The sequence below is a fragment of the Corvus moneduloides genome, chromosome 1 (genome assembly GCF_009650955.1).
Source record: "Corvus moneduloides isolate bCorMon1 chromosome 1, bCorMon1.pri, whole genome shotgun sequence".
NCBI lineage: Eukaryota > Metazoa > Chordata > Aves > Passeriformes > Corvidae > Corvus > Corvus moneduloides.
The window spans coordinates 55,702,957-55,937,614 of NC_045476.1; the positions used below are offsets into that span (position 1 = coordinate 55,702,957).

The 234,658-nt window shown below is 39.4% G+C and overlaps 7 protein-coding genes and 1 long non-coding RNA gene across 12 annotated transcripts; 5 read left to right on the forward strand and 3 right to left on the reverse strand.

Moving 5' to 3' along the window:
- The first annotated feature begins 12,250 nt into the window (after positions 1–12,250).
- AGR3 (anterior gradient 3, protein disulphide isomerase family member) lies at positions 12,251–26,831 on the forward strand. Of its 2 annotated transcripts, XM_032110478.1 has the most exons (9): positions 12,251–12,756; positions 14,530–14,662; positions 16,864–16,927; positions 18,215–18,267; positions 18,903–18,979; positions 19,236–19,299; positions 20,244–20,327; positions 21,085–21,168; positions 22,607–26,831. In XM_032110478.1, the coding sequence occupies exons 2-8, from the start codon at positions 14,557–14,559 to the stop codon at positions 21,132–21,134; spliced, it is 498 nt and encodes a 165-aa protein (XP_031966369.1). In that variant the 5' UTR covers positions 12,251–12,756; positions 14,530–14,556; the 3' UTR covers positions 21,135–21,168; positions 22,607–26,831. The 2 variants fall into 2 exon arrangements, with proteins under 2 accessions (XP_031966369.1, XP_031966362.1); XM_032110471.1 differs by lacking the exon at positions 22,607–26,831 and having other exon boundaries at positions 12,252–12,756; positions 21,085–22,564.
- Positions 26,832–46,342: 19,511 nt separating this feature from the next.
- Positions 46,343–51,637, forward strand: AGR2 (anterior gradient 2, protein disulphide isomerase family member). The gene is made up of 8 exons (XM_032110491.1): positions 46,343–46,435; positions 48,123–48,260; positions 48,564–48,627; positions 48,727–48,779; positions 49,678–49,751; positions 50,123–50,186; positions 50,605–50,688; positions 51,286–51,637. The coding sequence occupies exons 2-8, from the start codon at positions 48,131–48,133 to the stop codon at positions 51,333–51,335; spliced, it is 519 nt and encodes a 172-aa protein (XP_031966382.1). The 5' UTR covers positions 46,343–46,435; positions 48,123–48,130; the 3' UTR covers positions 51,336–51,637.
- A 2,448-nt stretch (positions 51,638–54,085) lies between these two features.
- Positions 54,086–72,831, reverse strand: TSPAN13 (tetraspanin 13). 2 transcript variants are annotated; one of them, XM_032110483.1, is made up of 6 exons: positions 72,694–72,831; positions 60,645–60,812; positions 59,514–59,594; positions 58,555–58,668; positions 58,113–58,223; positions 54,086–56,933 (listed from the first exon to the last, which is right to left on the reverse strand). In XM_032110483.1, exons 1-6 carry the CDS (start codon positions 72,754–72,756, stop codon positions 56,859–56,861), a joined length of 612 nt encoding a protein of 203 aa, XP_031966374.1. In that variant the 5' UTR covers positions 72,757–72,831; the 3' UTR covers positions 54,086–56,858. The 2 variants fall into 2 exon arrangements, with proteins under 2 accessions (XP_031966374.1, XP_031966381.1); XM_032110490.1 differs by lacking the exon at positions 72,694–72,831 and adding an exon at positions 72,257–72,440.
- Positions 72,832–90,344: 17,513 nt separating this feature from the next.
- BZW2 (basic leucine zipper and W2 domains 2) lies at positions 90,345–148,429 on the reverse strand. 2 transcript variants are annotated; one of them, XM_032110521.1, is made up of 12 exons: positions 148,369–148,429; positions 127,831–127,895; positions 121,169–121,345; positions 120,111–120,214; positions 116,932–116,997; positions 110,271–110,406; positions 106,253–106,362; positions 104,269–104,439; positions 103,697–103,843; positions 98,956–99,094; positions 92,451–92,573; positions 90,345–90,801 (listed from the first exon to the last, which is right to left on the reverse strand). In XM_032110521.1, the coding sequence occupies exons 2-12, from the start codon at positions 127,886–127,888 to the stop codon at positions 90,773–90,775; spliced, it is 1,260 nt and encodes a 419-aa protein (XP_031966412.1). In that variant the 5' UTR covers positions 127,889–127,895; positions 148,369–148,429; the 3' UTR covers positions 90,345–90,772. The 2 variants fall into 2 exon arrangements, with proteins under 2 accessions (XP_031966412.1, XP_031966420.1); XM_032110529.1 differs by lacking the exon at positions 148,369–148,429 and adding an exon at positions 147,911–148,033.
- On the forward strand, positions 148,227–174,481 carry ANKMY2 (ankyrin repeat and MYND domain containing 2). 2 transcript variants are annotated; one of them, XM_032110505.1, is made up of 10 exons: positions 148,227–148,452; positions 153,030–153,094; positions 160,937–161,075; positions 162,882–162,980; positions 165,057–165,217; positions 166,320–166,534; positions 167,669–167,804; positions 169,536–169,664; positions 170,065–170,206; positions 172,423–174,481. In XM_032110505.1, exons 1-10 carry the CDS (start codon positions 148,242–148,244, stop codon positions 172,644–172,646), a joined length of 1,521 nt encoding a protein of 506 aa, XP_031966396.1. In that variant the 5' UTR covers positions 148,227–148,241; the 3' UTR covers positions 172,647–174,481. The 2 variants fall into 2 exon arrangements, with proteins under 2 accessions (XP_031966396.1, XP_031966399.1); XM_032110508.1 differs by lacking the exon at positions 153,030–153,094 and having other exon boundaries at positions 148,432–148,452.
- Positions 174,482–174,627: 146 nt separating this feature from the next.
- Positions 174,628–193,524, reverse strand: LRRC72 (leucine rich repeat containing 72). Its single transcript, XM_032110540.1, has 9 exons — positions 193,452–193,524; positions 191,409–191,482; positions 188,009–188,078; positions 185,455–185,536; positions 184,109–184,222; positions 179,795–179,884; positions 177,711–177,875; positions 176,480–176,507; positions 174,628–175,003 (listed from the first exon to the last, which is right to left on the reverse strand). The coding sequence occupies exons 2-9, from the start codon at positions 191,438–191,440 to the stop codon at positions 174,838–174,840; spliced, it is 747 nt and encodes a 248-aa protein (XP_031966431.1). The 5' UTR covers positions 191,441–191,482; positions 193,452–193,524; the 3' UTR covers positions 174,628–174,837.
- Positions 193,525–193,870: 346 nt separating this feature from the next.
- Positions 193,871–203,884, forward strand: LOC116444850. The gene is made up of 2 exons (XR_004240553.1): positions 193,871–197,959; positions 199,498–203,884. It is a non-coding gene; the product is annotated as an uncharacterized LOC116444850 (long non-coding RNA).
- A 19,177-nt stretch (positions 203,885–223,061) lies between these two features.
- Positions 223,062–226,981, forward strand: SOSTDC1 (sclerostin domain containing 1). The gene is made up of 2 exons (XM_032110547.1): positions 223,062–223,445; positions 225,656–226,981. The coding sequence occupies exons 1-2, from the start codon at positions 223,127–223,129 to the stop codon at positions 226,069–226,071; spliced, it is 735 nt and encodes a 244-aa protein (XP_031966438.1). The 5' UTR covers positions 223,062–223,126; the 3' UTR covers positions 226,072–226,981.
- The last annotated feature ends 7,677 nt before the right edge of the window (positions 226,982–234,658 follow it).

Genomic DNA, 234,658 nt, shown 5'->3' on the forward strand with positions numbered 1-234,658 from the left:
TTTTTGCCTCATGATATTGCAGGCATTTGTGAGTTGGGAGTGTTGTGCATAAAATTATGTGACAGCTGGGAAAGCATAAATGTGGTGATCTCTTTACCCACTCCTTTCCGGATCCCATATTGTTTCCCCCACACTTTTCCCTTGCCCCTAGTCCTGGCCACTCCCTCGGGGTCTCCCTATTGGTTCCTGTACCCCAACTCCGCCCATGTACCGCCCCTGAGCCCCTGAAAACTCCCCTGCATGGGGATCACGAGGTCTCTCTGCCTCTGGGGGTTGCCCAGACAAGATTTCACCATTAAAGGTCCTCTGAAACCCTCATGGGGGGACCCTTCTCGCCTCCTTCACTGTCACTGTGTTGCAGAGCTGAGAGCTGCCGGAGCAAGAGTGCGGAGCTGTCTGAAATGGACTATGGGAGGGCGACAATGGTCACACTGCCCTAAGCAGCTCCACTGAGCTCTCAGGGAAAGCTGCAGCTTGCTAAGCTAAACCTAGCACTACAACACATAAAGAACACTTGGAACCTTTTTGCATTCCAGACTTCTCTTGTGTGCATTTTGGGTAGGCCTGGAGAGATGGCTTGAATCACCTGAGTCAGGTTAACCTAAGCCATCATTTTTAGAATTAATTACTGCACTTGGGGAAGAAATATTATTAATCATGCCTCCAGAATAAAGAAATTACAGAATCACAGTATAAACTAGGTTAGAAAAGACCTTTGAGATCTTTGAGTCCAGCCTGTGACCTAACATTACCTTATCAAATAAACCATGGCACCGAGTGCCTCATCAAGCCCTTTTTTAAACACCTCCAGGGACAGTGAGTCAACCACTTCCCTGGGCAGCTCATTCCAATGCTGAACCACTCTTTCTGTGACGAATTTTCTTCTAATATCTAGCCTAAACTTCCCCTGGTGCAGCTTTCTGCTGTATCCTCTTGTCCGGTCACTGGTTGCCTGGGAGAAGAGGCCGACCCCTGCCTGGCTCTAGCCTCCTTTCAGGGAGTTGTAGAGAGCAATAAGGTCTCCCTGAGCCTCCTTTTCTCCAGGCTAAGCAGCCCCAGCTCCCTCAGCTGCTCTTCATAGGGCAGTTCTGTTATTTCAACACTGTTTAGCTACCGTGAGTTTGTTTTCTGAATTATTTAGGAGTCTCTGTGACAGTCAGTTTATCAGCAGAGTATTGGCACCCTGGCAGTGAAGCACCACACAATCTGAAATTTGACTGGGGTATTTGATATTGTTCTTTTCAAGACCTTACACTATTTCTTCTGCTTTTTACCTTATGCAATAGTTTTGCCCAAATTCTCCCGTTTATTTTTCCTTTATGTAATTTGTCAGTGGTTTTGAAAATACTCATTATTTGCTGTGTGTAATGATTAAGAAATAGATCAAGTTACATTATTGTCCTTATTTCACAGATAAATAAATAAAATTCAGACTCAAAGATCACCAAAGACATTATGTGCAGTATTTTCATATAAAGCAAAATCTAGAACTGAAGAATAGTGGACTGGATGAAAAAATGCCACGGAAGACCAGTACAGCTGCACAAACAGGCCAACTGCATACTTGGGGTAGTCTGAGATGACTAGTTCTACGTAAAATTCCTTTTTTTTTCTTTATAATACCTACATTTATACATTTGCAATGGCGTTCCTCTCAGCACAGTTAGTTTACTAGTTTCAATCATGCCTGCTGAGTGATTTTTTCCAGGTTTTTCTGTTCTTTGTCATGTTAAAAATACTTTTGAGATTCACTTCTGGGATAAATTGTGATAGATATATATATAGAGAAAGAGAGCTTTATTTATTTATTCACAAACTCCTTTTCCATATGTGAGACATGAGAATATCAAAGGTAATTTTAAGAGTTACTTACAGATTATGCCATGGACAAACAGAAAAACTGTTTGGTTCTTCCCGTACCCAAGAACTTTTCATACCTTTGGGGCATGGTTGTGAAAAGAGAATGTTTATGGATGTAATGTTGCAGACTTGAGCTTTAAATCTTTAATTGTGAACTGCTAAATCAAACTGAGAAGTTGCCTCTAGGTCCTTGCCTGGTTTTAATTGCACGGTTTTTTTCTGTGGTTGTCCTATTCTAACCATGTCTGCTTTTCCACTCTGAGCATTTCTACTGGTTGTTTGAGTGGGGTGAGAAACTAGATATGCTTTGTTCTGAGTCTAATTTAATGTGGTTATATTTCTGGAGTTTCATGAAATTCAAAAACAAAATATGCAAACTCCTGAACCTGGGATGAGCTAACTCACTGCAGTGGTGTAGTCTGGAGGCTGAAAAGCCTTAATAGCAGCTCTGATGAAAAAGACTGGGGTCTTGGTTGACAATATGCTCTACATGAGCCAGCAGAGTGCCCTGGCATGAAAAAAGGCTAACAGCATCCTGTACTGAATTAATAAGAATCCTGCTACTGATTATTCCCCTCTACGTGGCATTTATTACACATGTAATAAATGTAAACCTGTATCCAATTTTGTACCACCAACTACGTGAAAGATGAAGATAAACCTTGTCAAGTGTATGTGGAAAGATGCTGCTGAGAGTCAGGAGCTGGAGCAACTGACCCATAAGGAACAGCGAGAGGATTTGGGCTTGATTAGCCTGGAGAAGAGATGCGTTAGGAAGGACCTAACAGAAATTATTGAGGGGTTGGAAGAAGGAGACAAGATTTTAATTGGGGGGAAAAAATGTAAACTGGAACAGGGAAGGTCCTATCTGGATTCAAGAACAAAAGAAAAAGAATCTCTGAAGATAATTAAAAATTTAATTAGGTTACCAGGAGAAGTCATTGAAACCCTTTCCTGGAAGGTTTTCAAGACCCAGCTGGACAAAGCCCTGAACAATGTGGTCTGAATTCAGTGTTAAGTCTGCCCTGAGCAGCAGATTGGGCTAAAGACCTCCCAAGGCCATTTCCATCTTGGATGTTTCTCTATTTAAACACCATTAACAAATTTGGAGTAAGTTAGGGAACAGGAAACACATTTCTCTTTAAATAATTGAAGAAAACATTGATTTCTCCATTTTAAAAAGCCTGCTTTGGTAAAAGTCAAAATAGCATGACCTGAGAGCCAAGAAAGAGAGTTTTATAAAGATGAGAGGAAGATAAACTAGCAAGAAATTGCTAGGTTTTAGAGCATCATCCTGATACCCAAGTGCAATCTCAGAACTGTAGCTAATGTGGTCCCTCTGAAACGCGTTCAGTGTAATAGAAGCACTCGCTGATTTTTTGCTGTTGCTTTCATGACTTGTGCCTTTGCTGCTTTTTTAATTTGGTGGGTATTGTCAATCTAAGAGACCTCCTTTCAGTAAGAGCCCACAGTCAGCTTTCTGTCCTTGAGGATAGGTTCATTCTGGTAGTTGGCTGCTTCAGAGGCTCCTCCACCCTGCTCTGCCTCTGTCATCCACAACAGAAACATATGGGGTAGATTTCCCTGCACAGCTTTAGTACAGATGTCCACAGTGCACACTTCCATGTCTGAGCTGGTCAACCTCCATGAACGTGCCTCATAATCAGTGGAAATACAAAATCTTGAGATCTATACACACCTATTTTAGACTTCTATGTTAGAAGGCACCTCATCACAGTGCATTTGCCAGAGGGAAAATCCCCATGATATTTGAATTGTGCTCATATTGGAACAGGGGTTTTCAACCCACCTGGAATATAAAAGCATGGTCAGTTGTGCTGTGGCATTCACATAGTACTCTTATGCAATTCATGGCTACTGGCAACCTAAGTTAGAATTAAATCTACATGCAAGAGAAGGGGAAAGTATTTGTGAGCCACCAGCATTCCCTCACAGTTTCCAGGTCCCAATGATGATGGGCCCTGCCCACTACCTCTGCGGCAACGCTACACTGCAGACCTCGCTCAGCCTTTGTTCTAGTTCATGCTCTTATGACAAACAATAGACATTCTTTTCAGCAAGTTTCCATTGATCTTTGCTATATAATTTGTGTTGGATTTTCATGACATAATTAAATATTGTAATTATATTCTTTCCATTTTTATTAATTTATTTGAATTTGTCTTCCTTGCAACATGAGCAACTTAACTCAGCCATTGGCAGACACTCCTTTTCATTCCAGTCTCACCACTGAAATCTTAAAAATACAAGTGAAAGCTGGGTAATTCTCCTTTTGTCTTCACCCTTCAAGAAACTCAGCACTGCGTAATTTGTATGCACCTCTCAAATGACAAGCTATGAAAACATTTCTCAGTTTAAAAGTAAAAATGTCCCTCCATGTTTCTCCTATGGTCCACCCTGTAAACTTTTTTGGAAAAGATATTCACTCTTGTCCCTCATGTGTTCTTCCCCTAAAAAAAAGTAGTCATTGTAAAAAAAATTCTGTTTTACAGAGCGTCAATAATACTCTTAGGCCAGCATTAGTATTATTCTTATATATTATTTTGAGTAACTGCAGATGAAAAAAGGATTTTCCATGACATAGGAAAATCATAACAGAAAAGGAATTTTAATTGTTTTTTTAACCATTAGGAAACTTTAAAAACCTTTAAAAAACTTCTAAACTTTTAAAAACCATTAGGAGACTTTCTGGATTAAAGTACATGCATTCAAAAAATGGGCTTTCAGAAGATATTCAATCACATTTCCAAAAGAAAAAGACTGATGAAGGTGACAGCATGGCAAAAAGGAGGAAGTTACATTTCCTTGCAGTGAAACCTAGATTTAGCTCTTTTTTGTTGGAATGAAAGAAAAGGAGTGAAAGTAGTCCCAAATACTTGGGTAAAAAAGACAAATACAAGACCTCCATGCTTTCTAATGCTCTACATTTCCCCATATATTTAGGGATCACATGTTTTTCCCAAACATATTTGTTGTGTTTAGGCAATGCTCCTTGCAGAATACAGAGGAATTTGCAGTCAGACAGTCCAAGACATCTCACTTTCCAGAAGAGGCCAAACTCCTCAGTATCTGCTATCGGTCTGAGAACAACAGGATCTGCCAAGAGGGTGGCTGAGAACAAGAGTCTGGCCTAGTCTAGCTTAGCCTAGACAGAGTATCTTCCTCCCTAGCCATATAAAGTTAAGAAATGTGACTACCACTTAACCTGAACATGTCGGTCTCTCTGTGAGTTGGCTCCAGTTTGTAGGGTGCAAGCTGAGAGAGAAAGTTCATTAATTTCTATTTCATCATGGAAAGGCAACATGGTAGAAGCTGAGCAGAACCACAGGGTTGTTGCAGCCCACACCCCACCACAAACCACGCTTCCTGACACATTGCACCAAAATCTTTCAGACAAATACCAGTTACAAGATTTTACATGTATATGCAACAATAACGTGTTTCTCATTCAATCAAGGAAAAAAGATAAGTCACTGGAACCTCTAACGTCGTTCTCTGTGCAGTGTCACCATCATAAATAACAAAGAACTGTCAGGTTACACATGTCTACTGAGACACCTCACTAACTCAAGCAAAAGGTCATCCTTTATTCTGAAAAAAAACCCCATATGTGGGAATGTACCACAGCTGGAAGCTATTATGTAGACCTTGGAAATGATTGTCAGGAGGCTGTAAGTTAAACAGGTGTATGGTGATGGCTAGGGCATATAATAGATTCATTAAGGTTAGCTTCAGTATCAGAAACAGAATTTAGTGTTTCAGGTATCTACTAGATCTTTGGGCTTCAAATCTGTTAAGTTGGGTTTGGGGCTTTTTTTGAGATCTAATATTATCTGTTTTGATGTACATGTTAAAGAAGAATGCAGATATAATGAGATCTTCTAAAGGTGTGACTGGAAAGATATCTAAAGAGACTAACATCAGCTGATGGGAGCCAATCTCCTAGGGTGTCTTTATCTGGTACCTCCCATCCGGATCCCATCTGGCTTCTCTAGATGGTTATTTAGAGTAGACTTAATCCATATGTTTGCAGTCATTACTGTTCCTCTCCAGTGCCTAAAGCAGTGGCTTTAGGAAGACCAACTGCTTTAGGCTAGGCATCGCCTGAGTGAATACTCCTACAGAGGAAAATGCCTGTTCCAGTTTTCCCCACTGGCCTCAAGGCCAGCTCATCCACATCTTATAAAGATTGTACAAGATGGAAAAGGAACTCTTATAGGAAATTCTTTCCACCAAGTCACTAGCAGATACTTCTGCTTGAAGCCTTAGCAATTGGAAAAAGATTCTGGAAGAAAAAAGATGTGGGTGTAATCATCATCAGTCATAGGATAGATCATATTAAGATTGATCATTAGTAACTAGTATATAAAAAAAGAGAGGCAAATTTGACTCAAGGAGAAGACAACATATTTTTAGAGAGACAGTAGTTGTACAGGCCCATGTGTAGGACCACATCTGTAACATAATGGTACATCTCTGTTCAGGAATTCTGAACTCCTGCTAGAATAGATGCAGAAAAGGGCAACTAGATCTGGCAAATGAAGAAACTCAAAATAATTTCTTTGTTCCTTCCAAAAGAAAAAAGACCAAGCTGAGATATGATTTCCCTGCAGGCGTACTTGAGAGCGAGAGAGACAGAAAGAGAGAGAGAGAGAAGCAGCATTTGGGGCAATGCTGACAAAAGAACACTTGATCAGAAGTTGCCAATTTTAAGTTCAGGCTAGTTAAATCAGAGTTTCTCCAAAGGAGTGAGTTTCAAAGGCAGGCTTGAGAAAGAAGAATGGCAAAATTCCTTAGTAATTTTAATGCATATATAAGCAGGATATTATGATGTGGCTGCCTCCAGGAGAGGAGGACAGCACTTGATGACTCAGTCCTTTGTTTCTGTCTGTCTCCTATTAATCCTTGGCTTTAAAAAAGCAACAGCAAGAAAACACTGTAGCTAGAAGCTAATCTGAAGCTAAATTTTTTTTTGCATCAATTATGTGGGCTATAAATGTAACAACAAAATAGAAAAAGGTTATGCTTGGTCAGGCTAAAAATATATTCCACACTAAAAGCTAGCTGTTACTCACTGTGAGCCATACTGTGATAATTTACCATTTTTAGTGGCCATGGAGATAAAGAAAAGCAAGACCTGGGATACCTGTCAGCATTTCAAGATACTCCCATGTATTTTTACATGTTTTCCATCTCCACCTTTGCCACTCAAAGTGAAATTGTTTCCAGTTACGTAATGCTAAATTCATCCTCCTTCTCAGATGTGAATTGTAGAAACAGGAGATCATAGCAAGCCATAAAGTTTTTGTTTGCTTTGGGTTTGATAAATACTATTATTCAAGTTTTCCAAATATAATAAATATATGAATTGACACATAATACTGAATATAATAAATATCTGGAGGGACTGCGGTGAATGAGCTCAGCTTTAGGGGAATGGCTGAACACCACCAAAGGGGTTAGTGCAGGCACCTCAGGCTGCAGCTCTATGAAACACTAAATTGGTGTTTCCGCCTGGTTACAAACCCAACCCACTACAGCTGCTCAGGTGAGCAGTTCTGCATTGTGATGGCCAAAGCTGAAGCCTTTCTGTTGCTAAAGCAGCATGGTGTGCTCAGTGGATGAGGAATTATCTGAGCCCCTTTCTAGCAACTGGCTGCTGGAGATAAACATTACTGCACCATGAAAGAAGTCCACATCAGAAGAGAGGCTTGTCCAGCTTCTTCAGGAGAAGCCTGCCTGGACACTTGCCAGAGACCTCAATCCCATATTCTCTGATCCAGTAGAGACACTCGAGAACATGCCTAACTTTAAGCATATGAGTGGCCCTATGGACATCAATGGGGTTGCTAATGTGCCTAAAGTTAAATATGTATCGAGTGCTGTGCTGGAATGGGACCAAGGACTCAAAAACTTGCAGGATCAAGGTTTGGCTGGAGAACAGAGAGTATAACGGGAGACAAAAGCTGAGAGATACTGAGTTGCTCTCATGCCCTCTCGCGTCAGCCCTCCAAGGAAGCAAGTCCTGGAATAAACCACTTCATGTAGCAAAAGTTAAAGGAATACCTGTGCAGAAAGCCAAAACTCTGAAAGATACTGTAAACACTCATTTTGCAGCACACAATATCTTTTGCTTTTTAAATGGCATTACATTCTAAAGCAGATACAGTGATGTCGCTGCAGGAAAACATTGCAAAAACATTGCAGCAACAGGATTTCTTTCAACAGAGGCCTGGTTGACTCACTCTCACAGCTGCAGCAAAGTAGTCCAATGTGTTTCTGGAGAGCATTCTTGCTTGTGAAGTCTTTATTGGGACGCTCTGACTGCAGGGAAATGCAGCCGCTTTTCATTTCTTGTGGCAGTCAGAAAGTTTCATTGAATATTTCTGAGCTCTCAGTCTCTTCCAAAACACATGCTGAATTTCCTGGCTCTCTTCCTTAAAATCTGGTCTGGGTTTCTACCCCTGTCACCTCTCAAATTACTTTATGAGCACATATATTAAAAAAAAAAAAAAAAAAAGACAACGAAGAAATCATGCTGACTTTTTCAAAATTAATTTTCATCTGTTTTTTCAAATTTTTTGCATTTTTATGTGCACCCATTTTTATGTTTGAATTATCTGTATTCTGAACTTATCACTGGAATACAGCAAAGTTGAAACAGGAAGATTTGTCCTTTTGCTATTAGTAATGCAACACTGCCAACTAGAGGCACTGTTAATGATCAAATTTTTGTCGTGTGGACCACATGGATAAACTTAAATGGGTTGCATACCTATAAATACTAAAAGATCTTATTTGCACTAGAGAAATTCCACCCAAGTCCTTCAACTACAGCCGTACTTACATATAATTTCCTTTAGATTCTGATGCTTCAGTATGTCATTTATTGAATCCAAGCACCACATTGCATCATCCAGGAACTCAAATATAATCAAGTCAGAGTTGGGTTCCTCAAAGAGTTAATGAGCCATTTTAACAGCTGTTGGAAATACACCTCTACGAGACACTGTGAGTATTAAAAAAAAATTTTAAATTATAGCTTTGAGGGCAAAATAAATTCTAGATCTTTTCTCAACTCATGATATCAATAAGACTTCATAATTTATTGGAATAAAGAAATCATAGTCTATTCAGGTGGTCTAAAACACAATTTCTCTATAGGTTTTCAGCTCTGTAAGGTGACATACACTTTGAGGAAGGTGTTTGTTCACAGCTGAACCAGCAAGATTGAAAAGAGAGAAGACATGTCCTTGTCCAGAAAGGCTCAGCTACTGCCTGTCCCATGTGGCTCCCTGAGGTGTCTGTGGTTGTTAATTCACTGCATGAGAGGGGCCAGTGCAGAGCTGTCGGTGTTTGTGCACCATGCACAGAGCAGGGCTGCCTGGGCCCCACGGTGCTGCCCCTGCCCTGTTCTCTGCCATGCCCATGATGGTAAGGCACAGCAGCCCACAGCTGCCCACAATGCAGCAAGAGGGAGCTGGAATGGAGAAGGGCAGGGACCTTCTGCAGGTCCTCATGCCAGCCAAGGTCCAAGGAAAGACCCACAGGCATGGGGTGTGCTGTCCCCTCCTCTGGGCTGGCAGTGTATGTGCCCTGGGGTGCAGCAGCAGCTTGGGAGGCCAGAGGGGCTTCCCAGGCTACCTCTGGCATGGCTAGAACCACACTGTAAGAGAAAGATCCGCTAGTAGAAGGGCAAGTCCTGCCTGCCAGGGCTCTCACAGCATTAAATAAACAGTCCAGAACAGTTTGTACTTTTGGACTGAAGGAAGGAGCCAACAACATCTAGTGCTGGTTTCCTTTTATTTACCAAAACACATTTATTCTGTAAATCTCAGCAAAATTCATGAAAAATAATAAATTACATTTTTTTCCTTTACAGTCTTCAAAGCTTTGTATCTATAAAAAGTTCTGGGAAATCCAAGAAGCCTAGAGGGCAGGAAAATAATCTTGTTGGGACATGGGAGCCAATAGACAGTAGTGACTCATGGAGGCACAGAACTGCAGAGCAGCTGAGAGAGGGGTTTCAATGAAGCCTGGAACCAAGTTTTCCAGGGGCTATACCACAGGGCAATTTAAGAATGGAGGGGCCAGTTTCCAAAAAATGCAGAGAAAACCTTGGAGTGGTTGGAGGTGACAGTACTGGAATAAGTTGAAGGCTTAAAAGTGAAAGCATGGACATTGGCCTGGGAAGCAGAGAATAATGTTTGCAGCCAGTACAAACCACTGTAAAAACTAATTCAATAAATGCTTTCCCAGTTATATTATTAGGCTTATGTTCCATAACAATGTCTTTATGGGACTACAAAGCTAAAAAAGTGCAATGGTTGAGTGAAAGCAAACAACTGGCGTACAGGTAACACCGGAGTAATTTGTTCACTTGAGCAGTACCTAGAGCTCAGCTTTTAGGGAAGGGGGTGGGGGGAAAGCACATCTGTTGTGTATCAGCCTGTAATATCAGAAGAACTATTTCCACAATTATGACTATTTTGAAAGACATACACACAGAAACAAACCAACCTGTCATATCTAGATTTCTTTAAATGACTTTATTGAAATGATCCAGAAATTGATTTTTGGCTGTCAGTCAAGACCTAAGCCCAATGGACATTTGCAGGGTTTTTCCACTTATTCCTTTTACTGTTTGGCAGCAAAAGCTAATGCTCAGCAGTCTAAGCACCAAGAGTAGTTCTCTGCTCTGGTACCATGTGCTGCTTAAATGTGCGCTGAGGTCCAGACTCATTCAACACCAAATACCTTTGTTTGAGCCAGAAGTACCTCCCGTCCATGAAAATATGGGTTCTGTGAAGCTTTCTCATACTGTTTAGTGTAAAATTTTTTTGGCATTTGTGGTGGTGCATGTCCCCCCTCCAGGCCACTCTATGACCTCTCTGTGTGATTAATTAATTTTGTATTGATTTGCAGAAGGACATTGATCACGTGTAAAAGTCTTTGGCAGAATTGCTATTAGAGGTTGCAGGAATGATGCTGAATTGCAGCTGTCACAGGAGCTGTGATCTCAACCCTTGCTCACACGGGTGCTAAGGCAGAGTAGGACAGAGTAAGAACTTCATCAGCAACCTCATTTGTGCAGCATTCTGTAAAGTAAAATTTCAAAGTCTGTTTCACTTTTCATAAATGAGCTACACATATGAATACATACCTAAATCTGCGGCTGCATGACTCACGCAAAAGCAGCAGCTTGAGATTCCAAGTGCCAGTTATTCTGCAACATCTTTCTCTCTCTAGAAGTCTGTCCTCTTCACATACTTTACTTCTGCCTTTTTCTGCCCTATTTTTAGGTAGAAAATTATTATATTTATTATATTTCCTAATTTTGACTTAGATATAACTGTGTATACACAGTTAACCCATAGCTGTATCTCCAAAATTAATCTTTAGAGTGGAGGAGGAAAATGGAAAGGCTTTCCACCACCATTACCCTGGAGACTAGGTTGGCCAGGTTCAATGAGTGAGAGCACACTAGTTCAATCTCTGCTCTACACTGCAGAGATTCAATATCTGGCTGGTAACTGCTGCTGCACAGGTCGGTGGTTTGACTGCCAGGCAGCGCAAACTGTGCCTGAGATGGAGCTCTGGCTTCACACTCGGTTCATGTGTGGATGCTGAACACATGCAGAAGAAATAAAGGACAGGCAGCTGGTAAAATCCACTTAGCAGACAGTGGCTGAGTAGGAATACTGAAGACATCCAGCTTGGTTTTATAAATCACTACAGTCATTTCCTTTCAGTATTAAACCTCAACAAAGTCTTTTTGACCAGGGCTGCCAATCTCTCTGTGGCAAAACTGACAAAGGCTGAAATTCTGACCTACAAATATAGAGACAAATTGCTGAACATGATCCTGCAAAAGGGAACTCGTGGATAGCTCAGCACTAATTTTAGTCTGTTTGATTGAATGTCTACCCCTTTATGCCTTACAATAATAAACCTGTGCCATGAGAAACACAATACCTCAGTGTGGAAGAATAAATATCTCAAAATTACTTCAGTAATTTTGGAAAAAATCTATGTTTCTAATTGTAAGAAGTGTAACCATACCATCCATATAAACAAATACATGGGAAAAGAACCAAAAGAGGGTTAGTTCTGATTCCACTGCAAAATCTATCCAAGGAGGAGGAAAAGGGTGATCCGTTTCATTCCTTCTTTCTGCAAAGGTGATGAATAAAAGACTTTTCTTGTATTTATCAAGTTCAGTAAAATTATATCAAGCATCATGTCCAAAAAACCAGACATTTTTAAACTACAACTCCCAGTAGCAATAATCAGGCAGTTTAACCATATTCTTTAAATAAATAATTTTATTTCCCTCTCAAAAAAAGAGAGTTTGTTTTATTTTCTAATTACACTTCTCTACACAGAGTAACCCTTGTGTCTTCCTATTAGGTTCATTCCTATCTTCAAGCACCAGTGAACTCTGCCATTCTCTGGGAATAAAAGCACCTACAGTTCCAGCTTTCATTGGTGGTTTCTTTTTTCACTGGACATAAGCCAGACTCACACTGTTTGAGGGGGGAAGTAGCAGACACACATAAGCCACTATTTATTTCCAATGCTCATACAAGACACCTGATACAAGCCAAGATGAAGAGAAATGCAAGGATTCAGTGTATAAGCATGGGAACTCACAAGAGAGACAGATGGAGGCATGGCAGAAAAGGAAGGGGGAGGGTGGAAACACATTAATTTGGTTTGCAGCTCAAAGGTTCCTCTCATTTTTTCCCCAGGTGAATGTGCTGTTGTTGCTACTCAGAGACCTGGGCAGCTCAGGTGTTCTGTGCTTAAATCACTGATTTTTAACTTACGAGTTCCAGGAAAAGGACCTTCAATCAGGAGAACTGGTCGCTGCTGGTGAGCAAGTATTTCTCATTCTTAACTCTCCTTTAGTACAGCAACAAGGTTTGCTTCACAAATGCTTTACAAGCCTAGTTATACAAAAAGACAAATGATAGATGCATAGAGGTTAGCTAGCAAATGTTAGTTCTGGCAGGGAATTGAAGGCAATCTATGTGGCGCTGGCTGTCCTTTTTTGCTCTGAATCAATTAAATAACATTGGATCATGTAGCATCAAAAATACGGAATATTAAATTTAAACTGCCTCCAGCTGCAGTTCCAAAGCCCTCTTGATTTTCAATAGGATGATAATCAATTATTAAGCTTCAGATGATTATACCTGATGATTTAAAGAGATTAACACTTTGATTTCTTTATGGATACATTGTGAAAGAATACTCACTACAAAATGACAATTTTTTCCCTAACTTTTGCATATTTTAATGTACATTATTTTTCTCCAGCCTCCTGAATAGAATGCATTTCTCTTATTGAGATTACCAGTTATTGGAAATAGAGTTTTAATTTGTTCACAAGAAATTTAACTACTAACAGTGATTCTGTGATGTTAAGATGTTCATTAAAACAGTACTTTTCATGCGTCTCAGTCCCAAAAAGTATGAAGCATTTTCTTTGGCCAGTGCCCAGGGTTGTAATTCCATACTAATACCACTTTTAAATTCAAGTTAGGGATTTTCTTTATCAGTACAGGCACAAATGTCTTGGGGGATTTTTTTTTTTTTTTGGGGGGGGGGGGTTGGATAGAGGGTCATTACTGTTCATTTGGTTTGGTTTTTTTTTATTTAAGTCAAAGTAATTTCTCAGTGGGGCATCCTGGTAGCTCTTAAAACTCAACCTCTGAAAAGTGGAATCTCCAGTGAGAAGACTGAGTGATATCCTGGCCTACATGCATTACATTTTTTAACTCAGTTGAAAACATCCGATATCCACCTGAATATCAGAGCTTTAATGCCTAAAGGTGATTGTACCGGCAGAAATAGACTTATCAATTAAAAACTATGTGGCTTAATAATGCTTTCTCTCCACTCTTGCTTTTGTTCTCTGACTTCTATCAAAAGTTTTTATCAGAAGTTACTGAATTTCTTATAATGATCTTTGTCAGGAAGAGAATACTGAACCAGCCAGAAACACTGATTAATTGTTTTATTCAGAAGGAGTTGAGCTGAAATTCAGTGTAAAAGATGTAATGAAGAATGCAGAAATTTTTAAAATTCTCATCATGAGAAACAGCTGAAAATTTATTTGGCATTTATCTCACAGTCTTTAACATCCTGGCTCACAGAGTGGAGACTTAAAAAATTACCACAATGTCAACATTTTGGATGAATTTGACAATTTAAAGATTATTATACTTGGGGGCAAATACTTGCCAATATTCCTACTTTATTAAGAAGGATATTATGAGACATCTTTTGACAAAAAAGCTCCAAAGTAAAAAGAAAGAAAAATTCCATGCTGTTACATTTCACTGAAATTAAAAAACCTGGAGCAGAGTCTTGAAGTTGTTGTGATCCAATATTACAATATTGTACTAGTTCATGAGAATCACATGGGAACAGTACCCTGCAGCCTAATTTTGACAGCTGACAGTAGCATTGCACAGAACAACTAAGCACCTTCTGTCTGCATTTTCCTTACAAAGGCAAGCATTTCTAGAAATAACCAAAAGTGTCTCTGAAGTACAGATTGTTAGTATGCCACTAACATATTGATCTACACTGCACCAGGTGACAAATCCATGTGACTAAAGCTGTTTCTTTGTTTTCCAGTTTCCTTGTCGCATTGGAAGGGAAATAATGCTCCATTCTACATTGGCCTTGTCCCTCCTGCTCATTGCAGTTACTTCCAACCTTGCAATGGCAATTAAAAAGGAAAAACGTGCTCCTCAGACACTGTCAAGAGGTATTGTATATTCATTGAATGTGAATGAACCTCCTTACCTCATCATGTAGACCAGCAAATATTTTTATATTAAATGTACATTTATAGAATGTATATATATATACACATATATGTATGTATCTATGAAACATACATAGAATGCACATTTATACTTACTGAGGTGTGTTTCTTTAGTGTTAAGTTACACTCCAAGTAATACATATTCTTGTTTCATGTCATTTGACTCTGACACTTTATTCCTAAGGATATGACTGAGGGCCTCATATAACCTGCATAATTTATATAAGTCATAGTGACCTACCAGAAGCAAATAACCTAAACTGAGTCTCTCAAATGAAAGTGTACATGTAGGACTATCAATGGAAAAATACTCTTTTATAGACTGTTTTAAATATATTTTATTATTGTAACCTACCATAACTCCAGTTGCTATGGAACAAATTTTCTACAGACCCATTCTTGTACACAGAACAACAGTTGGAACCACTTCTGGGGCTTTCTGCATGTCTTTTTTTTTTTTGCTTTTCATCAGGTATCCACTGCAAAGCATGACTGTGTGTAATTCACTTCCTTGTGGTACATAATTTTCAACCTGGATGTTAAATAAAGACCCTGTTTTAATTTATTTATATCTGATCAATCCTTATAAATACAAGCAGAAAAATAGCTTAGTAAGGTCTTTTTCCCTTCCCCATCTGTCTTCTCCTTTTGGGACTATTCAACAAAAAAAATCTCCGTCTTCCTTCCTGACCTCTTCTGCAGGCTATGCAAAGCCTGCAGATCCCACACCTCTGAGGTTTCCCTATCCTGGCAAAGTTGCACATGTCTCAGAGGTTCCATCTGAGCCTAATTGCTCTTAGACCACTTGACAAAATCATGCAACACCTGGACTAGCCTAAGAGAAATTTCAAAACACCTTTTGTAAGCAGTATCCCTGGGGAAAGGTTATAATCAGTCTGGGATTGATTGCCTAGCTTGCCTCAATCAGGATTTATTTTTCCCAGCATAAATGGACAAAAAAAGATAACAAAATCTTTTACATTCTGTCAGTTTTGAGGGAAAACAAACAAACAAACAAATAAAAACCCTACAAAGAAGTCACAGAAAACAGATGTAACTTTTCTGATTTCAAGCCTATTGGGATGCCTTGAGCACTTTACCTGTAATTTTCACAGACCAAAGGAGAATGCTTAAACATGCTGCAAAATGCCCCTTGCTGACTCCTCTGTGCAGTTATCTGCATCAGGAGCTGACAGCGGCCAGGGTTGGGAAGACACTGGTCAGCATGCCTGAGTCCCACCATCAGCCAGACAGACCTGTGTACTGAAAGAAAACGTGATCTAGAAGCATCACAAACAATTGTCCTGTGAGAAATCCAACAGCAAATCTGGGCTGGTCCAAGCACTGTCTAGACAGCGCAGAAGAAACAGAGCTGTAACCTGGTCCAGGTCCAGACATTGTTCTACAATTCCCATGAGAGCTGTCCTGAATGGAGCCACGCTGCCTAGAATGCAGGGATCTACTATACAAGGACTGGCATCCTGGGGAGCTGAAGGCATAAAACCAACTGGACAATTTGCTCTTTGAGATCTGTGCATCCTCAGCTATGGTTAAGTTATGGAGCTGATGTTGTTAGGATTTTGTTTCCGTGGAGATTTTTATTTAACAGCCATTCCTTTATTGAATTATTTAATTAGATGAAGGGCTTGCGACTTCAGGGATTGAAGTTGCTTTGGAGTTAAGTGTATATTCCAAGACTGTTCTAATGTCATTCATATTAAAGTTGATCTTATTTGAGCTGTCATATTTTATTTTTCTCTCATTATATCCCAGCTTCTCTTTAAGTCCCAGGGTGGATATGAAAATCTGAGATAGAAAGGATTTGGGTGCTGATTTAGGGACCTCTGAGTATTTAGAAAGACAACTAAAAAGCCTATCAAAGGATTTGAACTGGATATGCAACCGAGATTTTTGGGGGGTTTGGTTGTTTGATTGAGCTTTTTTTAACCTTTCAGTGTCTATATTGGGAATGAAAAATTAGCATATCCACAATGTTAGAAAACCTTCAAGTAAAAACCTCCAATCTTATTCGTGTACAACTGTTGATACACATTAAAAAAAAAACACAAGGAGAAAAAAAAGGGGAATTTGTTATGAGTTACTTGGCTGGCCAGCAGCTAATCCTTTTGTTTTATTTCTAGGGTGGGGAGATGAAATTACGTGGGTACAAACTTATGAAGAAGGGCTTTATCAAGCAAAGAAAAGGTAAGAGATTAAAAAGTAGTATGAAGACAGTGTTGTTACTCCATCTTGCCAGAATATACAATAATGAGACAGAACAAAGAAACACCATGAGAGCTGTTCTGCAGACCACCCAGTTAAATAAAACAGACTCTGTCTATAAATAAAAGGCCTTGTAGGTCTCTTATGACTCTGAAGTAGCATCAGGGGCCAATAATGTAATGCTGTCATTTCTTTGGCACAAAAGCAGTGTTGTTATTTGAATTATCAATCATAGATAGAATACCATAATTTTTTAAATTACATCTATTGTGGTTTAATATCATGTACTTCTGATTACTTCCTTGAAATCTGTTACATTTACTCTTGCATGGTGATCTGCTGCCTCTGATATTTCCCCCAACACTTTATTAGTTGGAATGTGTTTGTGGCCCATCATATTCACAGTTTCTCACTATCTTGGTAGAAATGGAAGTTCCAAGCTCCCTCCTCTCTGAGACTCAGCTGCAAATACATTTGTGAATTCATAACAGTACTTATTTAAATATCTTTTACAGTTCATTGTAGATCACAATAGTGTAGCATGAGTTAGTGCTAAATTGAAGGCAAGTTATTTTTAAAACAAAGGACAATTAGTTTCATGTACGCTGTGTGAAAATGGTTAGAAATTAACAACTCCTGACACTGAAAGCAGACCAAGCAATATAGTAACCAACCTGCTGAACAGTAAATATCTTTTTTAAAAGTACAGGAGAAAATGCACAGAATTTATGTTTTGACGTCCAAAATATAAAATTCTAATACTTTACCAAACTATTTACAGAAGATAAATGATATACTATATATCTGTTCAAGAAAGCTTAAAACACAAGGAACTTTTCATGGGAAGTATTTGATGATAAACCCAGTCTTATAAAATCTATTTTATTCCAATTCATATGTATTTTTTTTATTTTCTTAATCCTGGAAAAATTCACACCTAAGCAACATTAAATACCTATTTAGTCTGATTATTTACTACCTGAGAATCAAATTATGGTGGAACTGTTGTTTCTTTCTTCTAGAATCTCTTGCTATAGACGGCCTATTTAGATGTAGAAACTCCATTCCTCTATTTCCTTCTATTATGAAGTGTTTATGCTCTCTTCCCTTACTCAGAAATTTCTGTAATATTTTACGGAATGTCTATATGGTTTTGTTGTGGGTTAACATAAGATTAAATGCAATTTTCATTTTTCAGTCTGCTAGTAAATCACCCAGTTGAATACATGTCAAATGACCTAACTACATCTTTTATTATTATTAATAAAGTAACAAGCCACTGATGGTAATTCATCATTTGGAAGACTGTCAATACTGCCAAGGTAATTTTGATTTTTTGTGTGTTAAAATTTTGTGAATATTTTTATAAGAAACTGACCCTTTCTATATATTTGCGTTGCACTTACTGAAAATTATTCAGAGAAACAGGTAAATGAAAATGTATCTGAAAAGTGAAGAACTTATTACCATTATTTACAAAAACTCCACTATGAAACTACTCAAGAATAATTCTCACTGCTGCTGTACTGCTATCCTGAATGCAGCACTCATCAGTTTAAATTAAGAGGCACAGATTTGCTACTGACTCATTGAACAGATTTAATATTGTTTAGCCCTCCTGAAATGGTAACTAAAGAAGGAGGCAAGGACAGGGCTGCTGAAATTGATCTAACAAGAATTTTCTGAGAATAATGCACTTTTGTCAAGCCAAGACACGGTATCCATTGAGACAACAGGCTTCATAATAACAGAAGAGAGCTTCCGTTTTCATAGCCAGAGGTTGTACTGCCATAGGCGAAAAAACCCCCAAAAGCATAGAGCCCTTAAGTGTCTCCTCGGGAATGTGAATCAGCAGAGAAAGGAACAATGTGGCCCAGTCTCTGGCCAATGTGGTGCCCAAACACAGGCAGAAAGGCAGAGTTTGAGATGGATTTCAAAGTGATCCTGTCTTTTCTAGCACTGAAGAAAGCTTTCGCAGAAAATGAAGAAATACAGGAAATGGCCCAAAATAACTTCATTATGCTGAATCTCATGGTATGAAGGGTTTGGGATGATGTGACTGTATCTTTTCGTGGTCTGTGTTTTCTCTTTCTTTGTCTTGCTTTTTCATGTCATTTTAGCTAACATATCTGACATTCTAGTTATGTAATAGAGGCATTTGTGCATGTGTATTCACACACAAGTAGTACCTATTTGGTTTTGTCTTCTGGTACAAGGTTATTCACAGGTGGTACTACTTCAGCAAAGTTTACAGAAATATTTTAACAACTATCTTTAATTTTTACACCAGCATGAAACCACAGATAAAAACCTGTCACCTGATGGACAATACGTGCCTCGAATCATGTTTGTAGGTATGTAAAATATTTATGTATTGGCAAAGTTGTGGTATCTGCATTATACCACTGTCCTCCTTTGGGGGCATCAAAAAGATTCATTTTGCCAAAGAAAACTTCCTCAGATTGCAGATATATCCTGGAGGGTACTAATCTGAGCTTGAGAGCAAGATGCTTAAAAGTCTGTTAACATCTGGGCTTTTGTTCTCTACGCTTCTCGCTAGTGTTGTCACACAAAGCTTACTGAAAAAGCAAATATCTGACTGAATGTAGATGTCTATAAAGTGGACATTACCACAGAATAAATCAATGGTCAGTGGCATCTAAGGAACGATTTACCCCATTGTAAAGCTGACTTCTGGAATGGATCAAATTAATTATGCCCCAGAGTGCCTGTTCCTTTTCACTCACTGTACAGGGAGCCTGGAGTGCCTAGCTTTGTGATGGCATTCAAAGTTACACCCACAAACAGACAGAGAGCAGTGTAGTTACAGACATCAATAAATTAACAAAAAACTTGGAAGGGTAACTGAGAGAAGAGATGCCCACAACTTGTTCCCATTCTGGGAACATGAGGAATCAGAAGATTTTCATTCCGAAGGCTCTAGGTAAGTCATGCTATCTATTGCCGTAGATAGGCATGACCCTCACTACAAGTGCATCCAGTCAGATTAGCCTCTTCTGATGTAAACTCAGAACCTGTAAAACAGGATATTTTTCTTTAAATATGAATGAAATGCATGTGTAACCTAGCACTTAAAAGAGCTGTGCAATATAAAAATGAGCATTAGCTTTTGTTTGGGATTTCTCCAAGTAAAGAGCAGTTGGTTGGAACAGAGCGTAACGGCCTCGTAATTGCTGCATTGATGAAATCAGAAACAGGGCTGCCAGAGCAAAGCTACACCGTCACCCTCAGCTGCTGTGGGAATGGAAGGCAGTGTTTAATCCAAATACTTTTTCAGACCCATCTCTCACAGTAAGAGCTGATATCACAGGAAGATACTCCAACCGGCTTTACACGTATGAACCACAGGACATGATGTTCCGTAAGTGCCCCTTTGCTGTGCTACTTTGCATTTCACATTGTAAGAAGCCAGATACCCCCCATCCTGATCACTTGTGCTTCAGAATCCATTAGGATCTCAAAGTAAAGAATAAATACTGTGTGAGAGCATTTGCAATAAATTATAATGGTCTAACCTGTTCTAGAAAAACAATCACACCCATTGTCCCATTGAATTTATTGGGCCTACTCAAGTAAGAAAAATTGAAAGATCATGGATGAGAACCATCAGGATCACGATCTGTGCAGTTTTATGGAGAATGTCGAAAGTCACTATGCTCAAAAGTATCCAGTTGTACAATATAAATAGCCAGTGGTGGGAGGGAATCAGTAAAGAAATGCTACTGGTTACGTCCATACCCCTAACAGCCATATTTCAGAAAGGAATGTGATTTTTCAGGTTGAGCCTGTTCTTACTCTATGCCATCTATTTGACACCAATGCAGTATCTCAACACAAATACACATATCACATCTGATTACCAGGCTTGCTGTTGAGAAGTGAGGAAGTTGAAAGGAGTCTTGTCAAATCCCTTAAGTTAAACATTTTGATTCATGAATTTTTTTACTTTTTGTTTAATATCAATAACAGAATTTTCAAAATAGAAATCTCTAAAATACAATGTGGGACCATAAATCAATTTCAGTGTGAATAATTTACTAAATCAAACTAGGTGGCTTTTTTTTAATTGTACAAGTGTACTTCTAATACATTTTCACAGTTATTTATTTTTCTTTCAGTAATAGAGAACATGAAGAAAGCACTACGCCTCATTCAGACAGAACTGTAACCAGCAACAGTGAAATGACCATAATCTCTACAAGGTGGAGCTGCACCTCTCTGTCTCTACTTGCAAATTGAACTTTTACCAAGCAGATTTGGTATATCAGATTTCATAAGAAATGTATATGTACAACTTGGAGAACAAAGATAGAAAAACTATAGCACCCATTTGGAAAACAAGAGGAGAAATATATTAAACACTTTGAAATTAATTCTCTAAATAACTGAAAATGATGCTTTTAAGTGCAGCAAATTCAAGCTGTATTTTAGCAATCCAATAATGACTCTGTTAGGCCAGCCAGCTATGACTTCTGAAGAGGAGTTATAAACAATCTTTTTGATGTCTATTTGTAATTCATTACATGAGTTAATAGCTGCATCTTGGCTCCCCATTTTAACTTTTATTGCAAGAAGCTTATTAATTCTTAGTGTACCCCTGCTTTATACAGTAACTTCTCATTAAAGGAAACTTTGCTGTCAAATCAGACCAGAAAGTTCATGCTATAAATTTTGGAATAGCTTACATAGGAAAAAAACAAACAAACAAACAAAAAACCAACACTGTTCCAGGCTTAGCTTTCCTCTGTATAATCCTTTAACTTTTATTGTTGTAGCTGAAAACAGAAGAGACTGAGCATGCAGTCTCAGTGAGGTGATAATAATCAAAGGGCAGCTACAGGTTTTGCAACAATAAAGATACAGCGAAGCAAGAGAGATGGAAGGAGATAGACCCAGAACTCCAATCCTGAGGCTAAGTGATGCTGAAGTCTGGCATGGGAAAAATGAGGAGGTTTATCCTAGCTCTTTTCATTTAAATGGCACTTGAGTTATGGGAAGCTCATCCCAAGTTGTTCCCTCCTTTTCTGTAGCATTCCACCATGAAGGTGGCAGCTTATTGAGGGAATCTGGACAAACAAAGTCTTCACAAAATTTCCAGAGGATCACCGTATGCAAGGGTGGACACCCTGTTTTGAGTAAAAAGCTAAAGTCAGTTGAAATAGTTTATTATCCCAGAAATGTGGTTTTTTGTTAGAGCAAAATAGTCAGCCCTTCACCTGCAGTAGGAGCATATATGTTGTGTTACATGTAAAACATCTGTGTCATTTTTTTGTGCGACCTGCCATCTGCTGTGATGCTGCCTGGGTACATACAATAGATGAAAGAAGGCTCTCAGCAGGAAAGCTTTGCTAATTCACAATACCTTGTATTAATATGTCATGAGTGAGTTATATTGCACACATCCACATCTTCATAATTATGCAAAATTTGCATATAAGCATATATTCCAACAGAGTGAACATAAATGACCTGTACAGTAAAAGAAAAAAATTTTGTTTCAGTCATTAGCAATGTGTTGTCTTTACAATCAGTATGATGTTTTTAACCTATCGGAAAAATGCTAGAAGTAAAATTAAACTGCAAATCTCATTCCTTTGATTTGTGCTGAGCTCTATTCCTTTATGTCTTTATCTGTTCCAGATTTGGCAAGATTTCCCAGTCTGTGGTCATACCTTCTTTTGAGCATGCCAGAGATATTCTGGAGAACGAAATGCAAGCTAGCTGCCAGAGATCACCCAGGGTGGCCATGACAGCCATTCATCTTCCTTTTCTCCAGGCTAAACAACCCCAACACCCCTAAGCCACTCCTCATGAAACTTGTGTTCCAGACCCTTCACCAGATTCATTGCCCTTCTCTGGACACTCATCTGCCTTGTTGGCCTTCCCCCCAGTTCTTACCCATAAACTCTCAACCCTGTCACCACCATCACCAAGCTCTAGGCAATCAAAACTCCCTAACATACGGAGTTACCCCACTGCCTCCCCTTCCTTGCCCGCCCCTTTTGAAGAGTTTGTAGCCATCCACTGCAGCACTCCAGTTGTGCCAGTCATCCCACCATGTTGGCAATCTACACCAGTTCTCCTGCTTCACAGTGGCTTCCAGTTCTTTCTGTTGGTTGCCCATGCTGCGTGCGTTGTGTAGATGCATTTCAGTTGGGCTGTTGATCCCAATATATATAGTGGCAGTTGATCCTGCCACCTTTTTGAGGGGAGAAGCCCTAATTCCTACATGACCATTGCCAGGTACTTCCATGGTTTCTAACATCAATAACTCTTGTGTCTTTGCTGCCACATGGCTCTATCCCCTACCTCCACTGAGAGGGCAGACCAAAGGGCCTCACTAGCATGCTGTCCTTCAAACATTTGTGTGCCACTACCAGACTTAACTCCAGTGAGCCTGGTTTTATCCCCTTCCCTCTTCAGAACCAGTTTAAGGTTCTTTATTCCTTTAGGGGATCCATTCATAAGCAAAGAGGTGGCTGTCAAGAATGCACAAAGCTGGAATCCCAAAAGATTAGTGATAAAGTACCACAGTCCAGAGCTTGCTTGGTCTCAGGAAAGCTGAACTCCATAATCTGTCTCACCTCAGTGATGTAAAAGGAAAAAAATGGTAGAATTACCACTTATTGGAATTGTGGAAGAAACAAGTAATTCAAGCCCTGGAAGGCTACTGTTGTTCTGCTCATTTTTTGGCATTTGATAGTGAGACAGCAGACAGGAAACAAACTGTGTGAATTAAAATAAATAACCAAATTTTCAGAACAATACAATGTTCACTGACTTAATCATCAAACAAAAGTTAGCCTTTAGATTTACATTGCAGTGAAGGTTATTTTAACATTTGAAGAAAATCCAGATTCATTTCCAAAGGTATTATTAATAGTGATTGCATCTGTAACTTCGAACAGTATTTGCTACTGTGGAAGTTTGTAACAGTTTAACAAACCACTCATTCAAGCAGAGAGTAGCCACTTTTCAGAGATACCACAGGCATATGAGTTATGCTGCGTCAGATGAAATCTCTTTGCAAAGTAACTAAAGGGGATTTCACCCTCTTTACATTCTCAAATCCCCGTAAGTACCATGCTGAAATCTGTTCCCAGCCATAGCCTTCAGAAATGGGACTAAACCTCTGAGATTCTTAAAGACTCAGATTCAGTCCTTTTGGTGGAGCTAGATATTCAGGTAAAAAAAGGCCTGTATGCACATATTTTTTATTCACAGCTTAGTTCAACAGTCATCCTTAATTTTAGAGCTGCTACTACATTTCTGCCTTCTCTTTGAAGACTGTTTTACCAGGTAATATTTCTCCTGATGGAACAGAAACTCAGATCTCAGATTAAAGTCACATTGCTCTGACATAACATAGTAAGTCTGTAAACTGTTCAATAACAGACATAACATGATTCTTTCCCCTCTTTTCCTCTGAAATGAATGGAATGATAGTCTGCTCCCTCTTTTATTTCCTGCTTTTCTGCTTGCACACCACACAAATTTATTCACAATATTAGTGGGCAGATTTTTATTTATACTCTTTACTTTCCACTTTCTTAAGGAAAGAGATGGAAACTGTTCCTTTTGTTTCTTGATTATCTGGAACTAAAACAACTAGGTTAAAGCTGAAGGAAGACAATAAAAGACTGAAAATGTGAATGTGAGAGCAGAAGTTGTTCTACACAGAATAAATTCAGTCATAGTATAAGGACCAATAGATGAGAAAACCTACCAGTGTAGACTGTGTGCTTTTACAGAATTCATAGCCTGTATTCTCTATGATTAGACGTTAATATTCACATGGGCATAATGCGGCATCACCTGTGGAAATTCATGTTTTTTACAAAAAAATTTCTGTTTTACCTTTGGTATGACCATAACACATTCTGGGAAGCAAACTTTACTGCCACCTGTTCACAAATCCGTATCTACTTTACTGTCTGGACTTATCTGGTGTAATCAGACCAAGAGTAGACAAACAAACGTGGACTTAACGTCAGTGAGGTGAGGCTCAGGAATCTGAGAACTGACAGAACAGGATCCTCCCCTGTGTATCCGTCTCAGCGCAGAAAGGCGTTGCCTTTTCCAGGCAGATGGCTGATCTATTGGTCTGTAGAGCTAAAACATTTTCCCATGTGCAAATATTTGCACTTGACCTGAACAAAAGAAAAGGCACCATACCTTTGTGTACCGTGGAGGTGAGAGACTGGGACACCTCAGCACTTAAAATGCAAAAGTAACTTGATCTTACAGAATAAGACTGATATAATTTGGTTTGTTTCATGTACTACACGTGTTCTTGCCAAAGGCTGACACAGAAATTTCCCAATGATGAGATGTCCTCCACACAACCAAGTCACTGATTTGCTTCCTTTTGTTTGTTCAAATGGATGTACAGATCGACAGTACAAGTCAGAAGGAAATAAATAGTCTCCATGGAAATTAAAAAGTCCAAAACCTCCAAAGAGAAGGGGAGGAATATTTACTTTTCCGCCAGAAAATCTACAGAATTTGCAGTCTATCTATTAATTCCTTTTCCTTGCTGCTCAAGATGCTCATGCAATTCATGACTTGCCATCTTTGGTTGCTGCTGTGCATTGTAAAGTAACTGACCCCTTAGTCACTAAAAGTGGATCTATTTCAGCAGACTGTTTTCTCTTAGGAGGTATCAGATATTTGCTGATCCCTTTCGAATCAGAGAAGACACACAAAAACAGCAGTTTCCCCTATCTTTGTGTAATTAGAAAAATCCCAAATAAGCAGAATCATCTTTTAGTTCACACTGCCATATCAAGAACTGAATTTTGAAATTTCCCAATAAGGCCAACTCCAGCAGACATTCATCAAGTCACCCTCTGTACATGTCACATGGCCTGTGAGAAAGAGGAAAAATACCATACACAATAACTTTTCAAGTTTAGAAGACTCAAAAGACAACACTCCACATGGAGTGTGTTGGTGCTTAGACTGTGTTACTGTTTCAGGAAAGAGCCTAAAACTGCTTCAAAAAGATCTACTGTGTCTTCTGTTACCTTTCTAAGGTATCACTTCTTACTCCTTCTCACACCCTGCATGTCCCCAGGTGATTGTTTGTAAAAGGCTGGCACACAGGAACCCACCCTGCTATTTAGCACCCAGCCAGCTGCAGAGAGAAAAGTTCACGGATGCACAAAAACCACTGGCTTCATTGCTTATGTTCATATACGGGGAAGAGATCAGTGACTGCCTGGAGAGGAAGCTACACCCTACGGTGAGGAATATTGCACAGGGCGGAGAGAAGAGTAGCCTTGCTCTGCTAAGGGGTTTTTTGCTTAAAGCCTACAAGCAGTTGGGGCTGTGATTTTACACAGTACTTGAGCATTTGTATCAGAGCATAAGAGCAGAAGAAGAGCTCACATCTTCCAGACCTGCATTGCTTCACTTGGAAGACAACTCCACAAACAATATTTGTTACTGTCATCAAATATTTTAATATACACATTCCCACTGAGGAGCATTCTTGCCCTAACTGAAAAAAATATTCCCTCATGGCCTCAATGGCTTAATTCTCATTAATTTGTATATTCTCAACCTTGACAAAAAAACCCAAAAAACAAAAAACAAAAAACAAAGGAAAAAAAAGAAAAAGAAAAAGAATTCCTAAATCCCATAATGAATTCAAAGATTCAGAGCAGCAATAATCATCCTGGACCTGGAGACTAAATCTTTCCTTCCTTGGAAAAATGCACTTTCTTATTTACCTACCAAATAAATTAATACACAGGGAGTCACAGTCCAGTAAAACTGTATTATGGGCTGTCCTGCATTCTTGGACTAAAGATATGAGAGGTGGAACAACTCCATTAAAGAGAAATAAACCTTTAGTGTTTGTTTCACTGTTTATAAAAGCCAAGACACAGCTTTGTGGATATTTCACAGAGAATTTTAAATTAATAAACATTATTTCACATGCTATTTCTAGAAGGCAACAGTGCAAATTTGAAGTGTTTATGTGGTAGCCATTTTATTAACACCATCAAGTATGACTACTGGGGATACCTTCAGGCTGCTTTTCCTGACCAAACGTGTTGACTGCACAGATGGTGAGCTGAGGTTGTAAAGCCCTAGGTACAGCTATAGGGCATTTCTGAGCACAAGAACCAAACGCCTTAAGCACTGGGCAAAGCTGTATCCACAGGCAGGTGTGCTGCCTGAAGGTGTCCTACCATATGGAAGCAGCATTAAAGAGACTGACAGCTCCTTTGGTTATTTACCCTGAAGTGAGTTGCCGGAGCTAAGGATGTTTAGAAGGAACTAAAACACAGGCAGGCTAAGATCATGCAAAAAGCATGTGGCAGGTCAAGGAAATGAGGGTGCTTTTATCCAGCTAATATTAATGGAAAAAAGCACCAACTAATTAGCACTGCCTCTTTCTGACTGTGAAATCTGTTCTATCAGTCATTTGAATTCCTGAAGTTAAGGGAGAAAAAGCATTGCATTAAGACAAATGAAAGAGAGCATCCACAATTTTGTAACCGACACAAACCATAAGACCTTTCCTTCCTGCACTAAAACAATCCAAAGCATGCATGTCCTTTGAGAGGATGACTCACCAAGAAAGCTAAAGAAAAGTCTTCCTGCTATATAGTTTCATAACATGGTCTACTGAGCCATAAGCCCAGAAGTAACAATGTCTTTGAGGAAGAGTAAATTCCCAAAATACTTTTGGTAAACATAACTCCACAGTTCTAGCTACAGTGATAGAGGTTTTTTAGTAGCTACCACAGGTCCAAGTAAAGTTGAAATTCATTTAAGAAGAAAGTGTGGTTCCAAGTCTGACAATAGCAAGCACTGCCAGTGCCAGTAAATACTTTGGCATTATATATATTTTAGTGATGTTGGCTCAATATGTTTGTGGCAGTATGCTGATAAATGATGAAAATATTCAAACTACATAGGGACTATAGGGGCAAGTTGCTAAAAAGATGTCAGGCTCATAGCCACACTGTGAAACAGCAAAGTTGAAAAACAATCAAAATCTCCCATGAAATTAATTATAATAATTTAAAACGGTGCAGAGAAAGTTAAAATTTTTATCTTTTTCTATGCACAATTTGTGAATGTATTGGCTACACTCACCAGATTGAGAATAACTAATGCACTTCTAAGGGTATTTTATTTATGGAATGTAGATTGCTTTGCATGATGATAGAGGGGTGGGGGAAGAACAGGTGGCAGGATTATGGCTCCCATCCCTTTTGTGGGTAACCAGCACAACTGGGTGCCTCTCCATACTGCCCGTCCACAGACACACATGGCATGGGGAACAACTGGGAGGAATTAGAGGTCTGTAAGTTGCTGGGCTTACTAGGACTCTAATGGAAGTGTTCAAGGCCAGCTTGGATGGGGCCCTGAGCAACCTGGTCCGGTGGAAGGTGTCCCTAACCATGGAAGGGGATTTGGAACTAGATGACCTTTAAGGTCCCTTCCGACCCAAACAGTTCTGTGATTCCATAGGGTGAGGTCAGAACTCAGCTCCAACAGCAGCATTTATTGCTGATGTGAACACACTTTCCCTTTTGAGCCATTATATTCCTCACATGGTGCTTGAGGTGAGGGATTACTGCACAAGTAAAATGCACTGGTTCTAGTCAACAATACTGGCTCTGCTCTCTTCCCTTGATGAAGGGAAGATATGGTAGCTGTCATTATTTTTCTCCTTGGTTCATTTTGACACAATTAAACAATAATCATAATCCCTTGATTGTTATGAGCCTATCTGAAGTTTAACAAGTAGCTAAATGCTAGTTGGCCTTGTACAAATTTGGGGGCAGAAGCTTATGTTTCAAGGGCAGAGTATCCACTACAGCCTGAGGCAGGTGGCAGGAGAAATACAGGCCTGGCACTGTATCTGCCAAATATGAAGCTAACTTCTTAGAGAAAACTCTCTTAACTGGAGAACAATTGCCTCAGAGCAGAGCCTTGGTCTTCAGTGTGCAACTAGTTATTGAGTCCTGAATTTTCTTCTGGGTTATTTTCTCTAATTTGGGAGTATGACCCCAAAATCAGATTAGCTGTTAGCATGAAGTGCTTTGGTTAGAACAGATGCCTGAATTCCCAATTGGTACCTGAAGGGGAGTGTGCACAAGCTCATGAGGACCTAACACTCCCTGGGATTTAGCTACACATCAAGTGCTTTCATGCAATGCAAGTACCTGTCTGGAACATGCTGTCTCTCCTGTACTGGGAGGTAGTATTTTTAATGACTGATTTTATTATCTATAAGAAGGATATAAACTTACTGTATGAAACATCAAAAATATTGCCAGTGTGTTTCTGCAGTTAAATTGTGAGAGATTATAATCTCTTGTTATAAAAAACTTGATATAGAAAGGCTGCCTCCTCCTGGCATATGTTGGTTCTAATCACTTCTTCATGCACCTCTTCAGGCAAAAAAAACATCTCTAATTATCCTCATAGTTACCATGGCAATTACTGTGTGATAATCACAGAAAATTTTCAAATTCATCTCCTATATAAGGTAGACTTTGTGAAACCAGAGTAGAACAGCAAATAGAGATTAGCTTGTTTAATGGAGAAAGGACAGCTTTTATACACTTGAAGTCACAATGCTAGGCAAGAGTAGATCCTGAATGAAATGCAGATTTCTTCGTTAATTTTAGGTGTAAATCGATGAAGTAAGTGGTAACTTATATAAGCAACTTACATAAGTGTAGCCATTCTACACATTACACTTGAAAATATATTCTCTTTCTACAGCTGTGTTTTTTCCTTTTCATGTTGACAAAACCACTTATACCATATAGACCTAATATTCATCTTTATGTTTCAACCAATTATTTGGATAAGACAGCAAGAGAGACTATAGCTGGGCATGATCATTTAGCAACCCATGCTACTAAATCATGAGTTAATTTATTGCAAAACATTGCATACTAAGGAACATAACAGTGATACACTTCTTTAATTCGTTTTTAAAATGTGCACATGCATCTCAATTCACCTGGTCATTGTTACCTTGTCTGCACAAAATGTTTATCCTCCCTTGATTTAAGAGGAAAAACATGAAAGAAAGCAATGTCAAAAGTAAGACTGAATTTGGAAGACAGAAGAGAAAGGAAGGATAAGCTATTCATTGAAAATTTCCTCTGTATGTCTTAAATGAGGTTTTCCTGAACTCGAGCCAGAATTAAGCCAGAAACTAAAGCCTTGAGGCTGTCATTCTCTAGGAGAAAAGCGTGAGTCAGCTGTCAGTGGCTGCCTGGGGAAGGGAGGGTCATCACTGACAGGTATTTAAGACAAATATTGTAACATATAGTCTTGTCCTACTCAGTGGAAGATGGAGTGACACAGGCTGTAAAGAACAACAGTGCAAAATGTGCCTTCTTAGATTCTTTTTTCCATGCACTCTATACCCGGGGAGAGAAAAAAAAAGAGGTTTTTACATCAAAGAGATGCTGGTCTGAGTTACTTTAAACTGCCATTTCCCTGCACAGATTTGCTAGGGAAGGAGCTCTGGAATCTGGCCTCCGCATTTACAGTGATTACACATTGTTCTCTCCCTCATATCTCCAGGCCATTCAGCTCCCTTACGTAAGTAGATTGTGCCTATGTCTTGGTCCTTCCTGGGATGAAGAAGGAAAGGAATTGTGGGCATGACCAAAGGAAGACCACCTGGATTAATTGAGCTGGTAAATGTATCAAAGAAGTCAATAATGTAGTTTCTACAGCAAGGGGTATAAATACGGAAATACTTCTCCAGTGAATTTCTCTCATAAATGACTAGAAAATTATTTTATCATCAGGACACATAATCTAATACTCATAAATCAGAGGAGTTTTCACAACCAGAGAAAAACTGCTATAACTAAAACATTTATTTTTAGGTAAAACTATAGGTATGATGGGGGTTTTTTTCACTAAAACAGCACTTTGTGCTTTTCTGAATTATAAATTCAGTTGCAGAATTAAAATAACCCAGAAATGGGCATGTATCCATGACAGCAAGCTTCCAGCCCGTGCATAGAGTTTTGATTGTTGCTCAACATTTCTTTGTCATTGGTTTATTATATTACTGATTCCATTCATCTTCATTTAGAGATCCCTCTTTCTGAAACACCTGGGGGAACAGAAGTGGGCCAAGCCCTTCACAATGCAGCTATTCACTATTGGACTCTGCTAAGCAGTTGCTCAGGGTTAGTCATGTCAGGAGTGGTTGCAATTGTTCCTACAGAGTTTGTGGGAGGCTTTGTGGGAGATAACAGCATCCTTTCCTACACTACAGGAAGTTCACACCATAAACATGTGTATCACTGCCCTGACTCTTTATTTCCTCCTCCACCACAAAAGTGCATCCAGGCAGGAAGAACTGTCAGTGACCACCACACCCTCCCTTTTTGGCACAGAAAGCACAGGGCACATTTCTTCCATTTTCACCACATGATGACTCCTTTGCTTCATTGAGGACCCTGAGCATGGCAGGCAAACCAGTCCAAGCTCCTATCTGCTTTCTCCTTGTCTCCAGCATCCACCCAGCTAAGCAAACAGGGCAAGGCAAAGCTGTGGTCAGCTGCAGCAGCAGCCAGCCTGCACAGAGATGCCACTCCCTCTGCAGAGGCACAGCTTAAGCTTAATTTCCAGAACACATCTATCCTCCCAGGTTGGTTTGCACAAAGCAGTCTGTGTCCCTTAATTCTTTTCCACAGATACAAAACCTTCACTGAATGCACAGCAGGGCCTCAGCCTGAGCTGTGAACTTAACATGACCAGCTCAGGGATCAAAGGTCTTACTGCACATTTACAACACAAAAAGAGTTGTCAAACAGTATGACAAGAATGATCAAGCATTCAAGAATCATTCCCTATCACTTTATTTGATAGGATAAGCTGTTTCGTATGCTCCCTCAAGACCAGAATATTACAGAGGGCAAGAAGGCAGAATATTAATCTTCAATAATCAGGCAAGAAGGAAACAAATAGCCTGGATCAGAATTACAGCCATCCCCCAGCGTGGGTATGTTTAAGGGCTTTGTGGAACAGGCTACCATGTGAAAAACCTCCCAATAGTCCTGCCAGTGCAGAAGCTTAGTGCAATTGTTCAGTCTCTCATTTCTGAGCTCCTCACCACAGCAGCACAATTAGAGCCAGCACTGAGGCACTCCTCAGGCCGGGCTGGCAGGGCTGACCTCCTGCCCTCCACCAGAGAAGCAGTGATCTCAGTGAGCACCAACCACATCATTGACATCGTGCCAGGCATTGTAATGAGACAGCGTGTCGTTTGTCAGTGGGCAGATTCATCCAACTTGGCGGTCCCCAGTTACAGGCATGACTTACTTGTTCAGAATTAATTCACACAGAGGAGAGCAGGGTTGCCTGTTGACCACAATGGAAAGACCCTCTGATGGACAGTCTTGATGTCCCTCTTCACAAAAAAACCTGAGAAGTCCATGAGGCTTTTCAATTTTGCAACAGTGAGCAGTGGTCTTAATGGCTATCAAATGTCTAAAATTATGACCACCATGAAAGAAGCTGGTTTCCTGTTCCCAAATATTAACTGAAAAAGAGGCCTTCTGCATCACTGCTCTGGCAAGACCCTCCCTTTGTCCTTTCTGGAGTCTGCATGTGTATAGTGATAGATGGATAGATAGATAGATAGATAGATGGATAGATGGATGTATGTTTTTAAAATGTAGATTTAACAATTTCTGGATTGGATTTTAATGATACACGGAGATTTGCGTTAATTGAAACAGTAAACAGGAATAAAAGTACACAAGATTTGGGACAGGTTTGAGATTTAGGACAAATTATTTAAGACTAATCAACGTATAAATAATTGCTTAATACTAAAGGAAGTTCTTTGCAACTTAAATTAGCAGGAGCTTGACAAATTGAAACTGTCATGGATAAATATAGCATGGGTATATTTATTCCCTGAAACTGTTCTTGAAAACATCAAGTCAGTCAGGAATAGGCAGGCAGCCACTCACAAGCTGACACGTTTTCTCTCCATCAGTAAAAGTGATTTGAAAGGGATTTGCATTACAAGAATACTCAATAGATTTGCTATTGCTTAGCACAACATGCTGCAAATAGAACATCTGCAGCAGACTTATTATCTGACCTAGGTCATCTCCTGATTAAACATATATAGATTGGAAGAGATTAGTCATTAAACAAAGTAGAAGTACAAGCCAAGCCACTGCTTACATGAAGAAACTATATCCAATTAGCTTTGCAAGTGAGCTAAATGCAGGAATTAAGAGGAAGGTAGTTCCAGGACACTTCCGCCAACACATCCTGTTCAGGATGCTTGAGCACACACCTGCTACACCCCTGCATTATATTGAGTTATATTTCCATATTCTGTGCCACAGGGACAGTATTTCAAAGATTATTAAACGTTGACACCACTGTAATTGGGAAAAATTAAGGATGAATTTAAAAACTTGAGTCAGTAACAAAATGTTGCCCAGCCACATTGTTTTCAAACCAAGGGTTATAATGACACACATATGCATTGTCATGCCCCAGGTCATTCAGGGGAAGGGCTGAGATCTCACTCTAAGCTGCCACTTCTGTTCAAAGCCAGACCCCAGGAACTGGACAGGAACCAGGACACAGCTGAGCACTCACACATGACACAAAGTTTGTACCTCAGACAGCTTAACTTTAAAACCATGTCTGGCAGAAGTGAAACTCTTCATATAGACCTGGTGAAAGAAGGGCTACTCAGCACTACAGCAAAGCTGGCCTGAGAAGAAAGGGGAAGTTCTTCAGTGACTGAAAAAGACTGTAGGAATGAAGGCACCTAGCTAAGCAGTTAACTGATTACCCATAATGGGAAGACTGGTGCATTCCATCTGTCATTTTGACAACATGATCACTCCTCTGTCCCAAATAACCCCAGTGGTGCTTAGGCCAATTTTTGCACAGTATTATATCAGATAAGCTAAGATTTACCACCCAAAAGGAGAAGCTTTTCCAGACATTTGTGTGGCTGTGCTGTGACCTGCCAATTCCTTCACTGCTGTGTGTACTTACAACACTCTGCTCCAGTAGCTCTGGCATAGGGGACTCCATCAACCTCACAAGCACCCTGTGCTCTCACATCTCCATTTATATAATTTCTCTTTTTGTTATTAAAATAGTAATCGTTTGCTGACACCATTTCATTGACACAGTTTTGTAACTGAATTGATGTATATGATTAATTTTAGACCTTTACAGTTGCTTATTTGATTTCATCTTTGGAGGCGTGAATGGTAGAGCCCCAGAGAAAGACTGGATTCAAAGTGTAGATGTCATATTAAGATGCCCCACAAGAACTCTGGAATGACCCAGGTTCATGTCCAAAACAAACTCCTTCAGAATGGTAAAAGCTGTAGTCATTGTGCAGTGCTAAACACCTAAACCATGTTTAACAAAGTGTTTCTAATCAACAAGGACATGAGAGTGACTTAGTAGAAAGTAAATTTAGAAATGGTAGGCACAAAATGCAAATCCGGGTTGTAGATACAAGTGTTGAGTCTGATACTTCTCAGAATTCAGTGGCATTTTGTCCTGAAGTTGCAGGTTGAATGAATAGCAATTTTTAAAAATTGAATCTTTTGTTCTAACATTTTTAAAAGCCTCACTACACTTCAAGGAGCCCTTAAATTCTCCATTTTACTCTGTAAGCCAAAATCTATTATCTGATTTTCTACCAAGAGTGGGAGACTCTATGGAAAATTACAAATTTCATGTGTCATACTATACCTTACCCCACCATCTGATTATGATTTAACCAATTCCATCTAACCAATCTCCCACCAGACTGTTCAACTGGTTAAGTCCTTTCGAAAACATAGACTTTGTAACTGACTCATGCTTTCACTTGGAGAATTCTTCACACTGCCAGTTCTTACTGGATCTCCACAAGCAGAAACAGCACAAGCAATCCTCTGTGACAGTCTCATTTTGGGAAGTGAAGCCAAAAAAATTACTTTTTCTAAACCAATTTTTACTTCAATGAGAAATTTTGCAAAAAATCTTATTTTTCATATCCGAACAGATTTTTCTTTTTTTTTGCAAAATGACAATTTGACACAGAAAAATCCAAGTCTTTGATCAAGCGTGTGTTTTTAAAATTACTTTTTTTGTTTAAAATGTTTGGTTGACAACAAATAACTCTCTGGATCCCCAGCCTCCCCTTCTAAAAAGCTTGCCTAAATCACAGTTTTCATTCTTCTGCAGAAGTCTGAAAAAAAAATATAAAATGAATGAATGAAAAAAAAGTGGCCTGAATCTGACTCCACTGTTATTTTGAAGTTGCATGGTGCAGAACCTACGAATAGGCCCAAAGGCAGGGACAGCTCCACTGAAAAAAGAACTAGTGTTATTACTCCAGCCTCCAAATGTGCATTAATTTTTCCAAAATATCAACCCTGGCACCTGTAGCAAATGGGCAAAGAGATGCTGGTGGGTTTTTCATTAATATCTTTGCTAAGTTTACGACTTAGTGTGAACTGGACAATAACACAATCTTTAAAATATAGAATAGGATAACAAAACCCCCAAAACTTTAGGGTGGAGCTTTTATATGCTTTTAGTTTTAAATCCAATTCATTTCCTGTTAGAAGAATTGCAGCAATATTTTTGGTACAACTTAGCTGCAAGCTACTGTTCAACCAGAAGAGTCAACCCAGCACTAACTTTCATCCATCTCAGATTTGCTGACTGAGAGCTGCGTTCCTGCCTTAGGATGCCCTCTCCAACACATTCAGAATGCAATACCATCTTGCATAGAACACACAGAGAGAAAGTAAAAGGGTATCTCCCTTCATGGATAGAATAAAGCCTTTGCCATTTATCTGCCATAATATTTAAACCTCTTTACTGTTATACGCTACAGGTAGGCTTGCTCGCTCTCTCTCGCTCTCTCTCCCCCTCTTTCCACTTCCCTAGTCAAACTAAAGGTAGTAAGTAGGATATTTTGATTATTAATTAAACAAAGCCACTCCCAAATTGCTATGGTGCCACAGAGCAGAGAACCAACGCCCAGGGCTACTGCTATTAGAGATTCCTGCTCGCCAGGTCTGCGAGTCATCCTGGGTGAGACTCGTACACAAGGCAGATTTCAGTGCAACCAAGCAAATTGGAGAGTAGCACTGTTCTGGAACTAGTTAGAAGGCTTTACAGAATTCAGTTCCACCACAATGTACCTTCCACTTGAACCAAAGCATTTTATCAAGCAAGGTTTCTATATAAAGCAGTTTGCAAGGAGAGCTGAATTTATCATACCAGCTGATGCAGTAAAAGCAGAAAAAGCAAAGGGTGTTCAGTCTGAGATTCACATGAGGCCTGACTTGTACATTAGCATTCCTCTACAAAAACCAAAAAATGGCCTTTTGACAAGTGGCCAAGAGCAGAGCTTGACTTTAAAATTTGTAGAAATAGCGGTAAGACAGATGCATATAGAATTTGGAAGCTGAGGTCTCTCTGCTTAATGCGAACCAGATCACTGAATGAAGTCACAGAAGGTTTGTTTGCTCACCAAACAAGCAACAGGAAAGAAACATGGCAACATGGTGCACTCTCATGAAGGCAAAACTCTTAAGACTTTCCTGGAGGGGTCTTTGCTAATAGAATCAGGTGCTGCCGAGCAAAAGGAGTCATTCTTTATGTGAGCAATGTTAGTGACAGGAAGAAAACCCTATGATTGTGCAGTAAAAATAATACCCCTGGAACAATTTTTCTTTTCAATTTAAATTGCCTGTAAACAAAAAGCACCAGTTTCATTTTCCCCAGACTTTTGTGAATTTAACACCTCTTCTTTTAAATTAACATCTTTATTCTTTTAACCTGACCATAGAAACATAGAATATGCTGAGTTGGAAGGGACCCACAAAGTTCATCAAAGTTCGACTTCTGGCCCTGAACAGGAGAAGAATAGGAAGAATCACACCATGTGCCCTTTTAAGCATCTTTAGTCTTGCCAAGTCATGTGTCAATTATCTGAAAAAGATTTGTTAAATTAAACTCTTTTTCCTCATTTCCCAAATCCAAAGGAACTAAAAAGCCTGTGAGTAATGTAGACCCAAGCTCTACTGGACAAATGCACATGCAATGACAAATGGCCCCACTGACTTTGCTGGAGTGCCTCATAATGTTAAGGTATCTCCCAGAATCTCTTACAGCCTGCAACTGAAATAGTTAAAAGGTAGAGCTACTCGTATCAGGACTTTTATATGCCTACATTTTCTGTATTTAACAGGAAAAAATGGGGTGTTTTTATTTCAAAACGAATCTGACTGACTCAAGGAGACAATTGGAAAAATCTTACGATGTGTTCATGCTTAAGTTTCATTGACATAGCAGTGTCAATCAACAAAAGGATGGTCTCAAAGTTCAAGATGCAGCTTGCTACTGCTTACAGTAATTCTTTGGCTTTTATGATGACTCTACTTTAATTAACAAGCTATAAGAATGTTATTTGTTTTTTGGGCTGAGCCAGGACAGTTAAGACAAAAACGTAGGACCGGTTCTGCATAGCAACTACATGAGAAACAAATTCAAGCAAGCTAAATGCTGATCTCTTGCACACATCAACCCGGAAGTTGGCAAGGAAGTACAGGTGTGACAATCTTATTGGTCAATAGAAAGAAGAAATACAAGTATAAGGAACACCCCTCAAAACTATCCTTAGTTGGACCCACTGTCTGAGAGATACCTTTTCTTCTAAAAGAGGAGGAAAAAAGGAAGATTTTATTGGAGATCATGCCAAAGGTCTCGGCTCCTAACCATAGAGAGCAGCTCTGCACAAACACAACGTGACATTTGCAATATCCAAGTGTCCACACAAAGCTCATCCAAAACTGCAAATAAGTTTTAGCTTTTTAGGATTTTCAGTTAGAAAGTACAGGGAGCTAGAATAGATAGTGACGCCTGTAAGCTGTTGATAGTTTATTATTTACTCAGGTGAAAGTAGCACCTACCATATAAACATGTAATGAAAATAATAGCAATACTTACTGGCTCCCATGCCTGTGGTCTTTTGGCATGTGGCACCCACATGAATATAGCCTTGAATAATTGCTTCTCTCCAAATAACTGACATCATCTACGTGACTGCTATCCATTACCTTCAGTTTGTTTTTAAACTTTTTGATAAGATATTTGACATTTAAAACTTAGATTCACTGGAGGGATCAGCACTGTGTCCTGAATTAGCAGCTTGGATTCAGCACTGCTAACCAACCCACCGAAGCAGCAAACAGCAGAGCTCCACAATAGCCAAGCAAAGACAGGCATTTCCTCCATTCTTCCTGCGCTGCTGATTTATATTCCCTCCACTCATGCCAGAAAGGAGGTGGGTGCTACCAACTGGTCCCCAGTTACTTCTGCCCAGCAACACCTGCAAAATGTAGGAGGCTGCTGGTTGCAGGCAGCTCTCCACCAGCTGCCTGTTTGCTCTGCAGCTCCAGCAGCTGCATGATATGAAATAGGAGTGCAGGAACTGAAATCCCAGCCTGCTGGTGTTTGTAATGACTCAACGCATTCAACTCTGAAAACCTAGCTAGCTAAAGCAGTCTGTCTTTCAACAGAAAACAAGAAATTACACCTTATTTTTTATTCTCATTAGGACATGTTAAAAGCAGAAATGACTCCTGACAAATAACTGACACAGGAACTCTAGTATGTGCATTTTTACATATGTACGGCTCCTTATGAAGTGGTCAACTTTTAAGTGGTCTGCTTTCAGATCATACTCCCATCTCCATCTTTTTCCACACAATTTTTTGGCATACAGACTACCTTTGACTTGACTATATGGGAATTCCCTGTCTCCTAGGGAATCTTCAAGTGATAGAACTAGATACAGGGAACAGCTGGATGCAAAAAGACCATACTGCTTAAGCTCGCCTCTATTTCAGTCATTGTCAGCTGCTGGAATGACCTTGTGGAGAGGGAGGGCAAATGAGAGATGGCTGCTCTGTCCCAGTTCCTGTGCTATCAGCCTTTTGACCACTATTAACTAAGTATTTCACAAGATTTGGGATAGCGCTGTTTATGCCACCTCCAAAAAGAATTTTAAAAAGAGCAATTTAAAATGAGCATTTTGCATTTGAATTCCAAGATAGAGCCACGTTATCATCAAGCCATCAGCTGGAACTGTGCCAGCAGGAGAATGGGAGCACCCATCCTCTATCAGCTCCCTGTGACTGATACTGCTTGTTTAGTGTCACCACCTGCGGGAGCTTACCATTTCCAGGCCGTAACTTTTAAACAAAACTTTAAGTACACGTTGCCTTAAGTCACTCTAATTGGCTTGAACAGCCAGGTAGCTATCCTGATAGGGACATTACAACTGTATTTGTACAGTGTATGACCCACAGCATTGTGAAACATGAGCACTTCACGGGTAAAAGTTAATAACCATTCATTACTGTTGAAGCAACAATATTCTAATCTGTGACCATAGTATGGCATTTTTCCATTAATTTACCTTATATTGGGCAACAGATCAGGTGTAGCTGAGAGCAGGATATGTGTGGGTCCAATTATAAGTTCATCTTTGTACTATTTAACCTTTCTTTCATATATACTACATGTGTAGATTCACCAAACAACAGAATTGTTGAATTTGGCAGGCACCTCTGGAGATTGTCTTGTCCAAGTCCCCTGCTGAAAGCAGGGTCACCTATAGCGGGTTGCTCAGGGCTATACCCAGTTGAGTTTCGAATATGTCCAAGGATGGAGACTCCACAACTTTTCTGGACAGCCTGTTCCAGTCTTCAATCATCCTCACATTACAAAAGGAAAAAAATTCTACTTTATATCTGCATGTAATTTCCTGAATTTCCATTGACTCTCATCCTGTCACTCGATGTCAGAGAAGAGTCTGGCTTTTTCTTCTTTACTTAGAATCAAAGAATTATAGAATGGTTTGGGTTGGAAGGAACCTTAAAGACCTTCTAGTTCCAGCCCTCCTGACGTGGGCAGGGACACCTTCCACTAGACCAGGCTGTTTAAAGCCCCATCCAACCTGGCCTTGAACACTCCCAGGGATGAGGCATCTATAGCTTCTCTGGGCAACCTGTCCCACAGCTTTACCACCCTCACAGTAAAGAATTTATTTTTAATATCTAATCTGAACCTACTCTCATTCATTTTATGGCCATTACCCCTTGTCCTATTCCTACACCCTCTTGAAAAATGTCCCTCTCCAGCCTTTTTGTAGGCTCCCTTTAGGTATTGGAAGATGCTGTAAGGTCTCCCCAGAGCTTTCTCAAGGCTAAAACCCCAAATCAGTCTGTTGAAGATGTGATCCAGCCTTCTGATCATTTCTGTGGCCTTCCTCTGGACAAGGAGGTCCCCATGATCAGGTATTGATACACATTGATGAGATCCCCCTGAGCCATCTCTTCTGCAGCTGAACAGTCCTAGCTCTCTCAGCCCCTCCTCAAATGACAGATGTTCCATCTTTTCACCACCTTTGAACCCTTTTGCTGGACTTGTTCCAGTATGTGCATATCTCCTGCACGGGGGAGCTCGGAACTGGACCCAGAACTGTGAATGTGCCCTCACTTTCTTTGTCCTGCTGGTAATGCAGTGGTCTGCAACACGTCATTAGCATACTATATAACAAAAGGAATTAAATTAGGTCAATATTTGCAGACAAGGACTGTAGTGAGAAGCTTTCAGAAGTGCGTTCAACATTCTGCATTAGGAAGCACCTCTCAGCATGAAGCAGCTGAACAGGGCGCTGTGTTATTTCAAAGTTCATGTTACAAACAGTCGAAGGTCAGGCTGGATAAAAGTACTCTTTCCAACCCTGTCCCCCTGCATGACCACTGAATAATGGCATTAATAATCAAATTTTGTTGAATAACTCCTTGAAACCTGACAGAAGAGTTATCTCACCATCTCTCTGGGTAAGTTGTGCCAGTGGTACACTATCCTCCTCATAAAGATGAAAAAAATATTCCCCACACTCCCCCCCCACAAAAAAAGAAAAAGTAAGGGGAAAAAAAAGGTAAAATAAGACGGTGAAAACATCAAGGATTTTATACCTGGTCTAAAGGTGGAGAGTGAGTTTTACAACTTTGTGGCTTAGACACAGATAAAAATATAATATGCAGGATCTGGAAAATCCAGCTCAGAAATGAGGCCGCTAAATCCCAGATTTAAGCTTGACAAGGCAACTAGAACTGTCCAAGCAAAGATCCCTACCCGGTTCAGACTGAAGCAGAGAGAGAAAAATGGTACCATGGCATGGACACAGTGAGGATGTGGTGGAACATCTAAGGCATGGCAGCTGTGAGACCTGCTGCAGAAAGGACTCAGCACTGGAGTCCACTAAAACTGTGCAGTCTGTGTGGCTGACTAAAGCTGCACATTCTGTGATGAATACAGAAACCAAGGCAATGTCAAGAATTTGGGAGAAGATGGAGGGTTCTGTGGAGCACATCATGCAGGCCAGAGAGTATCAACACCACCAGAGTCTTCACAGCTTGGAGAAAAAGACCAACAATACCAGGAGAGAGAGAAAATCAGCAGAATGAATGCATACACTTCATTGCAGAGGTCATGCTGATTGGGATATTGGCCCCAAAGCAAAAGAAATGTTTTTTTAAAAAATATATTAGCACACAAGCCACAGTGGGGCTAAGAAAGCAGTTGTGTCAGTGGTTTCAGCTGGAATTTCACTGAGATGTGTTTACTGCTCATTGAAAAAAAAAAAATTTAAAAGAACAGGATGGAATCCTTTATCTTTATCTTTGCAAACTTTCGGGTAAGTAAGCAAGAATTAAGAGAATAAAGAGAATCCCATCACATATTACTTAAGGACCATTAATTCTAGAGTCAGATCTGGGACATCACGTCACTGATCCTCACTAGAAGCCAGAGGTTTCTGATCTTTGAGGCAAAGCACGAGGAGAACTGAGAGGGTCTGGGTTACAGATAAACAAACATAAATTTAAAATAAGAACAAAAAAACACAAAGAAGGCCTACAGAAAGACCACAGCAAGGTGGCAGCTCTGGGAGACTTGTTGAATTATGAACATTGGGGCTCAGCTATTTGCCTGTAATAGAGTTTATCATTCAAGGACCAAGCTAGGCCAGAAACAGAAGGCAGCTTAATTAACAGAAAGGGGCTAGTTAAAAATTGCCTGTGTGATACTAAGTACAAAAAGAAACTATTCAAAACGTAAATATTTTCCCCACTGTTCTCATATATTGAGGTATAACAACATAGGAAAGTGCTGGCTTACAGATTTCAAGCAATACTGAAATTTGAGTATCAGTTGCTCAGACAGGGAAGGAGTCATTTATTTTTGTAGTACAGCGAATTCTCTGGCCTTAGACACAGCTAGTTATTTTAATTTATTAAATTTATTAAAATGCATTTACTTCAGTATAAGAATTTCAGACATGAGGCATTGCTGATCCTAACTGACTTGCCCAGTTAAGAAGACCAGATAAATAGTCTTCTTCACAGGTTGGGGTACACTCCCAGCTTCCCAATCTCTCTCATCACAGAATCCCTCTTCACTCATTTGCTGCCTGCCTGTGGAACTGAAAAAAATATTTCAAAGTTAAACCTAAATGCTACCAGGATCAGGCTTTCTCTTACCAAACACAACTGAGCAATTAAGTTCCACATATGCTGAAATCCTTGAAACTCCTTGGTGTAATAGACCATGACAGTTTCCTTATTGTTGTGAAAAGGGCATTAAACAATACAAGAGCAAATATATTTAATATGGGTCTTCAAATGACTTAGTGATTTTAAAACATGTCATTCAGCAATGCCTTCCAGACATCTCAGTGCATCACAACTCAAAACGGAGTATGGTGTAAGAACTCGCTACATGACAAACCCACATCTTTATCTAAAACTATATAAGGGATGCTCCATGCTTTTCACAACAGCCTGTATCAAATGGTGGTGATTTGTAATATAAACATCCATGTGTAAGTGGAAAAAAATGCCTCCAGACATATCAAAATCCTCATGGATTGCTCTTTTGTTTTGCAAGCAGTAATTAAAGAATCAGATTATCATATTTTAAATCCTTAGAATCTCTTCTGCTAGCCGATTTGAAAAATATTACCACTAAACTGTAGGTATTGCAAGTTAATTGAGTAATTTATTCAGCTAAAAAGAGGAAAATGTTGGGATAGTTTGGAAAACCATCATTCTTCAGGACAAATCATCAGATTCCTAGCAAAAATTTACCTGAGCTACAGTTACCAGCTTTAAATATTCAGCCAAAGAAATCTGCTGAATTTTTGTCTTTTCACCCATGTATTGAAATGTGGCTTTGTAATAATGAAAATAAAGTAGACAAGGGGTGGTTGAACCATGGCCTTCCAACTCTCAGGAGAATGTCTGGACCACTTATAAGATACCAGTTTCTCCTTTAGTAGTGCTTTCCATTTGCAAGTGTTAGCAAATATTTCCTGAGCCAGTGTGAGAAAAATCACTTTCTTACCTAACAGATCACAGCTGAGCAGGCCTGGGATCCAGTGCCTGCTCCAGCACAAGTGACTGTTATACAAATAAACAGTCTTGGCCTGTGTGACCGGGGACATCAATCACCATGGCATTTCCCAATCCGGACAGCACCTACCTCTAATACTCATGATAAGGATTTGAACTATTTCAGGGCAAGAAGGAAACAAAATGGGACCTGCATCTCTCATAGCTGTCAAAGGGTGTCTCTGTTCCTAAATTTTGGGGTATAAGGCTTTCCAGAAATTTGAGTCAAATTTCATCCGAAGAGCTTTCAGGTGATAAAAACCTGCATGTGGTTAAAGCACTGACAACAGAAATTTGACCAGTGCTCAAATAAATTTTGTCTGCTTTCAACCACAATGTCTTACAATATACTACTACTTTAAGAGCACTGGAAGATTGATGGTTTCCAGATCTGTCTGTCTCTGGCTTTGACTCAGAGCATTGCTAGTGTGGGTCTGACTACACATCTCTTTCATTACTTCGCATTCCTCCCATGTAAATTTCCAATATTTATTCTAAGCAGTAGATCATAAGACTTGGAAACGTGTTTATTATGAAATTAGGAGAAATGCCTGAATTCTGAAACTTGTGTATTACAAAAAACAAGGACAAACAAAGCACTTCAGAGAATGCCTTCAGAACAGATGTAACATCAGCCATTTGAAGCTGTGCAAATTTCTGTATAATACAATGAACAAAGGCATCTCAGAGCAGGGGAACCAAAATCATCTTAAAAATCTGATGACTAGTTTTGTAAAGATGTTAAATATTAACAGTAATAGGGTCTACCAGATCTTTATAGCAAAATAAGAAAACGTTCTGGAATAGTCCTATTTTGTTCAAAGCTCTCTGGAGTTCCTGCAGGATTTAGTCACTGAGGCAGAGAAAGTAACCCATTATAAAAGGCCAGAAGAAACTTAGTGGCTGGGTACAGTCTCAGTGTCCCGAGCAGGAGCTGTGGGAAAGACTGAGCTTGCCTTTCTCTTCATTAACAAGGCACAAGGCTGGTTTAGAGACAAGTCAAACTATCTGCATTGGGGTCACTGGGTTTGAGCTGACAGGAAAGCCCCTGTGAGTAGTTGTACTTGAATTATTGAGTTTCCTATAGGAAACAATTCTGTCAGAGCAGAACTAGGCTAAGTGGAAACAGGCTAAGGTAAATGCATCTCCTGAAAACAGGAGAAAGCAAAGGTGCAAATGAAATGGAGATATATCTAAGGCTGGAGCCAGGAGCAGGTAGAGGCGTAGCTTTGAGGATGCATTTTTAGACAAAATCCAATTTTTTTATACGGTGTGTGAGCGAGAACCCACCTACTCATTATCTCTTCACATCACCAGAGAGCAGCTAGAACTTCTTTTACAGGCTTTAAAACTACCAAATGCTCTTAGGTGTGACCTGAGAAGAGAGTCAGCGAAGAGTGCGTTACATTACAATTATGAATTGTAAGCTGAGACCAAAATGGGTAACCCAAGGTTTACTTCTGCATCTAGACTAAAGTGGATTAAGAATGTACCTAAATTGTCCAAAGTGAGTGGTCCCAGGTCAAAATATGGACCTTGGAAACTTTTGGTATATGTTTCAGAACAAAACCTGAGTGGATGTGGTTTGGATAGACAATATAGAAGATAACAAATTACATCTCTAAATCTTCAGGGACAAGTGCTGGAGAAGAAGAAATGTATATGCAAATTCTCTCAGGAAAACACACTTATTTCATGAAACATACAGAAAGGGCAGCTAAAATGACTGATATGCCTGGGAGCTTTGGTTTCACCCTCCTAATACATTAAGCAGCTAAACAAAGCATGGTAGAACTCAATAATTATTTTTTGCTTGAGTTCACCATCTTGCTTCTGCACTTTGTTTTCCTAATTACTATTCGTGATAAAAAAAAAAAAACAGAAACCAAAGCAAATCCACACTAAGATCCAAAGCTCTTAATTCTCTCAAGTATATTTGTAACAAAAGGGTGCTTTTAGCAGCCATCAGAGAGCACAGTGAATTTCAAACAGGAAAATCCATATCTGATGGATTTCATCCACCCAGCTGAGTAATGTTAAGTATTCACTGCCCATGAACATGTGATTTTAATCTCACTGAAATATATGAGGCATGCACTAAGGAGAACATGCCCTAGTTTCAACATATATTGCTGAGGACAGGCTTGCACTGACCTCTGCGGAAGGACCGTGTGTGGTCAGTGCAGCAGTGGGAATGACCATCCAGGTTTCATTTTCCTGAGCATTGCACTGTATTAAATGTGTATCTGAAACCTAAGATGATTGGTGTTCATGTTGTAGGTAAAAATAAATGTCTCCACAACTAATTAATTGTGGAATTTGAATAAAAAATGTTGGCTTAGATCTCTGCTTATGAGCACAGTTTCTTGGTTTAGCTTCCAAACACATTTTTCTGGAGACCTTTACAAAATTTTTTAGGTTTGATTACAATTCTATGTGCTGTTATATGTGCAATTGTGCACACATAGCTGTATAATGTGCATAGTTATTAATTTAATTAACATCCACAGTTCTGAGTCATCAATTTAACTTTTTCTAAGGATTAAAAGAACAGCAACCCATACTGATTTTCCAACCAATCAAAAAAAGACAAATCACTCTTCAGGCAAATCAGGAGTCTTGACTTAAGCTTACCTGGACTTGGATCCTTGCCAGTCTTTTAAAATCACCTTTCAAGAAATATCCCAAAAGCCTACAGAAATGTCTCTGAACTTTAGATACAGCGTCTGACAGGAAATGGTAATGTTATTTAATTACAAAATTAACTCTGAATGTTTCGGTGGGGAAAAACTGGAAAGTTTAGCTCTCCGAAAGTAGTATTCAAATTCAAAGCTTGTGGGTGGAGTTGGGGTGTGAAGGTGCATAAATAGGCAGTAGGAACAGCAGCATTCACGCTGAAACCAGGAACACCTTCGCATCCTGGCAGGCGTCTGGGAGAGTAAACAAGGTAAGGCATTGCACACTCCCTGCTTCAGAAGGGGGAGCCGTGAGCCAGAGCTACCTGGGGATGGGGAATCTGATCAGTGGAAAGAAAAGACTGCAGCAAAGCAGGCACAGTCCAGCACGGCTTGCTATGAAGGAAAACATCTAGAGAAATACTGGCTTTGCAGGTTAAAAAAACGGGAGAAGAGGGGTTATTTTGGAAAGCTTTTCAAAAGTGCACATAGTCTTCCAGAGGCACAGTTTTTAAGGAGCAGGTTTAATGTTCCTCTGTCTTTGCTTTCTGCATGCTGCCTCCACAACAGCCTAAAATGTGCCTGATCTTCAGTTTCCTGGTTGTCCCATCCCTTTTTATTTTATTTTTTTTCTTTTTAAAGAAGCATTACTTCTGCCATACAGCTCTAGCCAAAACAATTCTTGAAGCAACCCTGACAATCCACAGAGTTTAATTGAACTTCATGCAATTTTCTTCCTTGCCAAGGAAACTTTTCTTAGGGCAGAAAAGCAGTCTGCTGCAAAAGTTGTATTTCAAAGCCTTGAAACAGGGACTCTATGGATGTTTGAGCTCTACTGGACACACCAGTAGCAAAGAGCACTGTATTGCTCATGGAAACTCAGCTAATGTCTCCTCCTGCAGTTCCTATCTGGAAAAACACTTCTGTTTCCCTGGAGTTTAGTTTTCATTGTCTGACCTTTAAAGTCAGCCAGACTGTTGTGGTGGGGGGTTTTTTGTAGGCTTGTTTTTTCTTTTTTCTTGGGTTGTTTTTGTTTTGGTCTGGTTTTGGTTCTTTTATGAATCTCTTCAATGTTCTGTACTGATTTTAGAATATCTTAAATTTGCTTTTTGTACCCATTATATTGTTTCTAGGAGGAAACATAATGAGAAAACATAGGGTCATGTTGCTGAAGTGCTTTTCCCCTTCATAGAAACAACTCAGCTGAAATGTTGAGGAGCTTTCCATCAGATGTGTCTGGTCTCCATGCCCTAGTCTGGCTCAGGAAAAGCTCTCTGCTTTGTGCTGCTTCCACCCTCAAACTCCATTTCAGTTCTCGCTCTGTCACACAGCAACTCCTCTCCACTCTTTTTATTACAGATTCTGCTGGGTTTGACGATTAAATGATATTTTTAAGGGAAAAGACAGGATTGGAAGCTTCAACAACACCATTAAGCTGTGTCTATGCTAATGTTCACTGTAAAGCCTAGCTTAACATTCTAACTTCTCATTTGGGTTGCTCCCACAGCAAAATGGGGGAAGAGCTGAGACAAATTAATTTTTCAGCACCTGCTGCTGAGTTACTCTAGCACTGGGAGATCAAGGTAGAACAGTGAACTTATTAGGACTTGCAAGGACTTTTGGAACTGCCGCAACTGAAGTTATTTTACTGAGCATATTCAATATATGTAAAAAGAAGAAAGAGAAACTAACAAACATGAACATCCTAAAAGGGCCACAGCACAACGGCACAAACAGGGGAGTGGGAAGCAGCCGGGTCCTTCAGGGCGGTTCGCTAGGCAAACCTCACGCTCCCGTGCCCCCAAGCCCAGGCCCCTGCCTGGAAGCTGTTCCTTTCAGCCCTGACTCACCCCGCCGCATATTTGTGACTTGACCTGCTGCTTTACCTACCCTGCCCTTATCTGCTGCGTGCCTCACCGCAGCACCACAATGACGGGGAGTTTCTCTCACCTGTTCCAGGAGCAGCCATGGAGAAGAGTTACGTGTCCATGTTCTTGCTGCTCATTGTCATCTCCTGTGCTCTGGCAAAGGATGCAGGCAAGAAGGATACAAAGGACACTACTGTTAAGCCAAAACTGCCTCAGACACTCTCCAGAGGTAAAAAACAAATAACTGAACCACCTCCCCACCATTTTTTTTTTAAAAGTGCAATATTGTGAATATTTCAGCTACTATGCTGTTTTAAAAAATTCATTTTCTTGCAACTCATTCTGCAAAACCTTTTCTAGTATTTCCTAGCACCCTCTCCTCCTTCATTCCTGATTTAAAGCCCTCTGGCAGCGGGTTTGTTCCAAGCCCCTCCTGGCAGAGGTGGGCAGGGGCAGGGCTCAGACCCGGGGTCCCCGGCCCCGCCTGTAGGGCGCTGTCTGAGGGTGTGTGTGTCCCCTGTCCCTCCCGCAGGATGGGGGGACCAGCTCATCTGGACGCAGACCTACGAGGAGGCGCTTTTCCGGGCAAAGCACAGGTACCCGCCCCGCCCCACAGCGCCCACCCTGAGCCCCACAGTGTCCACCCTGAGTCCCCCGTGCCTCCCCCGGTCCTAACGAGGGCTCTTCTTTTCCAGCCAGAAACCCCTGATGATTATCCACCACTTGGAAGACTGCCCACACAGCCAAGGTAATCCTTTTGCACTGGGGAAAAAAACCCCAAATATCTAAAATCAGCCACTGTTCTGATTAAACCTTAGTGAAGTACTAGCCTGCATGAGCATGGGGAGTGTTCTTCAAGTTACTGTACCACGAAGGTGTTTTCCAATGTGTAGGAATAAAATAAAAATGGTAACTCAGTATTGCATGATATAGAATAGATAGAGAAATGAGCACAGGTCAGTAGGGTTTGACCTCTGACAGATCAGCAAAACCAACAGCAAGACTAGTAGTGAGAAATAATTTGTTGGAAAGGACATATTCAGCTCTCAATATTATCAGTGATTGAGACTGAATCCAGCCAGGGACTAAATCAACCCAGGCTGAAACTGAGATCTTGCAGGATTTCAGGTAACTGGGACTGCTCTTTTCCCAGGGTCTTTGAATTTATCTGAGGGCCCTCCTTCCTGCAAGTCAATCCACATGGCAAGACCTTTGCATCCATCCATAGCTCCAGTAACTCCAGAAGGGTCTTTGTACAAGCATTTAAACCCTTCCAAACATTTCAGTCTGAAGCCCTACATGCTGTATTATCGAGTGCCTTAAGAACTGGGGCCAGAAACCACAATAGGAGAACAGGAGGTTTGAAGGGTCAGATGCTCAAATTCAAACCTAAGCAAACAAATTTGAGAGCCAACTGCACTGTCTGAAGGAAGATGGGACATTTTGCACTATTATAATTACTCTTTAATGCAGAATATAAATGAGTGGATCATGTTCCAGTGGGATGAACTGAAAATCTTTGTTTGCTGCAGTTGTAAACTGGAAATTCTCATTTTGTTTCATCAGCTTGTTTCAATTTATTTTTGGAGGACAATATACTTCAGGGGCATCTTTTCAATTTTCTTTCCCATTTATTTCTACTCTAGCCCTCAAGAAGGTCTTTGCTGAACACAAAGATATACAGAAACTGGCTGAAAAGTTCATTCTCCTGAACCTTGTGGTAAGTTCCCCAGTTACACTTAATGAAATGAAAGAGACAAAGTTCTGCTTTTAGTTACGGTTTTTCTAACTTAATAGCTAGGGTTGGCTAGGAAAATGGCCACTGCTGAAGCATAAAAGATTTGATAGTAGGTCTTTTTCATTTGTAGCTATCATAAACTCAAAATGTGAGGGAATGTAAAGTTCAATAATAACATGAATGTTTGTTACCAATTTGCAATTCCAGCTGTTAAAAAACTGCATCCCAGTTAATTTCTTAAACTGCAAGAAGTATTATTTGAGCTGGATTTCATAACCCAAAGTACAGTGAAGGAAAAAACTATTTATGTAACATGCCCTCCTTGACTAGGAACCTTCTCTGTTTTCTTTAAGTATGAAACCACAGACAAGAATCTTGCACCTGATGGCCAGTATGTCCCTCGGGTTTTGTTCATAGGTGAGTACCTCAAGCATCAAAGATGATCTCAGAACAGAGCCCCTGCTGCACCATACCTCTCAAATCCTCAGGCTGATTAACAGGAATTTATTCCACAAGAAATACAAAGGTTCTAGTTGGTTTTGTGAATCAAATATTGAATCAATCCCAGCCACCTTCACAGGTCCAGCATTCCTCTCAATGGCAAGATGCCACAGTCGCTGGAATGGGTAGCTCATCCCGTTCCTAATAAACCCGCAAACACAACACTTAAAACTGAAATGTCAGTAACCCTAGAACAATCTCTTAGTCAGCAGAAGCAGACATGTCTCACAGAAACACTTAGGAAGCAAGCAGGAGTACAGAAAGGTTTATTTCTTTTTATTTCCTTCCGCTTGAAGATTAACCTCTACAAATTTTCTCACCCTTTTTTCCCCAGACCCTTCCCTGACTGTGAGAGCAGATATTACTGGAAGATACTCAAACCGTCTCTATGCATATGAGCCCTCTGACATTTCACTGTGTAAGTAGAGTGTTCTGACACATTCTGAAAATATTCTGAAAGCAGTCACATTTTTCATGTGATAAGGAATAACACCAGGCATTACAGATTCTCACAATCCGTACTTGCTGAAAGACATTTAACCAGGATTAAAATTAAACAAGATGCTAGACTTAAACTCAGTGAGATGAAGAAAATTATGGCAGAGCCCTGGAGCCTTAAGCATCCATCTGTTTTAAAAGCAAGCGTACATCAGTAGGAACTTGCATAATTCAGCAGTGCTCACTGCAAGCAACGGTGAGAACCCTCACACACGAGTTCTAACAGGCCAGGTCAGGAGACCTTCTGGGAGCAGGGAAAGATGCTTGCTACAGCCCTCCCTCCCTGCTGCACAGCTCCAGTCTCTGTCCATGCGTTTGCATTAATGAAAGTTTTCACCAGTCAAAATTAAACCATGACATTCACAAGTTGCTTGGAAGAGTAAGTGCATCTGAATCCCTATAGCAATAGGCATGTGATTAAAAGCTTTAATAGTAATGACATTATCTCTGCAGCATTTTTGGTTGCTGGCAGAGGAAGTTGCAGCAAAAATAACATGCATGAATATTTCATTTCTAGTGTATTCAAATATGCAGAAAGCGCTGAAGCTCCTGAAGACTGAACTGTAAGGAGAACTGAAGAAGACTGAACTGAAGAAGAAAGCCCTTAAATATTATGAAGTCTTATCTTCCATCTCTTCTCTACACCTTGATACTGGTGAAGAGACTATTTAGAGTGATATTTAGTGATGTGTAGTGATGGTTTCTATACATAAACACTACAGTTTTACATTAGCACTTTTGTACTGGGCAGCATTTTTAAAAGCTGGAGGCTTTTATTTTAAGGCGTACAGAAGAATACTGTATGATTCAACTGTAAAAATGATTTTTTTAAAAATAAATCCATTTCAAGTGTTTACATACAAAACACTGCTGTGTTTTCTGTTTTTTTCCTTATCTTCATCTACCATTATTAGAAATAGTAAAATCACTGTGTTGCTTGAGACCACAGCTTGCATTTTACATTCCAGCACTTTGGAAGGAAAAGGGCTGTTGTGGATCAATACCAGCCAGGAGCCCAACTCCACACAGCCACTCACTCCACTCCAGTGGGATGGGAGAGAGAATCAGAAGAGTGAGAAAACTCATGGGTTCGGACAAAGACAGTTTAATAGGTAAAGCAAAAGCTGTGTGCACAAGCAGAGCGAAACACAGGATTAATTCACTGCTTTCCATAGGCAGGCAGGTGTTCAGCTGCCTCCAGAAGAGCAGGGCCCCATAACATGTAATGGTGACTTGCGAAGATAAACACCATCACTCTAAACGTGTCTCCCAGTTTGCATGGTGAATATGGCCTATCCCCTTACTCAGCTGGAGTCAGCTGTCTCAGCTCTGTCCCCTCGCGACTTCTCCTGCAGCCCAGGTCTACTTGCTGACAGGGCAGTGTAAGGCAGCAGCAGCGACCTCTTCTCTGTGTGTCAGCAATCACAGAAAACAACCTTGTGTTATCAGCACCGTTGTGGCTGTAAATCCAAAGCACAGCACCACACAAAGCTACTGTGAAGAGAATCAACTTCACCCAGCCAAATCCAGTAGAGGAAAGCAGCTTTTTATCTCCAGTTTCAGCAGCTAGCTAAGCTATTACTCACCCTACTTTATCTCAAATTATTTTCTAGTTACACCAGCCTATGTGGAGCTTTCATTATCAGCCCTTTCTTTACAGCTAACAAGTGCAAATCTTTCACAGAAAGACTAGAGAATGGGGCTGTTTGCATATGGGGCTTGTTTTTCTTTTGACCTGGCTGCATTCTGAAGTGATTTAAGATGTAACTGCTTCCCTTAAAGGGCCCCTGCTTACACCAGATTTCAGTAAAGCCCTGAGATGATTAATAAAGTGATACCACACTGCCTATGTGGCTGGTTTCATGACTGTGTTACAGCTTATAATTATTTACAAGCCCAAAAGGGACAATAGAAGTCAGAACTAAAATAAATGCTGCAGATGAACACCATGAGAGTAGACACTACCTACAGACTTACACGAAAAGGAGACTTTCCATCCCCAAGTATCTGCTGTCTCTGAACTCAGCAGCATCAGTGAGACACACTTCGACCAGGACCATGCCTTCATTATTTTCTCAGCTCTTTGGCAATGACAGTATTCTTACCACTTCTATTACCATTACTGCCACTACCAGTCATGATGAGGACTACAAAAGAGGAAAACACTTGGGAGGGCAGGACAGGCGAGAGAAGCAAGGGTTTCAGCTCAAGGGAATCTCTCAGCAACATCAGAAGGAAGGTACTTGTTAATATATCTTTGGCAAGCTATGTGAACCCTACCTACCAGAAGACCTCAAGAGGTACCTGGAAAGGGTCCCAGACATGCAATTCAGCATTCTTTCAGCACTTCAGTAAGATGTTACTCTCTACTGTAGCATCCAGAAGATAAGAGGATAAAGAGATGCAGTGGGGGGCAGAAATATTCTCTAGAACCATGCATCGGTTACAAAAAGCAAACAATGTGGTCACATCACTTAGCAGAGGGACAGCACAGAGGGACGCTGGAGCAGCTGGTCATCAGAATCATCTTTATCTACTCAACCCAAAGTACACTTGCTAGAGCTCTGTATGTGACATAAAACAAAGGCTGCCTGTGCCATCATGCTTTACAAAGCTGTTTTTATAACACTATTGAAGTAGCTTCGTTTTCTTAAGCAGATGTACTGATGCTATGTATAACATCCAGTAAATGGATATAAAGTGTAACTACAAGGGTCTACTAATCTACATGCCTACATGCAAATACCCAAGTTAGTCCAGTCTGCAAGTATCAAGAAATTAGCTTCTGAAACTGAAAAAAACTAATTTTTTTTTGCACTCAAGGCTATGCTTTTCTTGTTTTCACCTTAACTAAATTTTCAAGAATCTTAATACATAAACGGTCAACTTAATCCTGCTCTTTTAATCCTTTCCTCTAAATGAAGATTTTTTCTAGGTTTATGGAGGCACCAAGCCAAGCTGAGATACTAAGAAAGCCTCTTTCGATTTCTTTGGAAAACCTGGGAAATCATTGCTGAACTACACATGATCGTTAGATAACCTGAAGTACACAGGATGGATATGGGGATTTCAAGAATTCCACTAGCATTCAGTCAGTCTTCTAAACAATTAGGTCTAAAAATAATAACGCAAGTTAAGAGCACTAACACATTCCTATTCACTTGTCAGCTATAGCTTTTAAGGTACATTTTTACAGATATCACTTCAAGTCATACATACAAGCTTTCCCTAATAATTACTTTCATGTGAAAGGTGGCAAATACTGTGCAGTAGTATCAGGATCTTAGTCAATATCTGGATTCACTTTCTCACGCTGATGGAGAAAAATTGGATTTTATTGTTTTATAGCCAATTATTTTTATATGATAAAAACGTGTATGTGTTTTGAAGAAAGACATCTTTCTACATTTTTGCAAAATAACCAACTTGAAGAAAGCATTTCAACACAACTAAGGCTAAAAGACATCTAATATAAGCAGCAAGAATGCTTCAAGCTAAATCGCTCTGCTACTTTGACACTGTGGTGGTGTAAATAGCTTCTAGAAAATCTGGTTACAATCAAGTCCAAATCTCAAGCAGTCAGGTGAAAATTAAAATGCATCTTTAGAAAACAACAACAAAAAAAACTTTGTGTGGTGAAAACGTTTTTTAAGGAGAAAGCAACAAAATTCAATGACAAAACCCACCAAGAATAGGTATAACTTTTTAAAGTGCTCTAGTTTGGCATGCCAGAACAGTACAGCATTTCTTGTATACTCACACAAGTCAGACTTTCCGTGAGAGGCAACATTCTTCACCTCCCAAAAACCAAGTCAGTGTTCTATTGTCCCTTTCAGAATCAGGTTTGGAAAGCAAATCCACACCTCTGACTGGGAATTTCAATGTTTGTGTGCGTGGATGGGTTTGTTTAACCACAATCCCCAAGAGACTATGTATTTTTAGTATGATAGAAAAACTTTAATCATTCCATACACACCACTGATCTGTCTTTTGACTACTAAAACAAATTCACATTATGAGACATGAGAGTTTAGGAAGTGGTAATATTTTCAGTATTTTTGCATTAGTGCACATTTATACTCCAGTATAATCCATCATATTTATGAAACCAGATCCACCCAAAACTAAGCACTACAAAAACAATTCGGAAAAAAGTCAAAATTGAAGTAGCAATGTGGTATTATTTTAAGCTTCAGTAACCCACTCCATATGACAGCTCCTTGGATTTTTTACTGTAATGTACAAAACACAGAGCCTGTCTAAACTAGGAAAATGAACTGTTCCTAAAGGTGGCCATGAGATCACTGTTCTCTTGATACGTATTGGGAATGGCTAGGGAGCAATTGAGGGAAACAGGACAGCAACTGGGAGAAAAAAAGTGCTGCGTCCATTTTATTAGACTTCAGCAGGCCTGAAGGCTCTTAAGGTGTTTCAGCACATGAGTGAGCTCTCTTACCCCGGATCTCCAGGTACGTGCTCAAGCCAGACACAGCAGCTGGGCAGGCGCAGCAGCAGCTCCCAGAGCAGCTCCAGGAGAAGGTGCTGACCACGGATGCTGAAAACTCAGCTATACCTGGAGAGAAGCAGTTCTATGGCAAGTTCTTGATATCCTGCTGCTTTTAGTTTCTGCTCTTCCCCTTCAAAACCTCAAGATAATTCCTTCTTCAGGAGCACTTGGCTGTGAAAGTCTGAAAGTGCTTTGATGGGCATGTGTTTCAACCTCTTTTTGCCTCCTCTGCAGGAGTAAGGAGGGATCTCCCTACTAAAGAGAGACTGTACGAGAATCTACTTCTGTCTGCCTCCAGACTTCCTTTCCACCTTGCTCAGGTGCTGTATTCCTTGGCAGAGGGCCTTAATCTCTTCCCCTTTTCTTCCTGTAGAGCTGTCTTTCAGGCTACAGCAACTACCTACCCTGCCAGCAGCAGCAACTGAGTGAAGAATGAATGAAGAAAATGTGTAGTGCAGATCTGCAATTCAGTGTGATCAGAAACAAATGGAACATTGTGCACCTTGGGTGTTCAGATGGCTGCTGTTTCAGCTGAGGCACCACTTCTGTTACAGGCAGCAAGAGGGACCATGCTTTCCTTCAGCTCAGACAGTACTTGCTACATGGGTAACTTGAATTTTAAATCAAATTCTTTGTTTTCAGAAAACAAACTACTGGAAACCATTTTATTTTGTTGCTGTTTTTCTTTCTTTTTTTTACATGTCATTCAATCTCTCATGAAATCAAGACTGTTATCTGGATGACAGAGAAATATACACTGCTGAGTTATTACAACAATGACTTTACACCATCTAAAAAAGCTGTACAGCAACTTTCCAGACATCAAGTTTCTTACATCAGAGATGACAGACAATGATTGTGCAAATACCAAACTTCATTCACTTGTCAAGGAAAAAAAGTTTCAAGTTAATCAGCTGCAGATTACATTCTCCTGACTTTCTTCACTCATTGTTCTCATAATGACAATATCCATTAACATTGTTTTTATTCTCAACAAAATGCTAAAGCCACCAGAAAACCAAAACAAACAGGGAAGAGGAGGGGTGAAGAACTACAGTAGTCATTAACATACACTTAATGTGCACTATAGAAAATAACATCTTTAGCTTCTACTTTTACCTTAACAGGAAAGTGGGAGACAAAAAAGGTTACTAGAGTACATCCTAAAACCTAAGTAAACCATACCCAACCATCCACCATAAATTTTTATCATCTTAATGAGAATTCATGTGAATTTTTATAATCAATGAATACAGCAGAAAATACCTCTGGGGTTTTTTTTACACCAGATAACCCAGTAGTGGTATAAAACTCACTGTATAGAGTTCACCATATCAGATTAACAAAGTCTTAACCAGCAGTTCAACTCTGCCCAGCTACTGAATGCACCCATCTACTTTAAGATAGAGATTCTTAGAAGAAAAATAGTGGAAATTAAATATGAAAACTACACATTTCTTATAGAACTTGAGTTTTATTTTGGGAACGTGTAGACTACCTGTTATGGAGAAATACCAAACTATGGAGAATCAGTATTTTTAAGTAGAGGGTGCAGAGAGAAGATTCAGTCCTCTATAAACTTATCAAATAAATGCACTAGGATTTGCACGGGGATCCTTTTGGTTCCTGTATCTGTAAGTCAGCCAGACTCCCAGAATCTGAAAATAAAAACCAAAGACATTATTAAACAGAGGGCTCCATCCCATCCTCTAGTTTTACAAAATTTGTTTTAAACATTAAATCAGGACAATGAATTTCCAGTATACAAGTTTAGGATATTTGACTGTTGCTAAAATTGTACAACCACACTCCATCTTTCTTAATTAGAAAAAACAATGCACCCTCTCTTCTCTCAGAGAAAAATCATACCTAGCAACAGAGAGAAAAACAAAACAAAAAAGCCAAAACTATAAACAAAAAAATCCAAACCCATATTCACAATGCAATAAAAAATTTCCCACTGTTATAATGAAAGTTAAATTATTCTTCCCCCCTTCCCAAATGATAACTACCTATAAACGTGCTTTTAGTATAATGATAAAAAAATCCTCCAAATTGTTTCATTTTACCACTTAACTATATGGCTATTCTTGTGCCTTTTCAAATATTGCCATCCCCCCAACTATCTTCCCACATCCCAGCACCTTCACATTTTTAGTAGAGATGGCTGAGGTCAGAGTGATTCTGTTTAAGTTGCCATATCTCTCTTGTCGCTGTCGTATGGACAAGCCTTCTAAAAACTGCACTAAGCAGCAGGAAGAACATTTTCACATGCCCTGTTCTGGGCTTAGAAAAGACGTGCTCTGAGGATTTTTATACTCCAATCGATAAAGCAAGTTATGTATCATCATGGTACTAAAGCAAAGAGTCAAAAGACCTTTTTAATTTTAACCTACTGTTTAAAATACAGTTTACTCCTCATGCAAGTCTACATTTGCACTACAGGTGGCACCAAAAAAAAAAAAATCCTCAAAGACCTTATGTGTGCTAGAGTAGGGAATAGGTGGGAAGAAGCGGGACCAAGGTAAAGCAACAACACTCTTTTTATTACTGTTGGAGAATGGTACACTTGAACAGCTAACTTTCTGAAAAGCTTAAACTTTACAGCACCACATTTTAATGCTGAGGTTTGTTGTCTAAATAACAAAGTTGCAAGAAAAGCTTTCCCTCTGACAGACTTAAGCAAGCTCGTAGCTTTGAAAAATTTGGCCTAATTAATTATTTGACTCCTGAGATTGGACTAAGGTTTCCTGAAAGAAACCCCCTAAAATTGTGTTTCATAAAACAAAGCTTTAAAAGTGGGGAAAAAGCACTCAACTTTCTAACCACCCACTCACCTCTGTGAAACTGAAGAAGAGCCCAATCCCTCCGACAAATCTCAGCACCATTCCAGAATATTCTTCCATTATCGGTGCACATGGTCTACAGTGGAGAGTTCTAAGACAATCCTGTAGCAGATACAGAGAATTGCTTTCCATTTTCTGATGACACTTTGTTGTTTGAAAGCATCTAGCTTGCTCTAGAAGAGACTGCTACCCATGGACAAAACTCCAGCAGTTTTAAAAGACTCCAAGAGAGCAAGTATATAAATGACAGTGGAGCACAAGCTTTGCAGGGTGCCCTGTGATTGTCTTTCCAGTAAGAGAAGAGCTTAGTATCACTGTAAGAACTACATTACACACTTGTTAAAATGCTGCTTTCTGTAACTATGAAAACAGTTGTACATTTTTGAACAAACAGTGTGAAAAAGTAATGGTTTTTCACGCTTGAAGAACTTACAGCGGCGCAGGTTTCATTCGCATAAAAAACTCTGAATCCACAACAATTCAGATTTCTCTCAATATCTGTTCTTGCGCTGTTGGTGTTACTCCATCCCACCTCTAGAAGTTCACTCTAGAAGCCATAAGTAAATACATATTACATTAATTGAACTGTTTTACACTGCAAACCAATATACAAAATCAACTTGATAATGCCCTAACTAAAGCCTTCAGATCTTGATGCTCAACGGGAGAATATAAACATATTAAAGAATGACTGGAGTGTCCAAACAGCCTGTGTAGCTAATGAAAGAACAGCACCTAACAGCAGGACATTCATGGGTATAATTCATTTTCTTCCTTTGTTTTTGCTAATCCCAACAAGACCCCTAGTAATGGGACATGCAACTAATCTAGCTGGGACTGCCCAGGCTTTACACAAAAAGCATGCTCATATGCAAAAGCTGATTGTTCAGTCACTGCAGCCTTACCCACTTCTTATGCAGTAAGAATTGGTCTCCATACCACATGGAAGATTGTTTTACTTTCACATGTAAATGCCAAACGTAGTTATGACCTCTCCAGTTACACAAGAACAATTCAGTGACTTTATCAAATTTACACCATGATTACTGTGTATTTCATCAGTTTATCTGAAATCGCTGAACATGAGATAGAGCCAAGAAATCGTGCTGCTATACCTGTGACCATAAACCTAGAAAGGAAGCTCAAAACCATATCAATTAAAAATAAAAAGACATATGAAAGTCATTTTAGGACCCAAATGTATTTCTTTCTAGCTACCAAAGCCAAGCACTGACCAAAACCTAGTCTTTAATAAATAGGGTACTGCTGATTTTCTTAAAATATGCTCTCCCCATTTTATGGAGGACTATATACAAATACATGTGCCCATGTAAATATATATTTATAGTGTTATGCTATAGATTAACTGAGAAGTCAGGAAACTTTTCTTACCTGCTGTTCCTCATTTAGTGCCAAACACGCACATGAGACAGAAAACTGAACAATAAAGACTAGCAGAAGAATAATCATGTACTGGAAACAATAGTTAAGGATATACTCTCAAATTAATTTTGTTTTTATAACATAGCCTCCTAATGGTATTCCTTATTTCACTGGATAACAGTAAGTCCTTTAAAACAAAAGAACTATGGAAGCAAATTCTGACTGACTGTGGAAAAGATGACCTAAATAATGTTCCCAAAACCCAATCACCATATATTATCTCTTTTTGGCTACTACTATACATAGCTGGTATTTCCAGGTTAGGTATTTCTTGCCTAGCAAGAAAACATGAGCAGAGAGGTTAATAAAAGGAGCTTTCAGAGAAAAATCTCCAGCCAATTTCTCCAGTTTTAGGGACTCATGTCATTTCAATATACTTCACTTAAATAAAGTAGTTACAAAAATATTTTTCTGGGTATTGCATATTCAGATTATCTTTTTTCAATGACATAGTCTTGTAATTAATTACAAAAAAATAACTCTAGCATAGATTAAAAATAAAAAAAGGTAAGAGTTGCTCTTGGAACACAGCCTCACACACTTTCAGACTAATGCATCTGAAAATGGTATAAAACAAAAAGAATAAACTTTGATACTAAAGATCATGTTTTGAAAGTTGGGGAGTACTTTCAAAATTTGTCTGCTGTGTTCAGAGGCAGACACTTCACACAATTAAGCTGTTTGTAAAGTGGAGGTCAGCTCTTATCCACAGACCAAAAAAGTTAAATATTAATAGTTCACCTACTTTAGCTTCGTGTAGGGGTGAGCACACATAAGAGGCACCTGTTACACAGTGAGCCACCATAAAAAGCTCTCAAAGAATTAAAATAGTCTTATTTTTAAAAAGAGATGTGAATACTTCTATCTTCAGAGCAATGGAGACAACAAAGGAGAAAAAAAAGGAAACTGAAACAAAGTTAAATGGAAAGGAAGTCTAATTTAGACTGCACTTGACCAAAGTAAGATTGTGAATTTCAGTTCTGTTTCTGAAGTACTTCCCCCAGCAGTCTCAGCTGACAGAGCAGGTTGTTTACATGGCTTCAACAAAGCTGCAATCAATGCAATGCATCAGAAGGATACGAAGAATAGCAATACTTGATGATGTTTCACTGCACCAATCAATCCAACTAAGGCAATAAAGAAGAGGAAGACTCCTACTGCAATTACCACTCCAACGACTCTGAAACTAGAGATGAGGCCGAAGCCAATTCCCCATGCTGCAATTCCGATCAGCAGCAGGCTCACCAGCTGGAGGGAAAAGAAAACACAAAGTTAGACTGCATATCCCACACACAGATAATTTTTTTACATTAAAGTTGTTTTTAGAAAGGTGCAATTTGTCTTTCTGGTGCAAAGAGAAGAACCACAACCCTAAACAAACCAATCATCCACATCATTGTATAGGTAATTTCAGTTCCAGATGTTTTAAGGCATACATATTCTTCCACACTGTCGATGTGGCACTGTTACAACTCAGTCTACCTATAAGTCAAGCCATGTTGTACTATCTGTGACTGACTAGAGAAACTAAACTGTAGACCATAACGTAATTGACAAATAAGCTAAAAATCATCAGCTTTAATTCAGAGTGGAATAAGGACGAAAATTTTGGATGTTTTGTGAAACTATGGCAGTATATTTAAAAAAAATAGAATATACATCTGCACAGCTCTGAATGTGTAAAGAAGTGCACTTTGCCAAAACTTACTGGAATCAGCTGTATTAATTAGTAAGAAAAGTTTCTACATACTTGATGATGTAATGCAACATTTAACACGGTCACACAAAAATACATTTCAGATCTGAATTTCAAGGACTATGCAGTAAAACAATAAAGGCATCCTTTCTCCTCTGCATATTTCTTCAAGAAAATAGCTCTACTATTAAGTCAATCCTATTTCAATACCCAAAACACTTATGGTGTTTCCTTCCTTTTAAACATGGTATTCAGGGAAGGCAGGCAGAATCTGTTCCAGTTAGTTCACAGAGATTTATTGTTTATATGGGCAGGAAGCTTCAGCCTTTCCTGTTTCCATACAAAGAAAACACGACCCCAAGAAAAAACAAATTCCAACATGAAAAGCTGCAGAGAAATCTGTAATGAAATCCAGCAGGAGGGAAGCAGCAGACAAAACCAACCCAGATGTCCAATGCACAAGATGCCCAAGACTCTGGTTTCAAACAGACCTATGTGCAACATATCACTCATTATATTCTCTGTTAAATGACACCAATTCAACATGCAATTTTTAACTTTCCAAAACTCTGATCTCACCAAAAAATACCCAGCTGTATAGCTATTTAAAAAAAAACCTGAAACCAACGACATAAAACAGTAAGCACTTAGTCTAGTCCAAATACTCGGCTTCATTTAACAACAGGTGTAGAGCAAACACTTACACTTGCTCGCCAGTTTCCATTCAAACAAGGCCCATTCTCATGACATTTTACTGTTTACCCAGAGGCAGGGAGGACATATTAAAAAAAAAAAGTAATTTCCAACTTACCACTTCAGTATACTTACCCTACAGCTGGGCATTCTTGTTGGTTTTAATGCCAAATACATGTGTATACTTTTTCCATTTAAGTACATTTTAGAGGACTAACCTACATAATGCTGCTTTTGAAACATGGAAATCTAAGGTAACATCAAGAAAGCTAGTAAAACAACTAGAGATGCTCATCAAGATCGAAACACAGCCGGTGGATTTTTTTTTGTGTTCACACAGGAATACATCTTAAAAAACTTTTTACCAAAAGCCAATAATCCACAAAAGAAATTTAAGAGCCTGCAAGAACAAAAGCAGGATATTTGTCATACCTACACGTCTCTCTTAACACACAAAGAGACAAAAAAAGATATAAAATTCAAAGGAATTGTTCAATACCAGCAGAGTTTTAGGATGATTTCACATTTGTCTTTGTTTCCCTTAAACAAAAAGCCTAAATTACCACATTTATTTAAAACCAAAACAACAGGCCAAGGTGTCATGAATCAAAATTACAGAGAGGACTGAATAAAAAAATAAAGCAAAATGCCTTGGCTCTAACACAGACAAATTTTCTGAATCCATGCTTTAAAATAATTAAAGCATTAAAAATTAGCCTTGCCAATCAGATTAGACAGTTAAGTGCAAGACCTATCTTTTCTGACCTATGTCCACTCACTTTATTTCACAGTCTCATTCCACTGCAAAGATTTATTTTTCCACGTAAGTATCAGAAGCAAGTAACAAGAAACCCCACAGCCCAATTTCCAATCAAAAAGTGGTGTCTGATATCCCATGCTCTGCATCCGCTTCTAAGCACTGAACTCACACTGTCACTACATAGGTTTTTAAAAAACAAATCTCACAGGCAACGCCAAATTTCAATTTATTTCACAAAGAAGAGCAGATGAAACTTTGCTCCTAATGATTTTTTCACCAATACTCTTCTGTCTGAGGGCAAATCTTGACTTTCACCAATCTGCCTCCAAGATACCAATATGTGTATTTGTTCAGCTCTTTGTTCATTTCATAAGAGGTCCAAAAGCATTAGATGAAATTAGTTTTGTTCTTAAAATATTGAAATCAAAACAAGAGACAAACTCTGTGCCTCTAACACCCAGTCTGTGAGCCGCAGAGTACCAGTTGCTTCTTGCTGCCATTACTGATCTCATCTTACATTAATCTGATTATATATGCATAAAATTAGTTGCATGACACTAGAACTGTCCTGACACCCTGGCACAAAAAACCAGATGTACCTGTTTTCTGGTAGAAACAGCCACATGTTGAATCTAGAACAGCTCTGGTTTTCAATCAAGTTTTCAATCAAGTGGGGAAAAAAAAGCTTCTCTGTTTAATCCCATTAGTGAATTCCAGACATTCAGGAAATAACATAAAATAGTTCAGTTTCAAATTCAATCACATTCAAGTTTTAGAGCCATCAATCTCATTTTCAAGTGTTACCTCCATAATACCAAGGCTCTATTTTCTTTCACTTGACCAAGTTGTCCATTGTCCAATTCCTTAAAACATCTGGAAATTCAGTGTGACCACAGATCCATGCTACTGGGCTCTGGCTGACAAACTATGTGAAAATGCTGTATCCAGTCAGGCAGATCCATCACTTGGATCAAAATCATACTGGCTACTCCTATCTTGCCACTTGAAATTGTGGAAAATTGACACTGTTTCGAATGGAGACTATAGATTTATAAACCACTCCAGAAACTGATTTAGTATTAAGTTTCTGTCTCCTCCACATGTTTACAGGAAGAGGAAATTATGGTTATTCCTTCATACTCAGATTTGGCATAGACTATCTGAATGAGAGGAATACTCTCTCTCTATAGTTTTTTAGTGCCATAATGCAAAAAACTAAAGTAAAAGCACATGACTACAAAAGGAAAAATAACTTAAGCTGTTTTGAGAAGAGGTTTTACAAGTCTGTAAAACAACTGAATGCAAGGCTCATAGTGTTATGCACTGTTTAGCCACCAGAAATGACTGCTCAACAGTGCTTATTCCAGTGTTTTGAGATGAAAGGATTTATATGCAGTATTTCTAAAACTGGAGCTGCTATGACTTTATAGTATAATGAAACAAAATTAGTGACCCCAACCACTTCAAATGAGTATCGTACATTCTAAACATACGAGCTTTACTTACATGCAAAAAGGCCATGTATTTCCGTTAAATAAAGGAAGAAGGACTCTCTACGCAGCTTCTGGATGTCGCGTTTTATTTTACTGAGAGACCACATTTCACAGCAGCAGAAGTCTCCCAAAGTAAACAGTATCATCCATGGAAGACGGAATTACCTGTGAAACTTCATTTTACCTATATGAATTTACTTACACAAAGCTAGCTTTGGTTAATAACACTTCAAATATTTGCTTAATGTATCTGCCAGATATATCTGAAATCACAGTCCAGTTTTTAGTGATTAGGGCTAATCCAGTTTCCCATGGGAGGGTTGGAGAAATGGCCTGTGGGACTGAATGGCCCCAGGCCGGACTGCTGAACTTGAAGGGCAGTAACTGATGGCTCAGCATCCAGCTGGTAGAAGGTAAGCACCACCACAAAGGCTGATACTGGAGCCAATATCACACAGTATCTTCATCAACAACCTGAATACAACACAAAATTAATCCCTAGAAAATTTGTGGATGATACCAAACAAGGAAGAGTGGTTGACTCTGCAAATAGAGATTTAACTCAGATATACCTTCATAAACTTGAGGCCTAAGCCAACCTTAGGAACCTTGCAAAGTGAAAAATTGTGCTCCTGGGTGTTTGTGGAGCCTGGGATCGGACCAGCTGAACAACAGCGTTACTGAGATAGACAGGGAGATCAAACTGTTCATCAGGTTGAATACAAGCCAGGAGTCAGCTCTCATTGCAAACAGGGAAAGCCAAGTGGAGTGCAATCAGAGGAAACACAATGCTGGTGAGACTGAAGCTCAAATACTGTGTTCTATTTCAAGTGGAAAAGGAATTTGAGAACCCGGTAATGAGTCGGTAAAACAGCCTGGAGCCTTGAGGATGAGAGGTTTGAGAAGAGGTGATGGATCTGGGTTTGTTTAGTATGACAAAGAGGCTGCCTAGGGATAATCACATAGTAACTAAAGCTGAAGGCGTATTACATGAACATGGAGGCGAACTCTTCTGGGTATCACAAGTAACAGCTTGGAAGGTTCAGACCAGACATTAGAAAACACATCTATAAGGTGGTTTGGTGCCTTACTCAGAGAGGTGATGATCTGTGTTCTCAGGAGTTTACAAGACTCCACAGACTAAGCCACAGATGGCAAGCCACTGATATTCATAATCCTGCTCTGAGCAGGCGCCTGGACTGATGAGCCCCAAAAATGCCTTCCAACCAACACTGCCACACACCACAGCCAGCACTTTCACCATGCCACTCTCTCCACACCAAAAATCAAAGTTTTACCAGGCAGAAAGGAGATGGATTTAGCACTGACCAAGGACTTTTCTGCACCATCTAGCTCACTACACAGTTTCTAAACTATCAACAAAGCACCTTCTTATAAGCAGTAAGAAAGTCTCACAATAAAAGAGCAATAAATGATTCTTCAGAAGTACTTACACGGCTTCAAAAAACACGAGTACAAGTCTTGTTCTCAGAAGTGATTTAAAAGGTCACATTCACTTAAGGCGTGTTCACATAAAAGCCAACAAGCATTAAGAGCAAAGAATCTATAATAACCTCAAACTGGAGTTATTTGTGTACAGAATGATGCTACAAGCACACACTGTCCAAATACCAGAAAAACAATACCAAGCCATGGAAGGTGTATACATGTGGAGGGGTGACAGTATTTTGTATTTAATATCTTCATTTACTATATATTATCTTCTCCATCAATTCAAACCCTAGCCACCTTACTTAAAAGGCACATGCACAAATACAGGCTTAGCATAATTCAATAGATAAACTCATAACTTTGAAATTAAGTAAATACTTTACCAGAACAAACATTTAGGTAGCACAAACCCTAAATGAAGATCAGTGGTTATCCCTATGAGATAAGGGTATTTCTACTTTGGAGTAAAAGAAATGGGAAAAAAAAAAAATCAAGCACATTGTCAGTAGATGAAACATTACTCCAATGTCAGTATCTGTATAGGGACAATTTTAGGTAAGATTTAAATTCAAGATCAGTGGAACAGATCAGACACCAGTTTAGTTCTCTTTTTTTTATACACACATACACACATCTGAATTTCAGAGATGTTCCAAAAATAACAGTTTCTCTAACAAATCTCTTAATTTGCTCTCTTCTTTAAATCCAAGTTCTCTTGTGCACATAGCTGCTCATTTCCCTCATTCCTGTACTGGAAAAAACATATTTCTCTCCACAAGTACCCCTTCTGTACTTATGTGCAAGCTTACAGTCTACATTACAAAAAAGAAACAAATACTGACAAACTATTTCTCTATACAATGCCACTGAGAAACAGTTCAAATGCTAAAACCACTTCCTCCTTCCTATAACAGCAGGCCACCAGCAAATCTGCTGTCTTGATTAACTGGCAACTTTTTGGTATTTCAACTAGCTTGGACTGCTTACTAGGAAGGAAGTCATATGCAGAAGTTGGTATTCCCACTGCTTCCTTACCATCTCCGTACAAACAGGAATTGGTAAAAACTACATTTCAGAATTTAAATTTCAAGAACTACCGATTCACCATTCCCAGGTAAAGAGATTATATAGCATTTATACTTGTATCAGCATGGGAAATATTTACAGAAGAGCTGTCAGGGTAGATATGGAACAGGAACTAAAACCAGAGAGATTACACAAATGATGAAATACATCCTCCCTAACCTCTCTCTCTGCATTTAAGTTCATATTCTACTACTTTTAAGGGTGCTTTAAAATTTAAATGTCAAATGGCATATATACTGAAGGTAGAGGTTTCCACCACTCTCCCTTTCAACTTGGCCAACCATTTCTGTACAGCCATAGAGAGTCTAGAAGACAATTCTGATTCCTGGTAATTCATTTAAAAGCACTACATTAAAACAACAGGCAGTACATAGTGGTGCACCTTTAGCAAGTTGAAACAAAACTAAATTGGTTTCTATCACAGCTGTAAGCTACTCAACCTGTAAGCAACTTTATTCCCTTACAGTACTACTTCAGCTTTATGGAGAGCAAAGGAAAGCTCTGGGTACCTCCAAAGCAAAATCTTCCACTCTTACATGACTTACTTAAATGAAGAGTGATCAGTAGTCTGATTATAGAACAGCCTTGAATGTGGAACAAGCGATTTACGCGAAAGGCAGCATTCCTGCCTCTTACCACAAAAGCCTGTTCTTTCTGTTTCAGGCCTTGTAAAGAGTTATTCATGTTATTGGCCATGTAACAAACTACTTACACGCTACAATGTCAGTGAGATTTAACCCCTACTACTCTCTGGTCTTTGCAAATGGAAGCTTTCTGCTGTGCAGCAGGAACAATTATGTTCTAAAATGTTTACTTTTACTTGTGTGTTTGTTCATTGTTTTTTAAGAGGTTGTGAAATGTTTTCACAAAACCTGGTGAGCCCACAGATCCTTCTTCCACACATTGCATCTCCTTCAACACAAAAACAAGAGTACAATAACCCACAACTAATGATGTAAGCTACAAGGCTTCTACAGGGCATTCAAAGGGGTTCTCAGTAATTGTGCTGGTTTTAAAGTGCCCATCTGCACCACCAGGATGGCTGAAAAGATCAGCAGTATCAAAACACACCATGTTCCATACACCCTCCTCCTCTGTGCCGTGTTGTTCTCCTGCTCTTTTCCTAAGGACAAGCTGCCTTCTTAGCTCCAAATGCCACTGTGCACTCTGCACAAGACAGTGAAGAACCAAAACCCACTCCCAGCTGGTCTACGGACCCACCACCACAAACTGCTGTCACTTTGGCTATAAACTGACACACAGTATAGCTGAGGGCCTTCCCAAGCCCTGGCAAAACATCTTCAAATACCTATCTGTACTTTTGCTGTTCTCTTCTGTGTTCTCAAGCGTGAGCATAGAAACCTTCCCAAAATGCCAACGAAAACAAAAAAGCCACAAGACTGACATGACCAACATTACCTTCCTTGACTAATACCTGGGAGCTTCTGTTTTACCAGTTTTATTTACATATAAAGACTAGATAGCCCAGCTTATACTGCCATCTTCAAAATGTCCTTGAGAACAACAGAAATGGCTGCAAGGCAACCCACCCCATTTGCTGAGCATCCAGGTGTGACAAATGAGGTAGACCAGCACAGCACAGGCAGGTGCTGGGGCAAATTCTTCATGCTGCGCAGCTTAATGCTGACCAGAGCCTGTCAGACAGGGCAAACAGCAGGTTATTTATATCTTACAGCTGAAACCAAACTTAGGACATACCAAAATGAAGTTGCATTCAGAGATCACAGGCTCACTCATCAATGTGAAAGAAATTGCCACTTGAGGCAAGAACTGTGCTTCTCTAACTCCAGTCTGCTTGTACCTGGCTCTGGGTAGGCACTATGCCAGTCAGGAAATATCACAGAACACAGAAGATACATTCCCTTTCCCTAGGAAAATCCAGATGTTCACCCTGCCCCTAACACCAATCTTCCCCCATGCAGCAAAAAGGTGAAGCAGACAGATTTGCATGGAAGATGCAACATGGTCACTCCTCTTCATCAGCAACTCTGAAACTAAGACAAACATTATTACAAAATAACTTACGAATTAAAAACCCTCTTAAAACCTTCAAGGCTAGGTTGGAGGAGGCTTTAAACAAACTGGTCTAGTGGTAGGTATCCCTGTCCATGCCAGAGGGATTGGACCTACATGATTTTTAAGGTCCCTTCCAAACCAAACCATTCTATGACACCTAGCACACATTGTCCAAATCTGAGAATTTCTATACTTATCTTTGCATATTTCCATAGTACAGGGAAAGCAAGTTTGAAAAAAAGGGCATAAAGCACAAATACACTTTCAGTAACTACAGCACCCAGAGAACAAGAAACAGTGACAGGAAAAATAAAATAAAACAAGCCCAAAAAACTCTTTTGAACACAATGCTTTGAAAATGGATGCAAAAACCAGGGCACTTAATAGGCAACCAAAAAAAAGAGGTTCAGAGAACAAAGTAATATGAAAAGCAAATTATTTTGATAAGGTACTTTCTAGTGTTACAAGTTAATGTGGATGCTTTTATATGGAATAAACTTTGTGCTATTAAAAAATACACACTTCTAATGGAAAAGGTACTTTATGTTTTACTTGAAATCAAATGGCTGCTCTATGTGTAAGAAAAACAAAGCCTGCTCATCAAAACAAACGTGAGCTATTTACATGCTGCCAATAAACGTTACATGTTTCCTGCTGCAGCAATAATTAAGTAGCTGCTTGGGTGACAAAAACAGCACACACCACCCAAATGAACGGTCAGTATTTTTTATAATTTGAATATTTAATCTTGTGGCTCACCTACCACTTCAGCCTTTCACCACTAGTTAGGAACTTCCCTTTCCTCTCTGAAAATCACATTTGAACCAAGATATTGACTGTTTGCACCTCAACACAATTACTGAAGAATTCCTTGGAAGGAACGCTTAAGTTACAAACACATCCCTGAATTTTGATTAATTCTGCAGACAGGCACTTTAAACAGTTTGTACGGGTTTGCCATTTGATGGGAAATGTAAATATGACTGACTAAATAAAAACTAAATAGGCCAGATACCTAAAATTAGTATTTTAAAGGTCCTTGTATTCAGTTCTTCCATGTAAGACTTTATTCTGATAATATACGTCATTACATACCCAAAGTCAATAGTCTCAATTTTTTTTTTCTACTCTTCCTCTACCCATAATGAACCATACTGAAAAGTCAGCAAGACTCAGCATAGATGCCAGAATTACTCATATAAAATAGATTTTAAAACAGAATCACGGCCTAAGGACATTAGTCCAGAAAAGAACCAGAAGTCATCAGCAAAGTAACATCTGAAAAGAACATTAAGTGAGCAATTAGGTTACTGGGTATCTGGTTTCTTGCCTTAAACCAGTAACTGATTTATTACTACCAGGAGATATATTTTTCTTAGTGTACTACTAAAAAGCTAAAAGAAGGCAGTATTAAAAAAAAAAAAAAATTAAGCTCCAATATAATATTCTATCTTTGAGTGTTTTAAAGAAAGGCAGAATATAAACTGAAACCTCCAATATAGAGTTCTCAGGGTTAATTCATTCCAAGTATGTCACATAGACACATCAATGCTGGTTACAAAAACATCCAAGAAGCGTTACCTATCTCTTCTTACCTCTACTACTCCCTTCTCACCACTTATTAGTGAATCAACACTATTTTAAAAATATAATTATTAGGTTATTGCTCTGATTGTATTCTGTATTTTTTTTCCAGCTGGGAGAAAATAAGTCCATTATTCACTGTGCTGCTACAACCCTTGTATTTCAGGTTTCTGTCTAACCAAGGAACAGAGAAGCCCACACATTTTACTAGATCAACTCTACCAGGCCAACTAAGCACCTTAAGTGTTATTTTTCCAACTATGAATTTAAAAGCGTTAATTCTTGTAACTTGTCTATAATTAATAAACAATACTAGCAATGACAATTGGATATTCTTGTAACTATCATTTAAAGAAGTTATTCCTTCCCTTCAGCAAAAACATATGTTCTGTATAGGTCAAATGACAGAACACCAAGTGACACCCACAAAGTAAATTCTACTCAAGGAGACATCAGAGCAGAAATTAAGGTCATAAGTACACTGTACTGGTACCACAGACAGAACTACAAAAGTCCAAAAGTTCAGCCCGCCCTTGCTGAGGCCAGATATGCCCAAAAGACCTACCAGACTCATTTCACCTGGTTAATATATGGCTATTTGGCTGTAGAAATAAACGATGGAGTCTTTAGAAAAAAAACCACCTGCTCTCCACGTGACATCACAATAAGATCTGTGCACGTATTATCTGAGAAAGATCCAGATTTCTCTCACTCTTCTGTCACTCAAGGAATAATAGCAAAAATAACAAAAGAAGTATTGCATTAACTGAAAAGTGAAATTGGGATGGGATAACGCACCCAAAACCCACCTTCCGGGACAGGAAAATCCCATGAAAAGTTGGCCATGATGATCTTTTGGGGTCCCTTTCAGCCTGAGCTATTTTATGATTCTAACTTAGCTGCATCATGACATTCTACATACACTAAACTTACCTTCAACTACAGACACCAAAGGAGGCAACGCCTATCTGCTCCCCTCTGTTCTGGCTCGGTGCAGCCCAACACTACCAGGCATGACAGAGATCCAGGCTGACTAGGACAGTGGGTAGGCTGGGCTGCCTAGGCATGCTCCAGACTTTTTCAGGGACATATTTCACTCCTCAAGCTCCTCCAGGGAAGGAGACCAAGTAATAGTACAGCCTCTCCTCTAAAAAGGTTTCTCTTCTGCTCTGAGGAAAGTGGGGGGAGGAGGGGGGCGGGTCACCTCGTACACCAAAGAATATAACAACAGTCAACTCTGGCTTCAGCACAGGCACTTCCACATCCCTTCGTGCTCCATCCTGGTGAGCACCAGCAGGTCCAGGAACTGCCAGCTACGGGAACTGTTTGTTCTGACGAACAGCGTTAGACCTGCTCGTTCTCCTGTCTTGCCTTCAGCCGAGATCGGGCAGTGCTTTCGGAAAAGCACGGATACAACTGCCCATAAGCACTGGCTGACCCCAATTTCAGTCTGCTGAAAGTCATTCCCAAGCACAGTTGTTAACTTGAAACATTACAGGACATTCTACCTCTCCAGATGTGCTGTGAAAGGAAGCCATTACACTTACTCCCGCTACTTGCTATTTCTACGCCCTTTAAAAATAGATAGCAAGGAAAAACCCCCATAGCTGCACCACAATTGGAGATTTTATTGTTCTCTGTTGAAAACAAGCCCTCCAACATGCTGGAACAAAATCAAGCACCTGCCTGGAGCTCCCCAGCAAAGTCATCTCTTTCAGCTTAACATCCTACGTTTTTTCCCCCCGATGTACGTTCCCACCACCCGAGGCAGCCCTACTTTGTAACGCCCTGGTCCATCCCAGGGAACACCGGCGGTTGCCGGGGGCCTCGTTACTGACTGAACTGCACTTATTTGGGTGCTGATCCCTGGCTGAGAAATAACAAAACAAACCCTTCCCCGCTTCATGCCTGGGTTGGTGCAGCGCCCTTTCCAGACGGAGAGAAAGGGCACCAGCGGGCCAGGCCCTGGGGCCGCTCCTTCCAGGAGATGAGACACTCGCCGCCGCCCCGGGCGGGCAGCGCTCCCGGGCCGCCCTGGATTTTGATCCCGAGGAGCCACGTCCGCGCGGTGACAAAGCTCGGCCTAAGCGCTGTCACCTCCTCACCGCTCCCACCCCATCCTCCCGAGCCGGAAGCCGCGACCGCCCGGCGGCCGCAGCGCGGAGCCCCCCCCACGCCCGCAGCCACAGCCCGCCAGGAGAAGCGCAGCGAAGCGCAGCGAACCACGCCACCTCCCCTCCCCTCCCCTCCCCACCCCACCCCACCCGGCGGCGGGACCAGCGGGGCGAGGAAGCGGCCGCGGCCGGGCCGAGCGCGGCGGGCACGCACCGTGTAGAGCAGGTTGAGGGCGCACAGGCAGTTCTTGGAGCAGGCGAAGCCCCCGCACGCCATCGCTCCGCCACCGCCGCCCCGCGCGGCAGCCGCTCCGCCAGGAGGCCGCGGCCCCGCCCCCGGCCGCGCGCGGGTGCGGCCGCAGCAGGTGAGCGGCGCCCGCTGATTGGCCGCCGCGGGGCGCAAAGGTAAATGTATGCAAATGAGGGCGGTGACGTCGGCGCCGGCAGCCGCTATCCGGCGGTTGGCGCCGGGCCGGGCCGCGTTCGGCCGCTCGCGCTGGGCGGGCGGGTCTCGCTCCCCGGCCCCAGTTCCCCATTCCCCGCTCCCCGCTCTTGTGACAAACGAGCTCCCTTCCCCGCTCCCCGTTCCCTGCTGCTGTGACGACACGAACCCGGGCCTCGCCCCCGCCCGCCGGGACCCGCCGTGAGACCGTTCTGTTCCCCTCACGAGCGGCGCCGCGCCGGTGACGGCGCATCCCTGTAATCCGTAGCCTGTGTAATCCCAAGGAAACATCCAGGGATTTACTTGTACAGAGCGTGAAAGTATTCGGAGTGCTGGTAGTTTTACCGGCGCTTCATAGAATCGTCAAGGTTGGAAGAGACCATCAAGTCCTGCCGTCAACCCAGCACTGCCGCTCTTCTATTTTTAACATTTTTTTTTTCTTTACTAAATCGCATTTCTACTGTGCCTCCTTGCGTATCTGTATATTTCCTTAGTTTGAGGGTTAAATATTTTTAATTACAATTATTTTACTTTACAAAACCCTTCACCTGTATCGATAATTTCCTGCTATTCAGTACCTAGTTTTTATTAAATGTTCGTATTTAGCTTGAATGGTGTCCTGGTTCACTAGAACCATCCAAAATCCTGTCTTCACAGTCCCCATGGGCTGCAGTCTGCTGAATGATGCTTTATAATAAATACAACAGATGTAATAACTGCCAGCTATTCCAGTGTGAACATGTGTTGTGGGATTAGTGTCCAAGGTAGTTTCTTATCTTTTTTGCTGGGCTTCACAAAGAGACAAGGACACACTTGTTCCTCCCTCGGGATGTCTGTAAGGGTACATGGCACAGTAGTTTTATTTTATCAGGGTTTGATGCTGGAGAAGTTGTGATGATCAGTTTCTAGTAAGCAAAGGAAGCTGCATCTACTTTCTGATGAATTCACGACAATTCTTAATAGGAACTTGTCATCAAAACAGTTCAGGGAGGAAATTCTGAAAGCATTTTGTTTTCTGTAATTTGGCTGGCCTTCATCTGCTAAGGGAAGCCCCAGCAGGCGAATTCCTTGCCAGCAGTGAGACGTTGAACAGCAGTACGCTTTGTCTTTCCTAGTCTGTCACTCAGATCTTTTCTTTTTAAACATCTTTTTTCCATGCTCTTTGGTATTTTGCTAGACTTCTCCAATTAAATATAATACACATTTTTTTTCTCATGCAATAACAAAAGCTCATTGCTTTTCTACTGATGTATATCTCTATCTTTCAGCTGCTAGACAGGCAACAAATTAAAATTCTCCAATATTTGTGACCACAAATTAAATCTGAATGCTCAACATGTGCTGAAGCTTTATGTTTGTTTGTTTCTAAACTTGACATCCCTGCTGCTGGAGTTTTGAGAAATGCCAGGAAGAGTTAAAAATCTATTGAGATTTTTTTCCATGGTAATTAAACTGACGTAATGTTGTGGCTAATTTGGCCTATTGGGAATGCAGATTTACTGACGGGAGCTACTTCCTTTTCTGAGCCATGGTTCTGATCTTTTGGGCCCAGCTCTGGCAGAGCATAAACCCAGTATAAAGTCACTTGGTTCAGTGCAATTTTACTAGCAGTTTGTAATTTTGTTGTAAAGACCGGTTTCAGAAATTGTCCACTTGATATGGAAGTGTATTTTGGATGTATGCCCTTTCCTGAACATAAGCAGCCGTCAGCATATCAAATGTTTTTGTTGGATTTTGTTGCAAATGCTAACATCTAAAGTTACTGTGCCGTTGTTGCTTTGGCTATAGTGCTGAATTATTCAATATGATCATCCACTGCCCTTCTTTTTAGAAGATCTCTTTCACTATTAATTATTAAAAGCAGTACCTCCACTTTCTTAATTAATGCTGGTGTTTCTTACTAAAAGACCCAGCTCCTATAGCCTGTTGTGGGGGGGAAGTACCTTTTACATGTTCACTGCTTCATGTTCAGGTAGGCATCTAGCCATGTCTGATGCAACTTGGTTCATACCCAGCCCTGACCATAAACTCTGGGGCAGAGTTCAGCTGATGTAAGCACTCAAAGGCTCCAATTAACTAAATAGATCTATGAGAAATGTAGCAGGGGTCCTTCCCCCATCCCCTTTCCAATTTTGTTCACAAGCTATAGTAGAAACTTGGAATAATATGGTTTGGATTTAAAATGACACTTTTGCTGATACAGCAGTCAGCTGTGCTGACATCTGTAATTTCTGGTGGTGGTCAAGAGTGTGTCTCCCAGTTCTCATCAGGCTTCAGCACTAAACTGGCTCAATTCTTTTAACTGGTTAATTATAACTTGCTAGTTATGAAAAGACTCTCCTGCAGTTGGAGGGAAATCTGTCCCTCTTTGTAAGGAAAACATAGATAGTGATACTTTAATTTTTTTAAAGATTTCTTAAGTAGCTGGTCCGAGTGAGGATCCTGGGTATTTATCTTCTGAGCCTTTGTCTCTATAGGGGATAAATTCTGCACTTCCATCTGTTACACAGATCCAGAGCTGCCGGACATAACCGAGAGCAGAGTACGCCTTTTGCTTTTCTTTCCTCACTTTTTTGTCTTTCTGGTGCTTATTCTCCGCTTCCTTGCACAGTCTTTGTTCTCCTGCCCTTCTATGGAGTGTTTCAATGGCATTGCTGGCGACAGGAGGAGCTACAGTGTGAATTAGTTTTGCTTTCATGGGGAACTGCCGTGGGGGGAGAGTACACTGGGCACTTGTAATGCTGCTGACGTGCACTTACGAGACAGTACAAAAAAAAGCTTCTGCAAAGGCAGAGGGGAATGGAAGCACAGAGTTACTGGGGCTCAATTCTGGCACACTTCTTACTAGTCTGAAAAGCTTAAAATGAAGCTGTTTGAGTAGTTTACTCTTCATTTCCCAGTAAACTCCATCAGCTGGATTGTTTTCCAGAGGATAACTGCATGAAGCCTTTTAGTGTAACAGACTAAATGAAAACTCAGCTTACAGGCAAATCTCTTCTGTTTCTGTAGGCTGTGACCCCACATGGGTACTGCTGGTTTCTGTTTTCTGTGTCTGAAATCTAAAGGTCTGTGTCACTCCTGAGGCACAAATTTGAAAAGTGAAGGCTCAAGTATGCACAAAGTTCTCCTAATATCTATAGTATTGTCTTAAAATTAAGACAGTTGACCTTTTTTGTTATTGTCTACTATTATGGTGTCTAAAATGTTGTGAGTAAAACATTGTTTGCAGAAATTGATTTTTATCACTTTATTTTTCCCAGGTTTACAATACGTTGTTGACAGCACTTAAGGTATTTCATTTCACTCTTTGTCTTGTAAAGTAATTTTTCTTCCCTTCATTTATATAAAGTCTCTCATGCACATCAAAACCAGGGAGGGGGAAAATAGGGTTAAAGATAGCCAGGTGTTTCCAGGAGTAGTATTTATTGTGTACAGTTGACCTATTTAGGTGTTAGTCTTGAGGTGAATAGTGTATACGCACAACAGGACAGGGTTTCAGCTGGCTTTACTTGGAGTAAATAAAGTGCTTATCCTTCCATGGCAGTTGACAATTAAAGCCAAACCGGTACAAGCATGTTCCTGTCCCACTTAAGTATGTCTGAAGTTTGGTGACAACCATAGAATCTGTCAACAAAGTCTGTGAGGTAAAATGCTGTTTATCATCAATCACGTTTCTCCATGGATGTAGAGTTTCCAATGTCCAGTCATTTCTTGTGTCACTGGGTAGGAAAATCTGAGTCATCTCAGTCACCTGAACTGCCTCAGTTATTGAGTCCTGTCAGTTCATCACCTTAGTTGTCAGTAACTTATGCCTGAACACACAGAGTCAATTAAACATACACTTAAAATGTTATCTGCTGTAACAATCGAGATTTTTTTTCCTCAAATTCAGCACAAATGTCCTGTGGACATACCCCAGTTATTCCCTGACGTGTTAGTAATGAATTGGCTGTGCCGTGATGTTTGCTTACAGTCATGAAATTCTCCCTGCTTCCTGGAACAAAACCAGTTCCCAGCAGTGCTATTGCACTTGTGCCACTCCATCCCCAACCTTAAAGATGCCCTTTCTGGCACCAGGCAGTGAGGAATAGCATGAGTAGGTGTAGCTGTTGCGTGGATCTTTGCTGTCTTACAGGTTGACACACAAGGTGTTGTTGGTGGTGTTTCTTGTCACTGATCATTACGAGCCAGACACGGTGGAGATGCAAGTCTGGCATACAAAATGAACTTGTCTATGGATCGGAGAGTCTTCTCTGCAGAGAAGAAAAAATGTACAAAACTGTTTGGCATTTTTATTTATTTCTTTAGTGAAGTGGAGCATTGTAGATAGAGAAAGGGAAATTAGGACAGGAAAATAGGCCGTTTAAGTACTGTGTCTAGAGCAACCCACAACTAGGTCAGAAATTAGCTCCTGCAAAAGCACAAAGACATAGCTCATGTTCAGTTTAATAAATCTAACAAGTGGTTACAAAGCAAATAACGGTTTGTTCATCTTTGCTTGTGGAGAGACAGATAATGAATGTATTCTTTGACAAACCTTCTGACCAAAAATCCAAATGGCATAAAGCTCTTGGATTGAGCCTGGGAAGTTAAATTTCTATTAGGAAACTACATAGAAGGGAGACTTACTCAAGCAAAAGCAGCTACAGGCAAGTGCAAAGCTGTTGTCCTGGGTGGAGTGGCTCTATGTCAAGCCTTGCTTTTTGAGCCATTCTTTATGATTCCCACCAGATATACCATGCAGTAGTGGAAAATAACATTGGAGTGTTACAATAGCATGTCCCCTTGTTAACTCAGTTGATGTCCACGTCTTTTGAATTGTCTCATGAATAGTGCTTGCCAGAGAAGATAGGCTTGGTGAAGTTTGTCCCTCTAAAGTTTGTAGACAGGTGAGGGGAAAAAACCCAAAACAACAAAACAAAGAACTAAAATAGCCCCACGACACAAAATTTAAAAGGAAAGTGCATTTCAGAGGACAGCCTGTTAAAAATAGTAAAAGAGGCAAATACTTCTAAGTTCAAAAGCTATGTCTTGGGATTTCTAAAGATCTTAACTGTAAGAATTGCCTTTCGTCACATTTAAAATCCATTCTGAATTAAGCCTGATAGAGGATTAGGATAAGGAGAGTTTGTTACATCTAATGTATTAAAGAAACAACTGGAAGCTGAAAATAGCAGGGTAATGATATTTTGAATAGTAGTACATGAAAGGCTTGATCAAAAGCCTAGTCTTTCTATTTAGGACCAGGATTCAGAAATGGTCTGAAATTGGGCTGCTTTTAGTTAAGCCTGGAAGAGAAAAAGGGAGAATTCTAGATCCTGGAAGTGAAGTGGTCTAAGGCTTCCTTCAGACAAATCCAAGCTTACTTGTCCTGTTATGTATAAGGCACCTGCGTGTCTCTCTGGAGAGGTGGATAACTAGCAGGAAAGCAGCCTCTTGGAGACTGTGTGTATTATACTTTGTTTCCATGGGAAGGGGATCATGGCAATGTGCTGGTACCTGACCCACTGCCACGTCTGTTCTTCAGTCTGAAATAAACCCAGCAAACTTCAACAGCAAATATAAGTTAATAACTCTGTGATTAATGGGACATGTTAACGCTTGTGGACTAACACTGGGGTGTAAGCAGTGGGAGAGTAAATAGCTTTCAGATTAATTACAGGTTTTATTGGGTTTATGTTATGTCTGCTGTGGGTTCTCATTACCATCGCATCCCGAAGAGTTTCTATTTATCACATCCAGGTGGAAACCATCACCTCTTGAGGGGAAAATGGATACCATCTGCTGAATGCCCTCCCAGGTGATTCCCTGGGAGAGTTCCAAGAAATTCTAAGAAGCAGAAATCCTAAGTCTTTATAAACACGTAGCAGAACAGTAAAGGATGGTTTGACCAAGACCTTGTATGGTGGAAGTGTAAGGGTGGGGAGAAAAGCTGGGCATCACAAAGGAAATTTGCACACAAAAGTTCTGATGTAAGTCGATTTGCTAAGTGATCATCACCAGGTCTATGTGTTGGCTGTGTCACTGTTCCTCCTGTGCTTGTGAGCTGTGTGACGAGCTGTGTTCTGCCTGTCACAGAAACATGGAGGACACAGGCTGGAGGGGACTCCTGGGGGTCATCTGATCCAACCTTCAGCTCGAAAGCCAAAGCAGTTTTCCCAGATAGACATTCCGTCAAATTTTGAATGTCTCTAAGGATGAAGGGCCACACCAACTTGATTCCAGTGCTTGAGTACTCTCACTGGGAAAACCTTTCCATTACCAGAATTAACCTTGTAGCAACTTGTGGTCATTGTCTTGTTCTTTTGCTGTGTCAAATGAGAAGTTTGGCTCTGTCTTCATTCTAACTTCTTTCTGAGAGTGCAAGACTGCAGTCAGATCTACCCCCAGCCTTTTATGTAGACTAAATAAACACAGTTCCATTGTCATTCCTACATCATTTGTCCAGGAGCCAGAACAGTCATTTTTTTCCTTGAGATATCATGAGCTGGTACTTTCCTTTGATATCCTGCTAAAGAACAGGGGAGAGAGAGAGAGGAAGAGATGGAGACATTTCATCCAAATCAGCAATCTCCTGGTGAAACAAATTCACAGGACAAAGAGAAAGACAGAATGCCAAGTTTTGATGTATCTGTTATTTCTTTCTGTGGTTTCTGTAAAGCACAGTCAGTGTTCTCACCCTGCTCTATTAGCGTGGCTCAGCTGTGGTAAAGTTAGCTGCTGTGGTGAAGTAAGAATCTTTCAGAAATAGATGATTTGATTATGAGCAAAACCATGAAAGCATGAACTGTAAGTGGCTAAAAATTCAGAAGTTAAATTTAAAGAACCTAACTTCTTTCCTAATATAAAATCTTAAACCAGTGTCATAACTTCTTTAGACACCTGACATACATATTGAAGCAGTTGGTTCGGTGATAATGCTATGTGCCTCTAGCAAGTCATCTTTCTTCAAAATATCTCCTTATTAGAATAGCCTAGCTTCTTTTCTTGCAAAGAGAAGACCTACAGCCCTGAGTTGCCAGTAATGTGAATTCAGCACTTCTGCAAGTGCATGAGGAGTGCATAGAAAAAGCTATGATTCTTTAGTTGGGAAAACAACCTGCTGCTGCCAGCCAGTTCTGCTGCATCACCAGCATCATCTGTGCACAGGGTGGGGACAAGCTGGGAAGCAATTTCATCGTCTGATCTTCTCCCTTGATGGCACTAAATGCATACCAGGCCCTCGCATAAAAATTTAAAGCAACAAGGGTGCTCAGGAGTATGTTCATCTATAGGAACAGCTCTTTATTTTCCAGTAGTCTTCTTGCAAGCAAATGACACTAACAGCAGAATGGGTGTCTAGTAAACTGGAAATAGAAGAAACAAACCTTGTTTGTTACTTGAAGTGTCAGATGATAACCCAGAGTTTGAGGGTGAAGCCCTGAAGTCTCATGCTTATTCTGAATTTTCTGCTTTGCTCTTGAGCTATATAAATCCAGCTCCAGTACAGTGGCAGATATATCACTGTGAAAATCAGCCCATTTGTATTGGTGTGGAGTGCATTTCTGACTTTATGTAAGCTAAGCAGTATGTAGGCTTACACATTTAAAGTTAGCTTCCTATTTTATCCTACAAAGTAGCTGCTTATGGAGTCTACTGTCAGTGCTTTTTGCTATCAGTGCCCAAACATCTGCATTAGGGACATCGCACAAGCTGACAGTCAGATACTGGTATTTGCAATAAGTAATTAATCCCTTAAGCACACAGGAATTTTCTGTCAGTCGAATTGGCTTGGTACAGTTTCTCTAAAAGAAAGATAAAGCTGATAGATCACAGCTTATCTTTCACCAAAGTTTCTTCTTGGAGTCACAAGATTTGTCTCTTTTTATCATCTGGCTTCCCAACCTGCAATCTGAATTGAGGGTTTGCCCTTTTGAAATTGTGGGTTTCTGTTGGTGCTGATCAAGACAGCCATCAGTTGAAAATGGTGTTATATTATTGGCCAGGTATTAGCTTTGGTTTGTTCTTTTTTTTTTATTTGCACCTGTTTTTTACTATACAGTTTACACAAAGAGAAATGTTCTGCCAGTGTGCTAATAGTTTCCTTTTAACTGTGTACTTCACATAGGTCAAGAACCCTTCTGCAAGAGGGTAAGAGAAGCAAACAGTTAGGAATGGGGATAGAGCGGGTTTTATACTGTTCTGTTTTATTTTTTTATTTTAAGAAAGAGAGTAAGTGAAGAATCCTAAAATAGACTATTTGCAGTTACTCTGCTTTACAGAATGTACACTGAATTCTAAGCAAACATAAAAGTAAATCTAAACTTAATTCTGCAGAGAATTTTAAATGATGGTAGATTTTCAAGTTTAAAATAATTTGTTTACTTCCTAGTATCAGCTGGAAAGTGTTTTTGGCACCATCTTGTGTTTTATTTCCACCTTCTATGTATGAGTGAGAGATGGCAGCTCGGGAAGCTGCCAGCCTGTTGCCACAGGAGTGGCTTTTCTCCTAGAGGTATATCGAAACTTGATGGCACAGTTTCTCTAGAGCAGCCCAAGTCACAGCAGCTGGCAGTGTGCTTGGTGCTGCTTCCTTGTTGATGCCACAGCGAGAGACACAGCAGCTGACAGAGCAATAACTGCAGTGCTGATGGAGAACAAGGCTGCTTCAGCAGTAGAAAACCATTTTAAATATGAACCAATCTTTTAGAGGATCCAGTCTTAAATATGCATGCTGAATAAAGTGTTCTTGAAGGCTGCTTTTCCCCAGGAAATATTTCTTCACATGATTTAGAGAGAGCAGGCCATAAGTCATGTTAGGAGTGGACAGATCTGGAGCATTGGCAACTGTGGGTGCACTGTGATGCTGCCTTGCACTGTTCAGTGGGATTGCTGGCATGAGGGATAAAAGATTGCTATCAACTATTACAAGTGATGATAGAAGCAGGCTGACAAAGTCAGACAGACTCTCCTGTCCTCTTCTTATCAGCAGCAGGCCAGGGTTTGTTTCTAGTCTCAATTCTGGCTATTGGTGCAAAGAAGTTTTTTGTTAAGAAAGAAAGGAATGGACCTCAGATCTCTTTTACCTGCTTCTCATTGCTATACCTATGTCGGGGCTGAGACAGCACCACTTCACCCTACTAAGTCCCTGCTGTCAGAACTCATCCAGCATATTCAGGCATCTTAATGTCTTCCTTAAGCGTCATCTCTGTTTCTGAGTCAAAGGACAGTAAGGTCATAGGTCTGACAGAACAAAGAAGAAGATCCCTCAAAGGGTTTACTCCAAATGTTGGGTAAATCCTTAAGTACTAAGACAGTTCTTCATTGTTTTATTTGACACTCTTGTGTCAAAGGCATGTGCCCTTCACTAAGCAAATGCTGCACTAACGAAGCCACCTCTGCATTTGGGGAGTAGAGCACACTTGATATTTTTATTCAGCAGTCAGGTGTTTTTCACAGTGCTGTATCACTTTATCTGTTTAATATTATTTTCCTGAGCTGGGTGATTTCTCGTTTTTGTTTGCCTCTGAAGAAGAATGTATTTCTGTCCATTACAGACTAGCATAGCAGCAAAAAGTGGTTGGTGAGAGGTGGTTCAGTAACATAATGATACTGTCTCCAAACACCTTCTCCAAACAGGAAGGTGTCTCCAGCTGTGATGAGAGAATCTTGTTCATCTTGGGGGTTTATCTGGATTCTTCCATTTTATGGGATGGACTAAAACCCTTTGGGAATTCAAAATATCTCTGGGTTCCTGATATTTTAAGTGAGTTCTGGTGAGAAAAGTTAACATGAATTGCAGTATGGAAACAAAATTCCAGCTTAAATGTCATCTACAGCATGGTTCAGACCTCCCACTGATGCAGGACTGGCAGGTTGTTGCTTTGTTGTCTGTAGAAGGCCATGCTTTTGTGCTTTTCATCTAGCTTACATTTAGGTTCCCATCTATACTATTAAAATTGTCCCTAGTGGATTCTTCCTTTGATATGGGAAGAAGCTGTCCTTTTGCTTCCTGAGGATTAATATGCCCCAGAAAACCACACTTTTCCTCTGTGCTTTTTTCATGTTAAAACTCCAGGGCTGCTTTGCAGCATCAGCACCACCATGTGTTTCTCTTCAGTCAGTTGCCCATGCAGCTCTCAGACCTCTCCCACACCCTGTTGAAGCCATTTGGAGTTTAGGGTCATGAGAACCAGCTGCTTTAGGACTTCTTCAGCAAATATATCCATGTCTTTGATTTATCCATGCTGATTCTTCTTACCTACATCTGATTCTTGCATTTCATCCATCCTACTCAAGTTTAGTAATGCATAAAGGTGAAGTTGCACACAAGCAGAGCATAAACATGTGTCTGTTTGCTTTTTTAGTGCTTGAAGGGAGGACAATTTTATTCAGTTTAAATAAATCATCCAGATGTGTGCCTGTATCATCTGAGCTGCATTTTGCCTCAAGAATCCTTCAGTTTAGAAGATCACCATGAGCTGCTGTTTCCAGAAGGTTTCTTTAAAAGAAAAAAAATAGTTGCTGTAACAACCACTAAATTATAACATAAATATGACACAGATGCTACAAAAATCATTAAATTATAGCCAGTTATTATAAAAATACTAAAACTCACCCCCACAAAACTGAAAAACATGTAGAGAACTGTGGATGTGATTATGCACAAAATGCACTTAAAAGCTGAAATAGAAGAAGAAAAATTGAATTAAAGCAGTCTCTGCTCATCAGTAACAGGGATCTGGTGAGACTGTAAGAGGGGCAACACATGAGAGTTATGTAAGTGCAGTTTGGTGCAAGAAGGGACAACACATGACCTTGAATGATCGGGTATTCTGAATTATCTTTCTGTCCTCTTTTTCATGTCCTATATTTCTCTTGGGGTTGCTACTTCTCTCTCTCTCCCTCTGTCTTTGGAGTGTTTGCTGGCATTCCCCTGACAAGCTACTGGCCTATTTGGGATCTCTAGGGACTGCATCCCTACAAATCTGGCTGCTGTGGTTATTTTAGTACTCATCGCACATTTCTCTGAGGAGCAGCGGAATTGTGCCAGATGTGGTTCACGAGCTTTGCTCCCCCGGGCCTGGCAGGGAGGCTGTGTGCCAGCTGGAGGGACACCAAGAGGGGGCTGAAGCAATGGCATTGGTGCCTGCCCCAGCCCTTGGGGAAGCAGGATCCCCTTTCCTTCCTCCAAGCGAGGGGCTGCGGGACATGTGTCTGCACAGGCCCTTCAGCAGTGTGGGAGAGCAGATGGCTCTGATTGCAGGTCCAGAAGTTTAGCCGAGTGTGACAAAATGTTTTCCCAGTCTTTCTGGAAATCTGGGCCAACCTGTGAGGTTGAGGAAGGTGAGAAACCACAGTAAGAGGTGATCTGTCTGGGAACAGAAGACATTTCCATGTTGGATTTATTGAATTATGTGTGGTTTGTGATGGGAGAGAGAATTCAGGACTTTCTCAGCTGGGTACAGGACAAGATACCCTTTGATTAGAAATCAGCATTAATGAGTTCTTCTGGAACAGCTTTACAGGTTCAGTTTTCTGGATTCACTGATGCCTTAAAGCAAAATGCAGAAGATCTTGACACCAGAAAAATTTCTGGTTGTGGAAGTAAGAGTGTCATCTCCAGGCTCTTTCAGAAGATGTCTTTGCATTGCTGTCATCCCAAGGGCCTGGATCGTACGGACTGAAAGGAATAGAGTTGATGTAGGGATGGGCAGCAAGCCTCGTGATAAATTCACCTTCTCTAGGTCATCAATAAAAGAGAGAGATTCTGTGACAATTTTTAACCTTTTCTTTCACTGACTGTCCTACTTACTCCACAAACTATAAATTATCTGCCTTCTCATTTCCCTTTAGCATCTCCTTCAGTATCACAGATACCATCTGTTTTCTCTTGGGTGGTCTTACTGATACAAATCTAACAAAATTTTAGATCAGTTGTTCTCAGTAGCTTTTTATTTTTTCAAGGCTGCTGCTTCTATTTTGGACCTGGGGAAGGACTGATGTAGTTGAAAGCTTATTGATTTTTTCCAGCTAGACCTAGTGGGTTTAATAATGTAGGTCTGGCTAAAAACCTTATTTTGTTCATATCCTGGGATACATCAACAATACTGTTTTCTTATTTCTTCTGGCATAATTTATGGCTGTCAGTGCTATGCAAATATCCCAGCAATAAGTAGTAATGATATGGAGAGTGTTATGTTAGCCCATTTCATCAGGGAAAAATAAACAGAAAAACCTCAGGCAACTGATGCAACTTTGAGAGACTGCAACACAAATGTATCTTCTTGTTATGAAGTTGTCATGATACAGTATTTTTTTCACTGTGGATTGAATAATTTTTTTTTTATTGTTTGTTCCTAAATCAAAGAAATTCAGTGTTCAGGGTGTGTTTCTCCCTGCTGGTGACATTCCAGAGTGGTTTGCAGTTTCCCTGCAGTCCTGTGGGGTGAAGGGTGCTGAATACCATGGAAGCCAACACTGGAATCTTGTAACACCATCAGTAGAAGAGCTGTGGTGAGTGTAGGATGCAGTGAGCAGTTGTTAACATTGAACTCTTAAATGAGACACTTGGACTCAGGCAGTTGAGTTTCTGGCAGCCATGGGAGCAAGAGATCCAAGTACCAAAATGTCACCTGTCCGTCTGCAGCCGTGTCATGTTAGCAGCTCCAGCACTGGCCTCTTCCCTCATGCTGACTGGGAGAAGATGATGGATCTCGGCACATACAGTCCAGCAATGCCTCTCCCATGGGTGGGGGACATGTCCTGTATGTCTGCAAAACAGAGGCATCCATGGGGTGCTGCTTGCTGACAACTGAGACCAACATCCTGCATCCGTGTGGGAGAGGCAGCAGGAAAACAAGCACGTACCCTTCACTCCCCTAATCCGGATCTCCTCCGATGAGTACTAAGGACACTGCTCTCCCAGCATGGCCTCTGGGGCCCCAGGGCAGCAGGGAGCAGTGGTGAGGTGAGACTCTGACCTGCACAGCTCCTACTGAAGTTCCTGAGGTCTTGTAAGCTCAGGACTTCTTTCTCATCAGGGAATAACATTGGTAAACTGGAGAGACCCTGATGGGGTCAAGCACCTGAACCCCTTGCTAGTGTGTGGGGTGATGTGAGCTCCCAGGCCTCCGTGGGAGGAAACTGAGGCTGTCACCGTGGTGTTAATCAGATTCCTGCCCAGAAAAAACAGCAAGTGAGCTATTTTGGTCATTCAGGACACCAGTGCAGTGGCCCTGTGACATGGACCAAATAAAGGTTACATGGACAGCCCAGGAGTGCTCGCCTGCCTGAATCGTGTCTTCTGCAGGTGTTGGCATAACTTCCCCTCCTGGAATATGTTTTCGTTTACATGAAGCTATAAAGGCCCATGTGGCTGGTAAGGAGCAAGAATTAACTTTTGCTTAAAATATCATAGCAAAAACAAACCAAAAGCCTGGTGGAAAAGAGGAAGAAGTCAACCCTTGCTTTTTTCCCCCTTCAAAATCAAAAGATGTGGCTTTTTTTGGAAAATACATACTTATGTAATTTGTCCTAATTTTGGTTCTTAATAACCAGCACAGCTCAGTGAGAGCTGAATGGTTGCTGCAATTAACCCATGTAATGTTATTTGTGGCTCTTTTTGAGAAAGGACTGGTTTGTCTCAGCCCACAAGACTTATTTTAGATAATCACCGTTTTTAAGTGCAAATGTGATTTTAAAGGTAGTTATTCTTGTCCATGAACATGACAGGAGCTTAAAGCAAAGCCTTTGAGATGCCAGAAGGGACCTGTTAGAACTACCAGGCAGTTTACCAGTGCCTCAGTAAGGGCATGCTTGGGAGCAACGGGATTTATACTCCAAATGCTGTTTAGACAGACTTGGCAAGACTGATTCACCGTGTGCCCTCCACCTGCAACTAGGCTGAACCCACTGGTTCTGGTGGGCCACCTTCTGAGGAAGAGGTTCAAAGTAGAAACCAGAGTTCAGCAACCCTACACCCTTACATTAGTGACCATAAGGGATCAGGCCCTCTTTGCTTGCCCTTTACTTCCCTTGAAGTGCTGGCTTGTCATTGCTGAAATGCACAAGCTGCCCTGAAACAAAGCTGTGCTGCTCAAATACAGACACAAAGAAGCTTGTTTCTTTTGCTAATGCAATACCAAAGCTGCTTGTCAGTGCCCTGACCCAGGCACCACCCCTGGAGAGCTGTGCTGGGAGCGGGAGCCCCACGAAGAGCTGCACCAGACACCCTCAGCCCAAGTGTTACCTGGACTGGGGAGGAAGGGCCTGCAACACTCCCCCGTCCATCAGTCCCTCAGTGCTGCTCGCTCAGTTCATGGGTGTTTGTTCTATCAGAGCTCTGCCTCTTAAACTGTGGATTATGGCAGCACCGAAGGAAAACACGACTCCCACACCCACCCATTTATGAGGCATTGTTTAACACTACCTCGTCACTAAATAGACTGGGGAGCGGGAGGGCTTTTAAAGACTTGAGAAAATGGCTCTACATTGCTTCAAGAGTCATTTTTGTGGAAAAATCCTAATTGTGCACACACACAAAACCACCTACATATCCCTCCCTCTCCCAGGTGTGGTCATGGAGTGGACCCTGGGATCTCGCAGCAGTCTCACCTGGCAGATGCTGGTTTCTCTGGGTGTTAAATGCCTTCCTTGCTCAGCCAGCCTGCAGCTGCCCTAGGGATGAGGTCCGGGAGTTTTCCATCACTCGTTTTGGCACGGGTCTGGCTGCTGGGTTTGGGATGTGCTGGCCAGGCAGAAAAGGGCGATGCTGGCACAGCAGGTCATCACCTTCTTGGAGATAAATCTCTATCGGCCAAAGCATAGTAAGGGTGAAGCAGGATTGCTGCTGGAAACAGTGCAGGGAGTGTCAGCTCAATGGTGGTTTGTGATCTGTGGGATTACTGACTGCAAAGGGGTGGAAGCCCCCTTTGCATAGGGCTTGACATAGTTAGACAAGCCTCCAGTGCAATTAAGTAGTTGGAGCCGGAAGAAATAAGAACTGTGTCAGCCCCTTTCAGATTCACAACCAGCGCTTTAACCAACCTCACTGCAAAACCCCACTGTTGCATCCCAAGGATGATGCAGTCTCTCTCCTGGAGAGCACTTGCACACCAGAGGACTGTTTTAAAGCAACATAACTGGCTTTCTTAGTTAAAACCTCAGCATGATTTCAGAAGGGAGAGGCCAGAATCGAAGAATCACCTTCAAATTTAGGAATCCCCATTTTAAGGTGCACCCTATTTCAATTTATTGTCAAGTAAAAGATGTACAGTTCTGACATTAAGATTGCAGTTTCAAAATTGAATGCAATATATTATGTGAAGCACATTTTCTATGAAGTATACTTTTATTTCTATTTTTACAAGACAACTGATTCCGTATTTAAAAATATATATTTGGTGCTGACTGTAGCTTTGATTCTCTAGCAGAGAAACACTAATTCAAGAGTTGTGTTGAAGAAATGCCTTGGGTTAGGAACATTTTTGACTGAAAAGCAGACTCTGTGAAGGCTTCCAGGGACGGGCACTTTGCCTGAAGGGAGTCACATCAAAAGCTCTGCCCAGCTTCTCATCTACAGGTTTCTTGAAAAACCTTATCATTACATGCTTTTGTACTGATGTTCAGTCTGATGCAAACCAGATCTATCTGTATTTGTGCCCCTATCTAGTTCAGTTACCAGCACATATGTGAAATGCTGGATGAAAAAACACATGTACGTTCCCATCTGAACTGGTATCAGAGATTAAGTGGGAAAAATTCCCGAAAACTAGATTCAGAAACTGTTAGTACCTAATAATTTTGCTGGGGAAGGGCAAGCTGAGAGGGGCTCCCAGGAGCTACACATTAGGCATGATATGAACACAAAAGATGTAGGGCTTTGGGCATTGTGTGACTGAAAAGTGAACAACTCCTGTCAGCCTGCGTGCAACTCCTCACCCTGCTCCAAATCACAAGTCTCAACTTGGCCAGCAGCCCTGTGCTAAAAACACCCATTTCTCTCCAACACCATGTCTATAAATGGAGCTGGGACAACTATGTCAGCAATCACAGAACATCTCAACTTGGCAGGGACCTGAAACAATTATCAGGTGCAACTGGGCTGCCTGTATTGGAGGCACCTGAACTTCAGTGCAGGGGTTCCACTCAGCTGTGCTTGTACCTGCAGTATGCTGGGGGCACAGTTGCAGCAGGCACCCCAGATTTGCCACCTGTGGCCTCACAGTGCCTCTTGCAGCCGATGATTTCTGTCTCCAGCAGATGGCCCAGCCAGCTCGCAGCCAGCCGTGCCTGGCTCTCTCTCCCTGGCAGTCTCACTGCAGGGAAGTGGTATTGTGATCTCTGCAAATTACTCGAGATTAGCACCTTTGAAATCAGACTAAGTTTAAGATTATACAGAAAAGTGGGTTTATGTACACCAAACTAAATATTCATTAGTACCTCAGAAAATGGCAATTTTGAATGTAAGATGTTTTTAGCAATAGTGGCTGCATATCAATGACTCAATACTACCACGTCACAGCTGCAGTTTTGTGCATGTGTTCTCATGCCCAGCAAATTTATTTTCTGTAGTAACAAGGACCAAAAAGGAAAGTAGGCAGCTAACGCATCAGTTCCGCTTTTTAATATTACTATCTCTGGTCTTCTCAAAGTTACTGGAAACATCACCATGACGTATTTCCCCTTCTAAAGATCGATACCTGTTAGAAAAATAAATGCTGTACTAGATGGAAAGCTGGCATTCAACAGCACTTGATCTCCACTTGCTAACTGCTGTTTACAGTAAAGCTAGATACATATTGAGACACGACACTTACACTCACATGATCAATGCTTTGTATGAAGTGTTGACTTTCCCTCAGAAAAATCGGTACTATCTGTTAGCTTATTGGTTTCTAATGGCAAAATATACCACTTCATTAGTTGACTATGCCCTGTCATGCTTTTCCCTGCAAGAATACAAGTCTGTCTTTTCTAAACCTGATGTAAATAAATTTCAGATTTCACATGTAATGACTTCTAGTCATGCATGTTTCGAAGCTAATACTTCTAAAATGAGATGGTTTCTCTTTCAAAATCCAGCAATCACTAATAACTGAGTGTAGTTTGAACTGAGCAGAGCACATTAATCTATATATAATTTGCATAAATTGTACCTGAACAATTGGGACTCCACAGATTTGTTCCTGTACATTTTCTTTAAATTAAGCAACAGAATGAATCAACATTTGCTATGGAATATGGGTTATCTGTCCAAAGCTGTATGTAAGGATGGGAATAAAGATTTGACGGTGATCCCTACACCACTTAACTACAAACACTGATTTTTTGGGGAAGAAGTATGAAAATGGTCTGTTGACATTCTTGTGTATTTTTTACTTGAAAAAATCATAAAAACTTTGGCAAGCCAGAAGTTTACATACACACTAATATCACAAAACTAAGATATAAAAGCCATTTATTCAAAAAAATGTGGTGGTGTCAAATCACATACACAAGCCAATATTGAGCTACAAACACAGACCAAACAGTTCTATAAACAGAAATTGGAGTGTTCATATACCATAGTACCTGAAAAAGACCGTTAATAAAAAGGAGTCCATAAGTATTTCATTTCACTTTTTCTATATGGCTCCTTGCTGAATGTCTTTGCCTAAGTTAGTGTACAATGAGCCAGAGGTAGAGTCCCAAGTAAAGCATCTAATGCCTCAGGGCTCCATTAAAAACCTTTATTCTTCTAAACAAAAGGAAAGTCTAGTCTATAGTTTTCTGTATGACACTGAAGTAAAGCCTCTTTGCTTGAACAGTACGGCATTCCCAAGCGCATTTGGCATTAACCTAGATTGAGACTGTGCTTTGTGGAACCACCTCAGTTCTCCTCCCCTTCAGACTCCGACTCTAGAAGAGAAGAAAGTAAAACACTTCATGTAGGTTGCACAAGGACACTGACATGAGTAATTCTTTAAAAATAACAGGATATCCTTCCAAAATGAAAATGAACTTTTCCCCACACCTAGTAGTTCCTAGGAAAGGTTGGCAGATAAAACAGGGCAAACAAGAAGGAAACACACAGCTTCAGGAGATGAAGGTTTGCTCTGCTGTCCTCCATGGTGGAGCTCTTCACTTACACATCTGTCACTAAAATCTTCACCACGTTGCTATGAGTGATTCTGGTCCTCATCTACAGAGCCACACAATGTGTACCTGAGCTGAGTTTAATAAAGGCTCAGCATTAGTTGCTCACTCTTCTAATCTCTAAGAGTAGCCTGTACTGCTCTCATCCAGGAAGCACCCTTAAAACTATTTGCTCTGCAAATATCAATCGACATCACCATCCAGCCTATCTAGAAAGTAGTGTTACCCTACAGGAGGTATGAAACCTGTACAAACCAAATTTTTAAATGATTTTTATAGTGTAAGATAAAGTTCATTTAGTAACAGAAGCAGAAGAAGTAGAAGTAACTTAAAAGCAGGAATACACATGCTGGTTTTGTAACCTAAAGCTACTTTGCATCGTATTGTATTTCTGTGTTCACCTGACAGGAAAGGGCTCACTGCCAACAAATATTACACTGCAGGTCGGATTTCTGAGAGCAAACACGGTCTGCGTTTTCTTACAGAAACATTTTGTCTCTGTTTGTACTGGACATTGTAATTAAGGACACCTGGCAGAGGGGACATGCAGGAAAGGATAAAAATAAAGAGCAGCGGAGGCATACAAGCAGAAAATTAAAAGGGGAAAAAAAAAAGCTTAATTAGACCAAGCTTGCCCACCCAAAATCTCAAGTGTGAAAGCAGCTGCCATTTTTATGCTACTACCTGAACATGTGAATTGCTGCTAAGTTTTATCTGTTCCTTGTCATTACTACATGTTCCCTCCAAGTTTATAAAACTTATTTTATTAAACAGATGCAAAAGAACACTAATAATTTTATCCCTATCTATTACACATAGATTTATCTTCCCAACTGATGAGGAATTCTTTTTCCAGGCAAAAAGAAGATAATTTGCTTATTCAGTACAAGTATTTTCCTATGAAGAACGTGAGGAAAACCAAGTTAGGGACTAAAGAAACTAGTTCCCCTTCTAAATAACCATTTTAAAGCAGCAAATAGAGACCACATAATCTTAGCCTGACCACTCACCTAAACCCAGTTTCAAGAGCAAGGGCACAGGCAAGCTCATGCTATGTGCCATTAAACATGATAATAGCAGAAAAGGCACTGAGACAGAAAACTTTGGCTACATGTGCTTGCACCAAGGTACTTTACGCTGTCATCAGTGCAGAGTTCCTCCCTGCAGAAGCTAAAAGAGCTTATCTATAGACAAGTGGTACCCAATGAAAAAAAGACTTCACAGGGACACCATAATCACTAAAAAAGCAGCAAGTGTTGTTAGGCTTAGGCATGCCCGGAAACAACGGGGACAGTTATGCCTGCTGTTTTGTATTTCAAGTCCTGAATACTTCATATCCTGGTACAACAGTGGAAAAAAAAAAAATTTTGTTTTGCAAAGAGACTACCATAGCTCTTCAAATGAACCCATACCTTCTTCAGCGTTTTGCAGCCACTCCACAAATTTCTTCATCTGGTCAAGAAAAACACTTTTGCCTTTAGCAACATGTGCTTCTTTATACCACTTGAGGATAGCTTCTTCACTCAGAACATCAGCTGAAATACAGATCAGTGTTTGTAAAAAATAAAATTTACTTTTTAGAGATTAGCAGATTTCGAACATGAGAGGAGAAAGATTTTTAAAAGGCAGCATAAAGTTAATATGATTGTAGTGGAACAAGCTTTGCATGATCTATATTAGGCTACAAATGCAGAATATTCGATACATATAATGGGTTCCAGATGCAATAAAACATGTAATGTATTAGGATTAAAATAAAGTATCAAATATTGTGCTTCCATCAAGAAGAGTTCTCTATTCATCTGTTTTAAATACACCACATAAGATGGCTGGATAAAAAGAAATATAATTATCAGCTTGCACAGCTTGGAAGTTACCACAATAAGAATTGCCATGCTTTTTCTTGCTGTTGTATCACAGAATGCATGGTTCTAGAAATCTAAAGTGACAGATACCGCCTGACTGAACACTTAAGAGACAGCCAGTAGGGATTTTTTGCAATCATTTTCCCCTAAAGGTTTTATATTGTTTTTAACTAGTAAGTTTTAAGGTCACTATTCAGACCACCCGTTTTAAGGGATTGGCTTGCATGGACAGCACAGCTAACATTTTTATGTCAAGCATCAGGAACAAAATAGCTGTCAGTGAGGACGTGAGGCTGAGTGCAATTCAGAATAAAGAAATACTGATAAATAGCAAGGACACTTATTGTTACCAACATACGCAAATTTAGGTCTAGCAACAGACCTCTAGCCCCCGGACAAAGCTCCTGTGATCCAGCCAAGCCAAGTATCTCAGTAATTGATGGCTGTGGAGGCAAAATCTGGAACCCACGATGGCATTTTGGCAGTTACGTAATGCAAGAGGCAAGAACAAACAACAACATCAACAACAAAAAAATCAAACTGTTCTATAAAAAGACTAAAGACAGCTTTCTACACCTCATTAAAATTTCTATTCTTTTTGTCTTTAAACAAACTACCCTCCCTGCTCTACAAAATCAACACATTTATGTACTTCACTGCTTCCCTGAGCTTCTTGGTGCTGTCCCACCCACTGGGTATTTGCTTGCCAAAGCACCGACCCCAACCATCACCTTCTGCTTCAGCCTAAAGTTAGAGCAGATGTGGCAGGGAAGGGAAGAAGACAAACTGAAATAAATGACACTAAAACCCCAAGCATCTGATCAAATGAGACAGAGGAGGCACATTGCACATATGCTGTTGAATAATAAACAGATGGAAGCAACCAGGGATACGTTTGAACTTAAAACTATTCCAAGACATTAAACAGTAACTGAATATGAAATCTCCCTGAAAATTAGGAATTTACTAAGTGTGTGTGACTGGAAATTACCTTGTCTCTCAGGCACTTTTCCAAAATAAAACGTCTTCTGCAGTTTTCTGCAGCTGACAGTAATGCTGAGAAAATGCAGGGAAAACAGGACTGAGCTGGCTCTAGGCTTTTTTCTGTAAATACAAATTGTCCTCAGCGAACCTACGAGTGGCACACAAAGCCACAGTCTTCCTGAAATCACAACCTGCCACAATGAACTTTTTCTCCAATGTTACAGAAACACTGGAGACAAGAAAGAGGTTTCAAACATGTTGCATTGAATTCTTGCTGGTAGTCCCTAAGAGCAGCTCAAAGGCATTACAGTACTTAATGAATCTGGATTTTAATTTAGCAAACCTGAAAATATTTCACATGGACTCATGAGCCTGCAGTTTAATGTAGAAGTGCATGTGAAAAGATTACATTCACTTCAGAGTCTCACACTACATCTGCAAAATTACTCAGGGTATGACACACAGAGATCAGCAAAGAAAATCAGGAGAGATTTCAGAAAAAAAAACAACAACCAAAAAAACCCAAGTAGAGCAACCCCGTCCCCAGCTCAAGCTCTGGGGCACTGTGGGCATTCACAAGTATGAAGCTGCTGTATAGAAGAAAGTGCTGAAGCCCACTGCTGTATTACAGGTCACATTATGATACTGTACAAGAAAGCACCTCCAGGTAGACCCATAGCTCAGTTCAAAAGAAATAGGACTTAAGTCTGCTTTTTTGATTTGCAGCCTGTAAGCTCAATGGTTTTGTTGCCAAAGAGGGAAGTGCAATTTCTCCCTCCCTTCCCAAAACCCCAATCTGATAAAAGCAGCATGTAATCTCTCTGTGTCCCTCAAAGATTAAAACATTCGCAAGAGTGGAAGATGAAAAATTTGCCTGTATTTAACTCCATGGCAATAAACCTCCTAACCCAACAGAGAAGAACAAAATGCCCTGAACTACAAAAAGGACAACTGCAGTGCTCCTTTCATTTCTAAGAAATATTATGTGTAATACATTCATGCCTCCAGTGCTCATAAGGGATGACATTCTCCCATCAGCACAAAGATGCTCAATTCAACAATCATGCAGGATAGGGTGTAGTTAATCATACCTCTAAAGTTGCTTTGAAGCAGTGGGAAGGGAAAATGGAAGGAGGATGAAGAGAATGACTCATTTTGTATATATATAGTTATTCCTCATTAAAGTTGATTACAGATATATTTTAACGGCTGAAGCTGAACACTGTGGTTTGTGGGCGTGTGCACATCATTTCCACTGCACTCCCAGGTGATGTCAGCCCCAGAGAGCTGCTTTTCCTGCAGGTGCAGCCAACTGCCACTCAAACCACCCACAGCCAGAGCCTCCAGAGACGTCCCTCATGAAAGGGAGAAGCTGCAGAGCAGAGAGACTGAACAGGCCAGTCTCTTTTCTTCAGGGTTAACTGGAAAGTTACTTGAAGTTCAGGTCTCAGCTTTGCACTCAATCACCCAGTTCAAATGAATTTCTGCTTTTAACTTAAACCACATAGCCATGGGCAGTAGAGGGAAAAGCACACCCTGGCAGCTGCCAACACAGTCAATCAATCTGCAAAATTCAACTCTATTGCAGCTAACTCAGCTGGGAGAACAGAGCCTTCAGGCAAGGGTTCTTTCAATGCAAGGAATGTCACCCACAGTACAGTTAAGGCCTTTCTGGTTTGTTCTGGGCTTTTCCCAGGAAAATTTTGCATCAAGTACCGAAAAAAAGTACTTGAATAATGAAGAATTGTGATCCATCAAAAAATGAAACCCCTGTATGAAGTGGAACTTGAAGATTCCATTCTTCTAAGTGCAGTATTCCTGCTGAGTTTGAGAACCTCGGTCAGTCTGCATCATTTGGTTACTGTATCTCTGTACTGCAAAAGAGTATCTCTGAAGCCTAATTATGCCTCAAACCAGAGCCCTACTTCACGCGTACTTGTGATCAGTTATTTCTTTTTGTATTTTGTAAATGCTGTCCTGAATTCTAATGAAAAAGTACACAGAGGCTTTGTGTTTGCTGTTTAAAGGGTGAAATTCTGATCCTCATGAAAGGAATGATTTTTAATTTCAACGGTGTCAAGATTTCATATTTGAAATTTCAAGGATGGACCCAAAAGAAAGGGGATCAACAGGTGAATATGATATATAGCATGTAATCCAGTACCAATAGTGCTTATTTTACCAACAGTTAAGGGACAGACTGCAATACAGAAGGAACGAACAAACAACATACACCTTACAATGTAAGCAAGGAGACTGGCAAACTAACTGAGTGCCACTCAGAATTCAGCAATTCTTATTCTGCAACTGACTTTTAGATCTTGGTCAAAATGCAGCTGGCAGATTAACAATTGTACTGGCTTTAAGTGAAAACCAGAGAAGCAACATCGTACCCAGGGGTCAGTACAGAACTGGACAGCTTACTTTTCTCTATACTGTCTCAGAAACACAAGAGTAGAGTAATAATAATAATAATAACAATAACAACAACAACAACAATAATAATAATGATGTCAACAAGCTTTAACCAACTACAGAACTGCTTTTGAAAATTACACCTGCAAGGTGGTAAGAAGCTGCTGCTACGTAAGGGAAAATAGGGCTTGGATTTACATTGGGGAAAAAGTGGATGCTCCTTCTTGTTTAGAGACAGAATAATAAATTAAAAAATCAACACCACGGGCTTTCAAGATCTTCTAGGTGCTAATGAGCCCCAGCTGTCAACATGTTTCAGTATTTCCAGGTAATTCACAGGAAAGTAATCCAACGGCTATTTTATGATGGAAATATGGAAAGCATTTAGATGAAAGATGTTGGACATGCTGATGAGAGTAGTCATAGAACTAAATTAGTCAAAGTGTGACTGGCATTAGGTGCCTATCATCACTGCTGACTATTTTTATGCCCAGGAAGAACTCCCTCACAATGAATAACAAGCAACAAACTGTCCACATTCATGCTGGTACAAAGCTGCATTTCTGTCTGCCCATTCACAGATACTCAAGATACCTTTATTTGTCACTAGATGAAGTTCATTAGGGACCCTGAAACCTCTCTGGATCTTGTGCATGTTACACTTAAGAACAACAGAAAGGGGAACAAGGGTGTCTGCTGTTCTCTCACCACTGGCACAGCCAGTAACAGCTTTAGGGGGCTTTTTTCCTTGGCTGTGAGGAAACAGAAGATACGCGGTCTTTGACAAGTTATTTAAATAAAGTATACATCTCTAAAAAGACTTGATGGCTCATTTTTAGTGGATAGATATGAACTGGGGGAAGGAGAGGATGAAATCTACCAGCACTGAAGCAAAGAAGAGGCAGGCAGCATGGCACTGCACAAGCCACACCATGAGACACTAAAGCTCAATAGAGTCATGTGGAAGAAACAGGAATTGAAGGCCTAGTGCTCCCACAATCTCCCCTGGTTGACAAAATACCATGTCCTCACCTAATGGACACTGTTTAACTCCAAAGCTGCCAAAACCAGATGGAGCTGATGCTCTCTGTGTCTAGCACCCAGAAGGGCCCTGTGGCAGTGGCTGTAAGGTCAGGCGAGCAGTGCCAGCAGGCAGCAGGTCTGTCAAACAGGGCAGATCCAGCTTCAGCCTAAACGGGGCCAGGAAGGGCTGGCAGCTGTGCTGCCGCCTGACTGCATCAGACAGCAGAGAGGCAGGTGCTGCAGCACGCCTGTCCCAGATATTCCAAGCAGGAATACAGGCACAGCACATATTGGACAGGCCATATGGTAGTTCCAAACACTCCTCTAGACATCATGTCAATCCTGAACAGAATTGTGGCACCTGTAGTGCTGAGGCTGAAGTCTTCTCAGCCCTCCGAACAAGCCTGCCCAAGTAATCTCCAGAGTCAGAACAAGAGCATGTGGGGTGAGCAGAGTAGATGGGAACTGGGTTCTTCTTCAAGCATGTTAATATACAATTCAGTGATTTATTTTCTTTTTAATTTTTAAACGCTTCGGAAAGTCAGGGTTGCTCTTGCAGGCTAATACAGGAATGAATCTACAAAAATTCTGAAGTCAATCCTACACAAGACTATTTCTGGTTTAACCACCACTTACACTCTGAGTGCACAGCAATTACGCCTCTCATTCATCATGTCCGAAGCAAATGTTCTTTTCCAAAGAAATTTGAATCAAGTGATTGCTGCAGCTTGCAGCTTCAAGCTTTTCTACAGTCATTAATAGTATTTACAAATTGTAGAATTTGAGGGCAGAAGGACAAGGTGCATTGCTTTTCATTTATCATTGAGGCCACACTATACTGACAGAAGGATAGAAATAAATCCACAATTCACTTCCTTCTGCCTTCTGAAACCATGAAATTATTTTAACAGCTGGAACTCATTTGCCTTGAACATGTACCTGGACTCAACTGGGTGAACAAAGATCAACATTAGGTTTCTACTCCTGCTGATTTTTCTCCTCTAACTATTTATAGCAAGAACGTCACAACAAACTGTTTCGCACCCATCCATCACATGCAGTGCAAGACCATTAGTCTCTATGACAACCTGATCAGAATAAACTTGTGAAGAAGTCAATTTCACAATAATAAAAATGAAATCCATCAAAACTATAGCACCTGCAAAAAATTGGCAGGGAAAGAAGAATAAGGAAAGCTCCTTCTGGCAGGGAGTGAGTCAAAAAACCCCCAACTCCAAACCCCTCAAAAATCTTCCTGCTAAGAGGGTTTACACTTTCAAGGCTTCTTAAAACCAAGCTCTGATATACTTTTGAAATCTGCCAGAAATTTATAGAAATGCCTCCCTAGAACTGGTTTTCTACAAGGACTAAACTGCACTTGAACTGAATGGACAGTACTTGATCCTGCTCACGCTTCTTGAACATGGGATGAAAGCAACAGAGGGAGAGAAGGGATTGTTTTGGCTTTCTCTGCAGTCACACGCTCCTTTGAACTATCAAAGCACAAAGTTTTCCAGATTTCAATGGCAATACAGCCTTCTCATATGCACTACCTGGTGAAACATCATAGGTGAGTGGCTGGCACTGAGAATCCAAGAACAGAATACAACAGTGGATTATACACATTTACCTTTATAAAAGAGTACCACTATCTTCTGAAAGGCTTTCATGAAGTGGATGTTGTCATAACAGTACTCCTGTACCTTCTGGAGAAGGATCAACTCTGACTGGCCTTGAGTGCTGAACACAGCAAGGAGGGGGGCATATTGCTGAAAGGAAGAGAGGGTAAAAAACAAAATGCGTGTCAGTACTCTTAAAATAAAAATAAACTTTTTAGAACAAACATCATGAATTTCATCCCTGAAAATGTTTCACTGAAACCTTAGATTTACTTGCATCCTGCATTTTCTTAAACACATACAATGCATATACACAAATATCCATGATTTTTTGTAGCATGTCCTGCATGCTGTAAACTAAAATTCAGTACCGCTTAGTTACTGAATTCTGTAAAATAAATTTATAAAGCCCACAATTCAGCAGTACTGCTGTCATACATTTCACATGGCAGCATTCTGTTCATTCAGGAGTGATACTTTACAGATGTTCATAATGTAAGACATCCCAGGATGAAGTACATGAAAAAAATATCTCTAGCTTCACAGGGGTTTTAGAAGTCCCAGGAAACTGAAATAAAGTAAATTATTCCAAGTTAACTGTAATCAGCTGTCCTTATTTTTTCTCATTACCACGATCAAGAGTACCATGACACCCTTTTCTCTGGTAAACAGCAACATTTTCCAAGCACAGTATTAACTGCTAATGTTACTCAGACAGACAGGAGTGGTACATTTCATTATCTTTTCCTGGAGTTTATTAATATAATAAAAACAAAGCAAAAACTTATTGTTATGCAATTTTCCCCTCCTATTTCAGATCTTGAGACTAAAAATTACACTGAAGGACCGTATCTTTCCTTAAAAGCTAGTGTTTATGTCCATATCTCTCAAATTTCCTGTCATCTTAGCCTGTGATGAGTCCAGCTAAGACTGCCATCTTAAATTTAAGCTAATATTAAGAGCATTTTTCAGAGATGAAGTCAAATTACCTTTGATCTTCAGAAACCCTAGCCAAATATACACTGTATGTTACTATTTCATCTGCTCTTACACTAAACAGCTCAGCCTTTCTTCCTAGTTTTCAGTAACCCCCAGTTTGGCATTCTCCAGCTGCATTTGCAATGGCCTGATATCACAGAGTTCTGGTCTGAGTGACCAGGGCTGCTGCTGGTCTTGGTCAGGTGACAAACCACCCATCACCCACAGCACTGAAGGGCATGTTTAAAAGTACATGCACCTCAGCATCTCTCTGCAAGGGGCTAAACCCTGACGGTTTTACCCAATATGATCCATGGAAATAACTACCAAAATACATGAAAATCAACTGAAATTTGAAAGGTTGTCCCAAAACGTGTTTTAGAATAATTATCAGCTATTTCAGAAAAAGAGAGCACAAAACCACAATAGCAACGAGCAGCTCAGCAGGCTGATGCTACTTAGCACTTTTGGAAGAAACTCCCTTAAAATGGCTAGGTATAGCTAACACCAGAGGCCAAGTTTTTCCTCTTCTGGCAGGTGTAGCCACATCTTTAGAAACAATGTCAGTGCTTTGGTAAGAGCACTGAAAAACCTGTGCAGGCTGTGAGTAGCTCTTTTTCCTTTTTTAGCCCTTGTAGCATGGAGCTGGTATCTAGGCAAGTTGCAGGGAGGCAGGGCAATATACAGTGCAGTTGGTTTATTTAACAGCCTCAGCAGAACTCACCCCCATCCATATGTTTGTGAAGTGCTGCTGTGCTGCTGTCTACAAACATTAAGTAACTTCTAACAAAAATCCTAGGTTTTCAGTTTGGAAGTAAATTATCTTCATTTTGCCACATCTGACTCTATTCCCTTCACATTCCTCCCTCACTTCTCAACTGGTACAGGCGCACAGTTATGAGTTTCACAAATGTCTAACTGACTAAGGAACCTTCTTCTGAAAGGTGGCTGAGCAAGTGGCATTATTTTCCATTTGCATCATGTTAGGGAGCAGGGGGTCAGCACCCACACTGCTGTGAAGCTCTCCAGAGCCTTGCCTCCAGTGAGAATTGTCCAGAAGATTCTCCCCACCCATGGAGAACATCTCTTCTCTGCATTGGAGGTGGCCTAGGCACTAAGCCCCAGTGTCACAGTGAGGTTACTGGGACGAGGAGGAGCTTATTCTGTGAGATTCAGGGTTGAACAGCTTGCCCTGTCTCCTCCTGAGGTCAGCTCCTGCTGGTCCTGCCATATGGATGGCACACATGACTTTTACTGCACTGCCCGAGTATTCTGGTTCATGGCTGCCTGCCTCATCCTTGTCATTAGGTAGCCACCCATCCTTTTTAAGATCTGTAAACTAGGTCGATACTCTGTATTTTGACACGTCTTTCCAGGGGTGCCTTGTGTACAACTTACTGAAAGAATCTGGTAAGTTAGAGAGCGGTACTCAGGTGTCAAAGCTCTGGCAATGTGCTTTGTGAAAGTTACCTGCCAGCTAGAGCCATACAAGAATAAATCCCACCATGTGACACATCACACATCAATTATGTATTTATACACATCCCAATCACACCACCAGGTCAAAGCAACTCTCTGACTGTTTCCTGGCACATTGAGACATAGGAGGGCACAGAACTAAGCTCTCTATCACCCTAACACTGCTAATCCAGTTTCTGGAGTTGGCTCATACACTGAGGTAGCTGAGAGCCCAAAGAGAAGGATCCAAGATCTGTCTCCACCTGTCCAAAGAGGAAGGATGGGAAAAATGCTGTTTCACTTTTGAGCACTGAACTGTAAAGAAGCAGCTATCAAAGTCTAAATTTCTATTTCTATTGCTTCTATTAAAATCTTACCTCTAAGTGCAAATAGTAAATACGCCATACAAATTTGTGCTCTTTTAGAAAGTGTATGTAGCTAGAAAGATGCCTATCTTATATAGGCAAAATGCCTTACCTAATTTCAGTGGGGATACATATATAGCCGATGGCTTGGATCAGTGAGATACACAGGACTAAACATCCAGTCAACAGTATTTGTACAAAGCCAGCTATGTTTCTCTTTTCCCAGTGTTCAAATATTCAATAAAGTGTTTGTTAATTTGCCCTGCAGTACTAGACAATAAATCTAAGTGGATACTTTGTTACAACTCAAAGAGAGATAATCAAATTTTACATCAAAAGAACAAGAAAAACAATGTCTCGCCCCCCTCTGGAAACTATCTTGTCTTTCTACTGCTATTTGAGCCACTTGAGAAAACCTGAAGGCATTCAGTCTTACCATCAAAGACTACACAATATCCCAAGCAACTGCATTTCTAGGATTACCGACTGGGAAATGGAATTCAGACAAAAGGACAGCAGCAGTAGGAGCTAAACCAACATGGGAACACCCAACCATGGAGAGACATCCAATATGAAGAAAGATCTATTTTACCATAAAAAATAAAGCCCAGATTGCTTCTGTTCCAAGGCAAACCTTTGAAGCCCTGGCTATGAGTTAGTATTCTTCTAGTCATAAGTTACCTGTTTCAAAGGACTAAGTCTGCTGAAAAGCCTCTGCCTCTGGTCTCAGATCCAGTGTCTTGCACTGCACAATTACTTCAGGAATACCAATGATGGCAGTGATTTGATGCCTCTGCACTGGTTTGGGGTTTCTTTTCTATCCCAAGGTCTTGAGAGTTTTGTACCAACATGCAATGGTGGTACTGCAGTATTGCAGCCTGTCTTTCTATGTATTCAGTTCCCTCATCCTCAAGGACAGTAGCTGGATCAGAGAGTAGCCACACTGTATGTACACACAGTCCCAAGCCAGCTCCTGGCATATCACTTGACAAGTCGCTGAGTGTGGATGCTAGCAAGGGCTAGCAGAGGAACTTTCCTGTGAAACTTTGCTTTCTCGTAAGAAAGCAGTTAGAGAAATCCAGCTTCTCACAGCTTCTCTGTGAAAGCTTTCATTCTCATGAGAACTATATGGACAACAGTTTGTAAGAATGTAAACCATTTCTGCACCTGCAGGTTGTTGTGAGACAGTGGAATTGTTTTCAGTCTTGTGAGAATAATATTTGGAAATGGGTGTCTTACTGCTCAACCTATCACCTCGGCAGGTGGTGGGTCAATAGGCCAATCATGTAATTTCTCTGTTGTGAACCATGATATAAAGGTTATAGGTGATTAAATGAGGTCCCTTTGGCCATACTTTGCAACCTGGACTTGTGTGGTGACTCGCCGCTCTCTGGGGAATAACAGTGACAGCTGAATATCCAGCTCCCACAGCCGACATCGGCAATAACCGATCCACAGATTCTGGCCTCACATCCTGCCTGGATCTAACCAGCTCTCTGCAAAGCCAGCGCAGGTGCCGCCCCACCATGCTCCCAAAATGCCTTTGCTTCTGGCAAAGACATTGCAAAGGCAGTTCCTGCAGGCTTACTAGTCAGATTTACTAGTCAGGTCTGAACAGGCTGAGTCCCAGCAGTTGCTTAGCCCTGTCCCCAGTGCAAGGAGCCTCTCGGGACCCGGCACCCTGGGAAAGCACAAGGGGGAGGTGCTCAGGCTGGGACCACCTTGGCTTGCCCTGGCTCTCTGCACTGTGGGGCTCAGGGCACTCAATGATCTGAACTATCTCAGTTTTGCATCCATTTGCCTGATGTCAGACTATACAAAACACTTAGTATGCTCAGCATCAGCCTTCAAAAATTTAAATCTCCTGGATTTAAACAGGTAAAAACTTGACAGCCAAAGAATTTATTCTGTGAATTCACAGCTTCCTATTCCTTTTCACCCATGCACACACCTTTAGATGTTTGAGGGCCTGCTCTGCAACCAGCTCTTCTTTCTTGTTCCATTCCACAGCATTCATGACACAGGTCCACAGGAGACCAATCACTGCTGGCTCTGGCAGCTCATTTCTTTTCATTTCCTCTTTCACATAAAGCACTACCTGGAGAAGGAAAAAAGGGAGATTTCCAATGAACCAGAAACTATGCTGACTTTCCAAATACTTGTAGTCATTTACAACTAACACCACAGTGTAGAAGTATTAAGAAACAGAATTAGAACAAGAATAATAAAAAGGAAGTATTTGGCACGTTTTTATTTAGAGACATTACTATAACTTGACTACAGGTTTTGTCCCTCTCCTCCAACCTAACATTTATGCAATTAAAGGAAATACATTCTCAAGCATAAATGAAGGAAACCCCCCCACGCCCCACAGACATCTGCACTTGTAAATCCAGATGATATTTGGTTGCTTTAGTCTTAAACACAGAGCAAAAACCAGAAATCTGTTGCTCTCTACCAAATGTTGATTTAAGCCTTTGATTGTGATTATATAAACAAAAAGTTGTAAAAAACCACTTTTACCTCCTTAATTGGGCATTCCTGAGACAGACGTTCTTGTAGTTCTTTTTGAAGTTCTTTACGAGTCCCCAGTGACTGCTGAACTCTGAGGAAATCTGAGAGTTCTTTTAGACCTGCTTCAGTAAAATACTTGGCAAAATGGTCCACATTCTGCCGGTTGGCTGGAAATAGTTCCTAAAAAGACAGGAATGCTCTCTGTTAAATAACCCACTTTGACTCTTGACAGAATGGAAAGAACATTTTTTAAGAATAAACAGTGGGAATAACCTGTCACTTCACTTAAAACACTGCTTGTATCCACACTGGAAAAGTCAACAGTTCATTGATATAGCAGTGTTTCACTGTAGTGGAGGGAAAAAATGATGTCCAGTTATGGAAATAAGCTAGCACCCACTCCATGTGAAGTGCATGTACTTATGAATAGCCATGAGCTGAACACATTGCTCAAAACAGTCCTCACACATTGCTCAAAACACTTTTTCTAGATTCCAAGAGTCTTGTAGGGAAAGTAGAAAGGAATAGATGGCAAAGCCACTACAGGCAAAGCACATTTATCATGCCCTCCCAGCACATGTACACATTTATCTCTTAATAAAAATACATTCAAGAATACATAAGTGGCCCAGGCACCCTGGCCTACCATTAATGCATCATTTAACAAAAATCACAAAATCCACTATGTACAGTTAACATTAACTCCTGTGGGCATTTCTAATTTAAAGACACTGTCAATTTATGAAAGTCCAGCTACTTAGAAAAGTTAAAATTATTCTTAAAAATTACTATAGCAAATGCCCCATCTTGGAAAGCATTCAATGGCATTTGCTTACCATCCATTCTTGGTGTCTTAACAATGATCTGTGGGATGGACAGCACTTTTTTTTAACAAAGAAGCTAGAGACTCTCCATCTGTTTACTTACTGACTAATGAGATTAAGAAGAAATTTTCATGAAGGCATCTTTGCTAGGCCACATCATCTGATACTTTACAGTTGTTTAATAGAGCAGAGTAATGAGAGCCAACAGCTGAAAGTTTAAGTCAGTCAAGCTTGAAATACAAATAAGATGCAGTTTTCTTCCCTCCCCCCCCCGCCCCGCCCCCCATAAACGGCCCATTTCCCAGCCTAATGGCAAATTATTTACGACTTGGACACTTAAAATCAAGTACAAATTGAAGAGATGGAGGGGAGTGGGAGGCTGCTTCACTTTTGAAAGATACTTGCTTAATTATATATTATTGAGGTAGAAACAGAAAACACTGCTGAGTCTCCAGGCAGTGTGACACAGGATGTGTATTTGACTGGATTATCACAGCAGCAATCTTTCTGACGACTAGAAAACCCCAAATGATCTTCAGAAAGACACTGGGAAAAAAAGGCACATGAAATTGCTACATATTCATATATTCTCTGAATACCTTGCTACAAATTCAGAACACAGGTTTTGAGTCCTAAGGCTGAAAGCCTTCCTGCACTGCACCTACTACGTCTGCTGTCACCACTGCAGGACCATTTATGCTACCTAGACGGCTACTGCTGCAGAAAGTTGCTTACTACTCATTCACTACACTAAACACTTCAGAAACTTACATTCTAATCATAACTACTTATAGTTTACATATTATTTACAAAAGGAAAACGTTTTAAGAAATAAAACTTCTCATGCCCATTTGCTGGTATGTTTTGTTAGCAGTGGTTAGGAAAAAAACCCATTTACTTAATTCCCAAGCCCCATATATATAGTCTCTCAGAAGGCATCTGACTATAGGAAAAATAAGAGACAGAATGCAAAAACATGTGAATCTTAATATTCCTGAACCTGTATCAATGCTACAGCCATAACAATATTGCTGTGTTTCAAAACATTTTAGAAATGCTAACAGAGTCTGAGGGGGAGTTAACATGCTTACAGCAAACTACCATCTGTATTTCATTTCCTTCTTTTTCCCTGGGAGAGATAAGGATTATTGAAAATATACTGTACTTACTAGTAATCTCTTATCGAGGTTGGCTTTTCTTAAAGCAGAGGTAACGGAATTGGCATCTTTCTCTGCCATCCATGCTTTAAAAAGCTTTACAGCGAAGGAGGCTGCAATCCCTGTTAGAGAAAAGCACAAAACATGTTTCAGCAATTTTCAACATGAATTAGAGTTGACTGTAAGAAGTACAAGGTTACAAAAAAGTTACAAGACTATGGAATGAAAATACATTTATGACAACAGAACCAAACACGTAGAGCCGAAACATGTATTTTTTTCTTTAATGCAAAAGTAGTTTTCTGAATTATGCTAGATTGTTTGAAAATCTTTTCATTTGGTATTGCCCATCTCCATTCAGTTGTTCAAAGATTTTCTTTGCAATTATTTTTCCTACATTCACAATTCACAGACTGAGAACAATGCAAAAGGAAAAATAATGCATTAAATCAATAGGAAACAAAGGCACGAAACAATAAAGGAATCAGGAATCCGGAATAAGAACTAAAAAATGTATCTTCAAATGTTTTTTAGCAAATCCTGGAATAAGGTTAAATAAATTTGCAACTTCAAGGTGACTGACTGTACTATATCCTCCTAAGAGGCATTTAGTAGCCAGTAGTACCAGGCACAAATATTATCTTAAAGTGAAAAAATTCTTTCCTCGAGGCACAACTTAGTATTGTGTGTATTAAATCAAACGAACTCTACCTCCACTAGCTGTGGATTTCCCAGGGGAGTTAATAAACCATTAAACCCACACCTCCTATTTCCTAGAGCTGCACCACCACCACAACTGCTCCAGATTCTCCACTGCAAGCAGCAAGTGCAGGGAGCTGAAGGAAGCTGAAAGGTCTCAGAGCTGCAGCTCACCCTTGAGGAAAGTCGCCTGTTGGTCAGTTATGTTTCTCCATACTACACTCATACCAACATCAGGGCTACTGAAGGCACTGATAATGGTAATGCATATTGAAAAGCACGGTCCTATGCTACAGCTGGCCACTGGAGTTCTCTGTCTCACCCCCAGATAGCCCAGAAGCTCTTAGAGCTAGAGGGAACCGACTGGTGAGAAGGAGCTTCATCACTCCTAGCCACTTTATAGATAGATACTCCTTATTTTTATTTCTAGAATACTTTGACTAAATGAGTCACCAAACAAGAACAGAAGAGACTATTCCCAGACCACTGTAAAGCTCATTGACAGTCTTTACAGATCTTGACTGTTACGGCAGTTTTGGCAAACTTATTTCAGGAGCTTAGTTGTAAGACACAATCCTTAGAGAAGTACTGTATGGAACCTGGGATGTACAATGCTATACCAAGAGAGGCCTGCAAATACTTCTTTGGGCTTGTTTTACATGTTGGACATGATGCTGCAATCCTAACTGCTGCAAACTGACTAATCAAGACTCACAAAGCCAGGTCAACCAGTAGGTGACTTAGGCATAACTTCCCCCTGCAAACACACTTCAGCATATCCATGTGCTTATGTGCTCAAAATTGAATGGAATGGTCACCAAGCATTGTCCCAATACACAGATTCTCAACACTTTTTCTAGTTTTAGCTTAAAACAAGTAAGTTTTATGCCAGTATCAGTATTAGAAGGTGTGCTGGTTTTAGCTGGGGTAGAGTCATTTTTTTTCACAGTGGCTGTATGGGGCTGTATTTTGGATTTATGCTGAACACAGGGTTGATAATACAGATATGTTTTTGTTATTGCTGAGCAGGGCTTACAAAGAACCAAGACCTTTTCTGCTTTTCCAACTGCCATGCTGGCAAGCAAGGTGGGAGGAGACACAGCCAGGACAGGTGACCTCAACTGACCACAGGGATATTCCAGACCGTATGACATCACACTTAGTATATGAAGTGGGGGGAAAAAGCATGAAGGGGGGAACATTTTAAGTGATGGCTGTTGTCTTCCTAAGTACACATTATGTGTGATGGGGCCCTGCTCTCCTGGTGATGGCTGAACACCTGTCCATGAACTAATTCCTTGTTTTGCTTTCCTTGTGTGTGCGACTTTTGCTTTCCCCATTAAACTGTCATTATCTCAACCCACGAGTTCTCCAGCTTTTACCCTTCTCATTCTCTCCTTGATCCTGCTGGTGTGGGAGTGAGTGAGTGGCTGTGTGGGGCTTGACTGCTGGCTGGGATTACACCATGACAGAGGGAGGCTGTTCTAGAGCTTCACTACCCACATATTTTCAAACTTCTCATTTAAAGTCCAAATTTATCACTGGCTTGTTCCTATACTCTATGCACATGCTGCCACTCTTTTCCTTTAAATAACTCTTCTCTTTTTGTTTGCTTTGTTTTTTTCCCTCTTATTTGCAGTAAGTAATTTCAGCCATTTATTTTACTGACTAACCCCATTAGGTGCTCTTTGCATTTGTACTACTTTGCCAGCACAGGGGACAAGAAGGGTACACTTAACCCTGACAAGATTCCACCACCACCTAGACCTTTCTCTGCCTCTACTACAAGTATGTCAGCAATCCACGAAAGACAGTTTTGTTTTCCATCTATATATAAAATTCAGAGTAATCTCCTGTCCACACAATCTACCCTCATCTCATTTTCAGCCATTTCCTACCCAATGTTACAAGTTCCATGCTGATCGACAACTTCCTCAGCTCACCTAATTGTTTCCCTGTGTATTTTAAACTCACGTGCCTGCAGCATTGTTTTTTTATAAATCAAAGAAAGCTTTGAGTTTATTCATGTATGATCTACTTGTTTTGCCTTGCTCCATTCCCCATTTCTCAACTACCTTTGCATCTTTAATTATTCTTGCATAAAATATCTACTCCGGGACACTGAACAATCTTTCCTCAAATGCTGTCACGGATGCATTTTTAGTATATATAAACCAAGAACCAAAAGTATATGTAAGCTCTGACAAAAGTTTAGGGCTCCTAGAAACATAAGTTCATAATGCAAATAAGAATTGTATTCTTAAAATGCTAAATGTAAGATATAACAATTTACATGATTTTTAAAAATTTGGGTTTTCTGATGCTTCTTGTCTTCCCATAACTAGGAAGACTTTAATTTAAGCACATTGCAGACAATCACCCTAAAAACATGGATTAGTGCTTTTGTTTGAGATTTATCCTTGTTTAATTCTGATTCCAAAAGCTGTGAGTGATGACAGAGCAAAGCTGCAGCTGTGGCTTTTATTTCTGCAGCACTTAAAAAACAAATGTAATGGTTAGCAATGGCTGCAAACGAGAACATGAAGTTAGAATAGCTTTTTTAAAATGAAAATTAGAATACATTTTAGCTAATATATAACTCTTTAACAAAACCAAAAAAAGTCATGAAACTGCTCAACACTACCAGTACATTTGCAATCATGCCAGGATAGTCATGCCAGAACTACCAGAGAAAGAAATAGTTAAGCAAGCAGTTGGAAAATCAGGACTCCAAGGTAAATGGCTATAAATATATAACAAAAATCCTTAAGAAAGTAATTTCAAAAAGGCTTAAGGCTGAAAGAACTAATTTATTCATCATATAATAAACACAGATTCATGAGAAATTGTATCAGTCACTGATCACTACTGGTGTGAAGGCAAAATGAGGGATTCATTTAGTTTTCTTCTGCAGTATCCCATTGGCCTGCATGGGATCTCTGTCCCACTTCTCACCCACGAGGTATTAGCAACACTTGAAGGAATGCCAGCACATATATCTCAGGAATACATATGCATCACACTTTTATAGTGCCACAATAATACATACATTCTACAATTCTGCATACACAAGTATGACTTCCAAAAAACCCTAAATCTTTTGGGGTTTGTTTTTGTTTTGTGGCTTTCTTCTGTCTGACTGGCCTCTTACTAGATTTCACAAAGTATGTTGGGCACTGCTGTCCGTAAATGCTTCTGCTTTAAAATACTGATTTCTGTTGTACAGTCACAAGTTTCCAACTTTCATTTTACTGCAACATATATAATATGTTGCAATAAAATACATCTCCTATGAAAGAGCTAAGATAAGAAAAAAGATATGGAAAATTACCTTCTTTGACTATATTGTCAGTGAAGAGGCTTGTTAAAATTGTAGCAGGAAGAGTCCCATTGGCTAGCAGGATGCCAGAAAGCATTGCCAGTTTTGTCTGCTCTGTCTCAGTAAAGGCTTTAAGAAACAACAGGAGCTGTGGGCCAGACAAGGAAAAAAAATATATTTGAGGCATACGTAGACAACAGGTAGAAATCAATATTAACAGTTTAATTTCTTATTTCTTGAGAAGTCTCACTACAACTTAGAGCAATCACATCAAAATCTATCCAGAAGCATGACAGTGTCATTTCACTGACCCCTTGTAATTTCACTTTCTCTAAGAACACAAGCCAGTACCTGAAGGGAGCCTACAAAAAAGACAGAGACTATTTACAAGAGTAGGTACTGACCGGAAAAGGGCGAATGGCTTCTAACTGAAAGAAAGCAGGTTTAGATTAGGTATTAGAAAGAAATCCTTTATTGTGAGGATGGCAAGGCTTTGGGATAGGCTGCCCAGGGAAGTTGTGGATATCCTACCCCTGGCAGTGTTCAAGGCCAGATTGGATGGAGCTCTGAGCCACCTGGTGTCCCTTCCCATGGCAGGGGGTTTGGAACTAGATGGTCTTTAAAGACCCTTCCAACACAAATCATTCTATGATTCTGTGGGGAATATGGCCTTAGATATAAAAGACCTGTCTTCTCCAAATACATGTATGTATATGTAAAGATAAAAGTACTTGCCACAGGCTTGAGACACACAGAAATTACAGGATCGCAGACAGGATCCTGCCTATTCAAATCTTCAGACTTCCAGTTAAGCCACACAGAGTTGCAATTTGATTTCTAGCTTTCAAAAACTACTGCTCATGCAAACAATAAAAGGATGGGAAAGTCTCCTGTTTTTCTTTTAGGGAAGGGAACACATCACGATTACAACAGATTTTTTACTGGCTAAAATAAGAAATATATTTCAAGTTCAGAAGTTCTTGATAAAGCTGACAAAGGATAGACAGGCACACAGGCTGATTTAAGACCTTGCCATTCTCAGTACTAATTACAAGAGAAAACAAATAGCTTGAGAAAAAATTACAAATCTCATCTTGGAAGATCAGAACTACATATACACCTTTTAATTCTAAAAATGGCAATTAAGTCTATTTTTAAAATCTTAATTTCATATATTAAAATTATTGACTTGAGAGCATACTGATGAAGTAAATGATGCCCTTTTTCCTTCACATCAGAAAAAAAAGTCATGCAAAATCAGATTTTGTCAATGGCATTACTGTTAACAATAATGTTTTCTTAATGTGTTGTTAGTGATCACAATATAGGTGATGGGAAAAAAGAGGTGAGACAATAAATGACAGCTTCATTCAATGCAAAAAGCTGCTGATTCCATCAGATGTTTGCTTACAAATCTACCATCACCACAGAAGAAGGGGAAAAAAAAAAGTACTGCAGATACAAATTTCTTGAGTTAAAAAGAATTCTCATATTCTTCTTCACAAGAAAGAAGAAATGGCACCCCTCCAAAAGGGTGTCATGACCTTCTGCTGTAAGGACACCCTTTTTTCTTTTCTAAATGAGCAATAGATGCAATTAAAGCAACACAGCTTGTTTTGATAGAAAATTCTCACCAGGTTTTCACATTAAGGGTGTTTCTTAATTACCAGATTCTACCCATACCAAGGGACAGAATGTTACACATGTCCCTGTCCTTGCTTGTTACCATGGTCAGTGAGAGATCTCCGAGATATCTAAGCAGCTTATCAACAACTGTAAAGCTTTCTGAATGCAGTGATGTTTTAAAAATCCAGGTAACTAATGAAATTATTAAATCTCATGCAGTATTTTATGAATAGTTCTGCTCTGCATCAGTGAACAGAACTGAAAAAAACCTCATTCATACGGTAGTACTTACGTAATAACATTGGCTTTAAATTACAGCTTACACAGGCCTGAATGACTCAGCCACAGACAAATCACTCGGAATTTTTTTCAGTGGGCTTCAGCCAAATACTGCAAGATGCACTTTTAGCTTAAAAGAACAATTATGAAACTACAAAATCTCAAGGTGTAATTTTATTTCAGCAAATTGTGACCCAACCACAAAATGTATGAAAATTTGGGATGCAGAAGAACAGAATTATTATTTCTAAATATATGAATGAGAAACAAATGGTGTGCTTTATTTCCAAATGCAGCAACTAACTGGTGTGTATAATGGTGCAGGCAGAGGAACTCCAGGGTCACATTATGTGGAAGACCCAGAACATTTTTACAGAATTTTAATATAACCCTAGGGTAAACTGGAAGCCTGTGGATTTAAAGCTTTCTTTATAAAAGCTTTATCAATAATACTGTACACTAAAATGAGATCTGCACAAGAAAAAAAAATCAGAATTAGACCTCTTTACTGGAAGTACTGAGACTGATAATAAAGAGGAAACAGCTTCAGATTCCTGTGTACCCCACTTAAGCCTTTTTTCTTTTGCTTCTATATAAGTGATAGATGAGGATTTTGATTAGAAAGTGGTCACACCGACCACTTTAACGTGACAGACCAGGTTCTGACATACTTCTGAGCTGTAACCTCCATTAGGTTTTATCAGTAATGTGTAGATCATGAACAGTTATACATATTCATGTCAAATTTGAGCCAGGAAAGCAAGATAGCTGCAAAGCCGAACTTAAAGCTGCAGTCCAAGATGGAGATGGATTCTATGAGAAGGACACCAAAAAATTTATCAACTCTAATTTTGAGAAATCTGTATTTGTTCAAATGTTTTAGGAGGTCTGAAATCACACGTCTATGGAGTTTGAAGCCTCGTCTTCTTGCCCTTCCTCTGAAACGCTCTCCTTGCAAGTCTCTTAGCATGAATGTGGTTTCTGGTGTTCTTGAACTGCACTTCCCTGCAGCATGTTTTGAACAGAACCCTCATCTTATACATACCCCTCGCTACTTAAAGCACTGTTGATGCTACTAGCCTAATTTTTGTTTTACTAATATTTTTCAAAAGAAGCTCAAACTTGTCCTTTTCTGCTGTTTAAGGATACTATTCTATACTTTCCAGATATTGTGAAATAATATTTAGGGGGAGACTGGGTGATAGGAAAACCCAAAAATCTTTTATAAATCCATTTTAAAAACATGAAAAAGAACAAAAGATTCAGTTCAAAGATGCTGTTTCAGATTTTTACTGCTGATTAATTTAAGCACTCTCCTTTTATCATCACAATTAAAAACCTCAGCAAGGAAGTCACAAAATGTCCAAGACACTTCAGAGTAGTTCCCAACCACCCACGGAACGTTCTCCAAGCTGATACTTCCCTGCTGTTAGCCAAGCACAGACATTACTGCTTTTGTTAGACACAAACTGATTCCAGGAATGAAAAGGGTAGCTCTGGCTCACAATTTTGTACTTCTATGATATCTGTAAGAACTCCCAACTATTTTAACAGAAATTCAGAATACCTAATAAGCACAAGACCAGACCTAATGGGATGTTCCACACTATTTTTGTCGTTAAAGTCTTTTAAGCACAAATTCTGGGCATAGAAGATATACACAAGTAAACACATGCATGCAACATTAAAAAGCACACAACAAGGGCTTCTCATCACCTCCTGTGATCTGGAAATCTTGAATGGTGAAAATCAAGGAACTCTACCCACACAGGGAGTGTGGCATCTTTTTATGTCCTCATTATCTGAACTGGTCTGCTGCTGACAGTCTGTCACATCTGCAGACAGCACCGAATTGTCAGCAGTGGGGAAGGCAGCTAATAGAGCAACAGATATCTGCTGAGTCTTGACTTTAAGCTGACTTAAAACATTTCTTCTTACTCCCCATTTGATCTCAGAATGTTATTGTCCTCTTATTTCCTAGTTCCTAGCTTAACTTATGGTTCTTTGATCAGGAAAACAGGAACACAAATAACAGACGTCACAACATCTCCCAGTACTTGAGACGTCCTCTCATGACTCAGTAATATTTACCACTGTTAAGACAAAAAATAAATTTATCTGTATCCCAATTTCGATATTAAAAAGTTGATATAGAAAATCACTTAAACACGCAAACACACTAAAGAGACAGATAGTAACTGCATTCTTCATCCTCAGAAATACGTATGTAGAGAAAGATGAACACAAGTTTGGAACTTAAAATTTTACTGAAATTATTGCAACATGTCATGGGCCTACGCCAGTACACTGGGCCATGCTCATATGAACTTAAGCTGCCTACACCAAACAGAGCAAGTGTGCAGTGCATCTAAACATCTTTGTCTTCTGTTTAAATTGCTTGCACAAAATAATTTAGATGTAAAACTTTAGATATATGGTTTTGCTTACGCCATTAGAAAAATGAGTAACTGGAAATTTTGAGGAGAGAGAGTTAAGAAATAAAACAACTGAAAGCTAGAAGCAGAGAAAAAGGGGAAAGATGGTAGAAAATAATGTCCCAATGACAAAGGTGTGATCTAGATGACAAAAAGCAAATACTTGTGGAAATACTGCTATCTAAGATAATCTCTCTTGAAAGAAAAGTCCCACTGACACCATCTGCTTCTTTAGCATGAAACTGCTGGTATTGCTTTGTTTTTTTTGCATGCCTTTTTCTGTGAGAAGAGCTGATTTTCCCCCAAGTGCTCTATCTGCCTAATGAGCCTGCCAGAAACATCACTTTCACTGCTGGGACAGTAACCCATGAAAACATCGACGAGTCATTCTCATACATACCTAACCACTGACTATGGCAGTAACACCTTCTGGAAATACAAATGTATCTATCTTCTGGCCCTCCACGGGCAGCCACTCCTGTATCAGTTACAGCACGAAGGGATTAAAGGATTAAGTAGTTAAAAACCCTGCAGCCTCCTAAGTGAGAAACAGCCACTTTGTGGGTTCATACAAGCAGCGGGAGGGAGAAGGTAAGCAAAAGGCACCTTCAAGTAATCCTCAGGGGTTTTAAGGGCAGTGGCAGTGGAGGTGCAATACACCGTCACAAACACCCTCACAACCACCTTCCTAGTTTCTAAGTCTCTAATAAACTGGATTAACTGAGGAAGAGGATATACCTGGCGTCCCCAGAAGCCACACCAAGATTCATACCAGCACCATGGGTGACAATGGAAGGGCAGATGGAAAGATTTCCCCACGGCCTAGGACCACTGTGCAAACTTCATCTCATGATTTGTCATACAAGAGGTAGTCTGACACTGAAAACTATCCAAAAGCATGTACATAAAATTGAGGTTTGCAGTCTGCAAGATGAACAAGCCTGCTCTGATCCCATGTTGGCATGGCTAAGATGTTTCCAATGGCTTTCAATGAGTAGCTTGGCTCTAGTCACACCGCACCTCAAATGACAGCGTTCTCTCAAGCTGGCATGTGGTTAAACTTTGTATCAGAGGCACTTGTTCCTTAACTAAGAGGTAAATTATTAGGTGTTAACCAGTCTCATCCTGTCACTAAGAGTGCAAAGTGAATTTTTGGAAACTTAAGAGGATGCAAAGCCAAGCACGTTACCAAAATGAGCGGAGGCAGCTTGAATTGACATGGCATTTGCTTAATATGCTGAGCACGCTCTGAAACTTGAATGCTGTGAGTCAGCGCTTCTCATGTCAGTGATTATAGTAATTAACAGCAGGAACATTAGATTTGTGTGGGGATAGAGGTAAATTTAGGTCTTTAGAATGATGTACTGAGTAATCAGCATCAGTTGATAGGCATGCTGGCCACAAGTGTAAAAATAATTTCCTGTATGAGCAAGAATGTATAAATCAGAGCCAAATTAATTCAGCTACAAGAAGCGGTGGTGAGGTATCAAGCTCCAAATGTGCCCTCATTTGACCCTTGCAGCAACCTTTCTAATGTTTAAATAAGAAGGAAACACACTTTTATGTTTAACAAACATGATACTTTAGTCACAGACAGGTTTTACCAGTATCAGCATGCCTGTTAAGTTACAGGACAGTACAGTGTTTATTACTTATTCAGGTCGTTAGAAAAAGATGTTTATATCTGTTACTAGGAACTCAAAATAGACAAAATAAATGTGTATTTTGTTTTTCAAACATTTTTACCCTGGCTTCTCCTGTCTCCTTAGAATTCAGTATCACAAAACAAAACAGTATCCACAAATAGCCACTACAGTCTAACAGGCAAATCCTGAGCACTCTGCCACCGGTGAAGACTTTCTCTTACACATTATCTGTGGCCTCAAATACAAAACCACTTGTGGTTAGGATTCATTCCACAGTGCAGGAGTGATTTAATACTCATACATCAAGAGACATTCTGTATAGCAGATTTGCATTTATTTTTTGAAACAGAGAGATGTTCTATTTGCAGGACCGTAATACCACTTCTCATTAAGAGGTATATCCCAAAGCATATCATAGTTCTGCACAAAAAAGTCTGGAATAAGAAGGTGAGTGTGATCAGAGCAACCAAAGGAATCATTAATTCAGAAATACTCTACATCAAGCGCTTCCTGCAGTATTCCCACAGAGCTGAACTTGCAGAATAAAGCTGCCTCCTGTAGATTCTATCCTCTTTTCCAGTAGAGCTAAATAAAATAACTAACAGCACCACATTCATACATGTACAATTATACTAGATACAGAGTAAAAAACATTAGCATTCCAGTAAAGACTGCCATCAACATTACCTTTTTGATTTCATCTTCAAATGCTTTCTCCAGATATTTGTATCTCCTGATAAGTTTATTGAAGACCTAAAGATAAACACAGATTAACTTAAGAAGTATAACAATTGCAGCCATCTTTCTTTACAAAAAAAAAGCAAAGGGAAATAAGCAGCTTCAAGAATGGTATTTTTGTAGTGTTGTCTGCCTCACAGAGAGCACAAAACACCCTTCTCTCAATTTTGTGATTCTTGCTTCATAGAGCAATGCTTGAATTGGAGAATTTATAGCAGTTTGAATCTTTTCATATTTCTCAAATTTTTTTTCCCTACTCTACTTTTCACCCTATCCATAGATAAAAGCAAGGCAGAGGAGGAGGAGGAGGAGTGTAACTCGGCACCCTTCCCCTAATAATGCACCCCTGAAGAAGCTCTCAGCTGTAGGCTGATGCAGTGGGGCAGTCAGCATGCTTCAGTAGATGCAATATCTTGGCAAATCAACGAACAGAAATGTTTACAACAAAACACACTACTGTCAGAGAAAGAGGAAGAACATTTGCCAAAGCTTCTACAACAATTATGATTTTGGAACCACTTGTTCTCCAGTTTTGACCATTTGTTTCCCATCATGCGACCACAGATTAGAAAAGCAGAAGCAGCCCAGGTGCAGAGTTCACTCAAGGTAAAGAAGGAAGAGGTAAGAAATAAAATAAACAAATCACCACTTGCACTGCTGTACAAAGGCACACAGCATATGACTCACTGTCACAGGTAAAAAGGTTTATGTGGGGAACAACTGACATTTTTGCCACACTGGATGGGGGAGGAAGGAAAATTAGGTTTAGAAAGCTTCAATTCACTTTCCAGAATATAAAATACATCCAAACATCCTAACCGCTAGTATTTTGGCTCAGAAAAACTGGAAAAACCAAGTTGTGGCCGTGATGAGAGGTAGAAACACACAGAATCCTAAGAAAAGAAGATGAAAATGTAAGCTTCTTGTTAATTCCAAAAAGAATTCCGTGTATTTTTTTTAAGTGTCTGTAAATTACAGAAGTATGACTTCATATGCAAATAATCTGCTAAAATATCAATACTAACTTCAGTCTTTTCACTTGAAGACTTTTCACTTTTAATTTTTTCTGTGACTAAACCCACAAAAAAACCAGCCACGCTACTGGTTCATTTGGGAGACAGAGTAAGAAATTACCTTCTAGGTATCTTCTAGATAGGAAAAGGTCTAAATACTATTTTAGACTAACGCCACATTTTCATAATACAGTAAGAACTCTATTTTTCATTATGCATGAAAAAAAATGGCAAGGTCAATAAAAGGACACATCTCTTCAGGCATTAATTACAAAATGTTGATTTATTTTGGTTTGAAGTGCAGAGAATACATTGAAAATTCCACTCCTTCAAATCCTGAAGCGAAGCCTTCCTTTCCATCTTTCAATATGCAATCTTTTACTTTAAATTGCTCCTTGGAGGACTGGCTCTGTCAATTTTTGTTTAAAAGATTATTAAAATATTAAAATTCAAGAAGACAGAATCAATGCCTTTACCAATAACAGAGATTTTCCTGAAGCAGAATACCCTGTTTTTAAGAGATGATAAAGCTGACACACAAGAACTATTGACTCCCTTTCCAGAAATAAGTATATTTCACTAATTTAGATTATTAAAGATATTTTTTAAAGGAGCTTTCTGCTATTAAGCAAACATTTTTTACCAATGCATATTTTGATGCCAGCACTCTTTAAATCAACTATGCACCTTTCCAGCAACTTACCACCCTAGACACCTTAGCAGGGACAGCAGGTTCTATGCTTTTAGCTGCTGTCTTCAGCACTCTAATAATAAGTAGCGATTTAAAAAGATAAATACATGCTTAATTAACAATACAGTTTTGACATATGGGAGTTGCAAGGGTATTGCATTTTTATGCAATCCTACTGGTATCCAGAATTGCATGGTGGCTTTGAACTTTCCATAGAATTCTTACTGTACTTTCTCATATAATTATTATCTTCCATTAATGAGTTATGCAAAGTTAGCTTCTTTTCAAGAATGTGTTAGGGTTCATGGGTTTTTTGTAATAATTTCACATAGGCCTATTTATGCAAGCCATATTCCTGCAGGAAGGAATTATACATCACATACATAGAAGAAATGAAAGCTCTTGAAATATATGCCCAACTCCTAACTAGTTATGCAACTAAAGGTTGGAGGCGTGAGCTTTATATTTTTTGTCATTCATATACTTCATAGAATTGTTTAGGTTGGAAAATACCTTTAAGACCATAGAGTCCAACTGTTAACCCAGCAGTGCCAAGTGCCACTAAACCATGTCCCTAGGCTACCATATCTACAGATCTCTTAAATATCTCCAAGAATGGTGACTCCACCATTTCCCTAGGCAGTCTACTACAATGTTTGACAACTCTTCCAGTAAATAAATTTTTCCTAATATCCACCTAAACCTCAACAGGCACAACTTGAGGCCATCTCCTCTTATCCTGTCACTTGTTACGTGGGAGAAGAGACCGACTCCTACGTGGCTGCAGCCTCCTGTCAGGCAGTTGTAGAGAGCAATAAGGTACCCCCTGAGCCTCTTTTCCTCCGGGCTAAACACCCCCAGCTCCCATAGCTGCTGCTCACAGGACTTGTGCTCCAGACCTTCTCCAGCTCCACTGGCCTCCTCTGGACACCCTCCAGCACACCTCAGTGTCTTTCTTGTAGTGAGGGCCCCAAAACTGAACACAGGATTCAAGGTGTGGCCTCACTACTGCTGAGTACAGGGAAATGAACACTGTCCTGATCCTGCTGGCCACACCATTGCTTATAAAAGCTGGACTTCTGATACAGTTCATGTGTTTCTCAAAATGTGGTCATATTCCAGTCTGCACACAGAAAAGGTCAACAAAAATAAAAAGGGTGGTGTCTAGAAGTAGACTCAACCAACGGCAGACTGTGATAAGCAAGACTGCTTTTTGTAAACAAAGCATTGCCAACTCTGATCAGATTATTTTAGCCATCCTATTTTCTTACCTAAAATGTATAGGTTAGGACAGATTAATGATTAACTGGATTTTCAATTGGTCTGTAGCTAGCCTACTGCAGCCTAGACAGTCTGCAGATGTTCTTCTGTAATCTCTTTTGACACATAAATGGAAAACAGTAATCAACTATGCTTTTACTGACCTGAGCATAATTTCGGATGGCATCATGATCTTCATCTGCAAAAAATACACAGTGGTTGGTCATCTTGGTCTTGTCATTGTCATCTATGCGTGTGCCTCCAGGAGCTATAAGAAAGGAGAAAAAAAAAAGGCAAGGAATGATTTCTTACTTTAAAGAATGTAATATTTAATAAGTCTAATAAGTCTTATGTTAATATCACTGAGGCAAAAGGCCAAGGAAAGAGTTAGCAGGGGAGAGGGAGAAACAAGGGAGAGGAGAGAGGGAGAGACAGACCAAGCTTTGCTAATCTGTGGTGGTACCTGACAGAAGGGACACTTGGCTGATATGCTGCACCACAGATCACACAGTCCTCACAGGACTGAGTGATTCAGTTCACCCTAAGGAATCTCAGCTGGTCTTGAGAGCACTGAGAGTGATCAAATAAGTACAGGTTGGAGCACAACCCTTACATATTATTTTAACTCTTACTTTAGCTGTTGTTTCCTGCATTACCTCAAGTCTTACAAAAACATCATTTCTTCTCACCAAAGAGCAGGAAGCAAGAATCAAAGCAACATGACCAGTAAAAGGAGCTAACTTACTCAAAAATGAAGAGGAAAGTGAAAAGCGTGTTTTTGCCAAAAGCTGCCACTGATGCCTTGTAGAACTGTCCCCATGAACATCCACAAAGCACACCTCATTATCCTTCACTTCTCTCAGCTAGCTTTTGTTGCAACATCTACAAAGCAAGATTTGCAGCAGCGCTTAACCTGGAGTCTGTATTATACCTAATTTTTATGCTAATAAATCCCTCTGTTTCCCCTAGTTAGCATCTCTCTCATTCCCTTTGCTATTGCCATTATATGCTGGTTTAGCTCAGACTGAAGGCTTCTCAGAGCAGTATCCAGCAAGTACCGAGGTGTTACTGCACGACAAACAACAAACAGTGCTATGATATGAGATGCAAGCAGTGAAATTGTAATACAGGTTATAATTTCCACTGTAGAGGATGACAGCATCTTAAAAGAAGCAAGCAAGAGTGATCGCCAAAATTCTCTGTCAGATACTCTGCAGGTTACCTAACATGCTGCCAGCTACCAAAATATCAAAGAGTGTGTCAGCATAGCGGCGATAATCAAGTCGTGAGCCTGCTGCATCCAGAAACTTGGCTATAGCCTCCAGGTCATTCCCAGCTTCATTGAGGCCTTGGACAATTGTATCCCTGAAGACTGTGGGTTCAAATTTCTCCTTTTCATCTGAAACAGAGAGAAAGAAGAAGGAGAGAGACAGTGTCAATTTTTAAACTCATTAAAATCCTGTATCAGTCAGCAATTGAAAGGACCGTGGCACCTAATATATTCTTCTCATTCTGGTCAACACATCGAAAGTTTGTTTGGCCTGTATCATTTCTGGAAACTCTGCAGTTCTGCAGAAATTCTGCAAACCAAAACACACACAAACATATGGGAATAAATAAATAGAGGAAAAGCAACTATTGAAATTGTTTTCAAAATTCATACTCTTCTCTTGCTGAAGATACTATCCCATGTGTGTAGCACTGTGCACTGCTAAATCTGAGAGCAGAACAAAGGCAATGCCAAGCTATGTGTACATAATGTCATTGTATGAACATTTTGTTTTTCATCTCTTGCTATTTTTCTTCTAGCAAGTATGGTCACATAGCTAAAATGTTTCAAAAAAACAAGTCTTCAGGAAAAAAGGAGATTGAGGTATTAATAAAACTAGTTTTTGAATAAACATTTAAGACAAGGCAATGCAATGTAACAAGAATTTTTCTTTTATATTCACAGACCTAAGCAGCATTAGGAACACAGAAACACAGCACTGACACTGCATTTTCTACAGCTGTCCCTTGCTGAATTCAATTAAGGCACAGCCTGACCCCCAGACAATGTCCCTGTGTCAAGGTCATTAGACACAACAGACATAGTTGCAACCTCCAGCTAACTCTTACCTAGGTTTACCCACACCTCCTGCTGCCTTTTTGCACACAAAGTTAACAGCTTACCATGGCCACTTGAAGTTTCTTAAGAAAACAGGCCCTGGCTTTACATAAGGGCACAAACGAAATGGCTGTTACTGTTAAAATAACTGAACTTCAGAAACAAAATTGCAAGCTGTTCTGTGCACTCAAAACCCAGGTTTGTTATCACCTGCTGACACAAACATTGATACAAGTTCTTGAAAAACCAAAAATATCATATCCAGAGGAACAATCCAGAGATTTTTATTTATTAAGATAAATGAGGACTGGTTAAATTTCTGTCTAAACATGTGCTAATCCAGTCTGAAACATGCCAGCTGCAACTCTTGCAGGCTTTTTGTGACAAGAGGTTCTGGCCTTTATGCATCCTCTGGCTGCAGGCTTCTGTTCCCTGCTACTCATAGTGCAGCTTTTCATCCCAGGCCTTTAACAAGAGGCTTTACTTCTTAACAGCCTCTCTTCCCTAATGTCTTCCCTCCTGCCACGGTACTTTAATGGCAATTAAATAACTATTTCACAGAAAATTCCTACTTTTGATAGCTTTTCTAGTTCTCATACAGAAAAGTTTTCTCTCTCCTCTGCTGCATGTACCCAGGGTGCACTCATTCTACTATCTTCAGCACCTCACTTGCACATTCTCCACTTCCAATGCATGCCCTTCCTCCATAGCAATTGCACCTGGAAGGCATAAAGCAGTCCCTTCCACTCAGTGTCCCAGGCCACTGGGAAGCTCAGGTGACTAGTCAACTTGTCCTTCCAAGGAGCCTGGCAGCTGCAGTTCAAGGGCTGTCTCTCAAGCACTAAGCACTGGAAAACGGCAGAATCCCCTTATTTTTCAGAAATCCTCTGCTATGCCTAGCTTTTAGTGACTTATTGTGTCTACTACCCATCTCCACAGGATTGCTTCCCCATCCCCCAAACCTGACCTCCTCAGACCAAAACTGAGACAACTCCACGGACACCCATACATATGCTCAGGAAACTATCTGCTCCCAGCTCTGGATCATCCTGAAGTGATGCCCACAACTATAATGACAAACTAGATTCTCCACTACCACGCTTCCACAACCCAATACACTACTCAATATGCCCCTTGTCTGGACTGCAAATGATTTCTTCCCAGGCTTGTACTTCGCACCAGACCTTGGAGACGTTTGGGCTCCCAGCTGTGTTACGCCGACTTCGGCTGTGATGAAAACCCAGAGTCTGTGTTCTGAGGAACCACCCCTCCTATCTGCAGGGCACGGCCATCAGGGACAAACCAGAGGGTTGAAAGGGGGATTGAAGAATGTGCCTTTGCTCTGAGCAAATGCCTATAGAGAAGCACACTACTGGAATCCTATCCAAGCCACCAGACCTGTTACCAAATACTCAGTTGCAGCTCTCCTCAAACTTGATGTACAAAAACCAACCCAAAACAAGGAACAAAACAGCCAACCAATCCACAAACAAGCCAGTCTTTTACTGAAAAAAGTACTTCAGTATGTGTACTTCAGGCAGTTTTATCTGTGCACAAGAAACACAGTTCCACCCATAGACAAGCATCTGAGTATAATTATTCTCTTTGGGATTGCCAAATAAGTATGCATTATTTGAAGGCTAAAAAAAAAAAATGCTTGAAGACATCAACCAGCAAGAAGACAGATTTTTGTCTTAAGAGTTAAAAAAAAAATCTGTTTTACTTTTTCAAAGGTATTTTGCCTAAAAATTTAAGATGTTCACATCTAAACTGGAAGGTATTATATGCTTGGTATCATGGGTACACGGTCCTCAGTGCAAACACAAATACCATGATTAATATTTCTTAGCTCTTTTAAATAGATTCTTCCCCTGCCCCAGAAGTCCGCTTCTCATCTGTAGTACCCTACTATTTTCTTGTCTATCACAATCTAAAAATTTACACAGGAACAGGAGGTGAATTCATTCCATGAAAAATGATTTTTAATTTTATTGAAACATTTTCCTACCAAGCTAATTTACTGAAGAGGAATATGCTGATGTAGTACAAGAGGGTGAGTAAGAAGCCATCACCAACAAGGGGTGACAGTCTGTTGAGCTGTCAAGTGCACAATTACTAAACAAGCACAGCTCCAATCCTGGGCTAGCAGAGGCAGGTGTAGCTTGCAGATGTGATGCACACAATATCCACTGCAGCAGTGCTATACACAGCTTTTCATTTTCATCATGTTCCCAAATCCGTATTTCCTATCTTTTGCTTCTAAGAAAATCACAAAGTACATTCATAGCCCTGTCCTTAAGAATTAATTTTATCTCTTCATCAGAAGGCCCACAACTGTAATTCTGTGGAAGAAAAAAGATAACATGAAGTAAGAAGTGGGGCCAAACAAGGTAACGTAAAGGTGTTAATATTGACTTTTTATTAGATAATTTTCTTCCTGCAAGTACTATGCAGCATTTCGCTTAGCTTATTTTGCACCGTTTTTTATAACTTTTATTAACCCTATATTATGTATACCATGGGAATGAACCTAGGTATCAGGTATTGCCTGTCAACTTACTTCAATGTGCATTATTTGATCCTGTTAATGCTTTGGGAAGCTTTTTGTCCTGTAGGTATTTGTCAACTGTCTGGATACATAAATTTGCCTTACTACCTACTGGCATTTTTACTACTCCAATTTTCCCTCTTCCATTTCAGAAGACACAAAGACATTCCTTTGCATGCATGCATTCAGTCAATGCAGTCCACATCCCATGTATCTGCTCCATAAACACAAGTACTGGCCAGACACCAACTACTGCTGACCCTCACTGAAAAAGGAATATTCAAAAGGTACAGAGATCATACCAAAAACTATTTTATTTGCCTAGAGTGATAGGAACTATGAGATGCTTCCTTCCCTTGGAATGTTCTTCCCTTAACAGCATCATTTTTCTTCCTTCAAATCTTTCTAAAGTGATTTGAATGTCTGCCACTATATATGCTGCAGGCAAGGCTTACTCCTTTCACTTGGTTAATCAATATAACTAAAAAGAGTGAGATTTACCAGCTCCTCCTTCATGGTCCTCTCTCTCAAAGATATTTTAGACATTAAGCGCACTTTCAAACTTTAAATTAAAAAGCACTGTATTATTCTTTTTTGCTCTCTGAAACCTCAGAAGTTGTTCACAACCCATGATTAGTTGCAGCTAGCTGACCAGTGATAAGAGCTCATACAGGCAATTAATTTTATTAGATGCCTGACAGCAGTGCCACACCTCACTGAGACGGCAGAGCTCCAGGGATCTGCAGAAGGGAAAAAGGAGTATCATGGGACACAAATGGGTAAAAACAAGCAGCTCACTGTCCCCAGCAAATGCATGTTTCAGACCCCCTACATGCCTGCCTGTTACCATAGAACAGTCTCTGAAAACTGAAATGTCACGGTCAAACCACAGCTACTGCACTCTGTCCTACCTGGGTGACATTTCAGGACTCCCTCATATACTGAAACTCAGAATAAAAAAACCCTAATAGTATCTTTTAGTCTTAAGGCAAAGACATAACAAACAACCTGTGACACTGCTGTGATACAAAAGTATATGGAAACATAAGGGAATAAACATACTTGGAAGCCATTTCTCTTCCTCAGGCACTCCGCCTCTAGAAAGAAAAGTATCTACAAATTTCTAAGCAGGATATTAAAATATTAAGGCAATCAGGATGACCACGTTCGAAGAAGAGATTTTATGCTTTGAGTACAGAAACGTTTGCATGCTAAAATTTCTATATTAAAGCCACTTAATATCCACAATCCCATTTAAGTAACCTCTCTCAAAAGAAAAATCCCAACCAATCTTTCAGACCACCCTCCATGTCATTTCCTTCTTCCATGTAGTCAATGAGTTATTTAGGGCTACTTCCAATCACTGCAAACAGAAATCCAAGGGATGGACAAGAATTACAAATCAAATATCTTTACTTATTCTAATTATTGCTTGTATTAAATAGGAGTCAAAGACCAAATCTGTATTAGGACAGACTATGCCAAACCCAGTGGAAAACATAACGTGAAAGTCTCTATGAGAGAGAACATTTTCTAAGACAAGTTTATCAAATAACATATATAACCATAACTGACTGACCTAGACTGAAAAATACATGGGATCAATCCAGCAGTGTGCATGTCTGAGTGCTTTTACTGGCTGATCTGACAGACAGATTTCTTTAGGGATTGTTAATTCCACTCCTCTGGCTGTGTTTATATGGTTGTGAGTTAATGCAGTGTATAGCTCCCACTGCACAACGCTCTCAACCGTGCTGATAGAAAGTTAATCCCACTAATTACTGGAGCACCATGACATTTAACTACAAACAATACTGGTTTCTTTTTTAATTAGTTATCCTTACAAACGCTGCATGTGCACCATAGGAAAGACATTTTGCATTGAAGAGACTGTACCAGTGAAACAAATTGAAGGAGTGCTGGGTGCAAGGGAGGAAAGACAAGAGAAAGATGGCACTGCTTTTTAACATGACTGAAAACAAACTATTTTGCAATTCCTATCTAAGCTTCGTGATCATTCTAGATCTCTAGACACTGATCATTCAGCTCTTCAGACTTGTGATAGAATTTGAAATTTTCTGAGAAAGTTTACCAACTCTTTTTGTTTCTCTCATCCACACTAAGAAGATGCTCTTATTTACACTTTCTGTCACAAGACATTTAGACAAGGTGTTAACTTTTGATCAGAAACAGGAAAGTCAAGATGGGAAAAGCCTGTGTCATGACAGATAGGAACTCCACCTGTGCCTGCTGTAATAATCTACTATTATACCAGCAAAAAATCAGATCCTTCTTTTTACAAACGAGACTTCTGTTTTTGTTTGTTTGGTGGGGGAGCAGGAAGGGAATAAAATAATTAATTACATATATTTTGTCTCTCTGCCTCAAACTGTTGGGCATTCATCCCAGCCACCTAAACCACAACAAATGGATTCTTAGTATGAGTGAGCACCTGCTGTGCTAGAATACCTGGCTGGTCAGTACAATCAGCACCACTCAGCTTTCCTTAAAAATTGATGCTGTACTGTACTTAATGAAACAAACTGCTGGTCATGTTTACAGAAAATCAGTATCACAATGAGTACAATATAACTCACATAATTGTTTTACTTTAACAATTAAAAAAAAGACTACACCAACACAGGAGAAATAAATTTTTGTGGAAAAGGGAGTTTCTGACCTCCTTCTGACCCGAAAGCAGGGCCAGCGAGATGATCTGACCATCTCATGAAGAAGGAAGGTGAGAAAATTCCTTTTTTGATATGAAAGGTTCACTTACAGGCATGGCATTGATTTGAGTCAAAGAAATAAAAATGAAAACCAAAACAAAAAAGCCCAGACAATTTTCTTTACACAACTTTTAAATAAAAGCTCATATTTTGCTTTCTTAGTTGAAAAGGACATTTTAAGAAACACCCAAACCAAAAATCTAGCAAGTTTTCTTCATCAGATGTAAATATACTATAAATTCATTTAGCATCTAATCTTTAACTGAAGCTTCCACAAGACTTCATAGCTAATTAAACCTGAATTTTAAATAACGTCCTAGGATATATAGTGAAAATAAAATAATTCATAGAGCTTAGTTAACAGTAACATCTTCAATCTTAACATGGCTGAAAAGAAGGGGAGAAAAACCCTTTAGATGAACTTTCAACTATTCCACCTGCTCTATTTCTAGTCATTTTAACAAAGAGGAAAATAAAGCAAAAAATGTAATGCAACCTACCCCTCTTCCTAGTTTTGAACCGCTGGCCTGTTAGCACCGGCTTCTGATTCTTATTCATAAAATTTCTGGAGAAAGAAAAAAAGGGAAAAATATTTATACTCTAGCATTTACGGACAACAGTTTAATCTAAAGGCAAAATAAAGACTCGGTGTAGCAAAACCCCAACATGTGAAAGGTAAAGAAAGTTCTTAACACATATTCAAAGAGTAATTCATATTATCTTTAAGATGAAGAGCAATGCAATCCAAGGATAACTTCAATGAGATGTGTTTCTCTTAAAACCTGGCTGCTGGCGTCTCTGTAAAAAACAGTGAAGGTTCAAAACCAAATGGCAATGAAGTCGCTGCCCTTACTCCTGGGGCAGAGCCCACACAGCTCATGGGGATGCTGGGGACACAAAAGCCACTAAAGCAGAGGACTAGGAACCATCCTGGTGAGGCTCAGCATGGCACAGGTCTCACCCTCTGGCATGTTCACCAGGCAGACAGATGCCCAGGGTTACATGCTGTCCAGCTCCAGACAAAGCTTTGTGGTCTAACCACAAAGACACTGCTTTAACCATCATATTCTAATCAAATGTTTCTTACAAGCATCACTGTATCTTAGTAACTTTTTGTTCTGAAAAGCATGTGGGTGTCGTCAAAATAATAGAAGATAAACAAATCCCTTGCCCCATCAACTTTGTGCATAAATACAGAGTGAAGGACCTACCTGGCACATCATACAACAGCAAAAAATACTGGGCTTGTATTACTTTACAGCAAATCTCAACACATGATGGCAAAAAAATTGGGAAGTGATACTATATTAATGCCATTTTATCAAAAAAAACCCCAACTATTTTTAAGCTTTGGATATAATCAGTTGCACCACACAAAATGCAGCTTACCCAAAGAGTAGCTAAACCAAGAGGTGAATGCAAACAGCAGCAAGTAAGAGGAAGCTTTGAAGCATGTAGGAATCACCACAGGTCATCCCCCTGTCCTGCCCACAGCATGTGCCAGCCCTGAGACTTGGAGGCCACCTACTTCACACCCTGCAGGCCATTAGGTCACTGTTACATATTATTTGCTTGTCCAAAATAAGGCCTTCTCATGCAAGACTTTGAGCATGTTCTGCTAATAACTTTAGTTTTACAAAAATCTGTATTATTTGTATTTCCTCATTGTGGACTCTGCAGGTCTAGTTTAGAAGTACACAGATTTACCAACATGCTTCCTACCACAAATGAAAATAAATTCAAGCCCCATGGCTGAGAAAGAAGCCATCAACCACACGTTACTATCCAAGCAGTGCCTTCTCTACTACTGGAAGTTCACTTAACTCTCCTAACAATGCTCCAGCTATACAATACATTCACATTCACCAGACTTCTAGTGGCAGCATCCCTAGCTGGCCACTTTTGCAACATTTCAAATGTTTTACTTGGCAAACCACTGCTTTCTAGTCTAGGTTTACCACTTATCCACAGTCAAAAACTGCGCATGCGGGCACATGAACTGGAAATAGCCAGTAAAGTTCAGAGTCAAGACAGGGTTTGCTTCCTGTAAGTCATAAAAACACAAATAAGCAACAAGCAATTCAAATGAGATTCACACTCATCATCACTGAGATTTAAAGCTGCAGTTGTAACAGACCAAGGAGCTTTTTGAAACAACTGCAACACTAAACAGCCTTCTGGAAAAACTATTTGCTCATCTGCAAAGAGAGTTAAACACGGCAAACCATGGTATCATGGGCTTTTTCAAAGTGCTGTAGGATCCAAAAGTGCCTTCACAGCAAAGCTCCTAAGGCTCTTTCCCCTGATGAGACAGCTTGGTGTTAAAGGAACAGAAGGTGCTTTACAAGTTAATTAGGCAGATAATCTAGCAGTCTACAGGGATAAGCAACAGCCTAGCCTCTAGCCAGTGACTGGCTAGATTTGACATAGTCATCTGCTTTGTCTTTCTGACCTTCAGTTATTTGTAAAGAGAATGATCTATAACATTCACTCAGGTATTTTTGATTTGTTCTTGTTTTGCCTGGAGACCTTACACCTTGTTTTGAGTCTAAAAATGTTCATTTCAAGAGATTGCAAGAGAAGCCCATGAGGTTTGCAAAGAAAGGGTCAAGTGAGCCACACATCAGGTAAGAACTGTAAGAATTAATCTGCTTTCCACAGCTCTTCCAGAGCACAAACAAGCCATCAGGCTGGGGTTGACAGTGCCACTTCCTTAAGGAACACACAAAAGCCTTCAATCCAGCACACTGGTACAGTTTCCCAGTTTCTATAAAAGACAGAAACGCATACGCTAATTTTCTCACACCAGACTTCTTTCCTTTGATGCAGTGTACTTTTAAGCTGCAAAAAAGCTTGCATGCACCTGAAGCTCAACTGTGGATTTTAACTGTTCCCTGTGAACATTAAAGATGTCCTTTAAGACAGCTGGGAAAAAAACTTTTAAAAAAAACAGTTAAAGCAGGACTCACAACTTGTAGCAGATTTAATGACTAGAAGTTCAGTTCAACAGAAGAGACTCTTGAATAGTTAATTACTAGGAACACAGGATATGCCTTCTTCTATATTTAGCTTTAAATGTACTGTGCTTTAATCTGCTCGAGTGAGGGTCTGGCTTTATAAGGTACTGCCTCAAGCCGTGCCCAGGATCTTTCATTAAGAAACTATCTTGAGACTGAGTAAAACCAACCCAGTGATCTATACAACAATCCAGAATGGAATCAGCTCCTGAAAATGAGATTTTAAAGTGCTGTTGCTATCACAAGAGGTGCCTGGATAACAGTTTAAAATGTACAAAAGTGAATGCAATGCAAAAACTGGTTTTTTTTATCAAGAAGAAACTAACAACAGCACAAAAGCGGTGGCTGAAGGTTGTAAATTCAGGGTGGCAGCATATAAACTTGCACAGCACATTTGACTGCCTCGCAGGTGTCAGGTAGCTGTAAAACTCTGAAATCACACACGACCTTCAACTGTTATATACATTCTCCATTTTGAAAGGTACAGGACCTGGGCAGCTCAAAGCCAATGGCAAATTTCTGGAACAGCTGCTAGAGAAGTCGTAATGTTTTCGGCAGAGTAAGGATCTTAAGACAGGTATGGGTAAGAAGGAAATAGCCTCCAAAAGAAAACCCAAACCACCAGTCAAACTTGTACCTTGCAGCCCAGCATCCTCCAGGATTCATGAATTTTCACAGGAAAGCAAGTGAGAGGTATGGAAATGACAGCTCACTCCTTTCACAGACTCTACTCTTCACCAGAAGATGGGAGAGACGCAGCAATGGCATTATTCTCGATTTACTGCTCAGTACTCAAGCAGATGTCAGAGCAGTACAGAACCTAGCACCACACTCCACAATGGGTTCATTTTCCATATAAACCACAAAATGTCTAAGCCTGCTAATTACTAACTTGCAACTACAAAATTCATCAGAAAAATTTAAAAAATGCATGACTTTGAAGTTTACCAAATTCCACTCCCAGTCTTGTTAACAGGCTTGTATAAAACAGATCCATACTTTAAAAATTCATAAACCGGTGAGTTGGCATATTCTCCTGAGACTGCTTGAAGTCCTAGAGCTAAGCTTTCTTTATAGCTGCTCCTCATTTTCTTGCTAAAGACCCTAAACAGTTAAAACTAAGGGACATCTACAGTTGTAGATATCCAGACATATATTATACAGCAGTTCCTCTAATCAACCAATCCTTCTCACACAATTAATAAAAACTGTAAGAGTTTTAATTAATAAATCCAGCATTAATTAAGAAAATTAATTTATAAAACCTGCAACAGATGAAGTAAAAGTTACTTCACCGCTTCAGCAAGTATGAACTTGCTTAATAAGTTAGAAAAACGCAGTCTTTTATCCATACCACAGGGAAATTCTTATGATGATTAACTTCTGAATTATTTAAAGCCTTGGTAAGGCTGAAACTTCTACCATTTGTTCTTGGAACCATATTGCTTAAATTGAAAAAAAAATACTGAAAACCTTTATTCAAAGCAACACTATTTTTCTAAGCATCATTTTACACTTTTAACCAAAATAACAGAATCATCTGAGATTCTTCAAACATTAACATGCTCAGATGAATCTGTGAACAGTTGCTTCACAGCAGCGAAACTTCACTGCCCTAGTTACAGAGAGAAGGGAATCAATGCCAGACAACGTAAGAAAAAGAAGGTTTTAATAAAAACTATCAAGATTTTATGGCTGTGTGTGTGCAGGGCACTAAATACAGCCCACAGGGCAGGCAGTGACCCTTTGGGCAGCCCACTGGAGGAGGTGGGGTCGGCAGCACTGCTCCACAGGATGCTGCTGCTGCTGCGGGGACTGGCGCCGACAGCATTTGACTGACAGGGCGATGGAGAGAGCAGCCAGAATACCACCAACACAGCACCACCAGCTTTCACAGGAACAGATGCTTGGCAGGAATTATTTCCATCTCCTTCTCTTGCTGAGATACCATGTAAGACAGGGGCATTCATCTCAAAGGCAAATAAAACAGAAGCATAGATGGATAGAGTTGCTATGAAGGAAACATCCCAACCCACATATCAAGGGCAATCTTTTTTTTCACCCCAAAGAATATCCAGGACATTAAAAGGCTTTACTGGGTCTTTTTTATCCAGCAATGTTATTGGGTGTTTTTGTTCTCTCACAGTTACAGTTCCAGACTTAGGGTAAAGAGGGTTTTCCACTTCTTTCAGCAGCAAGCCAAGAAGTTATATTAAATGCAAATTACAGAACTTGAGCAGCATAGAGGAAGAGCTGCCCTTGCACTTTTGCCAGAGAGGAAACATGTCAGCATGCAACCAGCAGCTGTCTCAGCTCTCTGGAAAGGCAGCAGACAGCTAAATTATGAACTAACAAAATCTGCAGGTGGAAAACTTACAAATCATTACCAGTAGAGAGGAACAGAGGAATGTAAGGGGAAAAGAAAACAAGAGCAGATGCAATGCAGCCACTGGTTCTCACCAAATCCTCATCAGGCTTCCCACTTTCCACCGAGACACTGCGCCCTTTGTTCCTAAAACATAGGTATTATTTTAAGAAGTGACTAATAAGCTGGAGGTCTGTAAATTCAACTACGGCACAAATCACCAGGAAGCCCAGTACTGGCAACCAGGTTTATCTTGCAGACTTGCCCACAGAGGCACCAGCACAGTTACAATGCTTATGAAACCTTTAACCCAAAGGGGCCATTCATTAGGAACAGTAAAGCCAGAGCCAGGCTCTTGACACATTAAAATCCCTTTCCTGATTTTACAGCCTCAAGGGGAACATGCAGGGACAAAACAGTAACGTAAGGATGTGCAGGGTAAATACAGTCAACATGAGGTTTTAATGTTTACATGAAATACGAATATTGCTGATCCACATGACCTGTCTTTCCCAAAAGAGCCTTCTAGAAGCTCTCAAGGCACTTAAATTTTTTTAAATGTTTAATCACAGAACAGTGCTGGTCCACAGTAAAAAATATATCTACTTCAATAAAAGTACTTGTCTTTTATTAGCATGCCTAGTGGGAGAGAGAAAATAAAGAGATGAAACAAGTGGAATTGATTTAATTCTGCAGCAAGTAGAATTGAATACCTGAAGAAAATGAAACTTACCATACATTAAATAAATAATAAAAACCTGTGCTCATGCAAGATTCTCCAGGTACGAATTGGGCATGCAGCCTGTGAAGTTATCCTGGAGAAGAAGGAGGGGGAAGGGAAGCCACCCTTTGAAGCCACCTGAAAGGAGGCCGTAACCAGGTGGGGCTGGTCTCTTCCAAGTAATCAGCAGCAAGACAAGAGGAAATGGCCTCATGTTACATCAGGAGAGGTTTAGACTGGGTAGTAGGAAAATTTTCTTCACTTACAGCATTGTGAAACATTGGAATAGACTGCCCAGGGAAGTGGTAAAGTCACTATCCCTGGAAGTATTTAAATCATTTGTAGATGGACTTGGTAGACATGCAGACGGCACTTAAGGATGTGGTTTAGTGGTGGCCGTGCTGGGTTAATGGTTGGACTCAATAATGTTACAGATTTTCTCCAACACGAACAATTCTATGATGCTAAACCCAAAAAAAAAGAGAGGACAGACTCACTGAAGTCTGCACCATAAATCACATCACCTAACAGCTAAACTGGGATGCACAAGAAGATGTTTCTTGAAAAACAGTCAGAAAAACCCCAGTTCCCACTGCCACCAATGAATGTACAACCACACACTGCATTAGAGATCCACCTCACTGCACTTATTTCAGGAGAGTGGGTATTTCTTAGGTCACTAACCAAGAATTTCTACAGAAGTGGCTCAGATGCGTAACACTACTGAAGCACTTTCAACGCACTTCACAATGTCAAGAGAACTGTAAACTGAAGCACCGAGATAATGGACTTCTCTGTTGTGTCATCAGGAACCATATAAAAAATGCATGAGTCATGGCACAGTCAGTGAAAAAAAGAAAAAAAAAAGAGTAAAAAATTCTTAATAATTGACAGGTAGAAATACAAGTCAAGAAAATTACATCACACACTCAGGTTGACACACACAAAATGTTGTCTTTCAATAACAACATTTGTTCCAGCAACTAAAGAGGAGGAATTAGATGTAATTCTTTAAGAACAAGGTATTAGCAGGAATTTTTCTCACTGTTGAGAGCTCTCTTAGGTGCTGTACTCTTAACTGGAGTAGGCTGAAATAATGGAGATGGTGTGTTGCTACAGATCAATTAATATCCAATTAACATTCATTTTAAGGTAATAGCTAGTCATCCAACTCCAAGCTTGCATACCTTGCCAACAGGAAAACCTCTTAGAAAAAGAAGGGGATAAAAAGGATCAGGCAGAGATCGGGGTCAGGTGAACTGAAAAAACAAGTGGAAGACAGAATTCTTCCAAAGCTAACAAAGTTTTTTCCTTACACAAGACACCACTTTCAATGGACTGTGTAAATGCTAAAACAGGGTTCTTGAATTTGGAGACATTGGATGTCCTGATCATCCTGAAAAACACAACTGTCTTAGCAATTGCCATAGAGATGATTTTGTTACAGGAAAAATGGTGTAGCTGAAATTCTGCAAAAACACGACTGTAAAGGTACTGCAGCAATTTAGCTCAATCCTTCATTATTGTTTGGGGGAGAATTGCTGTAGCCACTCTTTACAGCACATTTGCAAGAAATCATTAATGGAGTTACTTTATAGGGTTCCCTTGAACCAGGTCTCTAATAAACCAATACATACAGGTATTTGGAAAAAAAATGTGTTAAAAAAAATACCAGAGAGGCTTCATTCCCAGGAATGAAGCTTGTAAGACACAAGACAACCCAATAACAGTACAGTAATGAAGGCAGGAAGATCAGCTTTCTCATGTAGAGTACCACTCCCCTGTTGAACTCCACCCTGCTTCTGTTTTTCTTTAAGGTATCAGCCCACTGAAAGTTTTTACAATGTTAACCCTACACATGCAATTTCAGTATCAACAATAAAATCAGAAGATGCGCATCTTCCATTCTTCTTGCTACCTTAAAGCTCTGAGAAGCAGCAAAAGCACTGGACATCACTAGTGTCTCCAGGACAAAGCACTGCAGCACTTGAAAACCAATAAACTAAGGGGCTAAGGTTAAAAATAAATAAATAAAATCTGTGCATTCTCCAGAAAGCAATGCCCCCCAGTTGCTAACAGTTCATTATTTCATGAATTAAATACAGTAATGGGAGAGGGATGTATTAATAGCCAGCACCTCCTACACACCTGCAATCGGTGAAGGCCTTGATTTTAACAGAACAACTGCTTTAAGCATTTTGAAGCAAGTTTCAATTCAGAACTCCCTAATTATTTCTTCAAAGCATGTGCAAGAAGTTCACCAAGATGAACACATGGTTTTTTACCTGAGGGAAGTGAATCAGCTTCCAGACATCTGAATTCTGATCTTTCTGGTACAAAGGGCCAGCAGTGAAAACACAAGGCTTTGCACCAGATCTAGCATTCCAAACATACCAGCTAGCACTGATTCTGCTGTTAGCAGTATTCAGTTGAACAAAAAAAGGAGTCTGCAACTGACTTGTGTCACTCTGCATCCCAAAAGCAGTCCCATATTCCCTGCGGCTCCTTCTTCCTCCTCTGAGCAGGTGAACATTTTGACAGAACATACTAGTTTTGGTAAATAAATTCCTGGAGTGGGGAATAGAAGCAGTCAATGCTTGGACTGCTTCAACATGCACACAGTTATTTTCTAGGCAATGATGGGTACAATTCTTCTCAGATCAAGCTAAGATAATTCTATGGCAATAGATACTGATTCACATCCAAGTTACTTGTTGAGGGAAAAAAAACCCCTAAAGGCCACAAACGGGGTGCCTACACAATCAACTGTTACACTAGGTGAGTCAGAAAATAACTATTACAGACTGAGCAGTCACTTGCTGCTTGGCAGCTCCCATACCAGCACTCTCAGCCTTACTTCAGGACAGCATTTCTTCACCTCTATGTGGAAACCTGAAAGCTCTTAGATTAATTCTTGGAAGAAGAGTCTATCAAGGGCTATTAAACACATGAATGATACAAGCTTCTACACTTGAAAATTGCTGCGAGTTTGACAGGACATAAAAGAAAGAAATATAGCACTCCCTTCTATCTATATTTTTATGCCACCACATTCTCCTCCCTCAACCTTATTTTTTTTCTTCTCTTTGTGTTTCTTTTCTCACATACCAACACTACAAGCCACTTCCAGAGATGAGACTATAGACCTAAGGCAAATTTCTCCCAGTAAACCAAGCTTTGATATGAGAAGGCTGTCTCTTACACCCACAAACACACAAGACAAGCATTACTCACCCATGACAGCACACTCCACTTTAGAGTATTACAACAGCACTGAGAGCTGGGTGGCACCTGAGTAAGGTCAGGTTAGGAGGAGAAGTAAACAAAAATCCCAAGAGGACTATCCTGGCTCAACTTGTTGTATTACTAATTTTGCAGGAGGACTTTAGGTTTCTTCTCGTAAGATGAGGGAAAACATTCAAACCAGTTCTCTTCAGTGATGAAAACAAGAAGTCTTTGAGACATATTGTCATTCAAGCTACCTGTTTCTTCCCAAAAACTGGGGACTCCCACCGAGAATACTGTCAAGACTGGTAATGGGAATCACATTGGTACTGTGACTGAACTGTGTACTGCAACTGCTTTGTTATGAGTAATTGAAAATGGTATGACATTTTCAGGATAATTTGTACTACTCTGCTAGATGAGAAATCCCATGTAACATCAACTATCTTCAGGCGAGGAAATTAGATACTAAACATCATACCCTCCACAAATGGAGTATCTACAAGATGCTGGTCAGAGAGTATTGGACTCCAACACTATTCACACATCAGAACTGCGAGATCAGCTTTGGTTTGGTAACCAAAAGTTCAAATGCCAAGCAATCACGTCTGGCAAAGTTTCCTGTACTTTGGAATATCATACACAGACACAGTCCTGAAAATTCTCAAAGCACTGCATCTTCTCTCAATTTTGACAGCTCAAGTTTGCGTTTCTTAATCTTCTTCCATGCTATATCTAAAGATAAATGACACTAAATGCAAGACTTACCTGAAAATATAAATGTATAAAACCAAGAATATGTCTCTGTTGGTAATCCATATTCAGGAGACTTTGAAATACATCAAACTGAATCCAAATAATTCAGTCTATCTATAATGATAGTGCACTGCAATGGCTTTATGAATGCTTTTAAAGTTTTGCTTCTCAAAAAGTGGTAATTATATGCAATTTTGATCATAATTGCAATCAGATGAAAACTTGGTTGTCAAAAATACATTTATATATACAGGTGGCCTAAATCTCAGAAGGAAGAAACATTGCCACAAAAGGAAGTCAAATAAAGCAACAATATAAATCACCCAAGGTAGAAAAGAAATAGAGCAACTAGCCTGTTGTGTCACTAATTTGTATCTATTTTCCAGTATTAGCATAATCTCCTAACAGCTTAATCACATTACAAGAAGCTAGTAGAAGTTACTGAGACATCTGTTTCACCCAGATGTAGACCAGAGCAGGTACATAATATTTTACCCCACTCCACCACAGAGGCAGCAGGCAGTGCTGAATACACTGCAGTGCTTTGTGCTCACGCACTGGTAATGGAAGCACAGAGAGCTGTCAGTCAGCTCAGTTCAATGCAAACCCCAGCAATTTAATTGATACTATTGGTTGTGAGGACCACTCCCTGTTTCACTGTCGATCATTTTAGAAGGCAATCAGATAAGCCAAAACCCCTATCGACTTTTCTTGACTAAACAGCCAACTGTCAGAACCCAAAAATTGGGTGTGTTTCACCTGCCTTTAAAAATGAATGATGACACCTAAGTCTGACCCTGCAATTCTTGCCTATTTTCACCATAAGGAGAAACATAAACATTCCCAGAAAATAGCTTATCTAAAATATCCTGCTTGCCCATCTTAAGAGTGAGGTGGGTGAACAGCTTCACAGCTTCAGATTTAAGGCACTTTTTAGGTATCTGAATCAGATCAAACTTCACACCTGCAGATTGGCCATCTGTGTGAAAGTCTATAGCTGAGTGATATAAACATCTCAGGCAGAGTTAAGAATTTAGTTACCCACACAAAATTAACAATAAGGCAATTAGGATTTGTATACTATTCAGTTCTATAGATAATTCAGTAGACCTGCTTGTTTATCTTTCTGAAATAATTCACAGAACTTTCATTACTGGCTGAGAAGTTTCAAAATCCAGCGTACCACAAATATGCTGAGAGCATAGTTTCAGCATCAGACCACAGCCATCCACCCACTCCCAACCCAGTTTCTGAAGCCAAGCATTACTGCAGGAGTTATGGATTTCTAACCAGAATATGTTTAGTATCTTTTTTAAAGGGCATAAAGCATCACTATGCCAGATAGCCTTGTTTCCTTCAGAGAAAGCATGCATCCACTCTGTGGTTGTTTGGCCTATATCAGCTTGGCACAATGATATTTGACACTATTAACAGGGAAAACTATTTTCTTGTTTACAGCATCATTATTGATGCACTGGAAAGACCAGTATCAGCAACCTGCTTCTGCAGATAACCTAATAAGGATTCCACGGGATGTGTATCTATAGGTGTCTGCATACATACATATGTACAAGAGAGCGACAACACCAGTAAAAGCTATGTTAGATTTCTACAACTCACTTCCTATGAAGATGCAAACTATGAAGAATTTAAAAGGTTTACTAATGAGACAGCTAAAGGATTTTTTTTCTTTCTGGAAGCCACAATGAAAGGCTTGGCTGGTCCCTCCGAGGCTTCAGAAGGACATGCCAGTTAACCTAGCTAAATCCTAGAATGTAGAGCTGTTCAGTCATGGATACAGCCAAACTCTCCAAGTCAGTGAACTGACTGCTGAAGGCCATGCAAACCAACACATTTGTACCCCATCTCAAATGTTGCTCTGCCTAGAGAATTTGATATACCCTGTAGAGCTGAATAACTAGAAAAGCTAGCATATGTTCTTTGCTAAGGGAGGATAAAAATGCAAAGGTAGGAGAAGTGACAACCTAAATTAATTTTTTTTCAAATCTAAAACAGAAGAGAGCAGATATTCAACATAGCTCTCAACTGGGGGCTTTGCAATAACTGGTATTTTTTTGCTATTCTTGACAATGGTTCAAAAATAAAGTTGGTATTCCAGATAAGAATATGTTGATATGAGCCTTTATTAACCAATTGTAAGGAGCATGAATTAAAGTACTTTATTCAGTAATTTCGTAGCCTAGTTTTCAACATAAATTAATTTATTGTGGGATTACAAAAAAAACTGTAACAAGTATGTTGAAAATAATAAATGGGGAACATGGCCTTCAGTCCTTGTCCCCAGTCACCAACACCTTGCTCTCCCTGAGCTTTAAAAGACTTTATGTTGTCTCCTCACACCCTAACACTGCTTTTGCAGTGCTGATACCTACTAAAAAGGTCAACAATTGTTTAAACTGACAGGACAAAGGAAAATGGGGACACAATGAGGCCTTCCTATACTTCAACAAAATACAGCTTAGGGAGGGCACTAAGATACTAAATTAATCCTAGCATCAAACAGGCTATCCATGAAATGCTTTGGTTTGACACATTTGGCTTCAGTGAGCTGGGAATTCCTCACAGATAGAAGTTCAAGAATCCTCACAGGAGAGGCCTGAGAGTCTGAAGCCTTGATGATTTAGCAGTGTAAATCACCAACCAGTCCACTGTCATCATAATCTTGGAGGCACAACAGCAATGCAAATTGACATACTGAAGGCAGGGCACATTGGGAAAAAGACACTTTTCAGCATACACCAATAAACATTTTAACAGGAATAAAACAATTGACAAAATAAAGTCCTTCTCTTGGCTCTTCTAGAGAATTACAAGCTTCCTTTACTTTTTCTAATTCAAGAAGCCTTTTAACAAGGCCCCACAAAACAAGACAAACAAAGTTAAAACCTGGCAAAAGGCCTCATGCATGAGGCTTCACATGAGTGAAGAAGTAGGTGTTTCCTTGTGCTGGGAAGGGAACTGAGACTGATGGGCAGGATGATAAATTTTAAGGGCAGAGCCAAAGCTTCACATGGCCCTGGGGGAACACTGACTGGGGCCTCTTTTCACACAAAATGTAGGGAAAGAAACCCACGAGCATCTTGGCAGAATATGGTGTTCAACAGCACAACACTGGGCTTCCATAGCACTGGCTGATGGTTTTGAGATCCTCAGGTCTAGTCACAAGAAACCACACATTAAGAAAATAGTCCAAGCAGACCTAAGACAAAAGAGACTTAACAACACAGGCTTCAGAAAGGTGCAGAGACATGGAAAAAAAAAGCAACCAGACTCAAACCAAATTCACATCAATATTGGCGCATACAAAGGTTGTAGATTGAAAAGAAACTCACCATCCCCTCTTCTAAAGGGCTGGCTTCTCCTCAAGCATTTAAAAGAAGTAACATACTTTGTTTTTCTAATTTTCTATTGCTCAAGGCATGAAATGGTAGTGAAAATAAATTACAAGCCCTGTACCTGCTAATGCTCAGTAGTATCTTCCCAAGATTTCACCCGTGTCTCATCAGAAGAAAAAATGACTAATGTATAACTTGAATGCTGAATGTATCTTCTCTCTTAAAAACATTTCTAGACAACTAGAGGATTTTATTTATGGAAACAAAACCTAAAATCAAAGCATCACTTGAGCTTGCAAATTACAAACCACTGAACTGCTTAGACTTCTTTTCTGCATGAAAACACATCTAATGAAAACACATGAGACAGTAGTTATTACAAGGAAGTACAACCCCAAAGCCATATTTAATTGTTCTGCCTGCAGTAGTTGAAAAAACTGTAGAAGGGTGTAACTCGTTGAGATTCAAGACATCACAGAAGATGCTTCCTTCCAATGTCCCTGGCTAACCTCTGTCCCAGACTGTGTCTAGCATTTCCTTTGCTTGACCTGTCTGTCCTCAGTCCTAATTCTCACTAGATGTAATCCATCGTCTTACAGGCTGAATAAAAGCAGTAATCTTTGTCTGCCACCATGAGTCTGCAAAAACTGTACGTGATCTCTACGCAAAACTTCTCCATCCAACCTAACAATAGCTCAGATTTTGCAGAGCAAATCCTTATACAGAATGCCAAAATATGCCTATGTATGAAGGACTCCGTGAATTTTAAAATTCACTCTGAAGTTTCTGTAGTAGAAAAAAACCACATTTCTAATTTCAAAAGCTCTTAGACACATAGCAACTAAAAGCTCTCATAGACAAAGTAGGAATTACTACTGATTTACTTCCTGGAAGTATTTTCCTGACTTGCTGGAATTTAAAAACCAAAATATGTAACTCCATATTGGTTATTTGTTTTATATGGCATGTGTGAGGAAGGCTTTTTACTTTATTAAAACCAGCTCAGCAACAAAAACGTATCTAAAGATGGAGTGAGAACAGTCCTGCAATCTGATCTACATGAGCTGCCACTTGCACTTAACCATCCCCATCACAAACAGCGATCCAAGTTGGAAGGTTTACCAGCAAATTGTTACAAACATAGGAGTCCCCTGTATTGTGCTTGCACTATACAACCACATTTTACAGAAGACCAAAGATGTTAAACCCTGAAGTTCAAGTGTTTCATTCTGCTCTCAGCTGTACAGTATGCAAGAATGGTGAAGAGTACTACGGTGCAGTAAATATGGCCACCACACCACTGCACGTGGGTACTGAACTCTATTTTGCTTTTTGTTTTTACTTTTGCAGTCTCTTACAAGATCTACAGCTACATTTAAGAATTATGGTATGGCAAGTTCAAAAGGGTTTTCAGGCATGGCAGGGTATTACTGCACTCCATAGACTTCTCTCTAGGGAGAAAAAATAGGTTTTTTCCGTTTGTCAATTTTCCTCTCACACACCAGCATTACCTCGGAGTGACCCTTGAGTATTTTATTTATCTTTGAACAGATAATTACTATTTTAAATTAACATGTAAGTACTGTTGCAATTGAGGAGAAGATTCATGTTTAATCAGTAGTGGATCCCATGGAAAAAGAAACCATTTCAGAAATCAAATCTAGTCTAATGGGCAACCATGGCAGTTCACAGGTGATTTATTGCTCATGAAATATCGAAATGGAATTACTTCACCAGTACGCGCAGGCAGAGAGACAGATGTGGGTGACAGCCTACTGCCTTATGAGCAACACAGACACAGGAATTCTTGAATTTGCACAGGAGGAATGAGGACAGAAAATAAGCTGGGGAATAAAAGATGATGTCTCCTAAAGCCATCTGAATCTAAGAGCACACATCCATTCAATGCATGATCTAATTCCTCTGTCTTAAGCAATAACCTTAAGCCTACGAACAGGTATATGTATCTGCACATGACTGTAAGCAGAGTTTAAATAATCCTGTCTGGAGGTTAAAAAAATTACTCACTAATTAGATCTAATTAAATGTTTAACCCAAGTGCCTCCACCATTCTTCACCAAAAAAAGGTTTGACTGTCACTCACTAAATGCTGCTAACACTATTTTTCCCAGTATTGCACTCATGAATCTCCAAAAGCAGTACAAATTCTCTATGTGCTGTAGTTTTTCAATCTCCTTCTACACACAGATATATTTCCCCTGCAGCTTTATGTAATTTTATTTGCTTTATACCTCTGAAATCTTGAATTTATTTTAGAAACAGCCATCTGAAAAGCCATTGCAAATCAACTCTTAAGAAAAGCTGTGCTAATGCATGACTGGGGTATTGCTACCACTAGCAAAGCTTAAGTGGGAAAGAGCTTAATCTTGCAAAGGTGCTGAGGCACACCCTGACACACATTGCTCTGCTGTCACTAAACACACCTCAGTCTTTAACAGCAAAAAGCTACTTGCATGCCATCTCTTCCAAATATGGAAGTACCTACCTACATGGAATTCATAGGCATGAAACAATTTGTTTAAAGCTTAGATTTCTTTTAATTCAATAAAACCACAGTGACCTAGAGCTTCACACAAAAAAACCCCGAAATATGTATTGTCTGAGCAAGTTGCTCATACTAGAACCATCTAGAACAAACAATTAAGAGAATATGAACTTGACCTCCAAAAGAACAATTTCTTTTTTTCCTGCGCTGAGTATATAAAGGGAGAAAGGGGCGCAGATATCCGATTTTGTTGTGAAAGCAATGCTGACCTTTTCAAAGGAAGCTTTTAATCAGGTAGCACAAATGCACATTCATCTAAGGCACTTACACTGCCCATGATCATCATCACAGTACCTGAACACCTCAAAATTTCTTCTTTTCACTGTTATTCCTCGCCCCCCTATGGGAAGATTCTGGTTGCCCTGGCATGAACAGCAGTTAAAGACATAAAAATAAAAGCATATGCTCAAAAATGAGCTTTGCAACCTATACAAATAAACTTGTGATCACTTTTCTTTAAAGAAAATTCTACAGGTGGCTGTTATTCTGTATATATTTTAAGTGCAAAACCACCAAGGCCGGCTCTGCTCAATCAGATCAAGTCTTGGAGCAAACCACCAACACTCAAGTTAAATCAGACTACTAAGCCCAGACAGGAGTACCTTATGGATGTTCAGCTCCCAAACTGGTACTTTCACACTGCTCTGACCTGCATTTCTTGCTGGAGAACACTTTTGGATGAGCTCACCTCAACCGTGCTCATCCAATAGTCTGGATCAGACAATCCTTTGGAGAATACTTTCGTGTCCTGCTGTCCCATATACATAAAATTTCTTCAAGTCAGGATTCAAGAGAAGATGAAGCAGGCGTTAAGCCTCATCTTGCCTGACTTTGGATACAGCTAGAGTCAAGTCCTGGGATTTGCTCCTAAAGTTCAAAGTATAGAGAAAACCTAGCTTTGTGCAAGGTCTCACATTGGTAGTAGGTGGAGATCTCTATCCAGGTTTCAGAGTAGCATCTCAGCTGTAGAGTACCTTGTGTGTAGCTATTGTGGATACACCACTTGTGTTCAAACACGTATCAGTGCTCGCCAGTTTCAGTTAGTCTACCCTCTGGTACAAAACAGGCTTAGCAATGTTGACAGATCATAACAAAGATCAAGTGGCTGCCCTGAGATCCAGAAACAGATGAAAGTTGAAAAAATGTCTCACTTAAAATAAAATAAAACCACTAAAGAAATCAGAGTTATACAATGCCAATCAACTGGGCCGGTGGGGGGGTGGCGGAAGTAACTCATCCACAGATTACTATTTGTGAGATCCAAGAGGAAAAAACAGGATGTTTCTAGCAATAAAAACCCCTTGAACTTGCATGAACTTGAATTGATCTAAATGAATAATCCTATTAGATCCTCTTAACTTTGGCCAGGATATAAGGATTGGAGACAGCAGGACCAAAACCCAGCGGGGGTCTGTCTGCAAGGCTCAGCTCCACTTGAAGGAGATTTCCTATTGCCCAGGGCATGCAGGAAGACAGAGCTAGTTTACAAAAACACTCTTGGCAACCATATGAAATGGATTTTACATTGGAATGACTCAATACACCTAAGACTTCAGCTTGGCAAAAAGACAATGGCAGGGGACACCACAGGTCTGTTAAGGCATGACTGCATGTCAAGGTTGAACAGGAACCAATTCCTCATTGGCTCCCAAAACTGGGAGCTGGGGATTGAACAAAACCATGAAGTAGCAGGTTTAAAAACAGGAAAGAAGAGGTCCTCTTTCAAGCAGTCAGGAAAGTTATAATCATGGGACGCTGCATACACACAATTTACTTAAATTCAAAAAGCCTACCAGCTACCTTAGGCCTTCAAATATAAAGACAAAGACACCACTTTTTGCTGAAGAAATCCCTAGCTGTGAACCAGTGAGATGGGAGCTAGGAAATATGTCATAGAAGTATGCGTACTTGTTTGACCTATTATTTTATTTTCCCCTGGATAAAATGTACTGGGTCAAACAGGTTTCTGACCGTGCCAGGCCCAGGCACTGAAAGAGACTACAGAAACTCTGACCTCTGCAGAGTACATGGCCAGAATTCAGGCAACCCTCCAAGACAGAAGTGAAGGCAGGTCATTCGAGAGAAAACACTGAAACCAGTTCAGCATTTCCTTTCCCTCTCTTCCACGTCCAAAGACTGAGAGTTTCATGGTGCACTCTCCAAGGCATAGAGCAGTCTCTTCTCCCCAAACTTGACCCAAGAAAAAGCTTATTGTTCTGTACATTCTCCCAAAATGAATATTACTTAATTAAAGAAATCCTTCTTATTTTCTTGCATGAATCTTACTCTTGACAATTGCACACAGGCACTTAGGATCACCTATACATTGGTAACAGTAGCTATCACAAATCCCCACAAGCATACCTCCAGGCACTAAAACCAGCAAACTGCTGGGGAAAAATGTCACCACTGGTTCCTGCTTCACAAATTACAAGTATCAGATGTATCACCTGATGAGGAAATAAGGAATTCTTAATATGTACACATATAATTTAAAATCTAAAAAATGTTCTGAATCACAGTCAGGTTAACATTTCCTTCTCCCACTGTAATACCCAAAATGTAAATTATTAATTACCAAGCAGTAATACCCACATCTTAAATACGTGAAACAAACAGATGCAGCAGATAAAAGAAAAAGCATTAAGGGGCAAGACACAAAGGCACAGAACCTACATTTTCATATTCCAGTTCCCTGCCCTAACACTGACTCCCTACACTGCCTTGAAAAAAAACCACCTGTTGCCTCCATGCTTCAAATTATGTTCGTAAAATGGAGGCAATTACACTTCATCATGATCTCACAAGCATAAACTGAAGATTGTGAAATGTCTGCATATGACAGGATTGAAGGTCATACAGAAGCCAGGTAAGAGCAAGAAGCATGTTTTAACTAGCACTGAAAGTATTTTATTACCCTTGCAGATGGAGCACTCCTGTAGCCTTAGTCACCAAGTAAGATCCAGTGAGGCTGCCAAGGAAAAATTGTGTTTGACTGTTCAGTCTGTGATCTAGGGTGCGATGGCAATACTGACATTCTCATATTAAATAAAAGGAATGTAATATGCATACTTTTGTATGCTGAATGCACGACAGGTTTTGGGTGGTTTTTTTTGAATGCAAAAGGAAGCGTGAAGGCTCTCGTTATTTAACAGTGCCACAGAGGTTATCGGGGCATTGTAGTATCACAAAATTTGTTCACAGCAGGTAAAATTCACACCCTGCAGTGAACCAACAAAAGACCACTTAAACCCTAATTTCAGCGTTCATGGTTGAGCCAGTGACATACTTCTGTTAGCACTACATGGGGATATTTTTCTGGATCAGAATATTAAAAGCACTTGTGCTTCAACAGTGTTTCCTTCAAGGCATTTTTGGTTTCCCACAAAAGAAGTCAAGGGAATCTGTTATAATCTGAACTCCAAACCAATCTCTTTTATTTACACTTGTTGATGCAAGTAAAACTAAATGGTGGTACGCCCCTGTATTTCCATAATTTTTAAAACCATGGAAACATACACAGTTTGGCTGTTTTGTTAAAACATAATTGTATCATATTTAGGATTTTTTTACCCAAATAGTTATGAAGATACACTATATTCAGAGAGCATGCTCTTCTATGAGTGAGACTTCACCATTTCTGAAAGTCAGTCAACAAGTCATCAACAGATATCAAAACAGAGAACAAGATTAGTACTAGAAAGAGAAATTTCAATATGTAAAGATTGAGAGGAGCTACAAGTACTAAGGAAAGAAAAAGTTCGGCTTGCTTATAAAGCTATGCCTTCAAAAATTAGTTACAGGGGAAAAATGGGTTCCTTAAAAGAAAGAATAAAAATATACATTGAAGAGTAGGGCAAAGGAGGGTAAAAGCACCAAGTACCAGAGTCCTGCTCTTTTCTCTGGTACAGGCAAAAATCAAGGATATTAAACCTCAGTCTGTCCCTTGGTGGGAATCTGCAGGATCGTCCCTGTGCCTACCGAGCTTCCGCTGGAATAGTGGAAAGTTGGATCTGTAACAAAGACTATTCTTCCACCAACAGTTTAATTTTAGAAAGGCGCCAACAAAAGGCACCGCTCTGAACACCACGAGCGCGTTACTTCCCCCCCCGATCCATCAACGCCCGCTTCCTCCTGGAGACACGATGCCGTGGCACAACCACGGCTCCATTCGGCCGCTTTAGCCAAATAAACCGCTCTTCCTGCCTGGAAAAAAAAAAAAACAACAAAAAGCCCAACCACCCAACCAACCGATGCCATAAAAAGGCAAGAAAGCAAGTGCACAGAAGGAAGGGCCGGCGTGCACAAGAGTCCGCACCGCCGCCCTCCCGCAGCGGACCCAGCGCCGCCGGTGCTCCGCAAACCCGAGAACGGCGGCATTTCCAAAGCCGGGGTCCAGCACCGACACCGGGGCTGTGACGCCGCCGCCCGCCCTGCCCCGCCATGGCCGCCGCGCCCGCCCGCCCGCCCGGAGCTGCCCCACAGCAGCCGCGGTCGCCTGGGCAGCACCGCCGCGGGGCTCCGGCGGGGCTCCGGCACAGCTTCCGCCCGGCGCTCTCCCGTCCCGGCCGCACCTGTCGGGTGGTTGCGCGGTCCGGGGCGGGGAGGGCGAGCGAGCGCGACAGCAACGGCGACAGCGGGAGACAATGGAGGAGTGAAGGACGGACACATTGACACACGGGCTCCTCCGCCCGCCCGCACCACTCCCGGCACCTCCCCGGGGGGGGGGAGGAACGAAGGAGCCGCAGAGAAGCCAAAAAGGGGAAACAAAAGAAAAGAGGAACGTATTTCTCAACTTGAAAATACGGGCAAGAACGGACAGGCTCCTTCTGTCCGGCAGCACCGCACAGGAATCTGGCAAAGGTGGAAAGACCGACACGTAGTGACCCCCATCCCTGGGCAGGAATGGTTCGCCCCTCAGCCGGCCCCGGCAGGGCGGGGCTGCGGGCGGAAGGCGCCGTGAGGAGCGGGGCGGGGGCGGTGCCTCGGGCGGGGGTGCTGCGGGCGCCGTCCCGGGCTGATCCCGGCTTACCGTGCGCGGGGGGCGCGATGACTCCCCCCAGGAAAGGCGACCTGAGCGCGGAGGAGAAGGACTTGCTGGCAGTGATCGCCACAGGTGAGCTCTCCCGGCCCTCGCCGCTCGCGGCCTCGGGCCTCAGCTCCCACGGGCCCCGCTGGCCGTGCGCAGGGAGGGATTTTGTGTCCCCGCACGTTGGGGGCGGCCGGTGAGGCGCCGTTACCGGTCGGTCGCCGCGGGCTCCCCTCGTCCCCGGCCGCGCTTCTCGAGTCACGGCGCTGAGGGCCGCCTGCCTTCCCGCCCCCCTTCGGACCCGTCGCTCTTCTCTCTGCCGGGCAGAGTGGCTGTTCCCTGGGTTTAGGTCCCTCTCAGGCAGGCCCGCGTCACTCAGAGAGTGCAGCGGGGGGCGCGGTGCGCTGCAGTTGGGCTGGGGAAGCTCAACTGGGCGGGTCTAACTCTGCTAAGGAAAGTTTACGTCTTACTAGTAACGTCTGTTGACATTTGCCTAATTATTGGTGTTAATGTTCTCCGCCAAAAAAAAAAAAAAAAAAAAAAAGAGAAGTTTTCTTGGGGGTAATCCAATCTTCTAACGTGCTGTATGGTTTTCCCCATGTGCTGTTGCCAGCCCAGTACGTCTTTGCAGACACGTTATTCTCTGTTTTGGGGTGTTGTGCACCTCTTATCCCTTACACTGTCATATTTTACTATCCCTCATACTATCTTATACTGTCTTCTTAGAGAGAGGAGAGGAGATCAATGTCTATCTGAAGGAAGGGTGTCAAGATGATGCAGCCAGGCTCTTCCTGGTGGTGCCAAGCAATAGGACACAAGGCAGTGGACAGAAACTGATGCACAGGAAATTCCACCTGTATAAGAGGAAGAACTTCTTTACTGTGCAGGTGACTGAGCACTAGAACAGATTGTCCAGAGAAGTTGTGAAGTCTCCCCTCACTGGAGATATTCAGGAACTGTCTGGATGCAATTCTGTTCTATGTGCTCTAGGATGACACTGCTTGAGCAGGGAGGTTGGACCAGATAACCAGACTACTGTGGTCCCTTCTAACCTGACCCATTCTGTGTTTCTCTGACTTTGCGTTTCATGTAAATATCACCGTTTTATCACACTATGTGGCACACATGCTTGTTGCTGGGGGAACTTTCTGTCATTAGGGTTTCCTGGTCCAACAACGTGAATTTCATAGCCCCAACTAAATAGTTTTCCTCCAACTGGTATTTTGAAAATCATAAGCAACGTTAATTAGTTGAAGGCAAACTAAAAACACTTCACGTGTTCCATGCATTTCTGTATGTAGTTTTCAGGCAATTTGAACTCATGAAAATTTTACTTGGTGCTTCACTCTCAGTTGTATTAAAATGTTCCTGTGTGTCAGAGACACAAGTGTAGGACAGTCAACAGTGAATTTATTGTGGCCAAAATCAGTTTGATTGACTCAGTTTAATAAGAGTTTCAGACCTTCATCTTGCACCTCTGTCTAACTTAACCTGAGGCTTCTGATTAGGTTCATGGGATAATTCTGATTGGAAGGGGCCTCAGGGGGTCTCTAGGCCAACCTCCTGCTCAAAACACATCAGCTTGAGGTCAAATGTGATTGCTTAGGGCTTTATCCCATCAGGTCTTGAAAACTTCCAAGGAGGAAGGCAGCACAGTGTCTCTGAGCAACCTCTTTGCCTTACTGGGTTCATCGTGAAAATGTTTTTCCTCGTATCAAGTCTAAAGCTTGCTTTTGTTTCAACTTCTGCCTGTTATCTCTTGGCTTCCTACTGTGCACCACTATGAAGAGCCTGGCTCCAACTTTTAGCTCTGGCCAATTCTAGAAGTCTGACTTCCATCAGTTTAGTGTCGTTTGAAAATCCTTCAATGCTTTGTCATGCAGAGCTCTAAATTTGTAAATGCAACTTTGCTTGTATTAAAATTTAATTGAAGATCACCTTACTGATGTTTGTTCTTTGGCTGGGATGTTCTTCTGAAAATCAATCCAGTTCTTAAGAAGCTTCTAAAGTTTAGAATACATGTGTGTCTGGGGGAGTAAGTTAGTTGATGGTTCCCTGACTGTCAGTCAGGGGTCTTTATCAAGTGTGTGAGATGACTCAGGTGATCGTTGTTTTTTCCCTAAATTAATCAATTAAAAGAAAAATGGTAAAAGCTCCTGTAGTGTAGTGTCATGGGTTAGCAAGCATAGTCCTGGAAGTGATGTTCTATGACCTGACAGAACCTATCAGCTGCCCAGTTTGAATATGGACAATTTTTTAAGCCACTTAAAATTTTGACCGCCTCTGTGGTGAACATTTAAGAATGGACAAAGCCTGGGGGAGCTCTGTCTCGTTTCCGGCTGGGACAGGTGGCTGCAGGGCCCGTACGGGGCCCTCAGGGCCCGGGCCAGGTCCTGCTCAGGCCAGGCCGGGCCACGGCCATCCTGGAGCCGTGCAGCCCTGTTCCACCCGCGGCCCCCCACAGCCCTGCTACGTGCAGACAGCACGGCCCCCCCTCCAGTGCGGCCGAAGATTCAGCTGAAGCTGCACCGCTGCCCAGCAAAGATCATGTGACCAGCAGTGATAAGCGAAATTCCAGCTGCAAGACCCTTTTAGTGCTGTGAAGAGCTGAAAACCTGAGGGAGGAGAAAGAGGAGATGCTTAAAGCTGAAATTCTGTTGTAAAGCTATGGTGGTGATAGACTATGATATATCAGAGTACCCATTGTAATTTCATGAAGGCATGGGGGGTGGAGCGTTCAAACTGTACTTGTGAGCAAAAGCACCTGTGCTGGAATAAGCAAATGAGGAAGCAGCTGTAATTTGATGAGAAGTTTGAACAGGGAGAGATGGAAGTGATGAGGACTCTTGCTCCGAATCAGAAGGAGAAGACCTCAGTTCCTAGAGATGCTCCCAGAGATAGTCCTAGAGATGAAGATGAGGAGGACCCTTTGCTCCCAGGGACAGGGGGCCTCTGTTCTTAGAGATGAAAATGCTCCCAGAGATGGGTGAAGAGAACTTTTGTTTCTGAACAGCTCAACCTTAAAATGGTACCCCAGTAGCTCAAGAGTGGACCCTCAAAAGCAGTTGTGGGAAAAGCTGCAAGTCGGGGGAAGGGACTCCCACATGCGAGCAGAGAACCAACCCGGGCGGCTGGCTCGTTGTGGTGCTTGAAGCCATGAGAGAATTTCCTGTGGAGATGCCTCCATAGCGTAAGCAAGAGAGACTCCTCTTCCTAAATGGACTGAGCAAGGTTATTATGGAAGTGGTAAACAGACTGAACATCTCAAGGGTTGTCTTTTACATTGTCAGTGGGACAAGGGAGGAAGGTGGGGGGAGGAGAAGTGTTCTGAAGGTGTGGTATGATTTTTTTTTTTTTTTTTTTCCCCCCTTCTTTTAGGTCTGTTAATAAACTTCTTTATATTCTTTCAAGTTTTGTGCCTGCTTTGCTTTTCTCCTAATTCTTATCTCACAGAAGGTAAACAGTAATGAGTATTTTGGACCAAACCACTACACTAAATTGGTGTTTCCACCCGATTACAAACTGAACCCGCTACATGTAGTTAAGCCAGATCAAAAAACCTTTTGAAAAGAAATAATTTCTAGTATTTGTAACGGTATTTTTAGCCAAACCTGAAGTTGCAAGAGCTGTTTTGCTGAAAAATTGCTGGATGACCACCTCCTTCTGAAAGTATGAAGATAAATATGAAAATCATTAAAATAAGGAATGCAGCACTTATTTTTGTTAAGCACATCACTGCTGAAAGAACTTTGCTTATGATCAAATCGGTGATTAGAAGTTTCTGTTAATTTGCAATAAATGTTCTCCAAACTCTGACTCTTTGAATGTTCTTGTATTTCTATTTATTTGTGCCTGTAGAAGCTGCACTGGCAATATTTGGGTAGTCCTCCAAAGGACTTTGAATCAGGTTCTTAGAACTATGGCTTAGCCAAAAGGATTTTGGTAGGGAATTGAAAAATACAAAGGTGTTGCCTGTTTTTCCTGGCACATTTTTTTTTCAGACTTCAGTCTACTTATGCATTTGGCAATTTCTAGAAATGTCAATGATCAAGCTACCTGGGTCCTTCCTTTCTACCTCTATTGTCTATTACCAAATGCAAACTCATTTAACTTCTGTGAATGTGATATGTTGCAAATTTCAAATTGAAACAGGAAAAATGATGTGAGTAAATGATAAAGCATGTTTCATTCAGACCAAAAAGTCTTTGAAATGAGGTAATTTGCTTTTGTGAGAATGTAGACAGCTCTTCTAGACAAAAGATGCTCCAAAAGAGATAAAGTACAAAATGTGCTATCAGTATCATTATACACATTCAGAACTGTTCATGTGCTGTTTATGATCAGACATACGAGTGTCCCATTCTTGTGTGTGTAGATCAGTTACTTCACAAAAAATGGATATTTACTTGTAGTTTATGCTTTCCAACTACTCTTTGATGTTGTGAGTTCTAGGCTTTTAGCTTCTAGAACATAACACTTTTCATTCCTAAGCCTCTTCTCCAAGTGCAATTGATTTCTTGGTGGTTAAACTACATCTCAAGCAGTTAGCATACAAAGATTTTGATTCTAATGAGAACGGGAAGTGACCGTTTTCCTCCAGATTCTCAGTTTATTCTGTTTCTCACCCCCCTTTTCTCTCTGTGTCTTTTTATATTTAATCAAAGGAAACACCGAGGAGGCTGGAAGGCTACTGGGGAACAAGAATGTCCGTGTCAATTGCCTGGATGAGGTACTGCAAAACTGTACAAGCATTATGCTGAGTTTAATAAGGAAAATATTAGGTCTGAAGGCCTTCATGTTGTTAAATAACATTTCTCTAACAGCAATTGCTATAGCCCTGAAAATCAGAGTTATTCTCAAGCTATTTCCAGCCTGCAGATGAATAGTGAACCTTTGAAGAGTTCTTACTGTTTTTTTAAGGAATTTTAATGTTACTCGAAGTACTACACTGTATTTTCTCTTAAGTTCCAGCATGAGCTTTGTCTCTAAGATAAGATAAACACTGCAGCAAAACACATGGGGATGTTCCCTGACTGCTTGTCACCTTCACAAGCAATAGTCCCTCTCCTTAGTCCCTCTGTGGCAGACACAAGACCTGTCCCCATCCCGTGCTTGGGTCTCATTGCCCAAAGCCCTGTCTTTGCTAAACCATAAACATGCTTGGAGGGTGAGTAGCTAGATCAGAAATGGAACCACAGCCTTTTATAGAGGTGGGTATGGTAGACATGTAGAAGATTAAATCCTGAAGTGCTATCTGAAGATGGGAATAAGTTCACGGAGAAAGGAGCCTTGTTTGCTCCATGTTTCCTATTCTTTTTCTTTTTACAATGTTTTCTAAAGCATGCATGTTAAATCCATGTGTAATTTATCAATTTAAATGTTAATTTGTGGGTTTTTTTCACAGCTTTATAATTTCATAGGAATCACTGGGAAATTCTGGGAATGTGTCTAGTTCATCCTCTGGCTCAAAGCAGCTTCAGCTCCAGGGTCAGATGAGATTGCTCTGAGTTTTGACCTGTCTGGCCTTGTAAATCTCTAAGGATGGAGACTGCACAATATTTCTGGGCAACTTCTTCTACTCTCTTACTGTGATTTTGGTGGAAAAGTGCTTCACTTATGTCTGAACCTCAGCTTAGGCTCAATGTCTCTTGCCCTCCTGCCACCATAAGTGAAGAGTTTGTCTTCTCAGTGATCTCCCTGTCAGCTCGGGCAGGTTGCTGTTGGGTCCCGCCAAAGCCATCTCTCCTCCAGGCTGAGTAAGCCCAGCTCCTGCAGCCTCTCTTCACTGTGCAAGTGCTTAGGTTCCTACCATGCAGTGGTGGTACTCCATTGATTTTGTTGCAATTTATCCATGTCTTTGTTGCACTGGAAGGCTCAAAATTGGACAGGGTATATTGTAGATGTGGTCTCAGGAACGCTGAATGGAGGAAATTCACCACTTCATGGAATATCATTAGTCTTTTATTTTTCTGCTAACAGATCCATTTTCTGATTGTTCTTAAATAAGTTAAATGCTAAACCTGAATTTCTAGTGTATTGATTTCAACAAGTTTCTGTAAAACTAGTCAAACTAAGCTTTACAGTGAACTTTAAGAACCCAAGGTATAGTATGTTTGCAAGTGTGCTTTATTGTATGGACATCAAAAGGTTTTCCTTAAGTGTAATTGCTGAAGTTGTGCTGAATGACTGCACCTTTGCTGCAGTATTAGTGCAACATGCAGGATTTAGTGTTGAGAGGATATGGTTTATTCAAAGAAACCATATCTGAGTTATGCCTCAGGCTATTGTTGTAGAAGAAATAGTATTAACAGTATTTGTCTAAGGCTCACATCTGACTAAATACACACAAGGCCCATAAAGCTTAAAAAGTTTATGCAATGAACTTCTTGCTGACTCCTTTTTATCCCCAAGAATGGTGTGTAATCATGCATATTAAACAGCAGAGTGTTCAGATTTGTTTAGGATTCTTAAAGCCATCAGCCATGTCAGCTTTAGAATTTTTCTATTATAACCCATTTTTGCTCCAATGTGTTATTCTAATATCTATACATAAGTAAGAGTGTGTGAAATCCCAGTTAAACATCAGCTTCATCTGTTATTCATTGTTGCCACAACTGGTGACTGCTCTCAATGCATCAGGTCTTATTTTTTTTCTCTGTAGCCTTAGTTGCTTATCCTATTCACATTTATATTATTACTGTTACTTATTTTATTAATGTTAAGAAGTAAAGAAGCCCTGAAGATGGAATGCTTAGGTATTGAAATGGAAGCTCAATTCAGTTAGGAACTAATTTCCATCCTTAAAGACTTTTTTACATGAGACAATCCACAGAATGAGCACATGCTTAATGCAATTCTCTCTTCTAGCTGTGGTATAGCAAGCATGCAATCACAATTTGACAATTTCCACAGGCTGAAGAACCTACAGCATTCAGAAGCAGGCTGTTACATAGTACACCTCCTAATTTTAAAAAAATAAACACATAATCTGTTCCTTTCATTTTTGGTTTGACCATATATTCTAACTGCTTGGATCCGCTTTCTTGTAGATTAAAAACTACTGACAATCAGCTGTCCTTTCTCCATGTACCTTTAGACAAGGACTAAGTCACATTTTAATGTCTTCCAGATGCAGTGACCTTTTAAGTATCTTGCCTAAAGTTACGTTTCTGCAGCAAATGAACTGTAATAGTGGCTCTTTTCCAAATGCTTTCCAGTTGTTTCGGCTTCTTTCTTCAAAAATGTAAACGCAAGCTGGATGCAGTATTTCAGCATTGCTTCTGCTGTTGGTACATGTATTTAAAACTAAAAAAGTACTCCTCTAAGTCTGCTTGCTTTTCCTGCTCTTATTCCAAGAGTCTCTCACACCCTTCGCCTCCTTCTGTCTGCAGAGCTCTGCTGGGAGTGTCACCATAGTGTAAGATCCCTTCACTCAGATGAGTCTCCCAGATGCCCATCTTCCAGAAGGTTGGAGATATCCAGCAGATACAGTCCTGTTTTTTCTCAGCATCCTTTCTGACCAAATAAATTGTTTTGTTGTTGTGTCTTTGTGGATTTAGGTAGATGAAGAAAGGAAGGATATTTAGGCTTAATCACTGTCTTTATGAAAACAAAGAAATGCAATGACCTTTCTACAAAACTGGTCTTTTAACAGTTTGGCCACTTAAAAACTTCAGGGACATTTAGATTCAGGTGTCCTAAGCATTAGGACAAATAGATGGGATGTAGAAATGGATGTAAAAGAAATACAAATATATTTCATTTAAATGCACAGTGTTTAGTAATTTTTTGTTCCATTATAAATGGAGTGGTTGCTAATTTGGAAACCTAGTATGGGAGAAAGTGTTCAGGACTTTCCTTTCCCCAGAGAGTGCAGAGCTTGTAAATATTGTGACTTCTTGTTGGCAATTTGCCAACTTGAACTCCATCTACAGCGTGGGGCTAAAACATTTCAGTTTTTTATAGAAAGGCAGGATCAAGGATGCACATGGGCTTTCCAACTGTGGAAGTTTCCTCTGATCATGTTGGTAGTTAAGGTTGTGAAGGAGTACTGTAGAACTACAACCCCTATTTTCTGCAGACCAGGCCAACAGACTTGGCCTGAAAAGTACATAATTTTTCTGTATTTAAAATAACTGTAAGGTTGTTCATAATCTTCTTACATGAAGAACTATCATCTGGCATTAGCAGCATTACTTTTTTCCTCTAGTTTTGTAATTCAGCTGTTCAGTTCTGTAATACATCCTTTAAAACCAGTCCCCTTCTCTGTGCTGCAGAACCAAAACTTCCTGGGAATTACAGCAGCAGCCTGCTTATTCATAGCTGAGGTGTGTGTAGCTTCACTCTTACTGAGTATGTTCAGTGGAGGATTCTTCAGGTAATCTGTCTTTCTATTCTGGTATGAACATCCTATGCTAGCAGAAAATGGCCAGATCCTTGGCCTTTATTGAGGAGGAAGAGTTTTGTCTTTTGATATTTTTTGCACAGTACTTCAAAATACACAAACCAAAGAAAGTTTCACTGCTGTTAAGAATTATCTGGTTTCGATTCAGGTTACTGATTGATGTAGGCTTTAACTTTTCATCACTGCAGATGAACTGAAATATCATCAGAGGAATCTAATGTGTTACATATGTGAAACCAACAGCTGAGTAGGATGACTATAAAGGAGAAGAACTATAGCTGTGATCAACACTTACTGGACAGTATTTCATATTCTAATTAGTCCATACTTAGCTACAGTGAAAACTATTTGTGCATGTAACTGTTGACCTCCTTCCAAATCCTTCTTTAGGAAGTTTAAGATGTGTAAGAGCAATCTTACTCAAAAGCTTGAAGGGTGAAATTTCTAAAGGCTTTCATCCAGTGAAGAGTGAAGTTGTATTTTTAGACTAGCAGCATTCAGTACCAGATAGTTGATTTTGAAGATAAACATCAACAAGTGTTTCTGCCTTGTAGCACCTGCTCTTTTTACGTCATTTTTAGTAATGTCCCAAATACTGTCTCAAATAAAAGCCAAACCTACAGTTGCGTGTTTTGTTTATAATTTTCTGAATTGAATAGAACTGGTATAGTTGCCTGAAGCTAAAGGGTAAAATAAGACACTCTTTCTATGTTAATGTGGGGCTGGGTTCCTCATTGGAAAATGAGCTGGGAAAGGGAGAGATGAATGCTTTGATATTGCTGGCATACAAGTGTCTACAGCAGCTTTTCAGCTAGGGTTTTGACAGCCCTTTCCCTTTCCTTTTTTTCTACTTTTGCCACTCTATTTAAATAGCTGGTACTCACATGTGCAGTGTCTTAGTGTACCCCAGCACCTGCTGAGGGACTGCTACAGTGTGATCCAGCCTGTATGCCACATCTTAACAAGGTTCTGTGGTTGAGAAGGGTGAAGTGAGCGTGGGAATGTTGGGAGCACTTGGATTGCACTTTTCACTTGAGTAACACAGGTTTATGTGACTACTTCAGTAGTGAATTGTCATTGTGTTATCCACAAAACAATGTTTTTTTAAAAATACATGTGATGTCTGTGTTCTTACACAGCATGAGTGTTTAAATGCTCACAAAATGGAGAGATTTTGTGCCAAATATGCACATGTGACTGGAGTGGGAGATAGTTTATGTATTTTTGTTTTGTTTGTTTGTCCCATTTCTTGTTCCCTGGCTATTCTGTGTTTCCCTATTCCTCTGGTTGATGAAGGTTGAGCAAGAGTTTTGTTGGAAACTTCCTTTGTAGTTCCTAGGAGGCAGAAGGTTCTTTTCTAGTTTATTATCTTTATAAATTTGTTTTTATTCATCCTGTTCAAGCACACCTCAGCTGGGTGCTGAAGGGAGATAGACTGACATGCTTTCTTCTTCCTCTGTGTCTGGTGGTGGAGTCTAGACCCTCCCTGGTTTTAGTACTCATCTGCCTGCCCCTCCCACCTCCCTACACATCCTTTTCTTCCCTTGTTAGCTGCTTCAGCCCACTGACCCCACAGTTCGTTGTTTGGGGTTTTTTCATGAATTGGCTTCCCCACCATGGCAGCATTAGGTTGACATAGCTCTTGGAAGCCCATTTTTCAGTCTGCTTTCGGGTTATTTTCAACATAAGGAACTGGGAAGGATGGTCTGTAATGGCCGGGTTGGCTGTGCCAAGAGCCCTGTTGTGCCAGGGAGGCTTTGTTGGTTGGTGAGCTGGAGAGCCCAGTCAAGGGAAGAGCCAGGTAATTTCTAGAGGCACTGCAAACTCTATTCAGCTTGTATGGTGAGACATACAGGGAATACTTGCAGCCCTGCACGAGAGAAGAGATGTTACCTTGTAACATCCCTGCAAAACAAACTAGAAACTGGGAAGGATTCATTTTTGTCCTAGAGAATAAGGTTAAAAGGCTCGATTTTTTTGGTCAGAAGAATGTTGCATGGTAACGTCTAGAAAATGGATCCTTCATCTGATTTTTCATATTGGAACAAAAATTTGTTTCATCTGTATGCTTAATAAACCATCTGCAAGTTTCGTCTTTTAAGTATGTTGTATTGACAATTCAAATGTCATCTGTGAGAAAACAGACTGTTGCTGGACCTGTCTTTGACATTCAAGCTGAGAAAAGTATTTGCAGTCAAGCCAGTTTCAGTGTAGGGACATAATACAGGATACCAAGCATTTCCAGATAAACTTGTGTGAAACCCTCTTTTGTTTGCTGTGAATGTGAGAAACTGATATTAATGTGACTTTAAATCCAATTTTATAGCAACTGTCCACGTATTTTTCTGCCTGATGTGTTTTTTTGATCCACACCACAGCCTGACACTTCCAAAATTTAATCAAAGGATTTTAAAAACAATTTTCTGGGAGGAGAGGATAAAACAAACCCAGTTCTTTCCTTTGTCATATAACCTTCAGATCTTATTTGAAACAACTGGCTTTCAAGATATAACCAAACTTAAACGTCATTGTTTTCTAAAAATTCTTTCTCCCATGGAAAACCGTGCTGTGTTTGTATTCTCTTACTGCAGTACCTTTCTGTGCTGCTAAAGAAGACAAATCCCTACTGTGACTCCAGACTGGAATTGGCCTGTAAAATTGCTTTTGACGTAACATAATGAAATGTAATACAATAACGCACATTTTATATAGTAGGAAAGAAAGTCTTTATTTCACATTAGTGGCACCCCAAATGAAACCTAGCAAAACCAGTCTGTTTCATATTCATGAAGTGATCTCTTTGGGTATTTTGTTTCTTTAATGGCAGTTTGTAATGCAGTTTACCAAAATATGTGGGTTACTAAAATATAATGCATCAAGTAAGCACTTTTTATTATTTTCAGTTAGGATGGAAAATGATGACAATATAATGCCTTAAAATTATTCTAATTTTAACTTTTCCCATTTCCCTCACCTTTAGAATTTTTTTTAAAATTATGCTGGTAAATTAAACTTACTTGGGTTTCACTCTGTCATAAATTGAAACAAGAAATATATTAGGGCTCAAACTGACAATTACATTATTTCTGGGTATCGCATTACCAGGCATCTACAGAGCTGTAGTAATGGTGTACATGAGTGTACTCAGGCACACAGCCTTGACTGGCAAAGAAAGGAACAGAATGCCATTTTCCTTTCCTCCAGGGACAAACTAAAGCACACTCCCTGGTATGCAGTGTTGGAGGGTGTTCTTGGGCAGTTAAAGTGTCTTGGCTGATAACATGAATCCTGACCTGATGTTAAGTGAAAATAAACAGCATATTGGAAGAAGCATACTAAATTCTAAAAATGGAGTGTCATGCAGTTTTCTCAAACAGCAACATGCTTCTCCCTGCCCTTGAAGAGGGAGAGAGCCTGCACTGACAGTTCACCCTAGTTCTGAAAATTTCCTCTGGGGTTTGCCCAGCTTTACATTTATAGCTACACCTCAGTCCTCCCATGCTGAAGTGAATCCTTTTTGTGCTGGGGCAGTTGATCAAACCAGCAGGGCTTCAGGCTATGACTGTTAAAGTCTAACGAGAGCTGTGTGTCTTTACAAGGGCTTTCAGAGCTCTGGCTGATCATGGACCCAATGCCAAAAGAGTGGAGAAGTGGGAGAGAGGCGGATGGCAAAGTTACCAGTAATCATGACTAAAAATGAGCAAGATGGGTTTCAGAGACTGCAAATCTTTGTAATGTTTAAAACAACAGCCTATTTCTAATTTTGTTGCTTCTTATCATATAAGCTACAGCAGGGGAGAAAAGAATAACGTAGGAAGCTAAGAAGTTTTCAAAATGAAGCTTTTCCAACTAGCAGAAACATTAGTTGTCTTTAACACTAATGTCTTATGGAAAAGGACAATGATAAATTGGCTGTGAATGTTTTTCATGCATTGCTCTGTTTTCAAATCGATAGCACAGCATAATCAGAAAAGTGACTTGGAAACAGGAATCTGCTGCATGTTAGTAACCATATTTTTTCACAAGGATTCTGTGAGGTGTTTTGTAAATAAGATATTACATGAGGCTTTGGTAATTATATTGAATGTGTATGGCCAAGTAAAAATGATCAGTGGTATGAAGATCAAGAGATGTAACATTCTACTTGCTTCTCCTTTCTTCTGGTAGCATGGCATGACCCCTCTGATGCACGCAGCTTACAAGGGGAAGGTGGACATGTGCAGGTTGCTCTTGAGACATGGAGCTGATGTAAACTGCAATGAACATGAGCATGGATACACTGCCTTGATGTTTGCTGGACTTTCAGGTAACTTCCTACTAAATTCAGATCATTGATTTTTATGACATCAATGGGTACAATTTGCCATAAATTAATAATTTAAAAGGAAGTATTGACATGCTTTTATTATTCAGGTTTGCTGGTATTTATATGAACCATGCAACTACATCATGACCAGTAGAATCCTGTGGGCAGTGGAAGAGGAGAGCTACTGTTCAGGCTCATATAAAAATTGATTTTGTTCAGCATTTTCAGGCATACAGTCTACTTGTCCTGTACCTACTTCGTCCTGTTTGTTAGAGATCTCGACATTCACTTTCCTGGGAATGTTTTCTTGTGCAGTGGGGTACATTCTATGTACTCAGACTGTGTTACACTGAAAATTATGCTGCACCAGACTGCCTTTTTAGTACTGCAAATCAGTAGCTTTTAGTAATATTTGAGACTTCTCAATCCAGTACTTTCCAAATTTTGTCTTTCTCCTACACTATTTTCCCAACTATCTTGTGGACTTTAAAAAATGTATTTAGTAATGTTAAAAACATGTTTTCCTACATTAATTTTCACTCTTAATCAGAGTGCTTATAGCTGTATATATCTTCTCCTGTCTCAAGTGGTGGTTTGCAGCTTTCCTCTTGCCATTCTTTTTCCCTGATGGCAGGAGCAGTAATTTCCTTGAGTGAAAAAAAGACACTACATTAAAATAATTGTTCCTTCTGGGGAAAAGATTATATTTGGGAATATTAGGTTATTTTAAGTATCTTCTTTACTAGGCCACTTATGTCTTCCCAAAAAATGAGATTCTAGGGAAGTCAGGTTTCTTAGAAGGTAGAGTTTAAACTGTCTTCTTTCATCATAAGTATATAAAAAAAGGCTTATGTGTGTATATGAACCTCAACTAGAGCATCAGATTGTTTTTCAGGTAAAACTTAGGTAAAAAGATTAGGGAAATTTCAGTATTCTGTGGTATTGAGCAATATTACAGCTGCAGCAGATAGATGATAACAAACTCTTAGAGGCTTTTAAATGACTGCTGCTTTATGGAAAATGCTGGATTTTTACCATTTTCTCACAGCTGAGCTTTTAACCTGTCATCCTGGGTGTGAATGCTTCTGAATGTTGACTTTAGTGTCTTATCTGTGAGCACAAAAGGTACATGAGCACTACTGATGCAGTGATTTTGTTTTTAAACATTAATTTTCATCCACCATCCCCTTTTTGTATTCACTTTTCTGTACTTAGCATCTGCACAAAAACTGATAAAGTAATAATACCTTTGAAAGCAGAACCAGCAGGAGTGGTGACAAGTGTCCTTTTTTAGTCTCTGAAGGGCACCAATTAAGTCATCTAATCTTCCCGTCAAATTTTAGCTTCATTTTACTTGGTATGTAGCCCAGTCTGAACACCCAGTTCCCACTGTGGAGAAAGGAACAATCTGTTCTGTTCACTGTGTTCCTGCTACATCATAGTCCTGAACGTGTTTTTCTTAGAATAGCAAATATAGTTGAACTGTCAAACTAGATGAGTAGAATTTCCTTCTATACTGCTGTCCAGAGGGACCAGGCTCTAGTGTAGCTACATGAGTATGACTCCCATAATCTCCATGGGAAGCTGAATGTGCATTACAGAGAGCAGAGTTACATCCTCTGGAACTCAAAATAAACATGTGCCTTTCTCTTAATCCATTCTTAAAATAACAACATTAAGAACATTGATTTTCCTCAGTGTTGTTCCTGGTCTTTGAGAAATTCAGTACATCTTTTTCTGAAACATAGAGAATTACAAGTTCTGATTTGTCCTTGCTCATTCCCCATATCTTTCCTGCAAATTCAGGAAATAAAGAAATCACCTGGATGATGTTAGAGGCTGGAGCAGAAACTGATGTTGTCAACTCTGTGGGAAGGACAGCAGCTCAGATGGCTGCTTTTGTGGGTAAGATGAAAATTATTTCATTTCCTAAACTCCTAAAGAAGTAAAGTTTTAGATTCTGATGCTTTTTGTTGGAGAAACATTATTTAATGACTTGTTCTGAACTGACACGTTGCTGAGCTTTGTTTTCCACATCTCCTCATGTAAGTGTCAATTTGTGTTCTATTCCCATGTTTGATTTCCTAAAACCACAGATGATCTTACCTGTGAGAACAGGTGCTGCTGTTGAAGTGTGTAAGTTTTTGCAATGTCACCACTTTGAAAATAGAGGAAGTTGGTTACATTGGAGGTGTCCGAAGTGCAGCACCAAGTGCTGATTGGAGCTTCCTTTGTGGGAAAGAACAACTGTAGTGCCAGGAGGCAGGAACTCAGCTGAGCTTTGCAGCTGTGTGCTGGCAGTGAGCCACCACCCACCCTTCCCCCCTGCTTTTGGGAGAGGGAGAAGTCTTGGAACCTGTTCTGAGGTAGTCACTACTTACTGACCTGAACTTCACTAGAGTAAGATAGAGATTTGTCATTCCAGCATGTGGAGTTATCCCTGGCAAAACATGCAACAGGCTTTTTTGCTGTTGTTGTGTTTCTTTTTCTTGTCTTTTTTTGTTTGTTTTAATAAGCCCTTTTTAAATTTTTTGCCCACCTTGGCAGTACTAGGTTCCTGGATTAATATTCCACTTTTTCTCTATTTCTAGCAAGGAGAATTGATAAAACATTACGAGGTTAAGTGGAGTCATTTTCAGTGGCACAGCTATTGCTTCCCAAAAACCAAAAATGTGGACCTGTAGTTCCTTTCAAACACAACTCTCTCATGGTGTTTAAATGCCTGAGAACTCCCTTTGAAGTCCTTTAGGTGTTCTGGATTCAAGCCTACCTTGCCATTTAGATTTACTTCCTTGAATAGTGATTTAGTGCTAAGTTTCAATTTCCATTTTATCTCATTCTGCTGTTTTATAGAAGAAAAGGTTGACATTGCTCACTTGAGGTTTGAGCAGCAAAACCTTAACTATTGACTTAATGTATCAGAGAAGTCTATTCCTAATAATTATCCTTTGGATTTGGAGAGTCTTTTCCAATGTGATGCTGTATGGAGTTAAGTGAATGGGGAATATTATCTCCAACATAATTTTTGAGAATTCTTGTTTAAAATCTCATCACATCACCAAGGTAGCATAAATATTTTCAGGCATACGGAGATACACTACTCTGTAAAAGTTTGAACATTAGAATCTATTCCTGTTCTTTTTTTATTCTTCATCCAATCAACATTAATTCATCTGCCTGTGTGTGGGAAGTGAGGATACTTCTTCCCCTGTCATTTGTCTTACACTGTGCTCTATTAGCTCAGAACTGTCTCTTCTAAAACAGTGGAGGATTTTAAATGCTGGAATTTGGTTGGCTGTGTCTTCTTCTGATTATAGGATTAGTGCCAAGACAAATCAATCAATTTAAAGAATGTGGTCCTGAACTAGAGAAGATAAGTTTTACTTTCCCTTTAGTCAAGTAATCCATTATATTGTCAGATGTGGAAAACAAGAAGAGGGTGTAACTTTTCTCATCATGTTACTTTCATCATAGCCCTTTTATTTTTGGTAAATTTTAAGCATGTTCTGTTTTTATAACTTCTCCCACCTTAGGTCAATATACTAATATCTGCTTCAAGTCTGAAAATTCAGAGTCTCAATGCAAATGTAATTAATTTTAGAAGTACAAAGTGGAAAAATCTCATCTTGAAAAATTGTAACACCAGTAGGAGACTACTAGTATAGTATAACTTGGGGGAGAAATAGTTATTCTCTTAGTTGTGGCTTACCAGGGAAAGAGGATGCAGGAAGGGGACAGAATATTCAAAATGAGTTTTCATGAGGGCATTCCCTGCTGGGAGTGAGTAAGTTAATATCACTTACTAAAGATTAAAGCTACACACAAGAGAATGACAAGAGTTGCCTGTTTGCAGTGCAAAGTATATCATGCAAAGCTCCTTTGCGTGTGGGTAATTCTCACTTGTATTGCCTATATTAGATTTGGGTTTAGGTTTTTTTTGGTTATTATTTCACTGGTGATTTTTTTCTTCTGTGCCTTTAGGTCAACATGACTGTGTGACTGTCATCAACAACTTCTTTCCACGTGAAAGGCTGGACTACTATACTAAACCACAAGGCTTAGACAAAGAACCAAAACTGCCAGTCAAATTAGCTGGGCCTCTGCATAAAATTATTACTACTACCAACATGCATCCTGTTAAGGTGGAGTAGTATGTAAATTGTATGTGTTTGTTGGCATGGGAGCTGTTTCTTTGTGTCAAGAAGCATTCAGCTCTTCTGCAAGTTCAAGCAAAAATCAAAAGCATTATTTACTAATTCAGCTACTTCTAAAAATGAGGAAGAATCAGGCTCAACATTTAGATGTGATTAAAAAATTAAGTTATTTCAGTGTTTGTATACACCAGAATCTTGAGCTAACACCTTTAAGTGGAGAGATTCTTACTTCTTATATCAGTAACCATAAATAGCTGTCTTTTTGGCTTTATTTCCCAGCCCCTCTTGAAGTGGGAACACAGAACAATTTCCTATCTTAACAAAATCTCATTGTTCTCTCAATGCTTTTCTCAGCATGTATCTTCCTACCTTCATCACTGGTTTGCCACAGTAACATCTAGCACTGCTGCTGTTTCTGAAAGTATGTGCAAGAGAATGTTTATTTTTACTTCTCAAGATATTGCTGACAATAATGTCTTTTATGGTTTGCTCCTCCAGTGTAGTTCAGAGAAATGAATACACCTAAATTCAAATACACATTCCTTGGGCTTGCCAGTCAAAGTCCAGAATTTGTCAACAGTGTCCAGCCAGGTATCTGCAGTGTACACAGACAGTAGTGCACCAGTGGCTAATTGAGTGAGTAGAGCATAGAGTTTCCTCTTAGAACATTTCATTTCACAAAGTACTCCAGGATTATGTGAGGTTGATGTGTTCTGTGAAACTGCTTAAATCATACAAGTCCAGTTTATTTTAGGTGTTCAAAAGGAAAGAGTATGGTAGTTTCTGTAATTTTCTTTAGAAGTGGTTTTGATTCTTCAGGTTCTTATTCTAAAAAAAACCCAACCAAACAAACTTACTATTTTTAATACCAGTCTTAATTTAAAATATTTTCTTGTATGGGAACTGTGAATTCCAGTATACTGAATAATAATGCTAAATAATGACTAGAAAAAGAAAGGGAAGACTACATAAGAAGGAAGTAGAAGAATATTAGAAACTCCACTGAAATTTAGCTACAATGAGCTATATAAGCTTTAATGCTTATGCAGAAGTCTTAACTGGATTACATTTTGTTCAATCTTTCTCCTAGATCGTGTTGCTGGTGAAAGAGAACCCTCTGTTGGCCGAAGTAGAAGCACTGCAGAAATGTTACAGGGTTCTGGATCTCATTTGTGAGAAATGCATGAAGCAGAAAGACATGAATGAAGTTCTTGCTATGAAAATGCACTATATCAGTTGCATCTTCCAGAAATGCATTACATTTTTAAAAGAGCGAGAGGATAAACTAGATGGGTTTATCAAAAGGTGTGTATTTCTACAGAGAGGTCTGAAAGCACACGTGTGCCCTAGTGTTACAGGTACCAGGGAAAAGACAACTGCAGGAATAAATTGGATTGCCTTGGATAAAGGCTATGACAAATAAATTGCTAAATAATCCTAGCTGCATTTACTTCAGGGTGACACTGACTCCCTTTTCTCTGTGTCTGAAGTGACACTGTCCTTTCCTGGGCACAAAGGAAACACTCCTAGAATTTCAGCTCTCTGCTGGAACTGGTTAGAACTTGGCATTCACATATACCCTATGAAGCAGCAGACAGCAGTGTGTGATGGAAAAAAAGGGGAGTGATAGGCTTGAAAAAAGAATTTCTCCATGTCAAAATGGTTCATATGGGAACACTTCTTGTGCCATTTTGCTCTCCAGCAGTCATACAGGTTGAGATTTTTTTTCAAAAACACTTAAGCAAGTGAGAACTGCAAATCCCACAGACTCTGGGTGAGACTTAGACTCTTAAATCTCTTAGACAGGTATTCAGAATCTACTGAGTAACAAACCCAGCTGCCTGATCTTAAATATCAAAGTAAGTACCTGGCTTTTAGAAGGATCACATTCCCTGTAGGCCTGTGGATTTTTACTGAAATCTTCTGTGAGACTGAAAATAAATTATGAAGTCGGCTTTCACATAGTGAAATCAAATAGTTCATCAGTGATCCATATAAAAAAATAGCAGCCAAAGAGTATAAGGACTATAACATGTTATTAAACATAATAAAGTGGAATTTGTATATTAAGGTATTGTTCATTTATCAGTGTTTATTGTTACAGTGATAATTTTTAAACAGCACAAAGCATTTTGATATTTTAGTCAGATGTAGACAGTGGATAGTCCACCTATGGATGATTATTTTTCTCTGTGGTAGAATTAGTAAGTCATGGTTTCAGAGCATACATTTATTTATTGTGTATTTCATAATGATTATGCATTAGAATAAAAATGCTTTCATTTGCATCTTAAACATACCTTGACATACAAAGTTGCCAAATTATTATGAATTCTTCTCTATAGTCTGAAAGAAGACAGAGTACAGCATGCTGTATGTGTTTGTTCTTTAATATTTACTATGTGATTTCTTATTTCACATGTGTTTTAAAAAATTTAGTCTCTTGAAAGGGAGAGATAAAGATGGTTTCCCTGTGTATCAAGAGAAGCTAATTAGAGAAAGTATCCGGAAGTTTCCTTACTGTGAAGCTACATTGCTCCAGCAGCTTGTGAGAAGTATTGCTCCCGTTGAAATAGTAAGTTTTTCCTGTCAAGAAAATCCTTTCTAAGTAACTTGCATAATAAATTCAGATTGAGCCATCTTTCTGTCCTCAGCTTCTGCAGCATATTACATTAAGCAAAGGTTTTTGATGTCCCTGAACTCTGGCTAACTGGAGCTAGATTTTACATACTGCAGGAAAATGCTCTAAAATACTTCAACTAGTATTTTTTTCGTGTGCTCATAACAAATGCTTAAACACCTCAGCTTTTAAAGAAAACTGAAGCAATTTTTTTCTTGTCTCTGAGCTTTCCTTTCCTCCTCTGGGATGTCTGTTCAGTTTTTCTATGCCAGTTCACTTTTTGAAATGGTAGATTCAGACAAAAATGAAGCTTAATTTGCACTGTTTTCACAATGTCTAAATTCAGTTTAAGACTGAATAATTTCCTAGATTTAATGCATTCATTTGTTCTATTGTACACAAAAAGTTGGTGATACATGATGGTAGAAAAAGGAAAAACATTCTATGAGGTTCCTTTTATCACAGAGAGAGAGAGGCAAGATGATGCAGTGTGCAGCAAAATGTATACCTAAATTAGGAAACCAAAATTACAGGTTACAAATCTAACCTCAGTTATCCTCTTATGTCTTTGCTAACACACTCTTCATTTTAGGACTGTTTATTGCTTCATAATAAATTTTTCACGAGAGTTGCTGTTCTTTTTTAAGCATGTTCTCTCTGGTCTCTTAGAGTGAGATGTTGTACGCGCAAACACTGGGGAAGTGGAACAATCTTGTGATGTGTTTGGATTATTCTGAGTCAATTAAAAATAGCCTCTGTCTTAAGTGGCTCCAGGTCTGCTAAAATGCCCTGAGGCTTAGTGCAGCCTCTACTGTTTGTCTAAGCCAGGAAGATAAACACAGTATGAAAACAAGCCGTTGTGATGCATTACAATTTGCTTTAGAGTAAACATTTTCCTTCCTGTTGCTTTTTTCTTAGGAGAGCTTGCAGTCTTTCTTGCCTTTAAAGAAGTGACAGTTATTCCATTGGATTCTGTCCATTGTGCAGAACTAGAAAGGAGGAGATGCTATGATTTTTATTGATCTGGAAGCCTTTGACCTTTGTCATTGCACAATATTTTGGATTCAGTCTGGGCATCTCAGTGTTGTCGTAGTAGTTATGATTGTATATATTCCATCGTAGTCTAACAGTTTAAGGAATTACTTACATCCAGAACAGCTTGGCATTTTTTTCTTTTACATCATTGCCCAAAAGAATAGTTTTAATGTATGGTTACCTAAACCTTACTGCTTGCATTGCATGGGAATAATGCTGCAAATAACATCTAAATAGTAATATGCAAATAATTGAAAATTTCAAGTTGTGATGATCTGGTCTGTAGCATCTGCATGCACTGAGCACAACAGTGATAAATGAAACATTTTTGTGTATGCCAGCACAGAGACTGAGCTGCAAAAATCTGCTGCATAGGATCTACAGATGTAAAGAACATGGAGTTTAGTAATAACTTACAGAAGAAATTCTACAGAAGCTTAGGACTTAACTTCTTAAACAAAAGTTTATCTAAAGATTTAAATGTTAAGTTGTGCACGTTAGTTGAAGTTCTGTGATTTGGTTTTATGTTCTTGCTGCTACAACAGCTTCAGTGAGGCTGACGCTTGTGTTAATTACTTCTGGTCTTCCCTTGTGTGTCCCTCTCTGCCACAGTGCTGGGTTTTAATCTCATTACCACCTCTTGTCTTTCAGGGCTCTGACCCCACAGCTTTTTCTGTACTTACACAAGCTATTACTGGCCAAGTGGGTTTTGTGGATGCTGAATTCTGTACAACTTGTGGGGGAAAGGGAGCAGACAAAAGATGTTCAGTATGTAAGATGGTAAGAATCAGAAAAATATTGCCACTGAGGTTCTGAGGATTTTGAATGCTTCCCTGTTTACTGTGTAGACTTAGGAGGAATGGCATGCATGCCTGCCTGAAAACATTTAAGCTGTCTACTTCTGGGAAAGATGCCTGAAATTCACAAGTAGGAGTACTGGGAAATCCAAGTGTGTATGCTTAAGAATGGAGAAGGAGTAAAATTTCTGTATGTTTAGAATTAATAAAAAACTGCTCTTTACAGATTCTTATATAGAATCACTCCATATGACCTTGCAAATTGCTTAAAAGTACCATTAAATGCTATACATAGACATTTAACTTGGTGCATTAAGAAATGCGAGGAAATGTTCTATTTTTTTAGTACATGAAAATGAATTGATAACTCTGCTAACTTTCAGGTGATGTACTGTGACCAGAACTGCCAGAAAATACACTGGTTTACCCACAAGAAAGTCTGCAAGACCCTGAAGGAAATTCATGAGAAACAAGAACTAGAAGCTGCCAAAGAGAAAAGGAAACAAGAAAAGAAGCAAAAGAAAGGTTAGGATCTGTTTTTCCCTTGCTGAAACTAATGCTGTGTTAACTTCATCACAAGGAGCAATTTAAAAGGTCTTAAAACTGTAACAGCTGAGGTTGGGAGAAAAATCTTTGATGAAATGTAACAGCAAAGCTGAGTTTGTTGGGATTCTGGCCTTTCAATTTAAAAATGCCACACATTTTCCAAACATGGTTTTTAATGCTACAGTTACGCACGTTTCTACAATGAAAGCATTCTGATTTACACTGCACTGTTTCAAAATTCAGACCTTTAATCAAGTTCATGCAGAAGTTTCATGCTGCTCTACATTTTGTTGGAGGTGTTAGGACAAGTTGGATAATAAGCAAGCAGCCTGCTCCTTGTAGTTGTAAAGGTTAATGTAGATGTTAAGTGTCCCATAATACTTCCTCTTCATAATCACAGTATCAAGTTAATTGTGTTGTGTGCTTCGAATGTGAGGAAAGCAAGCAGTAGTCTTTAAACTGCTCATGGTGGTTTTCTCCCTTCAAGAAACAAGTAATTAAAATGTAGTAACAGAAAAAACACTGTATCACCCCTTCCCTTAACTTACTCTAATGCACTGTTTCTCCAAGTGAAATAATGGGAAAGTTGGGGATGAAATCACTTTTTCTCTTTCACAACTTACTGGATTTCCCTTCCTTTGTTTTAAGGATTGTAGAAGTGCACTGCACAAATCATGGTTGCCTTACAAGGGTAATGTTGTTCACTAGAGCTGTACTCAAAATAACAGGATATAAATCAGTAATAAATTAGTAATAATTGAATTTTTAAACAGTTTCCTATGTTGATCCTGTTACAAGAGCTGCTGTTGCATGGGATTAGGATGAGTGTGGAAGTTGAAGGCAAAGATATTAGAAATCCCTGGTATTGCAGACCAGTACAACAAAACTAAAGGAGCTGTGAGCAGTGATGCCTCACACTGATGCCAAACACACACCCTTGCAGGCTGATATTTACTGAAGGAGTCAGTGGCCAGGTGCTGTGCTTTTCAGAGGGAGAGGCAGAATCCTGGTAGATGACTCTTTTCCCTCCTTATCTAAAAAGGGAAGCTAACATTTTTTGTTACATTTCTACTCCACTATCTACATGTTCATCTTCATTGACTTTTTCAGGTACATGGCCAGCACCCTCTAGACCTTGTAAGATTATGCACTGTTAGCAAGACACTGAAGTCACCTGAGCTTCAGATCACCTTGTGAATGGTGTTGTATCCGAGCATTTCATATCAACAGCAGTTTTGTTTCAGAAAGTTAGTAATACCCCCTGCAAATCCTGTACCTCAGGAAATTAATGATTAAAAAAAAATAAATGCAACAGCTGCAACTACATGCAAACCCAAAAGTTTAAGCGTTTCCACTGTGCAAGGGTGAGTGTCAAGGAAGTCCACACTTCAGCCTTTGCTGAAGGCTGTTAGCTCACAGCCAAGTAGGACCTTGGCAGGGCTTTGGCAGTTGTGGCTAGCTGTGACAATTTTTGGCTGACTGTCAATCACAACAGAGAAAAAGAAACCAAGATTTCACTACTTTTGCTCCCAATTAGGCTTTCCTCTCCTTCTTTTCAGAATTGATAGCATGCAAGCCCTACTTAGTAGAATCAGGGTAAAAAAGTTGTTAAATAACTTTTTTTTTCCTCAGAAAACATTGCTTGAAGAGTAAAGGTGCAATAGCTGATTCTATTCCAGGCAGTCAAGTTATAAATTTTAGGATGACTCACTTCAACCAAAGTTCATTGTTTTTAAGCATATAATTTCTTCAGTCTGTTTTATGCAGAAATGCTTCCTATGTAGTTGTGTACATGGCTTTTTGATTGAAAACAAACCCCACCTGTACTCTGTGTTTAACTGACCTGCAGCCATTCTCTGAAAAGCTGATGATAAGAACGGTGTCAATAAAGCGTATTTGAATTGAACATTAAAATAACTGTTGTGTCCTACTTTGCTCCTCTCTTTATTATAAAGAAGTCTGGCAAAATGGAAGATGTATTAATGAGAGCTTTGTATAGGGTTAGCTCCACAGTAACTTTATACCAACTTAAACAAAGCTTTAGTGTCTTGGGTTTTTTCAATGAAGATTCTCTACATTAATCACTTCTGTAATTGATGCAAAGTATCCTAGTGTTTATTGTTCTTTAGTAATAAAAATGTTTGCTTCCAAATGAGTTCAGTGTTTATTAATTGTGTGATTTTTCTTTTGTTTAGATGAAATGCAACTAGTAGAGGGTAGTTCTACAAGTGAACAACAGTCAGATCCTGGTCCAGATCCTACAAAAGAAGTGGATCCAAATCATCCTACCGATGGAACAGAAGAACCTGAATTTACCAAAGAGATGGAGGCACTAGCCCTGCAACCTGAAAGTCCACTGGAAAGTGAGACTGCCTTAGATGACGTTGATCTTCAAAAAATTCAAGATTCTGAGGAGTAAGAAGAGGGTAGGAAGGGACTGAGAGTTCTCAAGGGTACTAAAGAATTTTTTATGCTGACCATGTCTGAGTTCTAAAGCATGGCTTATGCAAGACTTCCTTTCGAAGACAGAATGTCTCTGTTCATCAAGAGATAGAATATTGGCTACTTTGTCTATAAATACTCCACGTTTGTTGCAAATTGTCAAGATAGGTATTTATTATCTGCTAAAAGCTAGAGTGGCATAGATCCATCTGTATGTATACCAACAACAAGCCTAGTGAAACTCTGAGTATCTGTGGTTAATGAACCACTTAGTGAAAAATGAAGAGCATTGGTTTGGATTATTCATGTTTTCCTAACTTAAAACTTGTTTTAATTGTAATTTAAATACTTTTTTCTGCAAATATATAGACCTGTAGTTAAAAGCACTGGAAGGCCAGCTGTTAAATTGCTTTTTTTTCCAGCACTTTATGAAGCTTTATCTGAAGGAATTCAGTAGCAATTAAGTTTCTGAAGATACTCATCTGAACTCTCAACTTTTCATGACATTACTGTAAATATTTTTCACTAGTGAGAGCACAACAATAGTGTCTAATTTTAGTAAACGAAACTGCTGTTTCAGGTGTCTCAAGCTGATGGTGAAATGTGTATTTCACTATTGGTTTGGTCAGAAATATTCCAAAGTCTAATGAAGGGAAGACCAGAATGACTCAAAATATTTTGACTGACAAGAATAATGCATTCTAAATCATTTTTCAGGTAAAGATGCCTTAGAGCACACTGGGATGTTGCTTATGAATTATTTCATAAACATAAAAATGCTTAATATTTTTCATGCTGAACTGGTCACAGTGAATTAGATGAGAAAATTCATGTGTGCATTGATACAACTGGGATTTCACTTCAGCTTTCAACTAAATACCAGATCTAGAAAACAGCTTCCCTCAACTTTGCTTTTCACTCAGATTTATTTCTGTGTCTCATGAAATCAGTGGGAATGCCACAACTGACACTATCACTTGCTGCATAAGGATGGCAAAATTGGAGACTGTCTTATTGTTGGCTGAATCACTGGTGTTTTAAACATGGCACTGTTCTTCTGATTAGAGGAGCAAGGACCATCCTCAAAACAGAGGGAAAATGCTATTAATTTTTTTACTGTTTAATATGTTGAAGGTTTTTGTTTAATATTCTGAAAACTGTAAGAGTGAGGATACATAAATGCACCTGTGCAGGGAATGTACCTGTGTTTTAATTTCAAGGATTAGTAGATTGTGAAGAATAAAGGGAAATTTTTTAAAAGAAAGGAGCTATGTGGCAATTCTGTTTCCTGTGTCTGAAACATGGTGACATTCTCATGTGACATGCAGGGGCCTCCTGTAGCTTGAGTATACAAGTTTAACTTCATGACAGCTGGCAAGCGAGTTGCCTGTTTGGAACTCAGATGCTGTAGTCACCCTCCACTCTGAGCTCTGGGAATGCAGAAGTGCTGCTGCTTCCCTGTTCCACACATAGCATTTGGGGCTCACAGGGATGTGTTGCTCTTCAAGGGTTCTCTGAAAATGCCAGCCCTTCAGGGCAAAAGAGTCAGGGTTTTGGAAGAGTGCTAAAATCCCCAGCACAAATCCTTCTTTCATCCTCCCAGTGGTGGTGCCTTGCTCATTGGAAATCTGGTTCCCTGACAGGCCACCAGACAACCTCATCTTCAACCTGCTTTCAACAGGAAGGTTGGACTGTACAAGCTCCAGAGATCCCTGCCAATGTAGACTGTCCTGTGGCTCTGTGCTAACTTAGGAGAGAAGGAAGGAACTCAGAAGACAAGCTACAACCTGAAAGAAGGGCTTTGATATGTTTAGAAAGCATCATTGACTTTAGGCCTTTGATGGAATGGAAGGAGAAATACGTGAGGAAATGTATTATAAGAAATAAAAGTATTTATCCTTAGTTTCTTAAAAATCAGTGTGCAGTTTAGTACTTTTTGATAACAAAATTACAGTAAATTGCATTTCAAGCAACTTTTTTTATAACATTGCTACTATTTATCATTTGTTATCTTAATTTCTTCACTCTCTATACTACATATGTAGTATAAAAACTAACAATTTTTTTCTGGAAATTCACTTAATTAGAGGCATGTTGTTGTGTACTTGTTTTATTGAGATGTTAACCTACTTACGGGGTTAACACTAGTGAGAGAAATTGGTTTTTTCTCATCTAAACTGGACTGTCAGCTTCTCAAGGGGCTCTTCTGCTTTGTTTTTAAGCCGTCTTTCTTGACAGGTGGCTACTTTGTTCCAATCCACAGCTGAAAATTCCATTAGAGATCTTGTCGTTGCCCGTGCTAAAACCGCATCTTTGGGGTCCTCAAATGGTACTCTGCAAAAAGAACAAAGCAAGTCCATTACCTGAACATTTCCAAACCACTTCAGGACTAATTTACAACACACACTGTGTAGAAAGTGAAAGTAGCAGTCACGATGACGCTAAGAGGGAGGACTTAAAAATTTTAAATTTACAGAAGGTTTTCTTCTACCAAATTTAAGACAGCAAAACAAAATGAGAATAGGTCAGAGTCATAGGATTCTATTTGAAAAAATCATGCTATAAATTATTTTAAATACATTTATAGTAGACTTAAAAATGTTTTTGTTTTCAGTGTTTTCCCCCACAAAAGTTATAATTGTATATTTTTAATGCTCTAGTTCAATGGACATGATTCAAGTGATTTTATACCCATTAATTTAAATGCACATTTATTTCACTGTGGATCTCTTAACTAGCCCTCAGGCAAATATCCATTCTCCAAGCTCTGAATCCAGATCCCTGTGAGCTTGTGTTCATGTATCCTGCCACAGCTGCAGTCTGGGAGAGAAAAGCAACAGACTCACAGTGTCAAAGCAGGATTGACAAGGAACCAAAACCTTCCAACTCAGATACAATATTAAAACTATCTTGTAAGAACTCCTTTCTTAAAGATGTCCCTGTAGTGACACACCTCATGTAAGCCACAGGACTATCTCCACTGAGTATAATGCTCTTTGTCACGAAAAGGCACCTTGCAAAGCCTCAGCATTTCCGTAAGTAAGACTCGAGGCAGCTGCACATCCATTCTGTCAATGAGGACAGGTAACTCCACTGAAGGCAGGTAAGAATTAATTTTTCAACAGAAATTAGCTTGATTTTAAAGACCTGTGTTCCGAGTACTGTTAAAGGATATCACATGTAGGGTTTTATTATTTCCTTTAATGCATTTTTCAAATCTTTTCATGTGTAAAGCTAGAAAATAAAGCCAAGCCTGATACCTAAAGTTTGTAGATTTATTAAAAAGTGTGCATCTAAAATGTCACATTAAAATGCAACCTTTCTCCTGTCTCAATCCAGACACAGAAATAAAAGTTTTACATTTATTTCTATGATTTTGAAACTGAACAGAATAAAAATAACATCATGTACAGACTAAAAACGTTTCATTCTACAAGTCATAATATTTTCCAGAGAGTGTATTTTTGAACAGCCAGTCAGGAGAATGTTTTCTGGGACATAATACAGAACAGCTATTCTGATGCTCTTAATACTTTGAGCATGCTTTTTCTAGTGATCAGTATTTGATCTTACAAATAAATGGCATTTTTATGTACCAATTTCCAAATGTGGAATACCTTTCAATACTAAATTTTAGACATCAAACCTAGTGTAGAGTTGCAGCTATATTAAATACAAAGACCTGAAACTATTTCAAAAGCTCATTTTTACTGGACATTTTCTCTAGTTAGGGTATTTTTTAAGCATGGCAAGAGGAGATTAAATGCTTCAGAGATGTAAAAGGAAGAAGAAAGCCAAAACAGTACTTACTTATTTGTGTTATTTCCAAATTCACAACCTATAACAGAAAGTTCAAATTATGACGTTAATGGCTGTACACCAATTTGAATAGCTGAGGATTGATTACTATCCTGATCTTAAATTGCTTGTTCAAATTAATTGAAAACTAGCACATGATTTGAAATATTTAAGATAATATTAAATTACTGTGGAAGCAAGTATTTGTTGGGTTTTAAGTGTATGTAGTCTTAAGTTTCTTGTATTTTATTTTCATTAAGTGTTTTTAAGTTTCTTGTGTTTTATTTCCTGTAGACATACACAGCCATGTTTTCTTTCACAGATAATGATGCCACTGTATATGTGCATGATTGCAGGGCAGAGCTAAAGACAGCTGTCAGCCCACTTTGATCATCATCAGCAAAAAAAATTATTAAATATGCTTAAACTATCCTCCTTTTCCCAACCTCTTCAAAATCATTGTTAAATACAGTGCTTTCAGTTTTACTATTGTGATATATACATTTAAAAAAACTGGCAGGTATTTGATTACTTTCCAAACTTCCATCTACACTATTTAAAATACTACTATTTCAGTCATCTATGCACAATGGTGGTTTTCTTATCTTTAAAACATAAAAAAAGATGACAAGATTGGTGGAATTTCAAAGTTTGTTCTAGATTGTGATACAAGTCTCGTGGTTCCAGGTGGTATTCACCTGCTTTCTTGCTTCCAGATCTGAATGTTTTAAGAACTCTAAAAACTGCCTTATATGCTATTATAAGACATCATTAAAATATTCTCAGCTTGGAAAGTATAAAGAGGAATCTGCTTACAAAACCAGGCAAGATATGTAACATTTAAAACACTAGAAGAAAATATTTTCAAGAGATTATCTTGTAAAAGCACTAGAGGGCATCAAAACTCTACGATGCTGAGAGTCAGAAGTGTATTGAGACGTTTTAAATAAAGGTAAAACTAAACACAAGACTCATACTGACAAAAAATTTTGTTTAGGTGTCTTTAAAGACAATAATGTAACTACAGTGTTTGATTAGAAATTATCTGCCACAATACTCTCAAGTGGAAGGATTCATTTGTTGCCTGCTGCTGCTACAACTACTTACTTCATGAAGCAAACTAGCTGAGTTCTTGATGCATTTATATTTTATTACTAAAACCAATAACATTTTATCAGATGAATGAAAAAAATGTTTCAAATCACCTAAAAATGTATTCTTTTCCTTCCAGTGTTGTAAATACCTGAGGGCATTATTGGTCTTCTGGCTGGTTGAGTGCATCTGCTAGATCTCACCGTAGTCACCAGGGATGTATCTACTCTCTTCCCAAAAGCTATTGACTGCATGACCCAAGCCCTTTTGGGGTTATAGAGATGAAGTGCTGACTCCCTTTCTCTTTGTGTAACTGCTGTTAAAAGGGATATAAAAAAATTAATTTTCTTTTATCAATTGAAAAGGCTGCATACAAAAGGTTATTCATGTATTTTCTGCGCAGTTTTTTAACAATAGTGATGTTAATGACACAATTTCAGAACAATTCAAAATGGGAACATGGAGTGGTATTTTCTAAGGCTTTAGGGTGAAGCCCTGTACAATAAAATATTTTCTTCTGAGCGCAGTTTCTTGCTAGAAAGCAAGACTTTTCGTGCTGCTTAAATGAGACCTACTGCAGAAGTCAGTAAAGATTTTGATTATGAATAGTAAATACAAGTCCTGGTTTAAGGCCAGTTCAATTCCCATTGGTCAATTACAGAGAAAACCCTAGGAGTGCAATCAAAAGAAAAGCTTAAATTCTTCCTGTTCCGCACTTTAAAAGAAATAATTTTAATTTTTAAACAAATAATTTGAGGCTGTTAAATCAAATTGGGGATGGTAGGTTCAAATATATGAACTCTATACTAATCTAGTACTTCAGCTATGGAACAGAAGTGAGCTAAACTTTTAGAACAAGTAACTGGCAGAAGCATTTTCAGTTCAGGGAAGTTTTGGAGTCATGGTGTCTAGGGGACCAATTAGGAAGGAACTGCAGTAGTCATGCCTGAAGGTAAGAGAACATGAGCACATGTCTTGTGTAAAGGAGACAGCCAGGACTATGTTCTGGTAATGTTCTACAGATGGTGAAGAAGCTTTGTAATGTTTTAGAGAAATAGTTCACTAAATAGAAAGTCCAGGATACAGCTTGACACAAATTACTGCTTCAAGTCTTAATCCAGGACTGACTACAGTAGAACTGTATTTAGGAGATGAAGTCCAGGAAGTTTTATGGAAGTGTTTCTAGACATGTAAATGCAACACGTATTTTTCAGCACATTAAGCTTCAGTCATCATTTCCCAGTCAAAAAGTGATATTCAGTAACACAGCCTGACAGCTGTGTTAAGCACAACTCTTAACACAAGAGCAAATACTCAGGAGAGTGGAGGTACCAGTGCAAAATGACTGTGTGAGCAAATGGGCACCTGGTGAGATCCAGCAACTCCTCATCAAGCCCTGGCACCTGCTGGGGCCCATCCATCAGCTTCCCTTCACAACAGCTGCACAGAGTCCCAGCACCTGCAGATATCCTGCATCTGCCTTGCTCAGTCCCTTTTCAAGAAGGCACTGATTTTTCCTTGCTACTCTCTTATAAGCTAGAGCTGAGTAGGAATCAGCTATTTTCTCAGTGCTCTCCAGTAATTTTCAGTCGTGCCAGTCACACAGTTCTCCAAACACCAGAGACAAAAATCACCAAAGCTGATTTTCTGAGTACATTGTGGCATGTTTATGGCTTCACTGATTTAAAATCTGGCTATTCTTAAGAAAATTTTCTTTTCTGTAGAATTTACAATCTGCAGACAAGCTGTGAAAGATCTCTTGATGACTTGTGAATATTTATTATACTTGAAAGCTTAGTCTGCATTTACCTTACCAAGAAACGCTCATATACATATTTAAATGTACAGAAACACATAGATAGCTCAGGATATTATCCATACCTAAATAAGCACGCTTATAACCCATGTTAATATATACTAGTCTGAATGCACAGAGGTAGGTACATGTTTCTAAGCACAGGCTTTTATCTTTACCCAAATAGACCAAGATACAAGAAAAACCTAAACAATTTAAAAAGAAAAAGAAATCAAAAGCATTTTACAAAGTGTTTATGCTATGCAAACTCTTTTTGCTTGACAAATCTTGCAAAATATGAGTATCTTGTTCATTAGTCATTTTTCTCTATCAACAAATGCATGTAAAAGAACAGCTAAGATAATTTCACCTATTTTTTCAAACTGGTTAAAATCAAAAGCAATGGCCAATGCTTTGTGAGAGAGGAAAGCAACCCTTACATTTCCTGTCAAGGAGCTGAACTGAAGGAAGGAAGTATATCACATAAAGCCGGTAGTCTGGATCATATGCCAGAGGGTTTTGGAATAAGTCTGCAAAATGTATGCAGAAAAAAACAATGTCACAAAAAACCAAACCCAGTGAAAGAAGCACTTTGCAAGGCAGGAAAATTAAAGGTCACTAGGAGCAAAAGATTTTGTACGAAACATAAAATTCAAATTGTTCTTACTCTGGGTAAACAAAGCAGTCTCATTACTCACCTAAACATGGACTACAGGAACTGACTTACTGCAGAGTATGGAAAATACCACAGGCAAGAACTGAGTAAAGGTGCCATCATGCACTCCAAACCTTTGAAGTATTTTTTGATTTTTTAAGATCTACAGAAAAAATACTGAAGGGTTTCCCTTTGATTTTCTCACATATTGTTAGGTAGTACCTATTTTAAATAACAATGATCTTTTAGGTGTGACAGCTTAAACGTAAGACACAACATTTGTAGGAGGATGGAGTTATTAATATCAGATGAGCTTTAGGACATCTAAGACTTTATCAGAGCTGATAAAAGGCTGTATCCCACAGACACAATATAAAATGTAAATACAAAGCCTTCTGATGTTTTGACAGATGATGAGTTTGAGAACTCACGAAACTTAAGAGAAAAATGTTTCATAGGGCCTAAATTCCGGACACCCTGTGTCCCACTAGCTTTCCTTGAGGCTTGAGATATCGAGCTTCAAAAGCCCATTAGCAACTTGGCTAAAATGTTCATGTTCAGGTTCACATTACCTGTATAACCAAACCTTTGCAACACAGAGACAGGTATCAGTCCTGTGCTGCTGCTTTGCCAGGTGTGGAACATTAGCCTAGCTCACATGCCAAATCAGTTGGTTCAGTGACAGTGATATCTGAGGCTGATTAAAATAGAAACTGGTTCATTCACAGATCAGCTAATAAACAAACAAGTGTTGTGGGGTGGGGCTTCTTTTCTAAATAAAAAACATAATAATGCTATTTATGTCCTTATACAAATACTGTTCTTCTAAGACAGTAAAAAAAATCAGGAGGCTGTCACCTTGAGATCAGAGTGGGGGAAAAAAAATCTTAAATTAATAATTTTTACAACTTCTGCTACAGTCTACAGTAATCTGTTTTTCTGGGGAGAGCCTGTGGCTAGGACTTGCTCTAGGGTAAAAAATTCTGTTATAATATCATTTTAGCAGTTAGGCAGAGGAAGATGGTATTACTGAATAAGAGACAGTAGAAGAAAAAAGCCTGAAAACACTCCACACAGATTTGTAAACTACAGGATGCAATTTCATGTTGTTCAGGACAAGTATGGCTGCTGAGAGAGCTCAGTGCTTGATGGGATTTAGCAGATATTTTGGAGAAGTAACAGGGCTGGAATAAACCTGTCTATGTATTTTCCTACATAGAAAACACCTGTCCCATGTATGCAGAGGAAAACTTTTAATTTTAATTCTTTAATAATTTTTTTTAAATCAATGTACTTAAAATTAGTAAGAAACCCACATGGTGGCAGCAAAAGTTCTATTTTTACTGAACAAAGGAATATATATCTATTTTTTCCTAGAAAGTGTTAATCAGAAAGAATATTACGTATGTATCTGATAAGTCTGTTTTTGAGTCAAGAAAATATACTACAGCATTCCAAAGAGAAAAATGTTTCAGAAAGATCTCTAAGAGCAGCTATGTTTGGTAGTGGAATAGAATAATGATTCAAGAGAGATTTTTCCAAGGCACAAACCAGGTCTGATATTAAACACTTGTGAATCTAGATGCTGCTTGGACTACGTCCCTGCTCAACAACACTGATTTGTAGGTTTGTTTTAGAGAACGTGAATTTTTCTACTACTTATTTTTACAATAAATTCAACCATTGTACAGATCAAGATGGTTTTGTTTTACAAAACATCTGGGATCAATTCCTGGCTGAGCTATCTACTTTCTTGTCAAGGTCATGCAATTTTAGTTCTACAAATTAGGATAATGCTTTCTTCCTCCACAGTTTTGTCTGTTTTCTCTATCTGGAGTGTAGGAAAACAGTGTGCCTCTGCCACATGGGGCAGAAACAGAGTGAACAAGAGAGTTTTCTGAGGTATAGCAGCAGGATGTTATCAGCTGTGGACAATAAATCAGTTGAGGCAATTTACAGAGTACGTAACAAAAATCTTGGATTCCAAAAGGGAGATGTGAGCACAAGGTGAGCCCATAAAGAAACACTCTGAATCTCCCAAAAGGCTGCAGTTGTGAGCAGCATGTGCAGTAAATCTTTTGAAGCTGAGTGTCTTCCCTAGACACCTGATGAAGGATGGTTGTTATGCTACACATCCAGTGCAGGGCAGTGGCTAAAATCATGAGAGAGCCTTCAGGAAGAGAAATTTTGGCAACATTTTGGCAGCTGGATGCTACTCCTGAAGTGAACAATAATAGTGTGTTTTAATAGTTCTATTGTCCCCAAGAGCTACAAAACAATAAAATGCTGTTAAGCATCCAGGAGCTCTGTTGAAGGCTAGCAAGCGGGGTTTTTTTAAAATCAGATTGTTTGGCAATAAAAAAGATCTACCTCATAACAGTGAGAAGTCTCACTGGTTTTGTTTTATAAAAGTGAGTTATGTGCACAGCCCTTTTCAAAGCTACACAGTGCAAATTCTGCACCCATTTATTATTTATTAATATTGCAAGAAGGCAGATAAATTATATAGTAATATGATGTATAGGATATGACTTTTAAAATTTATTTTGGTCATTTACTGATTTAATTTAGTTCAAATATGACAGGGCATTTTATTAAACCAATAGAGACCTGTTAATTTGAGAACTCATTATTATGAAATCCCCTTGGAGCAAACACACTGACAATTTTTTTCATGACTGCAAAGGTCAAGAAAGAATGACTTTAAAATTATGGTTATTAAGGTTGTTAAGCTTCTTCCACTGGTTACTATAGTATTGTACAAATCTTTGAACTAAACAACATTTTTTTTTTTTAATTAGGGTAGATCAGTATATTATATATATTGTTTGATTGTTCTTTCAAACATTTCCTTTTCTATGGTGGTGGCCAGTCCAATTTGCACCCAATTTTCACCGTGCCTTTGTAACTGCCATTCATAATAACTCAGCAGCACTTTAACTATCTGCTAGGTATTTCCCACAGATGGTTGCAACAAGTACAACAAACTTCCTGTGCTTCTTGAAGCTCCTTATTAATTTGTAGAGCTAACATTAAAATCAAGTGACTGCACCATTCATACATAGGATGTCTTTCCAGACTCTGCCTAATCACTTCAAACGACTGAATTCTTATATGGACTAATTTTTCTATCTTGCATATAATGAAAAAAATATCAGTAGTTTGGCTGGCATGTTGTCTTCCTAAACACTTGATTTGTTTTTTTAGTTTTGGCCCAAAGTCAAGCTCAATTAAAAGTTTGCTTTTCCATTCATATTTTCCTTTCCCACAATCAGACATTCAGTTTTCTGAATGCTTAAGGAGGTGTTACGGCCTGGTGACATTCTGACATTCACCTCCTTAACCATGTCACTAAGGCACAAAACTTGTTTCCTGTTTTCTTCTTTGCAAGCATCTGGCATGGCATATGTTGACATTCCTTTAGGAATCATGGAAAAAGACTGCTTATACTTTCACTTTCAGTATCTTAATAGCATATATCCTACCTTCCCTGGAGGCTACTTCTTACATTGCAACTTAGTGGTGCCAACAGTGTCTTGTATAACTTCATTTGAAATTTCCATTTCCAGCTAGTGTATGCTCCTTAACAGACATTGTTATGAATAATACCTAAAGTGTATTTATTCTTAGGCTCTAGAAATACAGTCTGCCAAAAAGATGCAGATAGGAAGTTCTATAAGCAAGAGAATTAATGAGGCAGGAATTTGGGTTCTATAACCTATCACTCACACTCCCCACAGCAATAACACCCATTTTTCAACTCCTTTCACCTCTATGATAATCTCACTGTACTCCTGTATTCCATTACAAAGAGGCAGCTGTAAACTGCTTAGACACCCTCCAAGCTACTCATCCAAGATACTGGCTAGCCAGCAGCCAAAAAGTTCACTTCTGAACTCACTTAGCAGTTTTTCCTCAGTTGAGGTACTCTTTGTGGAATTTTCATGTCTTAGACATCTCTTTATTCTGTCAAATTTGGTTTAAATTGATAATTAGCCTCAAAAGCTATTAGCAAATGAGCGGAAACAGACAAGAAATATCCTGATAAGAAACTAGAAAGCTACTACTGCTGTTCTGCAAAATAAAAGGAAGATATTACTTAGAGTCTGCAAGCTTATCATTCCTTTCAATTCCTTCACTGTTTTGCCAAGTTTTTTTAACTCGTTGTTGTGAAGAAACAGAATCTGCAATGAACGTAAGTGTTTCAGAGCACCTGAAATAAAATGAAAAATAATTAATGATTGTCACCACCTCTGCCTTTACTAGAACATTATTTTGCTATGCTGTACACCAAATTTGATATTTTAGTTATCTATCTATGCCTGTCTTTTGGTAACACATTGCATGAGATATTAATTAAAACAATAAATTAGAGATTTCAATGTCCTTTTCACCTTTCTAGTCACATCCTTTAAACACATGCCTAACTTTTTTTCATTTCAATTCTTTCCATTTGTCCACATCACCCTTGCATCAACAAATCAGCCGCAACTGCAACCTCTCTTCTGCCTCCCTTCCTTCCTCCTATATCCCTATAATATTTGATTAATTCACTTCCTTTTACCTTTGACCTAATATTACCTCTGCCTCACAAACAATAGTATATCCCTCATACCGCCTTTGCCTCACAAATAATAAATAGTGAATTCCTTAGAAAATAGTTCAGTTCCAAGTAATTACTGATGTATTAAAAAGCCATTACAAAATATTGTTGCGACCCAGACTATATGTTCACATCATCACACATCAGGATTAGACATCTCATTTTCCAAATTATATACAGTATTTTATCCACATTTCTCTACTAATGATACCCTTCTCTTTACCCATATTTTATCATCTGTATTGTCTCTTGTATCCATGCTTATGTCTTTCAAAGATAAAGTTAGCTCAAAATTTCACAGAAACTAATCAAGATCATTTCTCATCCCAGCATTTTACAGAGACAGAGAAAAATAAAATGTTAACATTTAAAATGTCTAAAATATTTAGAAATCTATTATGCTTTGGTCTGTTCATTCACAAATTCACAAGTCTGGTAAAGCCATTTCAATCTACAAGGGTAAGCAAAACTGAAACAGAAGTATAAGAGAGATGCATTTTTACAATGAACCAAGTTTGGCGGTAACTTTGCAAAATACTTCTGGTTATGAATTCTCAATATTAAATATGGTCATGTAAGATCAAAAATTTTTTCACAATTGCCTGACATAAAGTAAATGACATTTCGTCCCTTATACCAGAATAAACATATCACCTTATTGCCACTCAAGTATGCTGGAAAAATTAAATATCTAATAATTAACACACTCTAATTATGCATACATAGGAGCTTTCAACCAATAAGTTACTTGCCTGTCATCCAGTTTTATGAATTTGAATGCCAATACAGAGAAAAGAAAGTATAGGCCTCTGCTCAACAATCTAAAAATGGAAGATTGGTACCTGCTGTATCTGTCAGCTCATTATTGTTGAGATAGAGTTCAGTCAAGCAATAGTTTTTGACCAAGAAGGTTAAATCTTGGATCTGAAATCAGAGTTAGGCAAAGTGTTATATGTCAGTCTAAATACAGTGTCAGAGAATTATAAATGTGGCCTCTTGAAAACTGTTTAACCGCAAGTAGTTTCTTATATTTCTGTTTAAGACTCTTGGTTTAAGGATTCTCTTGATAGTTCAACCTTCATTAGAAATACTAATTACACATCAAATACAAGCAGTACAGCCTTATCTAATTTTTTGAAATACAGATTTAACATTTGTATTTGGAAGGACATTTCTCTGAAATTCCCTGGTCTCCACATTCTCTTTTCCTTCTATCCACATTTGAAATAATTTTTATTGTGAGAAGACCCTTGTAGAGCACAATAATTCTATGTTGGTTTAAAAATATTCCTAAAATATATAATTGGAATAAACCAAGCCTCTTGCTTTTGAATTATTTTTTCACTAGCAGGCTTAAAGAGCACAAATTTGTCCTAATTTTTCAGAAATGTCATCTAATCATATTAGAGAATCAATTAGAGTTACAGAAAAAAAAGTAAGTATGTGTAGCGGTGTATTCCCAATAAAGAGCTATCTTCAGTCCCTATGGAATCACACCTTCTTGCTTGGAGAAGCTCAATTCCAGTACTGCTTGACTCCAGTGCAAGGTAAAGTGTCCGCAGTGGGATAACAAGCTGACCTTTATAATCGCGGAGAACTGGGACCACTAATGGTGCGGAAGTTTTTATGCCATGGTTTAAATGCAAGAGCAACAAACAGAATGATATTCCTGACTCTTTGAATTCTGTCATGGGAAGTAATTTGTTAGGGAAGGAATTATTTCAGTCCTTGAATTTTGCCACTGACTCCAAAATAAATGTGCTTTGCTCTATGCATTAACAGTACCTGAAAGCTGGAAGGAAGAGCATTAAGACAGAAATTTTCCCACTCCCTGGTACAGTGGTTTTCCCTATCTTTGGCAAGTTTTGTTTTCAGGATCATCTGAAGTTTGCTCTTTTTTTTTTTTTTGATAAAATTACTGAGTACAGAAAAATATGCTCCTCCTATTGAGGCATTTAAGTAAGGTTTTCCTATGAAAAGCCACTGAGTGACTTCTCCACACAAGTTACACAGAACAACAAAAGAATGTTCTTTGTTACTGCTTAGGTAGGAAAGTGATCAAAAATCCAATTTATTTAACCTTTTTGATCAGCAAGATCAGTTCTGCTTAGTCATCAGGCCATTTCTTCTTTTTCTTTAATGTCCTTTATCTATACAAGGAAAAGCCTTATTATACCTGTGATTTTAGTTCAATATTTTAGTATATCTATACTTTTGCTTTTTTTGAAAATAGTTGGATAAATAGAGATCTTTTGATGAATTGGACATAAGATGCCATATAACTGATGCTAGCCTGGGGCAGCAGATATACATGTGCTCTGAAGTGACATGGAATGTAAATTTATTTTTTCTGCTGCTCACAGATCTACTTACTTACCTGAGCAAGCAATTCTGGTGATTTAAGAATTTGGGTTCACTGTGAAAGTCATGTAAACTACTGTACAGTAAAAAATATTTATGGGGTTTTATTAGTTTTCTTGCTTTTTATTACCATTGACTAATGGTGAGGGTTTGGATTCAATTCAACCATTTAGTAATGGTTGGCTATGAATATGTAGATTTCTAAATCAGACAATTCTACTGTCTAGTACATGATTTTGTGTCAGACAAAATGTGCTTACAATTGACTGGAAACTGTATTGTCTGGACATTTTGACAGAGCACTGTCTTAAAACCCATAGAGGATATGAAAAACACTAGGATCCAGATTTGCACAGATGGAGAAAGTGAGGCACGTGGTTTGTGTAACTGATTTAGGACCTTACACTGCATGGGAAACAAGAGAAATTAATGTGGCCCAATGTCACACTCTACCCATTTGTCTGGAAATCTCTTAAATACACCGAGTTTAGGTGACACAATGTGTAAGGGCAGCAGATACCCCATCATCCCTAGAACTGCAGTGCTGCTTCCTGTGCACAGGGAGAAGCTCATTTCACAGAGTTTTATGTCACTCTTGTGTGCATGACATCAAAAAGCAACCTCACCTCGACCATCAGCCTGCCAGGAAATAAACTGTGCATGTCTGCAAGGGCAAAGAAGAGCCACGCATTTCCTGCAATCCACTCCTGTCCTACAGTCACATCACCCCTCGGTCTGTTCCAAGAACTGCCCACTCTAGCTACACTGGGAACTGAGGAATTAGCACAGAACCTCTGCTTCTTAAATACACAGAACTGATAAATCTGATGTGAATCTAAAGGAAAATACATTAGCTTATACTCTGTAATTTAAAAAAAACAAGGTTTCTTCAAATCTGTTATATTTGACAGTTAAATTATCCTGGAAATTAAAAGTAATTGATGAGTTTGACAATTACATAATACTGTGTTAGAAAAAAAAAAAGTCAGAGAGTATAGATGCATTGTTCTGCTCTTTAAAGAAATATTTTATTACCTTATTGTTGTTAATCCACAAATACCTTAATCTGGGAAACTGTGATAGACTTGGGATACTCCTTAGTCCTCTGGTGGAAAAAAAAAAAAGAGTAACAAATTTAACATCAGTAGTGCTTAGTAATTTTATAAATATTTTAATTTTTCATAAATAATATTATACAAGAACTAGAAAGGCACACTTCCCTAGAATTTATAGCAGATAAAGACAAAAAGAACAAGATGGCAGAGACAGTGTAAGCACTCTGCACACCTGCAAGCATAACGAGGCAGCAGGTGGTAAAGAAACAGGAACAAAATAAGTGATACATTAATTGCTTTTCCATAACAGCATAAGTTATGAGTCTGAGTCACATGTACTTTGCAGTTTGTAGAAATCCTGCTCAGAACACAGGAGGAGAAGTTTGGCACCCTGGGGACATGAAGCTAAAAGGAAAACTGCTTTGAAGGTGCAGTGGGGATTGTCCAGCCAGAGTGCCAGAGAAGCCAACAGAAGACAGACATCAAACATGTCAATGTGCATTTTTTATTATTTTTTATATTAGTGCATATTGTGAAATATTTTGCCCTTTTTCCACTCCTGTCCTGTTCTCATAGAAACTTAGCACATCCACTGCATCCACTGAGGCTGAAATGATCTCCCATGTGCTAGTACGGTTTTATTTTTTTAATTGTGTATCTAGCACTTTGAGTTTGCTAGTGTACTATAAATAAAAAATTACCTACTGACCACAAAATATTAGTGAGGTGCCAAGGAATTTTAACTAATTGCTCTTCTTTATTTTTCATTGCTTTAAATAAATGTTCTTAATTTCCCCTAGAAAAATTATAGATTACCTTTACTTGACAATTTTTAATTGCCATAATAAAAATTTCCTTGTGGATTTTAATGTGTTGCAAGACTAAGGCCAGTGTTTCAGAAAGTAACAGGACTGAAAAAAACTAACCTCATATCATCAGGCTAAAGTCATGTTTGTTTTCCAACTTTGAAACCTGGTCTCTATCTTTCCATGTTGTCATTTTATTTGTTGGGGTTTTTTTTCCCAACACACCCTCCAGGTACAGACAAAGGGAGGGTGGGTGGATGCCTTTTCTCATCTTGCATTTGGAAATGAAAGTCAGTCAAGAGCAAACTCTACAAAGTTGAGGTGCTATACTTTTAGTCCCTTGTATTACTGAAAATCAGATTATCTCTCATGTTGTTACTTTGTTAAATTGTTTATTTGGCTTTCTCAGATAAGCCATAAAAACTAACTTAATGTGTCTATTATCACAACGAACAGAAAAAGACACCACTGCAAGTAGCAAGGACAAGCAGATGGCTGTTGACAGGACACACAGAGCTCCTATCTGATTCTCCTGTGCACCCCTGAACTACATTTCAGGTAGCAAAGACAAAATTTCTGACATTCTTGGTCACTGCCACTCTACAACTAGTTTACAGATTTACATTTAATTGGCTTTACTCCCTGTCTAGTAACAGCCTCATCTTCACTATCTCCAAGCCTCAATCTGGTTTGTTGTTTGTGGCGCTTTTTTTATATTAAGGCATCTAATTTGCCCCAGGTAGAGCTTAATTCCTCCAACATTTTAGAAGAGCCTGTCCTTTTCTAGATGCCTTCCAGACTTTGTATGTCTTTTATAAACTGATCCTTTTTGGCCTGCAGCACTCTCTTTCTACCTACTGCTAAGTTAATCAGTTTCCCTGGGAGGACAGCTTTCAGTATCCAAAATGCATTGTTTCATGTCCCTTTAATAGTAACTCATTCTCTCTCATTTGATTGACTATAATTATTTGTTTCCATATTCTTATTTCAGCTAGCAGAAAAATATGTCAAACCAACAGTAAAGGAGGCATGATCTGATACTGAGCTTGGATGAGGTTCAAGTTTATATAAACTGATACAGAATAAAAGGAGTTCACTTCTATCCAATCATCAGAGAATCCATCTTGCATCATCTTTATCAAAATGGTTTCATGGGCAGACAGATCACTTCTGTATCTACCATGTGAACATTTCTTTTTATTCTATAGCAAAAAAAATATTTCAAAGCCAGTGAGGGCACACATTCAAGCATTTAAGAACAGAAAATATGCCAATTAAGACTGTATACACAGACTTAATTCTTTACATATGCAGTATAATAATTGTATTGTTTAGAAAGTATGTATATATGCACCTTTTAATTATCTCATTATTTCAACTTTTCCCTTAAATTTTACACATTTTCTTCTTTCTAAAATGCGTATCTTAAAAAATTTGACAGTAACTATATGTTTTACATCACAAATTATCAAATACTTTCTTGGTGTAAATCAGGAGATGGGATAAGAAATTCAAACATACTAGTGAGCACATTTAGATTTCCAAGACCATATGGTTTCCATCAAAAACAGACTAGACAACACTGAAATCCCTTAACACCTTTCTTTTTTTTCACTCATTTGGACCAAGAGACCTTGAAAACCTTGTCCCTGAATTATTAAACTACATTAGTTCTTTCTGTATGCTATCAACCATGTGAGCAGTGGATGCAGTTGTGAGGCTGCAGACAGGTATGCAACACTTGGAATTGTGCCCTGGCCAGAAATTCAAAGCACGCTTTCCCAAAACTTTGAAGTATGTCCTGTCATGTATCCATCCCTCTATGGCAGCCTCTCAGCATGTTCATACTACAGCATACACCTCTATCAACCTAGATCACCCACAGGTTCATGAAAGCTTTGCCTTCCTTCACTTAGCACGTCTTCTTCTCCTCATCTGCCCCACATCTCAAGCTGTTTCATAAAACTCTCAGAGGAGATCAGCTCTCTCATCAGCCCAAAATAACCGTTCTTGTGCTTATATTCACTTCATGTTGCCCTGCCCTCTTTTCAGTTCTTAGCAGTAGAGATGCAGGTCATTTCAAAGGTGGTACCACTGAGTTTTGCCATTGCAGTAACAGATTTCTTCAGGGAGGTCAGAAATTTGGCAGTTCTTAGACTGGGCAGGTCCTGTGTTTTTTTGTTTGCCTTCTTGATACTCCTTCCACCCAGCCTTACAAGCCTGTTAGAACAGGCAGAGATCGGCCCATCAAGGCTCACTCCTCTGCTCCCCATGGCAGAAATTCATGTACAACTCTGTGAACTCACAGACCCTCAAGCAACTCTGGGTTGCTGGAGACAGACTGTGTATCTAAGGATGAGGCTGTTAGCTGTGAGCACAGTTCTGCTATGTGTCGGTGTATCCTCACCATTTCTTCATTCACAACGTGTATGGACTACGTAAGACTATGATTTACTAGCATTTCACATATACATAATGTTCAGAGAGGTCCTGATACAGAAAGCACTATGAAAGGTTACTATTTACTGTGTGCTCAACTTTAGTAAAAGTCAAAACAAGAAACATTTTACTTACTGTCTAGCCAGATACAGTGCTACGACATCCATGTTGCTCTTATAGCCACAGATCTTCAGCTGGTTTTCTATTGCCTGACAGTATACAGGACGTTTGTCAGTATAATGTACTACACCACTATGGATTCATTACATTGTAACATAGGTGAACTTAGAGTTTAATGTGCACACCAAAATTAATATATGTATCACAGCACCTTGCAAACTGTTAGCATAGTCTAAGAGAGATAAAGAGGTAAAAAATGCCAGTCTCTATTTAATATTGACAAAAATACTCCAGTGATTAGGCTACACTTACACTATTTTTTTTTTCCTGTGGAGAATCATGGTTGGTAGACATGAAATGAGAAATTAATGTACATTAACTGGACAATGGGCTTCTCACTCAGGTCAGCTAACCCAGTACTCGTGATGAACAAGGCAACTGCTTACTTTGCATTACAGTTGCAACTTTATTTTATGCAGTTTTACTTTAAAACTGTGCACATGACATTTTAAAGCTACGCATCTAGAAAACTCTGCTTGTACATTTAACATTGAAAAATGCAAACAATTTTTATTTTCAGAGTATATTAGTGATGTGTCATAACTTGCAAGACCAACAAAATCCACCAACATAAGAATTATGGATCTCTCTTACTAGTGGCTGATAAAAACTAAAATGTGTGTCAGAAAAAATGGGTTTAACAGATGAGCTATCATTATGATCACTATTGTTTAAAACACAAAATTGATACAACTTTACACGTACAAAATGGCTTGGAAGCACGGACAGGCATGTCAAGAGTGGCCTGTATTGGCTGCACAACCACTCCAGCGTGTTCTGGGTGTACTAAACATACACAAAATAACTTGCAAATGTGTGGGACCTGTGTCACTCTGACCAGAGGCAGCCAGGCACTCACAGGGCTGCTTGTTCCACACAGCGGCTGTGGGACGCTGCCATTTGCCCAGAACTCGGTATGGCCAGCTGTCAAGTGCAGCTGTAGGGGAAAGATTTGGGACAAACGGCCATAGTTGTCTTTCTACGCGTGCAAAATCTGCCCATGGAACACCAAGTGGTCTCTGGAGAAAAGCAGCTGTGAGACACCCCAAGCGTGCCGCTGTAAGGCTCCGGCACTGCGGGACACACCAATGGGGAGTGCGGATGTGACAACGGGGAGCACACACCTACTGCAGAGAGCACCAATCCCGGGTGTCGCGTTCCACACTCAGGAAGGCTGTGCTCAAATACTTGTATTTCGCACCCTCCGTTATGCGGGATCTCATGCTCTCCCCACCCTGGAGCCCCCCTTCCCTGTCAGCCCCGGCTCTCCGCCGCCGCACCGCGCGGCCCCAGCGGGGCCCACGTGTGCTCAGCCGCTGCCTAGGAAAGGCTGCCCCGGCTCTCTCGGAGGATCCAAGCCGCTCGCTGCCGCCCCGGGTCCGTGTGGGGGAGCCGAGCGCCTTCCGCCGCCGCGGGAGGACGGAGCGCGCCGCGCCTCGGGGTGCGGTGGCGCTGCCGAGCCCTCCCTAGCACAGCACAGCACAGCACAGCGAGAGGTCGAGGCCGAGGGCGCTGGGGCCGTACGGGTACGAGGAGCCCCGGCGGGGGGTGCCGCCGCTCCGAGCGGGGAGCAGCGCGGCCGGGGCGGGCCGGGGGGCGAGGCCCGCGCGCTCACCTGCCCGCCGGCGGTGGCGGCCGCCGCCATCTTAGAGACCCGCTGTGGGCGGCCGCGGGGGACGGTCGCGAGCCGCGGGCCGGGCTGTTGGGCCAGGACCTCCAGCGTGCCTCTAGAATCAGGGAATCAGTTTGGGAAAATACCTCTGAGATCGTCAAGTCCAACCTATGACTGATCACCACCACTTCAACTAGACCATGCCACTGAGTGCCACATCTAGTGTTTCCTTAAACATTTCCAGGGGCAGTGACTCCACCGCTTCCCCGGGCAGGCCATTCCAACGTCTAAACACCCTTTTTGTGAAGAAACTATTTCTTCCTGTGGCACAGCTTGACACTATGTCCTCTGGTGCTGTTGCTGGTTGCGTGGGAGAAGAGACTCACCTGGTACGCCCCCCTGTCAGGCAGTGTAGGGAGCAGTAAGGTCACCCCTGAGCCTCCTTTACTCCAGGCTAAACACCCGCCGCTCCCTCAGCCACTCATTACAGGACTTGGGCTCCAGACCCTTCGCCATCACACTTGCCCTTCTGCGGACATGCTCCAGCACCTCAATGTCCTTCCTGAACTGAGGATCCCAGAGCTGGGTGCAGTAGAAATGGAGTAACACTGAAATGGGAGCCCCAGCCTGGGTGTGAATCGAGACAGGGCTTCATGCTGGGGACGGAGTTTGATGGCGAGCGAGGGGTGCCCACACTGGGAGCCAGGACTCGGGGAGGGGTGCTGGGTGGGTCAGCAGGAGACCCCGGTGGGCAATGGCTAAGGGGAGCTGAGAGAGACCTCTGATGTCTCTGGGATGTCTCCTGGATCATATTCGTTCTCAACACAGAAGAAGTGTGCTTGCTTGCTTTTTTTAAAAAAACTATATTCCTATGGTTTCTTTATTTTTAAGCACAGATCCTATGTCCACGTATGTGTATCACAGAATCACCGAATTAATTAGGTTGGAAGAGATTTCTGAGATCACTGAGTCCAATGTATGACCAAAACTCACCATGCCCACTAGACCACGGCACTAAGTGCCGCACCCTGTCTTTCCTTAAAAACCTTCAGAGACTGAGACTCCACCACTTCCCCTAGGCAGTCCATTCCAATGTCTAATCACCCTTTCTGAGAAGAAATTCCTCTGAAATATATGTCATTTATAAAGAAAACACTTGTGCGTTTAATTTACAGCTAATTCACACCGTATGTATTACTCCCTTGCAACTTGCAAATCACCTTGGTGCCTGAGAGCCCCTCTCCCGTGCCGGCTCCTGGAGTGGGCCCACTGCTGCGACAGTGCCTTGGATTGAGTTGGGCTGTAAAGGAACACAAAATGTTTATGACATCCACATGTGCAAGCAACTGTTGCCATGTTGCTATTTTTATAACCATTTTACTGCATAGCACAAGCTAAAGAATAGAAAAAGCCATTTCCAGTGTGTGTGTGTGCACGCACTCATGTGCAAGTAGAACAATAGAAAATGTTTGATCAAGCTACAACAAAAATACGTCTGAAAACTTGGAGCTTTATTTAGAATTTAATTTATGCAGAGTACTCAAGTTAGCAGAAATAGTCGTTGTAAATTATGTGTAACTGATATACAAAGAACAAGAGTTGTGTGTGCAAATATATGAATAAGCTGTCCCTCATGGAATTAATTATGTGCATGCCTTTGCTTGTTCAGACCACTGAAGCTAGATGTAGTGTGTATGATGGAGGAATGGAGCTACAGTACAAAGTATTATATTGCAAATATCTAATTTTCTTGGAAAAAATTATGTGGGTGGCTTCCATTTCAGCTAGGTAGCTTTTAAACAAATAGAAACCTCAAATAAGAAAACTAGACATCTTAAAGGTATGAAACTGACAAGAGACATTCCTTTAATCCCTTATTTAACTTCTAAAAATATCTCTAGGGTATTTAAAATCATGAAAAGATGAACTGTAATGGAGAAGAAACTGGTACAGAGATCTGTACATTTTTCATTCTATATTCAAGTTCAGTGTTTTCAATCAAGAAGATAGAGCTACCAGTTTAGAATTATGAAAGGCAAGGTGGTTATTAAAGTCACCTTTAATAATAAAAGTGACTTATCAACTAGTCTAATTAACATGATAGGATAGGAAAATCCATAATAAAGTATGGGAAAAGAGTGAGAGAGAGAGAGCGAGCCTCTGGAGGGTATTTTGTTGTATTTCCTCGCAGAGGTGTGATGTATGTGGGATGAGGGGTTTTTTTGATATGTTTTGGGGTTTTGAGGTGCTTGTATCTATCAACAACTGGTAGCTACAGACTTAATCCGGATGACTAAATAGAGACTGTCTAAAATTCAGCAAAGTTAATATCTATTTTTTTATGCATTTGCAAGTTGACTCTTAACATCCCACTAAGTTTAAAGAAACTTGGGCAGAAAATGAGTACTTTTTTATTCAGACTGAACTGTCACCAAATTTTACACTGGGTTCATATTGGGTTTTTTCCAAAATACATAGCCTATCACCTATTTGTTACTATTCCTGGATTGCTGTCCATAAGTGAATGAATGATCATTTGTCCTTTGGTTTACTCAGAATAATGACTGACTTGCTACACATATTTTTTCAAAAACTTCTCATATTTATGTAGTAAAAATGCTTAATGTGGTTATGCATGGATAAGCAGTCGCAACAAGACATGACCTTATAGTATGTGATAACAGAACATAGAAATAGGGGAAAGCACAGACAGACCTGCTTTTACTGACAAAGGTGATAGGGCAGAACAGGAGGTTACTAATTTTGTAGATCATCAGGCTACAGATGCCTTGGGAAGTGACATCTTTTCTTCCCTACTTCAGAGGCCTCCTGGTATGTCCATGCTTCAGCCACATACCAAGGGTATAGGAGATTATCATTGTATTACTTTAGAGACCACATATAGAAACTTGGATTTGCTAGGGACAATAAAATTCAGATTAAACCTGATTTAAAATGTAATCTGTCTCTGTTGGATGCTCTCTTGTTCAGTTGCCCACATTCTTCACCCTCTCTGAGAAAAACTCTTCTGTGGAAAAGTTTTATCACAGTCTAGCAACTGACACTTGGACTTGATGTGCTAAATCATTCTGCTACTTTTTACTTCCCAGTGATTTTGACAGGGCTTTATTGAAAAACCAATAGAACAATAGCTCTTTGTAACTTAACCTGTTGTTCAATGGCTGAATGGAAAGCCATTGGAAAGATGAAATATACTAAAACCAATGCCTAGTATGTGATATTTTTAATCACCAAAGTTTATATAATCTTCAGAATTCAGTTATTCTTTGCCTATGATAGTAGAACTGTTCTTTATTTTTCAGGGTTTTTAGTCAATTTCTGGTTTTCAAGTCCCCTATAATTTCTAAAATTATCATTTTGAAGGTCTGCATTTTCTAATATATTATATAAGTAATCTTTTTTTAATGCAATGTCCCAAATATTTTAAGTATGATCTATTTTCATACCGACAGCTTAAACTTACTTGCATATTATTCTCACCTTTGTAGTCTTATTGACCTCAATTTAATGTTGAGTGTTTCAATGCCTCTCCCTGAGAAGACCTGCATTTTTAGAGCACATTTATTCAGTGTAAAAAGAAAAAATATGTAACAGTGAAAAACAAAGCAGTAAGATGGCACTCATCCCCCTTTGTTTTGAGAAATTGATATTATATACACCATATCAGTATGGTGACCGCACAGTTCTTTACTATCTTCTATGATTAAATACTTCTCATCAAAGGCTTTTCCACAAGGGTATTTTTAAAAACATGTTATAGACTCAACTAATTTATGTTGGAAGGGATTTCTGGAGGTCATCTAGTCCAACCCCCCAAGAAAGTAGATCTAACTACAGAATTATTTTCCATCTCACATCTTTGTGCAGTTCTGCTGCTTACAGAACATCCATCAAAGAACAAAAGTATTATCTGGGACAAATTTTAAATTGCCTGTTTTATACTAATGATACATAAAAATTAGTACAATTAACTTGTTTTCGAGGTTATTAAGTACATTTCACCTGGAAAGTGAAATGCAAAATATTGTAGATAAATGCATATTTCCTTTTTTTCTTCTTGCAACCGGAAATATGTTATCAGTGTTTATCTGGTGAAAGCCAGAAGCCTGAGGAAAGATCAGTGGGATATCCCACCTGCATTCCAGCTATTGCTCCAGAGAAGTACAGTTCTCTCGTAGGTCCAGTAGCTGCAAGCCCTGTGCAGATGTTTCAAATACTCAGCACTGTCTAAAGCATTCAGGAATTTGAATCACTTCTCTCACTCATGCTATTAATCTTGCTGATGGCACCAATGACATCCCAGTGACCCTTTAGCAGGTTCAGGAGCAGAATTTTGGGAGGGTTTTTTTTTTCCAATAAATAATAAAAACTTGAGCCTATATCTAAGCAGTTCAGACTGTTTTCAGTTTGAAGGTAGTGATTAACTGGAATGGTTAGGCTGCTGCCTGAAAAACATTATTTAATTTTTCTAGTATTATGTGTAATATAAATTAATATATTATACACAATAAGGAAAGAAGATAAAACAGTCCAGATGCAACCTATGGCGAAATTGTCCCAGCAGACTGCATCGTGTGGATCAACCACCTCGTTTGAATCCAGCTTCACTCTGACTTGATAACTGAATACTACCCTGGAGAATAAAGACCACCACCACTAATGTGACAGGTCTGCTGGAGAGGAGGTCCAACATATTTATTAATACTCTGTCTTATTTTTCTATCAGCACAATTTGGATGTATCTTTCATTTCAACATACCCTCTTAACTTTGTTCCCTGGCCATTTTGCATGCTGGAATGTTCCTGCAGTTTGGCTTCCAAGTCTGATCAACAGCCAGAAAAGAAATTACTGTCTGTTGCAGCTCTTTTATGGGTATGTAAACAACATTCTGTAAACAACATCCTTATGGCAAATGATCCTGTTACTCTAGTCTCAGAAATTTCATCCTAATCTTTCAAAATGTTGTATGTGCACTTCCAAAATGGTTTATAGCTATTCTAAAATATATATATATACTAACATTGGTGTTTTTCATAAGAACATATTATGCACATTTAAAACTTTAAATATTGCTTCCTAACAAAGTTGACTACCTTCACCTTTAAGAAATAACTGTTTTCTAGAAGAATCTCTGCAAAGCTCTCTACAAGGAGAAGTCAATACTCTTCTTACTGATGACTGATAGCAGTGCCCCTGTTAGTTCAGAGAATTCTTTGTCAGTGAGCTGTTTTGTAACCTGCAGGTATGGAAAAAAAGCCCTTAACTTTTAATTTTCAAGTAATATTTAATAGTGACCTCTGCCAATGTAATTTTCAATGTAAACTTCCAGTATTCTGTCTTCTTAAAATGTTGGCAATGAGACCGTGTTTATATGGTGCAAGACTGTGCCACACAGAGATGCACAAAAGCAGTTCTAAATGAATTTCCTTGGGTATTGAAGGGTCTGTGTCCATTGCTGACCCCTAAGCACTCTCTGTGGAGCCAGGAGGGTTCAGAGAATGTGTTCAGAGAGCATAGGCATTCCCAATAACAAGAAGTGTAATAACTTAATTGGTCAGTTAATGCCCTGAAGATTTAACATGGAAAATACATGCCCTGTGCTGAATTCATACTGTAATATTAAATAGATGGAAATGATTATATGCAATACAGAATAAAACTAAAGTCTGAAGAAGAGTTTGAATTTGTCCATGTAAGAACTTGCATGTACATTCATTCAGGGGAAAAGGAGTGCAATCTTAATACCAGAACTCCTGTAATTATTATCCGAATTATTAAAAAAGTCTTTATTTATGTAATACTGATCATGCATCTTAATCTAAATATGAGTTACATTATGTCTCTTGGCTACCTGGCACTGAAATTGTTTCTTCACGCCTTCTGCCTTGGGAAAAACTCTGACTCATCTGTCTCACTGATTTGATATTTTGAGATCCTGTAACTGTTGTTTAGTCTCTCAAAGCTCTACTGACCTAAACTGTGTGAATGAATTACTTACACACTATGTTACTACTACTGTTCTCATTCTACAATTCTTGCATATACTCAGTACTGTACCTAGGCTAAAGGTACTAAAAATTAGCTAAACCTAGTAAAAGAGTTAGGGTCAAATGACATCTGGAAACCATAGCAGTGCATCAAAGGCAATTACTGGATTAATTCTCAGTTGTCTCTTAAATTTTTGTACATGGCAAAAGTCACCATTGCAGTACTGTCCTGCACAGAAAATAGGATCTAGACTTGGAACAGATCTTCTAGATCAAGTCCACTGTTTTCCGCTTACGTTCATGTAATCACATTCATAAATTTGTTATATTTTTGTCAATTAGCAGCAGAATGAAAATACCATAATTATGTTTCACAACTGTTTCTGATTTTGTTTCTTCTTTCTTGACTTCATGTTGGAGAAGAAGGGAGCAGGTAACATTGAATGGTGAAACACTGGAGGAGATGCTTGAAGAGCAGCTTCATGAACTTCAAGATTTTCACAAACTACATAATTGTTACTCATTCAGAGGTTTTTCTACAGCTAGTAGGCGTGATAATTTCCCTGTCACAGAGGAACAGTTTAATTAATTTAGATTAAAATTTTCTTTTGCCCATATTCTCATTTTTCACAGTGATTTTGTTCAATGATATGTAGGGGTATGGTATGTATACTGATATGTATTGGCATTATTTAGGCCCATGACTAACAAAGATACATGTTCAAGTTCACAAAACTGTACTGGGGAGAAAAATACTTGAGAGTATTTCTGTAAAAGTGGTAAGGAACTTGAGCAAGTAACAGTCTTTGTAGCAGAACACAATTTGAATCCAATATGCACTCTTTAGAAATTTGTTAAACATAGAGGAATTGCTGAAAAAACATGAATTATAAAGAACATTTAGACAATTGGAATTCTAAGTACACTGGTACTTTTGAGAATTTTACTTTTTGTCTGTCAGCATGAATGTGATTTCTTTTTAAAAAGACCAGCACAAGTTATAAAATCACATATGGCTAGAGCCCATTTCCACTTCTACAGAAAGATCTATGTTTTTTTAAAAAATGTGCGAGATGTGTTCTGTAAAGTATGCCAGCAGACCTTAAAAAGAATTGTCATCTTAGACAACTGTTCTACTTTCAAATATTTTGGTGTATGAACATGGCTTTAATCCATACTACACCTCCTCTTCTAAGTGTATCTGGTAATTGCTCCAACCCCACGGCAGGCTAACTTTTAGTGAGTTCTAGTGGTTTGTTTTATTAGAAAATGTAGTACTTCATGATTATGCAATCTCTAAGCACCAGCTGAAGTATTTTTAATCCATTTACTGTATTTATATTTCCCCAGGCTCCCTCTAGTTTGATTTCTTCTTAGGTGACTGTTTACAGTAGCTGCAAGTGTCAGGGCTACCTGATTGCCTTGAGGGAACACAAGATTTGCTGTTAGTTAAAGGTTATTGATACAAGGGAGCTCCTTGTTTTGTGTGGATTGAGGATTAGGAATAATTTTCCATGAAAAAGTATATGTCTCATGCAATAAAAAAAAATTTCTAGTCACACACACACACACAAAGACACAGACACAGCACTGGCTTTTGTTACTTTAGCTCATTCAAGGTGATAAGATTTTTACCTTAAAAAAGCTAACCAAATATACTGTTTTGTTAAAACTGAACATTTTTAGAAAGCCCTAGAGATCCAGGAAACATGTAACTTCAGAATGGAAAGGAGAATTGTAATAGAAGAACTTCCAGATTTCAAAAATGCTCCTTTGAAAAAAAAGCATTTCACATTTTTAAAATACTTTCTTTAACAAGGGCAGGAATAAAATATTGCAAAGTCTGCACTGTGACAGTTTTCTACAAGATTACCTGTGTCTGTCAGTGCATTGTTGGGAATTTGAGTTGGATATATATCTGCAAGCTTTCTATACAGTATCATCTTAACTCTCAGAACAGACTAAACCATATACTATTAGAACATTAATAACTGCCAGTAACACTTAGGCTTTTTAGTGCTAATGTTAGGTCACTAGTAAGCAGTGCTGAGTATTTAACTCCAGACTACTTGGGATTATAGTTAAAGACTGGGTTTTTTCCAAAATAATTACCAGCAAAAAATTCCACCACAAATAAGAACAAGCTGAACTGCCATTCATTGCAACTGACTTTCTGGTTTGGGGTTTTTTGTTGGTTTGGGTTTTTTTTCCCCCCTTCTCTATTGCTGTGCTAACCTAACCACATACATAAACAACTCTAGCATACAATGTGTGTGCTAAAATTAGACAGTACATCCTGAACAATTTTCTCTGATCTTCTCCCATACTGCCTAAAAGAACCAAAGGAGTCCCAATTAATGTTTTGGAAACAGTGTCAACAAAGGTAGAAAGCAGTTCTGCAGAATTCTCACAGAACTTGAAAAGTGATATAAATTAATATTTGGAACTGGCACCTGAGACTTTCCACAGTAAAATTCCAAAATGGTGTTCCATAACCTCAAAGCATCCTTGTCCACCTCATCGAGGCAGTCAGACCTCACGGCCCTCGCAGAACAGCCAGCGTGGACAAGTGCTTTTGCAGCCTTCCTGACAGCACCATGGTGTGACACCTCTATCTTCAGTGCTCTGGTGGCCTTCAGAACTTCACTGTTGGGCTTTAAAGTTCCTAATTGTGCAGCTTCTCATTATACCCTGACTCTCAGCAATGCATTTTCATCAGCAATCTATTATCACTTATGTTGTATAGCCCATGCCGTTTTGTATCACAAGGGTATTGGAGAAATGGTAGACAAGAAGAAAGAAAAAAATTAAGTAATAGAGATAAAAGATAAGATCAAACATACCAGAAATAAGTGTCCCTGTCTTAATAATCCCATTATGAAATGTAATCTTTTGAAAATTTTACGCAATACTCACAAGCAGAAGACTTATATAGAAGGGAAACATATGAGTTATAAAACTTATTATTGCTGTGCCTGACTCCTGAAAACCCTCTAACTTACAGAAATTCATAATTTTGAGTGAACTTGCCATGCTGGAAAAATTAGCTGTCTAGAAGGGAATTAATTGAAATCAGTTTGCTGTGCAGATTGTATGCTAAGCTAGCCAACAGAAAATGCAACTTGCAGCTCTGACATCTGCTAGGTGCCCAAAGCACCCCAGTTCCCTCTTCCTCTGCCTGTAAAGAATGAGGAGAACATTCAGAGGTAAGTTTTGGGCAGAGGCATCAGTATCCAAAGGGACTCCCCTTGTCCCAGAGGCTCTCCAGCATCAGCACAACATGCCAGGTCCATCAGTCCTTCTGTCTGTACTTTCTTCCAAGAAGGTCATTTATGCCCCAAGTCCAATGTGTATAGAGCACCTCAGATTGCTCCTCTGTCAGACTTGTGGCAGGAATTTCAGTTCAAGACTTCCATGAGCAAAATGTAGCTGCTTGTTCACTGGATATACTGCAATGGTGAACTTATTCCAAACCTACTCCACTTAGGGTTTTGGTGTGGTTTTAGGTCTCAAGTTTCTTCCAGGCTATCTAGATAACTTAGAGCTTTTTTTGGGAGCCAGCAACCAAAATTAATCTCCTTGGTTTCTGTGAATCAATATTTTCATCAATAAATCCCAAAGCTTTATACTAAAGAATTTATTTTTATCAGTGCAAAATTCAAAGCACAAAATAGTAGTGATGAAAACAAAATTAAGATCTACTGACTCTCAACTTGATGCCCAAATAGCAGAGCTCTCTGCAATTAGAAGAGGGGGAGGGGGGGAGAGGGGGAAGGAAGTGGATTGAAGGATATTTTAATAAAATTATTTTTAAAACTTTAGAAATACTTGAATGCATGCAGTGAAGTTTGAACCTGAGAATAATTATTTGAAGTGCCTGAAAGTTGGTATGTTAAAAGCAATTCAGCATTCTTGCTTGACTGGGACACTCACAGGTTATAGTGATTGTTCCCATGTTCCCTCAGATATGTTTAAATACCTGGAATAAAATAGCTTTGTATTCCAAATTTTGACTGAGAAGCAGGATGTTTTTCAGAGAGAGAACATACCCTTTCCTCAGCTTGTGCTATGGCAAAGTGAATGTGGTCACTCTTCTTGAAATATGTCTCCACACTTGACACTAACTTTTGAGACAGAATTTTAAAATGGGAACATTGTTTTGTTCTCTCAGTCTCGCAAACTGAGAACTCCCTTTATACCTCATTTTGAGAGGGCAGACAGCTTACTATAAGAACATTTAAGAAAAACTGAAAGTTGAATAGTATCCAAGTTCATACTGTGAGAATGTATATTTATATGACAAAGGCACAACTTATACAAATAAGCAATTTTAATTGAAAAATGCTGTCAAAATCCTAACTATTTGGACTGGTTTTGATTTCAGACATAAAAGAGTCTTAATTTTATAGAAAAGACGTGATGGGACCATGTATTATTCAAAGTTCTCAGTTGTCAAATATTGTGATCTTGTCCAACAGTGAGGGGATTGTATTCATTTTGGCAATATTCAAAATGCAATCAACCATAGATTATGAATGCCTTTAGACACTGTGCAATGGTGCATAAAACCAATCAATTATCTTTTTTGACTATGCTTATCTGGCACTGAGACTGGAAACCTGTCTTATTGTGAATTGTATGCACCTCAAAAATACATAGAAACTATTTTCTTGTTTCTGTTTGCTTAATTAGTATACATGACATTCCTAGTTGATCTGGGCATGGGAATCTTTACCATCCAATTTTCACATGTGTCCTACTTCTATGAAACTTATCCAGGAATTAAATAAACCCAGTTTATCACTCCTTAGAACCTTGTTGTGTGTCTCTTCTTGTCTCAGTCTCATGAAATACCTCACCACATTATTAATCTACATGTGCAGCATGGAACTCACGATTGTGTAGCATACCATGAGATTTTTGCAGCATTTTGAACCCCACAGGAAAGTAAAGAACTAAATGTGTTTGCACTACAGTTTCCTGAATAATTACTTGAATTATTCCACCAGTATAGGTCAGTTTGGATCTTTGCCACCACTGCTATTTGTAATTCAGATCAGAAATAGGCAATTGTGCCAAACTGTGCATCCTGTCAATGTGCTCATATGAAGCTCAGCAGCACCATCAGGGCATTTCCTTGAATGCTATAAAGTGGCCTCCCACAGAGGAACAAAGGAGCCAGAGAAAGATACTCTTTTCTCCAAGCTTCCCGCACATCCCTCTGCTTTATCCAAAATGCAACCCCCCTCTCTTCTTGGCTAATAACCCATTTGTTTAAGACTTGATTACAATCAGTATTCCAGTTCACCATTATATTAAAAATGGGACTTGCCATTTTATCACAACTGTAAGGCATGGAAGTTTTCTCCACATTCCTTACTATATGTTGCATTTAGAGGATGCTCTCTTCAATCACACTATTACTGCCTTGACAGTTTAGTCATTGTTATTCATGAGGACTTCTTGATGCTTATCTGCAAGTTGTTCAAAGAAGATCACACAGCGATGACCTTGAAATGAGAATGAATGAGGCCTTTGTGTTCTATAAATCACTAACAGCAAGCACAATGCTTGTATTTTACTCCTGGGAGAAAAAAAGATAACTACCTGTGGCCATAAGCTTCTGTGCTTGTACATAATACCTGTTACAAATGCAAAATTAAATTTCTAGCAGATGAGGTGGAAAAAACACCCCTCAAATGAAAGTGAAAAGTATTCAGTTGAAGTTACTAGAGCAGAAGAAATACTGAGTGTCAGAGAAGGCAACGAATATACATGATTCAGTCTTTGAGCAACACTTTAAAGACATTCCAGGAGAGCCTAACATAATTAAAAGAGCAGTAGATATAGATAAATGCACTAAAGGACTAAGCAAATAGCACACTGGAGGAAAGTGTAAGTATTTAGCTGAAGCACAGCTAAATAGCCTGCAATAGCAAAAATTAGGTACTGTTTAAATATTAGCTTTTAAGTTAATGAAAAGCATTACATACAAAATAGTTGTTGGAAATTAATAAGGAGGAAAGTCAAAGTGTATTCTCCAGAAGTAATTTTTGGGCCTCTCTGCATAAACAATAGGAAAAAGTTACCTGTCTTACTAGAAAAGTGACTATCAGATTGATAATATGAAAAGCTTCAGTTTTCTTTTAACCAGTATAGCAGTTGAATCTCAAAGTTGATGAGAAGCTCTAAAAAAATTAAAAAATGTCTTGGCATTCTGTATCAAACATGTGTTCTAAGGGGAACTTAAATGAATATGGAATTCAGCAGCTACCTTATGTGGAGAGACTAAAAAGATTGGGAGTCTTCAGCAGTGAAAGGAAAAGGCGGGGAAGAGAAGTGATGACATAATGAGAATTCTGGATAAGGTAGAAGTAAAATTTCTGTTCATTCTATCCTATAATTTGACAACTTGAAAATTGTAGAATATCAGCCTGAACCAAATCTAAAAAATGCATTTATTTAGACACAAAGTAGTGTACTTCTGGCACTTGCCATCACGGGGGATTTCAGGGCATCGAGAGGTTCCAAAAGGAATTAGACAAATGGATGGAAAATACCACAATAGGGTGAGGATGTACCTCTGGCTACCCTGACGCAACAGTGGTGTATCATGGCAAAAGAAAGAGGAATGGGCCTCTGAGAAGAGCTGGGTTTGTTAATCACTGAATAGCTTTTCCTATTGCTACTTCTGAAGACAGAAAAGTTGGCTGGATAGACCATTGGTCTGAACCAATAAAACCTTTCTTACATTCTTAAAATTAAATTGAGAGCTTTAGGTAAATGCAAGGAACAATCTGATAGGCATTACTAATCCTAAAAGTGAATGTAAAGCTTGAATAGTGCAGTTTGTTGTTAAAATAACTTAGGACATCCATGTTACTTATCTTGACCTCATAAAAGTAAAAATTGGGCTTGCCTAGTAAAAATAAATTCAGTAAATTATGTCCTCCCTTTACAGGAATACTGCTGCTTTCTGAATTGTAAGAATTTGTGGTTACTTTGTTTTAAATATATAGCTTGTGTATTTTAAGATTCTTTATTGTATCATATAATGGGAAAGTACTACATGGTTGCATGTGCTTACAAATTTACAGCCAAACTTAACCTAAAAACCAGCATACAGAAATGTATTACACCTCTTTAGAAACATAGTGGTGTTGGTAATGTTTCCCAACACTGCTGCAATGTGGAAAAGTCCAAGCTATTTAACTCATTTGTTGGCACAAAAAGGGGGGATTGTGTGAGGTTTTGCTGAGGATGAGCTCACAATAGATCTGCAAATTTTCAGCACATCAGCTATAATTATACACAGATGAGATTCTGTCTCCATTTTTTTCTTGTATCAAAAAAGACACCCTATCTCTCTCTTTGCATGTTTCATGAGAAATACAAACATAGCAGACAAAATGCATTTTTCAGGCAAATGTATAACATACATTGTCAATAATGCTGTCTTCAAAATTCTTCTTCAAAGTTTTTTTTTTTGCTGCTGGGAAATTCAGTAGAATACCCTGCTTCTAAGGAAATATCTCAAAACATTCATCCTATTACACCATGGGGGCAAAAAAAAAGCATATTCTAGAAATTAATTGTTCTGGACTCTGACTAAGGAGAAAAGTTTTGATCTAGGGCTTTTTACTTAGCTACTACATTACATACCTCAGGTACATGCAATGAATCCTCGAGCATAGAAGAGCCTGCCCCAGTTGTGTTTCCATTTTGCAGTTCACTTTGCTGGATGGGCTGAAATTTCCAGTCAGATTCACAAAGCCCGTCTAGGTAATCTCTGCTCTGCAGATAGGTTGAGGTGAGCCACGTGAATGATGTCTACTTTAGTAAGTAGTGCAGGCTAATGGGAAAGCATTTATGGCATGAGTCAGTTCTGAGAACTTAACAGCCACATCACACAGGATTTGGGAAGGTGTTTCTGGGATAGTTAGATAGATAGATAGATAGGTAGATAGATAGATAGATGGATAGATAGATAGATAGATAGCCTGGACGTGTGGCTGGAGAACATTAGGTGTGCTTTTGGAGCATATCTTCTAGATTAATCTTGTCTAGAAGCTACCTGGTTTCTATGCTTTGAGATTGTTTTATGATGTGGATAAAAGCATGATAAATACTGCAGAAGCACAGGCCAAAATGTCAGTGGTTAAATGCTGTCGTGGGTATCATAAACATTTGCAATTAGTTACATTTCAATACTTTAAGCACAAAAGTCTTTGATAGTCTGAGGTACTTAGAGGACATACTTGTGAAGGATTTTCATCAGAATACTGCTTCTTACCTTTAGCATGAGACTAAATATGGCTATGAAACTGTAAGATATCTGAGCAAAACCAAATTTTATAGTACAAGATTCTGTATTTTCTTGCAAATATAAACATTTGTTTTAAGTACGTGTGGGCCTTATGGATGGCCCACAACATAGCCCTTAGGACCCACCTGAAGGAATAAGGAACAGTTGTGTGCCTATTTCACAAATACCAACAGCAGATTCTTGAAAATCACAAACATTTTTTGATACTTGAATGCTCAAGGACAAATTTTACAGTTTATCACACTGCCACATCTGGAAAAAAACCCATGGTAAACAGTGCTCTTTATTGCTGCATTACATTTTGCCCATTTTCATCTTTCAACAAGCAGTGGAGTCAGGAAGATCTCAAGTGTCCATATTTTATTAGAACTGAAGAAATTCTGCATGGTTTAGAGAATATTGACACTAAGTTAATCAATTCAAGCTGGTTTAGGAAAAGATCAGGCTTATATAAATATAAAATATTTAACAGTCTACTCAATGACAAAATTTTGAAAAAGGAAGGCCACTAAAAAGGGGAAAAATAGATCCTTTTGATTAATGACTCAATAGTGGAAGAATGTTGCCCATACCCATCTGTGTCCCAGACAGAGTGAAGGAGATGGTTTATCTCCTGCCAGGACAAAAGCCAGCACAAAAGAAAGATCTTACAATAGAGCATTCTGGTGAATCTTCACTTGTGGTACCCCATGGAGCCTGTAGTAACAATAGGGAAAGGAAATGTGACAGACTGAAAAGATTTCACAGAAAACCACAAGATGAGAATTTAAGGTTTTGTGCTGAATGGGGATGTAGGTGTATATTTGAGTGCAATCTGGTTGTGTTTATGAAAGAATACCATATCACTTTAAATTCCCTACTAGCAAAACAGTAAGTCAGGAAAAACCAAATAGAAAATAAAAATAGAATCTATGGTTCTTGTAGTGTGTGGTTCATTATGTATATGACACTAAACTAAACTTTTGCCAAAGGCAATTTCTCTGTTGGACAAGTAGATACATAGTCATGATTAAAAAAAAGGTTGACTCCATACCATGTAGATCCCACACTCACAGTTGTGATTGATTTAGTTAACTTTGAAGAGCATCAGTGTTTCTTTTCCTGGTGTACTCTCCAGCTTCTGCTTTGGATGAGGAGGGAGGTAGGTTCTGGAGTTATCATGGCTCAGGAGGTGGATTCACTGTTTCATGGCCTCCCTCTGCTCCTGCCCTGTGAAGTTTTCCCAACAGACATTCCCCCAGCACAGCTCTATGCCTTGGCCTCGTCCATCTTTTAGCCATTTCTCAAGCAGCATGATTTGTGGGGCGTGACCTCCTATGTAGAGAACTGGCCCAGAATGACAAATAAATAATAGTTACATGAAAAGAAAGAAAGAAAAAAAAAAGAAGAAAGGCCCAAGAACTCACACTTCTTTTGGATTTAAGTCATAAGATTTCTATGAAATGGTTGAGGTAGAGCTCCTAATTTGGTATAAAGTGATTAGTGTTGATGTGCAGCTACTTGGCACCCTATTTAATAGTATGCTCCATCCTTTTATTCACTATATTCTGTCTCTGATTTTCTAATTAGTTTCCTATCTTTGTGTTAGATCCTTGTTCATTAGTAGAAGGGGTTTTTTTACTTCTCAGTGACTTCTATAGCACTTATGAAACATGAGGAGCAATTATATGTACCCTTACATGGTTTAAAATGTCAGCATTCACTGCCTTTATATCTTGGTGTGCACCTGGACTGTCGCACTCCATTGGTATGTGGGGCATCAGTATAATTGCTAAGGCCTTCTGCAGATTCATGAGTTTGCCTGATGAAATACAGAAGAAATACCTCTAGGGGATGGAAATTTTGGTCTGAAACCACAGTACTCGCCTGAACATGTAACCTTCCTCCCAATTCACATCAAATGACACCAACCTTCATCCCACAAGTTCTAGGAACACGTTTGTTTTATGTCCACGAAAGCACCAACTTCCCAATTTGTGCACAGCTTTAGAATCGAAGATAATGTCTGTGTAACTAATTCATAAACTAGTACATTTCAGTCTAATGAATCTGGAATTTCTACTGCAAGATTATTCTAGAAAGAATGCATAATTGGACTGTGCAGAGGTACAAATTACCAGCACCCAGTGAAAAATTAGCAACCAGCCTGAAACAGGCCGAGTTCTTGTTATATGATCTTTTAAAGAACCCAAAGAGAGGCAAGGGGGGTCCACCTCAACTAATTCATTTTCTAGAGGTACCTATTTGCATAATGAAGCAAAGCTTATAAAAGGTAGAGACAGATGTAACTGTTTTTATCAAGGTATTCTTCACTCTAACACTGCTCAGAATTTGATGGCACTGTTCTTATATTAGGTTTTTGTCATGAATGCCTTGATGTTTTGTACTCTGTGTATAGCAGGCCTCATACCATAATCTTAGAGACAAAAATAACTCCTTTGTGTTCAGCTGAGTAGCTTGGCATTGTTTGAGAGACTGAACAGTGATAAATGAGAGAAATAAAAGAAGACTTAGAGATCGCTGAGATCACTGTAAAGGCACTGGCTGTACCTTTACAAGGGGAAGTTCTAGGTAATATAGCCAGGAATTCTTCGTGGCCAAAAAATGAAATCCCAAACCTTCAGGCTACAGATAAGATATATATTCTTAATAACAAGGGAGAACATTCAAATTAGCAGAAGGGATGGACTACACATCTCTGAAGGGGTCTTCCTTCACATTTCAGTGTCTTTCTGAAACACATGCTTTAGTCAAATACAGGTAATGAAGTTTGGTACAGAAGAACTTGGATGTATTTTATAAAATCACCTGGCAATCTCCCCTGGCCCTCCAATCTTAAAAAAGCCTTGAGAAATGAAGTAAAATTGGATCTATGCTCTGTTTACACTTCCATTTTAAAAAGAGTAACAAATAACATTTGAATACTTTTCATGTGTAGGCCAAGTATTTTGCCATATCTGTAGCCTTTAGAATTAATAATTTACATATATTTTTGTGGCTTTCATAGTCTCATATTCTTGTACTCTAATGAAAAATAGTGCTTTACTTTAGTGACTGTCTTTTTCAGATAAATGTCCAGCTGATAGAAAAGAAACCATCCTTGAGAACAAATTAAAGTGGACAGCTGATTTCCTTTGGCTCTTTTAAAGACCTAATCCAACATCAATTTTCCTTTTTTTATGTTTCTCCTACAAACACAAACTCAGAAACAAGAAAAGTTTGCATTCCATACACTTTAAAAAAGAGTACTTTTCTTCTGTTTTTCTAAAGAGTTATCCCTGAAAGAAAAGCTATACTGTTAAAGACTTTAAAGTTTGTGGCACAGAACAACATACACAGCTTGGCCAGTACACCATGTGTGGAAAGCTAAAAAAAGTTTCAATGAATAATAGGTCCCAAAAAGCAACATCAATTGTAATCATGACTTTCTTTTAAAATGAAGTTGGTCCAATTTTAAGAACATTCTTCCAAAATCTCATTAAAAAAAAAAACAAAAAGAAAGAAAGAAAAAAGAAAGTATGTAGATTATAGTTTACAATTTGAAAGGGAAGAAGAAAATGTACGTTTTAAAATGTTTTATATATGTGTTTATCATCTGTACCATATGTGTTGTGTTTTGTCCATAAGTGTTCTATTGATAATTTACATAAAGTGCTTGGATAAGGACTGGCCCTTTCTCAGGAGTAAGTAGCATGGAGTATATAAACCAAAAATCTGTTTCTTTGGGTGAAATACATTTTTAGTTTCTTGAGACTTTTGCCTCAATACGCAAAAGTGCAGTTTCAATTTGATTTAGTATTTCTAATGCCATTTGCTAAATCCTTTACTTTTCTAGCCTTAACTAATGCATTTCAGCATTTCAAGCTACTCTTCAGCAAGCTAGATCCTGCCTTGCTTATGCACAATTGCAGTTGAACTGTGTGAGAGTTCCTGCTTCTAAAGAAGCAGACATTTCAGTCCTGACTTGTGTCAAGCATTTTTCCATCTTCCAACATGCTTGATGCCAAAATACAATGCCACATCTGTAAGTGAACAAAAAGAGCACTCACTATATCCTTCATTTTAATTCCACTCTCACGAAAAAGCTCCTGATTCTAATATATACATTCACCCAATATTACTTCCTATATCAGTTGCTTGCATGAAGTACTTCTTTTCTTTCTAAGTTTCTGCTATGTCTAGTATTTTTTATTTCTAGCAGAGCATACCAATCTGGCAAATGAATACTAGCAACGTTCAGTTCAGTCTCCTGTAAGAAAGGGCTTTTGCTTGTCTGCAGCCTCATTAAGGCTTTGTACCTGACAACTGTCTCATCTGCATGCAAAACATTTATATCCAGATATATCTGTCAAGGAAAGCCTAACACTCTAAGCATTAGTTTTAAGACACACAGACTTGTAGTATCCAAATCCCAACCAAATAATTTCACTGCTTCTGCCTTCCCAGGTACTTAGTGGACTGGTAAAGTTTACAATCAACTGAGTATTTTGAAAAATCCAGGGTCCTGGCCATTTCATGTAAATAAAAACTGTATTATTCTTTCAATGGTGGTGGAATTTTAGTCTAGTGTTCATGGCTGAAGCTCCTGTGGTCCAAGGTATGCGTTGTGCCTCCATGTCTGGTTGTTGTTCCCCATGCGCTTTAGTCATATTTAGGTGATTTTGATTGAATGCAGTTTGCAAAGTCTGTTGGGACTTTTTGGGATGAAAAGCACTTTATAAATGTAAAATATTTTATTATTACAGCTGCTTCCAAGAGAGAAGCTGTGTTTAGCTGAACATTCGGAAAGAAAATTTACAGGAATTTATTAGAAACTTTAATTTTATTTCCAAACCACACTCGCTAGAGATTCAAACTATTTGTCTTGAATTGTACCTGCCAAATTTTGATGACATGAAATTCCCCCTCCCCATTTAAAAGAGAGGGATTGACCACAGTCATACTGCAGACATTAAAGTAACCTGCATTATTAGGTTTTCTCCACATTCCAATCTATCTGCCTTAGGGTATTAAACCCTACTTTCATCTCCGTGAGGTTCAGTATTGCCAAATCCGAGCCATAAGGCCATGTCTAGACTACAAACTGAAAAGTGGGTTTGACTGCACATATGGGCACCCTAAGCCACACGTCCCACAATTTTTCCATCTCTACTTTTGTACATAGCCCACTCACAGCTTGGTTTTAAATAATTTACACTGTTACAAAGAAAACCAACCTCCCCAGTACTAGCTGATGAACCATTACTATGATTGATTTTGCCTGGGCACAGGCCAGGCAGGCTGCCTGAACAAAAGCCTGGCCCACACAAAGCCACTGAGTATAATCAGTGTTTCTGAGTGTAGTGAGAGTTTTTTCACCTCCTGGCACTCGTCTAAATAACGCCTCGGTATTAGTTTAAGGGTCTGTGGTGTGAATTATGGGAGCGTTAGGTCTTGAGAATATTTCTCAAGATCCACACATGCCTGACAGTAGAGATGCAAATCCTGGACATAAAAAGCATTGTAATGGTCCCAAAATAATGTGAGTAGATTAATGAGATATTTTCAAGTACACCGCCATCTTTTGATGCTGGAGCCCAAACCAATTAAGGTTCAAGATACAGTCTGAACTTTTACCATGCAAAGATTATGTGTGCCACAAAGCTGAAGGTTAGATTTGGAGAGCAAACTCAGTGTTCCTGCTCCTCAGATGTTTTGCTGAAGGTAATAAGGCAAACAATGAATGACTTCAATCCTCTGCAACACCTCTAGCCAAAAAGGACCTTAATAACCAAGAGTAATCCTGAAGTATGATTATATTAAGCACCCTCTGTATTCCTGGGCCTGTCTTCTTCCTTTAATCTTTCTGTGTGGGATAATTAAGATATTTTCAAGTTCTTTCAGGTATTGTAGTCTCACAAAGTGTGATAAGTCTTAAATGGTGACGTGGTATTAAGTCACTGCTACATTACCTATTGTATCAAAATAAAGAACAGTTAGTAATACAAAAAGGACCCAAATGGAAATGGGAGGATTCCCAAGCCTCTCTTTCAAGGACAGTCCCAGATTTTTTATAGTGGCATTACTGCATGTGGCATGAGGTTCAAATTGGAGCCTCAGTGTTGAATGTCCATAGGAAGAAATGCAGATTGGGGGGAAGGATATGATACATTCACTGATGACCTCAAAGCAGACTACACTTCTATCAGGAAGAATGAAAAAAATCCTCCCTCAGATGTTTGGAATGAGTGCTTGAGAAGGACTGCCATCACATAATTAGCACAAGTGCGCTGACACTAGTAATAAACATTAAGTAATGGAAACACTGAAAAGATGTAAACTATTTTAACAAGCTGGATAAATCAAAATTTTTATAACCATGCCATTCATAAATATGATGTTTCTTTTTAACATGGAAATGTGAATCTAATGCTAACTAAGCAAAAGCCAGTAAAAAGACCATACTGATTGCTGCCTATAGACAGTTAAAATTCATATTGGCCTTTGAGTCCAAACTGGTTATGTAAGAGCTTTCTGGGCTGGTGGTGACAGGCCATTGCTGTATTTACATTGTAGACACTGAAATCTCATGTGCCACCTACTGGAAAGATGTTTTGGGTTATTTTAAAGTGCACGCTCGGAACACAGATTATCAGAACTTGGCCAGCTCCTCTCTTGGTGAGTGTTTTACTGCATGGAGGCTCTAAACACAACTCCCTGTGAGATGATTGAAGGATTTCCATTGACTTCAGCAAGGTTCAGATTGGATCCCTAATGCTGAAGCAAAAAGCATGCGTGGCTCTTCCTTGTGACAGTTTAGAAAACAAATTACCTAACTTAAACAGTTTATTTTTGAAGGTGTTTTCTAGAATGTACAATAAAATTCATTGCCATACATTCCTCTGTCCTTAGTAACCATCATATCCTTTCATTTTTGTTTATACTTGTTGACTGAATTAATAGTAATAAAACATCAACTTTCCTCACTTTAAAACAGAGAAAGTCATTAATGAATAAATTGGCTCCAGCACTTCAGTTTTAGGGTTTCTTTTTTTAATAGACCTTATACTGATACTATGTTGACAAGAATTATGGATTGGGTTGACCAGAACAAAACACTTTATTCTGCGTAAGAGATCCTCTTTTCTGTTCTCTATATTATTTGTTAGAAGGAGCAAAAGAGATCTATTCTATGCACAATTTATAAGAGGCTACATTTGTAAATGTGGAACAGTTCAAGTAAGAAGCAGATGTGAAACTTTGTATCAGCTAGAGTGGGCAAAACTTCACATTTCAGGTAGGCATTTGAGCTATAACATTCACTGACATCCTCTACACCTATAAAATAAAAAAATTATGCTATAACTTCTTAAACATATAGAAGCAATTTTTAACTAGTTTTCCTTTATGTGATTTGCGTAAAGTAAGAAAGCTATCATAGATATGGTGCTTCACTGTTGTGAGGAGCTCTACAGCAAAAGGTACTTTCATGAATCCTAGAAATTTGTAAAATTCTTTTTCACAAATTATTTTGTATAAATGGGTGCAAAATGCATTGCCACCTACTAGTTAAGAGAATCTCCTCAGAATTCCAAATTTATAACATTTGTCCCCAGATTGCCTCCTGGACCTTCCTGATCTACTGGCTCTTTCTTGACATTGTGCAAGTATGCAGCTTTTATAGGTACTTCAAATGCTTTTCCTTCCTTGAAAATTCAATAGTGCAAAAAAATCTCTGGAGAGATACGCTCCCAGTCCTCTGTCTCCTCTCTTGGTTGCTAAATGTGCTTCCCGCACAGAGGAGCCAGGGGGGCAGACACGGGAATTGTTGTTATCACACCTCTCATGATCCAACAGCTTGCCAGAGTTTGCAATAGAAAAAGAAAAGGAGGGAGTCGGCATGGGGCGCTAATTCCATTCAGCTGTGCAAGAGGTGGATGGAAATGAGCATCTGTGATGCAAAACTCTGAAGGGAGGCTGGAAGACAAGATTTCATCATCCTACCCTCCTAAGAGGTAGCAAAGGTAGCATGTAATGAGAAAAACAAAAATTAAACAAAATACCGTCTCTTACTGGCTGTTCATACCGAGGTGGCTTGATATATCCAGCTCTACAAAGGAAATAGACATCTCCAAGACTTTCAGGAGGCCAGTCTGGTTACCATCATGGAAGAATCAGGCCAGGGATTTTCACCTGCAGGATTTTCCATTTACAGTAAAAATTGTTTTGTTGTTCTAATCAGGCAGGCATGAATATGTGAGATGAGAGCTACATTTTAGATGAAAACTCCAAGAAGGAAGGACACTACTCTGGTTTTCTTCAGAGTGAAAATTTATTGGAAATATTCCTCCTGAAAAACAAACTCAGATGTTGACAGTTATGAAAGCTTTATTTGTCTAACGTTTCCATGCTAGGATACATTTTAGAAAAGCAACTCTTTGAAAAGCTTTGAAGAATTGCAGAAAGGCCAAGTGAACAAACAGAATGTTCTTTCATTTCCTCTCTTGAATACTGTTTATAAGTCATCTAAACCAGTTTGTCATTCCAAAGACTAAAGACTGAAGTCCCAAAATAAATGTCGCTCACAACAACCATGCTTTGCATTGGAAAAAGAATGTCTTCATTGCCTGAAGGTTACAGGCATAAATAGTGGCAAGGTTTTGAATATTGGGTAACATGCATTTGTTGCTGAGCCTATTTAGTTCCTGGACAGCGATGTGAGGTGCAACAGTGACAAGAGGTACTGTTATGGCCAGTTTTGAGCAGTATGGACAAAGTTTAGTCTTCAGAGAAGTAATTTTAAAATAATCATTGCTGATTATCTCTGCTGACAGCAGCCTCGTTGTTTTGTAACCATATAACTTTAACTACATTTTAATTCAAAGTGCTAATCTGTTGTGATCATATAGATATATAGAGCATTAGATGAAAACTGAAATCCCACTGCACTTCAGGCTAGAAGATTGTTTTGCTTAAAATTCTGTGATTAAGCAAATACAGCTAATAATTACTTATTACCATGAAGGCATACTAAGTAACTTCTAAGCTTAGATAAAATGAGATAAATAATCCTTTAAAACCTAAGGCAGGGATTATCCTGCTGCTGTTGAACTGCCACTATTAAAAGTCAAGATTAATCAAAGAAAAAATAAAAATAGTAACATCTGGTTAGATTTTTTTCTTTCTCTGAAGTTTCTTCTGTAAGGAGTTTCAGAATGTGAACATTTTTTTCTGACTTGGATTGAAGAAAAGATTTTGAAATCTTGACATTTATGGCTGCAAAGAATTGCTGTTCTTGTTCTTCCCTGAAGTGTTTTGATATTAAATTTTACATAGAACCTGGGGAATGGGTGGAATGTACTGAATATTCATTCCCACCTCTCAACTTCATGTCAATAACATTTTTCACACTCTTCACCAAACAGACTGCGCATGTGTTTCTCTGTATTATATTTGTGAGTGACATGACTCAACTGCAACAACAAAATGTTCTCACTGTAAAAATGCCTAAAAACTATTAGGCACTTAGCCTTAGAATTTTGGAAACTTGACTCTCTGTGTGGATTTTGCCACCCTATTAGTTAAGGTTGTATTGTAGTCAGAGTAAGTTTTACTAAGCTTTAGTTCAGCAAAAATGTAATTCTAAAAGAGATTCTAGAGCATTCCACTGAGCTCACAATCAGCTCTTCCTGTTATGTTTTCTTTTTACATGTGAATTCAAGGTAATTAAAATTGCTGGAAAGGAAGTCTGGAATGGGCTGTAGTGTCTGTGTAGTCAGATGATACTTGGTTCTGTGTCTTAATTTCATTTAGACTGATTCATTCCTTTATTGCATGAAACAGTTTGGGACTTAAAAGAGAATTAGATGACTGAAACTAACTTCTGGTAGGAAGGAAATACTCTCCATAGCCGAGAGTAAAAACCAACACATCAAGATAGATCCTTTGAGACAGAGACAGATTTGTTTAAAACTGTGTCTGGGGTGATAATGTGAAAACATTTGCTGGATTATAGGAGATCCCACATGTGCAAATAAGAACTTCTCAGAACTGTACACATGCATCATAATATTGGACGGATTAAATTTAACAAAATAAGCTCTATACACTTTGATCAATTACATTGTGGTTTATGGGTTAAAAGTGAAGCCCTGATACTGAGTGTGTGGTAAATCTGTGAATTTGTTGTGCAGGATGGGCCATTTCTGTCTCTTGGCAGGGAAAGGATTACACAGTATTACAGTTATTAAAATTCTAATTTGGGGCCAGGTTTTGCCCTCAGGAACTTCCTTAATTTCAGCAGGGAGTTGTGCATGTTTATCTGATTGAAGAATTTGGACACTATCATTCTTGGTGAAGGCAACTTTTTCTTTAGCAAGAATGTGCACTAGTCAAATCTAAAATCTGAACTAGCAGGGATAAGTTTCCTACCAGGAGACAAATGTCAGTAACTGTTCTGTTTTGATAACGTAAAGTGATTTCCTTGTAAAGGGAGTGGGAGATGGAGCAGAAGGAAGGAAAGAGGGATCTTCTTCCAGATACCTTGTAGGCTTGTTTTTAAATTATGACTTTGGATCTAACAACAGGTTTGGCAAGTGTTTGCCTAGGAAATCCTGACATGGTGCCAGATTTTCTTAGCTGGTTTGTAGTAGTGTGCATTTTTTAAATACACTGTAATCAGTTCAGACCACATAATTAGAAACACAAAGCAGTTTACTGAAACATAGTGATATATTAAGAGTTCAGTTAATTACACATAAAGAAACAAGTCAGACTTCAAAACCTTTACTCAGTTTCTGTTTTATTTGCAACTGGGGACTGCTGATGGGACTTTGCCTATTTAACATTGAGTAGGAGTTTCAGAATTTTAACCTGAGGGTAAAATTTTCAAAAGCATTTAAGTGACTTGCTCACTGAAAATCAATAGGACTTTCACTCCTTAGGGCAACACTTTACAAAGTATGTAGATACCAAAGTCCAGTTGACTTCAGTGTCTATGTGTAGTTAAAAAAAAAAAATCCATCTTTCCTGCCCTAAATTTCCTTAAAATAGAAGTGTAACATTTCAGTGTCATCTAAGAGTTTCTGAAAATGTTATCACAAATGGACAGGCTGTTATTCTTTTTTTTTTTTCATTTGTAAAACGTTTTGTTACTCTTTCTTCTTCAACACATGCAGAAATCATAAAATACATTTTGGATGATAAGCCACATTGTCTTCAAACTTGTCTTAAAATCTTACTGCAAATGTTCAAGAAGAGTTCTTCACTCTACTGTAAATTTTCCTAGAACTTAAAAAAACAAAAAAAGATATTTCTCCCTTTTCAGTCTATTTAATGTCTTTTTTGATAAAAGTGATAAATTACCTCCTTTGAAGCCACAGTTTGACCTAAATTATTCCGTCTGTGTTATGTATAAGAGCAAGCAGAAAAAAAATAAAACTGTAATATGGCATCTACGGGAGATGAAGAAGACCGAAATCAGAACTAATTAGTCATTCTTATTAATGAGAATATATGTTATGTTTTCCATTGAATCTCTCAAGTGTAATTTGCTAAAAAATGAAAAAGTGTCAGTACATAAAAACCTCAGTATTCAAAAAATCTTTGGTTTTAGAATTTGCAGCATGGGAGGGTATCTTGGTTCTTGAACAAGTTTTCTGTATGAGCTTTAAAACTATGCTAACTTGTTGCACAACAGCTTACAAGTTCTCAACAGTTGCGTTTATTACCATTTTACCTCACTTTCAGACAAGTTCTCTTATCAAGCTCCAAATCACGTTTTATGCACCTTTGAAGTACATTACTAATATACTTATTGCTTAACAGAAAATAGCCTGACAGTCATTTCTGTTTTAAGGTGCAAAGTAATAAATGTCAATTTATTTTTTGCAGTCATTTATCTGAGCCTGTGCTTACTCTCAAAGTATCTGGCTTTGGAACAAGATAGAAGTGCAGTGCTCTAATGGTCTTCTTCTTGGAACTAACAATAAAAATACAAACCCAAATTTTGAACCTTTCTTTCCATGATGCCTTCATTCTACTTGTGGCCTTTTTCTGTCATTATTAAAACAGAGCAGGCCTATGTTTTATGAAAACTTGAGAATTCCTTCTTTTTTTTGTGCATGTTCAGTGATCATGTGGTTCGCAAGGCTCTCTGGAAGTCATTTGTACTTGTCAGTGCATACTCTTCTATTCCCTGTGGCTGTTTTGTGCTGCTAGACAGGTGTGTGCACTCTGCACAAAACTTTGCCCTTTGGACATCATTAGAGTGTCTAAGAAACATGGAGAATGGGATCCTGACAGACTTATAAATGACCACAAAGAAGGGAATTCTCTTTTGGGATCTTTACGGAACGTGTGCCTTATATTATTCCACATCCATTGAGAGAGTGTGGTTTTTCCATCACAGAAAATGGAAAATGCAAGATTTAAGGTGCAGATAACTCTGGATACCATTCTCTCTGAAGAGTGATGGATGGCTTTATCACTGTGTTTAAGGTTCACTCAGAAGCAAGGCTGTTAAGATAGGAGGAGCAGTTAAGTTGAAAAAAGCATGCAGTTATATGTAGCACTTTATTCCTGGGTACATGTACAAACATTTAAATTAATCTAGTTAATGGGTTTCTGCCCTGTGCCTTCTCCACAGTCACTTTTCAAGCATCTGACTAAACAAGGGCCTTTACACTATGCCAAGAAGCAGAACAAAGCTCTCGTGTATCCTTGGGAGTAGTGAAATCCAGACTCCTGGACCCTTCATACTGAGCATTCAACCTCTCCAGACACTCAGGTATAGTCAGTATGCCCTGGCTGATCTTAAGCATCATAATGGAAGATAAAGGAGAGAGAATTTATTGCCTAGGACTCAAAGCACATAGAGTTTTATAGATCAATAAGAACATCCTGAGTTATGCCCGGAGGCAAAAAGGAAGCCAGTACAGACTTCAAAGACCTTGTGTAATGTATTCCTTATGGCCAATATTTCAGATTAAGCAGAGCAATGTTCTACACAAGACATCGAATTTGACTAGAATGAGAACAGATTATACATTGTATAAGTCTATTTTGGAGGCTACAAGGATTAGAGCCTTCACCTTTGAGAACTTATCACAACATCTAACTAATGATAGCAAAATATATTTTAAGTCTGGGAACTCATTCTGAGCTAAGCAAGAAACACCTTTTGATTCTGAAGTTCACTGAGAAAGAATAACCAAATTTGTCTGATCAGAATTCCTTCAAGCAACTTCCAATCTCTCTCAGGGAGACTCAGAAAAAGTGAAAGACTGCAATCTCTAGGTTTGATAAAGAAAGTATAAATCAAATTAACTGACAAACTCCTCAGAAGCCTGCTTACCTGTCAAAGCAGGGAGGCTGACAGTACTGACCAAGAAACTGAAATCACAATATTTTCATATAATATTTGTAACAAGTGGAAAATAAAAGTAAAAATAAAATAATGTCTACTCTGTGTCTAGTGCTCAGAAAAAAACAAATGAGGTAATCTGTATTATCTTTCCTACGGCAAATTCAGGGCCAACCTTTTCCTTTACAAAGGCTGTAAGGAGCTTTTCTTGAGGTCTTCCTTCTCCAAGTGACAAGACCAAGAGATGTACGTGACAAACTTAATGGTTTCGTGTAGACTAAATTTGAAAGGATGATTATTAACTTTCATTGAAACCTGAAAAGGTTGAGGCCTAGCAAGCTCCTTGTAGACCCAGCCCTATAACGACTCCAAAGTCCCATTCATTTTCCCTGTGAGAAGATTATATGCCTTATTTCAAAGAAAACAGCTCACAAGGAAACTTCTGACTTTCTTAAGTCTTGTCTAATGTGGGGAAATCTCTCTACTAGGAAGAGGTCTCCTGACTGGTATACACAGGTACTGTGGATAACTGAAAAATTGGTTCCATGCTTTTAATTACAGTGGCTCAGTTCAGCACAGAGACTATCCTGCAGGGAAGGTGAGATGTGTAAAGATCTGTATGATCTGTGAATATGAGAAAAAATGAAGTAGGACTTGAACATCACCAAGGTTCACTGCTGTTGAAAAAAAAAAAGCTCAAATATTAATGACCTGTAATGTACATATCTTTTTTGATCATTTGCTTAAGAATTTTTTTTCTTTTTTTTAAGGGAAGGTAAAATGCCTGTCTTTGCTTCTGTGGTTAGATTAGATGTTCCATGAGAGTGGAACTTGGAGTTTTGTAAGGGGCTAGCAGTGATCCCACTCCTCCATACATTACTCCTCTGAAAGATCTCACTCTGCCTTGCAACATTCTTGTTATTCCAGAACTGGGTTGGGCTAGTCATAATAGATGCAGGCAATCAACTCAACTTCCCCACACACAGCTCTGCCAGTAAAACTCACTTCACCTTGCAACACTCCTGTTTTTCCTGCGTCTTTTAAGCAAAAGCTATCAGTGTGGCACTCACTGTGGATCTGTCCTTACTCCTGCTGAAATCCAGGATAACTTTCTTAGTGATCCAAGAGGAAAGTGTTGCTGATATAGACAAATGTCTGCTTGTGACTAGGGTGAAACAAAGTTGTCTTCCCTGAATGAATGAGATTTTGATCCTGGCAGTAGATGTAACTAACCTGTGTTCCACTTCTGATTTTATTACAGCAATAAAATCCAGTGTGACTTTAGATATCAACTCAGTTACAGAGAATGTGAGATTAGAGTCTAACCTTTACATAGTATGGCCTTCTGCAAGGCTGTAATTTTTCTCAGGAAAAAGGTTAGTTTCTAGTTAGAACACTAGAGTCTTCAGTGTTGATCGCTGTTTTATTTATATTGAAAATCTATAGAGCATTCACCATGATGCAGACAAGCATTGGCCTAGTGGTAAATCCCAGTTTACACTGGTGTGTGTATCTGGGCCATGTAATTTTATGTAAAATCAAGTAAGTGTGTGACACAATAAAATAGTATGTCAAAGTAAGGATTATTTTCCTGAAATTTTGAAAAAAGATTTGCATGTGTTCTCTTTGTTTCCTTTGTCACATGAAATAATACATTAAAATATAAGAATGCTCTAGGCAATGTACAAAACTAAAAAAGACTACTTTGGTGAATGAACATGGTGAGAGGCTACGAATATGGATATGTTTGTACTAAGGAGCCTAGAGGAGATACTTTTTATGTGTGGTGATACAGAAATACATACTTATAACTCTGCATACCAGGGAGAGAATATTCCCCTAAACCAAGTACTTTCTCTTGCAGTACTCCCTGTTGATCAAAGCTGCATAATTTAAAGCATCTAGAGGCAGATTTAAATTATTCACAATATTTTTTTAAATTATCTTGGCATATTGCAGACAGTATTTGTGTAACTAGCAGTCTTCTGTAAGTTCTATAAATTTTTGCATCCTTATAGATGCATCCTATCAGCTCAGTTTGAGAAGAGGGTACCTAACTTTGCATAGAAGGGGCAGGAGAGACTCGTTCTGACGCTGTGTTAGTCACATCACGCGAAAGTGCCAGGCACGCAGGACCATAGGGAATGGCAGGGTAGAGCCGGCAGTCTCTAGGTCTCAGCCCGAATGCTGCTGCGTGCTGGTGCCTAAGAGTTTTCTGATACCCTCTAAAGCCCCAAATAGGAATCCTGCAATTAGTGCATCTAACTCCTCCTTTACTGCAGGCTTCTCTCCTATTGGTGAAAGGTCTTCGCAGCTCATGTAGGGACCCCACCCCTTTTGTGGGTTTTCATTCTGAAGCTATCCACAACTTTACACCTGAATGAATGCCAAACCTCTCTGAATATATAAAGGAAAGCTTCAAGAGCAATTTCAGTTACACAGAAGAAGCAGAAGGAAAAGATTTCATCCAGCTCTGTCAGACAGAGACTGAACCAGCCATGCTTCTCCCTGCCATTCACTTCTATGGCTTTCTCCTGGCTTGCATCTTCACGAGAAGCTCCTTGGCTTTCAAGAACGATGCCACAGAGATACTTTATTCCCACGTTGTTAAACCCGCTGCGGCGAGCCCAAGCAGCAACAGTACATTGAATCAAGCTAGGAACGGAGGAAGGCACTACACCAGCACTGGATCCGACCGTAACAGTGAGTATCCCACCGGCGGCACTTCCACCGCAGCCCTGGGCGGCAGCCCCGCCTGGCCCGGCCCCGGGAGCGGGAGCGGAGCCCCTCGGAGCTGCGCATCCCGTGGCAGCGCCCCGGCCCCCCCACCCCCCTGCCCGAGCGCGGCGCTCCAGAGAACCGGCGCCTGGGGGAAGCCGGGCCACGGGGAGATGCTGCTGGTTCCCGGCCGGGATCTGCCTCGCCGGGCGGCCCCCGAGCCAGCCGCCCTCCCACCCCCGTGCTGGGAAGTCCTGTAGGACCGGCTCTCTCGGGCAGGTTACTTCCTGAGGGAGGTTCATCCAGGAATGCAGGGTTTATGGGTTATCCGGCAGGGAAGTGAGATAAAGGAAAAAGAGAGAGAGGCATTTCCAGAGCGCTCTCTTTTTTAACTCACCTCCAACTGCGGGCAGGGGAGGTGTCTGGGCTACTTTTCAAGTGCAATAAAAAACTCTGAATTTTGTTCCCGCTGTTTAGTTTTACTTCCTGCTTTAGCACTTACCCGCTTAACACCTCCAGCAAAAGTAAACAAATCAGCTCGTAATTTACCTATGATCTCTGCTCTAACTTGCCTTTTTTATATCCAGTCTTTCCCTTCTGAGTTTTATGTATATATGTCAGATACGTGCAGATCTGGAAACCTGCTGACTTTATCTGTTCCCTCCCTCCCCCTTCTTAAAATGAAAGAAATCCAAATAGAGAAACACACGCACATCAACCCACAGCAACTTGATAAAAATAGAGTCATCCCTAGAAAGTGAAGGTAACAAGTGACACCGGTACCTTTCAGCTAAGCCAGGTGTGTCAGCTTCTATGAATGCTAAGGGTTTAAATGCACAGGAAACATCTCATCATTATGAGATTACTGGAACAGCCCAGTAGGTATTCATTGTCACTGAGCTGTCACTGGTGAAAAGCTGAGCCAGGGAAGACAGAAAAACAGAAGGAAAGACAAACTTAGAGCTGTGACCAGCTGCTTCCAGGTACATTCCTGAGTGCAGCTGCCAGAAGGCAGGTTTCAATCTTTTCTGCAAAGCAGGCATTAGAGCAGCCCTGTCAATAGTCCCTAGGATCAGCCTGCAGATTTACAGTCCCTCTGCCTGCCCACCCTGAGACACAGACGACAGGGTGAAGCAATCTTAACGCAGTGCCTCAGTTCAGAACTTGCTTCCAAAAATCCAAGTAGAAACAGAAGCAGCCTGTAGCTGTGATATGTAGATGTACCTTCAAAGCCTTTTATGATTCACTCTGAAATGTTTCTAGTAATTACTTCTATTTTAAAAGCGTTAGTTAATTGCATTGTGTGTAGAATCTGTGCCGTAATTGTCCTTCGGAAAGAGGGAGAGCACAGCCAGTAAAGATTGCTTATTAAAATTAAGCACACTGTGGGCGTTTATTTCAAAGTGTAATTACTGAAATAAACAGTTGTGTTTATTGCAGGCTGCAGAGCTGCACATATAGACGGGTACAAACATGCCTGTATGAGAAGCTCTGCATGTTGAGTCTGTCAGCTGCCTGAGAGAATTTGCAGGATCCTCTATGTTACATATAATATACACACTACTACAGTTACAAAGATGGTGTTCTCTTGAGGGCAAAACGACCCCTCTGAAATTGTTACTGCTAATCATTCATAGACAGAACCCCATTCTGTGGTAACTTCAGCTGTTACCACTTCTGCAGTGTCTGCTTGGAACTGCAGAGTTCATGGGAGACTCAGTCCACTGTAACCATGGAATGAGAAGAAACACACTATTTGAAATTCATTTAAAAACACTTCAACTGTTTCCAAAGCACTGTTTTCCCCCTTGCTAATGATCCAACATGATTGTTATAAATATCACAGAGCAGATTCCCTAGACTAAGAACAAGCAGGAAACATTTCTTCCCTTGGGGCATTTTTTCCTCTTCTAAAAGGTATGTCCCTGAGAAGAAGGATAGAGAATAAAATTGCCTCTTCTACCACAACTGCTGAAGTGCATGTCATTAGGATTTTTTTATGCTGTGGTATTATCCAGAGATACCATCAGCACTTGAGGCCCTTGTGATGGGGGACACAACAGTAAAGAGATGCCCTGTAAAGATTACAGCCTACTTTAACTTCTGCAAAACATACCTGATTAATGTGAAAATGACTGGTTAAGAAAATCACTCCATTCTGAATATCAATGTTTCTTGTTCTGTGCATTCTGCAGATCGCGTTCAAGTTGGTTGTCGAGAACTGAGATCTACCAAGTACATCTCAGATGGCCAGTGCACCAGCATTAATCCCCTGAAGGAACTGGTGTGTGCTGGTGAATGCCTCCCTTTGCCACTGCTCCCCAACTGGATTGGAGGAGGTTACGGAACCAAGTACTGGAGCAGGCGGAGCTCGCAAGAGTGGAGGTGTGTCAATGACAAAACTCGCACTCAGAGGATCCAGCTTCAGTGCCAGGATGGAAGTATAAGAACCTACAAAATAACTGTGGTCACGGCCTGCAAGTGCAAGCGATACACCAGGCAGCACAATGAGTCCAGCCACAACTTCGAGGGAACCTCTCAAGCAAAACCCATCCAGCACCACAAAGAAAGGAAAAGAGCCAGTAAATCCAGCAAGCATAGTACAAGTTAGAAGTCAGACATTCTCTGCTCTCTCATCTCTCTCTCCTTGTGCCAAAATTGAACTCACCTGTAACCATTTGCTTTACCATTCTGACTGCTTAAAGACAAGTCTGCCATTGCTGTGTTCTCAGTTGACACTCCATGCTTACTGCTTTGACCAAAATCAAAAGGGGCATTCTCAGCATACGGACCTTCTGGGTGATTTTCCAAATGCTCAAAATGGGGAATAATACAAGCCTTCCAAAACCACACTATAAACTTTTACATTTTCTCCAGCCATGGAAGAAAAGAAAATTTGCCAAGAGTATTCACTGAAGTCAATTTTGTAAAATGATGCTTTGTTGTGTGTTTTCCTGAGAACAGTTACCACATCTATTGCCTTTTATATCATGTTTTATGATCTTCTGACAACAGCTTAAAAATACACCACCTTGTATCTGCTTTCAGATTAATTCTAACAAAAAGTGCTTTGCATGCTCACCTTTCTCTTATCTCAGTATACCAAAAATTAAAATATGCATGGCAGCAATCAAAAAGTAAAGCTGAACAAACTATTTATTTGTTGTTGTAATTATTTAATGAGCTTTTATGTGTGTTATATCCCTTCAAAATTTCCTTATGTTTATAGCTTTTCATATGTATCAAAGTATTTTCCTATGATTTGGGGCTGGATTAGAACATACATTTTGTAGATAATGTAAAATAGACATTTTAGCATTCTTGGTATATATATTTTAATTTTGAACATTCATAGACTTAGGTGTTATTTTGACATAGCAACATAAAAACTGTATTTTTCATTCTTCACCCTGTATTATTTTTGTTTAAAAAGTGTGCAATCAAAAGACAAATATGACTTCCTTTCAAATTCATTGGTTTCTTTTTTTTTTTTTTACAAAAAATAAACACTGCTAAAAAACTGTATTGTCTGGCTCTCTATGAAAATGCACACATTTTAACCAGTCACAATACTTAAAAAAAGGGAGATTATTTGGTTTTAAAAAGTCTATCCATGAAATTTAACATTGAAACAATCTTTCTGGATATAAAAATCTTATATGACCGTTTAACAGATGGTGCTTATTGGTCCAAGCCAGGTTCTTATTTAACAATTCTCAAGCTCTACATTTCAGAAGAAGTGTATGTTTGAGAAGTTTTACAAGCTAGTGAGACATCACCATTTTTTTTCTTTTCATTAGTGATGATCAAGTCAGAATAATGGTATAAATTACATATGGTTTCATTTTTTCCACAGAACCAATAGAGTCCGGCACATTTATCCGCAAATTCTTATAGAATGTATCAGAAAATTAGTAATTAATCTACCTTTCAACACATAGTGCCATGAATCACCTGTTCTTAATCTTTCAAGCTATATTTAAACACTGGGCAAGATTCCACCATGGGATTCTGCTGTTCTTAAATCATTAACTTTTACAATCCATTTGAACCCAAAGTAAAAATTACAGAAGAGGAGAGTGCCTGATAAGGTCTCACACAAGCTCTCTTTGACTTTTTTTTTATCTCATCCTATTTTGCATTTTAATTCCAAAAGATTCATCATGAAGTTCTTGGCAGAGATCTTGGTCATTAAGAACTGTTTGAAAATCACTGCTGCTGCCTGACTTGACTTACTGAATCCTAAATTTTATCGACAAAATGCAATGATTTTTCCTCAAAGTTACTTGCAAGAATTCACTTTAAAATTTGCCATATGTAAAAGAGATATATACTTTTAAATTAAATTTTAAGTGATCCACATGATAGCACAGTTAAAAAACCCCATTGCATTAATGACCTAGTTGTTTCAAATTCAGTTTTGTGACTGTGAAAATATTAAAATGATGAGACCAGAGACCATTTATACTTAAATTCTCTGATCTTAAAGGTGCTTCTTTTAAGCATAAAAGGAGAGATGATAAATAAAGGAGTTAGCAAGGAGAGAACTGAAATTACATTGCTTCTAGGCATATCAGTCCAGCAGACTCACAGATTTATTATTTTTTTATTTTAACAGACATTATAGTCTCGTTCAATCATTTCACGACAGAAGAATTTTTCCCAAATGCCAAACATCTATCTATTCTTAAATTGTTATCCAGCTACTTATTCAAGATGATAAAGCACAAAAGATTGAGATAATGGACCAAAATTTAACCAATTTCAAGGCCAATAGTCACTAAAAATCAGTAAAGCTGCCCTACCTGTTCTGTGCTTAACTTCCAGAAATAAGAATGGTGAAAAAAACTGCATATCTTGCTCATAACTCTTCTGCAGTCAGTGAAGTTGGACTGTAGGAACAAAATATACATTTGACAGGAGTTTGCATTTAGAAATAGAGATTATAACTTCTATATTGCCTTTTTACACAGAACTACTCAAAGGCGAATAATCTGACACACTTCTGCTAAAATGACTTTGTGAAATTTTGCTGGACATGCTGTAGAAAGACCACAGGGCCCATCTCTACGTCCAGCATATTTGGGGGAACGTGAGGGAAGCCAGCAGGAGCTGTGTCCATCAGCAGCAACTTAACTTTGATGTGCTGCCTGAGTTAGCTAAGATCTCTTCTTTGGCCATGAGGGGCCTTTTGTGGGAGAGATCTGCAGGGAAGCAGCACTAGAAATCTGTTCATATAGAATTTTCTGAAGCAATAATGTTACTCTGTGATGCAGCTTGTAGCTCTGAATGCTTCAATGTGGCCTAAACAATCTGCTTTCTGTTTCATCCTGTTACATGTGAACTCACAGGGGTCTATCCAAGGATCAAGACAAAAGACATTATACAAGTACATCTAATTAGTTTCTTTTGGAAAATCTTCAACATGTAAAGTTGCAGTGGGCAGGATATGGGCCATTGCTCTTGTGGAGTACAGTGACTCAGTGGAGAGGGGACAGTGACTCTTCTGGAGGACACTAAAGTTTCTCAAAGACTCAGTGAAATAGTACTGCTTAAACTGAAATAATTTTAAATATAATACATTTTAAGTTTGCTTCAGAGTTAAAAAGGAAAGACAAACATGCTAAAAATTTCACCTAAAGTATTGAGTCAAATAGATACAATAAGTATGTAAAGGTTTTGAAAAAGTACAATGTAGAGACAGATTAGATAATTTTTTTCATAAATTAGACTATAAATAAATATAGAAGTTGACTCTCTCAGTGATGTTAAATCATATAGGCAGATCAGAATTCTGAGGGCTTCTTATAAAGCATTTCAAACATCTAAAAAAGAAACTAATAATTTTATAATTTCTCATACTTGCTTCTTTAGAAAACTAAAAGTGAATAAATTAGAAATAATCTGTTAATCTGCCATCACTATTTCATTACTTTTGAGTTGATGAAATCTGCTCCCAGCTAAGGGGTAAATTGTTTTATAATGAGTGGAAATCAATTTTCCTCAGACATCACTAGAAACAGACTTAGCCAGATGCTTATTGTTTTGATAGCATGGAGGCACTCAGAGGCACACTTCATAGAGGCAGTAGTAGGTAGTATGTGTCATTAAGACATTTATCAACTGTGGAAGTCGTAAGCACCTGACATTTGCAATCTAGACTAGAAAGGCCCTTGAGAAGTTTATTTATTCAGTTATTTAATAATAGTAACAAATCTATTGCTGTCTCCAGCAGCCTTGGAATCAAAACCACCCAATCCAAGCTCAGTTATTTGTTTGGAAATAAAGCAGACATTTGAATAACACCCTTCAAAATACCTAACAGATTTCTGCTAGTAAATCACTTTAGTCCTTCTAACCTTGACCTTTATATCCTTCCTGAAGAAGTACAACATTAATCAAGAAAGGACTGTTCAATACATTCCACTGTGAGAGTCCTGTTGCTACAGTATTAACCTGGAGGTGTTCAGTTGAAAATTATAAGGAATCCTGAGAGTTGGAAGGTATCCTATTCTCATGATGCATTTCCTTTCCCGTAGGCAAAGGGCTTTGATTTTAAGTTCATTGACATACATATAAACATCGCTCCAGGCTAAACCTGAAAATTCTCTAGAGATTTATGAGTTAAGCAGACATTCTGTCATTGGATTTGTTAATTTTGCCTGAACGTCGCCCCCACAACAAAAAGCCTGCCCATGCATCTTTTTGAAAGACATCCAGCCTTTCAGCTCACTCCTTCTATGAGTTATGTGGGCTGACACACTAGAAAAGTGTGATTTACATGAGATATTGCCTACCACTGAGTTAATAATCAAAAATCTACCTTACTCAGTACTTCCATGACAAGAAAATACTCTTCATTTTTAATTAATGCTTATGGAACAACATGCTCTGAAAATAAGTTGTCTCTACTAATTGCTGAGAGAATTCTCTAGAAACACTGGACTGTAACTCCATTTTGGGAGTTTGCATTTTCTTACCTCCCTTTGGCTTGATATGATGGTGAAAGAGGTAATGTTATATTACCTAAAGTTCAGGCCTTCTTAATCCTTCATTACTACCACAAATTAATAGAAATGAAATAGAAATGAAAATCTGGACAACTTCTTTAATAGGGATGTTTATGAAATATGGTACTTCTTGAATGTAATGGAAAATAAAATTTAAAGAAAGAAGTCAGCTATCAGAAAAGAAGCCTAAATCAAAATCCCCTGAAAGAATAATACAGTTCTGTTTACTAACCTGCAATGATAACTCCTGTCAAAGAGTGATTTTTACTACCATCCGCTTAAGTAAAAAATACTAAACCACTCAAAAATGTTTTGAACACTTTGTCTATTTCTTGTCCCCTGCTCTATTCTAGTGGTAGTACACTAGTGTATAATTGTCTCATTGTTTAAACCCATAGCAGTTCTGAACTATATTACTACAGCACACTTGCTTTTGATACATAAACATTTTAAATCTCTTTTTAGACTGTCTGGATGCATTATTTTTTGATTTTGAGTGCTAGGAGGAAAAGCAGTGCTCTGACTTGGCTTAGGAGTTCCACATTTGATTTGTTTTGTTAGCCCCGGTGAGAAGTGACTTAGTGAGGAAGTTGTAAAGCAACTTAGTAAAAGCATAAACCATTCTGTGAAGTCTGATGTTTGGTTGGCTAAAGAAGAGCTATCCAGGCACAGTTAAAGCTCTTTTATATGAAACAGTGGAGAGTTGAGAGAGAGGGCCTAAGGAGAAAAGTACTAGCCCTACCACAAGAACAGCCACTGAGAAATGGAGTGACTATGGAAAGATTTAAAACACTCCGTAGCACAAAGACTTTGTTTTAATTGTAGCTGAAGCAAGTTTAAACATCTGTTGCTTGTTAGATTATTCTTTTACTTATTTGCTTATTTATTTATTCATTTACTTTGGGATGGGTTGGAGAAAGCCATTTTAGATTCCCTATGGCCATTAAGCTGGGATGGAGAACAGAGGTCTGAGTGTTTCTAAAACGTAAGGCTGCAAAAATTTTGGTTTTAGCAAGGAACACTTGCTTTTGGTGTTTGTTTCTTTCCTTCATCTAAAAAGCCTGCTGAAACTTTTGCTTTTGTGCATCTTTATTGCAATTTTTAGGACAGTAGCCAGAACGGCTTATAGCACCTGGGAACTAGTTGTATCACTGCACTGCATCTTTTTTTTCAGATATTGAAATGTCTGAACCTGGGTATGTCTAGAAGAGAACAAAATGGCATGTGGAGGATGGCATGTGCTGTGCATCCTTCATTTTCTTCTGATCCTCACAACTTTTCATGAGACTTCAAAAGACTTGCTCCATCTGCAGATTGCCAAGCCCAATAGCCCATGAACATTGCTGATGTAGCAGACTGTCAAGTCTAAATGCACGTGGCAAAAAACCATTTCTGACTGTCTCTGTGTCTTCACTTCCCATGCAAAGGGAAGAATGCACAGCACAGTGCGTCTGTACCATTCCACACTGAACCAGGGAAGTCAGGGAGACTTAAGAATCTACCATCTTTACAGAAATGCATGTTTCACTGCACTGTTCACATCTTTTGGTGGGTGACCACAGCCTCCTACTTCTAAGGAGAATGAATACTGCCTAAGCTGACCAGATTCATGTACAGGTTTCTTAGAAAGCTATCAATCTGTCACACACCTGGACTTCCTTGTTGAAGAATTTGGCTCAAAATCCTGCTTACCACCTTCATAAAATATGTCACATACCATATATATGTATAAAATTGCAGTAATCTGATTTTGTGAACAATGCCATCAAAAACACCTTAGTGAGTTATCCATAAAACCTCTTCTAGGTTTTCTGCAACTACTGTCCCCATATTTTCTTTTGATCTTTTTGTAATCAGTTATGAATCTTGACATCTCTCCCAGAAGAAAATATTTGCAACCTCTTTTGCCAAGAATAAAGTAAATACTAAGGATTTCCATTTTTATTTGCTTAATTAAAATACTTCTTGGCATATGTCTTCCATAAAAACCTGCATTAGACAGACCATTCATGCCACTGTCTGAATCTTAAGAACATAGCACTTTGTGGTAGGTACCCTTTATCTACTCAAATAATGCAGTCCTTTGCAAATCTGTTTGTTTCTGCCCTTCCCTTTGAAACTTCTGGCTCTAGCAAAATCAAATCCTCTTTCCCATGGTGTCACAATGACCAGGCTTGTTTCTTTCCAGTATTTAGGTTACTTGTCCCACAGTTTGTTTCCAACACACACACACACACACACCCCCACCCCCCGAAGGATGCATTCTTCAATCCATTTTCTGAAGTGTTCAGTACTGAAGAAAACAACGTATGAAAAACACAAGTGTATTGGCACAGGTAAGTGCCAGGAAGACTTTTTAAAGTAAAATGAGTTGGACTGCATTACTCAGAAAAACAGGAGCAGGATAAAGAGCATTTTTCATTAAGTAGTTGGTTTGCATCCAGCTAGGTTAGTATGTTGGAAAATGGTTAACCTTTGATGGTTGCTCAGTGGTGTACGTTAAACAAACTGAGTCTCTGTATAATTGCTGGATGACAGGTAGCCACATTGCTGCACTTGGGAAAAATCTGTAACCTTGATCTTTCTAAAAACTGTACAGGATCAAAGGATTGACCCTTTCCAATCTGACATTTTCATGCTAGAACTGCACAAGTCAGCAAAGGATGAGGCAAAAGATTAGGACAAGACTACTGTTTTTAGGGACTATCATCATGCATGTTTTGCTCACTATAAAGCAACTGTTTGGAAAGAGAAAAAGGATTCACAAACCTTTCCACAAGGCTCTTTTAAGGCACTTCCCTTACCGACTACCAAAAGAGTTAGAAAGTATCACTAAAAAATCAAAAGTAGAGAAGAAAAAGAACTACTTGCAACTGACTTCATCTATATTCCTTAGACATAGGGCTAATGAATAACATTCCTGGTATTCTTACAGCAAGGTTTTAATGGTTTAAAACATGACAAGAGATGCAGAAACAATGCTTTCAGTGTAGCAATAAGTAGTAAAGCTTGTACACCTATGCATACCAAACCTGCAAATTTTCTTTGGTGTTATTTAATTCTCTCCATCACTTGAAGTTTGGTGAATTGTTTCATATTCCTTCACACACATTCCATGGAAATAACACAGCAGATGGTAAAGAATAAAACACAGTGTGATAATATACACATACCAAAATTAAAACAAAGACTTAGAGCATGAAAATCCCAATTTTATTCCAAATCTAACTTCAACTCTTATATATTCTCTAATGTTTCATTACATCATTCTATATCACCGGTGACTTGACATCTGTGGCTCAACACCACTCACTTAACCAGTTCACAGACTATCTCTGCTTTGAATCATCTTGGGAAAAGGAAACTACCATTAGTCTTTCCTCAGAGGTAACTGTTTTTACTGACATGATAGGGCACTATCCTAATGGCTGGTGCCTGCTCTTACATCACAGTGACAGTGGAAAACAGCCATAGGGATTTCCATCCCTCAACTTGCACATCTTCGTTAGTGTCACCATCCAACGCACTCTGACAGCCAAAGACCCTAAACCACAGCTCCTATACACCAGCACAATACACGGTGACATTAAAGCTGAGCAGGCAGGCCTACCCAAACCTGGCATTACTGAACATCTGACCAAGACACCTAGAATCTACAAAGAGACTTCCAGAGCCAAGTGTTTAAGACTAGTCCACCATTTCTAATGAAAAATTACAAGGCCTCTGAAGAATTACGAGGCCTCCATCTCATCACCTACTTGTCAAAGCAGTCCCCAAAGCAATAGAAGTCTTTTTTCAAATAGTTAACCTTTCTGAATTTCACAAATTCTCCTGCAGTCAGGGAATTTCACTCTCATTAATTATTGGATTACTATGGGGTAATTCTCTTATCTTTAAATTCTTTTACTTTGTGTACACAAAATGCTCATTAGCTCCTGAAATAACCTTCCATATCCTAGAGGCCTAGAGGATTATCAGGTAGAGAATGGATAAACCCTTCAGGGGAAATGTAACATTTTAGCTTTTAAATGTGTGCCAAACATGAAATTCAATGTTATTCAATTTTTTCCTAGCACTTGCACAGAACACAAGCAAGAGGCTTCCTCTGTGTATCAAGTATTCATAGCAGAAATTTACCTACCAAAACCATGTAAAACAATGCCAAAGGGGTTTGCATATGTAAAGCAT

Excerpts from the sequence above, each read along its gene's own strand:
- TSPAN13 (XM_032110483.1), bottom strand. The coding sequence starts at position 72,756 with ATGGCGTGCGGGGGCTTCGCCTGCTCCAAGAACTGCCTGTGCGCCCTC. Across the intron at positions 58,669-59,513 it reads CACTAAATGAGGAACAGCAG|AGTGAACTTCTAGAGGTGGG; the intron begins GTAAGAAAAGTT and ends TATGGCTTCTAG. Across the intron at positions 56,934-58,112 it reads TCTTCTTCAGTTTCACAGAG|ATTCTGGGAGTCTGGCTGAC; the intron begins GTGAGTGGGTGG and ends TTTTATTTTCAG.
- BZW2 (XM_032110521.1), bottom strand. The coding sequence starts at position 127,888 with ATGAATAAGAATCAGAAGCCGGTGCTAACAGGCCAGCGGTTCAAAACT. Across the intron at positions 103,844-104,268 it reads AGGAATGCCCAATTAAGGAG|GTAGTGCTTTATGTGAAAGA; the intron begins GTAAAAGTGGTT and ends TTCCTTCTCCAG. Across the intron at positions 90,802-92,450 it reads GCTGCAAAACGCTGAAGAAG|AGTCGGAGTCTGAAGGGGAG; the intron begins GTATGGGTTCAT and ends CTTCTCTTCTAG.
- LRRC72 (XM_032110540.1), bottom strand. The coding sequence starts at position 191,440 with ATGGATGTCGTAGCACTGTATCTGGCTAGACA. Across the intron at positions 179,885-184,108 it reads GATAAGCTTGCAGACTCTAA|ACTTATTCCAAAACCCTCTG; the intron begins GTAATATCTTCC and ends TACATTTTGCAG. Across the intron at positions 176,508-177,710 it reads AAGACCAATAATGCCCTCAG|GTTGTGAATTTGGAAATAAC; the intron begins GTATTTACAACA and ends TTTCTGTTATAG.
- ANKMY2 (XM_032110505.1), top strand. The coding sequence starts at position 148,242 with ATGGTTCGCCCCTCAGCCGGCCCCGGCAGGGCGGGGCTGCGGGCGGAA. Across the intron at positions 148,453-153,029 it reads GCTGGCAGTGATCGCCACAG|GAAACACCGAGGAGGCTGGA; the intron begins GTGAGCTCTCCC and ends ATTTAATCAAAG. Across the intron at positions 161,076-162,881 it reads GATGTTTGCTGGACTTTCAG|GAAATAAAGAAATCACCTGG; the intron begins GTAACTTCCTAC and ends CTGCAAATTCAG.
- SOSTDC1 (XM_032110547.1), top strand. The coding sequence starts at position 223,127 with ATGCCAAACCTCTCTGAATATATAAAGGAAAGCTTCAAGAGCAATTTC. Across the intron at positions 223,446-225,655 it reads CACTGGATCCGACCGTAACA|ATCGCGTTCAAGTTGGTTGT; the intron begins GTGAGTATCCCA and ends TGCATTCTGCAG.
- AGR2 (XM_032110491.1), top strand. The coding sequence starts at position 48,131 with ATGGAGAAGAGTTACGTGTCCATGTTCTTGCTGCTCATTGTCATCTCC. Across the intron at positions 48,261-48,563 it reads GCCTCAGACACTCTCCAGAG|GATGGGGGGACCAGCTCATC; the intron begins GTAAAAAACAAA and ends TCCCTCCCGCAG. Across the intron at positions 48,628-48,726 it reads CTTTTCCGGGCAAAGCACAG|CCAGAAACCCCTGATGATTA; the intron begins GTACCCGCCCCG and ends CTTCTTTTCCAG.
- AGR3 (XM_032110478.1), top strand. The coding sequence starts at position 14,557 with ATGCTCCATTCTACATTGGCCTTGTCCCTCCTGCTCATTGCAGTTACT. Across the intron at positions 16,928-18,214 it reads CTTTATCAAGCAAAGAAAAG|TAACAAGCCACTGATGGTAA; the intron begins GTAAGAGATTAA and ends TTATTAATAAAG. Across the intron at positions 18,268-18,902 it reads AGACTGTCAATACTGCCAAG|CACTGAAGAAAGCTTTCGCA; the intron begins GTAATTTTGATT and ends TGTCTTTTCTAG.